Raw genomic sequence first — 288,358 nt, forward strand, 5'->3', positions numbered from 1 at the left:
CGTACAGTATTAAGGCTGAGCAAGAGGACAGAGATGTCAGGATTATGTCTAGTTGGCAAATATGTTCATTACAATGGTAATTTCTTATCTATTTACATGATAATTTCCGGTAAAACGGTTTTGATGGTATAATAAAAACAGGTACTGTAAATATAGTAGATATTACAAGAAGTATTAATACTTAGACTTAGACAATAGATATTTTTTAAGAGATGATTTAAAGGAAGGGAGCGTAGTCTTTGCTCGAGTGGGTGGGGGTAAATTGTTCCACACCTTCACACCGTGATATTTTATGGAGGTCTGGGACTGAGAGGAGCGCATGGGGGGATGATCTTAGTAGCTCTGGGTGCCTTAAGTTGCTTTTGATTATTCCGGAACTGGAAATAATTATTGTCAAGCAAGTGATTGATAGATTTGTAAAGAAAGAGGGCACAGCAGTAGGTGTTAATATCTTCGAACTTTTAACATTTTCAATTTAGCAAATTTTTCGTTTTGTGGTAATTTTTTTTTCTTCCCAAGTAGGCCATTGTCCGTACAACTCTCTTTTGTGCAGTAACCAGGGATTGTGTTTTTGAAGAGCCAGAGGCCCCACATAGTGTGTGACAGTGTATCAGGTGTTGGTAAACAAGATCATGATAGATTTCTTTCATTGCTGTGAGAGTGAGTGACTGTCGAGTGTGATACATGATACCGCACTGTTTATTGACTTTACTGTGAATGGCTTGTATGTGGTTTCTCCAGTTAAGTTTCTCATCAACAATAACTCGAGGAATTTATTATTTTGTTCGCGTTTGAGGACTGTATTACCGAGGTACAGGGGGTCCAAGTTTTGGGGGTAAGTTTTTCCTTCTGTGAAAGATCGTGTAGTGGGTTTTCTCAAGATTTAAGGTCAGATTATTATGTATTACACAGGTACTGACTTAAGTCAATTCAGTGTTCGTAGTTCTCATCAAGGAATGGAGGTCCGAGTTGCTGGCATAGAGATTACTATCGTCTCCAAATAAGTTGTATTTTATGTGAGTGCTGGCGTGGACTATGTCGTCTATGTACAACAAAAACAGTACTGGACCGAGAATGGAACCTTGGGGGACGCCATACAAGATTGGTGAGGAGTCAGCTTGGTGATTATTATAACAGACATACTGCATCCTGTTGGACAGATATGAGGTAAACCAATTGTGGGACAGGCCCCTAACGCCGTAATGTTCAAGCTTTGAAAGGAGGATGGTATGGTCGACAGTATCGAAGGCTTTAGAGAGGTCCAAGAATATACGTTAGACGAGCTGCCTCATCAGCGTCATCCACTCACTCCCTGGGTGCCGTCAAGTTTCTCCTACTTGGCCTCTCCCCGTCACACACAGGTGTAACGACACGACACAAACACGAATCAAAAGCGTTCATATTTTCCGTGTTCAGTATTTTTTACTTGAAGAGTGGCGCATCACCGACCTGGAAGTGCTGTCTGGGAAAAAAAATTTGTTTTAAAAGTTTTCTTTGTGTCTCCAGATGCGTGTAACTGTAGTCTTGCATAGTGCGAAAGCACTATGTAAGGGAAGTTTTAGTGTGATGATCTTCATGCCTTCCTCACTTCACCTGCCATTACTAATTGAAGTTATCCTTGTTGGGACTGGGTGTGTGCTTCACCAAAATCTTTCTTCCCATCCCCACGTTCCATTAATCCTTTCTCAAATATGTGTGTGTGTTTGACCGAAATATAGATACGTTTTCTTCATTTACCGCGTGTTCTTAGTTTTAATGCTTTTTTTATTTTCTTGCATCTAATATGCTAGAAGTGTCAACCTGTAGAGTTCATTACAGCACCGCACCGCTGCCTCGTCGGTACCGTACTTTCATCTTGTACCTCTTGAAGTGTAATGGCAGACCTGTAATATATCGGTAAATCCAGTTATTTATTACACTTGACAGAGAACATGTGGTAATTACTGCGGGACTGAGTGGGGATATCGAGAAGTAAGATTTAATGCCGGTGAAGGGCTGCCAAAGGTGATGTATGTTTATTGCCAGGAAGAAAACCTCCCGGGTGGCAGATAAGAGACGTGCCCAGGGTAATATGCCTGTGTGTTGTATGTAGACCTGACCTGCCGGGGTCCCCACACAAGGCTTACCGCGTACCATGGTGTTTATTGTTCGATTTCGGGGCACGCGGCCGGCAGATGATGGCGATGCCGGTGATAGTAATGTGGTCATAAAGTGGAGTTCACTCTTATAGTAATGTACTTTTCGGGGATGGGACCGAGCAGAACAGCCGTGGCGAGGAGAATGTTGGGATATCCGGTAGTGCTGTTGCAGTTCCCCACATCTGTTGTTGGCGGCAGTGTTGTTAGTATCGGACCCCCTTTGTTTGCGTTGGCCCCTTATAAACATCAATGTAAACACACAGGGGAAGCACTCTAGTACAGTAATAGGTGGTGATGCCTCGGCCAGATCATGTGTTCGAACACTTGTCCCGTCACCCGTCTGATATACTGCTATTATTAGAGAGGTGTCTGATTATATTCAGTTTTGAGCCCTTGACAATGGAGCTCAGAGCTCCGGGCACAATGCAGGGTGGGGAGTAGTCTTGTTGAGAGCACCGGGTGATGTTGGTGTAATAGTTTTGACAATGTTGATATTGGTGTGTCCAACCAAACAGTACTAGGCTCGATCCTAAAGGAGCTACGTCAAAGTTGTCGTAACTGTAAGTCCAATCTTTCGTTGACTTATGAAACGAATTTGTGGTAGCAAGAAAAACACCTGAAACGACAGATGGTGATTTTAGACGAAGCTTCATAAACACAGCTTCAGAGACTGGAGAAACTCGATAAGCTGGTATATATTATGCGAAATGGGGGGGGGGGTAAGATCTTGCACACTGAGAGTGAGGGGGGGGGATGGGATCAAAGGCAAACATTCCTCTCGTTGTCACCAAGTTTGTCATTAAGATCGATGGGGATGGGATCAAAGCAGCGACTCATGTTATGGCACACTGCCACTCCAAGGGAGCTGCCGTCTCTCGCTGACCCGAGCAGCGTGACCCCTCTTATACTTTACTTAATATAGGTGCTCAATAAACTAACTCCCTCACGGGGCAAATCTGAAGAAACAAAATCCTGAGTATATCGAGTTGACTAATTGATAAAACTACTTGTGTTAGGGATGATTTACTTATTGCAAACCACTTATTTTCTTATGTTGGATATTAGAAGAGTGATTCTAAATTTACTGTTCCCATTATGTTTAGTTTCGTATTTCAGTGTTATATGCACGTTATAGGAGTTGAAGGTATAGTTTTGTACAGGAATCATACTACTCACATTGTCTACTTTGATATTGAAGTTTTTCTCTTCATAGTATTTAAGATTTACGTATTGAGGGTGTGACCTAATATATTTTTCTCCCCTGCAGGATGTGATCCACACCATATGCCAGCCCTACGGAAACGTCCTCCGCATCGTGATCTTCAAGAAGAATGGAGTCCAAGCCATGGTTGAATATCCTTTTACGCAATATTTAAATACTTTTTTGAAGGCATATGCCTGAAGTGATGATTTAAAATGCATAACATTATGATGGTTTGTTAGTGAGCTTGAAGCCCTTGGATAATATACTGTAGGTATATTTAGCTGTATAAAAGGATTCTTGGCTAGTTTCATATCTCCCATGCTGACTTGAGTTTGTGTCTGGGCTGTCTAACAACCAGTGGCGGTGATTACGATGATGATGAGGAATGCTTAGGTGGGGAAAATGATATAAAAGTAAAATAGAGGACAAGCAACCAGTTGTTGTGTTTAGAGAGAGTGGGAGAGCAATTCAGATAGAAAGGAAGGCGGTCGTCATGAAATGGAGAGTGGGAGCCCGGGCAAGATGGGGAGAGGGTAGGTAGCTGGAGGAGATGAGGTAAGGAGCAGGAAGAGGAACGGGAGTAAAGAAACATCTGTCGAACACGCTGAGAATCCCTCAGCGCCTCCCTGGTGTTCGATACTTGGCCCTGGCACTAAGGAAGATTAGGTAAACATGGCGAGCAGTCGCTGTGTTTGGAGAGAAATCAAGAGGACGACTACCCACTTCAGGTGAGGACAGCCACGCCGTGTAGCTGAATGTGCCTCCTCTCTATCACCCGCCACCCACAATACGTCTCCCACCGCTACAAGCCGGGGTTAAGTACCAAAAATTACCATATTAAGTCAAAACCGAGAGCGAGAGTACTGTTGGGAAGAACAAAATACGATAAATGGAATCTATTGAACCAGATTAACTGAGTAGACATGGGGGAATAGTGGTTGGGGGGTGAGTTAAAAGAAAAGTTGTGTACTCCTCTTTATCTACTTAACTGTAGGTTAAGGTGTTATCAGGAGAAACAAAAGTTAACTGGAGTTTGCTAAAATTGATATTGATCTGGAGTGCAGATGTTAGAAGCGTTTTAAGTTTTAAGGAGATGAAATTCGATGCAACTGGGTAAGCGTTCGAATAAGGCGAAGAATAATTTTGACAAGTTGTAAATCACTTGTCAATCCCTGCAGGGGGAAGAGCAGAATGCGGGCGGTACACAGGTAAAGGATTATAGACCGGAGAGGAGAGTTGGTGGTGGAAATGGTGTTTGTGAACCATACTGTATTGATAAAAATCTGGTGTTAGGAAATTTTAAATTGAATAAAATTGTTCTAATAAAATAAAATTTTAACGTTCCTGGTTGCCAAGTTGAAAATGAATGTAGATAGATGGTGGTGGTGGTGGTGCTGGATCTTGAAAACTTGTGGTCAAATTAAGACAGTTGGAAAGTGAGAGGGTGGTGGAGAAGGCTTGAGAGAGTTTCAAGGGTGAAGGAATGAACACACTGAGATATCGGCAGAGGTGAAAGTTGGGCTAGTAAGTTGTTGGCGCTGCGAGGAGGGTTGGGGGGGGGGACTAGACAGTGAGTTGCAAGTGATAGCGAGTGTGAAAGATGATAGTATACTTACTAGAGGGGAAAGAGAGAGGGTATTAGTGGAAAATGGGACGCATCGGGCAGTGGGATATAGGAATTCACATGGTAGTGACGGATTCAGGGGAGAAAACAGTAGTTGAAAAAAGATTAGAAGTTTGGGGTGGAAGTATTGAATCCTGTGAGAGAGAGGGGTGCCGCAGGGGAAGACTTGGGCAAGAGAGAAATGTAAAGGAAGCTGGTGTAAAACGGAGGGGAGTTGGCTTGCCAGTATCGACTCCTATCTGAAGGTGTTGGGCGAGGAGTGCTTGTGTTGTAATAATGAAAAGGTTAGTAGTAAAAATAAATAGAGAGCAGGAGTGTTTTATACGAGAGAGTTCATGAAATTATAATGTAGAGAGATAATCTACATGGTAAAATGTAAACGACGATATACAGTATATAGTTTACCTCGCCCCCGTTTAGAGGGAACAAAATTGGTAAACATATTGGCTTGGTAGTAACTCAAGACTCTTGTTCACTAAAACTTCCTGGGGGGCTAATTCAAAGGCTTGTATGGATTATGTCTCCTGTTTGTGGTGAAAATTACGAAAATTCCAAGTAGGCAAGTTAGTCCACAAATATAGTAGTGAATTTGTATTTTAACTCGTATTACTATGCCTTATCTTATCAGTGAAGTTGAATACAGATAACCTTATGGTACGGAGCCAAATTAAGATCAAATATTCTGATTTCGGGTTGAGATTGTCTAGAGGTGCAGGCGGGGAGGATGGGTGTGATAAAACAAGGGGGTACCGTTAGTTAGTGCTATACTGTACATGGATAAGAGGAGAGGTGGAGAAAACACCGAAGAGACCTCAAGGGTAATAAGTTCAGACAGTATTGAACACAAACACCTACACAGTTGAAGTTGCTTCTTTTTTTGTATTCAGTAATATAGCCGGTAAACACAATCTTGGAGCTCCTCTTACATGATGTGGGCAGGAGGAATGACAAGTTGTCATGAAGCCCGAGGGTCCAAGTTCAGGTGACCAGGGCTTTAGCTTGAACAGTAGTTAGTAATAAAAGAATAAGTATCCATCCTTCGTATACGTCAGTACAACCAATATTTCACAATTCAAGTTTGAACCCCAGACTTCGTGAAGTCCTGTTTATCAGTTATTGTTTCTCTAATTTTAATGGGAAATGTGGTCGGTTGTTGGCACATTTGTCACCTCCTGTGTGGTGTAGCTTGACGTGTTTCACGTCATATGAGCGTATGCCAGGTCGTGGCCCACGGCTGGGTTTTTGACAGTGTCGAGAAGGAATGTGCGGTCAGCAGCAGAAGTGGACGGTAGCAGCAGTAGTTGAGGCACGGGTGGAAGACACTAGTAATGTTGGAGCGGCCAGCGTGACGGTGACTCACCCATGCACACACTGGATTTGATAAGCCAGTCATTCTCTAAAAAACAAATGGCATATTGCTTTGATAACACTGGGGAAGGGGGACGAGGATAATGTACGAGAAGCTACCTTTGTGGTGGTGACGTCCCTCTATAGTCTACGTCACCACGTATTACACCTTAATTAAGCCTGAGATTTGTTCACACCTCTCTTAGAAACATGATGCAGTCCTGTTGATGGTAGCAACAGGTTTGTGTCATGTGGACTCATGGTAATTTGGTGGGCCTTTCCTCCAGCATTAAAGAAGTTTTAGTTGTTTTGAGGAGAGGACGTCTGCAGGTCAATGACTCGCCGGCGTTTACCCGTTACACAATCAGCTAGTCTTGGCTTGATGGTTAGATGTTGTCGAGACAAACTGTGTTGGAGGTAGAGTTGCGGCACCGACCAGAATGTCGTAGCTATTGGGTGTTAGCGGAAGTTCAATGAGGCCAGTTACATGTGTAGGCACCAGTGTGTTCTTGGTCAGGATTTTCAAAGGTCACTCGAACAATATTCCTCCAACCGAAGATGAAAGAATGCTCCCAGCTGCTTGACTTTAGATAAAGCGCCATAATAACTTAAAACTTCAGAAAATTTTCGTCTAACATTACTTGAATGCTACCATAACTAGATACGGTTACTTTTCACTAGTTGGGACAATTAAATCAAGAATCTTTTGAAGAATGTACACTCACTAACAAAAGTCCTGTCGCCTTACCTGCCTCTTCATGACTCTTGAGATTCGGAGAACTGTGAACCTTGAAACAGGTCTCTGAATCTCAGGGTTCATGAAGAGACATGCGAGACAAGATTTATGTTGGCGAGTGTACATACTGCATTATATTTAAAGTAATTTCATGAATTTATTTGTTACTCATAGCATATTTTGTGTTAGTTTAGTTAACATGTCAGAGCATTCTTATATCTTCCGGCACTAGGAATGTTCAATGTGTGAACCATTGTTACTCCGGACCCTGAGCACGTGGAGCTGGAGGCATTTGAGTACTCGGGTGGCGGCGGAATCTTGTCTCACTACCCCAACAAATGTGGCTGAGCCGACGGTGGCGTTCCATTCTGCTGAAGGGATCAATACCGTTATTGATTTTGGAAGCAATCCATGATAATTCTCGCGTCGTGTCAGCTCGCCCAGCTGCTGAAGACCGCCTCGTATCTTGGGTGGGGATGGGGGGCACCAGGTATAGCAGTAAAAAGGCCAAGCAGAAGAGAAGTCGGTGTTTAGTGTACAACTTGATAACGGCCACCATCTGGTTGTGCTGAGGAGGGTTGGCGCACCAGATTACTCTTCTGAGAGAGTAGAGGGTGAGGAGGGGTACTGGCAGACTTAGTTATAAATAAAATAACGCCACACTGGTTTTGTTATCTACGTGGGCTGGTGATAGGTGATGACGGATTATCGACAGGGTTGGAGCGCTATCGACAAGGTGTTGGCGAGTGACGACCTCACTTTCCCGAAGTGTGAGTTTCACACTCACGGAAGTTTGCCTAGACATGAAGGATGATGGGGTGTAATTCAGGAAAATATGATTTTAAAAAGTATACCGGGGTAACTTTTGTGTATAGACATTTGTTAAAGGCAGTAGGGGTGAATTTAAGGAAGAGTTGCGAAAGTTTCAATAAAAAAAAAGTAAACATGACTATTGTACATGCTCTCTTTGAAATATCTCATAATGGATAATTTCTTGGGGAGCTGTGGGCGCTAGCACAATAGGAAACTAAAATCTAGTGACGCAGTAGCGATCCGCGGCCTCCAATAGAGGGAGAAACCTGGGCATAGATGGGTTCAAAGAATTAGGGAAGTTTAAGCGTGGTAGGAGAGGCTGCCGTGGATATACAGAGGCAATCAGGTAGTTAGTAGCTAATAAACCTGCTTTTAATAGCAAGTTGTTAGGGGTCGAGGTGGACCCACGAAACATCCTCATACAAATGCTAAATATTCACATGCGATACTGCCTGATAATTAGTTGGGGGGGGGGAGGGGGAGAGCACGCACATGTTATCTCCTTCCCACACACTCACGTAGTATTTCTCTCTCTCCCCAAAGGGGAAACCGTGGAAGAAGTACCAAGGAACACGTATTTGATGAAGGCACATTCAACACAAGACAGGCCTCACATCTATGTAATGGTAACAGGAAGAATAAAATGTGAGACGCGCTCAGACTGCTGGTAACAGCGCCAAGTCTTACTAACTCTGTCATAGAGCTCAATAAAAGAGGTGAAGCGTGGAGTTTGTGCACGGGTGATACCTCTCCAGTGGTTTATCAAGTTGACAGGTACGTCACTTGGGTATGGGATTTTAATTTGCAGTGTCTGATATTCACTCCACCCGAGACTATTTTTTGTGAGGTATGAATAAATCGGTAAGACAGTAGATGACCACTGCACCACCACCAGCGTGAGCAGCTGTATGAGGTCTTCACTGGCGGGAGAAAACTGGTGGCCTTCTTGGCGTGACCTGATGTAAACCAGAGCGCGGTAGGTCTGGATGGGCAAGGCAAGTGGAGGGCGCCCTGGATGGCTTCTCTGAGCGGCAGGAGAACGAGACGACGTGGTCCAAGTTGTCAGGTGGGCGGCAGCAAACAAATGGGGTTCTTAGACGGGTCGATCACGCCACTTGGGAGGTTCCCCTGGCACCACATTGGTCCGACCTCCCCCTCTTGCTAGATTTCCTTTCACCAATCATCCCAGACGACGTGGTCCAAGTTGTCAGGTGGGCGGCAGCAAACAAATGGGGTTCTTAGACGGGTCGATCACGCCACTTGGGAGGTTCCCCTGGCACCACATTGGTCCGACCTCCCCCTCTTGCTAGATTTCCTTTCACCAATCATCCCACTCCTTGCCTGGGTCCCCACTCAGTACCTCCCCACCCCGCCTGGGTTCCCACTCAGTACCTCCCCCTGCCTGGATCCCCACTCAGTACCTCCCCCTGCCTGCGTCCCCTCAGTACCTCCCCCCTGCCTGCGTCCCCCTCAGTGCGTCCCCCACTCAGTACCTCCCTGCCTGCACCTCCCCCCCCCTGCCTGCATCCCCCTCAGTACCTCCCCCCCCTTTCTGCGTCCCTACTCAGTACCTCTCCCCCTGCCTGGGTCCCCCTCTACCTCCCTCCTGCCTGGGTCCCAACTCAGTACCTCATCCCCTGCCTGGGTCCCCACTCAGTACCTCATTCCCTGCCTGGGTCCCCCACTCTACCTCCCCCTGCCTGCGTCCCCACTCAGTACCTCCCCCCTTTCTGCGTCCCTACTCAGTACCTCTCCCCCCTGCCTGGTCCCTCTACCTCCCCTCCCTGGGTTCCCCTCAGTGCCTCCCCTCTGCCTGGGTCCCCACTCAGTACCTCATCCCCTGCCTGGGTCCCCCTCAGTACCTCCCCTCCTGCCTGGGTCCCAACTCGTACCTCTCCCCCTGCCTGGGTCCCCACTCACTACCTCCCCTCCTGTCTGGGTTCCCACTCAGTACCTCCCCTCCTGCCTGGGTCCCCACTCAGTACCTCATCCCCTGCCCGGGTTTCCACTCAGTACCTCACCACCTGCGTGGGTCTGGGTCCTCACTCAGTACCTCACCACCTGACGGTCCCCTCTCAGTACCTCACCACCTGCCTGGGTCTGGGTCTCCACTCAGTACCTCACCACCTGCGTGGGTCTGGGTCCCCACTCAGTACCTCACCACCTGCCTGGGTCTGGGTCTCCAGTCAGTACTTCACCTGCCTGGGTCCCCACTCAGTGCCTCACCTCCTGACTGGGTCCCCACTCAGTACCTCACCACCTGCTTGGGTCCTAACTCGTCTCCTCACACGAGTGGGAGACTTGTTTTTCCTCCACATTTATCTTTATCTACGTGGTGGTAAGTCGTTTCGCCTTGTCGCCGTTGATTCGATCTTGCCAATGATAATGTTGCTGTTTGTACATTAATATACGAGTATATTAGGCCTCCAAATATAAACAATCACGGTGGGAAGCCATAATAAAAGAATTAGTGGCGCAATTGCCAAAGTTGTGAGGTCATTTACCTCATTGGTACGTCACAGTTACCCTGACAAGTGGTCTTTCTTTAGTGAGGTAATCGATGGAATTACTCAGTAGGTGGCAGGTGTGAGAGTGGCACCTGGGCCTCGTCTAGCTGCGCGCGTGTGAGTGGGTGGGTGGGTGGAGGAGGCGGCCGTGTACAGCCAAGACAAAGAAGTCGTCCCACGTGTCAACCCAGGGAGGTCATAATCAATAAAGAACCTAGAAATCACAGCCAAGTTGTCAGTCACATGCCCTTCGCCAGATTGTGTTGGCTTGTGTCGGTGTGGAGGAATCCCGGGGTGGAAGGTGGTGGTGGTGTGTGAGACTGTAGAGGCGGCGGCCAGGGGGAGGAAGAGCAGCCTCGATGTCATGATCACAACTCTGAAAATATCTTATAGCTGTGTAAATGAATCTCGGCTGTGTCTTAAGAGGAGTCTTGTTAATGGAGGAGGAGAAGGTTGCTGTTGTGTGTGTGGACAAACACGAATGCTTCTCCACGGTGGGAACTCGGCCATCTGCCGTCACCGCCATCACTACGATAACCTCCACCACCACTACTAACATCACTACCATTACCACCACCACTGCCAACACGATAACCTCCACCTTGAAAGGGACTTGCAAGCGATTCTCTAATGTTTTTGATTTCTGATATCTTGTAATGGATCTCTCTTTCAAGGGTGTTGGTAAATCAATTGGGTTTTACTGGAACGTTGGTAAATCAATTGGGTTTTACTGGAACGTTATGTTGACTATATACTTAACGGAAAACGATTTTGTAGTATTAAGTGCACGTCCTGTTCAGCGCTTTCACGCTAGAGATTATCTTGGCAGTTTCAGCCACTTCAGTTTTACGATACGCGTTTAAATTCGAAACCGCTCGACGAAACAACTTTCGTTTATATAACGTACAAACTTGAAAACGTAAACTCTGTGCATATGAGGTGGGGGGGTGTTAAATACCTTTAACTTACTCGGGGATCAAGTCTACCGTCCGTTTACAAGTTGGCTCAGTAAGCCTAATATTTAAATATTTTTTTTTAAGCTTTACTTGACACAATACACATTTTAGCATTGTCAAAGTCAGTCAGTAATTTTGCGTCGATGTTCTCGTGAGGATCGGAAACTTCTTAAAGGTGTTGTCAGCATGAGTAACACAAATGGAGAATAACATTGCGGTACTCTAAATACGAAGCGTCCCGGACTGCAAATTGCAATATACATAATGGACACGTGCGCCTGTGGATACATCAAACGCATGATTGATAGTCGAGCCTTTTTTAATTATCAGTGAATATTGTGGCAACCCGTGGCTAGACACACTGAAACATTGCCCTTGCACTTTATTTCTCCAGTATTAAGTGTTTAAAAGCATTACTTGGGTGTGTGAAAGATGATTAATGTGATGCAAACCAAGTTGCAGGTGCACAAGGGTGCGTATTATTATTTCCCTTGTAACTGAAGATGTAAGAATGTACCTGACCGATTGACTGGAGCCGAACCATAAAAATACAATACAAATTCCAATAGGAATGCCTTCACTAAAACATCTCTATGCCTCAGACACAGTGGAGGAAGAAAATTTTGTTAAAAGATTCTCTCCCTTAATTTTGTCTCGTAACTGGTGCTAAAGTGAATGTCTTCAGAGTATTTCGGTGCTGTTTACTGTACATGTTTGCTCTTTAGGTTAAGTCAGTCAGTTAGGTACATTCTTACATCTTCAATTACGAGAAATCTCCATCGCACTAAAACCAGGTTCTCGGGACAACATACCGCTTCAGCCATGTTTGCTTATCTCTGTTTAATTCGGGGACGAGAACCTATAACCGTTTCGGTATTTATTACCGAGCATTGTTAAACATTTTGCATAATTAGACCAGGAGTTCGGTAAACTTAACTGCATGTAAATTTAGTTTACTTGTAATAAAAAATTTCTTGGCGTTACTTATATTTTGAAATTGCCACACACTCGTATGTCAGAACATATGAATTTGGAGAGAGCTTGTTGAGATGTTACGGGATTTAGTTGGATAAAACTGTGTGATTGTAGTGTATTTGGCAGGCCGTCATCTCCGCCGTTGCCAGTCTCATCTCCTGCCTTCCGGCCGCCCGCCAGCCTCCGGGAACACGAAATTAGTTTGGAATCGAATTATTTGATATGTATGTGGCTTGGAGAGTTGTGGGAGGGGGGGGGGGGATTTTGCGTGCTTGTCCATTCCTGCTGTATTGCTGATGATGGAGATACGCGATTAAACGTATTTATTTGGGTTTGTTAAACTTATTTCATAAAGTGGAGTAATGTTATGTGACGAGTGTTAGCTGTGTTTGGTGAAGGCTTCCGTCAGCAGACTAGGGCGTCCTTGAGTTTTTCGGTACACTTTTCACCAGCTAAATGAGTTATCAATGAGTTGACTGTGTTGTGTGGAGCGTGAAGGTGATCATGGTGGTCGAAACAGTCATTGTGTCGACGATCACATGTCTTGGCTGATTCAGACACCGTTCCACTTCTCTTCCACCGTAGTGCATTTTTTAAACTCATGAACGTTCAATTGTTTTCAGACCGTCTTGTAATGATTGGTATTATACTGATAGCAGTTGTAGATTGCAGGCGGGAGTTTTTGCGAGTGATAGTATAGATGTGTGTGTGTGTGTGGTGTAAAGTGGTGGTATAGATGTGTGTGTGGTGTAAAGTGGTGGTATAGATGTGTGTGTGTGGTGTAAAGTGGTGGTATAGATGTGTGTGTGGTGTAAAGTGGTGGTATAGATGTGTGTTTGTGTGGTGTAAAGTGGTGGTATAGATGTGTGTGTGTGGTGTAAAGTGGTGGTATAGATGTGTGTGTGGTGTAAAGTGGTGGTATAGATGTGTGTGTGTGGTGTAAAGTGGTGGTATAGATGTGTGTGTGGTGTAAAGTGGTGGTATAGATGTGTGTAGTGTAAAGTGGTGGTATAGATGTGTAGTGTAAAGTGTGGTGGTATAGATGTGTGTAGTGTAAAGTGGTGGTATAGATGTGTGTTTGTGTGGTGTAAAGTGGTGGGTATAGATGTGTGTGTGTGGTGTAAAGTGGTGGTATAGGATGTGTGGTGTAAAGTGTGGTATAGATGTGTGTGTGGTGTAAAGTGGTGGTATGATGTGTAGTGTAAAGTGGTGGTATAGATGTGTGTTTGTGTGGTAAAGTGGTGGTATAGATGTGTGTGTGTGGTAAAGTGGTGGTATAGATGTGTTTGTGTGGTGTAAAGTGGTGGTATAGACAAAAATAGTGGTGTAAAGTGGTGGTATAGATGTGTTTGTGTGGTGTAAAGTGGTGGTAGATGTGTGTGTGTGGTAAAGTGGTGGTATAGATGTGTGTGTGTAAAGTGGTGGCATAGATGTGTGTGTGGTGTAAAGTGGTATAGATGTGTGTGGTGTAAAGTGGTGGTATAGATGTGTGTGGTGTAAAGTGGTATAGATGGTGTGGTGTAAAGTGGTATAGATGTGTGTGTGTGGTGTAAAGTGGTATAGGGGATGTGTGTGGTAAAGTGGTGGTATAGATGGTGTGTGGTAAAGTGGAAGATGTGTGTGTGGTGTAAAGGGTGGTATAGATGTGTGTGGTAAAGTGGTGGTATAGATGTGTGGTGTAAAGTGGTGGTATAGATGTGTGTGGTGTAAAGTGGTGGTATAGATGTGTGTGTGGTGTAAAGTGGTGGTATAGATGTGTGTGTGGTGTAAAGTGGTGGTATAGATGTGTGTGGTGTAAAGTGGTGGTATAGATGTGTGTGGTTTAAAGTGGTGGTATAGATGTGTGTGGTGTAAAGTGGTGGTATAGATGTGTGTGGTTTAAAGTGGTGGTATAGATGGTGTGTAGTGGTGAGCATTCCGTGGCAGGTGAGCCACAGCATCTGTGGTCGCATAACATTCTTCGCTGGCCAGCTTCGTAACGCCATTTTTTTTTTGTGTGTGTACATGTTGAAGTGGCATGCATGTTTTGGGTGTTGGCCACGCTTCTATAGCAACGCAGGAGGCGCTGCTAGTTTGTTGACTTACTGCGTCGGGCTTTCAGGCACGTGGAATAGCCACGAGGGACGATAGGTGGCGACCAGGAATGTTCGGAGCCATAAGATAAGTGGGAGAAGTTCATGACATGATAGTAACTCACAGGTTCCTGTAATACCTGAGATCTTCCCATAACTTGCAGTTGAACAGAACAAAGTGCTCGTGGGATGAATAACAGTAACCGTCAGGCCCTTTACGTTTACATATAATTTATCCGCTGTTGACTTAGGGGTTGTCTCTATACCCCCCTCCTCCTCGTCAGACATCCTTGAACAAAGAGTTTTCCTTGTCAGGAATTCTGGGTCGTAGTACAAATGAATGGTTGTGTTGTGGCTTTAGAAACATATAATACACACGCACACTGTCGGTTTTGTTTAGTTGGTAGTTGATGAGCTACGTGGAGCAGAGGTAGAGAAGTGTGGTGGTACGGAGGTGATGGATCTTGTTAACATTAATAGTTTATAATGACGCCTTATGGTGGGTAACTTCCTGACAGTCGACATGGAACATATTCTATTAATCGTAAACAAGATGATGGGCGGCTGCCAGCAAGATATAATCAGTGGGATTAGGATGGGGGCACACATTCCTCTTTTGAAACCTCCGAGAGAAGTTATGCGGATTGGGGCGACCACATTAGCCCATTAGGCCGAACTTGCATGTTTTACTGAGGAAAATAAGTTGGTCTGTCAAGTGACAGTAGGTAGTGTGACTCGTGTAGGGTGAAAATTTTTAAAGTACACAATTGGGACTGGGTGTGTGTGACGGGGATCATATTATATATTAAAACGGTTTATAGGCCTGTGTACATTACAAGGACGTGCACCTTGTTGGATATTTGTCAGTAGAAGAAACATGGGATATGTTAGTTTGGTGTAAAGTTAGAATATAATGTTATTTATTGTAGTTAATATTTCCACTTGTCTTTGTGCTCTTTGGTGTGAGTTTGTCCTTAACTGAGTGATCACGTTCGACGGAATCGACCCAGCCACCCGTGCCCGAGAGGGGCTACAGGGAGCAGACATCTACTCTGGCTGCTGCACACTGCGCATTGAATATGCCAAGGTACGTAAACTGCATTTTTGTATATCCTTGTTTTGCTTTCTTTTACCTGCGTTTCATTTTGTCTTTACATCTACTTCACACTTCTAACGTGTCGTATATCTTTCCCTCATATTGAATTTAATTATTTTCATCCTTTGCTATTTATAATATTTACAATAGTTTTCCAAACATCTTTCACTTTTATGCAGATTGATGTTTAGAGATAAATATGCTAACAATGTAACTTGTACTACATTAATTTTGACGTGTTAAGTGTGTAAACATTATAGTTTTAGTAAAAGTAAGAGAGGTAAGTGCAAGGGGCAGTGGCAGTAGTGTAACAGTGACGACAGTGCCGGGAACTCGTACTGTATAGCTATGTGGAGTTTCAACTGTGTATTGATGGCAGGAAGTGGAGTAGTGTGTCCTGTAGATCCCCCCCCCCAGGTTGATGGTTAGAATATAATTTGATGTGTTTTAGCCATCAGTTTATATTTTTTATTATTGGTTGAGCCATGTAGCTTGGTTCATTACTTGAGTGAGCCAGCCCTCAAACAGCAAGCTCATGTATCAGGGCTGTTAGATTATAAATACCCCGCTTGCCTCCCGTGTCATTACCAGTAGCGCATATCAGATTTTTTTTTCTCCATCCCCTCTCCATCTTACTGTACCACAATAACCTTCTCTTTCCCACTTGTTATCAGCAAGTAATAAACTGACAGGCGAGTCTTCAACTCCTCTTTCTCTTAGAGCATGAGTAATTTTATTCGCTGGTGACCCACGTGACGTAACAACTAGAACATTAACTCTACATTTTATGACAAAGGCATGTTTGTGGTTCTATATCTGCGAAGTCAACGGTAATTGTAAAAGAGATATTTTAAGATGGTGTAGGGCTGTCACGAGGTTTGCCCACATGTTGGCTGGAGACGTGAGACACGCTGACCTCCACTACCCGGTCCTGTACGCGCGCCACCGCTCGACTTGACGCCGGGATAAAATTATATACCGAGACCCTCACGCCCCTGACACATCATTCCGTGCCCTACCTGACCCCTCATCAATCTGTCTTATTACCCTTGCTGTCACTCATGCCAAGTTGATAGACATGTGTAATAATACAGTAGTCATTAATTATAACTATTTGAGACTACATGAGGCTGTACCAAGACGGACCAGTGTGATGATAGATCTTTGCCTGCTCACTCGTAGTGACGAGAGTGAGTTACGGCTTGTATTAATATACTGTACTGTCATCTGTAAGCGAGCGCTAGTTATCTTTATGGCAAAACGTAAGAACACGGATTAAATAAGTACACTATGCAGTAAACCTTAGCTGTAACGTTGGTCACAAGTAAAATAACTGCTGAAATATTGTATCTTATTAACTACAAGTCCGTGTTAGAGCGTGAGTCATTTACAAGTCACAGACTAGGGAGGTGGATCCTATGCTCTACCACCCAACTCTGCTGGTGCTGCGTCTTACAGCTATAATCAGGTGAGGGATCAGTGAAATTCCCTCTGGCCGTCCATACCTCGGCACCACCGTCGCCACTACACTATCATAAAATTTCTAGGTACCTACAATATACTTCAGAAGGCGGCGATAGGGGGGGGGGTAGGTAATGCCTATCCTTGACCCTCTGACTGAGTATTGCATTTCATCTATAAACTCGGTCTTAATTAACATCCGAACACAGCTTTCATTGCTCTTTATGTTCGAACTGATAATTCCCTGCTTCCCTCTCCCCCTCGACGTCTCCCCACACCAACCTTTGTAATGGTAGATGTAAATTTTAATAAACCAGCGACTCCACAACCATTCTCATCTCACCTGTCACTCTCTGCCAATGTCTTCCTCACCACCCCTCGCCATTCCCTTGCTTTGAACCTGTCGAATTCCTTAAAAAAAAAAAGTTTAAAAAATATTTAGAAAATCCCTGTGCTTAAATTAAAGGTGCCAAGATTAAATATTCTGATCGTTTCATTTAGGCCAGTCAGTGTTAGAAGGAATTGTGGTGTTCAGTATGCAAGTTGGCTTCTGCCAGTACCACCATAGATAAAGCCGACCCTGTCTTATTCATTAAAACTTGTTATACTTTTGAGATAATGAAGTCCACCCCCCCCCCCCAACCCCCCAGATAAGTTATTGGATTAACCTGTAGAGCTGTGGTGAGGATGGTGGTTGGTAAGGTGATGTATGTTGGGAGTAGAGGCAGAGGTGTGGGAGGCGTAAACCTGGGCTCCTGCACGCCCTAGTTAACACTCACAAAGCTGCCACCCCACCACTAAGGCCTCACCATCCCTTCAGAAGAGTCGTAACAGTCGTCAACCGTGTTAACACCAATAATAACAGTACCCTACATTTTTTGCACAACAGTAGCATACCAATTAAGTAACTTTATCCATCATTAGAGCACAACAGTATTTCTTGACAGCAGCCACAGCCATCTCAATTAAGGTGATCTAATGTTTACTCTAGGACTAGGTATTGTGTTAAGGTTCAGAGTATTGGGGGCGTGAACCTAAATGTAAGACCTGAGATGTTTGGATATATATATATATATATATATATATATATATATATATATATATATATATATATATATATATATATATATATTTATTTATTTATTTATTTATTTATATTATATGCGATGTGAAGTGAAGGAGCTCTGGGGATGGGGGGGTCCTTAAGAGCGGAGCGTGGTGAGGACACTTGCAAATATTGACGTAGAGTTGGACAGCTTTAGCCAGCAAGAAGCGTCATGGATGCGCTGCCAGATGCGTGTATCTTCCTTCTCTCTTTAAGGGGGCCAGTTTAAGGGTTCAAATCTGATATTGAACCGTTTTTGTAGCCTACAGTGGGCAGAGAGACGTTCAGATTGTGTTGTGGATTCAAACGTCTGTGTCATTCCAAATCCCCCACCCTCTACGTTGACCCTTAGACAATTCTTATGGATTAGTCAAGTTGAATTTGTTTTTGACGAACACACACACACACACACACACACACACACACACACACACACACACACAGTCTAAAGATGGTTTTACCCCAAATATTAACCTGCAAATTCACCTGTTTTAAGTCACTTCCCACCACTGACTGGCTGAAACCATAAGTATTATTAACTGTGGTGAATCCTTGGCACTGGAAAGAAAATTGTGTGAAGAATCAAGACCTTCAAGATATAAATGAGTAAGCATAGTTATTGTGCTACTGGGTATTTGTTGTTTGCTGTATAAGAACATTACAAATACAATGTACTGTAGTAACAGTAACATGTGGCATATCCGAAACAGTTAATGGTATGGCGGTGGTGTGACACAAGTCCCCCTGGAATGCAAATGACGAGGGCGGTGAACACAGTGGCCATGGAAGGGGTTGCGCCGCAACCTGCCTTTGGCCCCGGCGGCTCGTAAATACTGGCGCAGTGACCACCATAAACCCCGGCCTCCCCATCCCACCACTATCGTGATGCTCAACTATTCCAGCTTGGCGACCAACACGCAGCGCATGCACAACAATAGCTGGCCAGCTGCCCTTCGTGCCTATCCCAGTTCTTGCTTACCTTATCCGGCACCTCAACCTGGCGTCAGTGGCCTGGTCACGGGATGCCTGGTATGTGCATCGGACCGTAAAGTAGGAACAGTAATAAGTCCTGCCCAGGCTGTCATTACCATCTGTGAGGCCAGCTGGTGCGGATAAATGAGAGGGGGTAGCATCCAAGGTTCTCTGGGAGTTTATTAGGTGGGGGGCAAAATGTGGGAACGCCACTGTCACCTCGTGTAAGCCGATATTGATCGAGGCAGTGTTAGTAACTTGGGGTGACTGGGGGCGGCGAGCGGTGCACCCCAGATAACCTGTGATGAAGCCTTCAGATGAGAGGCATGCGTATCCCGGCTATCAGAAACTGGGTCTCACTCCACATTTTACGGCCGCGCCGCCACCCACTCCCGGTTATTTTAGACCGTTCATTCTGAGAGGTGTGCGTGTGCATCATAAAATATGGAGGGCTCGTCTGCAGCCGTGGTCGTGGTATGTGATGGTCGTTCGTGGGGGGGTGGGTCTGAGCCCCAACTATGTCTGCTAGCGACACTTAAGCCCACACAAGGGCGTATACAAGCCAAGCATCTCCCTTGCCTCGGGACAAAGTCGGAGTATCTACCATCTTTACACGTGCTCACACTGCTTCCTAATTTTCTATATTTAATCCCCTGCAGATCAAGTATGGGGGTAGAGGATCGATTGATATTGTCTGCAAAACTTGGGGTTTAAATTTGGTCCGTGTTCCTTATTCTTGACAGTATCATGGGTCCGTGATACGTTGTGAGGTTTTAGATTTGATTGAAAATGTCTAAAAGCATCCGCCATAACTAGGGTGGCAAGGACGGCCTCCTCTCAGCTGTTTTTAATGAGATTTGAAAATGGCTCGACTCTGTTCCTGCCATATTTTACACGAACTAGCTCACACGAGGAATATCTGGATTTCACCCCTCTGGGGATACTACTGACTTGAGCTAAAAAAATTGTCTTGTTTTTACGAAATGCTGTGGGCATATCGTTTACCTTACACAACACTTTTATTGTCTGTTGTGCCAATTGTTCTAACTGTGTAGGTGCCAGTTAACCGTGGCAAAAACAAATCAAATTTGATACAAGTTTGACTCGATAAAGATTGCCGGTATATGTCAAATAACCCTGCAGTAGGAGCCTATATAACCATGCACACAACCGTTTGTGTCCCAATCGACACTGAAGCCAACACACGACCACTGGATGCTGGCAGGAAATGGTTCAATGTATTGTCCTCACTTGAAGGTTCTCCGCCATAGTCATCATTCACAACTGGCGTTATACCCATTAATGCTCTTATTTGTTACATTCATATGAAGAAGAGATTCTGTCCTACGGTTGGCTCGTGAGTAAACATCTGCGTCGACCCACGTCCAGATTTAAAGTTTATACATCCGGGGCGACGGTGGTGATATTGCAAGTATTGTAATCGATGTTTTCTTCGTGTCCGTATCTGATTGATTGCAGCTTGGCAGTCATTCGGAAGCGGACATATGGGGCTTGGTATATAAATTCCTCATATATTTTGTTTGGTAGGCATTTCCCAGCTCTGGTGTAGAGGGAAATCTTTGAAGAATTTGGCACTGATGCCCAAAGTGAGGATATGGTTAATTATGAAGGGAAAACATCCGTAAATAATTCTGAGGGTTGGGTTTCTTGGACATTACATATGTATTTCACTGTGGTAGACAGACGGTGATTCACTGATGGGCGTGAAGGTTTTGTCGCATTTGTTTTTCTGGGCTTAGTTGCTGAATATAGCACACAGTGTGATGCTGTTCGAGGTTGCGTTATATATTGGTGCCGTCAGCGTGGCATTTAAGATTTGGTGTACCGCTGTAAATGTCAGCACGTGGAGCTTGCAACACCACTTCTTGGAGCATCTTCGTTGTTCCGGTGAAAGTGATCAGGTTAAATATTATACGTGTGGCACAGAAGCTGCGTTGACCTAATGTCGTCACAGTTTGATAAGTTAGCAGCAGTCTGGGTCCTCATGTTACGACCGTGGTATCTGCCAGTTAGGGCTGCAAACTACTCTCCTGCTGTTTCAGTGTATCCTAGAAGTGATGAGAGTTGTCTAACGTACTGGCAAATTCTCAGCGGTATAAAGTCGACAAAGAAATTGCACTCGTACAGTAACGTTAGCACCACTTAGGGTATTGAAGGCGGGGGCATATCTCACCTTAGTGCCAGGAAACACTACCTGTCAAATCCCCTTCACCGGTGACAGGTAGGCTCCGGTATTAAGGACACTCTGGGAGCCTCAGTCATAGTGATTAGGTTAGAACCTCACTGACCCACAACTTCACCCCTCACCATGACTAATCCTAGTTGACCACCATCACCGTTGTTGCCGCTCGAGAAAAACAAGACTTAAGTAAAACGGTCTAGACTTAAGTAAAACGGTCTCAAGTTTGTGACGGGCGGCGTAATCAGACTTGCAAATCCGGGCCAACTTTGACGCGGCCCAGGCAGAGTTGTCAAAGTCAATATTCGTGGAGACTGTGGCAGAGTCGGGGGTATTTTCTCCTCTACGGCTCTATTTCTTCCACATCTAAATCCTCTTATTAGACAATCCGCTTACCCTTATATTGTTTTAAAACTTGGAAAGAATGTTATATAATCCACCGTTGGCGATCATTTTTGTTTGTTTGGGGGGGGGTGTTGTGCAGCTAAAATTGCCGAACGGAAGGGTGGTACTGTGATGCGTGGTTATCATTGCTAACGATGGCAGGGTATGTGATGTGTGTTGGTAACATGAGTGAAGTATACAAATAATAAGGGCTTTTTTATATAATGACATTGACTGGTGGTGGATTAGGCAGTGACAGGGTTTAGATTTAAGTTGGCATCGTCAGCATGATACTTTTTTGTTTTTGTTTTTATCTAAGAGGGAACCAGATGTGTAGAAAGTGACAGTGTTCATAATATGGCGACCTACACGTCAAGTGTAGTAGGTATTAGGCAGCTACCAAACAGGGAGGTACTACCGCCTGGGAAGATATTGGAAGCATGTGTTGTCTAGTGGTAGACCCTGCTGCCAGATGGCATCACGAAAATTGTGACCAAGTACCAAGTTGCTGATCTGACTTTCTGCCTCATTTATACATAATTGCAGGGTCTCAATTGTTTCTCTTACCATTGACAACACAACATACATATATGGTTTCTCATTATTGATCTTTTTGTATTTTTTGTTTCTTTATGGTTCTTTATTATTATTGCATTTTCGCCCCCAGGCCCCGATTTGGGTCAGTGACCTGTGCCCGGGTGGGCTAATCCCAAAAAATATAATATAAAAATAAATAAGTTAAATCGCAATATTGTGACGCATATTTACATCCACCAAGAAAAGGATCGTAATTAGATTCAGCTCGCACCTCATTTGTTCCTAAATGTGTGAAGTTTACTTTTTTCCACCAGTAGTCCATAACAACGTTGTTAAGGTATGCACGGAGTAAGACCCCACCGCCTTGTTCTTGTCTCCACTTCTCACTGACCGTAGGTGACAGGCCGTCTTCGCGTGTGCCTGTATAATTGTGCATGGTATTCAGTACCTCCTTACATTTTCTTGAGGCTGGCTAGAACAAGGTCTATAGTTTATTCAGACACGCCTGTTTGGACGAGATAGTAGGAGAATGAGGTTTTAGTGGCAGGAAGCAGGGGTGGTTCACAGTCACTCGCAGGTGAGGAGCTGTAACAACGCAAAGCCACGCATTGGAAATGAACCAATATCGCTACCCTCTACTGTTCCATCAGCTACCCTGCTCCTTCCGACTCCTTCACTTATCACATTATAACGTCCATGTCTTGTACAGTCAGTCAGATCGCTTTTGTAATAAAACAGACGAGAATCCTCTAGACGCGTCTATAATTTGGTAGTAATGTTTAAAAGGCTCCGAAACGCAGACTCCAGGAGCAATATGAGGTACAACATACGAAGCATCGCTTGGCGTTATGTAAAAAGTAAACGGTATGTAGGTCGTGGGTCACGGGTTTAGCGGAGGCAAGAGCGACAAAGTGTTTTTCCAAGAGCATCTTAAGTTGGCCACGCCACAGCCTCGCGCCCACCACCTCCGTCCCGACCCAGTAAATGAAGTTGAGGGTGAAAAATTTTATGACAATGGCTGGTAATTTGTTTAACTTTTTTAGGCCCTACTCGGCTCGGTGTGCAATAACTGGCTGCCCCCTGAAGATAAGGTCGCACTCTGTTGGCTGGGTGGCTGTGGGTGGGGGCTGGCTGGTCGTCAGTTAAGAGTAGATGCTTGGAATAGAGAGAAAGGGAGGTATTTGAGCAACTGTCTGTTGATATACGCTTGTGGATTCTTAGGTAAATGGGTGCTTGTGTTAGTTGGGACCCGTACAGATTTTATAAACGATGGTATTATGAGACTTGTTTTGTTAACGTTAAAGGATGTTTCTATCATGATGCGAAATTGCCTTTTCTTGTCTGAGCGTTTTTTGGCCTGGGTGCAGGACTTGGGGAACCTGCGTGAAGACTCTCTCTGAAAGCTTTCCTGAGGTGTTTTCAATGTGACATTTGCTGTACAACAGGTTTGTTAGGTAAGAGTGTGTTGGTTGTCGAGCCAAGTGGTGATGTGATGGGTGTTGGTGTGCAAATTACAGGAGGCCTCTGGATCATTACCTGGGATCCCCACTGCTGCCACCACTACTCTTTACCTGCCCATTAAGAGCCCCATCATAGCCTTCCCCGACCGAATAGTGTGTGTGGAATGTTGGCATTGAACCTACACACGCAGCAGCTCTTCAATGTACACATTTTCTCTACCGATCCCCTCTCGTCGTCTTTGTATTCCGTTATTCATTTCTTTCCACTGTCCCATTTTTGCCTACTTCTCTTGCCACCTCTCGCCTGCCTAGACCTGTTCCTACCACCTGAGAACAAGTTTAACCTGATGTTTAAGGCTGAGATAGACGCCCTGTGGCTTATTACAACACTAAATACATTATTAACCTCTTAGCGCTTTAAATACCTTGCGTGTCGCTAACAACGTGGTGATATCGTCACTTTTATCATAATACACACTTTCACGGACACCATAGTCATGTCAAGCAGCAGACCGTTTTCTTGTAAACCGGGGTAGAGGTTTTGGCTCAATCAGGTTTGTTTGAAGCTGATTCATTGAATGAGACGAATATTATTTGTATAATTGTCGTTAAATATTGGTAAACTCTGTATGTAATCTTGTAGCTCGCTGAGAAGTTATTCGTTATCGTTTGTATACTTTACCATTAACGGGCTGCTTACAACACACAGGAATTGAATGTCCCATGAGGTAGCTACTTGTAGAGTATTCTTTTGAAGTGGCTGCGACAAACTAATTTGTTTGGGATGCTTGCAGCTAAGCGTTAACTATTGAATGTACCTAATGTTTTATTGTTATTAAACTAAAGAAACTTGTGTTCTTCCCCCACAGCCGACCAAGCTGAACGTGTACAAGAACGACTCTGAGAGCTGGGACTTCACCAACCCCAACGTCGGTAAGTAGTACTTACTACCACAGCCCCGTGAGGTGACACCAATCTTCTTCCCTGCCTGGAACCTCGCGCTCCTTGTCTTCTCCCTCACTTTCTCTTTACATTGTCTTGAATTGTCAGGCGTTTTATCATAAGTAATGTGTTTACAGTTTACAAATTTTATCTCTAGAATGTGGAGGGAGGATCTGGGCAGGTGATGTGTGGTTTCTGTCACATTTGATTATAAATTGTTCTCAAATGTATAAAGTACTTTTGTATTGTAGCTGTATTAAGTTGTATTTGCGTCCTGTTAATGTGACCTGAGAGGTAGTTGCTCGTCTCAGCGTTGAGCTGTGATGGTGACACTGGGTATGAAGGCCGATGGCTCCGTACAGAGGTACACAGCACAAGGAAACAGCCAGGTACGCCCACAAGCCGTCACTCGCGGTTGGTTGCTTGGGCGAGCTAGGACGTGGTGGTGGTGGCCACACTGAGGCATTGATAGCTCCTTGCCCTCAGTGTGGCCATCACCCGTCCTCACCCTCCCACAACCACGCCCCAAGTCCACATCTACGCCCACTCTCAACTCATCTTCTGTCACGTCCACTGTGTGTCTGACGCCCCAGCTGCTAGCCTCAAATATTCTCTCTTGAGTGATGAATCTAGCAAGCATAACCAGTCCCAAGATGGACCACCAACTCATCCACGCCCACAACCTTGCTCATACCAGCTACTCCGTCTACAGTCTGCCATATTCTGTCAAATATATCTTTCCTTTCCTTTTACGCCTTCACCAGTTATTATTCTCCGACTAAATCATGAACTGGCCTGTAACTCGCCTTCTGGAAACTTCCCCATAAAACCATGTCCTTTGTCGAGGATGGTAGAACGACATGCACTCATCACAGGATTATCAGAAGCTTTATGTAACACTACAGCCACCATACGTCATTAAACAAGCCCCGGTGTAAATATAAATATACAAAGACTGAGTGAACATTAAATGGATGAATGTAGAGATAGGGTGTTTGTGTAGGGGAGGGGAGGAGAGGAGGGACTAGAATTAAGAGCGGTGTTGGTTGTCTTGATCAAGAGTCCCATGTGAGGTAGTCTTTTAGTAAGTGTTTAGTGCACATGTATACAAAGTGTAGTCCATCTAACAGTCATAGTGCCACTTTCTAACTACTATTAGGAACATTGTTGATAAGTAACAGAGCTCTTACCTTAAGTTAGTAATGCTTAGCGTAGCATTCTGTTGTCAGACTTCCTTCTTTTTGTGAAGTAGTAGCAGTGTTGTCAGTCTTCCTTCTTTCTGTGTAGTAGTAACAGTGTTGTCAGACTTCCCCATTGTGTAGTAGTAACAGTGTTGTCAGACTTCCTTCATTGTGTAGTAGTAACAGTGTTGTCAGACTTCCTTCATTGTGTAGTAGTAACAGTGTCAGACTTCCTTCATTGTGTAGTAGTAACAGTGTTGTCACTTCCTTCAATTTGTAGAAGTAACACTGTTGTCAGACTTCCTTCATTGTGTAGTAGTAACAGTGTTGTCAGACTTCCTTCATTGTGTAATAGTAACAGTGTTGTCAGACTTCCCTTTACTGTGTAGGAATAGCATTGTGTTTGAAAATTTCTTTCTGTGTAGGGATTGGGTTCTGTCTTTGAGCTATCCTCTACTTCTGTCCGCAAACCTTTCACTGTAGTCCTGAATGTGGTGGCGTTAGTGATGGAGGAGTGTCAGGCTTGATTTAGTGACCACTTAACATTGTTTGCACACTCGTACGATAATTTATTTTGAGATGTCTTGCTGTTAGTTGATGGAATGGTGTGTCAAATGCTTGGGGCCAATTAGACCATCGTAATAGGAGTAGGCGGTAGGTGTTGGGGGCGTTAGTGAGGACATTTGTCGTTGCTGGAATATGATACGGGGTTTAGTGGTATAATTGTGTATACTGTATGTCTGCCCTCAAGTTCAAGCATAATGTAGATAGAAGAGACTGGCGGGTGTGGTGTGAGAAGGACGGGTGGGCAGGGAACGGGATGAAAAACACGACCTACACTACATATACTGATACCTGTCTGGCATTCCAAAAATATTGAAGCTCTTAAACCATAAGGATTATGTGGTACATAGGGCAGCGTTTAGGCTACACCCTGAGCTAGTTGCTGTAGAAGAGCGTGTGCAGGTAGTAATGATAGGAATGAGGTACCGTACGCACTATATGGGGAGGTCGGGCTGAGGTGCCGCAGCCCGCCTGCACAACACACGTGGCCACATGGCTCTTGGTTGCATGATAAACAATAACACTGGCCCCCTGACCACCAGACAGAGCCACAGAAGACTTGACCACACAGACAGCGGAGCCTCCCGCCTGATACCTGCCTCTGTGAGCCACAGTGTTATTGTTGTCATGTGTCGCCCCTCCCCCAAGGGGCTGCCCGTAGCCATGTGCCAATGTGTGTTCTGTGTGCAGGGAGAGGCCCTGCTGCTGCCCGCGTACACCTCCGGGCTTTGTCCTAGGCGTGGCCCCTGACCCCTGGCCTGGATAGGCGGGTCCCGTCTGGTACACCAGTGAAGTCTTCCATACATCGGCAACAACCTCACCGCCCGAGTATCGGTTCAAAAAATCCCCAGGTAAGTTCTTAATGTTCTTCATCAAAGTTCTTCCCGCAAAAAGCTAAAATTAAAATTAAATAGAGATTGTGCTATCAAATTATTATAAAAATGAAAAAGAATTTCTCCAGCAAACTAGATACGAGGAAACAAGAGGTGACGAAGTAAGCGGGAATTTGGGAGGTAAGATTGTTTAGTTTTAACACTGGGAGAAGGTTATGGTGTGGAAACTTAGTTTGACATTACTGTATAGATTGTTCCTTTATGCATTCTGTTTTGTTAGAGAGAAAAGGGACCAATAAAATTTTCTGGTACATATTTTGAAATGTAAAATTCAATTATATCATGCCACGACCTGCTTTGGCTCTGCCCACTTTTTGGTTTGCTAATGTTGTAACAAGACATCTTACCCCTACTCAGGCCAGCCGCCCCATTTTGTGTCTTCAGTGTACTCGCTCATGCGTCAAAAACATCGATGCCGTGAGATACGGGAATAGCCTTCTGCTAATGTCTCAGTGAGGGTCCTTGTCCAGTAAAGTCTGCCATACCTAGTGAGTTACACACAAATAAGCTCAACATGGCATGTGCGTGCCGTTGTAATTTCTCTGTTTTCTTACAATAACTTGGCTGCTTGAGAAGTTAACTCGTATTGGATTTTTTCAATTTGTAATTCGTATAAAAAGCTGTAGGGACACTGCTGACGCTTTCAAAGAACGATCACCTTAAAAATAAGTGTGGAGAAACCTCGAGGTTGAGCGCACATACTGTAAGGGATGTCTTAGAATGGTTCTGATACTAGGCCAGACCTGGACAATAAGTCGCGGTGGAGAATGAATGGGCTTAACATGGAGATGATGCGGGCGCTATCACCACCACCTCGATAGGATCGCTAGTAGTGCGTAACTGCACCGGAAAGCCGACCCTGTCACCAATAAATTAAATTAACGTCTCGTTTACTTAGTTCCAATTAATTACACTTGTGTGAGTTAAATTAGCATTAAATAAACCGGGTGGAATGTTGTATAAAAGGGGTCAGCTTAACGTTAGGCTTCGTATGTAATCATTGTATCGTGTATATCTTTCACTGGTAAGTGTCGTGCTGGTGTAGCGTCTGGGGCTGTGAGGAGGAGTGAGTGCGCTTTGAATATGTAAGAGGGTCTGGCGCAGCGGGGCAGCTTCAAAGCCGAGGTAAATTCCTGGCTTGGCCTTGTGCATACAGATCCTGTGTTATGGGCGGGGCTGAGCGGGGACGAGAGGTGAGGTAAAGAGGGCGTGGTACCGCCCTTCCTGCGCAGTAACCCAGGGTAGAGAGACTTTTGGCCTTCCTTAACTTACCATCAGGCAGCACTACCCACACACAATACGCTACGTCGTAATCCCTCCTGGCCTTGAGTACTAAACATTAACGTCTTGCTTTATATATATATATATATATATATATATATATATATATATATATATATATATATGTATATATATATATATATATATGTATATATATATATATATATATATATATATATATATATATATATATATATATATGCAAGTAAATCACTGTAGGTGCGCGTGATCTAGGTATATGCTGATAACCACAAGGAAAGAAGAAAACACGAAGTTCCCAAGCGCTTTCGTGTAATTCACATCTTCAGGGGTGAGTACAGACTAAAGAGAAGTACAAAACAAGGTGCATATATACAGAGGAGGGTGAGACCAGGTCCACAATGGTCAGGTATTAGGTAATGACCCTACTAATCTTTAAATAGCACACAACGGTTGGTGGTCAGGTCAGATGGTCAAGGTGACCCCGGCCTTCTCACCTGATTACAAATCTTCTTAATTACAAAATTGTCCAGCTTGTACATGCCGTTACACGAAAGCGCTTAGGAACTTCGTGTTTTCTTTCCTTGTGGTTATCAGCATATATATATATATATATATATATATATATATATATATATATATATATATATATATATATATATATATCAGATGATGATAACCTAACAATAAGAGTGGGATCTGGTAGTGAAGTGTGGCAAGGTGTGGCCGTAGTGTTGTGGGTATTTTGATGCCAGCCGCCACGCCGCTTGGGGATGGCCCACCCTGATAACACTTTATTACACTCGTTTCCTGCCTCGTAAAGATCATCATCTTACGCCCCTGTATGGGGGGCGACCCTCAAGTGGCAAGCCTTCCACAGAAGCTTGAGGTCTTACCACCTCCCTGGCCAGGCTTTCGGTCACTCCCTTTGCCAATCCACACCTCGATTCTTCCAATAGGTGCTCTTCACATCTGTTGAGCAGTTTCGTCGGGTGAAAAAAAAGCTTGCATTGAAGCTAGAGGAATTCTTTGTAGCGGACATGCTCACTTAAAAGTACGAGTCTACGGTGGCCTGGGTAGGGTTTTTGAAAATTTCGAAATATTGGGCATCTTGACAGTATTTAGCCTTGAGTAGGTGGCTGAAAATCTGAATTTATGGGAGTAGGAGGACATAATAGGGCAGCGCCGCGTGCTGCCCTAGAAGATAACAAATTAAGACACGACGATTAACTCTGGAAAGGTCCTAATGACAAACATCTGCCGTGCTAATGGCTGCTTCGTGTTACCAGTGCCACTATTTTTAATAGATCATAGGGTTTGTGTTTCGCTACTAGACATGGCCAGATTAAAAGGTAATTGTTTATCTATCGTATATAAAAGGTTTAACATCAATCCTAGTCTAACTATTTCATGTAAGATAAACTATGACATTGTAGTGTAAATTCAGTTTTAATGTGTCAACAAAGGATAGGCCGGATTGAGATTGAATTGAGACAGGCTTGGGAATGTGCATGATGTGGGCGGCAGGAGTCACCATTAGGATTGGCTGGTACTGCCTCGCCACTGGCCATGGCCGCTTAACACACGAGATGGCGAGTGTTAACTGTACTCGGGTGCAGTAGCTGCCCATGAATGTTGAGGCTGGAATAGATTGAGATCTTAGCTGTTATTGAATTATAACGAATATGGTGTGCAGTTAACGTGATCTAAATTTGTATTGGAGATATAACTTTTCATTGTATTAATTTAAATTCTAATTCGAATAGTCTTAAGATCATTTAACAGTAATTGTCTTAGCCTCGTGTTCTAGGATGACTTAACAAGGTGGGGATATTACATTGCGAAAACTCCCGCAAACACCAGTTAGCGCGGTGTATGATCCCTGGTTAAGGAATTGTCCCAAAATACTGGACACCTCACCTCGAACCATTACTCCGGAACATGTTTACCAATTTAATAGTTGCTTAGAATGATGCCAATTCAAACACGGGTGCTCATAAAGATGCCAAGTGACCCATAAGTACTTCTCATTATTCCTAGAGTGCCCTCTCTCATCTTAACACTATTGCTCATAGCGACTCGCCCATTTGTGTTCTTAATTTTGTCAGGTGACCTCAAGACAATCATAATAAGGTCAGGAGGCTCAAAGGTTGTCAGTGACTTAAGATCACTTAATATGTAGTCCTGATAAAGTCGGTATGTCCTTTGAAAATGCTGATCGAATTTGTTGAACAAGATGTACCGCTATGTATCATTTTCGACATGTTGCAGTATTCTAGAGGATGTCATTAGTATTATTACCTGGTTTCCCCTTTTTTATTGCAGGCTGGATAACGTAGGCTTCTTCTTATGGACCTTTCCTGTATTTCGTTATTGTGTTGTGCAAGCATATCTACCGTACAGTGGTGTTCCCCACTCGTATTTGAAAAAGATGTAGACACCATAGATTTAGTCGTAAATGACCTGAGTAAATGTTAGGAAGTCGCAGCCACTCCTGTTCCCCATGGGATGGTAGCCAGCGGCGGCATGTCCTGAGTACACTAAGCTGGACGCGACACCACCATGTGGCCAAAGTTCTGAAACCCACTACAAGATTTCTTTGGCAGTTGGGGAAGTTGGGAGCGGTGTGTGCTGGGGTCTGGGTTTTGGTCCTACTGGGTGTTGTTTGCAAAGAATTGTATCTCTCGGTCTAAAATTTATTATCTGCTACTTTCAGAATGAATTTGAGGTCGCATTTCTTGTTCTGCATTATACAGTATCAGCGAAGGTTAACACTGATGAAGCAAACCGTAGCACCAAACGAAAACATAATTATACAATTGTGTCCGTCGATGATGGACTCTGCTGGTCTTTGGGCCAGATTTAGCGTTTGGTATTTATAAACCTTATCAGAATTATTGTGTGCTTTGTATGAATTATGTTTTAAATGTTTCATGTGGACTACATTTGTTCAAACTCGCCCTTTACCGTAGTTTCACGTTGTAGGGTTTCTTTCAATCATTTTTTTTATAAATTAATCGATTAATGTCCATTGCTTAACGATTCCTCTCCTTCCCAGGCTCACTTTCTCACTTCGCTTTTTCAGGCCCAGTCCCTTCTTTGTCTCCTTATTCCCCCTCTCGCTCTTACAGGTTCAGTCCCCACTTATATTTTCATCGCTTCTCTCGGTATTCTAGGCTCTTTCTCCCCTCTCATCCTCGAGTCTAGTTTATACTCGCATCATTCAATATTATTTTTTTATGATTATTTTCCTTAATTGCTGTTTCAGCCAAACACCCCTCCCTCTCCAAACGCTGACATTCCCAGCTGGTTTCCCCCTCTTACCTTCGCAGCACTCTCGTATCCTGGGCTCTGTAAGTTGCTCCAGGCTTTTCTCTTGATACGGTCCCTCCCTCCCTGCCTCCTCCTCCCCGGCGAGTGCGTGGTCCCCGTTGCGGGCGTCCCTGCTGCTGGTTGGCTGGCCGGCCTCAGTTTTTCTTTACCAGCGCCGTAATTTACCCAGAGGTCGCCAAACAAGAGTTTATCCTCATGCCTCTACACTTTCTTTTTCGCGGCCAGGCAAATGCTGGCAGATTTCTCCACATGGGGTGGGGGGGTGTGTAAGTGCGACCGACTCCAGAGCGGTTTTAAATGAGGTTACGGGGATAATTTGGGAGAGGGGAGGATTGAGGAAGGTCTTGGAGTAGCTGAGGGTTGAGATGTGAAAAGTGACTTACAGTATATGTATGTAACCCGTCACCTTGCAGGACGAAGTTCGTAAGCTGTTTACTACAATTATGAATATAGAAGCATTGCTGTCCGGATGACAGACCACATACACTTAATACCAAAAGCTGACGAATAATGTACTGGGGGGGGGGGTGTAGTGCTTTAGCTACTGAGTCATGGAAAGGAAGTGATACTGTAATGTTATTTGTAACACGAGAGAAACTTCAGTTTTTATACAGGGAACGTGACCAGCTGTTGCTCTATCACCTCTTAGTTCAAAGGGAACAGATCAAGCGCTGCCGTTATCAGCTCAAGTGAACACATTAGTTACTACTGCTATCAGCTCCGGTGACATTACCTGGTACTTGCAACTTTCATGTTATTCGTGGCCCCACCAAGCCACGTTCGTAGATGAGGCCCTTATGTTAGAAACACTGAAGCACCCGGGTGACGACGACGGCAGTGAGAGCGGGGCTAACATTTTCAATTCGTTAGCTTATGATTGCTCATCAGTGCTGAAGGAATCACATGAACACTATGCATACATACTGTGTCTTCTCATACATGTTAAGTTGGTATGAATATTAATTTCATATCTTTGTGTTACTTATGGTTTAATAAGCATCGTGGCTACACAGCAATTAGATGAAAGGATGTTGTTTCGCGTAGGACCGTCAGCTGTAGGCACTCGTCAATTCCTGGGTGTGATATATAGATATGTTATTGTGATGGTAAGCCGGACCAACGTCTGTTGTGACCAAACCAGAAGTCCTGTTTCCCGGCAGTGACTATTTGAAATCTTGTCCTAATGATATCCCGGGCTTCCCTTCCTATTGCTCCGAACCTTCACGTCCTCACCCGAGGAGGAGGAAATTAGCCCAGGATATGGAGAAGGACCCCGGCAATTGACTTGTGGTACGAAGTTGGTTAGTGTTCATATACCCAAAGCATCGGAATAGTTGTCAGTCAATTAATATCCGGGGGGGGGGGACCTGTGATGTAATGGTCAGCATGCTAGCCTCGCAAGCGAGTGGACCCGGGTTTCTTTATGCCATTTGCCTCTACCCAGCAGTAATTGGGAACCTGGATGCTAATCGATTTTCGGATCGTGTTCCTGGGTAATGGTTAGCCAGTGCAGTTGGCGAGTCGTCTGGTCTTCTCGGACTATTCCTTGACACTGGGTCATGCAACTCTTTAACTCAGGGTGTGGTTGTGTTGGCGACAGCTTCTACACCTTAAAAAAAAAATCACGCCTAGGTGGCCCTTGGGTCGGTCATCCTCGTTACAAGAGGGGCAACCATTATTATAATTATCGTTATTATTTATCTATAAATAGTAAAATTTGCTCCACGGTAATAAATTAGTGAACTGTTATATGTAGGCAGAAGCAAGAGAATATAATTATGGCGATCATGCATGGGCAGGCAGATGATTTGTTGGCTCGCAAGGTGGGCATCAACGTGTCCAGTGCCTACCACCTGGACGAGACCAATTAATCCAGGGCCTGGTATTGGTGGCTGAGAGACCTTTCAAATTAAGAGGTGGATGCCTGGAAGATGGGTGGCCCGGGGCGCCAAGTGCAAGTGCTACGTCTTGATAGAACTAAAATGGGGGGGGGGGGGTTACACTCAATACCACCACACTAGATATACACCGTGATGATACACCCCTATCAAACGTATTTATGAATTTGGATATTTAAGTGGTTTCCCATGTACAGAGCATAATAGAAAGATCAGGAAAACAAAGGTAATGAGGTTAGTATTTATTAAAATTTAAAGGTGAAGATACGCCCTGGGATACTATACATTTGAAGCATTAGTGTGTATGTCGTTGTAAGAAGCAGGGCAGGATATTAGCAGCAAGGTGTTGCGAGCCAGATTGGCATGGGTGCAGGTGTGAAGTTTGGGTGAGCGGGCGCGTGTATATGGCGTGGGCGGCACGGTACAAAGCTGTAATAATGCAGTTGTGGTGGTGAAAGGAGTGCCAAGAGTGCGTCATGGCGGTGAACACTGGCTGAGATAGTTGGCGTGGACCCAGCGTCACGTCTTGATCATGACTCACTCGATGTTCGCAACACTCACCCACGCCACTACGTTTAATTAGGCTAGTCCTCATATGACTGTAAACTCCATGTCGGATGTTTTGTCAGTCTTAACTTTACCGTCGAAGAATAAATTACAGGTTAACTAAAGAAGATTATGCCTTTTTTCCCTCGAGGAAAATGACAACAGCATATATAGAGTATAGTAGAGACATTGTGTGCGTCTGTTGTTATCTGAAGAGGGAAAGGCAAAAGCAGAAGATTCAATACGAGATTAAGTTCATTTGAAAAACCGATCATGTTACCAAAGAGTAACATATTCCAGTGTCTGGGATTGAATGTTTCACAAATACATATAAACAGTGTTGATGTACAGTATATGCAATGAGGTGATTCGCTGCAGAAATTACAGGAAGTCGAGATACTGTGGGAACATGGGGTGGGGAGACTCGTGTAGGAATGGTTTGAAAGCATTCTTGTAATCCAACACACACCCAGTACACACACAAACACACCTATACACACACAAACACACCTATACACACACAAACACACCTATACACACACAAACACACCTATACACACACAAACACACCTATACACACAATAACTTGTAATAAATCAGTGTATTCACTCCCAGTAAACACTGCTCCTTACACTGTCACTATGTTGAAATGAACTGTAGTTTGAGCTTTTCCCCATCTAGTTATTATATATTTGTGTCACTTGTGCTATATTATTTGTAATTCGTAACCCATTCCCCAAATATGTAACTGTATATTTTCAGCCTTCTGGCTAAGCTCTTTCAATAAACCGTTAATTATTATTATTATTATTATTATACACAACACACACCTATACACACACACACACACACCCTATACACACACAAACACACCCTATACACACACACACCCTATACACACACACACAAACACACCTATACACAGACACACATACACAGACACACACACCCTATACACACCTACACACACAAACACACCCTATACACACACAAAACACACCCTATACACAGACACACACAAACACACACACACACAAAACACACCTATACACACACACACACCCTATACACACAGACACACCCTATACACACACATACACACACACACACACCCTATACACACACACAGACACACCCTATACACAAAACACACCCCTATACATAAACACCCCTATGCACATAAACACCCTATACACGCACTCACCCTACACACACCCACACACCACCCACCACACCCACCACCACACATACACCCACCACCACCCACCCCCCCACCCCACCCTCCCACCCCACACACCCCCCAACACCCTCCCACCCACCCACACACACCACCCCACACACACCCACACACACCCACCCACCCACACACCCCACACCTCCCACCCACCTACACCCACCCTACACACACCCCACCCACTCACCCCCCCACTCCACCACCTACACACTACCTCTCACTCCCACCCCCCACACCCCACACACCACCTCCCCACCCCACCCCCCACCTACACCCCCCTACACCACCCCCTACACCCACCCACACACCACCCACCCACCCCTCCTCACCCTACCCACACCCACCTCCCTCCTCTCTGCCCTACACCCCTACTCCTGCTCACCCACACCTCTCCCTACTCCCACACTCCCTCACCCTACACACCCCTACACACCTCCTCACCCCTACACTCACCTACCTCTCCACACACCCCTACACACCTCTCACTCACCCCTCACTCACCTACACACACCCCCACACTCCACACCCTACACACTCTCACTCTCCACTCTACACACTCTCACTCCCCTCTCCTCCCCCACACCTCTCCCTCCTCACCTCACCCTACACACACACACACACACACTCTCCTCACCCCACACACCTCTCCATACACCCTACACTCTCACTCACACTCTCACCCCTACACACACTCCACACCCCTCACACACTCCTCACCCCTACACACCTCCCTCACCCCCTACCTCACCCCCCTACACACTCCCTCACCCCCACCTCTCACTCACCCTCCCACACCTCCTCACTCACCCCCACACCTCCTCCCCACCTCACACCTCACCCCTACACACACTCACTCACTCACCCACACACTACACACACTCTCACCCCTCACCCCTCCCTCCCTTTCTTCCCCCACACACCCTACACACTCCTCACCTACACTCACCCCTCACTCACTCCTCACCCCTACCTCCTCACTCACCTACACACACTCTCACTCACCCTACACACACACTCACTCACCTCACTTGCCATACACACCTACACACCTCACTCACTCACCCTACACACACACTCACTCACCTCACTCACACACTCTACACACACACACACTCCTCCTACACACACACTCACTCACCCTACACACACACACACTCACTCACCCTACACACACACTCACTCACCCTACACACACACACACTCACTCACCCTACACACACACTCACTCACCCTACACACCTCTTAGAGGGCATCGTCATAATATTTCCAGGTCTTTTGGTTTATATTATCTTTTATTAACTTTTTCGTGCTTTAGGTTGTATCCCACAGCATATATGAAGTATTTTATGTCTCCAATATGATTCAGGTAGTAAAAACAGTACAGTGTACCTCTTAACAAGCTAGAAATAAAAATAAAATTATCAAACCTTCGGTGCGGTCCTCTGCAGATTGTCTTTGCAGTGGTACTGTAAACAAGATATACACTAACTATACTGTAGTCTGTGGTGGACGGACACCCAAAAAGTCATTACAGTTCTTTAGTTTTTAATCTATCATATTCACAGGATAATGACTTTTCTACTTTTCTTTGATCTCTGATAATTTTGCACTAGGGAAATCAAGGTTTAACATGTGAAACACACTGGTAATCAAGATGTAACGAGAAGACGATGAACAAATTCTGCAACATAAACTCCTCGTCACATGATGTCACACAGTGCATTAGAGCCTTGGAGGATGTTGCTTAAATTTTGTATAGTATTGTACTCTTTTTCTTGTTCTCGTCAAGATGTTTATTGCACTTATGTGTTTGAAATGCTTATTTTTGTTTCCCCAAGTGTGGATAGAAAAGTTACTATACAGTATCTTAAAATATCATAACATAAATTATGCGGTAGTATCGCATATACAGTACGTTACCGCAGCGATACATTAGTTACTAAAATAACTGGAGTGATTCGTCGTGTGTCCGTCCAAGAACCAATCCACTGCCTTGCTACAAACTGATCCTAAGCCTCCTTTGCAAACTTTGAGTGAACAGATTATAGTACTGTACAATGATCCTGGCTTCTCATTGGGGAGTGTAGATACAGCACATTACATACTAAGGCTTAGGTATACTTGGAGGCATTGTGGTTAGTACTGCACTTGACCACCTTCGGTTAATGTTTAAAAGTAATTGTTGTAGTTGTGATACAGTAGTAATATATTAATGCCAGTACTGTAGTACATTAATAGTAATGGGTGGCATGCAATAAGATCCCATGTCTGTTGGTTATATAGTATTGTACAGTACCGGTATACTCTGTGAAAGTGTGAAAAAATACTGTTGTCTCATTATACACAAAAAAGATAACGTTTATTAACCAGATTGAAAGTACAGTAGTAGTAGTATTAAGTTTTAGATAAATGTAATTTTATGGCTCATGTATATGAATTCTTGGATTATCTTTTAATATTTTCAATCTATTTTACTTATTTAGGACTTCATATTTTACTCAGCATTGATATGGTATTAAGTTCATTCATCATCTTTAAGTCCTGCCCTTGAATTTGTTTTGGCATGTACAAATTGTACCCAGTAAAGACTTTAATAAAATTGAACTGGCTCAAGGAAGTGTGTTTGCATTTAAAGGGTAAGGTGACCAGCTGCTTAATATTAGTTAAAGAGTACAGTACTTTGATCCGTTTTAATCTTTGTTTTCCACATTTCTTTGAAGAAGTGGTTCAAAAAGAATATTATAAGTGGCAAACTACAGAGCAACCTGGCGATCTAGGTCTTAGGTGACACCGCATATTATAAAAATTGCTATCAGTTTGTTCCTAAATTAAGTATAAAGATCCTCATTCTAATTAATATTATGATATTACCTTTCCATCAACTCTCTTTATACAAATCCCTACTATTCAATTGCTTCATTTGAGGGTAGATGCAGTAAGTGTTAACTGTACATCTCCTTTTTCAGGGATGAAGGAGCCCCAGAACAATAGTGGTGGCGGTGGAGGTGGTAGTTCTTCCCGTCCTCCTCTGCTTCAGGAACCCCGTGGGTTTGGGATGAATGTCTCTCCCTTCAGTGAGTTCATTGTGCATGCACCTCCAATTTTATGAGTAGTCAGTTTCATTGATTTCATTTATATTTTGGGGCTATATAAAAAAGAAAAAAGTAGGGGTATATCTATGAGGTACATCTTTACATAAAGTGCATCAAACAAGGAGAGACACGATTTCTCAAAAGTATGACTGCTTATTTTCCAGTCATTGAAGGAACAGTCTAATTTGTATCCATTTATTTGTTGAAAATGATTTAAAACATTCAACAATTTGTTAGTGAATGGAATGGTTGACTCTAGTCAAGAGACTATATATATACTGTACTGCCAACCAACAAGATAAAGGTGGATGAGGAACTACAATACTGAATACCAATAGTGAATTTGTACTGTATACTGTACTGTACTTGGAGTTGGTACTGTGTAGACATTGCACATTTTTGGACAAAATTTGGGTTTATATAATATTGACAAGTAGAAAGGGAGTCGTGTTTGTGAACAAGATTATGAAAGGGAAACATGTTAACTGAGGGTGCAAAATAAACTATTGTCAATCTTCCCAATACCAGATTAATTATCTAATTAATGCATGCCAAGTCCCCTATTGGTAGGATAAAGTCCAAATGTGTGCAGACCTCAACATACAAACAATACCTCACTCGTTGGGTATCGAACACAGGACCTCCACGTGGGAATAGCAAGCAGTCAAAACAGTATACGTATATGTAATACACAAAAAATCAAACAATGCTGTAAAAGAAAAACTCGCACATCATTCTCAACCATCAAAATGCATTATATGGTACACTTGAGTATGGGGAATCTTCCTAAATGCTGGGTCATGGAATTTCTATATGTGATTTGAATTTACATATTTTGATACTATTGTAAGTACTTTTCTTTGTGCACTACTGCAGTCAGGACTCATTTTCATTTGTTCAGAGATATTTTAAAAGCAGTACACCTGGTCAATAGTGGACAGTCCCGTTGCTGAATCTGACAGGCCGAGACCACTAATAATACCAGACAAAGGACGTCCTTTATTGAGAGAGTTTACTGCACTGTACTTGTGTAACATTTTCCTACTTACCAGACTACAGAGTGAAATGTGGATGTGCAAGGAATCTACACAAATATGAACTTTTTTTCTTTCACGGGGTGCACACACTAAGCATTTAAGAGGAAATAAGCAGTGAAGATTATGGGAGCAGATGGCATTTAGGAAACTATTTTAAAGGTCGTTTGGTTCGTATGGAGAGGACATCAAATTATAAGATGAAAAAGAGATTGTAGTAATAAAGGGAGATAGGGCAAAAGAAAGAGTTGTCAAAATAGAAGCTGATAAAGGCTATGCAGGAACTTGGTGTCTTGAGAATGTGAAAGGGGTGCGAGTTGGCAAGAGTTGTACAAGATGGTGCCATCTCGGCTATCTTCACATTTTCGTCGTGGAAAGAAATTTTATCCAATTATTCCAGACTGTCAACTGAAGTTCACACTGCCTCTATAGAGCATGTACAATACTGCACTCAAAAGGCTCAACCTAGTCCACATTGTTGTTGTTCGCTTGTACTGTATGTATTATTCTCGCTAAATCAACTGTCTCATTGTACCCATAAACTTTTTTCTTTGCAACAAAGTCAATTAAGGGAGGTTAAAAGTAGGACTGATGGTTTCACAGAATTTTGTAAGTGATGCTGCAGAGGTTCCCAACAAGACTATTTTAACTAGAAAGAAATGACACGAATAAAATGTTCAGGACTATATATGCAAGCTTTTACAATGACTTCATTGAAATTATGTGTGATGCTATATTTCTCCTTAAATTCATTTGTTTGTTTGTTTTACTTGTTTTATATACTGTACCGATATTCTCTTTGCAGGAGGTGGCATGAATGGCCAGATGGGTGGACCACGCAGCTCTGGAGGTCTCTTCAATAATCCCATGCCAGACAGGTAATCTAGACAAAGATATTTGGTTTAATCTTACCAGAGGCAGAGTGAGAGTAAAATAACAACACTGCCTATCTGTGATGTTGAAATAAGCTCAACAGATGTACAGTAGCTGTAACAATTTTCAATTTCATAAGAACATAAGAATGGAGGAAACTGCAGCGGGCCTATTGGCCCATACTGGGCAGTCCCGTTTACACCCAACCCCTATTTCTGCAGAGCATTTTCAGGTATTGAGAACAAATTTATTCCCTGAAAAAATTGCATAGCTATGGAATTTTTCAAGGCATTGGTGAATGTTTCTACATTTAAACTACGCATCTAACAGGGAGCACCGTTGGTACGTAGGTTTAATTGCCATCGGATAGGCACAGGGCGGTATTTATTTATGCAAACACTACTGTACATGTACAGTATATAGTAAATATACCACTGTATTCACAATACTTAATGTACTCGCCAGCAGATGTTGTCATCTTGAGCTTGTGGTGTAGGCAGGCCAAATGGTAATACTGTATGATGATACAGGACGACCTTTTGTCCTGTGCCATCTACGGTAGCAGGTTTTGCTAACTCACTATTTCTCCTCCGTGAAGGAGAGATTGTAAATGTGTATATACTGTATAAAAAAAAGTAAAGAATATCACAGATGTAAAGTAACACCTACATGGTAAACCTAAAGGTTGAAGCAAATTCACAACTTGCTGTACCTTCTTCCCAGTATTCATAAACCATACCAAATAAATAACTTTGTTATTTAACAAATGTGCTACTTAAAGCAGCATTTGCATATAATACTATCTAGATGAAAAAAGTACAGTACTGTAGCTAAAACCATAAATGAAAAGCTTAATAAATCTTTAACCTAGCTGGCATTTGCATCGATGCTGGCTGGATGGCCTCAAAGCTCACCATAACACTGAAGCCTAGCTGGGGATGCTACCTCTGCCAACCCTTAGCAATGGGGGTTCTACACTCACCCCCCTCCCCTCACCTCTGCTCAGCCAGCCTGAGAAATGTTTATTCCTTTTCATGTTTTTGATCTTACCATAGTTATTTCTTTTACTTTTATGTATGAAAGAGTGTGTGCGTATGTACAGTAAGTAAGTATATATTACAGGTTTAAAAAAACAAAAAACATACTGGTGCTTACAGTCAACCTGGTAGGCAGAGGGCTTGGGGGATGTGGCTCAATTGAAGAATCTAACTTGGCATTAATGCCACCAGCGAGGTTAATAGATGCAAACAAAGGGATATTATTTGCAAATCATCATTTACTTCAGGTATTTATAGATTTAAAATGGCATATACAGTATAGTGTATGAGGTTCTGCTCTTCATGTAGCAACATAAAGCATCTAGGGGTATGGTAGGCAAGTCCAGGGTAGTTATGTTTAACATTAATGATCACAGACAGTACAGTCGGCCCTTAACATATGCGGGGGTTAGGTAACAGAGATACCCGTGAATGTTAAGAATCCGCGTATTTTTGCTGCGCCCTCCCCCTCCCCCTCCCCCTCCTAAAAACACCCCTGGCCCCCATGTCCTTATTTACCGTATGTACCTGTGTGTAGTTCGGGTTTTTAAGACCAAATTTTTTGGCAAAAAATTGGGGGTCGACCTCTAAACGGGTAATAGTTTCGTTAGGCTGAAAAATATTTACCAGTAAACAGTGGAAACGACGCACCACCAGCTGTGAGTGTCGGTACAGTTGCCAGGGCAGATCTCTTGCGTCATCATAGCAAGCCCAAAGTAGCCAAATGCATGGTATGGTATGCACAGGACGATGTGAAACATAAAGTATTCATTTTTTAAAGTTTATTTATAGATACATAAATTTTTGTTCATTACATTTGGAACATCAATCTTTGCTAATTAAATTTGAAACAAAAGAAAACTACGATACCGTATTTCTAAATACGCGCGTACCGGGAATTTTCATTAAAATATTACATCACAAGTATATTTTACCTTAACTGTGACTGATATGAATATATTCTCAGAAATAAATATGGAAATGTAATATTTTTGCTGAAATGACATACGTATTACAGTGGAAAGTGATGAAAGCAATGACTTTCGCTTTCTTTCGTTCAAAAGATGTTACCGTAATCGCTTTTCGAATGGTTTTCAGTTAAAAAACTGTTGCATTACAATAATATTCTATCCTAATTCACTTGAATAAATACTACGATACAATATTTCTGAATATTTTCATTAAAATCCATCAAAATGATTTTCCTTGTCATCGTCTTCAGCACCAAACAGCTCCTCCCCGTCTTCTCCTTGAACAGAGCTAGAGGGTACGTGTTTTTCGAATCGTTTTCAGTTAAAAAACTGTTACATCACATGTGTATTTTACCTAAGCTGCGCCTGAATGAATATATTCTCAGAAATAAATAGTTTTGCTGAAACGTGATGTATTTCAATGTAAAATAGGATAAAATACATGACGAAAACAAAAGACTTTACCTAACCTTCTGATGTTCAAGAGATGTTACTCGTTTCTTTAATAGTTTTTGGTTAAAATACTGTTATATTACAATGATATTCTATTCATACTGTGCTTGATATAATACATTCACGGAAATGTAATATTTTTGCTGAATTGACGTACGTATTACAGTGGAAAGTGGGATAAAATTGTGACGAAAACAATGACTTTCACTTTCTTTCGTTCAAAAGATGTTACCGTAATCGCTTTTTGAATGGTTTTCAAAAACTGTTGCATCACAAGTGAATTAGGATTGAATATTATTGTAATACGACAGTTTTTTACTGAAAACCATTCGAAAAGCGATTCCAGTATGGTAACATCTTTTGAACGAAAGAAAGCGAAAGTCATTGCTTTCATCACTTTCCACTGTAATACGTACGTCATTTCAGCAAAAGTATTACATTTCCATATTCTCAGAAAGAAATAGTAGTTTTGCTGAAACGTAATGTATTTCAATATAAATTAGGATAAACTACATGAAAAAAGACTTTACCTAACCTTCCAATTTTCAAGATATGTTCCTCGTTTTTTTAATGGTTTTTGGTTAAAATACTGTTATATTAGTGATATTCTATTCATACTGTGCTTGATATAATACATTCACGGAAATGTAATATTTTTGCAACTACAATGCTGATGTCAACGTCAACACAAGCGTGGTTACAGCGAGACTAACTGACTGAGGGAGCGCGGGAACACGCGGTGGCGTGGGCGATGTGTGTGTGGTGTCGCGCGCGATTTGAATAATGTATATTCCTTTGAATGTATATTCCTCCCGCGGCAATCCGCGTATTTGCAAATCCGTGTGTTAAACCCGGGAATGTTAAGTGCCGACTGTACATCTGAACAGGTTAGTTTATATCTGGAAGTTCATTAGTCGGAGGTTCAGAAGTACAATACCTGTATTGGTTTGTTTATAATGAGTGGCATTTGCCTACAGTGTGGGGGATAATTTTTACAATGCTCGACTTCACATATGTACAATATAAACATCTAACTAAAGAAATATAAACTTTACAAGTATTTTATTGAAATACAGTTTGATGTGCAGTATTGTAATTGATTTACTGGGTAATTTGTCAGTGTTTATCATGAATATTTAAAAGGTTGTTAAAAGAATTCTAAAATGGAATGTAAATGAGAAAGGATAGGAATTGATAAAACATTGAAAAAAAAGTCAATGATTGTAATGGCAGGATAATACTACTGGACTTTACAAAAGGTAGAATAACAAATTTGACAATTCTTTTGTTGTACATTATATCAATATCCAGATGAAAATCTTTGTATCTTCTGGAAGGGGAACTCTGTAGGATAATGAAAGTTGCCACAATTAGAGATGGAATGTGCCAAGGCAGAAAATTATTTCTAGAGTGAAATATATGTTTGTACAGTGTAATGAAGGTGGGATAATGAAATGTGAACAGTCCATCTGAAATCTCTTATGACTTGTATGAAATGATAAATGTGTTTCAGGTTTGGGCTGAACAATGGCATGAGCAATGGCGGTCTTCGTGGTGGTGGACTAATGGGTGCTGGTGGGCAAGGTCAGGGAGGGCCCTTCATGGGTGGAGCTGGTGGTCCAGGAGGAGCATCTCTCTCTGCCATGGGCCAGCCACAGCCTGGACTTCCTCAGCAGGGTGCTGTACTCATGGTATATGGACTTAACAAGGATAAGATGAATGCTGATCGCATTTTCAACCTGCTTTGCCTGTATGGTAATATTGTGAGGGTAAGATCAAAATGTGATGCACTTTGTTAGTTTCTGTTCGTTATATGCAAACATACAAATTTTTTAATTAGTGATTAAAAAAGTGTTTAGTAATTTTCCAGATTCCTTAAAACCTGGAAATTTTTAAAATACAAGTACTGTACTGTATATTAAAAAAAATAAAATAAATATATAAAGTCTTTGATGAACATTGACATTATACTACAAATAGTATGACAACACATTTGGACTACTGTCTATATGGATTAAAGGTGTGGTGAACAAAACTTGCAGGCAGTGTTTAATAAAGTAAAATTTTGCAGATCAAATTCTTGAAAACAAAGGAGGGATGTGCTATGGTGCAGATGGGAGATGCATTGGCTGTGGAGCGTGCTGTTGCCAACCTGAACAACACGACATTCTTTGGTTGCAAAATGCAATTAGGGTAAGTTTCTCACTGTGGTGGTGGTGTACAAGATATTTCTTGTTTGCAGGCCAAAGAAAGCTCTTGGTGTGACAAATGTATTAATTTTGATGTTTTTGGGGGAGGGTATTTCCTGGAACATTATACATTTGAGGAAGTATATATAATAGTGTACCATTTGTATCCACACACTCTTGTTTTACTAATGCAATATCCTCTTTTACCCTTGAAAATTAAGGAGAGATGACAAATTTCTAACTACCTGTATGTTTCTTGTACATTTTATACTGAGCCGGATTTTCCTTTCTTTCATTCATAAATTATTTTCAACATTTGCTATTGCTTTCAAGAATTTTAAAATATTTTCTTTTATTGTACTAAGTTAATTTGTATTTTGAATATCATAAATATATGCCAGAACCTTAGGAGTTAAAAAGTGGAAATGGGAATAAGTAGTTTACAATTAAATTTTATTATCTTACACCGTTTTAACAATTAATACTCTTATTGTTACCAGTAAACAGTAGTTTGAATCATTTTACTTAGCTCATTTAGTTTTTACCTTACTGCTTTCTGTACCGTTGTCATTCTTTGAACTGTTAGTTTTATAATTTGGCAAATCCTTCTCATCTTTGGTGCCTCCATAAGCTGTGTCTTTACAGTCAGTCACCCTGGTTTAAATCTAATTTTAATTGTAATCAAATCTAGTGAACCAAAAGGCATTATGCATGTAATCTAGCATAATTTTACAACCATTTTCATTGGATTGACTTCTCAATGGTAAAATATGAAACTGCAATAAAATAGAAGATTACAGTATTAAGAGGTGTAAGACCATTAATGTATTTACTGCGAGCACTTACTTAAAAGGGTTTATAGGATGGAATTATTTGTATGAAAATGCTTAAACATCGACTCCTATTGCAGGTATTCCAAGCAGGCATTCCTAGCTGATGTACAGCAACCCTATGATCTGCCAGATGGGACCCCATCATTCAAGGACTACATGGGTAACAAGAACAATAGATTCATTAACCCAGAGATGGCTTCCAAGAACAGGATACAGCCTCCCTCAAAGGTGAAATTCTAAATTTACTTTGTATTTACTTAATAGGCTGAATCACAGAAATTCTTTCCAACATTGGTATTATGTTTCACTATTCATCTTGTACTTAGGGGCTCTACCAATACCTCATACATTCTTCTACATCTTTTTATGCACTTTCCTAAGAGCTAGTTATGCATTATCTCGCTATCTCTGCAGGAGTCAAGAATTTGTTTATGTATGCCCTAACCTACACTAATGTCAAACTAGAAAATTCTAAATCAAGTAATGAACTTAAAATATTTGCATTGTACAATTAATCCTGAAGGAAATTGAAGACAACCAACCTTCTTGTAGATTCAATTCGTAAGTTTTATCACAGACCTCGTCAGAAAATGAAAAATGAGTTGTGCTGTAGCTATGCCATTTTATATGTTCCAGGGAAGAATATTTGCTTATGACAAAGTCCTTTCCCTGTACTATTTCTACATTTGCTGTTCTCAAACTTTAAGGTATATGCAGGCAATATGTGTGTGTACAGTAGTTTTCATACACCTCTGGGACCAACCATTTGTGAACAAGTTAGTTTTGCCACCAAAAGTATGGGTTATAAACTTGGAACCAAACCCAAAATATTATACTGCACACTGGAGCCTCAACATTGGCGAGGTATGGGTGCTTGGGACATTCGCGAATGTAAAATTTTGTAAATAACATTTTTTAATACCCTACCTATAATATCATGCCTTAATTTAGGGACCGGAGGTTTAAAAAAAAAAAAATCGGAGCAAAATATTTTGCTCGAGCTCTCTAACTACACTGGTTTGTAACATACATTTTACTTATACAGTGGTATTATGTGTTAAAAAATAAATGAGAAAGCAAATGAATGTGGTGTGATGTTAGGAAAGTCGAGTGGATTGCAGTAACGGCTCATACCACCACCACTGCGCCATCAACATACAAGAAACGCTCGCTCAAAGGCAGTGGCAAATACAGTCTGGCTAGCAAAACAGAGACAATTGCATCACACTTAAAATTTTTTGTTGGCGTGTCTGCCCAACCCAACGAAAACAGCAACTAAAGTTGAGGCCTTGCAGGATTGTGCTATAGTTCTTCAATTACTGAAGCAAGTGAGGTGTCTGCAAAGGCCAAAGAAAAGACATTGGGTGCGACATGGTTTGTTTACAAGTGGCGGTAGCTGGCTGGTCAACGAAGACCCTGAATAATGATTTAATAATACTAAAGAAGGTTTAAAGTGACGAATAAATAGAAACGTCACCGTTTTATGTGTTATATTTTAAATTATTCTGGTTTCATGATTTATTTAAAATTTTACTTGAATATTCAACACCCAATGTGAAGCTCATTTGAGCACTAGCCTGACAAGCAAAGCTCTCGGCCAAACCGTTGTCCATTTCTCGCAACAGGCAAAATCCTGCTGTTTGCTGGGCCATCAGTCCAGCAAAACGGGAAGTGCCCAGTGTGCCTTCCCTTAACACGCAGTGCTGTGATGGAAATATTTATACATTCTGAATGTTAGGTTTTCTTTTAACAAACTTATGACTGAGAAGAATAAATAATTTATCAGTCATGAGTGTAATAACATTATGGGAGCAAAATAATTAGAAGTGTTGCTTTTGTAGATAAAGTGTACTTTTTTACCTCATAATGAGCTGCTGTAGAGGCCTCAGTAATGATACTGAAGATATTACTGCTCCTCCTTTATGAACTCTGGACTGGGATCATCCAGAATGTCAGATGAAGGGCTGACAGGTGAGGAAGCCATATCCTTGGAATGAAGGGGAGTTGTGAGCTGTAAGTGCGGGTGGTGCAGGGTTGGTTGATGAGGAGAAACTAGCATTAAAATCATTGTAATTGGCAATTGACTGGCTTTCTTTTTCAGTTCTTTAAAGATGTGCAAAGCATTCTCGATATTCTGTTTCACTTTGATGGATCATAGTCATAACGGTTGACTCATTCACTCCAAACATACGGCCAACATGCTGCTAGCCAGTTTATCCAACCCTTTTGAGAGCCATGACAAAGTTAGAATTGCTCAGGAGAACATAGAGAGTTAGGTCTCAATTTTTTATCGTTGTTGGCCTAGTGTATTACTAACCATGCTATGTACTTAAAGACCTTCGTTTTTTGAAGCACAGTAATAACACTACAATATAACAACAGCAGTATGGGAAGCAGTAGAATGCTATGACATCACATCATGGCAGATGTACATGTTATTTAAAAGAAGTGCCACTCCCTTTTATGTTATTTAAATAAGATATAAACCTCGAAAGCTCCTTCGCGGATAGTCGAATTCGCGTGTGTTGAATTTCTGGTGTATGTACAGTAAAAACTCCACGAACCGGACCACCTGGGTAATGACACGTCTGAATAACCACCCGATTCTTGGGGGGAAGGGGGGGTGGAGGATATAATAAAATTAAAAAATACCTTGTGGGTTATTGTTGTGGAGTGACACGGGGTGGTGGACCACATGTTCCTGCAAGCCTTGTACACGTCACAACAACACAGTCGCATTGCAAGCAGTCTACGCATTGAGAGAACGGTGCCAAGTAACTACGTTCGGGTAAGGCCCCAAGAGCAGAGAGGATTATCTTGAGATAATACAGAAATTTCGGACTGAATTTATTTCATCTCCACTGAGAGGGGGGTGAAGCATTAGCTGTTTTAATTTTGTTTTGATAGGATGTGGTTGTTTCTTATACAGTATAAGGGACATCCCCGAATTGCTGTACAATGCTGAATGGCCTATTTTCGCCATTGCTTGGCTTTGAGCCTAATTTCTAAATCAATCGTTCACACACACCCGCATAATCTTTACTACATAACATACATTGACAACCCTCCAGGCAGTTGTGACTTAGAGATGGCTCTGCATATTGCCACTGATTAATGTTATGAAACTGGAAGTTGTGGGAAATTATTTCAGTGCTCTAATGTGACGAAATTTTTTATAAACTATGGAAAAGAAAAATTAGGAGAGCGAGTATGAACAGTAATCTTTGTGGGAGGTGAACGTACGTATGGCTACATCAAGCTCTCCCCAATGTGATGTCACGGCATACACAACATAGCAGCTACGTGTCTCAAGTCAGCTGGCTGAACTCGTCCACTCTCGGCATCACCCATAGGGGTGGTTCAAGAGCGGAAGGAACTTATTTTTAGCATAATAAAATTCAGACTAATGAAAGGATTGGAGCCTATATCCTTTTTACTCATTGTTAAATCTACCTATGACAACGAAGTTCCCAAGAATAAAGTGTATTTCGTGAACATTCACATCATCTACTTTATCTCGCACTGCACAAGGCCATCCTTGCCACATAATACAGTATGTACGTTGGGACTCTGGAACCTTCGAAAATCTTCTTGTGGCTTTCAAAACATCTTGAATTTAGAACCTTACCTACATCTATTAACACTTTAAATAGAAAACAAACGAATTTCCTTTAAGTATATCATAATTTACTATGATTTTAAATGAGCCAATCTGTGTTAGTCTAATATGGTGGCTGTTTTGAACAGTTGTGCTCCTTGCTGATGTGGATGCTTGAATAAAGGATTTCATTTGAGTAATGACATTACTGTGGCTTAATTAGTCTGGTACTCAGGGTTTTTACTGTACAGTATTTACAATAGTATTGTTTGAACTCAAAAGACTATCAGCCCAAATTATCATGTTCTTAAAGGGGTACCCTCTGACCTGAAGGTCCCAAATTAAAAATAAAAACATTGTTTATACAATATTTATCATGGGTGATTTTTAATATTTTATTTATTGTTACTAATTAAAAAATACGGCATGTGATGTACTTCAGCTTTAGTTTGGGTCATTTACATCACTGAAAGTAAGGTATGAGAGTAAAGGTAATAAGTAATAAAATGGATTTCAGCTTTTATACGACATGAATGCTGTTTACCCTGTAACAGTATTCTAAGTTTTCCAGTCATGCAATTTTAACCAATATAAAACTTTTTTTTTCCTAATGCTTATCATATTTATCATTCTTTCCATTAATATTTTGTTGGTTTCATCTTTTGAATAATTTGAGATCTTGAGCAGTGTAAATATACTGTATATACAGATAAACAATGCACAGTATATGTAACTATGTTCTTACATCCAAGATCATGGTTACAGTTAAATATACATAGTCAAATGTAGCACATTAACCTGTATATCATCAGTTTTTACTCATGGATTGTTTACAGATTCTGCACTTCTTCAACACTCCTCCAGGACTGGATGAAGATACATTGAAACAGGTGTTCCTTGATGGGGAAGTTACTGAGCCCAAGAGCATCAAGCTTTTCCCATCAAAGAGTAAGTGTGAGTGAGACGAGTGTGATGGACTACGGATCTTCATGAACCACCATTACTTTTTTGTTTTTTAAATGCCTTTGATAGACATTGTTGTATTAGGAAAGTCCTTGTGTATTAACCTTGATATTTTAAGCAAATAATACAGTTATAATTTGGGTGCTTACCGAAATTTAGGATTAACCAACTTTTCATGAAATGCAACAAAGTCTGTCATAGGTATTTTGTCACAGTGAAAATAATTTTTTTTATATATTAAAAAAAAATATGAATACTGCTGTTTTTTCTTTGAAATATATTTTATTTACTGCAGAAAGGACCTCATATCTATTTGAATTATATATATCTCACAGCTGAGAGGAGCTCTAGCGGACTTCTGGAGTTTGCAAACATTTCTGAGGCCCTGGAGGCATTGGTGATTGGCAATCATGCCCCTATCCCCAATCCTAGTAAGTATTTAATGGAATCAAGTGCTTTGTGATATTTTAACAATGGTGCAAGTTACTTGCAAGACTTTCGTACGCCGTGGAATAATTGTATTTTCTTTCTGTTGTGCCCACAGACAGCAAGTTCCCATTCATCATGAAGCTCTGCTTCTCATCTTCAAGACACATCCCCAACAAGATGGCTGAGTGAGGCTTCAGCACCAACACCAGCAGCAGCAGTAATGACCCAATGTACCTGGGTCATTCTAGCTTTATTGCTGCTCTAGTGACCTGCAGGGTACACCAGGGTTGTTGGCAGCCAGGCAGGGAATAATGGGGTTGTCAATATCTATCTAAGAGTTGCTTACAGTCATAGATTGTGAGTAATTAGTAGTAGATATTTATAATCACCTTGTGCTGTTCATGACTCCCAGAGATTATTAAAAGCGTCAGTGGAATTATTAGTAATCATTGCAGTTAGTAATAGTTTCTGGGAGTTGAATAACAGCCAGGCAAGACTGCTGGCTTTGTGGTCAAGAGACGGTTGTTAGGGACGTTCTTGTTTCCCACCCATCAGTGGTTGGGGGCCTAGTGTTTCTCTTCTCGCTGGACCCCTCAGGGACTCGTCACTGACAACGTCTTACTGGAGGCACGCAAATCATTTCAGGAAGATTTTCTTTTATATTTACTTATATATTCCCATACTTACATGAAAGCTAACATCCTTTATGCCATTTCCAAAAAATTTTAGGGTGGCAACCCCCAGGCAAGAGGCTTTTGATGTTGAAAGGAGTCATCTAATTGTCCATTTTTTTAGGACTTCATGAATTGTCAGTTGTTTTTGTGCTTTCTAAATTGTGTATGTGAAATTTTGTGAATTTAAAGACAATTTAGTTCAAATGGTAACCTGAATTGGTGCAAATGCTGAAAGTTGACTGTATTCTTTTGTGTTTGCATATTATCTAATGAAATATGCTGTTCTTGACCCTTATTTTTTAGATGAATAAAGTGTAAGTGGTCATATCTGTAATGTTTTCCTGAGGAGCCCAGCAATTGTCATAAGTAGGATAAGTGCAGTATAAACCCTCCCTGAGTTGGAAGCTTGGGCAGTATCTCGCTGTCCGTCCTACGCTCTCTTTATATGACCGTTATCATTATTCTGAATCGTATTACATGAGGAGGTTAAACTGGGTAAACTTATGTATGTGCAAGGGTAAAATTTTATTTGAAATAAAGAAGGATTATTAAAGTTTTTTTTCTATGCTTTTTAGCATAAAGCCATATTTTGAATACAGGTTGTCCTGTGAAGGAGCCAAGTGTATTTCTCCATGATGGAGTTTACCCAGTGTACCCTATATGCTCATTCAGTGGAATGTACAATACTGTTCAACAATAGTGTGTTATGTTTCTAAAATTATTCCATGATTAGGCACAATATTACTTTTGAACTGTTTACTCTATAATACTTATCAGTTCACTGTAATCTTTGATGGATACTGATCCACTCATTGGTATGTTAAGTATAGGTCACCAGTTAACTTATAACATGGATCTTACCTGATATTATGGACGTGTGTGTTAATATCATGATGTAGCTAACTAGAGGTAACTGGTCTTTGTTGCAATAATAGTCAAAAGGTCTGCCATTTTTAAAGCTTTGGTTTATTTCAATAAGGCTGGTCCTTTCTATTTGGCATGGATTGACGAGCAATATAGAATCTGCTGCTAAAGTTAATAATGGCTAATCTTTTGACAATAGTCTTACACTGATGATGACCCAATGTAAGTTAGTAGGAGGCAATGTTAGTGGCAACAAGGATACATTGTTGGTAAATGTAGGTGTAAATTGGTAAGCTTTGGCAACAGGGCAGATAATGTGAACAAGCACTTGATATATTTACAGTCCCAGCTTGTTACACTGCCCCAGTGTCAGAGCCTAAGTGTTTTAGAATAGCATTTTAATGCTTTTTCACTTTCTCTTTCTTTCTTAGTTTATTTTATCTTATTTTTAAGTAGATGGTAAAATGGTGTCGTTATACTTAGTTGGACTCTTGAGCTAGAAAGCTCCTAGCTTATGATTGCAGCAGGACATGACAAAAGCTCTGTCTGTCCCCTTATTCATACTCCTGGTTTATGCCACACTATTTGTTTTGCCTCTAACAGTAATTCAATAAAGTTTTGAGTGACCAAATTAAAAAAAAACATGCAGACAAGAAGTTCAAGCAAAGATTTGAGGTGTTAGCGCATATATTTGCCAACGGGTAATCATTCATGTTTTGATGTAACCATCTCTTGGAAAAATTTCTTATTGGTGCAAATCCTAGTCAGCAACACAAGGTACTTAATTTAGGGCTTTAACAATGGAAAATCTAAGTTTATTATTATTTAACATACCTTTCACTGCAAGCAGAAAACATGACATTACACATGACTTTTCTTGAACTTCCCATCTACAGACATGGCTTTCACTCACACACCCTCTACCCGCAGCCAGAGAAACAAGACTACAGTAAACTACAGAGCCAAAACACTGGGGATATTACAGCATGTCTAAACAAACCCAGCTCATTTCTTGTTAAGTGGGGATTACTTATGGAGATTTTACTCATGGCAGGGTTGAGTTTAGAAATCTATTTTATTTAAATTTTTTAATTTTTATTGTGTATAGAACATTTTACAATTATTTTTCTGGTACTATAATTGTTGTATATAATTTAACAAGCAGCTTGCGTTTTTAATGAACACGGTGAATAGATGAATAGTTTGTTTCAGTATTCACTGAATTTCTACAGCAGTGTGTCTGATCTGTGCTGTTTATGTATATTTCCTGCTCCTTTGTGCATATTTACCACGTCTTTGGCCAATGTCAGCAATAGCCAGTGCCAGACTTGATATCTAGGGTCCCCCAACAAGGCAGTATGATAAGAGATGAGACTGGGTATGCTTTGAGATTGAAGAAATATTAATTTTCATTAGTTATTCCTGCCATTTGTACTAATATTAATTTTTCTGGTAAATTTTATCATCCTCTGGTAATTGATGAAAGAAATTAAGAGCAGAGATTTCCTGAATATTTACTACAAAAATTAAGTCAGGGTCCCTATTAGAGTATTTTGCCGCTAATGGACCACAATGGTTAATAGCAAACAAGGAAAAAATCCATCCTAGTGATGTTAAAGTTTGTGATGTAGGTTTTTATTTTTGCCTTTTTCCGATGACTTCATTAATTTTTCCAGTCTAATTTTTGATTGACGAATAGGGTAAGGGGGCCCGGATGTGCTTAAAGCTTGATGTTGGAAAAACCCAAACTCTTGGCATTGTTTCTTGAAACTAGTTACAATTCATTTTTTTAATAGTAAGTTCACTTTAATTTCAAATTAATAGGGTGAAGATTCATTTCAGAATTACCATAATCGATATATATATATATATATATATATATATATATATATATATATATATATATATATATATATATATATATATATATATATATATATATATATATATATATATATATATATATATATATATATATTATATAATATACAGTGAGTTCTGCTATAACGCGTGTTTTGATAACGCGAATTTGCTCTAACGCGATTTATGAATTGGGAACGATATTTGTATAACGTGAACGCTTGTTTGCTATAACGCGATTTTTGCTTACTATTTCTCCAATATTAACTGTGAATATAGTAAAGAAGAATATCAACAAGAAGCGTTCTGGTGATAGAATTCCCGGTGATGATCGTAAAAGAAAGGATATAACACTTGAAGAGAAGCTCGATTTTATCAACCTCAAAATCACCCTTCTCCCCCATCAAGTAAAGTGTTACATTTACTGTATGATTTCATTATTAGATATGAATGTAACATTTATTTAGACTGTGCTATCCTTTGTGTTGTCGTTAGGCTAACTACTATTAAATTTTTTCATTAAGTCTGCACCTAACCCTATTTTCTCCATAAGTTGCGATTTGACGCGATTTTCTATAACACGATATTTTACAAGAACACAATTATCGCGTTATAGCAGAACTACCTATATATATATATATATATATATATATATATATATATATATATATATATATATATATATATATATATATATATATATATATATATATATATATATATATATATATATATATATATATATAATTCCACTACAGGAGGTATTATTTAATTAATGTGAATGACTAGTTTATTACAAGAAATAATATGGTGAACAAAGCGTCACCCATTAATACTTGACGTGGTCTAGGAACAGCCAACAGTACAAGTTACACCACATGAAAATACTTGACAGATAAACAAAAGAAACTTATGAACAATCATACTACATGCAATTCTGGAAAACAGAGAGGTCTTGGGCGACATACTTGTACGAACACTCACCTCACATACAAGAATGGAAATTAACAAGCTTTTTCCTAATTTTACTTTGTTTCTTTGTTTTGCTGAACTACTAGCCTCCTGAGATTTTTTATTTATTTATATATATTTTTTTTATTCAAGTTCAAAGCCAACTTGGTACAAAGCACGATTGTACTGAGGTAAAAGCAAGCCTGCCAAATATGTAGATTTTCCCAAGGGGCGCACCACCCACCACCCGTCACAGCCAGTGTGGCAGCACCCACAAGACTGCCGGCAGTCACTCCATGACAAGTGGGATTAGATTTATCCATGGGCACACTGCCTGTCTTTATAATAACCTTAAAAAATAATTGTAAATACTGTATTTGCTTGACTGATGAGGCTTGCTTTCGGGAACTTCTGCCCGCTGGTGGTGGTGGTACAAAGTTGGCCTCAGGGTACAGCATTAGCCGTCAACCAGACTGTGAGGGCATTAGCATGAGTGGTGGTTGCAAGTCAGCACCTACTTGTTGGACAAATGCCTCCAGTGGTGGCTGCGGTTTCTGCTGCTGCTGGTGTTTTAAGAGTTGTGGGGCGGGGGTGTGCCCCTTTCTCCTCCGTGCCAAGCGTGGTTGTGTCTGAGGCCGCGTGAGTGAGGCGACGTAACTGCTGTATAGGTCACGTCCACCTTGGTGTAGGTGTCCCTGTGTGAACGACCAGGGAGGATGTCTTCGCCCACCCACCCCCCCACCCGGCGGCTCCTCAGCCCCGAGACTCCGCTCATAAGCAATACTGACCTGAAGCTCAGGTTATGACGGCGCCCTCCCTGGTGCGCCCACCTGGACTACTAGGCTGTTTAAATGGTTTTATCTCTGATGATAAGTCGTTGAAATGTCGTTGCAAAATGTGCTTAAGTAGAGAATGTTCATTACTTCTTGAAATCGTCCCAATAGAGTGAATCACTTGATGCATATCATAGCACTAAGGTTTACTGTGCCAGTGAGCCAGTACCACGGGACTGTGCTGAGCTGACTGTCAGCTGGCACAGCGCATCCATCGGCCGTGTAAATTTCCATCCTAGGGAGGCCAGCAGCCAGCCTGTAATATAATCTGCCTTAAGCAAGCCTAAGTATTGTGGCTCAGTAGCCATCATATGTGGTCTAAACCACTTTACATAGGTAACACTAGTGCAGGAAACCTGACGTTGGTTGGTGGTCCGGCCCATGGAATAGTGCTGTGCTCGGGTCTGCCCGGCCCCCTAGTCTGGTGCCCAGCTCAAGTGCAGGCAACATCAGGCGGGCGGCGTGTCCAGTTCTGGCCGACTTGTGTCGAGGGCAGCAGCAGCGGCATGGACCCACAAGATCCCCTACACCATCCCTTGTTCCAGGATTGCGGAGTTATTTTAAAAGCATAACAAACATATTATAATTTCCCTTAATCCATATGTTGTTTGTAAGAATTTTAAGGAATAAAATGAATAATACTTTAGTATAAAAGAGAAAATGTAGACTTTGATTTTCATGTGGTGTCCTGCAAACACATTGAGATTTATTTGGTTAAAAAATTTAATCTTTGCTACTTGACAAGTACTTTGCATACCAATACCCTGTATTGTGGCAGCAGAAAAAAGAAAATGTTTATGGAACTGCAGATAAATTTCCCAAAGCTTCCTCTAAAGTGATATGGTTCAATTGCATATTCTTAAGCATTTATATGCAGTCTTGGCATGAAGAAATGATTACCAATAACCGAGTGTCTTTGGTATATAGTTACTCAATGGAAAATCTGGGCTATGGGTACTTTTGAAATCAAAATTTAATCTGAAATTCACCCTTTGTTATTATTTCCTAATAAATCCCAGAGAAAATGTTAGCAACAATAAAGTTTATCAAAGAAGACTTTCCACAAGAAGTTTGCTTTGGAAGTAAGTTTGGTAAGCCCGATAATAAATTCTACAAGGAACAAACATTTTCTAAAAGTTAAAATGGATTACCTTTTGGCAGTGGAATTTAGAATGTGTATTGGAGAATAAGAGTAACAAATTGAACTGCAGTAGTTTATTATTAGTCAGTACTGTATATCATCACTTCAGGTCATTAAATGTATTGGCAATCTAGTGGGGTTTGTGTTGTGTTAAGTATAATTAGAAATAAAGTATTTGCAATGTCAGTCACTTAAAATGTATTTACAATTTTTTTTTTAATGGACTTAAGGCACCTGGAGGGACAACTAAGTATTTGCATTGTGAAAAAAGAAAATGACAAGACAACAAAAATCTAATTTCTTAACAATTTGTCTTATTCTATATACTGTACAGTATTTTTAAATCAATTTTCAACACTTTCTTTGTAGTCTATATGGCATGGGAATGAATACCATTCACATAGGATATAAAACTTGTGAAAAGGAACACTTATTTGAACACACATGGTTCTTGATGTAAACAACTAATATTTGTATACTTTTTTTGTACCACTTCCACCCTCTACTGCATTTATAGTGTACTGTAATTCACTAAAACCACTTACGACTCACTGCATATATTTATATTTCAGCTTCAAAAATTGTTTATTTATTTTTTTTTTTTTGTACAGAGATCGAGTCATTCCCCAACAGTAAAGCTTCATTTAATTACAGTACCTTCAAATTTAATGTGATGTTTTATGAGGTTCATACTTATTTTTATTTATTTATTTTTTTACCCATTATGAGTAGGCTGCTTTTATTCATACAGATGGATTGAAGAAAAGGAAGCATCTCCATCATTACAGGCTTTTGAACATTCATACTCATATTCCTTCCATTCATCATCTTAAATGCACCAACAATTTCCTTGGGGGTCCTATCTTATTACCAATTTTGTTATACCTGTATATGGTCCATGGACCCCAAGAAAGTACATATTGTATATTGATCCAAAACCTTCATGTAAATCCTCATTAGCTTGAATATTACCTTGGATTGTCCACGCTATCGGAGCACTAAACTTAATCATACTGTACTTACAACTTTACATCCTCCCTTTCCTCTCAACTGTCATTATATAAAAAATATGTTCTTATTCAAGTAACTAAGGTGGAGCAGGTGCAGTGAGTCAGCAGATTAGATGAATGAAATAGTTTCATATTCAACAATGATTTGCCACTAAATTTGTCAACAACTGAACATACATCATGTACACTCTCAAAAAGTACCTTTATGATTGGGTCCAATGAATTTGAAGAGCAGCACTCCTATTGGCTCAGTAGGGTTGTCAAATCCTTTGTCCGTTCTGTCACCCAAACGCGAGTTTACACATTTCAAAGACTTATTACCAGCTCAAATACTCATATCTGCCTTTTCTCCTCTTACATTCCACAGAACTCCAGAATATCATCTTCACCAAATTATCATTTATCACATACTGTATACTGTTGATACATTCTCCATGCTTTTCCCCCTTACTGTACATCTTTGCAAGTACTGTATCACTTATATTTCTCCTCTAAATCTTTAACTGTATAAATTTTCCTGAGTAAGAGAGTGGGAGATGAGAAAAAAAAAACAGCTTCAATGGAGACAGAGTCAAGTGACAGATATGTGAGTGTGAGTGAATTAGCCAGATCAGCGGAAGGAAATAAAATGGTGAATTGAAAAACTGTCGAGGAAGTGATGAATTAAAACACAGTAGCAGAAGAGAAAGAAATGGATTGAAAAAAAATGTAGAGATCCATGTTACAGCAAACAGTAAGATGACTGTCCAAGAGGAAGTAGCAAATAAAAATTTACAAATGACATGATGAAGGCCAAAACAGTACAGGTATATGAAATACCCGGTAAACGGAATGCTGAGATAGAGGAAAAAGTAAGATGTGCATGTAATAGAAGTGGTAGGCAGTGAGCATATCAAAGTTTGCTCTAGACATTGATTAAAAAAGTGAATATAGTAAAACCCTCAAAATCTCGAATAATGGGGGAAATCCAGTCCACATCAAGTGACTTAATGGATAAAGCAATTTCCAGAGGGGATTTATGTAATCCAGAATGTCTGGAGTAATTGAGAAAAATTTGGATGACAATCTATGTTTAATATTATGGACTTCACAGCCGACTATATTTCCATCAGTGAGTATGTATGTATGTATATATATATATATATATATATAATAATCATTTTTATGGAAATTGCATTGTTTGGTAGATGAGAATTTGACGAATAGGCGCTCACTACTGGGGAGTTAGGTAAGATTAGGCAGGTTTCTTTGGTTAGGTTCATGAGGTGTAACGATGCTTCTGCAGTTTGTGTTTCTTACCAACTTAGGTTATGTTATTTTTAATTTAGAAATACCCACTTTTTAACACATTTGCTATAACTACGAGAGTCCACTATAAAACAGTGAAATTGCGGAGTTTTTAAATTCGTTTTCTATGAAAAATCAGTGGCTGTGAAGTCCTAGATAATTACCCAATTCAGATTACCATCTGGTGCACATGAATGCCAGCCCCAGCCAATTTGTTTACAAGCCAGTTGTGCTGCTACAGCCCTCGAATGTGCATCTCTTAGCTCCTGTGGATTATCTGTGACATTTGTGGACTAATTACCATCGCTTCCAAAGGCAAGACAACTTCAAAAGGAAGTCCGAAGAGGTCCAGAAAAAAGTTTAGTTTGAAGGACAAGTTAGCAGTTCTGGAAGATCATGAGAAAGGTGTGTCTGCCAAAGTTTAGATGGAGATATATACTTCCAAAAAATCAACCATCAACAACTCTGTGGTAAATACTGCATGTCCAGTGCTGTATGTACAAGAATTATATATATCATAGTACAGTACAGGTAAGTGATTCCAAAGTATATATTTATTTTTGCCACCACATGGATAGACCCGAACTATTTCATGTTAATCCGGATAAAAAGAAATTAGTCCAAAGTGGTTTGCCAACCTGGATAAAGCAGAAATCAAGATGAAGAGAGTCTGGATTAAGAGGGTTTACCATACTGCTGCTGAGTGAGGTCTATCCATTACATGAAGCATTGCGAAAACCAGATTTAGGGTATTGTGAATAGGGAGTACTGTTCAATTGCAGAACATCCTTTACATCAGTATGCATGACAACATACAAAAGAAAAATGTGCATACAGTATTTGCTCATTTCTGACCAAACTGCATTAAGCAGGAAAAGGTATTTAATTTATGGGTACTGAAGAATTTGCTTTATCAAATTCACATTAAAGGTGTGGTACAGTTTCCGAAATATGTTCCAATACCCCGTGGTAACCCGGTGAACGGAAATAGTAACAGGAAAAAAGTCACATGACTTGTACACATTGACAAAATATATATATGATGGCATTGCACGTAGGTTAGGTTAGGTTTTTTCCCTGCCTTTTTTTTTTGGAAGTTTTTCTTGTGACTTTTTTTTCCTGGATTCCTTAACTTTTCAACAATCTCTTCATACGTACATACTTTATCAAATTACCATTTTACAAAACTTACTTGAAAGCATCAAACATCACCCACACACCAAACTTGACAACTTCTATTTCTTTTGTGTCACCCTGATTTAACCTCACCCCTGTGTTACATATTCTCACACAATGACCCATCAATATACAGGGTATACTACAGTACTGTATTTAGGAGCCACAGTGACAGCACGTAGAATAGCCCAACATTCCCACGTTACTTTAACAGCTGACTCAAAACATCACTCAACTTTAGACCAGCATCATTTTTCGTCTATAATACTTAATACTGTACTGTTCTTCAATGTCATGCTTACCATGACATTGTTTTCTCAATATTCTTTATTTCCATTCGAACTCAGCATAATTAAGTATGTGACAAATTGCATTCTTAGCCATCATTACTTAAATGAAAATATGAAGGCATTTCTTTTTCTCAAACTATGATAGCAAAGGGGAGGTACGTATGACAATGTGCTTTCTGAAAGGCATTACCTTGCTACTGACATGACCTATACGGTACAGTACAGTATTCAAGTTAGCCTTGTTTAATTAAGTACATCATCATTAAAATGAAAATACTTGTACAATATCTTTGGCACCTTAGACTATTCCAACTTTACTCCTCCTACTGAACCTATGCACTATAATCTCCATTCGTAGGGTTGCTGGTGTGTTATCTAGGTTGGATGTGAGTAAGGAGCATGGACCGGACAGAAATACCCCCTCGTGTTCTGAGGGAGTATGCTGAAATTCTGACCCATGTGCTTGCTCGCCTCTTTTGCCTTTGCCTTAAAACCCAAACCTTTCCTTTTTCTTGAAAGCATGCCTTGGTTCAGCCCACCCCGAAAAAGGGTGACCATTCTAATCCCTCTATTTATCGCCCCATTGCCCTAACTTGATCCCTCTCTAAGATTTGCGAAACTATCTTAAACTCTCATTTTTCCGTCACCATGAACGCCTTTCTCTTTCGTCAGATCACTAGTATGGCGTTCGTCAGGTGAGACCTACTGGTGATTTGCTCTCCTACTGCATCCTTCTTTGGTCATCCTCTCTTAGGGATTATGGGGAAACTTTTGTATTGCCCCTTGACATCTCCAAAGTATTTGACAGGGTATGGCACGTCTTTGCTTTCTAAACTTCCCTCCTATGGTTTCTCTCCCCCACTGTTCTCTAATTTCTAGCTTCCTTGAGAACCGATCCATGGCAGTTGTTCTCGAGGGATCGATCTCTCGCTCTTTCTCTACCAATAGTGGTGTCCCACAGGGTTCTGTTCTTTCACCTCCCCTCTTCCTTCTTTTTATCAATGGTTTACTTCACACCACGACTAATTCTATCCATTCTTACTCTGATGATTCTACTCTTCACTCCTCTTCACATTTTTCCCTTACCCCTAATTCTCAAACTAGATCTGTTTCAAGAGCTATCATTTCATCTATCAATGCGGATCTGTGCAGCGTCTCCGGATGGGAAGGTAGAAACTTGGTTAAATTCAATCGTAATAAAACACATTATTTACCGATTACACTTTCCAAAACAGAAGATCTCCTACATATCACATTTCAGGATGCATTTATTCTGCCAAATTCTAAAATAGATATGCTAGGCCTCACCATTTCCTCTAAAATGTCATGGAAGCCACACATCCATAACATTGCTAAAACTGTCTCCCGGAAGCTGGGAATGCTGTACAGATGCCGTAGCTACTTCACTCCTGAGCAGTTGCTTCAAGTTTATAAAGGATTCATTTGTCCTAACTTGGAGTACTGCTCTCATCTCTGGGGTGGCTCTTCTTCTGTCCAACTGTTAGATAGGGTGGAATCAAAGGCAATTTCGTCTTATTAACTCTCCACCTTCAGTTCATAATCTCTCTTCCCTTTCTCTTCGCCGCAATGTTGCTTCACTCTCTCTTTTACAGGTACCTGCTATAAACCAATCTAATCCATTGACATCCATTATTCATCTACATCACTATATGTTTTCCCGAGGTCGAGGTCAAGCGGGTATATTTGCATTGTAGAAACTAGAACAACATCCCTGTGTTGGACTCACTCTAACAAGATTTTACCAGCATTGACGTATGGGGGGCATCTGGGAACAAGGCGACAGTCACTGCGGGCAACCACCATCAGGCTTCAGTCGTCACTCCTTGGGATCGTCGTCTATAGAGTGGTAGTTATTTTTAGCACTTACGTTGTAGCCAATACATAAAACTGCCACTGTTTTACGGCCGTTAAAACGCTATATTTTTGTTTTACTGTTCTTACAATAGCGTAAGATGATCGTAATAAAGAGCAACGGACTATTGTCTTCTTTCTTATTCACTCTGGCTACCTTCTTTGTTATATATACTGTATATATGATTATAGTCAGGTCAGATTCAATTCAGGCAGTTCGTGTTATTTCTAAACCTCGAATACAGTGCTTGTCACGTGGCTTTAAATTAAACGTATCCTGTATGGATGATAAGCACCGTCTTGTCTGTTCTAAACATGCCTGCCTGCTTCAATATACGTATGCATACAAATATTTTTTATATATCTAGCTAAATATATTTATGTTTATCCATCTGGATATGTTTCTATCTATATGGATATCTTTCAGTCTATGTACTGTACCTATATAATGTACTGTATTGAATTGAATTGTAAAAGTTTATTTAGCCAGAAAAATACAGATACAGAGTGGATAATAATAACAATATTAACATGACTGAGCCAGTTGAGAACCTGAGCTCTCTTTAAGGCACCTGATATATACTGTGGGGTATGAGATATTTGGTTCACACTCAGGATGGGATGGAGAAAGGAAACTCACAATGTGCTCTCTATATACATGTTGTATTGGATGTACAATGCAGCTTGGTGCTGGGAAGGCAGCATGGTTACAAGCGTGATGTAGAGAGAGCTGGTTGGTGAGGACGCTCAGAGAAGGACAGCTTGTGGGTCGCCATGCTCGCCAGCGGGAGAGAGGACCGCCAGGCAGGCGGAGGAGCAAGGACCGCCAGGCAGGAGGAGGTGTTGCTGGCTGGTTGGTGTAGGTAGAGAGAGAGACAGATCATCACGAGGTCAGGTCTTAAATAGCGGGGGTAGGCGTGGCTTAGCAGTTGACCCCCGCTCCGTGGTGTATGGCGGCGCTGGTTGACCTAGACCACGAGGCATACACTGGGGAATTGGTGGGGTCGGCTAGGCAGCGACAAACAGCGTTTGTAGGGGAGAATTCCACTACAATACTATACATGAATCTGTTTATCTTTGTATATATGTATCTACAATTTATTCACTCGGCTGATATATTTATTCATTTATTGATGTACACTTTTACACCCTATTCTGTAGAAAGAGGTAGAGACCGAGAAAAACACAAGTACAGTACAAGTGTCATGCTGAGACTCGCTCTCCTGAGAACAAACGAAGGCTCGGGGTCACGCGGGAAGGGATCATTACTACACCAGCGGATGGACCCAAAGTTGACAAACATAATCACTACAGCTGGGGAGGTATTGAAAAGTCGAGAAACCTTGTCACAAGAACGGTAGGCTAGACTGAACGATAAAGTGCTTTACTGCTTCCAACTCGAATGGTGAGTTATGTTTACGCAATGTTTTTCACGCTCCACATGATGACTGACGCATATACTGTATTATTGAGTATATATATATATATATATATATATATATATATATATATATATATATATATATACATGATGACTGACGCATATACTGTATTATTGAGTAATATATATATATATATATATATATATATATATATATATATATATATATATATATACAGTATATTTGTCTATGGTGTAACTATTTAACTGACTTGTTAGGGTTTTCATTTGTTTCCAATTAACTCTCTCACCATCGTTGTTGCCAATATCACACATAAAGCTCTCAGTTAAATCAACACACACACACACGCCATCATCACTACCAGTATACTGCCACCGGCAGTTACAAATCCAACGTGGTAAATCATCTCTCTCTCTCTCTCCCTGTAGCACCTACCATACGTACGATGTGACACCAAACATCGTCAACGTCTTCAACAGATAATTCGCTAAAATTAGAGATAAAACCAGTAGAGTGACGAGATTTACCTCATCGGGTTAAGTACATACATAGTTATATTTGTCTTCTAACTGGAGATGTAGAAATGCATGAACACCTTTAGCACGGGGTCACTGAAGGTGCATCACAAAGGAGACCACAATCAGAGCTGGGCTACTCAAAGCTTCATGCGACATTTATTTTATTCTTAAATGGATATATTTAAAAGCCATCAAGTGGTTACCTTCAATAATGGTACAGAGATATCGACCTGAATGCGTCAAGATTGACGTTTATAGCCTCTACCCGATATACATACAGTACGTTCTCTTATCTTTAGGTACAAACTATAAATAATTTATTCACGAATGTTTGAGATTTCAAGGATGTCACTCATTCCCTTACAGTTGTTAACCTCGTCAATAGAGAGGGTGAAAGATGGGGAGGACTACGTCAAACTTTTTAGTCTAGTGCGTTAATGATAATTCTATTTAATTATGATTGAGTCAGGATGATAATGTTGACGTTTCATGTTGGGTTATAGTCTTTGGTTGGGTTTTTATTTATATTTATGGTTTTTGCCAGACATTTAGTGAACCTCACAAAACCCATTCGGGAGGTTATGCCCTCTTATATGAATCTGGTAGTTTGAGATGCTACCACCACCCCTTAATCACCAAATATGTTCGTGATTGTGGGGAAATAATTATGACTTTCAAGAATCACTGTGTTATAGGCCACTTTGTATTCTTTCTCACAAGTGGTGCGATGCTAAAAGTACACTGTATATATATATATATATATATATATATATATATATATATATATATATATATATATATATATATAAGGAGAGGGCCGTTTATAGTGAAAGGATTCACTATGAAATATTCTACCTGTATATGGGTGATTTCGCCCGAGTCCGCGAGTATCGGGCACCCTTTGTTGGTGAGGACTCGGTGGGTAGTGCGACACAACCTCTCTGTGTGGTCTCTGGTCACATTCCCAGTTAAACATTTTGAAGTAACACTAATAGTTGCATGGCATTGAGCCCTCTTGAGAAGACGGCTGATATTACACCAACAGTCACCTCGCCATTTCGCCTGGCCAGGGGTGACCACACAAACGGCCAGGGCTGGTTCTGGGCCACTTGGGCTATAGACTGGCTCCAAGGGCTTTTCAGTGTCAGTAATGGAAATTTGTTTTGTACTTTGCTGCAGGTGAAACTAATTATTAAACATTTCCCGTACGGACAACACCGTCACCAACAACTCTCAGTCAGCAACTCACACATTCACACGATCATTCTTAGAACAATTTTAACGCCCCTTATCTACGAGATACCATGTGTGCCATGGGGTGAAAGATGGTTGGTGACGCCATGAGTGAAGATGGTTGATGATGCCTTAATTAAGGTGAGGATGGTGCAAAACAAGTCAAACCACATCACGTAAACATTCATCTCCGAAACCTGGAGGTGATAATGAGGACGTTTCCGACTGGTTCACTTTCACGGTTACACTAAGTTGGGGGAAAACGATGGCAAATTTCAGTTAATATAAGAAAGCACTGATAAACGTCTCCGAAATGCAATCAACATAATTATCTAGTTCAGTTATCACGAACCACTCGAGAGGGAAAGATAACCCTGAATTAGATAATATATCAACAGGGTCTAAAAACAACAACTCATTCGGCTTGGGCTAGTTCACTATTTGCGAGCAGTTGTACTCAAGGTGTTATTGGATAGGTAATGCAATATACTGTATGCGTTAGGTTGGGGTGTCCGCGTAACTCCGGGTGTCCTTAATCACTGAAAATCAGGAATATGTCAAGTAATTATTTTATCCTACAGGAAATAAAGAATCTGTGACACGATCAAATTTTAGCGAGTACTAATTTCAATACGAGTATTCACACACACTCACACTACTACTACTACTACTACTACTTTGCTGTCATTCGGAATCGAGTATGACGATCATCCAGCAATGATAAAATGATACGAGTTATTAAGGATGCTACCATCGTTGGTGAGCCCTGAGGTGACGAGAGGCCGATACTGGACCGGCAGGGTCGTTCACAGATGTTGCACAGGTGGAGGGCTACATCAAGTGCAGGAGGGGCAGCGGCAGCCTCTTTCCAGGGTTGGCGCTTGTCTGCCTCGGTTTGCAGTCGGGCTAACTCGAATGTATTGACACCTTCTCGTGTGGTGCTCCTCCAAGCGTTATGGTGTGGAGTAATCGACTCCCAGGTAAGGGGGTCGATTTGGCACTTTTCAGGTTTGTCTTAAGACTATTCTTAAACCTTTTCAGTTGCCCGCCAGCATTACGTTTACCATTCGTTAGGTGACTGTAAACTACGTAGCTGCTTTCGCAGTCTACTGTCGTCCATGCGGGTAACATGACCAGTCCTACAGTTGGTGTCAGCGAGAATACTGGCATTTGTTCTCTTGTCTTCCCAGCGAACTCGGAGGATGGAACGTAGACTACGTTGGTGAAAGCTTTCAAGTGCCTTGAGGTGCCTCCTGTATGTGACCCATGTCTCACTGCCATATAGCAGGGTGGGGAGGACCACTGCTCGATATACGTGCAACTTTGTAGATAATTTCAGCTCCCTACAGCTGAAGACACTGGTGCAGAGTCTGCCAAGGGCTTGAGATGCACATATGATTCGATGTTGAATTTCAACATCGATGCTCGCGGTGGTGGACAGGTGGGAGCCGAGATACTGAAAGTGGATAACATTAGAGAGGGTTGTGCCGTTAAGCTGGATGGATGGTGGAGGTGTGGCTGAACCAAGGGCAGGCTGAAAGAGAATCTGAGTCTTACGTACATTTACCTCAAGGCTGAAGTGTGCATACGCATCTGCGTAAGTGTTCAGGATCGATTTCCTGTAGGTCGCGTTCAGCGTGAGCGACAAGGGTGAGGTCGTCTGCAAGGCAGCGGGGCAGTGGTTGGTAGGAGCCAGGACGTGTTCACATTCCAGTGGGCCTGTGCACCGTCCCTCTGGGGACCACTGCTACTCAGAGATCCCCTGCTGGTCTAGCCTGGGCCCACGAGACACCCAGTTACCGTGTGTTGCCACGAGTAGGCACAGCAAGAATCTTGATTGTGAAGAGGCTATTTACTGGCAGGGGAAGACTTATACAAGTTGCTTCCCTGTTCGCCACACGACGCATTACACCACCCTGTGTGAGCGCGCGCGCGAGCACACACACACACACACACACACACATAACCAGAAACACAGTATCATGACGTGTGTGTCTGTGTGTGTGTATCAGGTGTGGGGAGGATTGCGCACATAGATAAACTGGTTGGTGAACATGACACAAGCTTGGCAGGCACCATCACCGTCACCACCACCACTACCAGGAGTTGACACAGGGGCTACCAGCCTCCATCTCTCCCGGCTACCATTACCACTTAACTGTACACTTGTCTTTGGCTGTTCTACAGTTACCCGATTAAAATATTCTCCCTGGACGAACCAACTTGATTTTTGTATTCGAATTTTGAGTTGTATTGGATTAGGTACGTTATGTCAAGGGTCACTATCAAGACTAATAACAAGAACCATATCATTTCGATCCGGAACTCAAATCAGGAAAGTCAGAAGTGCCTTACTGAGAGTTTAAACGTCAGATCAAATTTGATAAAATCTTCAAATTACTATGTTCAGACAGACAGAGAAGAAAATACAAAAACAATTAAGAACCGAAAAAGACACCCATAGCAAATACACATGCAAATAGAAAAACACATACAAATCGATCACAATAAACTCAAGAGTTCTATGACTTTTCCATGACGAAGTAATAGATGATTTTCCAAGACTTAAATGGTTACTACTACAAAGGCCAAAGGCTGAGTAGCCTACATATAGAGGGTTAATAACGATACTGATCAATGCAATAGGAAAGGTAACTAACTACTGGCTATTGCAGAAAAATGTATATACACTGCCTGACAGATTTTCGTGGAGATGCTGAAGCACGAGATTTCCCACGAGGGAAATGTTGCTATTGTAATACAAACATTCACGCCATTTTCACGAAAATCTCTAAGGCAGTGTGTATTAATTTTTTTTTAAGACACTCTGTTTATCAAGTTTTTGAAAGCGTATCAATACTTCTATGATGCAGGACAGGTTTACAAGACAATAATTTGCTGGTCTAAGTTGAATGTTACAATATTACATGGAGGTGTTTGGTTTCCCTCAAGTTACACCTGTGGCTACTTTCTTTCCATGACTTAAATTTTTTTACCATTTTCCGTGATACGCTTTTGGCCATTTTTCCATGACCTTTTCACTTCTGGGTACTTTAATTTCAATTTTGGCAATTTCTCTTACCCTTTTTCTGGTGATTTTCTATGACTTTTTGGACGTTTTTCATGACGTGTCTACGAATTTTATATTTGTTTGGACACTTTCCAAAAAACGGTGTATTTATAGGACATCTATACTATGATATGCATAGTACAGTATAACACTAAACATATTATGGCATGTATATTCGTCTTCAGAGGTGTACACACGTCACCATAGTTGTGAATGTCACATCAATGACTATAATAACAATGCCCAAAAATTTAGGGAGCTATAATACATGTCGCCGGATACATGCACACTTCTTCAGAGATGTGCGCACGTCGCCGGAGACGTGTACTGTGCACACATCACTGAACACGTGTCTTCCAACATATACACACGTCACCAAAGATGTGCTCACGCCATCAGCTATAAATAGCGGCACACAGAGACAATGTAGCTTAAACACACGTCACAGGATATGTGCACACGTCGCCAGATAAGTGTACTAGCGCGCTGAGATCACCCAGAACCAGTGACTCAGTCTTGTGTAAGGAGAGAGGTTCCCTCCTTACTGCACCAAGCCTCCTCGAGATCACTGCTCTAGCACACATCACAGTGAAAAGCTACTTAAGAGTGCTCAGGTCATCCGATCAATCTGAAGATTAGCGCCCTCCCGAACGCTACCTGGGTGGTTTAATTAGGTTAGGTTAGGTTAATCTTGTGGTAAGAATGACGACAATAGTAGTAGTAATAATAATAATAATAATAATAATAATAATAATAATAATAATAATAATAATAATAATATAGGTGAGAAGTCACTGATGAAAGATGGACGTGCCTGATTCAAGAGATTAGGGATAGCTGACCTCCCTTTGGGCGTAATTAATAAAAAAAAGCAAAAACTTAAAAATAACATATACTGTACATTGCAATCCCGTAAGTAACTATGCAGCAGGTGACCGATGCTAAATAACATGCACCAGCAACCGAGGATCTGGATTGCATGAATAGGCGTGACTCGCGGGCTGCATATTCTTGGATTGGTTCCCTCAGCTGTGACGTCAACCAAAATGCATAGCGTTAACTGAAACTTTATGACGTCACTCGTATGCTCGTAGCCTCACGTGCAGCAGGAATTCTTTCAGACGATGATCCTTGATGAAACCGTAATATTGCCACTACATGACTAGGCACCTCGATTCTGGAAAGTCCGCGGGAAAAGTGCTGGATTTAGCAAAATGTTGAAATTCATTGTTGGCGTGGTGGGTAACCGCAGGCCAGTTCCTTGTTTGTGTACATTCTCTTGTTACTCTGCTTTTTATCCCCTTTTCTCTGTGTAATTCTCTATGTCTGTCCGAGTGTATCTTTCTTCTATCCGTCTCTCTCTTCCCTGCTCTTCCTTGCTCTTCTGCTCTCACTCACTGATTAAATATTTTCCTAGGTTCCTGGACGTCTCATTTGCATTAAACATCCATTCATAAAGCCATCAGTATTAGCTTTTACTGAACTAAACCACAATTAATCTACATAAAACAAGAGTCACCCGATTGTGACTTCTTGCCGGCACTACAGGTGGGGCAGACGAACCCATCTTGGCACCAGCACAGCGCCCACCGATGTACTCTTTTTGCCTAGCGGTGTGAAAGTCTGTTGGAAACTTAAGGACGATTAGATTCTACCACCTATTGAGAGTCGTGATTATAGACAGACAATTTTTCTTTCAATGTGTGATGGCCTAGGGTAGACATACAAGATAACTGACAAGTGATCCATACCCGAGCTACATCACTTAGCTGAGCAAAAAGAGGCGAGTGTATGCCCGTCATTCAAAAAGTTATATTTGGATGGAAAGACATTAGAGAAAAAAGTTTGACATACGAGAAGAGTAATATTTGAGGATGAATGATGATAAAGTTTGACTAAACGGAACGCACACAGTGCAAATGGCATGAAGAATTTTGACGTCTGTTATGGTTGAAATTGAAAGAAAAGGGGATAATGGACCAGATTTCACAGGCACACGAACCATGGAAACAGCAGTAGAAAAGAGAAAGAGAAGAGAGAAATCATCTGACCTGAAGGGGCGGGCGGAGAAATGATTGCGGCGAATTGCTCTAATAAAGACAGCCAGTTCACACACGAAAACAGTATTCCATGTGGGGACGGGCATAACCATTGTAAAGATTTAAGTAGTTGTGCAGAATGTGTGCAGGAAGACAGGCAAACTTGTAGATAAACAGATCACTACACACGCTTCAATGGCCGTATCCCACCCTCTTGCCTGCCGGGATCGGGGGATAAAAATAGATAAAAGATATTTTCCCTCCATGATGAAAGTTGAGAGAGTAAACTGCCCACTGATGGGTGACGGGACTCTGATTGAAAGACGGGTGTGGAAACCTTATCCGGTACACACAAATTAAATCTGGCTGACAGGGAGTCTACTTATGTCCACGCCTCTCTGGTATGCCTCGTCTCATAAACAAAGAACTACACCTTACCCATGTCCACTCTCAACCCTACACCTGCTAAGTCACACCTCTCGACACAAACTAGAAGAAGCAGAGGGTCATCGTACAGGGTTTCTAACGGACTTAGTGTAATCATGCAGTATTGTCTCCTCCATAAATATATCCCTCAATCTTTTTACTGTTGTTGTTTCTTACAAGTTATTCTCTTCTAACAAGCCACAAGCAGAGCCTCGTGACGAGTTTATACCGGACCTGTGATGCAGTATTCCCTTCCACGTAAGCAAATATCCTACTGTGTATCGAGACTTATCCTTACACCCCACAGGCACAGAGACCGAATTTCCACGGTTCGAAACAAGCTCGTGTCAATCCTGTGACCACTTAATGGTAGTTAAATTGTGACGATCTACAGGTGTGAGCAGCTAGAGGACGTAGCTAGGGCAGAGGTGATAGCGTGTATCCTGTGTTAGCAGACCTGCTTAAATAAATTGTTTATTCTCTCTCACATGCACCTCACCTCTCCCTCTCTCCCCAACCCCTCGCTCCCTCACTTCACTCCGCCCTCTCTCCTCCCTCACCTCTAACTCCATGACATTACCTCTACCCCTCTTTCTCCCCTCCCTCCCTCCCTAGCCTCTTCATTCTCCGGCATTTCTTCCTTACCTCTTCTTTTCCCCTCTCCCTTCATCCAATTCCCGTCTTTTCCTCATTTCTGTCTCTTCCTTTCTCTAGGTACTGTACGTGATGTGAAAAACACACACACACACACACACACACACACACACACACACACACACACACACACACAGGTGGCATCAACGCCGGGAAGTCCATTGTGACGAAACTTCACTTCCCCTAGCACCATCATTGCCCCTCTAACATCACTACCACCATCTCTCCATCACCACCGTCCTTGCACCACTACCACCTTCCCTACAACACCACCACCCCTACATCATTACCACCACTATCTTCATATCTCTCCACCATCACCACCGCCCTTGCACCACCACCATACCTCTGACATCACCATATGTCCATTAACACTCCCTGAATAACTATCACCACCTCTCTACCAACACAATACTCCTTCAAAATCCCTCAGTATCTCTTCACCACGGCCACCCTTTCTTCTCCATCCCTCCACTACCACCAACCATCACCTAACTTCCACCACCACAATTTACAATGGTTACTATAGTGGTGAGATTGGCAATTGTGATGGTGGCAGTGGTGGTGGTATTGCAAGTAATGATGGTAGTAGTAGTAGTAGTAGTGACGGTTATGTTAGTACGGTAATGATTGGTGTTGATGGTGGCAGTAATGAAGTTGTGTGATGATGGTGGTGGTGTTGGTAGTGGCAGTAGTGAGGGATGGTGGTAGTATCAGCACCAAGGCGGACCCTCTCTTAAGTGTTGTGTTGTGTTGTGGCCGTGATCATGAATGAATACCTCACTTGTCCTGTCTACTGCTGGTTTTGGATGTTGGTACCCCTACTCCTCCCTTCCCCTCCTACTCTTGCTACGAGTTTTTGTCTACGGTTGAGGGCCACTGTTGTCCTATTGTCAACCACCATTGTACTGTAATCGGTCACAGCTGTACTGTTTGGGGCCCCACGTTGTTCTGTTCTCCCGTTGTTGTAATAAGCTCTTCTCAGCTGACCACGCCTGTTATTCCCTTGTCATGGTGGTGATGGCAAATTCTGATTATTGATGACTTCTGCAAGAATCACCCCCATCCTCCTCCTCTTCATTTAGTGATCCTTTCAGTTGCTGTTGTATCTGCTACTGATGCCCCTCGTGCAGGGTTTCCAATTATTCCTGCTGTGTCTTCTGTTTTTGTTTCCACTATTGCTAATCTGTTGCAGCTACTACTCTTATTGTTACTACTGATGTTATTGTCCCTGCTGCCACTAAAGAAAACCTGTAGTTTACTTGAAATTACAACTATCGCAATTACTCAACCAAAACCCTAAGAAACTTCAAGACTGATACCGCGACCACAGCAATAATAATAATAATAATAATAATAATAATAATAATAATAATAATATCTATTGTCCTCCAGAATCATTGTACGTAAAACAAACTCAACATTTCAATGGTGCCCATCCTTTGAGCTGCGAGACTTTCATGCGGGACGCTGCAATTTGAAACTACATCAGGGGTGAGGCAGTATTCAACCAGTCCGTGATAAAGCACGGTACTGTATATTCAAACACACGAATATCACCAAATGAGTATGAAGGGCCGGCGACAATACACTACGCGTGGGCCGTCCATTAGCGCCGAGCTAGGAAACCAACACCTATTCAGCAAACACGGGAAATGACGCCATGGGGTTGGGCTACCCATGACGCAAACTACCAATCACGACTCATGTACATCATTCACCCTCAAAATACATCGGACTGAAAGGATTTCATTCACTCGTGAAGCTCGGCCACCCTCGATATCTTTCATTACTCACTCGTTTACCACCCTCCTCCCCCCTTGAAGCAGTTCTAGTATTATAAACACCATGAGTGGCAGCTGAAAGTTTCGCCTCTCCCTGACCGATGGTCCGACGCCAGCTAAGATTTTTAGATTAGGGTGAAAGAGGACAAATTATCTTGATACAGACTTCAAAGTCCCAAGGTAGACATGCAGTGTAAGATCCCAGGGCGGGAACAGCTTACCACAAGTTTGGAATCCTACAATAAATCCTCGGAAGACTGGGATCATACCATGAGTTGTAGGAAGGCGGCAGGCTATAAGTAATATGAGGGTGCAAGATCTGGATGTCATAAGTCCAGGATTTTTATAAACATGCACCATGACATATAACACAAGAGTCCAAATACCCCAGGACGACACAACAGAGTTCTCGCTCTTAAGAGAATCGAACGGTAGATTGGAACTGAGGAAGATTTCTGTCTATTAAGATTAACAAAGTCTATTTGGCAACATCAGTACAAATATATTTTATGTTCTACAGAACAGCACAGTTTAAGGTATTACAGCACAGTACAGCTTAAGGTACAGTATAGTTTCTTAAGCGCATCATACATTGCGGTAAGTTCGGTCTATGTATTAGATAATTACATTCGATTTCAGACTGCTAAATTAATCAGTTGTCCAGTGAAGAAATAATATTATAGAGTTTGAGCCTTGAAGGACACCAAACGACATGATGGATGTAGTACAACTAAAGAATATTAACTATACTAGAATTTCAGCCGTTAGTAGTTAGTAAAAAAAATTCAAGCTGTTATAAGCATCAAACTCTCAATTAGTTGATATTATGGTAGACTTTCAGGTTGTTGTGAGATTATTAAGTGTGATTTTGAGCTGTCAGGGGAGGACATTACCCACTCGAATCAAAATAAATGACAAGGATGTGTAGTAAGGGTGAGGCTACCAGAGACGGACGATGGTTGTTTTGGGGCAGTCTCTCTGTAACTTATTCTCTGTCTGTTTGTTTGTCTCTACGTAAACAATGCCTGACTTGTACTCTCCCAGCTGTCTGTCTGTATCTGTCTATCTGTAAACAAAAGCTGCATTGACCCTCTCTCCCTTTCTTTGTAAACGATAGCTGTATCTCTCTGTGTAAAGTTGTAAACGATAGCTGTATTGAACCTCCCCCCTCTCTCTCACTCTCCAGAACCTACTCATTGAAGGATGCAGTTTCCTCTTTATCTATTTCTCTCTGTTCATCCCCCCTCTCTCTCCGACTCAGAGCCACATACTGCACAAGGGTACGCTGTGCCCTCTTTATCAGTCTATACTGGTGTCATCTCTTGTATGTTGTTAGGTTAGGTTGGGTTGGGTGCGTTAATGTTAGGTGAGGTTCTACTGGGTAGGATTAATTTACATTTGGTTGGGTTAGGTTTGGTTAGCTCACATGTGGTCAGACTAGGCCAGGTTAAGTTACATCAGATTATGTTAAGTTGGTATTAAGTTTGGCTAAGTAGGGTTAGGTTTAGTTCGACTGGGGTTTAGTGAGATTAAGTTAGATTAGGTTAGGTTTGGTTAGATTTGTATTAGGTTTTATTAGGTTAGGTCATAATGGGTTAGAAGGGTATCGAAGTGACTTGATATGGTTAGGTTAATGATTCCAAGCTTATCATCCTTCCGTCACAATGAGAATATGATACTTCACAATATATTTACCTACCTAAATTAACTTGAGTGAAACGACAGATAATTACTTACGATAGAACATAAAAGTGGCTAAACATCCGGTAACCCGAGTTAGAATCATGAGTCCTGTTGGGCTTACAGTATCGCGCCTACATTATTGAAAGGTTCAGCTCCTCCCCCCACCCCTCTTGCCCCTATGGTCCTCGCAAACATACCCTAAGATCCGCCAGTGTGTAAGTATGGGGGAGGAGAGGTGAATGGGGAATGCGTGAGATGAATGGGCCGATGTATCAGTGAATGAAATGGTGCAGAGGTGGATAGGGAATAAAAGAGAAAATGAGATGAATGGGAAATAAGTTTGGTTGAATGCATCGCTGCAGTACCACTCCGAGAATGGGACCTGGTGAGTGAAGAATGGTGAGATATGAATCAGTCTCGCCCCGTGTGTGTGTGTGTTTGTGTCAAGGTTGAGGGAATGGTGCAAAGCAGGAAAGACCGCAAAGGGGAGATGATGAGATAATAGTGAAGGGGGCTGAGGGCTGAGAAGGGAGAGTGACGGGGTGACCACTATCACTATACACTATTACCACACATCTACCACCAGCACTAACACACAAACATCGCTGCGGGTCTACAAGAATGCCATTACATTCATCACAGTACTACCATTGTACTGTTACTGCTACTACTACTACTACCACATATCCATCTCACTACCACTACACCTTCAACATATACGTCTACCACACAACCATCCCAAGTCTATTAAACTCTCACAACACTATCTCCACACAACAATCAACGTTTGCCACACTCTTACCACACGTCTTTCAAATACCTGAGTGATATTTAAATGTGCATGTGTGTGTGTGTGTGTGTCACTTTCCCTGTCTGTCTTGGGAGGTATAGCTTTACCTGTGTAGTGGATTGGCTATACCTGGACCCTTGTTATCACTGATTACCGTTTGTACAAATAAACGAAATTCAGGTGAAGCGATGAGACTCGTTGTGATATTAAGGTTACCTACCCAATCTACCGTGTTCCTTGTACCATAGTAATAGTAGAAGGTGGTTCAATGTACACTACATCCATGCTATTAGCAAAATATGTTAAAAAAGTATTGCCAAAGCATACGGATGCTGTTGTGTCCAAATTTCAACTTATCAGCTCAACAAGTGCTTGAGGTATTTCTTCGCCAAGAAAGAAAACTGAGCAACTCGTCCCTCCATTCGCGCTTCGCCAAGCGAGTGGAGACCGAGTAATAATAACAATAATAATAATAACGCTTCCTACGTCAATGATACACAAAAAGGTCAAGACAGGCAGCACAGCTGTTAGTTACACAAACTGGGTCGGGCTCTTAAATAAACACAAGCTTAAAAGACCAAAGCATCACACGGGACCATCCATATCATAAGGCCACGTCACTCGCATCACCTTGTCACTACTACTGTACTGACGTTCCCCGTGAATAAGGCAACTAAGTAACCTGACTCAACCGACGCACGTGTGACGGTCCGTTGGTTCAGTGAGTCACTTCCTTTTTCAACTTCTTCCCAGTCTGTTTATCTAGTTAGTCACAGGTGGTGGTGTTGACTTTAGTGTCTGCAAAGAGACTATTAAATTAACCACCTGAACGGCAGCAGCAGCAGTAGCATTTGTAAACACCATATATATATATATATATATATATATATATATATATATATATATATATATATATATATATATATATATATATATAATTACTCATGTAGTGCACACCAAGGTACACACTACCTTGTTTACATTTTGACGTTACTACACCACCAGCTTTTTGACACATTCGTTCCTATACTGTAAATGTTAATGCAACCTGTCGAGAGCGTCTAAAATTTGTTTCCAGTGTATAATCCAGATAGTTTTGGAAAATTTACCCAAAAAACAAAAATATTGCATTGTGAGGTGTGACTTCCTTAAGGGTGTGAGGAAGTGAGCGATAGTTTAAGAGAGTGAGACGAGCGAACAGTGTGGCTTGGTTGACTGGGTGGTGGGCTACCACCACTATGTTAGTTCCTGGCCTCACTGTGTGGCGCTCGACCTGCGTGAAGTGGGAGTGGTCTGCTCTCCGTCCTAGTGCATTACCACACCCCAACGCAAACGGACGGACAGTTGGTGACGTGTGTGTGTGTGTGCGACGCGGGTTATGACAGAATTCTGTCGGTTAATACTTATTTCATGACGTGTGGTAGTGTAAATATTTATTCACACGCACGAAAAGTTTAGTGTTTAGAACTGTAAACACCTCTCCGTCGACAGTGATACGGGTAAATCAAGAGTTTTCGAGTTAAAATTGTAATTGCAGGACATGAGTGACGTCGAGGAACGATAAAGGACATTTTTAAGCCAACGTAATATTCAGCGGGCAGACCTGAGAGCTGCGGGTACCAATTAGCCTCCAGTCAGAGCACCCCACTCGCCGCCAGTTGATAGGTACCTCGCTTGCCACTACATGCATCATCTGCTGCGTTATCCACCCAAACATATCCTACAAGTATTTTGCAATAACCGAGGTAAGGTGTTTCCACGATCTCCCTATATAAAGCTTTATTCGGTGTGTGCCAGCTGTGCTATTTAAAATTTCCTCAATATAGTTTTAAACCGAAAACTTTCTGAAACTACGAACTCCGCCACGACGTAACTACACGCTCCAATTCACGCTCAAAATAGAAACTGTATATTTTCAAATCCCAAACCAACAAGATCACCAGACTTCCTCAGTCGGGTTTACGCCACTTACGGAGTGCCTCCTCCTTTCATCCCCAACAACTGAGGATCATTTCACCAACAGGGGCTAAGGCAGACACCCCCCGCGGGCATTTAAGGTGCCTGCTGGTGCTGTCCCTCAAACAGGCTCCCCTCAGTGGTCTGACTCACCACCCTCCTCAGCGTCCTGTTCTTCACTCTACACAGGACCCCAACTATTGCCCTCCCGAGACAAGCATTTCCTCTTCTGCACTCCTTTGCTCCCTAGAAGCAAGGCCTTTCAACCAGAAGCAAGATATCTCCAGAACTCTCTACCACGGAGTAAGGCCTCTCCCTCAACCCTCTCAATCACAGGGTAAGACTCACCCGGCTCTCTCAACCACTGGTCAGAATCTGTGACCTAACACTCTTTGCCACTTGGCAGAACTATCAATTCACCACCACCAAAGACAAGAACTCCCGTTTCTACTCCTACTCCTCTCTTGCCAGCATCACCACCCAACCTACCCCCAACTTATACTCGCCGTCTTCAAGACCATCTGCTGAACCATCTTTGAGATTCTCACCCCGAGGGGAAAGCCAACAGGAACCAGAACAGTAAGTGACATGATAAATGTACATCATATTATATCAAAATAGGGACGGCACCAATGAACCAATTGTTCAGACGCCGAGCGGTAATGATAAATTAATTAGTTTTGAAAGCGAGGCGTCGAGAAATACCTTACGACCAAATTGGTTTCTTGGATCAGCGCTCACCGTAGATTCGTAGCTTAGAATAGTCTTACCCTCAAATTATCCTTGCACGGGTAAATATATTCGCCAGTGCGGCCTCAAGAGCCAAATCCGGGGACACGGGCAACCAGGAAGTCTCTACACAAGGTCAGTCGTACGGATGAACTGCCTTGTCAAACAAAAATATTCTGGCACGCAATAGATTTGTCCTAGACCAATATGACCAGTAGTTGCATTATTCCAGTATGTGTTCAGTCCCTCGTCCAGTCAGTCTCTTGACACGACGTTCTGATTTGACGCACACACCGCTAGTATGTTCTCCAGATGCACTGCTTTATAGTGATATACAACGTCAAAGGCAATCTTTTCAATAATTATAAGTTTGAGGTAGATATAGAGTATATTACAATTTGGTATACCATTTCTTTAATACAAAGAATTGCTTATTTAGACGGTCCTCAGAAAATGTTGAAGATTGAGCTTTTACTGTTGTGGAAGTGACTCAGTGTTAGAATTTCCCTGGATGTTGCGACGATAAGCTACAGCGGCCAAGTGTTTGCAGTGGTATTATAGCTGAGCTAGTGTGAACCTGGGAGTTTTTTATGTCCAAAAGAACTTAAGAATGGAGGAAACTGCAGCGGGCCATATACTGGGCAGTCTCATTTACACTCAACCCCTATCGCTCATCCATCCAAGTTCCAACCTTTGTTTGCAGCTGCTCTTCGCGGCATATTTCTTCACTTACGAAATGTCCATGACTTGACCATAAAAAAAACACCCTTTAAACTTACCTTAACGTGGCATTTGGGGTCTAAAGAGGCCATCCTTTCTACTACCTACAGTACGATGCAGCACACTAGTGACGTCATTGCAAATGGCGGTCCTATTTCCAATGAAATAAAGTTATCTCGACTATTACAGCAGCACTCTAAACTTTTATTACAAATTATATATATACCGTATCACTCTACCAACGTGGCAGAGTGTATTTTTAGTGTTTGCCTAGAACCGTCAACTTGTCCATTGTGTTATATCTCGATATACTCCATAAGCTGTATGACACTAATTGGTTATTAATGCTTTTATTTTTCTTCAGCCATATTTCATTCGCGATTATGGAAACACTTAAGGGGAAAGGGTTATACAGAGATATTTCAAATATAGCTACCTTCCGTGTGGGCGGTCGACCCTCACCTTGTTGCTGCTCCACCTTTTCATACCTCACGGGCGACTTGGCACCGCATACCCCAATTACTTATGTCATTTTCTGTCTGTAGATCCACCAAGGACGTTTAAGTCTTCTTAACTGCCTCGCCACATATTTCTAACGTCCACATGGATGAATTTACCGTACGAGGAACTTGCTCACATATTCATCCATCGAAATGGCGTGGTCAACCGAAGGCGCATTCATTTGTGAGTAAGAAGTGAAATTGTAGAGGATTAAAATCGTTTGTTTTTATATTAATTGAAAAATATCAATTAAAATTGTTTATCTAGTTGTCTGCATTTACTCACGCACCAACCAAAGTCAGAGAACCAGAGACAACGATTAATAGAGACTGGAGAAATCACTGTTTGTCAGCACCTTGGTTTAAAATGACCAATAGATATTATTCTTTCCCTCTCTTTTTATGCGTCCAGTATGATTATGGACAATTTTACGAACATGTGAACTGTAAAAACGGTTGTAGATATTCGAAACTGTATTGATTTTTATACAGTATGGCGTTTGGGTGGCAAATGTGTATTTTTCAAGTTATTTTGACTTTTCGACGGCACTTACGAAATTACAATTTGGAGGGATTTAAGTTCACTATAACAAGTTGACGGGATATATTGTAGTATCAGCGGTAGTCATGGTGTCACGTGATGATACACCTGCGCCTGCCCAAACTATTGGATTTGAATTGGTCAGTCGTAAGATGTCTTCAGTGTCAATGGTGTTCCCAGTGAGAATGGTAAACCATTCACCGTGTTTTAGAAAATTACGCTGCTGCAGTTGCCATTTTCATGGCCCATGGTGTTCTGCAAACTTCCCTAAAGTGTCTAAAGTGTAGTGCAGTTGTGAAAATATGTCCCTGCACCCCCTGGGGTAACCGTGTCTTCAAACGGTCGCCTTATTATGACCTACAGCAAACCATCCACCATTCACGTTCGTCGTTACACGACCAATACCCATTCATTTATAATTCATTTATAAATGGTTATACTAATATTGCGACGTTGTCGTTTGGAGACACGACTTACCACAGGGGGTATAGGAACACATTTCTGCAACTATATAGACTGTCATTATCATAAGACGAACATGTTTGGTGTTGCACGAAAAGACAAAACCGCCAAGACGAAGGTTACGTTTGGTTTGACCAGTTGCTTGTGTTTTTCCTCGACAATTTTCCTCTTCTTCAAAGCCCTTTCCACTAAGTACAATCCAAATTCTAGGCAGAGAAGGGGTTAGGGTGTCATGTCTCCAACAGAAATGAAGGTTAGATTCAAGACGGATACATTTACTTTACTTTTATCCTCTTCGCCATTGATCGGCTCCTTAGCCGCTTGGACGGTAACACGTCTCTGTTACGCACTGTTGGCATGTACTGGGCATGCACTGGCTCCTGAATGTATCCGAACCTGCTCCAGTTTTGATCAAGTCTAGGCTTGAAACAGCTCACACTCGGTGCCGTCACAACACTCTCTGGCAGATTGTTCCAAGAGTTCACAATTCTCACTCCGAAAAAGTTCGCCCTTACTGTTTTCTGGGCTTGTAGCTTCTTCAACCTTGAGCTGTGACCCCTGGACGCCAGCTCCAGGTCTCGATTGAGTAGTGCCCTTTGAGATGTTTAAACACCTCAATTAGGTCACCCCTTGCCCGTCTGTAGTATAAGCTAGGCATTTGCAGGCGCTCGAATTTCTCTGGACAGCTTGATGAGGCTCCAGTATGGTGGCCCTCCTTTGGACAGTACCCCAGGCAGGGAAGCACCTCACTCTTGAATATCGTTACGACCTTATGTGACCTAATAATTTAGATTTCATAAGCTGGGTAATGTAATAATTAAAATTTATGTACATAATTCACCTTTGGTTATAATGTATGTAGTCAGAAAAGCTTGAAATAATGATATACGCCTGAATAATTAAATTTATTAGTGAAACAACTGCGACCCCATACAAATACGAAAGGTAGAAAGAGGATGCCTTTACTCTACCGCAGTTCTAAAGAATTTCACCACTGCCACACTATCAAATTCTCTGAAGTTTAAATACGCTTCCTATTTAATTGTCAAACGAGAGTACTGTAGTCTGTGCACTGATTCAATGGAAATACACTGGTATAAGCACATAACAAAAGGTCTACTATTATAATTTAACCAAGTTACTAACCTTTACTGGATGCTAGACGATGTTGCATGTAGCCCTAAATCTTTAAGCAATACTACAAGGATGTTTTTATAGTACACTAAATGTGTGTGTGTATATATATATATATATATATATATATATATATATATATATATATATATATATATATATATATATATATACAAAGGGAAAAGGGAAACATTGGAGAACCTTGGCTTTCGTCTTTAGTTCAAGAATCTTCATTTATCTTACCCACGTTTCCATTGTGGATCTACAATATATATATATATATATATATATATATATATATATATATATATATATATATATATATATATATATATATATATATATATATATATATATATATATATATATATATATATATATATTAATATACATACAGGGTTACAGGACAAAATCCCAGCGGACAAAATCCCAGCCTCTTATCCCAAAAGTGGACAAAATCCCAGTCTTATAAATAAAAGTCTAATATTTAAAAAAAACAGATTTAACATTCAAAATTCGAGTCATAAATAAAATAAAATAAATAAAATAAAATAAAATTCAGTTTCATAAATAAAAATCTCATATATATATAAAAAGAAACAAACATTTTAAAAAATTTTTAAAGTCAAATTGATACGATAAACAATATTTAATATATAAATTTATACGATAGGTCAACCAAGAACGAACCAAAATGGATGAACAGTAGGATTAAGCAACTTACGTTCTTATGCTGTTATGGAACAACAATCATAGGTGTTATTATTTTGTCGTGTTTTTTTTTATTTTGCCACACAAAAATTGTATACGATACCTTAATACAATATAATATAATATCATATTATTAATATGATAACAGGCGAATGGTCTTTACACCTAATCTTATTAATTAATCTTATATGAGACTGGGTTTTTGTCCACTTTTGGGATAAGAGGCTGGGATTTTGTCCGCTGGGATTTTGTCCACTGGCTTTTTGTCATGGAATCATATACAGGGCCGTCCCTAGGAGGGTGCGGGGCCCGGGGCAACTCAGCCACTGCGGGTCCCCAGAAAATAGATATATATGGAGTCAGATTATGCGGTCAGAGGAACCCACCCCACCAACCCCCATGGGACTGTCGCTATGGATGGTAAGGTCACGGTTGCGATGGTGGCGTAAGCCGTCAGGTCAGATTAACCAGTCAACAGGTAATGTGTCCGAGGTCACTGGGTCTAGTGCTGGGCCCAGCGGGGCTCCCCACACGCGCGGGGCCCCGGGCGGTCGACCCTGTTTGCCCCCCCTAAAGGATGGGCATATACTGTATATATATATATATATATATATATATATATATATATATATATATATATATATATATATATATATATATATATATATATACAAGTAGATCACTGTAGGTGCGCGTGATCTAGGTATATGCTGACAACCACAAGGAAGGAAGAAAACACGAAGTTCCCAAGCGCTTTCGTGTAATTCACATCTTCAGGGATGAGTACAGACTAAAGAGAAGTACAAAACAAGGTGTATATATACAGAGGAGGGTGAGACCAGGTCCACAATGGTCAGGTATTAGGTAATGACCCTACTAATCTTTAAATAGCACGGCAACGGTCGGTAGTCAGGTGACCCAACCTTCTCACCTGGTTACAAATCTTCTTAATTACAAAATTGTCCAGTTTGTACATGCCGTTACTCAAATTCATGTTGACTGCTTCGGTATGTTTAACGAGACTAGATTCTATTATGTTCCTACTGTCAATTGAATTACATGGTAATATTGAGGAGGCATTATCCCAGTCAATGCAATGTTTATTACCCCTCAAATGAACAAACAGAGCATTGGATTCCTGGCCTGTCCTAACACTATATTTATGGTGTTTAAGTCTAGTTACAAGATCTTTACCTGTCTGGCCTAAGTAAAACATATTACATTCCTTGCAAGGAACCTTATAGTATAAATGCAGCCACCTGTATTGTTGGGGGAGTTCTTTCCTGGTGGTTTTAACATTAAGCTGTATGAGTAATAAGAAAGCCTTGACTGAAATATAACATGTAATTAAAGCTGACTATACGTAAAGAACGCTTATGCAATGTTTCTAGTGCAATACTGCCAATTTTAAAACAACGCCACTATAAGCAGAAACTTAGAAACTTGGTATAAAGTAATGTGGTGGCTCCTGTAAAATTTATCTGGATATTTTATGCTGCACAATAACATGCATACATTGTACTACATTCGAAGTATTTAGAATAATGAGAATAAACGCATGTACATACAAGAGAAGGGGAAGTTTTATCGAGAAACAGGGAGAGTGAAAATAATTAAACCTCACGCTCTGGATAATAAGGTGGATAACAACGAACAGACTCATCACCTGAACGGCTAGTAAGCTGAGAAACAATTAGATATATATCCTCGAGAATTACAACACACACACAAATGTAGGCATGCAGAGAGAGGGTGAAGGTGGACCAAACATATGTTGTATTAATAAGTGAGTCTGGCACCTTCACCTGCCCGCTGACACTGTGCCACGGCTTACTCTCCTGTCACGCCTTACTCTAACCCTGTCACGGCTTTCTTTACTCCTGTCACACCTTACTCTATACACCTGTCCACCTGTCATGGCTTACTGTATACCCGTCACGGCTTACTGTGTATACCCGTCACGGCTTACTGTGTATACCCGTCACGGCTTACTGTGTATACCCGTCACGGCTTACTGTGTATACCCGTCACGGTTTATTCTATACCCGTCACGGCTTACTCTATACCCGTCACGGCTTACTCTATACCCGCTTACTCTATACCCGTCACGGCTATACCCGTCACGGCTATACCCGTCACGGCTTACTCTATACCCGTCACGGCTTACTCTATACCCGTCACGGTGTTACTCTATACCCGTTACGGTTTACTCTATACCCGTCACGGCTTATTCTATACCCGTCACGGTTTACTCTATACCCGTCACGGCTTACTCTATACCCGTCACGGCTTACTCTATACCCGTCACGGCTTACTCTATACCCGTCACGGCTTACTCTATACCCGTCACGGCTTACTCTATACCCGTCACGATTATATACCTGTCATGTGTTATTTTATCCCTGTCATCGTTTTTTCTATACCTCCCACGGTTTACTCTTCACACATTTCCCCTCCCACCATTGGATATTGAGCATCTCGCCCGGAAGGAAACAGCAATCATCGTCCTCTCTTTGTCGTATTTCCTGGATTACACTGGGAGTTCGTGACGTCAGAGGTCTTGTGAAATATCCTGCGTCAATCATCCAATGCTGGCGGTGTGTTGAGTGTTCTGTCTATACATTAACCCCTTCATTGAGATGGTAACCGTCGAGTACGAAGACTTAACCCCTTAAGTACGATGCCTTAACCCCTTGGGCTTGAAAACTTATACACATCCCCCCCACGGTGCCACATTGACACATGAGACGAAGAAAGGATACCGACAACGAGGCCTGAGAGAACATTACGGGAGTTGTGTAAGGGCCTCGGGTAGTCACCATAAGAACATAAGAAAATAAGGAGTCTACAATAGGTCGGTTGGTCTGTACATGGCAGCTCCTGTCGAGAGTTACTTCCACTCTCTATCATCCATGAATCTATCCAGCCTCCCTTTGAAACTTTCCAGCAATCCAGCACTTACTACAAGGCTGCTAAGCTTGTTCCAATTGTCCACCACCCTATTTGTAAACCAGTTCCTTCCCATCTCCCTCCTAAACCTAAACTTATCCAACTTGAATCCGTTGTTCCGAGTCTTATCCTGCTCGGATATTATAAGAACTTTATCTATATCACCTTTATTGATTCCTTTCACCCACTTGAATACTTCTATCATATCTCCCCGCACTCTTCGTCTTTCTAGGGAATGCAAGTTTAGTTTCTTTAACCTATCCTGATATGGAAGGTTTCTAAGTCCCGGAATCATTTTCGTCATTCTTCGCTGCACCGACTCTAGTGAATTGATATCCATTCTATAATAAGGGCACCAGAACTGAACCGCATAATCGAGGTGCGGCCTGACTAGCGCAAGATATAGTTGCAATAAGACCTCTGCACTCTTATTACTTACACTTCTAGATATAAAACCCAATACTCTGTTTGCCTTATTTCGAACATTAACGCACTGTTTTCTAGGCCGTAGGTCCGGGCTTACAAGTACCCCTAGGTCTCTTTCACAAGTCGACTTCTCTAGGTTGATGTTGTTAAGGCTGTATACATTGACAGTATTTGTTCTTCCAATATTAAGTACGCTGCACTTGCTGGTGTTGAATTTCATTTGCCATTTTTCAGACCACCCCTGCAGTTTATTTAGATCCTCCTGTAATGCATTTGCATCCTGCCCTGAATTAATCTGCCGCCCTATTTTGGTGTCATCCGCAAACTTGCTTATGTCACTGCTGATCCCAGTATCTAGATCGTTTATGTAGATTATGAACAAGAGTGGGCCTAGTACTGACCCCTGGGGAACCCCACTGGTTACACGACCCACTCACGAGATTGAACCTGCAAATTAGTGTGGTATAATTTAAGAATGAACTAATTGATACGCATTTTGCGGGATATAGTTCACTTGCAGCACCGTGGTGTACCTGTGTATGTTGGGGGCGGGGGTCATGTTCTCAGCTTAGACGTCACTTTGATACATTTTGTTTTTCTCTGAAAACTTTTACCTGAAATCTCATCGGATGTCAATTATGGCTCTAAAATGTGATCCTGCATCTCAACGATTACCTTAAAAATTTCCCCAACCTCAAATTGTCTTTATTATGAAAAAGTTATAATAAATAATACGTCTAAAACAATTATTTTAATTATATATTAAGAAAGCTTCACTTCTATCGCCGAGACCCTCCTCATCTCCAATCCCACCCAAGGAGTAGACTTCCCAGCACCTTATCACGGCAGTAAACCAGCTGTACAGTGAGTTTGTTTTGACACCGTAACACTGCAACTCAAGCCAAGTTTCCAAATGTCGGCAACAATATTACCTTCAAGGACAGAACACTTAAGTTAAATAGATGCATATAATTATACAGATATATACTAATATAAGTATCAGATAAGACTGCATTCTATATTTTATTTTATAAAGTACGGCAACAGACACACAACACTACTGACCATATTCTACGTGTCATTCCACTAGAAGAAAGGGCATCATCCCCTAGTATATATTACTAAAAGCTATGGTAAGTAATGTGATAATTAAGAATAAAGATTTATGATGAAACACTCAAGATAAAGGAAAGATGAAGGTATATGTAAGAAGTTACAATGAAATAAAATGTTACAACTGACGCTTTTAGTAATTTCGATATTCTAGTCACATCTCCCACTCTTGAAGTTCGTTACGAGGAACGGTCCGTCTAGATATAAGAACATAATGGAGGAAACTGCAGCGAGCCTATTGGCCCATACTGGGCAGTCCCGTTTACGCCCAACCCCTATTACTCATATAAGCATCCAACCTGTGTTTGAAGCTATTCAGCATATTCGAGTTAATGATGATATTTGGTAACTTGTTCCATTCATCCACTACTCTGTTTCCAAACCAGTGTTTACCTATTTCACGCCTAAATCTAAATTTGTCTAATTTAAAACTATTGTTACGAGTTCGCTCCTGGTTGGATAGTTTGAGTACCTTTGTAATGTCCCCTTTGTTTAGCCCTGACTTCCACTTATACACCTCTATCAGGTCGCCCCTCGCTCTACGTCTCTCGAGGGGAGTGCAAATTAAGATGCTTTAACCTGTCTCTATACTCAAGGTTCCTAATGACCGGGATTAGTCTTGTCATTCTCCTCTGAATTCTTTCCAATGATTCTATATCCATCCTGTAATACGGTGACCAGAACTGAACTGCATAATCCAGGTGTGGTCTCACAAGCGCAAGATACAGTTTTAGGATGACATCGCTAGTCTTGCAACTAACACTCCTTTGTATGAACCCAAGTACTTTATTAGCCTTGTTACGAGCAAAAACACATTGTTTACTTGGCTTGAGGTTCCTACTTATCTGAACGACCTTCTTATTAGGCCTAATAGTTTAGTTGCTTGATTCACCTTTTCACAATGGCCCGAGAATTTCAGTTTATTGTCAACATATACACCCAGGTCCTTTTCGTATTCGGTCTATTAATGCAGTTTCTTCGTCCCATTGGGACATGTTATACGCCTCCTTACCGTTGGTGCTACCCAGGTGCATTCTCTTACACTTCGTGACCACCCTTGAAGCTCACAGAGAGCTTTCTGCAGCTCTAACGCAGCCTATTTGGTTCTTAATTTCCCTAAATAACTTGGCATCGTCCGCAAACATTTGCATGGAGGAGTGTATAGCGTCTGACATGTTATTTATGAAACAAAAAAATAACAAAGAGCCAATACACTGCCATGCGGTACCCCGCTTGTCACGGGTACAAACACGATTTCGTACCATTAAACGCCACATACTGCTTCCGATCATCCAGAGTCTCCGATCCGCGCTAGGACAAACCTTTTCGGGGTGAGAATTGTGAATTCTTGAAACAACCTGCCAGAGAGTATTGTGACGGCACCAAGTGTGAGCTGTTTTAAAACCAGACTTGACCAACACTGGAGCAGGTTCACATAAGTTCAGGAGCCAGTACATACCCAGTACTTGCCAACAGTGTGTAAGAGACGTGACCGACCGCCTAAGCGGCTAACGAGCCGATCAGTGGCGAAGAGGATTAAAAATGAATTCATCCCCCTCTCATCCCATTATAGCTTTAATATTGCTACCTGGCTAACGCTAAACGATCACACTCAGCTGAGGAAACCCGTTGTTGTCAGTGTTATTTTGCATCGTAATGTCTCCCAACTGATACACTGTACACTTCCCTCCTCACCTCAGTTTCCCGCTCCCCCCCCCCCTCTAACCACAGAAAGGCACCCTCTCCCTCATCCTTACCGAGCGAATGCTTCGAATTCACACTTCAGAGTTCGGGGTTCATACCTCAGGAAGAGATGAATGGCAACGCTCAGTGGAAAATCCAGGAATGGTCGAAGGAATGGCTGCTGAGATTCAATGTCACGAAGTGTAAGAGGATGCACCTGGGGCGTACCAACGGTAAGGAGGCGTACCATATGTCCCAGCGGGATGAAGAAAATGTACTAGTTGAGACTGTGTGTGAGAAGGACCTAGGTGTGTATGTTGACAATGAGCTGAAGTTCTCGGGCCATTGTGAGAAGAAGGTAAATCAGGCAAATAAATTATTGGGTCTTATAAGAAGGTCGTTCAGATATCTAGACGGTCCGTCCCTCGTGACGATCTTCAGGAGTGAAGTGCTTCCCCATCTGGAGTACTGTCACCCCATCTGGTCCCCGAGATATGCTAGGGACTGTCAGTTGGTTGAAAATGTTCAAAGGAGGGCCACCAAACTGGTGCCTGCACTTCGGCACCTCAGCTACCCTGAGAGATTGGAGCGCCTGAACTTGCCTAGCTTATACTACAGACGGGCAAGGGGGGACCTAGTTGAGGTTTATAAGCATCTCAGGGGGCACTACTCAGTTGAGTGTCCTTACTTGGAGCTGGCGGACGCTCGCCCCACAAGGGGTCACAGCTCAAGATTGAAGAAGCCGCAAGTCCAGAAAACCGTGAGGGCAAACTTTTTCGGAGTGAGGGTTGTAAACTCTTGGAACAATCTACCAGAGAGTGTTGTGACGGCACCGAGTGTGAGCTCTTTCAAGAGAAGACTTGACCAACACTGGAGCGGGTTCAGGTACATTCAGGAGCCGGTGCATGCCCAGTATTTGCCAACAGTGCGTGACAGAGACGTGACCGATCGCCCGGGTGGCTAGCGAGCCGACCTTTTGGTGAAGAATATAAAGGAAAAGAGACGTGACCGATCGCCCAAGCGGCTAACAAGCCGATCAGTGGCGAAGAGGATAAAAGTAAAAGTAAAAGTAATACAGAATATATACGGTGTACAACAACACCCAGACTAAATCACTGTACGATAACAGATTTCATAGATAAATTCAAACTCGTTAAAGAGATGGAAAGCGTAAACCTGTACCATGTATTCGTGACGTTACGCACCATGATAGCCACTGGCCAGTGAACGATAATAACCAAAACTAAATCAGTAAAGATAAAGAGGGGCGGTGTACTGTACGATAGTAAATAACTTTAAGAGTATGTGTCATAAAAAGTGGTCAGTGTACGTCTGTATGATAATTAACAAGCTCATGTACGTCAGTGATATATGTCAATCATTCACTGTACGACAAGCGTACGCCTGGGTAATGTGAAAACATATGGCCAGCACAGAGCGCAGTGTTCACAACTTCACATCCGGTTTGCCCCAGCTTGAAGAGGGTCGCACCGTCGCACGGGCGTTGTCACTTACGTGTCTTCATACCCAAACTTGTAATAGCATAGATCTTCGCTTCCATCCCAATAAACAGTAAGTTCTCAATAATTAACAGTCTGTTGCCATTTGTATTGTTATTAAGACTGGCTCCTTATGAATGCACCAAGCGTCTTCCCGTTTTTTTTACAGATTAGGACAACAGGGATTACTGTGCATAAATTCGTAATTCATTAAGTTGTAACTGGACTGACTTCAGTGAATGATCTATCACGACGCCTAGATCTTTCTCCTTATCGACAATATCCAAGAATGTGTTATTAACAGAATAATTGTGATTAGGGTTGTTGTATCCTACGTGTAGGGTCTTACATTTATGTTAAAGAGCATTTGCCTGTCTCGAAACCATTTGAATAGCTCATGCAAATCTTTCTGCGTTGTTACGACACTGTCTTGACTTGTTACCTTTCCGAATATCTTGGTGTCGTCCGCAAACATGACAGTTACTCGATATACTGTATTTCCATTCATGATTTTTATGTAGATCACGAACAGGTAGGTCCAGGGATAGAGCCTGGTGGTACTCGACTGAAATCCTTTTTCCATTCAGAATGTACTCTATTTATTACCCTCATATATATATATATATATATATATATATATATATATATATATATATATATATATATGTATATATATTTCATGTAGATCCACAATGAAAACGTGGATAAGATCAATCTTGATAAAATCACACGGGAAAAGGGAAACAACGGAGCACCTTAGCTTTCGTCTTTATTCAAGACATCTTCAGAGGCAACTGGATTACATAGACAAAGAGAGGCTTAAATATACAGGGTGACCTTAAAAACATGAGGCTGCGTATTTGTGACTGAATTTATTGACGATGAATTGAAACACATTCGTTCCATTGCACAGAAACTCGGGTACCCTTCTGTGTTTGTTGATCGTTGTTTTAAAAGGGCTAAAAAAATCCTTTCATTCCTCTCAAACTAGGCAAATTTCCTACACTTAAGAATAATTTGACTGCCCTATCGTAATGAATTTGTCCCGTTAGTTCGGTCCCTCAAGCTTCTAAATATTAATGTTGTTTTCAAGTATGACTCAACCATTACCAATATGTTAATAAGAAACAGCCCTAGTTTGAATGTAAATGGAAGTGTTTATTGTATTCCATGTAGCAAATGTAATTGTAATTATGTAGGACAGACAGGAAAAACACTGCAGCTCAGAATCAAACAACATAAGTATAATATCAGAATTGCATCTGAAAGCAGTGCCTTGTTCGTTCATATTAGGAATAATAATCACCCCATTGCTTGGGAAAAAAGCTTAGAAGTATTTAAATCATCTTGTGTCACAGAAAGACTTCTGGTTGAAGCTCGTCTGATTAAGGAATTAAAATCAATAAACCGTAGTGATGGTCAGTTCAAAACTGATAATATGTTACATAAATTTATTTGTCAGTGGCCCAAGGTTAAAAATGCTTTGAAAACCTTTGATCTAGATGTATGATAGTTATTTAGTGGGTCCCTTATTTTTGACCTGACCAGTCACGTCAACCCCCTTCTCTTAAGCTCCTCTACGTGTGTGTTGGTGTGGGGATAAGTGGATGACCTCATGATGACCTGACCTCATGTTTTTAAGGTCACCCTGTATATTTAAGCCTCTCTCTGTCCATGTAATCCAGTTGCCTCTGAAGATGTCTTAAATAAAGACGAAAGCTAAGGTGCTCCGTTGTTTCCCTTTTCCCCGTGTGATTTTATCAATATATATATATATATATATATATATATATATATATATATATATATATATATATATATATATATATATATATATATATATATAAATAATCAATGACCTCACCATGATTCGAACCCTCGACCTACTGGGTGGGACTAGGGAACGCTACCGACCAACCCACAAGGACACTAAAAGCAGTCCTAGGCTCTGTTATATTTCACACAAAGCCTGTTCATCGAGCTGATGGCGCCATGAACCTCATTGGGAACTGCCCGTGCCGCGTATGTGGTTTCAGTAGCATTTTACCGAATCCAGGCTTTGTGTGAAATATAACAGATCCTAGGACTGCTTTAGTGTCCTTGTGGGTTGGTCGGTAGCATTCCCTAGTCCCACCCAGTAGGTCGAGGGTTCGAATCCTGGCTGGTGAGGTCGTTGATTATATGTTCAAAGTCCGTATGTTATATGGACTAAAAAGGAAGTATATATATGGTACCTCGTGTTTCATACCAGCTGGATTCGGTAAAATGCTACTGACACCACATACGCGGCACGGGCAGTTCCCAATGAGGTTCACGGCGCCATCAGCTCGATGAACAGGCTTTGTGTGAAATATAACAGAGCCTAGGACTGCTTTTAGTGTCCTTGTGGGTTGGTCGGTAGCATTCCCTAGTCCCACCCAGTAGGTCGAGGGTTCGAATCCTGGCTGGTGAGGTTGTTGATTATATGTTCAAAGTCCGCATGTTATATGGACTAGAAATGAAATATATATATATATAAATGTATATATATATATATATATATATATATATATATATATATATATATATATATAAATGTATATATATATATATATATATAAATGTATATATATATATATATATATATATATATATATATATATATATATATATATATATATATATATATATATATATATATATATATCTTGATAAATCACACGGGAAAATGGAAACAGCAGTACCTTAGCTTTCGTCTTTATTCAAGACATCTTCAGGCAACTGGATTACATGGATTTACATGATATATATATATATATATATATATATATATATATATATATATATATATATATATATATATATATATATATATATATATATATATATATATATATATATATAAATACTGTATGTATGTATGCTGATTGGTTGCTTGGTCCCTTGCAACTGTTGATTCACCAGTTGCAGGGGAGAGTATCCACTACACACTCAGCTGAGGAAATCCCGTCAGTTTTGTCAGATCGTTATCCTGCATTGTAATCTTTCCCAGTTATAATATTGTACACCTTCCTTTCTCCCAAGATAAAGACACCAAGTTGCACTCTCTTACACTTTACTTTTTATCCTCTTCGCCACTGATCGGCTTGTTAGCCGCTTGGGCGATCGGTCACGTCTCTCTTCCTTTATATTCTTCACCAAAAGGTCGGCTCGCTAGCCGCCCGGGCGATCGGTCACGTCTCTGTCACGCACTGTTGGCAAATACTGGGCATGCACCGGCTCCTGAATGTACCTGAACCTGCTCCAGTGTTGGTCAAGTCTTCTCTTGTAAGAGCTCACACTCGGTGCCGTCATTGAATCTTGGCAACCATTTCTTTGATCATTCTTGAAGCTCGCACAGATCTTTCAGCAGCTCTTCATAGTCTGTTTGTTTCTAAATTTCCATAAATAACTTGGTATTGTCTGCAAACATTTGTATGGAGGAATGTATAGCTTCTGGCATGTCATCCGTCCCTCGTAGCGATCTTCAAAAGTGAAGTGCTTCCCCATCTGGAGTACTGTCACCCCGCCTGGTCCCCGAGATATACTAGGGGCTGTCAGTTGGTTGAAAATGTTCAAAGGAGGGCCACCAGACTGGTGCCTGCACTTCGGCACCTCAGCTACCCTGAGAGATTGGAGCGCCTGAACTTGCCTAGCTTATACTATAGATGGGCAAGGGGTGACCTAGTTGAGGTGTATAAGCATCTCAGGGGGCACTACTCAGTCGAGTGTCCTTACTTGGAGCTGGCAGACACTCGCCCCACAAGGGGTCACAGCTCAAGATTGAAGAAGCCGCAAGTCCAGAAAACTGTGAGGGCAAACTTTTTCAGAGTGAGGGTTGTGAACTCTTGGAGCAATCTACCAGAAAGTGTTGTGATGGCACCGAGTGTGAACTCTTTCAAGACAAGTCTTGACCAACACTGGAGCGGGTTCAGGAGCCGGTGCATGCCCAGTACTTGCCAACAGTGCGTGACAGAGACGTGACCGATCGCCCGTTGGGACATAAGAACATAAGAATGCAGGAAACTGCAGCGGGCCTATTGGCCCATACTGGGCAGTCCGATTTACACCCAGCCGCTATTGCTCATATAAGCATCCAACCTATGTTTGAAGCTATCCAGCGTATTCGAGTTAATGATGATATTTGGTAACTTGTTCCATTCATCCACTACTCTGTTTCCAAACCAGTGTTTACCAATTTCGCGCCTAAATCTAAATTTGTCTAATTTAAAACCATTGTTACGAGTTCGCTCCTGGTTGGATAGTTTGAGTACCTTTGTAATGTCCCCTTTGTTTAGCCCTGACTTCCATTTATACACCTCTATCAGGTCGCCCCTCGCTCTACGTCTCTCGAGGGAGTGCAGATTAAGACGCTTTAACCTGTTCTGTACTCAAGGTTCCTAATGCCCGGGATTAGTCTTGTCATTCACCTCTGGATTCTTTCCAAGGATTCTATATCCATTCTGTAATACGGTGACCAGAACTGCACTGCGTAATCCAGGTGAGGTCTCACAAGCGCAAGATATAATCTTAAGATGACCTCGCTAGTCTTGTAACTAACACTCCTTTGTATGAACCCAAGTACTTTATTAGCCTTGTTACGAGCAAAAACACATTGTTTACTTGGTTTAAGATTCCTACTTATCATTACTCCTAAATCTCTCTCGCAGTTGGATTTCTCAATGGCATTGTTGTTCATCTGGAAACTGGTTTCCCTGTTTACGTCTCCTATACCGAGTCCTTTACATATGATAAGCCTCCTTACCGTTGGTACGCCCCAAGTGCATCCTCTTACACTTTGTGACATTGAACCTCAGCATCCATTTCTTCGACCATTCTTGGAGTCCACAGAGGGCCTTTTGCAGCTCTTCACAGTCCGCTTGGTTCTTTACATGTCCCATGTACTGTATATACGTTCTTTAATTTTATTGTACTAATATATGCAGTGTATGATTTCTCATCACTATGAAACCCATTTAGTTTAAGTTAATGAGGCTTATTATTAAGAACCTGGGGAAGGTAATACGATTTCCTATAAGGATTACCCTGCATATAGATGTGACCACTAGTGGCAGGGGTGTTTCTCAATGCTATCACGATCAAGCCTCGCCTCTTATTTTGAGTAGTGGCAGAATCCTGATAAAGAGGAGTGATGGCATAACAGAATATATATGGTATTGTCGAAAGAAAAAATTGACTTCGAAAACTCAGTACAGTACTTACCAATTACACTTTCTAAATTAGATGATCTCCCGCCAATTACATTTCAGGATGCTATCATTCTGCCAAATTCTGAAGTAGATATGCTAGGCCTCATCATTTCCTCCAATATGTCATGGAAGTCACACATCCTCAACATTGCTAAAGCTGCCTCCTGAAAGTTGGGAATGCTGTACAGATACCGTAGCTACTTCACTCCTGAGCAGTTGCTTCAAGTATATAAGGGATTAATTCTTCCTAACTTGGATTACTGCTCTCATATCTGGCGTGGCTTTTCTTCTGTCCAACTGTTAGATAGGGTGGAATCAAAGGCATTTCGTCTTATTAACTCTCCTCCTATAATTGACAATCTTTCTTCCCTTTCTCTTCACTGCAATGTTGCTTCACTCTCTCTCTTTTACAAGTACTTTAACGGATAATGTTCGGTGGATTTGGCATCCTGTGTGCCGCCAGCAAGGCTGTGGGCTCGTAACACACGTCTTGCCTGCGGTGCCCACCACTTCTCTGTGGATGTCGGTCACACTAGAATAACCCGTTATAGTGCATCTTTCTTTCATGAACAGTGACATCACCCACATGAATCTGATCTATATATACTGTTAATGAAAATGATGTATTTCTTTGTGTATGAACCTTTGTTCTGCGTGGCAGTGAGAAGTGATACCACCCTCAGTGTCAAGACCTGAATTAATTTCTCGGAATAGGCAAACTGTACTCCATGCTTTGTCAATAAATTTGTTAAACTAAAAAAAAAATGCTCACACAGCCAAACTGTGGAATGCTCTGCCTTCTTCTGTGTTTCCATACTCATATAATGTCTCACTTTAAAAAGCTGGTTTTCCGGCATCTTCATGGTGTAGATTAATATAACCTTTTTACTTTTCTATTTTTAATTTCTTTCTACAGTACTGTATTCTTGCTTTCGCCCCCCCCTAGGCCCCGTTGTACGTCGTTGACCTGTGCCCGGGTGGGCTAATTCCCATAAAAAAAAAACTTGATCACATGAATTAACAATGTCTCACTAATCTTCCTTTTCTCGTTTACAGGCTGATAAGTGAGGTGCTGTCATCCCACTAGGAGCTGCTGGACTGCTTCACCATCATGACCCAGCTGCCTCCACTCCTCCACTTGGGGGTCTTCCTAATGATGCTGTCTCCAAGCATCTGTTTTAACTTGGAGACACGGGTGTTTAAACTGTTCACAGACCCGTACCTTAATGACAATGGTCGAGAGTCCTATTTTGGTTTCGCCATCGCCCTACAGCGAGGTCCTGACAACACAGCCTGGTAAGTTTTAGTTACAATAGTATGTACTGCACTTGCCTCTCGCAATGGCCACAAAATTTCATTCTTCTTGAACTACCAGAAAAAATCCTAGCGATAACAGAACCAATATCACGGACACAAAGCATAAACTACAGCCACCAACTTTGTTATGAATGCTTATGAAGTTAAAAAAATTATCAAATATTAGTATACAAATCTAACCGTTAAAAACTAAGGAACTCTTTCTCTCCTTTATAGGCACTTCAAATTTATGGCTGCATATTGTCTGCTGAATGCTTGCCTTTCCTGGCTAACCATGTAAAGTTGTGTTTTTTGCACAAGAGAGACTTATTCTAAGTACAGTAGAGGGGGGTCCTCTTTATAAGTGGTTAATAGGGACCAGAAAAAAGCCACTGCTAATGAAACCACTTATAAAGGGGAAGTAATTCCTATAAGAATTATTAGGAATAGGGTCTAATCAGGACTTATCACATTGTAAGCAGTACTCATAAAGTTTAATTTGTTGTTATATAAGGTGTGTATATATACACACCTTAGAAACATTTGATTACACATTATTTTATTAAATTATTTAACCTTACAACTTATTAAGTCGTTTGGGATCGGTGTGTTGATGTGGCTCAAGCTACCTAACCATGCACTCATGCTCTCATTTCAGTGAAAGTGGTTCTTTGAGACCTGCTCACCACTTTTCTTACGACATGTAACTTCTAATTTCACGTCCTAACCCACAGCTACTACGCCTCCTTTTAGCCACTACACCATCTTGCTTCGGCAACAAAAATAGTCCACCAATGTCACCAAAGACACAACAAAGTTGATAATTATAGTTCTTGGAGCCCTTCAAAATAATACCTGTGGACACAGGCAACTGGTACTGAACATGCATAGTGTGGGCGAGAAGAATGAACTTTAAGAGAATGGGAGGCGGGCAGGAATATCAGTAGCTCAAATGCTTGTGCTCCCAAAGATTGGTGGATTTCAGCCTTAGAATCCTCTTAACTGCAGGGACTTTTTACATGTAGGTCCACAATTATTGGACCACTTACGTGTGAAACCCTTTATAATGAAGACACTTATAATGAGGACCCCCTGTACAGCTTAATGCAGATAATGTCCAATGGTCACCCTTGTTTTCCCCTCTGCACACAAAACTGATGTTAGTCTCTCGGGACTAGGTTGATGGTCGGTGCCCCGCGAGCTAATTCCAGCAACTACAAGAATGAGAAAATTACAGAGCCAGGAGTCCTCTACAAGTGCAACCTCCAGACACTACACTGTCAAGAGCTCTTCATTGATCAAACAGGTATAATGTTTTGTTCTGTTGTTTTTGGTGCTAGAATATTCTAGTATTTTATGATATTATTAGGATGTCAGTTATCATACAAAGACTTGCATTCATGATAGTACAGTCAACCCTCACTTTAAGCGGTTAATATAACCCACAGGGTACCGCGGAAAGTGAGAAACGCGTAAAGTGAACAACATAACATATGGGATTAATTGAAATAGAGACCGGGCCGACCCCCAAACTCCACTTTTTGACGACACACAACCATGTTGTAGTAAAAATTTTATCTTAACTTTATGATGGTATGCACAAACAATTAATATAGAAGAGGTTAGGTTAGGAAAAATAAAGGTTAAGTTAGGAAAACTAAAGGTTAGGTTAGGAAAACTAAAAGTTAGGTTGAACACTTATGTTAGTAGAAGAGATGGGTCAGCATACGGGGATGGAGGCTGGTTCCGAGGCAGAGGGCAGGCTACTGGCCCTCAGGTGAGTCACCATCACTGTCATCCACACTTGTCAGGGCCTCCCTGACAAATCCCTCAAAGTCATCTTCACTGTCTCTACCTCTGTCACTATCACTGGCTTGGGCTGGCTGTGGTGGGTTGCGGGCGAAGAACTCTGTTATGCTTTGCTGACGGCTGGTGTTTATGTTGTCGTGATAAACCTTGAAGTACGGCTCCATAGTCTGCCACAGCTGGGTAGTGAAGATTTCATACCTGTTTGCGTCATGGTCGTCGGAAAGGAGGAGCTTGATTTTCTCGACACACTCGATGGCACCCCTAACATTACTATGGGATAAGCGGTGTTCTTCTTGGGATGACGCACCACCTGCCTCTTCACTGACGTCATCATCATCTACCATCTCGTCGGTAGTCACATCAGTATCCCTTATCACCTCCAGGATGTCGTCGTTGGTGGTCTCGGAGAAGCCTGCAGCTGTAACACTCTGCGCAGCTTCTCTGGCAAGGTCCACTGCTACTGCAACAGTCTGAACCTCACCAGTCACAGATTGACTCTGCCTTACGCCCGGAATGTCTTGCAACACATGTCTCCATGCGTGACGAACAGTTGCTACAGACAGCTGATCCCATGCCTCCACCAAGAAGTCCACAGTTTTCCTGATGTTAAATATTCTCCAGAATTGTTTGAAAAGTATTTTTTGCTCTGCCAACTCTTGATCCTCGTCTTCTTCGCTCTTGCTATCGGTGGTGGTGTTACTCAGGTTACGCAACTCTTCCCTGGTGTTGGTGTAGTCGTTCGGGAGCTTGAATTTTTTTGTTGAGAATGCAGCTTTTACATTACAGATTAACTCTTGGTCCATGGGCTGTAATATAGACGTAGTGTTGGGAGGAAGGAAGACCACTTTTACGTTGGGGTGACGATCTAACAGTAGGGGCAAGTGTCCTGGTGCGTTGTCCAGCAGCAACAAAATCTTGAATGGCACATTCTGCTGCTCACAGAATATCTTTTCATCGGGAACGAAACAGTCATCAAACCAAGAGAGGGACAGTGTAGAGAACATCCACGCCTTACGTGCGGTCAGCCAGTGGACATTTAGCTTGGTCATGTCCATGCTCTTGTAGGCGTGCGGCTTGCGGGCTGTGTGGATCACCGATAACTTGAGCTTACAGGTACCGGAGGCATTGGTGGTAAACAGGACGGTGATGCGCTCCTGCATCTCCCGGCCCCGAATCTTGCTGGCATTCTTCACAACGAAGGTCTTGGAAGGTAGCTTTTTCCAAAAAAGACCAGATTCGTCCATGTTAAACACCTGGTCGTCGGTGTACTGTCCTTCCTCCATAATGTCACGTAAAAATGGAGGAAATTCCCTAGCCGCAGCACGGTCAGCACTAGCTTCTTCACCACCAATGTTTATATTGGTGATCTTGTTCCGCATCTTAAATCTCTGTAATCACCCAGAGGAAGCATTAAAGGGTTTGGGCTCTGTAATTCCCATCTTTTGTGACACTGCAGCATACAGTTCACGTGCGTACTCCTTAACAGAGCTCGTGTTGACCGCTATGTTCCGTTGCGCCTGACGCACTAAGTAGCTCACAAGTAATTTTTCCGTCTTGAGAAGCACCTGGTTGTGAAAATACTTGATAATAGAAGCACCTGTAGACTTTGTGATCTTCATGTGCTCCTTTGTCTTGGCTGCATCCTTCTTTATCGTCCGGATCGTAGATTCGTTCACACCATGCTGGCATGCCAAATCAACCTGTCTTGTTCCTTTCTCTAACTCTTGGATGATCTTGTACTTCACCTCGTAGCTTAAGGAACGTCGTGTCTTCTTGGGCTTAGGGCGGCTGGGTCCAGGCAAGGAAAGGTTTCTTTTTGGGGGTGGTGGTCCGGCGGAAGCCATTTAACAGAACAATGGATGCACGATTACACGGTGTGGCCTGGAGGGATGAAACTGCCGCGGCTAGGTCAAGCGTCATCTTTCCTCCCTCCCTCCCTCCCCCGGGTGGACACGTCATATTACTTTAAACCAATTACAGCTAGCAGCGGAGGGAGGTAGGGATGCATGGCCAATCACAGTCCGATACGTCATATGACGTCAGTGATAACGCAACAGAGACATGCACTGCGGAACTTTACCGCGCGGCTTGGCCAGGCAGAGGCGGGTGGGGCGAATCTAAAAATAGTGTCGAGCCGGACACTCTCCGCGTAAAGGGGTACACGCACCGCGGAATGTGAGCATCCTGGGTTCCGGCAGGGTACCGCGTAAACGTGGAATGTGGGACCGCATAAAGTGAGGGTTGACTGTACACATTTAAAAAAATAAACTGAGTTTCCTATGTTTTATGAGTAAACTAGATGCAGAACAGAGTCTGACTGTTGAAAAAGAGACTGTTTAAGCAGAAAGAGTAAAATATTGGTGTTGGTAGAAATTGTTTAATTTTATTATTATCATTTCAGGGAATACTGTGTCTAATTACCCAAGCAGTTGGACCATTTATCAAGACCTGAAGAATGGTGGATGGCTGGGCGGCACCCTCGACGCACAGCCTACGTTTGATAGTGGACGGCAGGCCACTGGGGTGAAATGCTTTTTTTTTTATAACAATAAAAGCTTATCATGCAATATCAGTGCAGTAAACCCTCAAAGATCCGGACCCGGAAAATCCGGATTTCGGAAGATTCGGACAAAATATTGGAGGGTTCTGGGCTAAGAACCCTCCTAGAAGTTCTCTAAGTAACATTCCCAAACCAGAGCAAATAACATTTTAGACCCGTGGGCGCTGCTTGACCCGTCAGTTGCTTGGACACAGGTCCCCGAGGAGGTGGGAAACATAAACAGAATTGACAATTGTTGTTTGTGGGAATATTATTTCATTCACTCTAGTAATGATACAATGTTTCTTATTATGTTATCATAGGTAAATGCATGGTTTATATACGGTAATTTGTTTATCACTACATTGGTACTCTATTTTTAGTGTTTCTTATATCATTTATTATTTGCCGGAAAATCCTGACAATCGGCTTTTCCGGACAGGTGGTCCCCCCTTTTAGTCCGGATCTTCTAGGGTTCACTGTACAGTATACTCTTGATTTAACAGAATATGATATAACAAACACTCAATTTACCAGAAGGTTTTTTATTTTATTTTTTCACTCGATTTAGTGAACTAGTTCGCTAAATTGAGATTAATTCTGTTAATACGCTCACACCTACGGAGACACCTCAGACACATGATATGCACATAAAACCATTAAAAACATAATTCATGGTATACCTTAAACTAGGGGGTTTGGTGTTTGTTTACATTTTCTTTATTATTTCCCAAACTTTTTTCCAGTTGATAGCCGCACTCTTTTGACTTTCTCCCCCACACCGCTTCCTTTCTGAGACTTCTGAGAGACTAGCGTGATGTTTAAGTGCAGTAGTTAGTTGACTGAGAGGAAGAGCAACACATGCGGTGGTTTGCAGAACACAGATTGAGCGGATGTAAACAAACCCCACGCGCCAAGTGGTGCATTTGGCACAAAATTTAACCGAATCACGCTCGATTTAGTGAACTAGTTTACTAAATTGAGCAAAAATAATGGTGTATCTAAAAAAATTTAAATGTGATTATGTATCATTATGGGATCGCTCAAATTAATAATAATATTTAGCACAAGGTACAGAACATACAACATTAGATCAGTGTTTCACAACTAAAGTATATAACACCCTTCTTGCACCAACGAGATGGTACACCAGATGAATACGAAATTGAAAGTTGTGATTTAAACAGGTGTCTATACAGGTACTCCTCTACTTAAGAACGTTCAACTTACAAACTTTCAGAGATACAAACATCATCACTGAGGGAGGGTTACCTGCCAGAACAGGTGTTTAATGTGGATGAGACTGAATTATTTTGAAGAAAATTCCAGATAGAACAAGAATTACCTAAAAGGAGAAGAGTGAGCCAGGTTTTAAGGCTGTATTAAAGGGTATAGCTGTACTAATTATCCATAATATTTTCATTTTTTACAATATGTTTGGTATATACAAGAGTAAAGTTGGACTTGCAAACAATTGGACTAACAAACAAGCCTCAGGAACGTAACTCGTTCGTAAGTAGAGGAGCACCTGTACTGTATAATACCACCAACGAACTGGCTAAGAAAGTCGAGTTTCCAAACACATGTAATCTTAATTAAATTATTATTAGATGAGCTGTAAGACTTACTATTGCCACGTGTTAATGTAGGTGTGTGCGCCCCGGTGGATAAACCAGCATTTTATTCCCGACTACTTCATGAACGGTGCCTGCTACTGGCTCAATAATTCCTTGACTGAAGATGCTCATAAGAAGCTCCCACTCCTCAGTCTTAGTAAGTACTCCATCTATTGGACTGTGTGTGCATGTATGTCTACATATAACACATATGCATGAAGATTATGTTAACAAAGCATTTTTGATTGATAAATTAATTCAGAGGAAATATTACAGATATGAAAAAGAAGGAATAGGTCTACCTATATTTAGACATTTTTATTACCTTTGTGATGGTTTATAATTCAAACTACAGTATAACTGTGATGAAGATACAGTATATCACACAGTGCATGGTAAGATATATACACATCTGGGTCAGATCAGACAGATTACATGAACTTTGGCCATTTGTTGACCCAAACTTCACCAGAAAGTTGTAGCAAAATTTAATGAATGTGTGTGTGTGAGTGGGTGTGCGGGTTTGCATTGATTATCTGTAATATACATTCCCGCCTCTTGTTTCATCACTACAATGTGAGCATCATAATGTTTTTTAAAGCTTTCCACAGTTCCTGAAGTCATAAAAATTTTTAGAAAATTGCTCTAGGATTCTTTTATTGATTGACCGAGGTGTTCATTTATAGTGGCTGTGAGCGTGTTCTCTGAGGAGTGCAGACTTTGTGCAGGAGCAGAAGCTACATGGATTTTTACTTCTGCACTGCTGAGGTTGTGCAAGAGGTGGTTGGGATGTCCACCAGGGGCTCCATGAGGAGGTGTCTAAGTCCTTTTTCCATTCGTAATTTTCTGGAGGTGGCATCTTCAGAAGAGACATGTCACTTCTGGCCTAGATGAAGGCTGTTATTGGGCTTTGTTCAAATGGACAACCAGAGTATCTTGGATAGCTTCCATTAATTGGTTTTGTGCCTTTGTGTCAAGGCTTAAGTGTCAAGGACTCTTTAAAGCCTACGACTCAGCTGTGTTCCTACAGTAGCCCTCGTGTCTGGTGTGTTGGAAGGAGGAGGGATGATGCCACCTCCGCAATCTTTCACTTTTTTCTGACGAAGAAATTTACCCCTTGCTGGGATGACTTCCTTTATAATCACACCTAACTGAGATGTGTTAGTGATCATGCCCTTGTGGCAGACTAATATTATTTAAAAAATAACTTGGCTATCCTGCCGGTCTTGACCTCACTGGCACCCTCGTTCGCCCAGTGTTGCTGTCCAAGATAGTTTGGCTTTTTTGTTTTGTTTTTCCAGTTTTTCTCTATGAGTTGTTGGTATCTCTGTGCCATCATTTTGTGCACTGTATCTACCTGTGAATTGTGGATCGTATGCACAATCACAGTCTTTTAGAAAACACACAAAAAACTTTTTGTGGCAGTAATAATATGCTTTCTTGTTTTTTACAGGCATTCGTGCCTGTTGTTTGGCTCGATTTTTTTTCACTTCAGTTTATTTTCAATTTCAATCTCGGTTTTTGTTATCACAATGGACTGACCTAGCTAAAGGCACAGTACTACACTCTCTGATCATCCTTTGGATGGTCAGTTACAGCCATGGACAATCCTCAGTAAAATTTTCTGAAGTAAATCTTGGCATATGGCAGTGGTTTTATGGTTGTGTCCCAGCTGCTTATTGGTTATCTAGTATAAAGTGACAAGTTCTGTGAAGAAGACCTTGCATGCTTGTTGCTTTTGCATCATTTATTACCCATTTGTATTTCAAACTTTAAATCTGTAGTCTTTACAATGCTTAGGTTCTTCTCTTCATTGTTCATTCTTCGATCGTTGGAGGGATCCATAGATGACTTGCCATAGAATAGAATTTACCTCCGACATTGACAAGTTTGTTTTGGTTTGAGAGAAAATCTATAAATCACTGAAGGAGCAATTCTCTGATGCAATATGCGTACAATTTGTGGAAGAAAGTCTATGTAGAAATGCGTCAAAAGCTTATGTGCATTTGAAATTGATGGGAACAAAAGTGGACTCTGTCCCTTATATGCATCTAATCAGTAATGGTGGTCAGTAGCAGAAAGCTGTCAGTTATTGAGGATGTTATTTTATATAAAATGTTTGTGATTCTTTCTTTGATTAGGTCTTCACCATGATACATATGAAGCTGATAGATTGATAGCTTTGAAGAATTGTCTGTTTCTTTTTTTGAGTCAAATTTGCTATCTTCAGTGTGTCAGGGATTGTACAAGTGCTCACACACCCTGAGAATAATACATAAAGAGAATGGGTTAAAGAGCCTCCAAGTTCCTTTAGGATATACAGTATGAGGGAGGAAATACCATCAAGGCCTAAGGCTTTGTTTGCATTCAGTGTACTGTATGGAGTCATAAGCACAGTATACAGTAATTTGAAAATCACTGATAGTATGGGGAATATCTGTGGAAGCAAAAGGCTCATATGTACAGTTCTGGACAAAATTCCTTGAACACTTGGCAATATCTGGTATCTATTTCTGGGTCACATATATAATTGGCTTATACTTAATAACTTTGTTTTATCACTTATTAGGCCAGAGCCACAAAATTAAAAAAAAAATTAATACAATGAAAAATATGAGAAAATACATTAGATTTCCAATCCCCCTCAACTAATGATCCTCAAGCACAGTACATGAATTTCAGACACTGCCAAAGGTCCAGGGAATTTTGTCTATATCTGTTCTTAACCTAAACAATGTGGAATAAGTCATTGTGAAAGAGAACCTCCTCATCATTTCATTTATTTGTCAGTGCATATTCAATGATTTTCATGAAGATTTGTTAGGTGTAGTTGTGTACAGTATAATTTTTCTTTTTATGAACAGACAATGCTGTGTTCAAGATAGGCGTAAAAAGTCTGTATTTCTATGCACACGGAGAGGCAGGACTCTCTCTCCATTTCCCAGACAATCCAGCAGAGATGATCATTGGTGCTCCAGGTGTTTTTAACTGGCAAGGTAAGAAGTTCTGTCTGTTTCTAGCAAAGTTAACAGTCATTACAGTTTGTAAAAGTTGATTGGTAGCTGGTTTCTGAATGAATTGATCCACATTAGAAAATCCATTGAGCTATTTTATATTGGGTAATTATTTGGAACTTGACTGTTGCTAGTTTGGTGGACAATTTTGGTCTCATTTTGCTTAATATTTGCTCAATGATGATTTTTTTAAGTAGGTGGTGTACTTAATCCTTTATTTTACTGAAAATTAAACACATTATTTCCAAATTATCATTTGTTATCTGATATAGTTAGATGTTAATGATCACAACAACTTTTCATCTATAAAGTAAGGCATTTCATCCTGGAAATACCTGTACTGTAAAAGCCAACAGGGAATGTAGATTACTACTATACTATACTATACTATACTATACTATACTATACTATACTATACTGTACTGTACTATACTGTACTATACTGTACTGTACTGTACTGTACTGTACTATACTATACTATACTATACTATACTGTACTATGCTTTACTGTACTGTGCTGTACTGTGCTGTGCTGTGCTGTACTGTACTGTACTGAGCTGTACTGTGCTGTACTGTACTGTGCTGTACTGTACTGTATTGTACTGTACAGTACCGTACCGTGCTGTGCCATACTGTACTATACTATACTGTACTATGGTTTCTGTAAAGGAGCTTGATGGGGATAAGGGGCATTTACCATCTCGTTGATACAGGTACTACATAGGCATTTCTACAGTACAGTAAATGTAAATACTGTACTGAATTCATGAGATTTTATATTATTATTATTATTATTATTATTATTATTATTATTATTATTGCAATTTATACACAGGATCAGTGATTCGCATGAGTGATAATACAAACTCAGTCCCTGGTGAGATTTCCCGAAGACGACGTCGTCAGTCTCAAATAAAAGAAAGTGATATGTTTGATTCTTCTTTTGTGCCTAACCCATACTTCACATCAGTTATTGAAGATTTTGATCTCCTGGGTTATGCTGTGACTTCAGGGAGGTTCATGTCTAAGGATGAACTACTGTATGTTGGTGGGGCACCACGAGGCGCACTCTCCCATGGCAAGGTGATAATATACGTTTTTTTTTGTCATATTCATTACACTATTAAAATTGTTTCAGTAAATATTTGGAAATGTGAAATAGCCACAGACCCAGATTTTGATTGAAGTTTATCTATACGTGCCACAGCCTATGGACTATATTTTGATAAGTACAGACTTTAACATACATGCTGTTAATTTTGTTATGCTATTATGCATGTACAGTGAGATGCAGCATTTGACATAGAATACAACTCAGTCCTAAGATTAATAAGGTACAGTATGTGAGATTTGGTAAAATTATGTCTGGTTCGTTAATGTTTACTGCCACGACTACAGTACTTATTTTTTAGTTACACACAGGGCCGGATTCAGGAGTGGGCAAAGTGGGCAGCTGCCCAGGGGCCTCCACAATTGGGGGGCCTCCACATATTACAATATTTTATTTATTTATTTATTCATTTGGATTATTTTTATTTTCATTCTTTAAAATTCATGTTTATCTATTCCATCACGTAAAACTATGTTCAGCAAGAAGCGTGATAGAAATTAGGCTAGCTACTCCTTGAAATTCATGAATACCTGGTTTTCCTATGAACCGTATATTTTTAATGAATGCTATTGTTTGTGTTGCAAATAATATATTTAGAATTCCACAAACATATATTGATTAAAAATGAACTACTACATGGAATAACGAAATTGAGATTAATAAAAAAAAATATATATTTTTTTTCATTATCACTTCCATTACGAATGACTTGCAACCACATGAATGACTTCAGTCATGTCTCACTTTTGTGTGTGTGTGTTGGGAATTTGTACACTATCAATAAATGTACAATTAATTAAAAATTTCTCATATGTTCTAATTTCCTCAATATAACTGCATATGGCTTCAAAATTCTCCAAAGAAGTGTTCAAATTTCAAAATTTTCCCGGGGCGCTTACAGCGCCCACCGGAACTCCCAGATGTTTAGGCTCACTTCATTTGCCACCCCACCCTCTTGGGTAGTTATAATGAGGGGGGTCTCCACAAAGAAGCTGCCCATGGGCCTCCACAGGTCTAAATCCGGCACTGGTTACACAGGCTGTACTGTACATACTCGCTTGTTTAGCAAAATTTAAATAAGAGTCTTTATCATTACACTATATAGGTGACTGCCTTTAGAGTGTCTTATAGGTACTTAAAAATGAGAATTCCAGTACGGTAAATCCTCTGATAGCGACGGATCAACTAACGAAGATTCATATCTAAGACCCTGGTTAATTTAGGACCCAATTCAATTTACGCTATTATTTTCTTTGTGTTAACAACGAAATTAAAAAAAATATATTAAATTTTCGTATAAATAAAAACTAAATCCCGATAAAAAAAAAGCTGGAGGCTGCCGGGCTTGTTCGTGGTGATGCCAGCATCGCTAGTATAAACAATCGCAGCTGGCGGGCCCTTTGTTTTCACGCATCTGAACAGGAAAAGGCGATAAACTTTCTCAGGTTTCTTACAGCATTTTTGCATCCCTATTCAACATGAGCAAGAGAGCAAGTGATGGTAGTGTTGTTTCAAAAGCTAATAGAAAGTGTATAAGCTTAGCTGAGAAAAAAGATATGTTAAAATGATATGAAAAAGGTGAGAGGTCTGTGGATATTATATGGAGCAAGCAATGAACATATTTTCTGAAGTGGATCCATTAACAGAACAAAGCATTAAAATTTAAATAAATGCAAATGACCTCTACATAAAGATGTATAATGAGAAAAGAAAGCAGCTGTGCAAGGTTCTTTCGACAGCCTTATTATTCGAAGGTATAAACCATCAACTTTAGCTACACCATCAAATTCAGCATCATAAGCAGCTTCAACAATTTCAGGTTCAGTTTCAGCAACAGCTTTATGGAAAGCTGCAGCTTTAGCCAGAGTTGTATCAAACTAGGAATTAAATGTCTATTACTCTTGAGTAATGTGCACTTCGTATTAAGATAAGTAACATTGCTAAGAATTTACAATATTTCTTAAGACAACTGCTTATAATCTAATCAGTGTTTGAGCTTCCAATGCAATAATTAAATTGATGTCAACTATTCAGCCTGGCAGTCACATTTCTTCTTGACTCAGCTTTGGAGTGAACAAGGGTCATTCATGGAGAGCGGTTAGACTTCAGAGAATTTGGCACAGGGTTGGGTGGTGGAGTGGATGATTACTTTTGACCTTGACTGCTCTAGCTTCTTTATACAGTACAGTATACAGTAGTTCCCTGCCTTACATTTAAAGCTATAGTAAATGGTGAATCAGATGTATGATGCAAAACTGAATGTTGTGCCTGTAGATGTTACTTTGATTATACGTACTGAAGTACAGTAAGTATGGACAATATGAGAGAATGGAAATTGAAATATTGGTAAAAAATACTGTATGTAATTCATGAGTGAGGATTGGTGGCTAGGAGGGATAGTAGAAGACCAAGAAAGAAGGAGATGGATGGATGGAATGAAGAGTTGACTAGAAGTGAGGGGGATGAACTTCCAAGAAGCAGTGGAATAAATGAAGGATAGGAGAGCATGCCATTGAATGCTCTATTTTTTTAATGGGGAATAGCTGTTAGAGAGTTAGAGCTGTAAGAGTGGATGGATGCCAGTAAATATAGAGAAAAACTGTGCTTTTGGTTTCAGCAGGAAAAGTCTTGCAAGGAAAATCAAATGTAGAAATGTCTATGCATACATGTTTTCTACCTCTTTCTAACAAATATAATGGAAATTTATTTTGCAGGTTCTTATCTTCAGTTATCCTGATTATGAATACCAGTCTCTGAATGTGAAGGCAGAGTGGCAGGGAACACAGCTGGGTGAGTATTTTGGGGCTGCTGTTACTGCTGCTGACATCAATGGTGATGGTCTCAGTGACCTGGTGGTGGGCTCCCCAATGTACGCCCTCCAAGACATTCCTGATGTGGGCCGAATCCAAGTTTTTCTCAGTTCCAAGGTAAGCTCATGATAATTTCTAATCAATGCTAACCATATGCATGTGACAGTTGACTGGTCAATCCATGGCTAGGAAATTGAATATCAGAATTCATCCACCCTACACAGAAGTGGAAAAAAATAGACTTGATAAATTAAAATGAAAGAGAGGCATTGTGTAAGTGAGATGCAATGGGTGAGTGGAAGGGAGGGAGGGAGGTGAGAAGTGGGGAGTGGGAGAGAGGCAGTGGATATTGCACGGCTCTGCTCTGGCTGAAGCTAATCCATCTCTGCATCACTGAAATTATGATTTAGGGAGTGATAATAGAGATAGTGGTGATGATGGGGGCTGTGGTAAGTGGTAAGGAGGTGATGCGTCTAATGGTTTCTTTGGTTGCCCCCCCTTATCTTATTTACTTCAGTTCACTGGTTTCCACATAACCTCAGTTCTTTTTGGTAGCATGGCGAGGGCTGGCACATGGGTATAGTAATTCTGATATCAAGTCACTTGGACGGAAATGAAGGTGAACTACTGTGGGGAAAAATGAATACTCCTAAAATACTCAAAGAACTGGTTTATTAATATGAAATACAAAGGGAAAAAGATATTATTAACATACCACTTCAAGGTGCAACTCCTTGGCCTACTCCACTGCATTTACTCAGATCCTGTGCTCTTACTACACATAACCTTACTGGTGTTACATTACATTGCATATGTTACATGACAACTCCTGGCTTCTCTCAACTGCCAATCCAAAGGGGATACTTACTTCACCCACGCTACTGGTGATACATTTCATTACATACATGACAAACTTGCAGGTGATACTTCATTACTGAAACCAACTCATACATGGGTCCACTACCCAACATGGGATAATTATTTCCAATTAATTATCCCCAAACATATACATCAAACACTGTGGGCCATAAATGCCAGGAATGCCTCCCAGGGTAGGACACTGGGGCTCACGACCGTTGCTGTGATCGGTGGAAGCCAGACACATGGAGAGTCTGGGGTCTAGCTCTATGAGGCAGTGAACAGATTATTCATGTCGAATCAGTGCCATCGCTCACATATTGATCATTGCTGAATGACCACCGGCTCTGAGCGACCGGTGGGTTTTCAATTAAGCCTTCCCCTGTACCTGTAGACAAGTTGGAGAGGACGCGTCACAGAGGGAAAGCATGGTGGTTCAAACACAAACAACATCTCTCGTCTAGCAACGTCATACGACATTTACTTTATATTACTTCTCACACTGGGTGAATGACAATTCCACTGTCACAACATGAACACTGATAATTCACTACAATTGACTAAATCAAACTGAATGGTTATATCAGCGGGAGAACACAGCTACATACCTGTAGACAAGTTGGAGAGGACGCGTCACAGAGGACGACTCTACTCGGCAGCAGTTTATATACCCCTGAGTTGCCAGCGATCGCTACTCACGTAATGACAGAAATCACAAACAATCCAGCTGTTACTCATTCAAGGATGACCCTCAGTTGACAAGGATCTGGCAAATTATTAAAGTTGATTTACACAGACTAATCCAAGATTGAGCTTGCCAGGAAAAAGTGGAATAAAAAACACATTGACAACTGTGTTCGAAAGTGGGACTTACTGGGAGGGATCATGAGTATAAGCGTCGATGGGGAAAAACACGTCTTCTTATGAATAGCTAACCAGCTATCCATTATCATGTTTTGCGGTTGTGGAGTATAATAAGAATCAGGTTCTAAAACAGACTAGCAGTCAAGGTGACCATGAGCAATGTTGTATCCCTTGAACATTACATTACACAGCATTTTAAAAGTATGGAGTGAGAAAGCAGAAAAGTTGGGGGGGGGATTAGAGAGGTGGAGTGGAAGGGAGTGGTAACACGCACCGGCTGTGTTACCAAGCGCTCCTCAACAGCTTATTTCAACCCGCCACCACACACTTGTGCTTCAGTTAACCATACAATATAAAATTGTAAAACATTTATTAATCAACTGTAGTCATGGGTACTTACCAACAAAGCACTAAACCAGCAACACATCACAACAGCAGTGGGAGACATGACGAGTAAAAAATAGTCACAATACTGTACTGTAATATATATATATATATACTGTATATTTAAAAACCAGCGAGTCAATAAAAGGCTAAAGGGACTCATGAAGAAGGGTGGTGACGTGACCTGACCTGGCTAGTCACGTCACCACCCTTCTCTTAAGCTCCCATACGTGTGTGTTGGTGTGGGGATTAGTGGATGTCATCATTATGACCTGACCTCATGTTTTTAGGTCACCCTGTATATTTAAGCCTCTCTCTGTCCATGTAATCCAGTTGCCTCTGAAGATGTCTTGAATAAAGACGAAAGCTAAGGTGCTCCGTTGTTTCCCTTTTCCCCGTGTGATTTTATCAAGATATATATATATATATATTTTGTTTTTTGTTTTTTGTTTAAACATTTGTTTGCACTCTAATGACTTATTGATATGTTTCATTGATTTGTGTTTATAACATTTTTATTTACTCAGGTTGATTTTTATGCATATGGATAGTAACCAATAAAATAGACACTGTTGGACACGTCTTGTAATGTGTAATTATATTATTTCACTGATATTTTTTTACAGGGTCAGGTACCACAGAAATCTGATACTAGTTACTTTGGATCTAAAACCAGCTTTGCCAGATTTGGAACAACTCTTGCCTCTGTTGGTGACCTCAATTTTGATCGCTTTGATGGTGAGTGGTTGGTTGGGTGTGAACAGTAATGGAATTGCCAGGTAACCAAGGTTAAGTATTGATTACCTCTTCCCTGCTCTGAATGGATTCAGACCTGTATGATTTTTTTAACTAAAAAAATTAGTAATGTGTTTATTTGGCTCGTGACTACAAGGTGGGGACAAAGATGTACAGTACAGCACCTGTATTCTAGATTCAGAAATTAAACTTAAGATAGTGTGTAGAATAGTGGAAAGAAAGTCCCATATTCTTTCTATCACTTGACAAAATAAAAATTAAAGGTGTGTGGGTGTATTAATTCTGAGACTTAAAGATGGTTGCGTACTCAGAATGGATATAGAATCCCTGGAAAGAATTCAGAGGAGAATGACAAGACTAATCCTGGGCATTAGGAACCTTGAGTACAGAGACAGGTTAAAGCATCTTAATTTGCACTCCCTCGAGAGATGTAGAGTGAGGGGCGATACGATAGAGGTGTATAAATTGAAGTCAGGGTTAAACAAGGGACATTACAAAGGTACTCAAACTATCCAATCAGGAGGGAACTAGTAACAATGGTTTTAAATTAGACAAATTTAGATTTTGGCGCAAAATAGGTAAACATTGGTTTGGAAATAGAGTAGTGGACGAGTGGAACAAGTTACCAAATATCATCATTATCTCAAATACACTGGATAGCTTTAAACATAAGTTGGATGGATATATGAGCGCAAGGGGTTGAGTGTAAACGGGATTGCCCAACATGGGCCAATAGGCCCGCTGCAGTTTCCTCCATTCTTATGTTCTTATGTTCTTAACAATTATTCATGCATTGCTTTATGCATGGTTTACATTTTGTACTCACATAATGGCACCACCCAAACTTCCTGTCATTACTTTTACTCACTGTAATGGCCTTAGCGAGAAAGCCAAGATGGTGTATGCACTTCAAATTCAAGCTAGAAAGACTGTAATTCATTATGCAATTCTATGATTGAAGAGTGATTAGTTGCCATTGCTAAAGGCAGCATCACACTGGCACTTGTACCAGCAATTTTGGCTTATGCTTAACACTAGCTGCAATGGTTTTCCTGCAATTTTTAAGAAGTGTGTTCACATGATGGAGGTACTTTTGTCATTGGAACTGGAGTGGAGCTGCTGGAGCCAAACCAAAACAATAGCAAGATGGATGGATGCCTTTGAAGATTTTAGGATAAACTGTTAGTTCTTTCAACTCTTTCATTATATTTTTTTTTATTTTTTATCATCTTCACCACTGATCGGCTCGTTAGCAGCTTGGGCGATCGGTCACGTCTCTGATTACTTTTCCTTTTCTTTTATCCTTTTCACCAAAAGATCAGCTTGCTAGCCGCCCGGGCAATCGTTCACGTCTCTGTCACGCACTGTTGGCAAGTACTGGGCATGCACCGGCTCCTGAATGTATCTTAACCCGCTCCAGTGTTGGTCAGGTCTTGTCTTGACAGAGCTCACACTCGGTGCCGTCACAACACTTTCTGGTAGATTGTGTTCAGTATACACAGAAGAAGAAATGCTTGTGGATGTGTACCCGACTGGCAAAAAGAAAGAAGGCTTGGTTGAACTGTAGAAACAAACTAAACTAACAGGAATATCCCAAATTAAAATCTGGTTTCCTTTAATACAGAGCAAAAGAGTAAAAATTACAATACTGTGCTCTAATGTGGCTTAGAAATAAAGAAAATATTATGTAAAACTATAAATTAAGAAAAATGAAGAGCATAGGTGTGTATGTGTGGAGGGAGTGAGCTGTACAGTACTGTGTTGCCGACTCACCTGCATTCCTCCTCCCAATGTGTCATTACGGCATACATACAATCATACGCACACGTCTCGGAGTCAGCTTGTTGACTGCCTGGCTGAACTGTGTGATGTCTGCTATTTTTGTACTGTACACTAACGCGCCATAGTTTCGATGCACCCTCTACCCCTACTCCTGACTCGATGGAAGTCGTAGCCTTGGCTTCATACCGAACGTCCCCCTCCATCATTCAGTGGTGTAATGTGGTAGCTCGAAGCTTCGCTGTATTGTACAAATAGCAGTTCATGATGTAATATTTGAGAGAATATATGCACGATACAGGTATTTTAGTGATTTCACGACACTTTATTTACCATCACTATACTTAACATCACTATACAAGAGGGACCGTTTGGCTTGCAGTCCTGATGACGACTTCCCTCGAGCCAGGAGTAGCGGTAGAGGGTGCATCGAAACTATGGCGTGTGAGTGTACATAAAATATGTGCTATTGTATTTTATGATATACAATTTATAAATTTTATTGTTTATAGCAATTTTTGTTAACAAAGCGGTTATAGTGCCACTGGTGGTAGACAAGCAAATGAATGACTTCAGTTGGGTTCAGATTGTTGGACTAAATTAGAATTTTTACCAAATGGGACCAAAAGAAGACAAAGTTTGGATATCTGGAAGATTCATATACAGTTGTTGGAATTTTGGATAAAAGGAAATGCACTATAAATTAAGTAAAGTCTACGACATTGGATTTACTGTAAAAGTGGAGACGTTCTGCATACAGTGGCCTTATATGAATGGGGGAGGTTGTTGGGTGTTACTGGGTCAGTACTGCAGTAACCAAATTTTACCAGGGGTGCTGAATATTAATTCTGGTGTCCTAGATATTTTGTAGTACAATATACTGTACAGTATAGCACCTTATACTGTACCAACAAAATTGGGGTGCTACAGCACCCTCCTTTCCCATGTCCATGTACTGGGTGGAGTAAGAGGGGGAAGATGGTGCAGCACATACGAGAGAAATGACTAACTGTGGAGTGTGTGCAGTAGATGCATATCTGCCAATGGTCAGTCACAAAATTTCTAACATCCTCACAAATAACTGCATTTTTATTTTTAATCTTGAATAAAGGGTCACTAAAGTAATAATTTTTTGTAAATAATTAAATTCACAAATATGGCATTTGCAGGTGCAGAGAGATAAGTGTACCGTTTATTGTAATGTAATTAGCTGACGATAACTGTTCATTACGCCAGTACATAACAAAATTTATTTTAATTTTTTAACATAATACAATAGTGGTTCTCTTTTTACTCTGGAGAATTGCCAGTAGCTGCAATTTCAGGACCAACACTTCGATCTTGAGGAATCAGCTGCTGGCAGATGAAACTCCAGACACTAGCACCCCAAAACCAGCTACTAGTGCTAGCCGGTACAACTGCCTATGTGTCACAGCCTTTAGTTAATGACTCACTCACTTGCAGGGTGCTTTATACGTGCTCTTTTGTCATTCTATATACATGAGTTCTCTTAATTTGATTGTTATACCTGTACATTTTTATTTTAGGTAATATGTTTGAGTTTTATTTAAGCATTTGTGAGGAAGGAGACAACTCTTGCTGGTTACAGTTGGTTACGCAAGCTGTTCTACCAGCAACACTCACTTAAATCTCAGCCATATTAATTCTTACCATTAAATCTTCAAAATGCAATAATCCCACAAAATTTCACAGATCTTATAAATTAGAAGCATAGTAGATAAGAGTTGCACTCAAACTAAAAATCAAACTTTTCGGGAAGAAAGTGTACCAGTTTGTAGTACCTTTGTTGTTAGCCCAAATTATCAAATACTGCAACTTGACTAAAGTATAGAATCAATGCTGATTAACTAGGTATCTGTCTTAATCATAGAGCGTTCTTTGCTGTAATTATCATTTTGTTAATCCTGTAGATGTGGTGGTAGGAGCACCCTGGGAAGGAGCTGGGGCAGTGTATGTGTACTTGGGCTCTTCCAGTGGACTGAGACCAAAATTCTCACAACGAATCACTCCAGCAGATTTCCCACAAAGCCTCTCTGGATTTGGCATGGGGTTTTCTCGGGGAATTGACATTGACGACAATGGCTATCCAGGTTGGTGGTGTATGCTTATGGTTAATTTCTCCTTGTGTTTATTTTTTTGTTCATATCATTTAGAAATGTGACTTGTAAATTGCAAGTAAAATTCCTACCATAGCCACCAGTACTTCTAACAGATACAGCAAATGGAGGCAATGTTTGCTTAGCTTACATAGCTAAAGTACAAAATCTTATAATATTTGCTTGAATGATTGATATTTATTTCTCTTGAAATTAATTGAGAGAATTAATAATAAGAGATGAGTATGCAAGAACACTTTGTGTCATATTTCTTAACTTTCAGATTTGGCAATTGGTAGTTTTATGTCCAGCCATGCAATTGTGTTGCATACTCGACCTGTTGCCTCTCTCACTGGTCAGATCATTACTACACCATCCGTCATTACCTTAGAAGACAGATCTCTTAATATCTCTGCCTGCTTACTTTATGAAGGATATAAAGTTCCAAGAAATGCGTGTAAGTATTAAACCTGTTCATCTGCTGATGGGTGATACAGGGCCTTGTTGTGACATCCTTCTTTCCTCACACAGCCAAACTGTGGAATGCTCTGCCTTCTGTGTTTCCATACTCTTACAATCTGTCTCACTTTAAAAAGCTGGTTTTCCGGCATCTTTGCAGTGTAGATTAATATAACCTTTTCCTTTTCTATTTTTAATTTGTCTATTCTTATTTTTTCGCCCCTCAGGCCCCGTTGTGGGTCGTTGACCTGTGCCTGGGTGTGCTAATCCTCGTAAAAAAAAAACATGGCAGAGCAAATCTGTTACAGCATTTACAGAGAATGAATAGAGTAGCAGCCAATGATGGAAGACTATGTGATGCTTTTAATTGTGGCCACTCTGTCCCATAGTGGGAAAGGGGCTTGCAAGGTTGAAAACTATTCACCACAGTGATTAAGAGTATGAGAAATAGTAATGTGTGAATAGGACTGCTTACAGTAGCAGGTACAATCAAGAAAATGACTGGGGGAAGGCCACTTCCTTTACCTCAGAGGTAATGCTACAAGTTGGGGGATTGCAGGATTTTAATTCTGAATCAGTCACCAGCCAATTTGACTGGTTCAGCTGATGTCTGGGTCAGTTCATATTGCTATGCCGAGGCATAATTTGGTATAATGTTTGTAAACTAGGTGCTTTGATTAGTTTCTGCCCCAAGAGCAGTTATTTTGGCAAGTTTAGGGAGGTTTTTGTGTATATATTGATGTATTACTTATTTAAGAATATTCTAGAATGTATGGCATCATTTTTGTTATGATTAACTTATTATTGTAAGCCTCGATTAGAGTAGAATGTTCTAGAACCTCCCAGGTGTGTCTGGGTTGTGCTAGGGTGTTTTGGGATCATCTGATAATGAGGTATATAAGCGGCAGCTTGCGGCTGACTTAATCAGTTGACAGTGTCTGCTCAGAGTGTAAAGAACAATCCTAGTAAAACAACTGAAGATAATTGTTGTGCAAGTATTGTGGAATTGTTGTGATCAATATAAAGCGAAAATACTAAGGAATTGTACACTGGTAGTGTGGTGACTATACAGTCAACCCTCGCTTTGCGCGGTCCCACTTTACGCGTTTCCACGTTTACGCGGTACCCTGTCGAACACGGAATGCTCACTTTCCTCGTTGTGTGTACCCTTTTAAGCGGAGAGCGGCGCGAGCAGGGTGCGCACAAGGTCGCCCAGTCATCAAAACATTACCGAGTTCTTCACCCGCCACCCACCACAGCCGGCCCAAGTCAGTGATAGTGATAATGATAGTGAGGATATGGACTTATATGGACTTTGAGGGGTTTGACAAAGAGGCCCTGCAAGCCTCTGTGGTGGATAGTGATACAGGTGAGGGCCAATAATCTGCCCTCTGCCTCGGAACCAACCCCCCATCCCCGTGTGCCCAGCCATCTTTTCTACTAATGTAAGTGTTAATAAACCTAATATTATTGATATTTCTCTAAATTATTAATTGCGTGTGCATACCATCATAAAATTAAGAAGTTATTTTTACTACAACGTAGGTATTGTGTCTGAAAAAGTGGAGTTTGGGGGTCGGCCCGGTCTCTATTTCAATTAATCCCATATGTTATGTTGTTCACTTTACGCGTTTCTCACTTTAGGCGGGCCGCCGTGGGTTCAATTGACCGCGTAAAGTGAGGGTTCACTGTATATTCAAAGTGAGAAGTCCAGCTGTGAACAGTGTTGTGAAGAATTAATGATAATTAAAGACTACAGTGCACAAGTGAGTTTCTATGAACTGGTGGAAATCTACCTGCCCTTTGTTTGTCTGTACACTGAAACCGATCGTTGGAAAATTACTGGAGACTGGCGGGACAGCCAGTGGTAATTCAATGTCACTTGTGATATCTACCGTATATCACGGCCTATAAGGCGGCGGGGTGCATAAGACGCCCCCCCCAAATTTCCATTTAAAAAGTAGCTTTTGAGCTCTATTTGCTGTATAAGACCAGTACCCCAAATGTGACACTTACCCACTGACTCAGTAGTCCTTTACCAACCATCCTTGATTTTTTAAAATAAGGCCAATTCACTTCAAGTAATGTCATCAAATTATACCAGCTGGTGTAGTGTAAACACTAGTGACGTCACTGAAGCGTGGTGGGAGTGTTCCCTCGTCTCGGTGGTGTGGCTGTGTTCCGACTATTTATACAACATGTGATTCAACAGCAACCACCGTATTCTAATTGTGGTGTTTCATTAGGATTTGAGTGAAAAAGGTTACCAGTATGTACTTACTACATACATTTATTACACAAATATATATATATATATATATATATATATATATATATATATATATATATATATATATATATATATATATATATATATATATATATATATATATATATATATATATATATATATATATATATATATATATATATATATATATATATATATATATATATATATACATATATATTTTCTTTAATTTATAAACTGTTTTGCGACAAAGGAATGTTCTCCAGTAGTGTTTCATTAGGATTTGAGTGAAAAAATATTACGTACTTACACAATTGTTCCTCTTACTTTGACAACACAACATACATACAGTATATTATTTCTCAGTTTTGATCTTTTTTTTTAATTTTGTATTTATTTATAGTTAGTTACTTAAAATAAGGCCAATTCACTTCAAGTAATGGCATCAAATATTACCAGCTGGTGTAGTGTAAACACTAGTGACGTCACTTGAGCGTCTGTAATTAACCGTCGATAGTTTCAAGAATTAATGCACTCATTTACTGAATATTCTTTGTAAAAAAATAAAATTTAAATCAATTATTTATAGGAGATAAATATTATTATGAGTAAATATACCGATACCGGTATGCATTACTGACCACCTCCACGGCTAAAAATAGCCCAATCTCGGGTCACTTTCCCTTTCTTGTCTCCTCACTGGCAAATGGGGGGGGGGCGTGGGGAGGGGTGTGTGATGATAGCTGTGTTTATTACAGGGGTATAAATCTCTTTTACGGTATGTTAGACAGGTTTATAATACATTTTTATTATTTTAATATACCGGTAATCTTAATTTGAATCCAGCTTGCCAAACGTAAGTTTCAGTATAAAATAATTAGTGGTAAGACCTTGTGAGTGGCTTACGATGTTTTCATCACCACTCTTGACACACTAAACCACAATATTTAAGAGGTAAGAATTTTAAACTTGGTGGTTTAGACGACCCCCTAACTTTGGGCAGATTTTTTTAATGTTCAAATTTCGTCTTATAGGCCGTGATATACGGTACTGCTTCTGTACATACGACCCTGGCCACTGGTAACCAAAGGAGGACCATCACAATATAATTCCTGGAATTAATTATTCCTCCCTGATAGAAAAGTCAGTAGCTCAAATTTTGTTAATAACTAAACACTTCTCAATCTCACTTCATCAGTCTGCCACGTACTATATTTTAAAGATTTGCATTAACTGTGTACGCCAAGAACTCTTTGATACCCAACCTTTACAAATCTTTGTGCCTTTTAATTAAGGATTTAGTGAAAGCTTTAGGATTGCCTTTTCACTCTTGAATCTTTGTTTCCTGTGGCTGTTTTCATGATATAATCTTATGTTGGTGAGTCCACTGCATTCTTATACTTAATACATGTACAGCGGTGTCTCATTTTATGTAGGTCTTGCATGAGCGGTTATCGCTTACTTAATTGGTTGAAATGGGACCATAATTATAGCTTATGCAGAAAGCCATGGGTAGCGTGGGTAACGATAGCATTAAGTTAGTGATCTTTTGCTTGTCTAGGTTAAGCCAACAAAAAAACGGGCTCTGGGTTATTTGAATTACTCAAAAAAATTTTGCTTGAGAGATGGTGAGTGCTGGCATTATTATTAGGAAGAGCAAGAATGATCAGCTGATACCGTTGGAAAATTTAGTTACAGTATTACCCCGCTTTACACGGTATCACTTTCCGCAATTTCTCATTGACGCGGTACCTTGCCAGAACCGGACTTTCACATTCCGCGGTGCATCTACTCATATACACGTGAAGTGTAATTTTTTTTTTTTTTTAGCTCATAAAATTCATACAAATTACCCGGCCAGAATATAATTTACATTACTGGAATTCGTACAATATGATGATCATTTTGAATATAAACATCATGGATTTTGCATTAGACATACAAATTTTAGATCTAATGTAATAATTTGGTTTACACAAAGCAAGTATTTTATCTTTTGTGCAAAATATATGAAGTTTACATTCAAAATATTCCCTGACCTGCAAGGAATCCAGAAATGTCAATTATATTATCCTAACTTTAGTCTGAGTTATTATTTATTACTAAAAATGTAAATTACTATTTTCTCCCAAAGCTTCTCTGGTAGGGAGGGTTGGTGGGGGGTGGGAGGGACCGACCGACCATCTGGCGCGGTTGGAAGAGGGGGGGGAGGCAAGGTGGGGTACTTTGATTGACAGATAGTGTGTGAAGAATATATTTTTTTTTTATTAACTGAAGATATTTGTTTTAGCTCATAAAATTCATACAAATTACCCGGCCAGAATATAATTTACATTGCTGGAATTCTTACAATTTGATGATCATTTTGAATATAAACATCATAGATTTTGCATTAGACATACAAATTTTAGATCTACTCTAAGTATTTGTTTACTCTGAGTAAATATGTTATCTTTTGTGCAAAATATATGACGTTTACATTCAAAATATTCCCTGACCTGCAAGGAATCCAGAAATGTCAATTATATTATCCTAACTTTAGTCTGAGGTATTATTTATTACTAAACGTTAAAATCTAGTGTTTTCACCCAATCATTTCTCAGAGAGGTAGGGGCTAGTGAGCTGGGAAGAGGGGGGGGGGGATTTGAGTCCATTATTTGAATGGACATTAACCTGGCGACTGTATTTCTCTTAAATATTAATTGTGTGAGCATACCATCATAAAATTTAGATGTTATTTTTACTACAACATAGGTATTGTGTCGGAAATAGTGGAGTTTGGGGGTCGGGCCAGTCTCTATTGGAATTAATCCCATATGTTCTGTTGTTCACTTTACGCGGTTTTCACTTTCCGCGGTACCCTGTGGGTTCAATTGACCGCGTAAACGGGGTACTACTGTATTTTTCAGCACTGTTTTATTAACCTGGCACCAAATGAATGTAAATAATGTGGAAATTATGGTGAAATTGCAAGCTATTGTTATAAAGGGATCGCAGTCTGCCAAGCGGGAGGTGGTGAGTTGTCCTCTCTCCCTCCCTGCTCTGCCACCCTTCACCTACGCACCCAAACATAGTTTTGTATCTTAATATAATTCATATTTTATTCCTATAATTCATTCAGTTTAATCTATTTCATGATACATTCCTATAATAATAATATTTGACTTAACTTTGGAACCACATGGTTATTTCAGATTCATTCCAAATTAAAATTGTTTATTCATTAAAAACAAAAAAAATAATCCGCAATCTGAATTAACGAGGGTACAGTGTACTGTTCAGTGATCCCTCGGTTAACGAACGCCTCGGTTAATGAAATTTCGGTTAACGAAATACCTTCCATAAGAATACAGTGATCCCTCGGTTAACGAGATTTCGGTTAACGAATTACCTTCCATAAGATTCTTAGCTTCGGTTAACGAGCATTCCCTGGATTAACGAATTCCTTACGAGCGGCCCTCATCATGTTTTCGCTTGCACACCAGTTGTTATATTAGTCCGCCAATACAGTAATCGGTTCTAGGGCTTAAATTCATTACCATTTTAGTAAATATCAAGAAGGTTGTACTATTCAATCATTTTAAAAGTTTTATATTAAATTTTGTAGTCATTTTAACTATTATTGAACATAATTGAAGTACAGGAAACTAGTTTTATGCACGCCAAACAGCCTGTCAACACACCAAACAGGCGTCAGTCTGTGTGTCTTTTCAGTGGAGGAAACATCTTGCTTCAGACTCACTTCAACATAAATGCTTTTTTTCTGTGTTTTCAGTAAAATTATTGATCATTTTGAAATTTATTTTACATATTGATGATATATAGAGCAGTGCAGTGTTAATTTAAAGAAAATATTCTCTATTTATAGCAATTAAACTTAAAATATCACGTGTTGAATTTTTTTTTTAATCCAGCATGGGTCCCAAGAAATCTAGAAAAGCGATTTCAATTCAGATGAAACAGGAAATAATTATAAAACATGAAGAAGGCATTAGAACAAATGTGCTAAGCAAAGAATATGGCATGTCGACATCAACTGTATTGACAATTCTTGCACAGAAAGACAAATTCAAGGAAGTGAAAGTGAGAGACAAGTCTACCAGAGTGTTCAAAGGTAGATCCCTAATAGCAGAAACAGTGAGGTTACTTCTCATCTGGATTAGGGAAAAACAGATGAAAGGTGATTCAGTTTCTACTGAATTTATTTGTGAAAGAGCCAGGGAGATTTACGAACATTTGAAGATTTTAGGGCCAGCAAAGGCTGGTTCGAAAAATTTAAGAAAAGGAGTGACATTTTCAGTGTTATTAGGCATCATGAGGCTGCTAGTGCTGATAAGGAAGGGGCAGCAAAGTTTTCAGTGGAGTTTAAAGAAGTGATGGAAGAAGAAAATTATCTTCCACAGCAAGTGTTCAATGTGGACGAAACTGGGCTGTTCTGGAAAAAGATGCCCAAAAGAACATTCATCACCAGAGATGAAGCCTCTTTACCTGGGCATAAACCCATGAAAGACCGTCTCACTCTATTTCTTGGTGTCAATGCTTCAGGGGATTTCCGACTGAAGCCTATGCTTGTCTACCACTCTGAGAACCCCAGGGTGTCCAAACAACAAAAAGTGGTAAGAGGACGGCTTGGAGCTTATTGGAAATCCAACCGTAAGGCATGGGTGACAAGACAGCTCTTTAATGAATGGGCTGTTGAGGTGTTTTGCCCTTCTGTAAAGAGCTACCTAACCACCAATACACTCCCTTTAAAGGCTCTTCTCATGGAAAATGCCCCTGGTCATGACCCTCAACTTGCCAGAACTTTGGAGTCTCAATTTGACTTTGTCAAAGTGTTGTTTTTGCCTCTCAACACTACATCAATTATACAGCCAATGGACCAGAATGTGATCAGCAACTTTAAGAAGCTGTACATGAAAATTTTCAGGAGGTGTCATCAGGCAACTTCCACTGATCCTGAACTAACACTGGCACAGTTCTGGAAGACACAGTTTAACATCCTGGAGGCTGTAAAATTGATTGTGTCTTCATGGCAAGAAGTCTCCACTAGAACCCTCAATTCTTCATGAAAAGCACTGTGACCATCAGTAGTCCATGATTTTGAGGGATTTCAGGATGAAACAGAGTTGCACCAGGAGATTGTGTCCATTGGTCAGTCATTTGGCTTTGAAGTGGAGGAGGATGATGTAGAAGAGCTTGTGATGTCTCATGAACAGGAACTTACTCCTGAAGACTTGCAGCAACTGGATGAGATGTTAGAGGCTGACAGTGGTGAGGAGGAAACGGAAAGTGATGACCATATGTCAACTTCAGAGTTGAAACATGTTGTTCACCACTGGAAGAAGTTCAGGAAACTGGCTTCAAGGCACCCAGATGTGGAAAAGTCTGAACTAGCTTTGTGTCATGTTGAGGACACAGTGGTCTCCTTCTTCAAACATCAGTTAATGATGAGGAGGAGAGATGCCCCACAAACAAAAATTGACAGTTTCTTTAGTAAAAGGCAGCAGGAACAAGATGCTAGCCCTCAGCCTTCCACTTCAAGAAGGAGAGAGGATGTTCCTGGTGGAGAATTTGTCAGTCCAGAGGTTCCTGACATTTTCATGGAAGGTGACTCACCTTCCAAGAAGCAGTAAAATGCTTCTCCTCCACCTCCACCTCCACCTCCACTTCCTTCTCTTCTCCCTTCTCCTCCACCCTCATTCTAATTCCCATCATCATCCAGGAGCCTTCTACATACACACCTCAAAGTAAGTGAACCTTTCTACCTTTTTTGTTGAATTTAGGCAATTTTCGGTGAGCTGGAACCAATTACCCAAAAACCCATTGAAACAATGGTTTCGGTTAACGAGTTTTTCGGTTAACGAGCAACTCTCTAGAACGGATTGTGCTCGTTAACCGAGGGACCACTGTATTCAATTCGGTTAACGAAAAAAATTCAGTTAACGAATTCCTTACGAATTTTTCCCAACATGTTTTCGCCTGCTTTCGCCTGCTCACCAGCTGTAGTATTAGTCTGCCAATACAGTAATCGGTTTTAGGGCTTAAATTCGTTTCCATTTGAGTAAATATCAAGAAGGTTGTACTATTCAATAATTTTCCAAGTCTTCTATTAAAATTTGTAGTCATTTTAACAATTATTTAACATAATTGAAGTACAGGGAACTAGTTTTTAGCATGCCAAACAGCTACTTGACTCACCCAGAATGGCGTCAGTTTGTGTCTCTGCTCAGTGGAGAAAGCATCTTGCTTGAGACTCTCTTGAACATAAACTATTTTTACATTTTTACAGTGCAATTATTGGTCATTCTGAAGTTTATTTTACATATTGACAATATATAAATATATAGTGCAGTGCAGTGTTGATTTAAAGAAAATAATCTTGAATTACACCAAGTGAACTAAAATTTTATAGGTGAAATGGCGGAATGAAGCATGGGGTGACTTCTCTTACACCCTAATGCCTTCTCTTCTCCCTTCTCCTCCACCCCCATTCTAATTCCCATCATCATCATCAACCAGGGGCCTTCTACATGCACACCTCAAAGTAAGTGTACTTTACTGCATTTATTTTTAGTTTGTATGTAATTTTCGGTGAGCTGGAACCAATTACCCAAAATCCCATTGAAACAATGGTTTCGGTTAACGAAATTTTCGGTTAACGAACGACCTTCTGGAATGAATTGTGTTCTTTAACTGAGGGGCCACTGTACTGTATATTACTTTTGTCTTTTTTCAAGACATCATCAGGTCATGAGACCCACTAATTCCCCACTCTGACAATGGGTGACCTGACACTGCATCAGGTCACTAATATGAGACCACTAATCCTTCACCGCACCTTCACTGCAAATGAAAGAAGTTTATATTTAATGGTTGATCTGATATGATATCAAGTCAGATCAGTAACATGAGAGAATGAGGAGAAATTTACTGTTTTCCCATAGACATAATGTTTCTTTCTTATCTCTATTTTCTTGTCATTCTTTAATTAGTACTCTCTTTCTTTCTCTCTGTTTTTCTTTTTATTTCTTTGCCTGATTTTTCATACCATATCTCTTATTTACTTAAACAATTACGGAGGGCATAGATTGATGCAGTCACTTTTCCCTCAACCTTCCACAAGGGTTGCTTGTCTTTTCTCCCTTGTAACTGGGTGTAGCTCTCCTAAACTGGTTGACATTTGGATTTAAGGTAATCAGAGGTGTAGGATTTTGATATGTGAATTTAATTCATGATTGTTTGACAAAAAATTTCATCATCTCCACTTCTTCAGAGATATATCTAAGTTTGTCCTTGTAATGATATTTTAGAATGTTTCTTCTTCAAAAGTCAATGAAAAAATAATGCCATTTAAATAAAATTAAATATACTCTGCATCTGTATTTACTGGAATACAATATGTAGCTCATCCAGTAAATTTAGTCAAATGAAAGAAGGAATTCTGTTGAATGATATTTCAGTAATTTCATTAATAATTTTCAGATGTCAAGGGTAATGTGACACTTGACTATGGATCTTCCACCCCTCGAGCAGTCTTTGCTACATCCCAAAACTTCAGTATAGAGTTCAATGAAACTGTTGTCATGAGGCAAAAAAAATGCATTCCTTACTTGGTTACAATCATGGTAAGTGCTGTAAAAGAACACAAAATTTTGTATGGTTTTAGTTTTGGTAAGTGTTGTTTCAAGGAACTGTGAAGAGGTGGGTAAGTGAATAAGTAGACTTACCCAGTAGGCTTCATGTTTTTATCAAGTGTAGTCATAAGTTTGAGTCTTAAGATTTACCGAAGATAAGAATGCGACGCCTAGCTTATACCTAGGTATGTTATGATCCCTTGTACAGTATACTGTACAGGGAATGGCGATAACTAGTGTTGCAAAAGTTATAGAGGGGTTAGCCTTTGGCATATACCAGGGAAAAGTACTATACATGGTAAAGTTGTTATTGTGAGTTTTGTATTATAAGAAAAACGAGTGAGTATAATGGAATAAACAGTTTGGGTTCAGAAGAGGATGAGGGGATTATAATTTTGTGGTAAAGAAGTTTCTAAAGGAGAGGAAAATTTTGTTTATGGTATTATTGGATTCATGAAAAGCACATGACTTGAATTGATAAAAAAGTGATATGGGAAGTATTGAATGAAAGCAATAAATGGGAAACTGCTAAATGTTATCCAGAGTTTTTATAGGAGTGAAGCATGTGTTATACATTGCCAGGAAGTGGTAAACTAGCTTCCAGGGAAAGATGTGTTAAGTCACTATGGTTGTTTTAATAATTTTATGGATGAGGAAATAAGACTGATGGAAAGAAATGCTACACCTTCTTTCATTTGCAATTGAACAATTGACCACTTGCCTTTAACAATCAAGATTTTGGAATGACAAATTTCTATTTGCTTTCAACTATTTTCCGAATCCATTCAACAATCAGTTATTTTGATTTGACAATTTACAAAACCTTTCAACAGCCACATATCTCCGATTGCTTTCAACAGTCAACCAAACTTTTCAACAATGCGACTGAAACTATCATCATTGAAAAGAATTTATTCAACAATCTTTAAAATCAGTAACAGCCATGAATATTTAATTTTTGAGTATACTTACACAAACATCAACAACACAATGAATTCTGGTATAAACATATGTAATTATGTAATGTCTTTAGTCTTTAGTATGTAGTAGCTACATAAAACATACGATTGCTTAAAAAGAAACAAAGAAAAAAGGGCCTTATACTATTAGCTAAATACATTGGTGTCATGATACTTCCACGAAGCAGTTCACAGTAAAGGCCTCGTACACCTTGGTGGGTTGTTTCTGCCTGGCTGTAAGGTAGGGATGGAGGTAGGTGAGGGTGGGAGGGGTAGTGGGATTGGGGAGAGGAGTGTCATATCAGCATCCCGTTGACTTGCCTTCCTCCTCTGCCTCACGAATAGTAACCTGTCAGGTAAAAAAGAACCCATGAGTGTATAGAAGGTTTTTGTTGTGAATTGTTTCAAGTGGAACAAATGGTAAGGCAGTAGGTTATACTCTATTACTGTAGACCTACTGTATATCAATTGAAGATGTCTCGGCGCTCAATACATTGAACCAAGTAGGTGTTGACATGGTTATAGTTCTGCGACACAACATGTTCCGTGACACTAGGCAGTGCAAATTCCACGGCAACTTGCAAAATGTTCTCCCTCAGTGCATTGAGAGTCACTCCTTCTTGCCTGGCGTGGGCTGCGTTGCACCGTGGAGCTTCACGGTGGAGGTACTGCTTCAGGTATGATTTAAACACAGAGAAACAGTTTTCTATGGGGTTCAAGCAAGGAGAGTATGGAGGGAGAAATTTAAAATTCAGCTCGGGATAGACTGCTGCGATACCGTTGTGAATTGGAGCGTTGTCTAGAACAAGTATGGATCTTGCGTCTCCGATTATTGCTGCAAGTGATGCGATGAAATCACTGAATACTTCCTTCGTCACTGAACCATAGTGAATTTCGTGATAGAGTATTCCACAGTGTTCAGCTATCGCAGCAATCACTGTCGTGTTTCTGCCACGCTGTCCACCAACGGCGCGATGCACACGCTCCCCGCGTCTTGCCCTGCCGTACGTCCTCTTGGTCCACAGATTGAACCCTGGAAATGAAACATCAGTGTATGTAGTCATACTGTAATGTAATTAAATATTAACACAAGGAAAGTTGTACGATGCATCAAACTGAGATCAATATTAAGTACTCACTCGTTACATACAGTTTACTTAAGTAATTATGTAGTACATACTACAGATAGTTGATAAGTGGTTACATAATTACATACCTGTCTCATCAATGTATACTAGTTGCTGCTGTAGACCCGTCGCCAGCATCCACGCAGCGTACGCGTGTCTCGCCTCCTTTACTGCGGGAGAATTTCTTTCTGCTGGGGAGTCACGGGACATTTTCAGTGATATCAGCTCCCCCTCCAAATAACGCGAAAGCGTTACCTCACTGAAATGTGGTTTTGTAGGAAATATATCCATGACCTCCTCCTTTATCTCTCTCAAGGTCATCATAGGGTTTGCTTCAAGCATCATCACTATTAGATCCAGAGTTTCATTGTCGATGATCTTGTGTCTGCCTCCTGCGTGAGCCGCTTCAACCCTGTTTTCGCGTTGGTATACTCGCACAATGGAGTATGCCGTGGTGCGCTGAACTCCAAGGGCTGCTGCAACTACGAGGAAATCTTGTTCGGCTCTGTAGGCCTTGATAATGCGCTCGCGATCTGTAGCACTTGTTATTCGGTGCCTCCGTGGCATGCTGGAGGGGCTCGGCGACGAACTGTATACGGGAGAAGCTGCACACTCGTAATGAAAATACTGAGTGTGTAGCACACCATCTCGACTCGGTGATTCGTTACTTGCTTCAAAAGTTCGAATTAGATCAACTAGTCTTTCGATCTACGAAAAATGTCAAAACATAAACTTTTTGCATAGTTATGATGTTTTAAAGATTGTTACTTAGTTTTGTAAAATGTTGAAAGTATTAGTGAATTGTCAATGAAGAATGAGACGATTGTTGAAAGCAAGTAAACATTGTCACGTGTTGAACGACTGTTGAAAAGTTTTGGATGATTGTTGAACGGAAAGTAAAGATTGTTATTAATCAAGTGTAAGAATGTTGATTCCATTCGAAGATGTTGAAACCAAAAGTAACATTGTTCAATTGCAATTGAAAAAAGGTGTAGTACTGTACAGGGTATACTATTTATTTTATTTTTTTTATTATTTTTTATCATTTCCACCACTTATCAGCTTACTAGCCATTTGACCAGTTGGTCTGTTCTATGTTGCAGTTATTACCGATAGTGTCCAGTTTGGCCAGTAATGAAAAGGGATATGATTTGTGCTGTGATATGAATGTGCTGTGTACCTGAGCAACACGAGGATATAGTACAAGACATACTACAAAAAATAACACAAAAATGCAGAGAATTTATACTGGTAAAATAACTGTTTGTATGTACTGTATATATAGGTGAAGTTTAATATGTGTTGTATCCATGTTTCCCAGGAGAACAAATTGGATCCACGTCAACCTGTACTGATGAAGATGATATACGAGTTAGTTGAGACTCCTTGGGAAGAAATTATCAGTAAGTATACGAAGAAATGTTAAGAACCTATAAATTATACGTGGAAATAAGTCAATATTGAGGCAGGATAATGAGGAACATAGATAATAGATAGACCACATGTTAATGAATAGAAGAATGTAATGTACAGTAAGTATATTAGGGGAAGCACATGGAGGGTTTAACTATTATTATGTAGAAGTAAAAATAATGGAAAGTTCAGGAGGAAAGAGATTCAAAGAAATAAAGGTCATAAATTTGACTACCCGGTGGCTAAAGAAAGAAAATGTAGCTGAGTGATTTAAAGAAATTATTAAGACAAGGTGAGAATGTGTTAATGGGGAGCTTTTGAAGGGGGTAGTAATTGAAGAAGAATGGGAACGGTTGAAGAGTGCAGCTAAGGTATGTATGTACAAGAAAATAGATAGGAAAAACAAGAAGAGGGAATGGTTATATGTAAGGTTGGAAGTGCTCTTCAAGGAGAAGGGAAGGGCATAGCAGTGTCAGTTACAAACAAGAGAGGAGTACATGGAGGTTTAAGGATAATTATGAGAAAAAGCCGTTTTTTTTCTAAAAAACATTTTTGGTGATATAGCTCGGAATGCGACGTCAGCAATGTTACCTAGGTATGTTAATTCCTAGCCAATTCGCCAGGCCAACATACAGGCAATTAAAACAGCTAATAATTACTTAATAAGTAGTATTAGGAGGACACGTCGCGTAATCCGGACTTACTTGGTCCGGACTTTCAAGGGTTTATTGTTTATACTGTACACTACTGTACTGTATACTCTATTGCTTGTGGTGATCTTTGTCCAAGTTTTTTTCTAAAAAGTTCATTTGAACTTTGGAAATATTTTGTCCTATTTTTTCAGGAATTAACACCAGTATTGCCTAATTTAAAATGAAATTTTGTACACCTTATATGCTGATAATGATAAAATTATATACAGTGGTCCCTTGGTTAACGAAATTTCGGTTAACGAATTACCTTCCACAAGAATCTTCATTTCGGTTAACGAACAAAAATTCTGTTAACGAAATTCTTACGAAAATGTTTCGACATGCTTTGGCTTGCTCACCAGCTGGAAGATTAGTCCGTCAATACAATAATCGGTTCTAGGGCTTACATTGGTTAAAATTGGAGTAAATATCATGAAGGTTGTACTATTCAATAATTTTCCAAGTTTTATATTAAAATTGTTAGTAATTTTAACACTTATTTAACATAATTGCACTACAGGGAACTAGTTTTTGGTGCGCCCATCAGCCACTTCACTCACCCACCAAGGCCTCAGTTTGTATCTTTGTTCAGTGGAGGAAACATCTTGCTTGTGGGTCTCTTGAACACAGAGTATTTTTACATTTTTACAGTACAATTATTGGTCATTCTGAAATTTATTTAACATATTGACAATATATAGTGCAGTACAGTGTTGATTTAAAGAAAATAATCTTGAATTACACCTCGTGAACTTAAAATTTTATGGGTGAAATGATGGCATCAAGCATGGGGTGATTTCTCTTCCACCCCCACTTCCTTCTCTTCTCCCTTCTCCTCCACCCCCACTTCTAATTCCCATCATCATCATCATCATCATCATCAACCAGGAGCCTTCTACATACACACCTCAAAGTAAGTGTACTTTACTGCATTTTTTTTTTTACTTTGTATGTAATTTTCGGTGAGCTGGAACCAATTACCCAAAATCCCATTGAAACAATGGTTTCAGTTCACAAAATTTTTGGTTAACGAACGACCTTCTGGAACGAATTGTGTTTGTTAACCGAGGGACCACTGTATTTGACCCATTGCACTTTATTTTTCCTTCTGGACAATTCTTTCCTTGCTTTTGTCACTGCTAAATATCAGCAATGTATGTTTTCTCCTCAGAACAACCCATGCTAGATCCAGACATGGAAACAAGTATTACATCCCGAGTAAGTATAGTAACGGGGTGTGAAATGGATGGAAATGAAACTTGTCTGATTGACATGATTCTGGAAACCAGCTTCTCAAATTACAGGTGTGTACTAGTTCCCTTTAGTAGTAGACACAATAATAATTGTGTTGGTCAAGTACAGTATGTACAGTAGTAGCAAGTCATTTTGTCACATATTTAAGAAACAAAATTATGAATGCATTACAATCATTTCCAGTTTGCTACCTATTTGGTTTTTTTTTCAAATTCTCTTGTTTCCAAGAAAAAACTTTTGCCAGGTATTGTACTGTGAAATGTAATTGTGTTCTGATATATCATATCATATATTCTATCACAGCATTACATATGAGTCACAGTGAGAAAGCATAGCATTTACATTGGTTCATAAAATGTGTAGGGAACAAGTGGTAATGAATGCTGAGTACTGTACTGTGATGTGAAAAGGGTAGGTTTGAGATAGATTTCAAGGATGTACCTGTAGTAGAGGAAAACTAAACAAAGGTAAACAACTTGGAAATTGTTAGTAAAGGATGAAATAACATGAGAAATAATGTGTGAAGGAATGAAACAATCAGGTCATACTGTTGTGAATGAGATGGAAATGTGCAAAAAAAAAAAGCAGTTCTTTCTTAAAACCAGTTTTTGTGATATAGTCCAGAATGCGACGTCTAGCTTTATACCTAGGTATGTTGATGCCTAGCAATAACTCGCCAGGCCAACATACAGGCAATTAAAACATCTAATACTTACTTAATACGTAATAATAGGAGGACACGTCGCTACCTGGCATTTAATTGCAATTCTAAACAGAACTAGAATTCATTGTAGTTTTGGGAGATGAGTATCCCCAAATTTTAATTGTTTTCTTGAAAGATACAGTAGTAGGAAAAGTGTTGGAAAATAGATACAGAGTACAGTAGTCCAAATATGTGTAAGTTGTACCTATTAAAATTACTTGTCTTGTTTGGAATTAAGAGATATGGTATTTTAGAATTTGCAGGATGAACTATGTACTCTTTTTTTTCAGAGATGATAAGAGGTTGATTATTGGTAAGGACAACAAGCTAAAGATGGAAGTAGTAGTTGAAAATGCAGGAGAACCAGTTTTTCTACCAAACCTGACTGTGATTGTGAACCCACCCCTAACATTGTTCTTACCTTCCTCACATAATTGCGATTTTCCAAATGGAGGAAATCGCACAAGACTAATTTGTAACCTTGCCAATCCCATCACAAACAGTGGAAAGGTCAGTCTAAACTGAAATTTTCATGTAAAGGCATTTATTTATTTTTATTGTTTCTTCTATCAAATAAAAAATACTGTATATTTTTTAGTGGTAGTCACCTTATCAACAGCATATGATTTATACATTTGATTTTTTAAGGTACATATAGACTTAAGAGTCCGTTGCTATGTGAACACTATGCCTTTCAATTTTGTGGGATGAATAGCCCCAAGGTTAGCTCAATCTGGGATCTTGACATGACTGAGTGTACACCAAATATATTAAAGGTCTGCCAGTCCTGCATATTTGTGGTATAATCTCCTGGTTAGTGCACTCCTATTCTATAAAAAAGGCTATTAATTTGATATGGTGGTATAAATGATGGTGAGTAGTGAGTTGATAGTGTAAGTGATGACATAACTGGCAAAATAAAATTTGTCAATCAGCTTTAATGTGTTATCTTTTGAAACTTCAACAGGACACAGTGAAGATTGATGTAGATGCAAGCCAACTGACGGACACCTCTAACAAGGTGTCTGTTGATGTGATTGTATCAGGGGAAGGGGTGGAGCAAAATAACCAAGATAACAATTTCCAGCAGGCACTCCAGCTAGAAGCCCAGGCTAAACTGAAGTTACATGGGTGAGATGAATGATTCTGATTTACTGTTATACTGTATTGATCACTTGGGCATCAGTTGCCTTTATCCCAAACAAATATCTGTGTATGAATTTTGGTGATGGTGTTTCAAGCCGGTAAATAAGGTAAGGTAGTTTTTATATAAATAAATATAGGGTGTGTGAGAAATTGTGAAATAACTGGCACATTCATTTGGTTATAGACACCCATCTGCAGTACAGTACTGTACTGTTTACACAGCAAAGAAATTTTTATCTTCGGCTATATCCCTTATGACCCTTCCACAAGATAGCTGATTTCCATGCAAAACTGTCTCTAGAATTGGAAAAATTCACAGTTTGAATGATTTCCTATACTGACACCACCTACCTCACAAACACCCCCACACTTCTTTTCCTCTTCATCTTTGTACACTTGGTATTAAGACGTGGTTCATCATCTTTTCGCTAACTTTAAATTCTTATACAGTTAACCCTCACTTTACGCGGTTAATGTAACCCGGAGGGTCCCGCGTAAAGTGAGAAACGCGTAAAGTGAATAACATAACATATGGGATTAATTGAAATGGAGTCCGGGCCGATCCCCAAACTCAACTTTTTGACGACACACAACTATGTTGTAGTAAAAATTTTATCTTAACTTTATGATGGTATGAAAAAACAAGTAATATAGAAGAGGTTAGGTTAGGAAAAATAAAGGTTAACATAGGAAAAATAAAGGTTAACATAGGAAAAATAAAGGTTAGGTTAGAAAAACTAAAAGTTAGGTGGAACACTTACGGTAGTAGAAGAGATGGGTCGGCATACGGGGATGGAGGCTGGTTCCGAGGCAGAGGGCAGATTACTGGCCCTCAGGTGAATCACCATTACTAGGTGAATCACCATCACTGTCACTTACAGTTGTCAGGGCTTCCCTGACAAATCCCTCAAAGTCATCTTCACTGTCACTATCACTGGCTTGGGCTGGCTGTGGTGGGTTGCGGGCGAAGAAATCTGTTATGCTTTGCTGACGGCTGGCGTTGATGTTGTCGTGATACACCTTGATGTACGGCTCCATAGCCTGCACCAGCCGGGTATGGAAGACTTCATAGCGGTCATCGTCATTGTCGCGGGAAAGGAAGGACTTCATTTTCTCTGCACACTCCATGGCACCCTTAATATCACTATGACTTAAACTGTGTTCTTCGGAGAATGACGCACCTTCTTCCTCCTCTTCACTGACGTGTTCTTCTTCCAACATCTCGTCGGCAGTCACTTCAGGATCTCTGATCACCTCCAGGATGTCGTCGTTGGTGGTCTCGGAGAAGCCTGGAACTGTAACAGTCTGCGCAGCTTCTCTGGCAAGGTCCACTGCTACTGCAACATTCTGAACCTCACCAGTCACAGATTGACTCCTCCTCTCACCTGGTATTCCATGCAACACATGTCTCCATGCGTGACGAATTGTAGCAATAGACAGCTGATCCCATGACTCCACCAAGAAGTCCACAGCTTTCTTGATGTTAAATACTCTCCAGAATTGTTTGAACAGTATTTTTTGCTGTTCCAACTGTTGATCCTCATCTTCTTCGCTCTTGCTATCGGTGGTGGTGTCACTCAGGTTACGCAACTCTTCCCTGGTGTTGGTGTAGTCGTTCAGGAGCTGGAATTTTTTTGTTGAGAATGCAGCTTTTACATTACAGATTAACTCTTGGTCCATGGGCTGTAATATAGACGTAGTGTTGGGAGGAAGGAAGACCACTTTTACGTTGGGGTGACGATCTAACAGTAGGGGCGAGTGTCCTGGTGCGTTGTCCAGCAGCAACAAAATATTGAATGGCACATTCTGTCGCTCACAGAATTTCTTTACATCGGGAACAAAACAGTCATCAAACCAGGAGAGGGACAGTGTAGAGAACATCCACGCCTTACGTGCGGTCAGCCAGTGGACATTTAGCTTGGTCATGTCCATGGTTTTGTAGGCGTGCGGCTTGCGTGCTGTGTGGATCACCAATAACTTGAGCTTACAGGTACCGGAGGCATTGGTGGTAAACAGGACGGTGATGCGTTCCTTCTGCATCTTCCGGCCCCGAATCCTGCTGGCATTCTTTACAACGAAGGACTTGGAAGGTAGCTTTTTCCAGAAAAGACCAGATTCGTCCATGTTAAACACCTGGTCGTCACTGTACTGTCCTTCCTCCATAATCTCACGTAAAAACGGAGGAAATTCCCGAGCCGCAGCACGGTCAGCACTCGCTTCTTCACCACCAATGTTTATATTGGTGATCTTGTTCCGGATCTTAAACCTCTGTAACCACCCAGAGGAAGCATTAAAGGGTTTGGGCTCTGTAATTCCCATCTTTCGTGCCACTGCGATGTACAGTTCACGTGCGTAGTCCTTAACAGAGCGCGTGTCGACCGCCATGTTCCGTCGCGCCTGACGCACCAAGTACCTCACAAGTAATTTTTCTGTCTTGAGAAGCACCTGGTTGTGAAAATACTTGATCATAGAAGCACCTGTAGACTTTGTGATCTTCATGTGCTCCTTTATCTTGGCTGCATCCTTCTTTATTGTTCGAATCGTAGATTCATTCACACCATGCTGGCGCGCCAAATCAACCTGCCTTGTTCCTTTCTCCAACTCTTGGATGATGGTATACTTCACCTCGTAGCTTAAGGAACGTCGTGTCTTCTTTGGCTTAGTGCCGCTGGGTCCAGGTAAGGAAAGGTTTCTCTCTGGGGGTGGTGGTCCGGCGGAAGCCATTTTACAGAACAATGGATGCGCGTTTACACGGTGTGGCCTTGAGGGATGAAACTGCCGCGGCTAGGTCAAGCGTCGTCTTTCCTCCCTCCCTCCCTCCCCCGGGTGGACACGTCATAATACTTTAAGCCAATTACAGCTAGCAGCAGAGGGGGGTAGGGATGCATGGCCAATCACAGGTCTGATACGTCATATGACGTCAGTGATAACGCAACAAAGACACACACTGCGCAACCTTACCGCGCCGCTTGCCCAAGCGGAGGGAGGAGGAGGGAGAGGCGAGGAGCACAGGCAGGCAGGCGGGCGGGTGGCGGGTGGGGCGAATCTAAAAATAGCGTCGCGCCGGACACTCTCCGCGTAATGGGGTTCACGTACCGCGTAATGTGAGCACGTGAGGTTCTGGCAAGGCACCGCGTAAACGTGGAAACGCGGAATGCGGGACCGCGTAAAGTGAGGGTTAACTGTATTTTCTTTTTATGAAATACATGAAGGGTCCCTAAATTATGAAAGTTTGTATTGCAAACAACTGTGCTTATGAAAGTGATCCCCTTATATATTAACTACCCTAAATTTAATTAAACCCCTTCAGGTAGGTTTAGCATGGTTAATCTTTATGGATCAAGGTATGGTAATGAAAACAGTTTTTCTTTGCATTAATTACCTGCACTACAAGCATTCCCCAATACATAGGGTCCTTTTTATTTGTACAATCGCAATACTATGTATGTATATTTAGTTATTCTTAGAGCACTTTTTACCACTCAAAATTCATTATTTGTATGCCATACTTAGTTATATGAATACTAATACAGTAAAACCATTATTTAATGGACTACCAGTAATTGGGGAAAAGGATGTTCATTAATGCTGGCAATCCGTTGAATCCAGATGTTTATTACACTGTTTTCATATGATCTTGTATAATGGCCCTCTCTGATAGCAATTTATATAATATGCACCATTAAAGAGTACAGTTATCCCTGATTATTCGTGTGTCTCATATTTGTGCCTTAAGTAATTTGTGGGTGTCAATAAAATACTGATATTAGTACTGTACAATAATTTGAAATAGTACCTGTTAGCAGATAATGTGCCTGCTTATACTACAGTACTGTCTATTGAAGGCAGGGAAGTTATACTTTCATCCGCTGATTGACTGTCTTTGTTTTTAGTTTATTAAACATTTTAAAATATCTTTAATGAAACATACAGTATTAAATATATTTAAAGCTTCCATAAGAAATGAGACATTAAAGTGAGTACCTACTTCCCCTGTACATACTATATTTAATGTTTATATATACCAATACTGTACAATACATATAACTTTTGTTTATTAACCCTCTTGCTCACGAGAAAAGTTTTAAGTTTTCCAGTTCCAAGATCACATCTCTCAGGCCCCAGGGCAGGCGAGACAGCTCACAGTGAAATTTTTTTTTGCCTTATCAATTTACGCCAAAAAACTTGTTTTTAATGGCATAAACCATATATCTTTGGCTTCATAACAGATTCTCTGCAAAAAAAAGCCCCCCAAAAGAATAATACAAGTATATAGCTAATTTTTGTCACTTCTAATAAAAATGAAGACAAGGCAACAACACACCAATACATTCACAACCTCCTTGCTCAAAATTGTCTGAGGCAACTGATTAAATACTATACATTGCTAGAAGCAGAATTTTATTTTCTTTCTAACGTAGTAATCCGAGTTCTGATATGACCAATAGTTTTTTGAGAAAATGGCAAAGAAACGATTCTCAATTTTATTTTTTTTTAAATATATTTTTCGATTATTTTTGTGCCTATGTTATATATCGATATAAATTATATTGCATCGTATAGCCATACTATAAAAAAGTAGGAATCTGACATAGTTGGGTTCAGAGCTGGGAGTCTGACTGTAGGAACTGTATGGTGCATGGAAGAAAGCTAGATGTCTGCTGCATGCAAGAAACAAGGTGGAAAGGTGGCTCAGCAAGGATGATCACTAGTGAGAATGATAGCTACATTATATTTTGGAAGAGGAGTGAATCTGGCGCAGGTAGTGTAGGGGTTATGATCACCAAAAAGTGGGTGGAGAAAGTACGCGGGGTGAAACAGGTGAATACAATAATTATGGTTTTGAAGCTGCAACAAGGAAAAGATCTGATCATGATCATTTTGGCATATGACCCACAAGTTGGGCTAAATGAAAAAATGAAAAATGAGTTCTGGGATAAATTGGTGGTGTTCAAAGCAGTCATATTGGGGTACACACAGAAGGCTATGAAGGTGTGCATGGCAGGAAAGGCTATGGCACAAGAAATATGGAAGGAGAAATTATACTTGAGTTTGGGGATGCAATGAAAAAACTGGCTCCTTGTGTAAATATTGTTCCTGCCACTTTGTTCCATATTGTTACAGTCACCCTGTTCCACATTATTTCAGCCACCCTGTTCCAGTGTTCCAGCCACCCTGTTCCATATTGCTCCAACCACCCTGATCCAATGTTTCAGTTATCTTCCTTCAAATGGGAAACGGCTTGCAAGAGTTAGATAAAAATACTGTACTGCAGTCTCATTATTCACAAGCCTTCTTTTATTATATGAATCTCTTGTTTCTCATAAATCGTAGAGTAGAGAATAATAAATATCTACCTGAATTTTTTTAATTTAGTACAGTATTGTTATCTTTCAGGTACTCAAAGGATGAGCAGGTTTTGTATCCGCGTTTGGAAGAGGACAAGATCAATGCATCGAGTTCTCCAATTTTCTTTCACCAGTTGACAGTAAGTTTTGAGATTTAGCCATACAGTATTTATATTCATCCATTTAGTTCAGGTAAAGTGATGCAAAGTGAATATTAAGTGAATATGTGTAGAGTATTTTTACTTGTCTTAACCCTGCTCAGTTGCTTTCTACACTTGTTTTGCATCATCACCTGTTTTCTTTGAAGTGTCTCTATCCTTTGGTCCACCATACACAAAAGTGGGAGAGAAGTAAAGAGTGTAGAAAATAAATTATAGGAATAATAGAGTAGCCATGGATAATTTTCATTTAATATATTCCTGCAAACCATTAATGTTCAGCAAAACAAAAGATTATGACTATAGTATTGTAGTCAAGTGTCTAATGAGAGAAATTCAGTACCTGATGGTGAACTAATTAAATTTTTAATTGCAATAGAGGCATTTACCAGTTACCCCGCTTGTGATTTTTTAATAAATACAGGATTTTATAATATTTTAATTTTGATATTTAAACTTAATAGGATTTTATTTTATTTCTATTGTAGGTTTAATTTACGAGTTTCATTTTCGGAGTCAAATGGCTATAGGCTGTGACGCCAGATATTTTACCCAGTCAATCATCAATCAAAACCTCTAAACTTGTGTCATTGAGACACACAAAAAATTACTCTCTTTACTTACTTCTCCATTTTTCATCTTTTTCTCTACTTTAGAAATATCTGCCACCAACATAGAGTTCTATATCTTAATATAGTCTGATATCCATTGATATACAGTATGTAGTGTACTCAATTTTAGAACTAAATATTTATGATTATCGTCATTACTATGATACTGTACAGTACATTATTTCCCCAACAATTGATATTTTAACCTAGGCTCAGCACTTACCCCATGTTAAGATGTTAGTGTACAAGATGTACTATCATTTTTTGGTGTTATCAAACATACTGTACATCCCGTAGAGTCCAAATTGTCTTATCTTACATTTTTTTTTATTAATATTACATGTACTACAAATACTGTATATGTAAGACGTGTAAATAACAAAGGCAGTGAAAAGGTTACAGTATATAAAAAGTTAAATTTTCACATTTAATTAACTCTCATAGTGTTTCTGATAACTGAATAAATGATTTGTAATTCATGCTGCAAGTAGAAATAATGGAACATGGACACTTTAATTTGATTATTCTGTATTTACAGCTACTGAAAGAAGGACCTACACCTCTAGGAAAAGTGGTGGTAGTAGTTGACATCCCAGTCAATTTCACGAAAAACGACGAGACCTTTGTTAAGATATATGCCCCAAAGGTCAGTAGAGTACAGTATGAGCAGTCAACAGTGGTAAAACTTGTATTATAACTTCAGGAAAAGATTTTAACATGTTGAATTAAAAGAAATAAATTTTAAAGCATTTCATAGATGTAGTAGTCAGAAAGGTGAAAATTTATCAGCAAGATTTCCCTCATCACTATATGGCTATCAAAGACTGTCCTTGTCTGCTTAAAAATAAAAGTACGTATTTGAAAAAAAAAAAAATCAATCTGAATCTCAAAAAACTATCCGTAATTTCTGACTGTAATCATTACAAGCATTTTATGTGCTTGTTTGTTTGTGTGTGTGTGTGTGTGTGTGTGTGTGTGTGTACCCCTTTACGCGGAGAGTGTCTGGCTCAATGCTATTTTTAGATTCGCCCCTCCCGCCTGCTCCCGCCTCCGCAAGCCGCGCGGTAAGGTTGCGCAGTGCATGTCTCTGTTGCGTTATCAGTGACGTCATATGACGTATCGGACTGTGATTGGCCATGCATCCCTACCTCCCTCCGCTGCTAGCTGTAATTGGTTTAAAGTAATATGACGTGTCCACCCGGGGGAGGGAGGGAGGGAGGAAAGACGACGCTTGACCTAGCCGCGGCAGTTTCATCCCTCCAGGCCGCACCGTGTAATCGTGCATCCATTGTTCTGTAAAATGGCTTCTGCCGGACCACCGCCCCCAGAGAGAAACCTTTCCTTGCCTGGACCCAGCCGCCCTAAGCCAAAGAAGACACGACGTTCCTTAAGCTACGAGGTGAAGTACAAGATCATCCAAGAGTTGGAGAAAGGAACAAGACAGGTTGATTTGGCGCGCCAGCATGGTGTGAACGAATCTACGATCCGGACGATAAAGAAGGATGCAGCCAAGATAAAGGAGCACATGAACATCACAAAGTCTACAGGTGCTTCTATGATCAAGTATTTCCACAACCAGGTGCTTCTCAAGACGGAAAAATTACTTGTGAGCTACTTGGTGTGTCAGGCGCGACGGAACATGGTGGTGGACACGCGCTCTGTTAAGGAGTACGCACGTGAACTGTATGCTGCAGTGTCACGAAAGATGGGAATTACAGAGCCCAAACCCTTTAATGCTTCCTCTTGGTGGTTACAGAGGTTTAAGAAGAGGAACAATATCACCAATATCAACATTGGTGGTGAAGAAGCTAGTGCTGACCATGTTGCGGCTAGGGAATTTCCTCCGTTTTTACTTGAGATTATGGAGGAAGGACAGTACACCGACGACCAGGTGTTTAACATGGACGAATCTGGTCTTTTTTGGAAAAAGGTACCTTCCAAGACCTTCGTTGTGAAGAATGCCAGCAAGATTCGGGGCCGGAAGTTGCAGAAGGAGCGCATCACCATCCTGTTTACCACCAATGCCTCCGGTACCTGTAAGCTCAAGTTATTGGTGATCCACACAGCACGCAACCCGCACGCCTACAAAAGCATGGACATGACCAAGCTAAATGTCCACTGGCTGACCGCACGTAAGGCGTGGATGTTCTCTACACTGTCCCTCTTTTGGTTTGATGACTGTTTCGTTCCCGATGTGAAGAAATTCTGTGAGCAACAGAATGTGCCATTCAAGATTTTGTTGCTGCTGGACAACGCACCAGGACACTCGCCCCTACTGTTAGATCGTCACCCCAACGTAAAAGTGGTCTTCCTTCCTCCCAACACTACGTCTATATTACAGCCCATGGACCAAGAGTTAATCTGTAATGTAAAAGCTGCATTCTCTACGAAAAAATTCAAGCTCCTGAACGACTACACCAACACCAGGGAAGAGTTGCGTAACCTGAGTAACACCACCACCGATAGCAAGAGCGAAGAAGACGAGGATCAACAGTTGGCAGAGCAAAAAATACTTTTCAAACAATTCTGGAGAATATTTAACATCAGGAAAACTGTGGACTTCTTGGTGGAGGCATGGGATCAGCTGTCTGTAGCAACTGTTCGTTACGCATTAGGGGTGTGTCATAGGAGGGAAGATCAGCTAAAACTAATGGCCCATCACTTTTTTAAGTAGATTTTAGTGTATATAAACATAAAATAATTTCAGTTTCAGTATTTTGCAACCTTTTGCTAGGTAAATTTTAGCGTGAAATTTATCGAAAATCTAACGTACAGCTGCATTAGTGCATTACAATTAAATAGTGAACATTGCTTTCTGACTTCATTCTTTAACAACCCAACTAACAATATTTTTTTCTGTTTCAGATTCTGATGCATTTATAAGTTGATAATATTTGCGATGGCTGCTTGTGTCAGGACGAGGAACCAAAAATCCAGCCATCTCAGTCACTATCTTGGGTCTGGGAGAGAGCTCCTGAAGTCGGAGTTGCCTACATTGAGAGATGCTTTGAGATATGTGTTTTTAATCAGGCAAATCAGTGAAAAGAACCAAAGAACTTACACAAACAAAGACATTGCCAGTGATATGACCAAAGTTGTCTTGGCACAGTACACTCTGGCTAACGCTCAGTTCAAGCCTCCAGTCATAACAAGTCAGAAGAAGATTAGTGAGAGACTGCTAGCCAGTTGGGAAAAGGCAAGAGATATCTCTCTTGGGAGAGGAAAACTTGTAGTTAAGGACAGCTTTGCCAAGCAACTGGACCAGTTATTTGACATAATTACTTGCAAGTGCCCAATTGTTCTCTGTCCTGAGTTTGGATGCGATCGTGACTGTAAATCCGAGGCCCAACATCTCTTGTATTTGCAAGCGTGAACTGAAGATTCCTGTGATCGAACTGGCATTTGTCAAAGCACAGAGAGAGAAGACTGGCAGTATAGGGGCTCTCATGATTTCTAGCCAAGATATTCCGGAGTCCAAGAGACAGGAGGCTGCCACAGAGACAGAAGAGGAGAAGAGTTGCCGAGGAAAAGAGACCTGAGAAGGCCCAGGGTGAGGTAAAAAAGGCCGATGATTGGAGTCAAGCTGATTCAGAGTTTAATGACTTCCCCATGGCTGATCCGAGTGCTGACCAGGAGAATGGTGACTTTGTCCCTAACCCAGAAAATAATGATCCCAAACTTTCCAGGCATAAGATTCGAAATAGGAAAGATATCCCGAGCATAGCTCTGGCCAGCATGCGACACCACACTGGTCTCAGAGAAACTGCAGAGATAGCAACAGGTGCCTGGGTTGACGGTGGTTTTGATAACACCTGATGATGTTCACCTGGTGATAGATCATAACAAAGTAAGGAGAGCTCAGGAGAAACTTGTCAGTAACCTAGAAGAGGAGTTTGATAAGGGGATAAGAGAAAATGGAATCAATTGTTTGTTCTTTGATGGGAGAAGGGATGACACTAAAGTGTTCATGAAAGTTGGAGATTCTGACAAGTTGTTCCCTGCCATGGTGAAGGAGGGAACACTACTCCTGCTGCAGTGAACCAGGAGGGAAGTATTTGTGGCATTTCACTCCAGAGAAAGATGACATCAGGAAACCAGCTGAGATAGTGGCAGATAACATTGTAAACTGGCTCAGAGAGAGGAACGTAGACCAGACCCTGCAGGCCATTGGAGGGGACAGCACCAACACGAACACAGGGTGGCAAGGGGGGTCATACAGTGGATAGAGCGAAGATTGGGAGGAAGCTGGTCTGGATTGTTTGTGACCTCCACACCAACGAGTTGCCACTCAGACATCTGATCCAGGAGCTGGATGGCAAGACTCTTTCAAACAACAGATGGTCTGGTCCTCTTGGCAAGATGCTGGACTCTGCCACTGAATTAGAAATAAATCCGAGCTTTGAAAAAATCACAGTTGGCCCTCCACTCGTTGAGCTTGCACATACTGTCATTGACGACCTGAGTACTGACCAGTACTATGGTCACATGATTTGCAGTGCCATCAAAACTGGCGTCATGCCTGATAGACTTGCTTACCTGCAGATAGGTCCAGTCTCACATTCTAGGTGGCTCACAACGGCTCTCAGGTTCTGCAGAATTTGGGTCGCTCATCATAAACTGAAAGGGAACCAGCTTCACAACCTGAGACTTATTGTCCAATTCATCGTGAGTGTCTACTTGCCAAATTGGTTCAACACCAAGGTCAAGTCATCGTTCTCCGAAGGTCCGAGGCATGTTCTCTTCCAGCTTGAGCTCCTGAGGAGTCAGCCAAGGAAGGTTGTTCAGATAGTGGAGCAGACTGTGAGGAGATCTTCCTGGTATGCTCATCCCGAGGCAGTTCTGCAGACAATGCTCTGCAGTAAGGATGAGGAGGAGAGAAGAGTGGCAGTCAAAAAGATCTTGGATATGAGACTTATGAGAGGATCTGGGCATGACGAATCAGTTGGTGACGATTCCTTCAGGGTCAGGAAGACTCCTGAAGTCAATCTAGGTGCCAAGACCCTCACTGATCTCATAGATCTGGATAACATCCAGGCTGGCAGTGAGCCCCCTCTTACCTGCAGCCTCACCAATGTTCAAGTCAGAGCTTTCCTGGACAACCCCATGCATGTCCCTGCCTGGCCCTCGCACACAGAGTATAGAGCGTTGTGTACAGCAAGTGAGCGAGGCCAGCAGTCACGTGTACAGCCAGGAGAGGAGGGAAGGCTACATCCGAGCTCAGGTGGTCAGCAGGGAGGTGATGAGTAGAAACAGAAGCAAGAAAGACATGTTCTCTATGGTGTGCAGCAACACCGGGTCGTAGTAGTAAAACCGGTTTTTGTATTTGATGATTTTGTTTTCTAAAGGAATATTAAATTTAATAAATGTGTCAAGATCATTCGTTTCACTATTCTGGATCATTTTCATCCTAATAAATTAACCTGATACATTTACTTTACTTTAAATAAGCTATTTAGTGGTGTTGGTAAAAGGGTGGGAATACTGAATTTTCATAAGATTTCAAGTTAAAATTTACCTAGCAAAAAATGAGAACTTTTCAAATCTGAAGATATCACATGATTCTGCACATAGAACTACATCATTAATACCATGGGCCGATGTTTCAAACTCAAAAAAAAAAAATTCGCCTCCGTATGACACACAATCTCTATTACGCATGGAGCATTACGGTTGCAAGGCATTCCGGCCGTTAGGCAGAGTCAATCTGTGACTGGTGAGGTTCAGACTGTTGCAGTAGCAGTGGACCTTGCCAGAGAAGCTCGAGAGTGTTACAGCTGCAGGCTTCTCCGAAACCACCAACGACGACATCCTGGAGGTGATAAAGGATCCTGATGTTCAGATTGTGGAGCAGACTGTGAGGAGATCTTCCTGGTATGCTCATCCCGAGGCAGTTCTGCAGACAATGCTCTGCAGTAAGGATGAGGAGGAGAGAAGAGTGGCAGTCAAAAAGATCTTGGATATGAGACTTATGAGAGGATCTGGGCATGACGAATCAGTTGGTGACGATTCCTTCAGGGTCAGGAAGACTCCTGAAGTCAATCTAGGTGCCAAGACCCTCACTGATCTCATAGATCTGGATAACATCCAGGCTGGCAGTGAGCCCCCTCTTACCTGTAGCCTCACCAATGTTCAAGTCAGAGCTTTCCTGGACAACCCCATGCATGTCCCTGCCTGGCCCTCGCACACCCAGAGTATAGAGCGTTGTGTACAGCAAGTGAGCGAGGCCAGCAGTCACATGTACAGCCAGGAGAGGAGGGAAGGCTACATCCGAGCTCAGGTGGTCAGCAGGGAGGTGATGAGTAGAAACAGAAGCAAGAAAGACATGTTCTCTATGGTGTGCAGCAACACCGGGTCGTAGTAGTAAAACCGGTTTTTGTATTTGATGATTTTGTTTTCTAAAGGAATATTAAATTTAATAAAGTGTCAAGATCATTCGTTTCACCTCTGGATCATTTTCATCCTAATAAATTAACCTGATACATTTACTTTACTTTAAATAAGCTATTTAAGTGGTGTTGGTAAAAGGGTGGGAATACTGAATTTTCATAAGATTTCAAGTTAAAATTTACCTAGCAAAAAATGAAAACTTTTCAAATCTGAAGATATCACATGATTCTGCACATAGAACTACATCATTAATACCATGGGCCGATTTTTCAAACTCAAAAAAAAAAAATTCGCCTCCGTATGACACACCCTACTGTGGTACCCCACTTGTTACAGGTACAGATGACGATTTCGTGCCATTAATCACCACACACTGCTTGCGGTCATGCAGAAAGTCTTCTATCCACGCTAGGACATTTCCCCGAATTCCGTACCCTTTCAGTTTGATTTTCAGCCTTTCGTGGGGTACACTGTCGAAAGCCTTGACAAAATCTAGGTAAATATTGTCAATATTACCACCCCGTTCCAGAATATGGGTCCAAATATCCAATACCTTGAGCAATTGTGTTAAGCAAGAGCGCCCCGGCATAAAACCGTGTTGGCAATCTTTTACAAGGTTGTTTCGTAGTAGATGTTCCATCGCGGCATCTCTGATATTACTCTCAAGCACTTTACATATTAAGCTGGTCAGGCTCACCGGTCTATAGTTGTTCGTGGAGTGACTATCGCCCTTCTTGAAGATAGGACTCACATAAGCCACTTTCTATTCACTGGGGACCATTTGTTCATCCAGGCATTTACAAAACAGGATCTTCAGGGGTTCTGCAAGCTCGTTGCACAGCTCTCTTAGCACTCTAGGATGCACCGTGTCAGGTCCGGGACTCTTATGGACCTTTAGCCTGGACAGTTTATTTCTAATACCCTCTTCTGTGAACACAATGTGGGTCAGTGCTGTGTCGAACCGTCTGTCCTCAAACGCAGGAAGGTTAGTTGCATCCTCTCTTGTGAACACTGAGGAAAAGAAGCTGTTCAATGCCTCAGCTTTATCCTGGTCAGAATCTGCGTAACTACCATTTTCAAGCCTCAGGTCTGATACTCCTACTCGCGTTTTCAATTTCGACTTTGCATAGCGGTAAAACGCCTTTGGGTTTGACTTGACCTCGCGTGCAACCAGCCTCTGGAACTCCTTTTCAGCCCTCCTACACTCTATCTTTGCTTGGTTTCTGGCTCTTGCATACATCCTCCTGTCTTGCTCATCGTTTGACCCAACCCACGTCTTGAATTTCTGGGTTTTCTTCTTAATTTTGTCGATCGCCGCATGGTTCATGTGTAGTGATCCCCTCGTATTCTTAGAAGATATTTGTTTTAGCTCATAAAATTCATACAAATTACTGGACCAGAATATAATTTACATTGCTGGAATTCTTACAATATGATGATCATTTTGAATATAAACATCATGGATTTTGCATTAGACATACAAATTTTAGATCTAATGTAATAATTTGGTTTACACAAAGCAAGTATTTTATCTTTTGTGCAAAATATATGAAGTTTAAATTAAAAATATTCCCTGACCTGCAAGGAATCCAGAAATGTCAATTATATTATCCTAACTTTAGTCTGAGGTATTATTTATTACTAAACGTTAAAATCTAGTGTTTCACCCAATCATTTCTCAGAGAGGTAGGGGCCAGTGAGCTGGGAAGAGGGTGGGGGGGGATTTGAGTCTATTATTTGAATGGACATTAACCTGGCGACTGTATTTCTCTTAAATATTAATTGTGTGAGCATACCATCATAAAATTTAGATGTTATTTTTACTACAACATAGGTATTGTGTCGGAAAAAGTGGAGTTTGGGGGTCGGGCCAGTCTCTATTGGAATTAATCCCATATATTCTGTTGTTCCATTTACGCGGATTTCACTTTCCGCGGTACCCTGTGGGTTCAATTGACCTCGTAAATCGGGGTACTACTATATATATATATATATATATATATATATATATATATATATATATATATATATATATATATATATATATATATATATATATATATATATATATATATATATATATATATATATATATATATATATATATATATATATATATATATATATATATATATATATATATATATATATATATATATATATATATATATATATATATATATATATATATATATATATATATATATATATATATATACACAGTGACCCCTCGTTTAACAAACGCCTCGGTTAACGAACTGCCTTCCATAAGGATCTTCAATTTGGTTAACGAACAAAAATTCGGTTAATGAATTTCTTACGAACCGACCTCAACATGTTTTCGCTTGCACTGGCCGGGCAACCAGCTTTAGTATCAGTCCGCCAATACATTAATCGGTTCTAGGGCTTAAATTCCTAACTATTTTAGTAAATATCAAGAAGTTTATACTATTCAATAATTTTAAAAGTTTAATATTCAATTTTTTAGTCATTTTAACAATTATTGAACATAATTGAAGGTAAAGTGACTAGTTTAAAGTGCAGCATCCAGCCTCTTAACACAGCAAACAGGCGTTAGTCTCTCTGTTTTCACTGGAGGTAACATCTTGCTTGAGACTCTCTTCAACTAAACGCTTTTTTTCTGTGTTTCCAAGCAAATTATTGGTCATTTTGAAATATATTTTACATATTGACAATATATAATGCAGTACAGTGTTGATTTAAAGAAAATAATCTTGAAATACACCAAGAGAACTAAAATTTTATGGGTGAAATGGTGCCATGGGGTGACTTCTCTTCCACCCCAATGCCTTCTCTTCTTCCTTCTCCTCCACCCCCATTGTAATTCCCATCATCATCATCATCATCCAGGAGCCTTCTACATACACACCTCAAAGTAAGTGAACTTTTCTACCATTTTTGTTGAATTTAGGAAATTTTCGGTGAGCTGGAACCAATTACCCAAAAACCCATTGAAACAATGGTTTCGGTTAACGAACTTTTCGGTTAACGAACGACCTTCTGGAACGGATTGAGTTCGTTAACCGAGGGGTCACTGTATATCATTAGCCCAATAAAGCACGCGGACTTCTACATACAATCAACACCTCAACCCGTCAGGATTGGTGTTGATTGTATGTAGAAGTCCGCGTGTTTTATTGGGCTAATGAAATATATATGGATCCTCGTGTTTCGAAGTCGGATTTGGTAAAACGTTACTCTGACCACCTACGTTATACGGGTAGTCCCCATTAGAGGTTCACGGCGCCATAAGCTCGTTGAACAGGCTTTGTGTGAAATATAACAAAGTCTAGGACTGCTTTTAGTATCCTGGTGGTCCAACGGTTAGCGTTCCCCGGTCACAGTCATGGGGCCGTGGGTTCGAATCCTGGCTGGTTGAGGTGTTGATTTTATATATACTTGTATATGTGTGTGTGTGTGTGTGTGTGTGTGGATAGATTTGATTTTATTTGAATTAAGTTCATCTGAACAAAATTTTCCATAGACCGACTTTCTGGGTCAGCCCGTGGTGTGTCACCCCATTGGTGCATCCTTCGCTGTCGAACGTAGAAATGAAGATGACATGATGAAAACCACGAACAATGTTCTTCCTAAGCCCCCGTAAGTAGCTGGATGATGACATTCTGAAATGAAGGTAGTATTGTTAACATTATCATCATTTTTATTTTATTTTTAATATTACTTTTGCTCCGTCTTGTCTCATAAAATCCTGGATCTGCCTTTGTTTATCTATTAATGAAGCAAAACAGAGATAGAAATATTGAGGAGAGTTCAAGCAGACATCACTGTGTCTGCTCTTGGTTGTATTTTGGGCCTTGGGGAGAGCATAATGTGTGCATTAAGAATATTGACAAAAGAAGGAACTTAATGATGCAGGTAGCATCTCAGCATCTCTTTCAGCATATATTATGACAAGAATAAAAAGATCTGAGCTGAAGAAAGTGTTGGGAATTTTTAAGAGCACCACACCCAAAGAATAATGGTGGATCTTAAGTGGTTACAAGTCCCTGTTGATGATGAGCTTTCTAGTAAATATAAGTTTTATTTCTTTTAATGTGTTATTTATATTATGTCACATGATATTTTTACTCTATTGGGAGATTTTTAAATTGATTTGTTATCAAGTTATACATTATTTTTGCAGTAGAGGTCAAATAATGCTCCCATAGTAAAATACCTCTAATAAAATGGCTCTCTTTTAGGCAAAATTTTTTTATTTGAACATTTTTAAAACACAATCCCAACATAAAGCAATAGGCACCTGTTTTGGGGATGGACAAGAGCTGTGGATGATGATAGAGATGGTTGATAGTTGTAGATGATTAAGTTTATTATTTAACATTGAAATATTATGTGCAGATCCAATAGGGGTGAGATTGTAACCCTGAAGAAAGCGTCAACACAGAAGACACCAGTTTTTAACTGTTCCAACAGTCTCATTAAGTGTGCCAAAATCAACTGCCACATAAACTCCTGGCCAGTTGGTATCTCTTCTGCAGAAATCGTATTCAAGCTAGAGATTGATCTTGCCATTCTAGGTAAGTGTTGCTTCACTATGTCTTTCTCTCTCACCCTTAAAGAAACTAAACCCATGAGAATGCATTCTCATCCTCAAAAATCAAATGCTATCTTTGGGATAGTTACTCCAGAACCACTTCGTGGTTTTGCTGATGTCAAAATTAGCTCATGGAGCAATTTTGGAATTTGTATATAAATATACTGTACAGTAAGATCTTGTATTTCGCAAGTAATATAGACTGGAAAAATTGCCCTAAATTCAAATTCGCCAAATGCAAATACATACACTAATGGGAAAAATAACAATATAGACATCAACCTCTAATTTTCCCATTTATAACATCCAAATGATACAAATTCTGCCTTTATTGTGCTTTCCGGAAACTAGTTTTTAGGCCTTGCTCGATGCCTTATCATGCATCGAGTACTTGGCAAACTTAACTCCCTTATGATAGTCCCGCTTCTCCTTTTCCTTATTTGGCTGCTTAGGCCCACCAGCACCATTAGGACCCCCAGTAGAGGTAGTGGCCATTATCTTGACTCGACAGGTGTTCTTGGAAACTGGAGTGGATTTCTCCCCTACAAACGCTGTTTGTCGCTGAGTAGCCGACCCCACCAATTCCCCAGTGTATGCCTCGTGGTCTAGGTCAACCAGCGCCGCCATACATCACGGAGCGGGGGTCAACTACTAAGCCACGCCTACCCCCCGCTATTTAAGACCTGACCTCGTGGTGACCTGTTCTCTTTCTACCTACAGCCGCAGATCTTGAACCCCACAAAACATTCTTCTTACCTTGTTCTTCATATTCATCGCTAACACAACAAAATTGGAGAAAACAACGAAAATCACGGAGTAATCGACAGAAACAGCGCAATTCAACTGAACGTGATGTAAACAGAGAGCGCTAGTGTAAACCGTTATTAGTCCTCGCTGCGAAACATTCTTTTTACCTGTTCTTTTCATACAGTATTTATGGGTAACAGCTAAATTTGCAAAAAAAGAACGAAATTTACAAAGTACCTCTCAAAAAACACTTCACAAACAAAAGACACAAATCAATTGAACATGCGATGTTGAACGTGAACTGTAAACATTGCATAACCCCGCGCCACGCTTAAAATGTTGAGGATGGAATCGTGCTATAGCCAACATTTGTATGCAAAAGTTCGCGTTTTACAAACAGCATTCCCCTATTCATCAATTGCGTTACAACTGGTATGAGGGTTGTGATGTCATTCAAGACGGTGGCCAGCATTCAGCTGGCTGGATCTCATGTTCAGCTGGATAGATCTCGCGAAACTCACGATATTTTACGCCAAATATAAGACTTGGTTACATTAGGTAGTGCTCACGAAATTCAAAAAGGTGAAATGAAATCACGCCAAATATGAGATCTTACTGTACAGTATTTGTTTGTAGATAAACTTACTTGGCTCTAATTTGGAATTGTTAAAGCCCAAGCTGTAAAACTCTGAAAGTTATGCAGGCTTAATATAAGGTCTGTTGCAACTCGAGGCTTTCCTGTAGTTTGGTACAAAATTACAGTAGTGTAGTTAGGTACTAATATACAGTGCAGGTAGTTAGATATTAATTTACAGTACTGTAGTTAGGTTTTTTGTTGATTGTGAACCATTTTTTTTAAGGTATAATATTGTGTGGTTTTCTTGTCATTTGGAAACCAAACCCTACGTTACTCTTGTTATGTTATTCACTTTTGGAATATACACTCTATGTATGGTTTTCAAGGAACCTAACTTTTACTTTTATCCAATTCACCACTGATCGGCTCCTTAGTCACCTGGGTGATCGGTACTGTACTAAGATATGGGAAGGCTTTGTGCCCTCGTGGCCATACAATATTATTTAAAAGTTAACTTGGCTACCCTGTCTTTTGACCTAGGTGTACCCTCATTTGTTGAATGTTGCTTCCTAAAATAGTTTTTCGTCTGTATTTTTTTACTCGATTTTCCTTAGCAGTTGCTGGTATGACTATGTGCTGCCTTTAAAGTATTCCTCACCAAATTTTGATCTTCATATGAATGTTGGATTATATGCACAATCATAGTTATTAAAAATCCTTCTTTATACCTATTGTGGCACCATTTTTATTTTTCTATTTTACCCAAGCACTCCTATGTCTGTGTTTTTCCCTATAAATGCTCACTACTATTCTATTTGTTTATTTTCAAATTTCCTCAGTATTCATTGGTTTAAATATGGACTGTCTTATGGTAGATATAATCTCGGGTTGTCCTGCTGATATTGAATTGAAGTTATAGATACAACTACTGTATTCTTTATCTACTCTATGTACTGTATCATGACTTGTAGCACTATTTTCTTTTATTCTTACAAATCTTGCCTCTCACAATAAAGAATTGACCTTCAGTTGTGAATGACAACATAAGCGCAACACCAACTGACACATTCACTTCATCAGAATGACCTTTATGAATTTACTGACCAGTTTTTGTTGTTTACAAGCACAATCCCAATTGTCAGAGCTCTTTGTTACAGAGACACAACTTGACACATCTGATTAAAGCTCAGCTTTAAAATAGGATTTCAGAATCAGTCCTCCTTTATTGAGGCACTGTTTAATTCTGTTCACTAATCACTTAATAATACAGTAGTACAGTACTTGTATCCACTTTTAACACTAAACTGATGCCAAGCAGAGATGATAACTCTTCCATGTTTTGAGTTTGAGTAGTTTGGAAAGTAGAATTTGCACTGCATTTTTACCTCCCACAAAACCAAATTATTCAGGAACGATATAGTCATAGTGCTATCTATTCATCCATCCATTGTGTGACAAAAGGTTTCTACACAATAGAACATAAAAAGTTTTTTGTATCTTATAGTTTTGGTGATGGATCAACCATTCCACTGATTGCTTTATTTACTTTTTCATTTGGGTTTATACAAGGTATTGAGGTAAAGTTTCTTGTTCACATGACAAGAATGAGGTTGAAGTTGGTATCTTTAATTTGTAATATTAGTCAGTTTAACTTTTGAGTGAATGATATAAGAGAGATATACCTATTACTTATTTCATGTGTTTTGGGGAATATTTACACTTTACGTGATGTGTGTTCATTACTCCTCACAGCTGGTTACATCACAGCCAGAGATGGAGCAGTTCTACAGAGCACAGCCACAGCTTCCATCACTTCTCTAAATCCTGATATAGTTTTCACTGGAGAAAAGTAAGGGAATTTTTTTCATCAAGTTTGTTTATCTTTTGTATGTGACATTTCGTACATTTAAAATAAGGTGACACATTTAGATTTTTTATTTATGCCTCATTCAACATCCATCATCTCCACACATATAAATATTATGTCATTAACAGAACAAAATGTTTCTGTGAATGTAATTTTTTTTTTAGTGCACTTAATTGAAACATTCCCTGTTCATTTAATTACACCCAACCTGGTGTCTTCCACCCTTTAGCAGGGTGATATGATGCGATTCTTGTTTAAGCATTCCTGTCTTTACACAACATTTATAAATTAAATATTGAAAAAGTGGTTGCCATTGGCAAAAGGTAGCCCAGATGTCATCAGAGAAAAATGCAATTACCATTTGATAGTTTATTGTACTGTACATATACAGTACAGTAGAACGTCGATTTAAAGCGATTCAATTTAAGATTACTGATTTAAAGCAACACCCATAATTAAGGACAATGTTTTAATTTAAAGCGAATCTTTCCTATTTTGCGCGAGTCAATCTGGCGCATCATATTTTAAAATTCGCGCCTAATGTTTCTCTGGGCACGCTACACTGTCCTAAGGGCAAAGCTGTGCTGTACATGTACTCAAAATAATGTACTAAATGATTACTAAAATTTTTGTCTAGTGCAAACTATAGCATGTTTATACGTATTCAAATTAATTTCTATCTTAGAAGAATTCCAGCAATGTAAATTATATTCTCCCTGGTCACTTTTGTGACATTTTATAAGCAAAAAACAAAATCTCAATCTAAAGGACATAAATAAACAAACAAATAAATACTCCCAGCCAGGGGTTGGTGGTTTTAGGCTTAAAGTTTTTATCTTATATAGTATCACAGACTAAAGCTAGGAGAATATAATTTGCATTGCTAGAATCCTTGCAAGACGGCGAATAATTTTAATATGAACGTCATATATTTTGCACAAGAGATAAAAATTTTAGCCCTATGTAAAAAAATTAATTAGAACAGGTCAGTTCAGTGACATTTTGTAAGAGAAAAATTTAGTCACTCTTAAAGACATAAATAAATAAGCACTAGACCTTGCCAATCTTCACATCAGCTGATCGCTAGTAAACAGACCATTTCACGTCCCATAATTTTAGCTTTTTTTTTTTTACGGGGATTAGCCCACCCAGGCACAGGTAACTGACCCACATCGGGGCCTGGGGGTGGGGGGGGGGGGATTTAATTATAATAATAATAATAATAATAAAGAAATAAAAAAAATGAATGATCACTGAGTGAGAAACAATATATGTACAGTATGTTGTGTTGTCAATGGTAAGAGTAACAATTGAGACCCTGCAATTGTGTAAATGAGGCAGAAAATCAGATCAGCATTATGGTTCCAATATCTTCCCAGGCTGTGTTGATTTATGAGTGTTTGTTTTAACATAATACTACAAAAAACAATGTTTTGTTTATTCTAGGAGATAGGCTGAGGTGCATCTGGGTAGATGCTCAGTCTTTTTAGTACAGTATTGTGTTTCTCTCAAGTACCAAACTAAATTATTCCATTGAAACAACACTTCGATTTAGTGCGAATTCGGTTTAAAGCGACCTCTCTTGGAAAGTATCTCGTGTTATATCGACGTTCTACTGTACTGTAAGTCTTAATTTATAATATCACAATTTTACTTATCTGAATAAAGAATAACAAGATAAAGTGCTGTTGGTGAATTATGATGATCTGTTATTTATTTCATATAATGTATTGTCAATACAAATTCTGAATAAAATACACCTTAGCAAGAATAGCAGCTGGCATATGTGGTCACTGCCTAGCTTATGCAATTGATGGGCAAGGGGTGACTTAATATTGAAGTTTATAAACATCTCAGAGGGCTCTACTCGTCAAGTGTCCATACCTGGAGCTGGTGGACACCCGCTCCACGAGGCGTTACAGATCAAGGACGGAGAAGCCACAAGTCCATAAAATTTTTAGGGCAAACTTTTTCGGAGTGAGAATTGTAAACTCTTGGAACAACCTGCCAGAGTGTTGTGACAGCACTGAATGTAAGCTCTTTAAGACCAGAATTGACCAACACTGGTACAGGCACAGATCATTCAGGAGCCAGTACTAGCCAACAGTGCCCAAGCAGCTAACGAGCCGATCAGTGATGAAGAGGATAATAATAAAATTAACATATTGCAGACCTTTACTGGGGAAATCTTATAATGAGTGTTTAGATTCTCAGGGCATCCCCTATTATGTCAATCAGAGTTGATCTTTTAATTTGTTTTGAATGCATGAATCACCTTTCCTTCTTTATCATACTTTTGACCTCTAATTGAGGAGGATGTGGTGCAACAGTTGCCCTTTGGAGTCTTTTAGTCATGCCTATTCAATCCTTAAACATATTGTACAAAGGCTTCTGTCTGCTTTGTAGATTTCTGGCCAGTCTGCCGTTTTGTGTTTCAGTTCTCAGCTGACAGCCATCAAAATCAGTTACAATAAACCCTCCAAATACCAGACTAATTCATGCAAACCCAGTTCCTTATTGGGAATATTCCCTTAATGGGAGGGTTTCTTGTGTTTTCCAGTGTACAGTATACACAAAATAATACAATAAAATCTTTTGCACAGCATTCTCAGCCAACAAAAAGCACATCTTACTGTATATGGTACACTTGAGTATCAGGAGTCCAAAAGATTTGGTCAAGGATTCTGAGACTATAGGAGTAGAGCTCACTCAATGTTAAATTTTGTATCTTCCCGCGATAGTGGCATTGCCCATTACTCCATACATGATAGTATTGTACAATAACACCAGATTACCTGTATTCAATAAAAACAATTTATCCGGCTTATTTACCTACTTAAGGTAATATACTCCTTTTGGTTCTTCAGTAAGAGCAATGGTGATGTTACAGCTTTACACCAGTTTTTCACCATTACAAATTACTGTATTTTAAAAAAGCATTGCAGACAGGTAACCAATGCACTTTATTGTAGAGTTATTACTATTGAGTTTGCCCTGATCCAATTTTGTTTATGTTAGGTATAAAAAGGTGTCAGAAGGATCAACTCATCAGCTTCATTCTGACTTGCACAGCACAGACCTATTCAAGGCATGGCTTGTCATTATTGGCAATTAAGTGTTTGTTACTGGTATTGTTTTAGGCACAAATATGAGTGTACAGTGTTAACTAATGTCATGCAGTCTTAGGTGTGAGTAGTATGTATACTTTACAGATATGCAGTATTGATTATGTTCATATTATGTTGCTTGTTTGTTTACTGAAATTGACTGTTATCTGTTGATATAATATATGGAGCCAACATGCCCAGTACTGTGATCACATAGTTTCCCGGCATATACAGTATGTAGTTCAGCTTAACTTTTGTGCTAGATGATGAGATCAGGTTCAAAGGAAATATAAGAATAAGAGGATATTTATGATCTCATGGAAGGAACTGTCTGACTTGGGATTTAGTAAAATTTCGATGTGAGAGTCACAGTATGTCTTGCCTCAAGTCACCAAATTTGCATGTCATATGCTTTATGTTTGATTTATAAAGATATTAGTATCCTTCAGAGAATTTGAAAGCTGTTTGGTACTGAAGCAATTAAGTAATTTCCACTGACTTGTTCTACTGTATTTCTCATAAAGTCTTAGATACTGTACCTCTTTTCAGGTTTTCTCCCAGTGGAGGGTTTTAAGGAGTATGCCTCACTATTCTGTATATCATAATTTGGCTATGCAGTACAATATATCAAAATATTGTTTTGAAAATTAATGGAAATGCTCTGTTGATATACAGTATACTTCTTAGTGGAAAACAATAATGAGTAAATTTTTGTTTTACTATACAGTACAGTACTGTACTGTATTATATTTGGTTTTAGGATTGTATTTCAAAGTTTGAATAAAGATATTAGTAATAACTAACCCTGGAAAGAAATTTTCTTGTATCATATTGCTGAATAATTCTAACTTGGTGTAATTTACAGAGTTACGTCAGTAATGGTAAAAACACAGATTCAGCCTGACAGCCTGCCAGGGAGGGGAGTTCCCTGGTGGATCATTCTTTTGGCTGTACTTGCGGGCCTCCTGCTTCTGGGCCTCTTAGCATATGGTCTCTACAGGGTAAGGGAAAAATATTGAATTTATACAGAATATCTTTTTTTTTTCTTTTCTATTAAATTTTTTGGGTGTACAGTATACAGTACTGTATAGATGTAAAGTCAACATATCAAGTGAATGGTTAGTACTATACATTATACCTGGTATATCTATTAAAATCTCTACATACAATCTCAGTTATGTTACTTAGTCTCAGACTGTTATGATAACCATTGTTTTTAATTACAGGCAGACCCTGATTTAAGTGGAATTGATTTATGAAAATTTATAACTACAGTAGTACAAGAAAAAAATTACCGGTAGCCCAAGTTTTTATTTATAAGCAAAAACCCTGAATTTATAAGAAAGAATCACTTGTAATAATGAAAAAATACAAAAATAATGTTGCTTATTTTACTACCAGTACAGTATGAATGTTTATTTCACTAACTTATTTCATAATTCTCTTACACTTGCAATCCTATCTAGTTATAATGGGGAGTGTTTGTCCGTGTAAGATGAGATGCACAGTTTAGAATCAAGATGAGATGTGGAATTTAGATTCTTGGAAAACTTTCCCCAGAACCTAGAAATATTCTGGGGATGTGGGCTAGTGTCCATCTGGGCAAGATGCATAGTTGAGACTCACAAAAACTTTTTGCAGTAGCTGGAAAAAATTACGGGGATAAGGGATTTTTCCGAGTTCAAGAAAGTTGTCTGGTTATCCCGGGCATCTCTCATTGCCGGAAGTGCTCTGCACCAGTTGTTCCAGCTAACCGTGATATCACTGTACTTGAGATTTGTACAGTTGAAGGAGCGGTTTACTGAAAGGCTTCTACAGGAGCATCTATTACACTTCATCCTCAGACCTAATCACAGATACAGGGGTCTGCCAAAGAACATTACCTGTAGTTCACTATTTCTTATTGGATGCATTATCTTTCAGGCTGGATTCTTCACCCGTAAAGAACAAGAAAAAATGAAAGCTCAACAGGCTCATGTTCAACCTGCTGGTAATGTCAACTCGGGTATTGTGGGGGATTAATTAGGTAATAATTTGTGTGTACGATGTCATGATGAATCCCAATTTTTTTGAGTATTATAACTATATTGACATCATAAAAACACTGGAGTCATACTAATTTTCTCTTATTAAAACTCCCATTGGATATATTGCTGAGACAATTCTGTGATATTCAAGTACACATGCACTGTAATATGTAATAACAATCCTGAGTGTCTGTCCACACACTTCCTTTAAGCACCACCCAGTTACATATTTTGCAATACTGAGATTCCAACCATCCATTGTCACATATTCTGTACACACCCAGTTTCTACCCCATCTGGAGTTCCCCATGGACTCACTTGTTAAAATTAGTTATTTTAAGCATTTTTCATCATATTTTTTGTGGCTTACAATGGCAATATGACGAATTCATTAGTTAATTGACAAAGAACTAGTGACATGAAGATAATGATTAGTTGTCAATAAAAATATGTAGAGAACAACAAGTGATCTAGTGAGAAAAGTAATCAAAGCTGCAGATTTACTCTATAAGGATGTCAGTATTAGTCCAGTTAAGAATGCAGTATGTACTGTATATATTGGTATGGGTATCTGTAATTGGTTGCTCTGTATTTTTTTTATATGTAAATTTTTAATGCAGTGAACTTGAAGCCCTCTTTAATAATATATTTAAGGAGGGGTGTTAAACATTATAAGATTATTGTAAATCAGCATAAAAGTAAGCAGTACCACTCTTGTCTCTCATCACTTTGGTCACAGGGTCAAATCACTTGGTTGGATGTGAGAAAGATGTTATCCAGTGTGACCCGACCAAACATTGCAAGTTTTCTCCATGTACTCCGATTTCATTCTGTACTAACACTGAACAATGGAGATCATAACAAAGTAATAAAGAACAGACTATAGTATTTCCACACTAACCTGGCCTATAAGCCACACCCCTCTTCTATACTAATAGCTGATTAGTTCATAGAAAATTCAAACTAAATGTGTTCACAATTGGTAAGCAGATTTGTTATTATCTAAAATAATGTTAAATATAGTATCAGAACTATCAAAATGCAAATGATTTCAGAGCAATAACACTTCAGAGAGGATGTTAGAAAATTTTAAATATTTATAATGAAGGTCAATATAAACACTCGCTTATACACGCGCAGTCGGGGGGGGGGAGGGTAAAACGCTCAGGGGAACCAATCGGCTATTTGTAGCTATAGACAAGGGGCGGTGCTTATGGGCCAGCTTAGCATGGAAAGGGTAAAGTTTCCTAAACAGCTAGTAAGCTAATAAATGATATAAATGATGAACAAAATAATGTAGGTTGAAGAGGGATGAAAAAGAATTAGGCAAAATGTAAGCCACTTTTAATGTATGTGGGTATTATTACATGTATTAAAAGCTATAGTGTATACTATTCTTAACGATATGAAGTTTCTGTAAGGCATTTATTTTCCTCTTCTCCAGTCCGAAAGTGGGGAGCTTGTAATCCTACATTAATTTTTTTTTACAAAATGAAGAGAAAGTTAGGCATGTTGTAAATATGTTTTGTCAAATTACAGTAATGCCATCTTTTTGTTCAAGCCGAATGCGACATCAGCAAGCCATCTATTTTTCCTGTTATATATGTCAATGCCACACAGACTGGATGTGGAGAACAAAATGTTCACGAAACACTTTGGGATCCCTAGCTGTACACTCCAGGGTGTCTGAAAAGTCTGCCAAGAGGGAAATACTGTACAATAAATCAACATTTTTTTATATAAATATATTGTCAGAAAAGCTGCATACACAGTGCAGTTCCCTACAAAATATATTAATTTACAAAGAACACACCAGCTACTAAGTTTTTCCATAGAATAAGGGGCAAAGCGGCACATTTTGTTTTTCGTTTGTCTACAAAATTTGTTTATGCTCAAGAATTTGAGAACCGTTTCATGATCAAAGTGACATATGGTACAGTGATTTGTATATTTCTGTGGGTAGAATCTTCTTGGACATCCTGCATACTATGAAATTATGATTTAAGAAAATTAGGAGTCATGATCACTAAGTGGATGAGAAAGATTGGTTCTGGAAAAGTTTATCCCCCGTGAATTTTCATTAGTCTGCCATACCAAAGATCTGAATTTAGTTTTTATCTCTTTTGCATCTTTATTACCTGTAATATATGGTTAATATTGATTTAAATACAGATAAGAGAGGGACAATAACTTGGATGTAAATACTGTATTAGTCATTTGTTTTAATTATTTTTACAGTGACTTTTTTTGTCTTTGTCATCATAATAATAAAAAAAATGACAATGTTTGGTTCATGTGCACCAATAATTTGTTATACTGATTGTAAAATATATTAAATGTCTTTCCATGGTTTTTTCGTGGTATTAAATGTAAAAATGAACTTCTCAAACTCAAGCCTAGTCAAGAAATTTAATCCTTAAACTGAAGAATGTATAAAAAAATGTGTTATATATGTACTGCTTTAACTCATTTATACTGCCTAATGATGTGAATTTGAGGGAGATGCTTCAGTTCATAAGATAATTAAAAAATATTTGAGGGACTAATGCATTCAGTGCATGAAGTATTTTAGTCTTCCGTTGGAGTAAACCAGAGAGAGGACTTGGGACTTAGCTTGGATTTTGTACTGTATAGTGTACTCTGATCTCTATTTTTTGCCATAATTTTGTCCATCAGTATTTTTATAAGCATTGCATCAGAAATAATCATATTAATAAGAATAACTTGCTGTTAAAAAGAGCAAAAGATGCATTTATTCATAGTATATTATGCATATGATTTTTTCTGATCCATACTGTGATCTCGTCATTTTTAGCATATTATGATAATGAGTAAGTGTACTATTGTATGTGATGAAAAGTTTCCCATGGACTTTGATTCTTGTCTTTTTTGTGGGGGGCCAACAGAATCCTTGAGGATGCAACTACCCCTTATATAGTATGTTGTTTTTGCGACCACAGTCCTCCACTCTAAATGCTTCCGGGCTGTTTTTACCAATCCTCCAAGATTTTGTCTCTCCAGGGACCCAGTTTTTAATTTAATTCATCCATCTCAGTCTCTGCCTTCCCCTGGTTTATTTGTTTTTTGTATTTTTCTTATTAAAAAATTATATTCTTCAATGTCTCATCATCAATACAGTATTCTTCAACATGCTGAGGATCTAGGGTCGAAAAGTTGAAATGTGATAAATTGTTTGCAATGATTTTACTCACTTCGATTATTAAAGCTTAGGTACTCGCTTCAATTACTATAGCATGGTACTCACTTCAACAATTACTATAGTTTTAGATACAGTAATGATAATATCTCATTCCATGATAGTACAGTATTTCATTATCCATAAATTCCCAGAGCTATAATATTTTAGTGATACATTCACTCAGTGTCACAACAGTTAAGCTTATGTGATGAAAAGGTGTCCTGATGCATGGTCTGCTATGTGTTTGTCTGTCTTTGCATCGACATGAAAACTGCATTTCTGTTAAGATTTTCACACATCTGTATTTTATTTATGGCTACTTTGGTACAATATCTTTGATGGTGCAGTATCAGCCACTTTTTTCTGCCCTCCCCCCCATTATGTTGAATCATATTGCATTTTGCACATTTCTAGTTAATATTAATACTTTAATATATACGTTTTTCCTCCTGAGTGCCATATGAAGCTCAAGGACTTTAGGCTCTGACTTTTCATCCCATATATAAATACTGCATGTAAATGAGAATACATACTGTATGTAAGATTTTTTTATAATAATAAATGATAGATCTGCTAAAACTGTATTTTTTTGAACATTTTAAATGACTGTCTTGCAAATCCTTATTAGTGATAATTTATACCTACATTCAGAAATACAAAGGTAGAACAGCGCTTTGGCTTTCTTAAATTGTAACTAATGTACAGAGAGCATTACTGTATAATAATACTGTAATAAATATTGTTCATTAAAATTGCAATACAGGTTTACAATTGGATAGGTATGTTTATAAACTATGCAGGTATACAGTTGAGCATGAATATAGACAATGTAGATAAACAGTGCACACAGGCCTTGGGAGTACTATACTGTATGCAGTTTTCTGTTTGAAGAGACAGTGCAGGTTAACAACAACGGTAAAAAGTAAGGGAATTTTCCTAAGAATAGCCGACAAAGCTGTCAGGTGCTTATTTCCCTGAGGATCCCTTGCTTTGGTTTACGCTTGGTCTCCAATCAGTAATAGTATGTCTACAGGAGTGATAGTGAAAGCATTTTGATAAAAGTTAACAAGCATTGCATTGAACTTGGGTTATCTGAGGCTGGTGAATCACTTCAACAGTACAGGGGTACAATGTTCTGTGGTTACTAATATAGAAACTCGCTCTCTTCTCTTGTTGTAGATTCATCTATTACAATCCCACGGCTCAACAATTCTTGGCACCCTACAAGAAGGTGTTAGCTCATAATGACATTGAAGAAGTGACTCGTGAAAATTGCTTAGCCTTAGAATCTATCCCAATCCTAACTGCCTTTAGTGATTATCTAAAGGATCTTAATGCCAATGCTCCATTAAGCAATTTAATTAACTCTTCTCTTGATAAATGCAGGGTCTTTGAGCAAGACAACATTTATCAAAATGAGGAATCTGATGTTCTCTTAGAAGAGGGAAATACTAACTTAGTTTCATCTAGTGTGGTCTCTCGTTGCACTGTGAAAGTAGTTGCATATACTGTATAGCTGGTTTTGTTCCCGTGAAACTTAAGAAATCTTTGAAGTGTGAAGCATGTTGTAGTGTACTATTTACCTAAAATGTTGATGAAACTCCTGCATTAATCACTACAAAAACCAAAGGGAATCTATCATTTCCAACTAAAGATGTCATTGCTATACTGCATGTTGCTCATGCAAAAAAATATTCAGAGAAAAAATATTGCTTGCCAGTAAAATACACCCCTATGCAAAACTGTCAACATATGATTGCCACAAAATTTTAATTGATGTATTGTCAGAGTTCCTGAACAAAACTATATTCCTGGGCTTGACAATACACATGTCAGAAAGTGATCCTTTCAACAATCATCTTGTATTGCCAATCAAAGCAGTAACTGAGACCTATCTACAGGTGAGATACACATATGAAGGCAAACAGTTCACAGCACAAAATGCATCTCAAAGCTGTCAAAAGTAGAACTAGCATTTACTTTACTTTTATCCTCTTTGCCACTGATCGGCCCGTTAGCCACTTGGGCGATCGGTCACGTCTCTGACTACTTTTCCTTTTCATTTATCCTCTTCACCAAAAGATCGGCTCGCTAGCCGCCCAGGCGATCGGCCACGTCTCTGTCATTCACTGTTGGCAAATACTGGGCATGCACCGGCTCCCGAATGTACCTGAACCCGCTCCAGTGTTGGTCAAGTCTTGTCTTGAAAGAGCTCACACTCGGTGCCGTCACAACACTCTGGTAGATTTTTCCAAGACTTTTCAACCCTCACTCCGAAAAAGTTTGCCCTCACAGTTTTCTGGACTTGCGGCTTCTTCAATCTTGAGCTGTGACCTCTTGTGGGGCGAGCGTCCTCCAGCTCCAAGTAAGGACACTCGACTGAGTAGTCCCCCGAGATGCTTATACACCTCTACCAGGTCCCCCCTTGCCCGTCTGTAGTGTAAGCTAGGCAAGTTCAGGCGCTCCAATCTCTCAGGGTAGCTGAGGTGCCGAAGTGCAGGCACCAGTATGGTGGCCCTCCTTTGAACATTTTCAACCAACTGACAGTCCCTAGCATATCTCGGGGACCAGACGGGGTGACAGCACTCCAGATGGGGAAGCACTTCAATCTTGAAGATCGTTACAACTTAGGTACTCCTGAATGTGCTGCTTAAGGATCTGTTAACCAAAATTTGATATCTTGATTATAACTTGTTCAAATGGCTTTTAGAAAATGTTCAAATGATTTTTAGAATATTTTAATTACTTTTGCAATGCTAATTACTCGCCACTTATGGGTTTTCGAGGTCATTTCTTGGTGCTTGTGTATTATTCTGGATGTACTTAAATAGTTAGGCACATTAAATTTTTAGTTCAGAGAGAAAACGTATTTTTGGCCAAAAATCATTTAAGGCTTTAGACTTACAATTTTTGTCATTTTCGGCCAAAAAATGGATTTTGTTCAAAATTTCAGTATAGGTACTCCTGAATGTGCTGCTTAAGGATCTGTTAACCAAAATTTGATATCTTGATTATAACTTGTTCAAATGGCTTTTAGAAAATGTTCAAATGATTTTTAGAATATTTTAATTACTTTTGCAATGCTAATTACTCGCCACTTATGGGTTTTCGAGTCATTTCTTGGTGGCATGTATTATTCTGGATGTACTTAAATAGTTAGGCACATTAAATTTTAGTTCAGAGAGAAAAGTATTTTTGGCCAAAAATCCTTTAAGGCTATAGACTTACAATTTTTGTCATTTTCGGCCAAAAAATGGATTTTGTTCAAAATTTCCGTATAGGTACTCCTGAATGTGCTGCTTAAGGATCTGTTAACCAAAATTTGATATCTTGATTATAACTTGTTCAAATGGCTTTTAGAAAATGTTCAAATGATTTTAGAATATTTTAATTACTTTTGCAATGCTAATTACTCGCCACTTATGGGTTTTTCGAGGTCATTTCTTGGTGCTTGTGTATTATTCTGGATGTGCTTAAATAATTGACACATTAAATTTTTAGTTCAGAGAGAAAAAGTATTTTGACTGAAACTCCTTTAAGGCTTTAGACTTACAATTTTTGTCATTTACATTAAAAATGGATTTTGTTCAAATTTTCGGTATACAAGTACTCTGAATGTGCTGTAGGATCATATTAACCAAAATTTGATATCTTGATTGATATAACTTGTTCAAATGGCTTTTTAGAAAATGTTCAAATGATTTTTTAGGATATTTTAATTACTTTTGCAATGCTAATTACTACGCCACTTATGGGTTTTTCGAGGTCATTTCTTGGTGCTTGTGTGTTCTGGATGTACTTAAATAGTTAGGCACATTAAATTTTTGGTTCAGAAAACGTATTTTTTGGCCAAAAATCCTTTAAGGCTTTAGACTTTACAATTTTTTGTCATTTTCGGCCAAAAATGGATTTTGTTAAATTTCAGTATAGGTACTCTGAATGTACTGCTTACAGATCTAGTAACCAAAATTTGATATCTTTATTATAACTTGTTTCAAATGGCTTTTGAAAATGTTCGATGATTTTTTAGAATATTTTAATTACTTTTGCAATGCTAATTACTACGCCTCTTATGGGTTTCGAGGTCATTTCTTAGTGCTTGTGTATTATTCTGGATGTACTTAAATAGTTAGGCACATTAAGAGATTTTTAGTTCAGAGAAAACGTATTTTTGGCCAAAAATCATTTAGAGCTTTAGACTTACGAATTTTTGTCATTTCGGCCCAAAATGGATTTTGTTCAAAATTTCCAGTATAGGTACTCCTGAAATGTGCTGTAAGGATCTGTTAACCAAAATTTGATATCTTGATTATAACTTGTTTAAATGGCTTTTAGAAAATGTTCAAATGATTTTTAGAATATTTTAATTACTTTTGCAATCTTTAATTACTCGCCACTTATGGGTTTTCGAGGTCATTTCTTGGGTGCTTGTGTATTATTCTGGATGTACTTAAATAGTTAGGCACATTAAATTTTAGTTCAGAGAAGAAAGAAACGTATTTGGCAAAAATCCTTTAAGGCTTTAGACTTACAATTTTGTCATTTTCGGCCCAAAAAATGGATTTTGTTCAAAATTTCAGTATAGGTACTCCTGAATGTATATGGATCTGTTAACCAATTTGATATGTTGATTATAACTTGTTCAAATGGCTTTAGAAAATGTTCAAATGATTTTTAGAATATTTTAATTACTTTTACCAATACTAATTACTCTACTTCCTTATGGGTTTTTCGAGGTCATTTCTTGGTGTGTGTATTATTCTGGATATACTTAAATAGTTAGGCACATTAAATTTTAGTTCAGAGAAAAAAGTATTTTTGGCCAAAAAAATCGCTGGAGCTTTAGACTTTACAATTTTTGTCATTTCGGCCAAAAAATGGATTTTTGTTCAAAATTTTCAGTATATGTACTCCCTGAATGCTTGTAAGGATCTGTTAACTAAAAATTTTGATATCTTGATTATAACTTGTTCAAAATGGCTTTTGAAAATGTTCAAATGATTTTTAGAATAATTTTAATTACTTTTGCCAATGCTAATTACTCGCCACTTATGGGTTTTCGAGGTCATTTCTTGGTGCTTGTGTATTATTCTGGATGTACTTAAATAGTTAGGCACATTAAATTTTAGTTCAGAGAAAACGTATTTTGGCCAAAAAATCCTTTAAAGGCTTTAGACTTTACAATTTTTGTCATTTTCGGCCAAAAAATGGATTTTGTTAAAATTTCAGTATAGGTACTCCTGAATGTGCTGCTTAAGGATCTGTTAACCAAAATTTGATATCTTGATTATAACTTGTTCAAATGGCTTTTAGAAAATGTTCAAATGATTTTTAGAATATTTTAATTACTTTTGCAATGCTAATTACTCGCCACTTATGGGTTTTCGAGGTCATTTCTTGGTGCTTGTGTATTATTCTGGATGTACTTAAATAGTTAGGCACATTAAATTTTAGTTCAGAGAGAAAAGTATTTTTGGCCAAAAAATCCTTTAAGGCTTTGACTTACAATTTTCGTCATTTCGGCCAAAAAATGGATTTTGTTCAAAATTTCAGTATAGGTACTCCTGAATGTGCTGCTTAAGGATCTGTTAACCAAAATTTGATATCTTGATTATAACTTGTTCAAATGGCTTTTAGAAAATGTTCAAATGATTTTTAGAATATTTTAATTACTTTTGCAATGCTAATTACTCGCCACTTATGGGTTTTCGAGGTCATTTCTTGGTGCTTGTGTATTATTCTGGATGTACTTAAATAGTTAGGCACATTAAATTTTAGTTCAGAGAGAAAACGTATTTTTGGCCAAAAATCCTTTAAGGCTTTAGACTTACAATTTTTGTCATTTTCGGCCAAAAAATGGATTTTGTTCAAAATTTCAGTAACTTACAAGGGACGGACCGTCTAGATATCTGAACGACCTTCTTATAAGACCCAATAATTTATTTGCCTGGTTTACCTTCTTCTCGCAATGGCCTGCGAACTTCAGCTCATTGTCAACATACACACCTAGGTCCTTCTCACATTCAGTCTCAACTATTGCAGTTTCTTCATCCCGTTGGGACATATGTACGCCTCCTTACAGTTGGTACGCCCCAGGTGCATCCTTTTACACTTCGTGACATTGAATCTCAGCAACCATTTCTTCAGCGGAATCTAATGTTCAGTTTGCAAGGTAAAAATGCATAGAAATCCCCCTGTGCTCAGGGTACCAGGCTCGTGCCATGATAAGGATAATTGATGCTAATGATTAGTGTTGTTCATTGAAATGTTGTTTCATTGTACTATAGTATATAATAAATGGTTGAAAATAAAATAAGAGTTTAACTTAATCACACAGGGATGCTATGGATGAGTGTAAACAGTGCAAACCAGTGTCAATGAGGGTCACTCCGTCTCCTGGCGCGCGACCAGCCTATACAAAGATGGCCGACACGGAGGAGAATTGGTTTCACCTGACAGTACTGGGAGCGCGCGGCATGCTGCCTCCATCCTTTATACCTCCATGGGAAATACCATCTTGAGTGAATGTTGCTTCATCAGTGAAAAGCACGAGAGATGGAAAGAGAAGGCATTCTGCATGCTGCCTTAGAACCCACCGACAACTGCATCCGAGGCGGATAGTCTACATCAGTTAGAGCTTGTAGCTTGTACGGTGTAGGATCATCCACACAGTGCCCACTGACAATTGCAGTTCCTCGGCGATCCATTGAATACTTGTTCCAGGGCTGTTCTCGATGATGCGCAGTAACGGGTCCTCTGCGGCATGGATGCGCTCGTTTCATGGTCGCCCTCTGTCACCTGGAGTGGCACGACGTTGACAACTACCGGTCTCACGTAATCTACGCTCCACAGAAAGAAACGGACATGAGGGGACTCTGCGGTTCGGGAAACGTTCTCTGTGCAGCCGAACTGCCTCTGCCGCGTTTCCACCAGCTGCTCCCAGTGTCGGTACCATATCCGCATATTCACTAAATGAGTACTCCTCCACGTCCACGTACAGTAAGTCCTCGTATAACGTCAGCCCGCTTAACGTTGTTTCGGTACCACAGTATTTCGCTAATCTTTAGATACCCAAAATTCGTTTAACGTCCCGATGACTCAGTACAACATCATTTTGCGTCGTCACGCACTACTTTTTACGGCTCATCGCCCTCTCTTGTCTGGCTGCGCTATGCTCTAGGCTTGGCGCAGTTTCAGTGACGTAACACCCTCCTCATGTCCCGCCCTCCTCCACTCCCGCCCTCCTCCTCTCCCACCCTCCTCCTCTGCTCCCGCCATACTCCTCCGCTCCCACCTTCCGCCTCCTCCACTTCACTACCCACCACACACTTGCCCTTCCACTTCTGCCTATCAGTGAGTACCAATACAAACTAAGTAGTTGTATATGTATGCCCTATTTTCTATAGAAATGGCAATGGTTTTCTGTATATGTAATATATTTCATGGGGCAAAGGGAGGGTCAGGAACGAAACTCCCGTATTTTATCTACTTCTTATGGGGAAAATTGATCTGCTTAACGTTGTTTCGTATAACGTCCGCATTTTTAGGAATGTAACTCCAACGTTAAGTGAGGACTTACTGCAATACTGTGCTTGCCCACTCCTGATTGGTACAGACGTTTAACTCCTTCCAATGCTGGGAAGGAAGTGGTCTGCCAACCCCAACCCTCCACTTCCTGTCAATCTGGTATGGCCCCACCCCTCCTCCTGATATCACCACTCGAACCACCAAAACCAATCACCGATGCAACTGACCCTTACACTGTAACACTGGGCATTTAGCTCAAATAGGTTTCATTCTTTCCTTCGGAGTTTAATTTACAATCCTACTAAACGTTTAGGGATGCTGTAGTGGATTTCTCCCCTACAAACGCTGTTTGTCACTGAGTAGCCGACCCCACCAATTCCCCAGTGTATGCCTCGTGGTCTAGGTCAACCAGCGCCGCCATACATCACGGAGCGGGGGTCAACTACTAAGCCACGCCTACCCCCCACTATTTAAGACCTGACCTCGTGGTGACCTGCCTCTTTCTACCTACATCAAGCAGCCAGCAACACCCCCTCCTCCGCTGCTGCCTGGCGGCCCTCGCTCCTCCTCCGCCTGCCTGGCAGTCCTCGCTCCCGCCGGCGAGCATGGCGACCCACAAGCTGTCCTCCTCCAAGCACCCTCACCAACCAGCTCTCTCTACATCACGCTTGTAACCATGCTACCTTCCCAGCACCAAGCTGCATTGTACATCCAATACAACATGTATACATGAGAGCACATTGTGAGTTTCCTTTCTCCATCCCATCCTGAGTGAGAACCAAACATCCCAAAAACCCACAAATGGTGACCCCCGGAGATTCGCACTCACACAGGATGGAGGAGAAACAGATCACGCTCCCAGTCTTCAAGCAACATGGAAGACTGGCTTATCCACACAGAGGCAGCTCTCATCGGCTCTACAACTACTGTCTCTACACCGCAGGTTAGACACCCTAGAGCAGCACTGCTTCTCTAAGCAGACACCAGCTCCTCTTCCTGCCCCAAGCACCACGTCCTACCGACCCCAACACGCCCGTCCTGCCTCAGACGCTGCCCCCGGCCCAGCAGTAACCCACATACCCCTCTTTTCTCCCTCAGGTACTCCCTGCTAATGTCCTGCATCCTGCTGCTGTCGTGGACCCAGCTGCTGTCACGAGCCCTCATCGGCTTCTGCTGATGCAGCCCCTGCTCCTGACCCAGGCCCACACACCCCAGCAGGCGCATCTGACGACTCTGTACCTGCCGTGAGGGAAGCACAACATTCATCGCCTCCACACACCCTTTTTCTCCCTCTCTACTCCCACAGATATTGTGTATCTAGACAGTTGTCTCCAGCGACCAGCTCATCCACGCCATCGCAGTTGTCTCTCATGAGGCACGCACCGCCCGTTCTGCCTCACATGTGCTATGCAACCCTGCAGACAACAAGTCTCCTACACTGCCTGGAGGGAAGGGGGAGTATTGTAGTGGATTTCTCCCCTACAAACGCTGTTTGTTGCCGAGTAGCCGACCCCACCAATTCCCCAGTGTATGCCTCGTGGTCTAGGTCAACCAGCGCCGCCATACATCACAGAGCGGGGGTCAACTACTAAGCCACGCCTACCCCCCGCTATTTAAGACCTGACCTCGTGGTGACCTGTCTCTTTCTACCTACACCAACCAGCCAGCAACACCTCCTCCGCCTGCCTGGCGGCCCTCGCTCCCGCCGGCGAGCATGGCGACCCACAAGCTGGTCCTCCTCTGAGCACCCTCACCAACCAGCTCTCTCTACGTCACGCTTGTAACCATGCTGCCTTCCCAGTACCAAGCTGCATTGTAAATCCAATACAACATGTATATAGAGAGCACATTGTGAGTTTCCTTTCTCCATCCCATCCTGAGTGTGAACCAAACATCCTGAACCCCACAATGCAACATCCAAATTATTGGGAATTGAAAATTTATTAACGTAGTAGTTTATCCTTATTTATGTCCCAGGAATTCACTCTGGTATGACCACTTCTGGTTTGAATTAAGGTAGGAAATAGGGAAATATAAATAGAATAAAGTTGAACTAATGAATTCATAAGCTAATAAGGAAGGAATTCACTCCGGATTTACTGAAGGAACACAGCCGAGCCCATGTAAACACGCGATAAATATTATATTGCCCATAGAACCCGAATGACGTTATAATTCCTCTACATCTTTGATTTAATTAAAGGATCTTGATGAGTTTTATGATGATCCGCCAAGGCCACATAAGTATCCAGAGCTTCCTGCTTGGTCTGGGCATCCTGAGTTACTTCATCCTGGCCTGTGGGAGCTGGTGGCAGAGTCCTGGTGTGGAGTGGCTCAGTCAGCGGCCATGGGCGTATTGTGGAGGGTTCTATTTAGTAATCAATGTCATCTTGATTATTGCCTTCCGTGGCTCTGATTGGCAGGTAATGTGGTAAATGATGTTATTGTTTGTTAAAGTTGGACCAGATAGCTAACATCAGAGAGAAGCTTAATTTAGTTAATTATTTTCCACATATTTGTATGATAGTAATAAAAAGGATGCAACAATATACAGAACTTACTATAATCTGACCTAAGCAAAAAAACATACTTAGCCTTGCCTAAATAGACCCTCTCGTCCCTGTACAGTATTATTATCATTTCGGTCATGCAGCGAATTTTAGGATTTTAAGTTTAGTTTAGGTTAGGTTAAAATTATGTTTGGTGTTACTACAGTTTTAGCCACAACTTGGTTGGAGCAATTTTGTGTTTATCATTAGTTATATCTTGTCAATAGGAACAACTTTTTCTAATACCATTTCTGTCGCAAATGGATATTAACCGAGAAAGTAAATTCATGCAAGAAATTAACGTAAATCTGCAGTCACCGCATGATGCTTCAATAAAATTTCTTTTATTGGTACCAGATATCAAAATAAGTACAGTACTTTCTGTTTAATATAGTGGGGACAGCTAGGAAGTTAGGTAAGGTTAGGTAGGTTTCCTTGGTTGGTTAAGTCAGGCTGTATAGTGGTGTGATAAATCCAAAACGACTCATTTCCGATGGAAAAGAAAGTCAAAGTTGAATGAATGACACCAAATACCATGGGAAAAAAAATAAAATTGTGGTTGAACAGTAGTTGTGACTAAAACTGTAAATTTTCCTTAAGAATTTCTAATGGTTTTGTTGTGTTTTGAACTACTTTGAAATAGATACATGACTGAAGCAATAAACCCCACCACACATATTTAGCAGAACAAACTGTAAAATTATCGTTTCGGTCATCCAGCGAGTGTTAGGATTTTAAGTTTTGGGATCTGTAGTTTAAACAATTCTAAGACACTTTTCTTCTATAGCGTTTCCGTCGGAAATTTAAATTTTTTAGTATTTTTATCGATAAAATTACCAACATGACTTGTTTAAAGTTGGCAGGGCTTTGAAGTAGAGGAAAATGTGGGGTAAAATACTAAAAACACCAAACAAACTTTTGAAAACCTTGACCTAACGTTTCCTAACCTTTAAAAATCCTAAAACTATAAAAAGTTTACCTTATTCATGTTTTCAGTGTTTAATAAGCGATGGTGTTGTTTTCGGTTTTGGTTAATATATAGGACTAACCCGCCAGGGCTGCATAGTGCCGATGCGGCCGCATCATCTCACGTCCAGAAAATGCCTCAAATTTCACCATATCATAGTAAGTTCTTTCTGTTTAATATACCGACAAGTTAGGTAAGGTTAGGTAGGTTTGTTTGGTTTGGTTTGTTCTTCATACCCACAAATGTTAAGTAGCGTTTATTTTAAATATATAAATTTTTTAACATATTTCCACAAACTACAACAGTCTCCACTATAATATAACAATGAAAATTCGGCGTTTTTATAATTGATTTCAATCAATTTTGCTCGTGGGTTGGTCCTATATAATTACCTCGGTTTTTAGTATGTGTTGATGTTTTCAGTGCTCAGATGACGAGGGATTTATAAACTCGAAAGTTATTCTTAACATTTTTACAAGTTAGGTAATGTTAGGTAAGGTTTTGAAAGGTTTGTTTGTTGTTATTTTCAGTATTTTATCCCACATTTTCCTTCTTCAAAACCCTGCCCACTTTGAATAAATCATTTTGATGGGAATTTTATTGGTTAAAACGCTGGAAAATACAAATTTCCAACTGAAACGCTATAGAAGAAAAGTATCTTAGAATTGTCTGAACTACTGATTCCAAAGCTTAAAATTTTAAAGTTCGATCTGATTCATACGAATTTGACATTCATTTACGTTGCAAATTAGTGGTTACCGAGTTATTACCCCCAAATTGCTTTACTGAGTTGAGGTTGAAACTGCAATAATACCCTTACTTTGATATTTGGTACCAATGAAAGCAAATTTCTTGAAGCGGCATGGTGTAATTTTGTTCTTTTGTGGATGTAAGAGTAGATCAGTTACTAAAACAAACTAAGAGTGGATTCAGACATGTGCCGATGGGGTCTGCCCATATAGTCACCAACCCGCTTCGTCCTCTATTTTTAACCCGTTTCGTAACCTCTGCTTTACCCCTTTCGTCACCCTGTTAATTCCCATCATTATATACACAATGAAAATAAAAAATAAAAACATTGTTAATATACCGGCAATCATCTCACTGCTCGGTAGTTTATGTGCTGGTGCCAAATCATCTTCGTTTGTTCTGTATTTTGTTTATTTACCAATGTTTTAATCATTTTCTTTATTAAATAATTAATATTCATGTATAATAATAAATAACACAATACTTCTCGAGTCGTCTGTATACATGTGTAATTTCCTATTCGTGTGAAATAATAACTTACAATTTGTCACAAATACCAGCCACTGTTAGTGATGACGAAACGGTTTTGATATTGGTGACGAATTGGGGTTTTGGTGACGAAATGGGTCGGTGACGATGAGAATTGGTTACAAAATGGGGTGTATCCGTGGCGACACCAGATTTTTCGGCGGAATATTCTGGTAAATTAAATTCTTCACGTACAAAGCATCCTTCTTGCCCTGCCTACTACAGGTGATTTATGATCGTAGATGGAGGAAAATCATAATTAAGATAAAAAAATTCTTGTATTGTTTATATTTCTTTTATCACCAAAGAACATTTGTGGGAAAAATGAACAAAATCGAACAACTCCTCCTCGTGTTAGCCGTTTGCTCCACTTATAGGAGTTTTCATGGTGAAGGTGGAACAAATGGTTAGCACCAAAAATTCTGGAGATTTATATTATTTGCATGCTACAGAACATGAAAATGAAAATGAGAATACACAGAACTTAACAGAATCTGACCTAACCAACCTAACAAAAGAAACCTACTATAACGTTAACTAACTTCCTAGCAGGCCCTCAGATCCCTCGGGCATATTAAGCAGAAAGAACTTACTGTACTTTGACATCTGGTTCTAATGAAAGCAAATTTCTTGAAATGGCATGGAGTAATTTTAAGTGTTTTGTGAATGCCTGAGTACAGGTACGATCCATTATTGCAAAAAAAAACAATTTCTTTTTCACATCGGTTCTCTGCTGCATTCTGAACACTTGCATTTCCTGCTAACTTGTTGATGTTGACAGGTGAACTCTTGGAGATGGTCTGCACACTCCACAAGGAGAAATAACTTGTGATATGAAATTGAACACGACACAATAAGGATGACATTGAAAAACAATATGAACCCCGAAAACACCTGACCTAACACCTTGCATTTCAGCAGATGAGGTCACGACATAGTTTTTGTTAAAATTTCATACAAAGGTACTCTTTTACATGCTGATGAAGGATCTGAGTTCATAATTGAAAATATTGATTAATTAGTGTTAAATAATGATCCTTGCAATAAAAAGAATTGAAAATACAGGTACAGTATATGATCTTCATCATTTATAACTGTAATACAGTAGGTTTAAGAAATTATTGTGCAGGTCATAGACTCACGACTCTGGATAATGAAGCCTAAAAAATAAAATACAATCAAGCCAATATTTAAGGTAATAAAACCCGCAAATGAGGTTCCGTCATGTTTTGAAAAGTTAAGCAAGACCATAATCAGAATTTATTTGTTTACGAGTAGAGGACAACACTGGGCGGCAGGGCATAAATTTTGGTGAAATATTTATGGTAAATACAGTACAGTATTTAATTTCTTCGTGTAGAAAGTATGTAGAGAGACTATTTTAGTGTCATATGATCAGATTTTTGCTGTGATTTTACTCCAAAATTTCCCTCATCCTTCATGCCCTGCCAACTACAGGGTCCGGACTATCTGAAATCCAGACTTACGGGGTCTGGACTATCGAGGGTTTACTGTAATAAGTGTATAATTATGTCTTTCAGGTGGCTGTACGAGGATGTTTCCTGGGATCAGCTTGTAGTGTTGGGATTATCATCAGCACCCTCTGTGAAGCTTCATACCATGTATTTGGATGGTATATTGTGGTTTTGACACTTTTCCACTACTCTGAGTATATAACAACTGCCATTGGTAATCCTAGCACCCTCGCCCTGGACTCATACCTTCTGAACCATAGTTGGGCTTATGGTATTGCAGCAATAGCCAGTTGGGTAGAATATTTTATAGAAAGATGGCTGCTTCCTGACATGAAAAAACTTTGGTATGTCAGTATTATTGGAATCATTGTTTGCCTCTGGGGTGAAATTGTCAGGAAATCAGCAATGCTCACTGCCAAAACTAACTTTAATCATATTGTTCAAACAAAGAGACAAGATGATCATGAACTTGTTACATGGGGTGCCTACAAATTTTTTAGGCATCCAAGTTATGTTGGATGGTTTTGGTGGAGTGTTGGTACTCAACTCATTCTGGTTAACCCATTTTGTGTTATAATATATACTTTGGCTTCTTGGAGTTTTTTCAATGAAAGAATTCATTTTGAGGAAATGACACTTCTAAGTTTCTTTGGTGAAAAGTACCTTGATTATCAGAAGAGAGTAGGGACAGGTCTACCATTTATCAAGGGTTATCAGTATATTCACTGTCCTCCCACTGGTGAAAACTGAAACTTCAGGCTAATTTGCATGCACAATTATAAAATATTAAATACAGTACTGTACTTACTGGAAATTAATGTTGTTATGATGGTTTATATGTGTAATTGTAATGTATTCTCCAAGAACAGATACAGTAATTAATTGTTGTATATAATGTATAATATTATATACAGTAGTATGTAGTAACTGATATTTCTTTTCAAGAGTTTGTAAGACTGTTGGAATTGTACTTCGAATGGTGGAAAGTATAGAGATTACTGTAGTTGGATGCTGTTGAATTGATATAAGTGCAGTGTACATGGTTATGAAATATGATTCATTCATTGTTAAGCATTTTTATAGCACTGTTTGTGTGATGAGTGTATTTTTTGATTTTACAGTAATTCCTATGTATTTATTAAACTGAAACATTATTGAATACATATAGCATATACAGGAAGTAATAAATAGTTTGTCCTCTTAAAGCAAATAATTCTATATAATTACAAGGGAGAGTTGTTCTCCCCTAGAGGTGTCTGCGCTAAAACCCCATTCACTTATAGTCCACTTGATTATCTACCATGCATTCTCAGATGAACTCCATCTTTCAGCTATTGCTCTTTTTTGTTTAAACATTTTCCTGCTTCCACATTCTCTTTATATTTTTTTAGATTTTTGGGATGTACATTATTCTTTCTGCCAGTATTGGACTCGGCTGCCCAGTCTTCATTTCGTAGATTCATATTACTAATACCATCCTGTTGAATGAGGTTTATTCGTGTGATCACAAAACCAATACAAAGAAGTACTGTGCATATGTTTTAGGTTTTGTTTTAGGTGTTCAAAAAAAGAATGCATGGAGATAATCACTGGTTGAAATACCGTATCTGAGTGAGTTGAATTTTCATCGCTTGCTGTGAGAATGAGAAAGAATATAATAACTATAAGATGAATTATAGGATTTTGTAATTTCATCTGATAAGGGAATCTTGATTATATGTACAATATAGATTTATATATGTGGTCTCCTCCTTCCCCTCCATAGCTCTCAGTGCACATCAGGTTTATGGAATACAATACTGTACAGTAAATGTCAAGTTACCATCCAATTTTAAAAGAAGAATTCAGCTCATATGTCTGTCTGGTGAGTTTTCTGTGTAGATCATCAGATAAGTATTTCTTACGGAATAAACCGTGTAACGAAATTTCCTCTGCTTGAAATAGCTTCAGATTTAAATAGTACAGTAATAATTCCATACACCAAAAGATACAAAATGGAAAATATAATGACGACTTGCTGACTATTGCTCAGTACTTTGAAATTGTCTTAAGCATTAGCTTTGTTGCATTTAGTACACAGATTAATTTGTTCCATATTGGAATTTCATCAGTATTGTGTGTGGTATCAAAGTTACAAATGAACCATCGTTGTATATAATGAGAGTAGCATTGAAGTGTGAATTTACTGAAGACGCTTTCTTTGACATGGCTTAAGGTGGAGACTAAAGGAATCCACTGTAGTCAAGCTTTACTGTATTTAGAATTCTGTATGCATCTAGACACCTGTCAGTTTGTTGCAGACTAAATATGATAAATATTAATTTCCCATATGATTGCTGTTCAAACTTCTTCATGTATATGAATTTAGACTAGCCTGTGAATTATTAGGAACTTTTGTCAATATATTTCATGTACATGTACAATTTACTTTACTAATTTGAACTTTATACAGATGAATAAAATCAGCCAATAATTCAAAAGGAAATCGACGGATTTACACTTTACTACCAGCGTATTCACATAAAAACAATGTTACTAACACTGTTTAGACATGGTTGGCAAAGCTGGATGATTAGCAGTGAGGATTGGTGAGGGGCAGAGCTGTAAATTGGGGGATGTGAGCAGGACAGTAAGTTGGCGAGGGGTGGTGGGCCGGTAAAGGTAATACCATGCTTTAAGGGATTGTGGATAGGTTTTGGCAAGACGAGGGGTGGTGGGCAGGTTTGCACAAGAGAAAGGGTGGTGGGCAAGACAAGGCTTTAAGAGGTGATCAGGGTTCATATGGTGAATAGTGCTGGTAACTGGAAATGTAAAAATATTGCTATCTGTTTGACTAGCTAAATCACCAAAAATACTGTAATATCAAAAAAATTACCTTCCATACTGCCATCCACAACTCAGACTAATGTTACCATTCACACACTGCCCCATCTGACACTATTGCACTTGACACACTATTACACCTGACATAGTGCCCCACTTGACACACCATTACACCTGACAGTGCTCCACTTGATACACATTTACATCCAACACAGTGCCCCACTTGACACCATTGCACCTGACACGCTGCCCCATCTGACACGCCATTGCACCCGACACTGTCCCATGTGACACACCACTGCACCCGACACACTGCCCCATCTGACACCATTGCATCCAATATGCTGCCCCTTCTGACACACCATTGCACCTGACGCATTCTAGCACCACTGCTGTATGGGAGGATGTACTGGAACTACATGTTCATGACCCAGGGTAATGTGTGGGATTAGTGGTGTGTAGATACAGTACTGCACAGTAAACAGATTGAGATAGGATAGAAACATTTGTCCCATTTTATATAGGTATTTGTGAACTACTGGTAGTTAGGATAGGTTATGCTTTCCATTAACGTAGGAACAAAACAAGATAGGCTCAAGAGTTGACATATTCTAAAGTGGAATAGGCAAAAAAGTCTCTTTCAGATGATAACGACTATTCCACAAAACATTTTAACAATCAACAATTGAATTGTAATGCACATGTTTAGATATATTAGTCTTCTAGTCATATGAAATCTTAAGCCATTTTTACTTATTGGAGATTTCCTTTTTAGGAGGGGATAGTCCATAGTCATTTGTTATTACTATCATATATTTATTTATTATTATTATTATTATTTTTTTGGGTGGGAGGGGGAGGTCTTCTATTGTCACCATTCATGTCACAACCTCCACTGTTGATCTGAACCCAGAACCCTTTAATTACCTGCTCAGTAAGGTAAGCTTTCCATTGTTGGATCATCAGAGGAATGTGAAAATCCCTCAATAATTTTAATAAAACTATTCATAGCTACCTGAATGATAAGAATAAAATTTAAAGATTATATAAATTTGCATTTGTCCTGTAGATAAAACACTGTATTATTGTGAATTATAGAAAACAAGAATTTAAGATATTATTAAAGGTGGTGTAGGAGGGGTGTGTGGAGTGTTAGAGGGGTGTTTGGAGTCTAAAGCTGGTGTAGGAGGGTCCCTGGGGGTGCCACCGCCCCTGGGGTCGCCGTCTCCCCTGGCAGGGCCCTTGGGGGGGCACCGCTGTCCCTGGAGGTGCCACAGCCCATAAGAGGGCCCCTTGGGGAGTCACCGCCCCTAAAAGGGTCCTTAGGGGCTCTAACGTCCCTGAGAGGGCCCCTGGGGGCGCCACCTCCCCTGGGAGGGTGCCTAGAGGCGCTTCTGTCCCTAAGGAAAGCCCCTAGGTGCACCGCTGTTGGCAACAGCACTCCTGGAAGGGCCCCTGTGGGCACCACCGCCCCTGGGGGCGCCACTGGCCGTAAGAGGGCCCCTTGGGGAGCCATTGTCCCTGAAAGGGCCCCTGGAGGTGCCACTGCCCCTAAAAAAGCCCTTGGGGGTGCCACCACCCACTGAGAGGACCCCTAAAAGGGCCCTCAGGGGCTCTAACATCCCTGAGAGGGCCCCTGGGGGCGCCACTGCCCCTGGCAGGGATTCCTTGGGTGCCATCGCTCCTGGCAGGGCCCCTGGGGGTGCCACCTCCTCTGGGAGGGTGCCTAGAGGTGCTTCTGTCCCTAAGGAGAGCCCCTGAGTGGACCGCAGTTGGCACCAGCACTCCTGGAAGGGTCCCTGTGGGCACCACTGCCCCTGGAAAGGCCCCTGGGGGTGCCACTGGCCATAAGAGGGCCCCTTGGGGAGCCACTGCCCCTAAAAAAAGCCCTTGGGGGTGCCACCTCCCCTGAGAAGACCCCTAAAAGGGCCCCCAGGGGCTCTTAACATCCCTGGTAGGGCCTCTTCGGTGCCACCGCCCCTGGCAGGGGCCCTGGGGGCTTCACCTCCTTTGGGAGGGTGCCTGGAGGTGCTTCTGCCCTTAAGGAGAGCCCCTAGGTGGGCCGCTGTTGGCGCCAGCACCCCTGGGGGTGCTACCACCTCTGTCAGGGTCCCTGGAGGTGCCACCTCCTTTTGCAGGGCCCCTAGGGGCACCACCACCTGTACAAGGGCCCCTTGGGGAGCCACCATCTCTGAAAGGGGCCCTGGGGGAGCCACCAACCCTGAAAGGGCCCTTGGGGATGCCACTGCCCCTGGAAGCTCCACTGTGGACACCACGGACCCTGAAAGGGCCCCTGGGGGCGCCACCGCCCTGGACAGGGCCTCTGGGTTCGTCGCTGCCCAATGGAAAAAAAATGTGACAAAAAGTTAACATATAATTTTTAATTTCTGTATAATACTTTACAATCTTAACAATGGCTCTCTCATCACCAGACAACAAGCTAGTGATTCATAGAACAATTAATGCAAAGCCATATTATGATCCATATGTGATGTAAGAACCGACACTTTTTATAACCAAAATATATCAAGTACAGGTAGTTCTGCTATAACGCGATAGTAGTGTTCTTGTAAAACATCGTGTTATAGAAATTCGTGTAATAGAAATAACAGGGCTTATGGAGAAAATAGGGTTAGGTGCAGATTACTCCAAATTGAAAAAAAATTTCGTAGTTAGCCTAACACAAAGGATAGCACAGTCTAAATAAATGTTACATTCATATCTAATAATGAAATCATACAGTAAATGTTACACTTTACCTTGAAAAAATATGAGTATAACTTGATGGGGGAGAAGGGTGATGTTGAGGCTGAGGAGTCATGAAACATCAAGCTTTTCTTCAAGTGTTATAGCCTTTCTTTTACGATCACCACCGGAAATGCGATCACCAGAGTGCTTCCCAGAGATATTCTTCCTTTCCATAGTCACAAAATTGGAGAAACAGTAATCAGAATTCACTGAGGACACTTAAAAACTTCACGTGTTTCAAACAAAGTGTGGAGTAAACAGAGCGCGCGGGTCTAAAACGCTATGTATTTTGTTTTTCTCTTATTTAAAAGTTTACATTTTACATATACTGTACAGGTATACTGTATACATAAATATTACATAAATTATTTCTGCAATTCTTCACAAACAAAACACATAAATCAATTGAACAAGTGATGTTGAACGTGAACTGTAAACACTGCATAACCCCGCGCCAAGCCACAGCACTGTACTGTACTGTACAGTACAATTTAAGCGCTACGTATTTAGTTGTTCTTTTATTTAAATTTTTACAATTTACATATATATACCTGTATAAGTAAATTGTAATTTACATATTATTCATATTATGCTAGAGCGCCCACAAAACATGAGAAACGTTTGAGTCCCCCAGTAGAGATGTCCGTTCTCTATCCACTCCAGGATGTCCTAGTCCTCCGTTTTCTTTTTGTGTACTCGCTCAGGGACTCAAGTATTTCTGTATATGACACAGGATGATAAGGGAATTTGAATTTATTTGTTTATTTATTTATATATAATATACTGTAATATATTAAATATAATGCAAGTATTTTCTTTAATTTATATACGTGTTTCGCGAAAAAGGGAGGCTACATTTATGGTGATCGTTAAGGACCAAACTCCGAATCCATGACGCGACTTCTGTTCATTATTTATATCCTAAATTTACCACTGTAGGTAGTTTCAAGAATTAATGCAGTCATTTACTGAATATTCTTTGCAAAAAAATAAATTTTAAATGAATTATTTATAAGAGATAAGTATTATGATCAGTAAATATACAGATATGCATTACTGACTGCCTCCGAACACAAGGACGGCTAAAAATAGCCACAGGCGGTCACAGTCAAGGTCACTTTCCCTTTCTTGTCACTGGCAAATGGGGGTGGGGGGGATGATAATAGCAGCTGTTTTTATTACGGTATGTTAGACTGGTTTATAATACATTTTTATTATTTTAATATACCGGTAATCTTCATTTTAATCCAGCTTACCAAACGTAAGTTTCAGTATAAAATAATTAGTGGTACTGTAGGACCTTGTGAGTGGTTTACTGTATACATGAATATTACATAAATTATTTCTGCAATTCTTCACAAACAAAACACATAAATCAATTGAATATGTGATGTCGAACGTGAACTGTAAACACTGTGTGTGATGTAGAGAGCGCGCGGGTGTAAAACGCTATGTAATTTGATTTTCTCTTTTATGTAAAATTTTACAATTTACTTATAATATATAGGTATACTGTATACACAAATATTACATACATTATTTCTGCAATTGTTCACAAACAAAACACATAACTCAATTGAACATGTGATGTCGAACGCGAACTGAAGCCACAACAACCGTTCGAGTGGAATCGCGTTAGAGCAAACGAGTTCGCGTTTTACAAATATCGTTCCTCAATTCATAAATCGCGTTCGAGCAAATTCGCGTTGTCAAAACACGCGTTATAGCAGAACTCACTGTACTGTATATCATATTTTTATTGTCAACGTAATGAAGCTACCTGTCATAATTAGAAGCATAAGCAGAATTAAGAGTGCACAAAACAAAATTAAAGGACAATTCATTAAGCTAACATTTGTGAACTAGTGATAAAAATCTGTACTTTGTATTCTGTATTGTATAAAAATATATCATCATAAATTTCATCATACTGTAGTTCGTTTTGCATTTTATTTTTCATGATACAACAATTAACATTCAATCTCAGTATCAATCTCTAGGTATTTTTATTCTATTCTTGTAACGTATCCTTTTTCCCATCAAATGCTGGGTGGTCTGAATCAAGAGTAACAGAGATTTTAATTTCATTGCCATTCATTCACTTTGTTAATGTACCAATGTGGTGCCGAGTGCGACAGAGGGCTAAGCGCCATCCCCCCAAAATTGAATTATAGTATTATCTGTACTCCCCAACCTTTCCTCTATCTGCAGAAAAACAAACTGTCCCAGCAGCACAATATCTGTAAAACTGAGAGCCACATTAGTGAAGGTAGGTAAAAGCGTCTCTACAGCACGTGATCTACGCCTCGAGGCAGACTGAGTGGGAGACTGGGACAAGCACCCGTGGGCCCCCAATCATAGCCTCTCTTGCTCATAGCGACTCATTATTTTCTGGTTTCTTAGCTAATGGGAGTCCATGTTTCAACAAAAATGTCACTTGAACCTTTTTTTTATTTTCCAACTGGCAGAAAGAAAGGAAGGAGGGCTATTGAGAGAAAAATAAACAAAACAGAGAGGAGGGACAGCGAGGAGGGTGTGAGGGCTGGTGGCACATGGCGTGTCATGTTCCAGCCTGTCCGAGTGACGAGTCTTATCGCACCAACAGAGGGAGGAGGAGGAGGAGGTGGCTGGGAGCGAGGGTGGAAGTACAAGTCATTGTTTACTGCAATTTTTCTAATAATAACTAAAACTTAGTACATACCTCATTTTTTTTTTTTTTTATACTTTTTGGTGCTTGGCCCCTGGTTGAAATATTGGTAATACTTGGTATTGTTCGCTTTTATGCAAACAGTACAATGACCTTTGACTTTCTGGTGTGGACTTAATACATTATTGCTTCCATGTAATGACAATTATACTTCAACAATGCATATTAATCAAACCGCAAACATCAAAAACAATGAAATTTTTGCTGTAAATTTTTTTCAATTAATATGACTTTAATATCTGTGAAACCAGCTTTAAGAGCTCTATACACTGCCACTTGAATGAACTCGGTATCTTCATTGGTTCAAAATTTAAGTAATTTTTCATTTTCACAACTTTAAGAACGTTTTTTTTCAATTGTAATTTTTGGCGCTTGGTCCCTTGTCGCATTTGGCACCTCATACATAATCTGCAGTGGTATTCCCACTGCACACCAAGGGCCCAAGATATCCAGGTATCACATGCTAGTCAATTTTGTCACAAGCAAGAAAAAACACCAAATCAGGAGTATTAGAATTAACAAACACTGATCAAACAAAGGCACTGCTTAAAGGTAACCAGAGTCTACAAAAACTTTATGAAGCTTAGCAACTTCTTGGTCAGGTAGAGACTGTAGGGGAGCACGCGTGGGGCCTCCGTAAAATCCTTTCCAATCCATGACTTTCTTCAATCCTGAGATACCAAATGTCTTGGTAACCTGTATAAAAAAGAAATTATGAAAGATTATTATTTTATCTTAACATTATTTATCTGCGTGTTTTTTCAGTTTTCAACTTCTATAATAACATTCTGCAGTTACAATGAATTTAAGAAAAGGGACCAGACCAAGTACTACTTTAACTTTTTCTAATTTTACCCTCTTCTCCACTGATTGGCTTATTAGCTGCTTGGACAATTACAGTAAAAGTCCAAAAATCCGGATGCCAGAAATCCGGACCACCCGAGAATCCGGACTTTTCGAAAACTCAAACTTTTTTTTTTTTTTTTACCGGGCTTTTGTGTGTGCGCGCGCACGCGTGAGCGCCACAGCTGCACAGCGACAACAAGCGAGGTCGCCACTTTAAAACGAGCAATGAAACTGTGACAACATATGTAATTTTGAGTCCTACTCTTTCCATTTACAGAGTACTGTAAAAGCCCATAATAATGGCTCCTAAAGTAGATAAACTTCGTTGTGTGAAGAGAAAGAAGAACACGTTGAAATTGAGTGACAAACTTGAAATAATTAAGAAACTAGAACGTGGTGTGAGCAATACTTTTCTAATGGAAACATACGACATTGGAAAGTCTACAATTTATGATATAAAAAAGGCAAAGAATAAAATTCTAGAATTCACAGCTTTTTCTTTAAAACTGCTCGTTTTGATAAATGAAGCATGCTATATTTGCTAATGAATAACTATCAAAATGTACCTGTTCATCTCTTCTTTATTCCTCTTTAAATTTGAATTTTAAAAGTACAGTCAGTTCTGCTATAACGCGATAGTTGTGTTCTTGTAAAATATCGTGTTATAGAAAATCGCGTAATAGAAATAACAGGGCTTATGGAGAAAATAGGGTTAGGTGCAGATTACTACTCGAAATTGAAAAAAAATTAGTAGTTAGCCTAACACAAAGGATAGCACAGTCTAAATAAATGTTACATTCATATCTAATAATGAAAAAATACAGTAAATGTAACACTTTACCTTGAAAAAATATGAATATAACTTGATGGGGGAGAAGGGTGATTTTGAGGTTGATAACATCGAGCTTCTCTTCAAGTGTTATATCGTTTCTTTTACGATCATCACCGGGAATTCGATCACCAGAACGCTTCTTGGAGATATTCTTCTTTACCATATTCACAGTTAATACCACAAAATTGGAGAAATAGTAAGCAAAAATCGCGTTACAGCAAACAAGAGTTCGCGTTATACAAATATCGTTCCTCTATTCATAAATCACGAAAGAGCAAATTCGCGTTATCAAAACGCGTTATAGCAGAACTCGCTGTACTGCCTGAGAATCCGGAAAATCCGGGCCGACCCAATCCCCAAACAGTCCGGATTTTTGGACTTCTACTGTAGTCATCTCTGTTACACACAGTTGGCAAATACGTACTGGCTCCAGAATTTATCTGTACTTGCATCAACTGCATCAGTGTTGGTCAAGTTTGGTCTTGAATGAGCTCCCATTTGGTGCTGTCACAACACTCTCCGGCAGATTGTTGCAAGAGTTTACAATTCTCACTCCAAAAAAGTTTGCCCAAACAATTTTCTGAACTTGTGGCTTCTTCAACCCTGAATTGTGACCCCTAATGGGGCGGGCGTCTGCCAACTCCAGGTATGAACACTCAACTGAGTAATGCCCTCCGTGATATTTATAAACTTCAATTTAGTCACCCATTGCCTGCCTATAGTATAAGCTAGGCAACTGCAGGTGTTGTAATCTCCCTGGGTAGCTGAGTTGTCCTTTGGACATTTCCAATCAACTGACAGTCTCTAGCATATCTTGGGGACCAGAAGGGCCGACAGTACTCCATAAGGGGAAGCACCTCACTCTTGAAGAACCTTACCAGGGATGGACTGCCTAGATATCTGAACGACCTTCCTAAAGATCTACATATGTACTTAGTTTAGTTGCTTGATTCACCTTCTCACAATGGTCTGAGAATTTCAGTTCGTTGTCAACATACACACCCAGGTTCTTTTCACATTCAGTCTCTATTAATGCTGATTCTTCATCCCATTGGGATATGTGATATGCCTCCTTACTGTGGGTACAACCTACGTGCACCCCTTACACTTTGTGACACTGAATTTTAGCAGCCATTTCTTCGAACACTCATGAAGCTGACAGAAATTTTTCTGAAGCTCTTCACAGTCTTTTTGGTTCTTAATTTACTTGAATAACATGGCATCATCTGTAAAAATTTGTATGGATAAGTGTATAGGTTCTGGCATGTCATTTATGAAAAAATCACAACAAAGGGCCTAGTACACAGCCCTGTGGTACCCTGCTCCTCACAGGTATGCATGACAATTTCATGCAATTAATCACCACACACTGGTTGGGGTCATGAAGGAAGTCTTCGATCCACGCAAGGACATTTCCCGGAATCCCATACCCTTCCAGTCTAATTCTCAGTCTTTCATGGGGTAAGTTGTCGAAAGCCTTAACAAAATCCATATATACATATATCATTGGTAGTATTACTATCATGTTCCAGAATTTGAGTCCAAACACCTAGCAACCAAAGTAATTGTGTCAAGCAGGAGCATCCAGGCATAAAAGCATGTTGGCATTCCTTTAGAGGGTTATTTCGAAGTACACTAGATGTTCCATCATGACATCTCTTAAAATGCTCTCTCGTACTTTACATACTACGCTGGTCAGGTTCACTGGCCTATAATTATTCATGGAGTGGCAATCGCCCAGTTTGAATATAGGACTCACATTAGCAGTTTTTCAGCACTGGGGACCTGTTGGTCAGCAAGCTCATTGCACAACTCTCTCAGCACTCTGGGATACACCATGTCAGTGCCAGGAATCTTATTAACCTTTAGCTGTGACAATTTATTTTTGATACTCTTCTGAGAAGACAATGTGTGTCAGCACGGTGTCAAACTGTCTTTCCTCAAATGCAGAAAGATTGTCAGGATCCTCTCTTGTAAACACTGAGGAAAATAATGTGTTTAATGTCTCTGCCTTGTTCTGATCTGAGTCTGCATAACTATTATCTTGAAGCCCCAGATCTGATACGCCCACATGTTTTTAATTTCGATTTTGCATAATGGTAGAAAGCCTTTGGTTTTGATTTGACCTCTCTTGCAATCTGGCTCTGGAACTCTTTTTCAGCCCTTCTGCACTCTGACTTTGCTTGGTTCCTGGACCTGGCATACATCCTCCTGTCCTGCTCATCATTTGTCGTAACCCACCCCTTGAACTTCTGAGATTTTTTCTTAACTTTGTCAACCGCTGCATGGTTCAGGTGTAACAGTCTCCTTGTATTCCTGGAGCCAGTAGGTTTGGTCTTGTGTATATATTTATCAATCAAATTGTTCACTTTACTGGCCATGATATTCAGCGTAATGTTTGTGTTCTTGTTTCTTAGTGACTTAGGCGAGTGAATATCCTTATCTCTTCCTGCATCCCATCGTAATTGCCCTTATAATATTTGAACCTTGGCCTAATTTTATCTAATTTTATCATGATGTTCCAACTTGGCCTCCATTACCCCCTTGTTAGTTATGATGAGGTCCAGCAGTTTGGATATTTGTTCCCCTTTGTATTGAGTTGGATCTTTAACATGTTGGAATAGAAAATTGTGTATCAGAGTTTCTACAAAATGAGTAGTAGGGTTATTAAAGTCATTTGGTGTGGTTTAATTTCTTCAGTCGATGTTACTACAGGTATAGTTAAAATCCCCCATGACAAGGAGGTGGCTATGGTCGAGTGCTGTTGCATTGTCAATTAGGGCTCTTAATTTCTTTTGGTTTAGTAATCTACAATTTGGGGATCTGTAGATACATCCAACAATACACAAGTCTCTTCCCTTTACTTTAATTTTACACCACTTCGATTCTTCAAAATCATCCTCCCCTGTACCCTCACCTGGCTGGCTCTAAGCTCTTGTCAAGTATATATAATCACATTCCTCTAAGAAGTTGCCTGACCTCAGGATGGATACATAGGTTAGATAGGTTCATTTTCTCTATGATAAATCATATACTGTAATGTATAAATGCCAGTCGATGTACATTCATGTTCAGAATGAAAAATACCGCTAAAACAAAATTCAAGAAAGTTTGAATAACTCCATTTGAATATTTGTTAAGCAAAAAACAAGTTTTTTCTAAAGAATATATATGTAAAGTTGCTGGGTCTTAGGAGTCAGTGTCCTAGAGTTCAGTATTATCCAAAAACTATAATGGTTTTGTAGCACACTTGAAAGATTATATGTGTATTTCCTGTACACACAAAAAAAAAATATATATATATATATTGTTATGGCTTTCTTGCATCCTCCTCTATCATTTAGTCAATTCTCACTTCACACTTTCTACCATAGCACTGTCAGCTGATGCAGCCTCCCCAGTGAGTCACACAGTGTAGTTCAGCTTGTCAAGTCAGTGTTAAATTACTGTGAATTTGTTGACTAGCTGGTTTACCATTTACAGTATCTTGAGCAACCAAGCTTGAATCACAATTGCTTCAGTCTGAATCATTAGCCTACTCAGTGAAGCTTTACATCACTGCAAGTGCGCAATCAAAATCTTCAAAGATCCTCCAAATCTTGGTACAGTGGCAGCCTTAACAGCTGGATGGTCTTGGATATCGATGGCTGTGCAAATGCTGCATGAATATTGTCAGACTTTGGTCTGATGCTGCAAATTGTGCTTTTATTTACCTGTGCTGTACCACATTTCAGCATGCCAATACTGATGGATTTACTTGGCATTTAAGTTCATATCAAATTTTAATTTTCTCTTCTAAATTAAATTTTTTCTTATTTTTCTCAACTGAACTGGAAGCAGCTGCTGAGTGTTTATATATCTTGGCAAGTGGTGCACATGGCAAACTCAAGGGAATTGTGATAGTCCATGACTTTGAACAAGCACTGAGTGATGCCATGATTGCAGCTGGGAAATTGTGCATGTATTGTAGTTGTATTAGGCAGTGGTTGATTTAAAATGTTAAAAGGTTGGCTTTCCTTGTGAAATAAAAAATCTCTTGTAATACATAAGAAAAGGTTAATTTAAGAAAGCCCCCCCCCAAAAAAAAAATTAAAAACATTATGAAATAAACTGAGGCTACTGTACAGTTAAAAAAAAAATAAGAAAACTTGAATGTTACTAAAGAAACATTGGATCATGAATTTACTTACTGCTGAATTTGGAGCAATAAGTTGTTTTTGCAGCTGAACAGCAGCTTCAATGTCACCCTCAACTGTAAGTTTGTGCAGCTGACACACAGCCTCACCAAGAACATTTGCTAGAGCACACACTCCACCAACACCACCTGAAGGTAAAAGGCAGTTTTAATTACAGTATATGCTTCATGGGAAGTTAGGGTATACAGGTATTATGCAGTTATGTATATTCTGTACTGAGGTCATGTTTGAAAATTACCTTTGTGCTAATTATCCCCTACTATACCAGCCAACTGATGACAATGTTCATTATATTATATATGACTACAAGCAGCTGGACCTTGATGATTTACACATAAATTCATTTTCTAGTTGGCCTAATCATAACGTGAACCCATGCAACCTACAGAGGACAAGTGCCAGCCACTACTGGTGTCACAGTCTATCTCATCCCCCATTCCAAAATATCCGTACCAATTTTCTGCGCTGTCTATCTCTTTTAAGATCTGACCAAGAGGAGAGCACATACCAGGAGGAGGAGAAACTAGACTGGTCTAATCACTCCCTGCTGGTTTACACGATCCCCCTGCCCCATACCAAGCTAATATTTCTTTATCAGAAATCACTTTCATCCAAATATTTTGTATATAATATTAGTTTCTTGTTGTGAAAGTGCATAAATGGGGAGTATCTAGACTGGGGGGATGGTTTTATTGAATCTTATGCATGCGCAGTAGTCAAAAGGATGTTTTGGACTGAGATAGCAGAGAGACTCTGACACTGGGTAATAAAGGAAGACACTCCCAGCATGCTGGCCTGGACTCAAGTGGGTAAAACTATTGTTAAGACATAAACAAGCTTTAGGGAACAACATCGGAAAAGAATAATACATTAGATCCTTGATATTCGTAGGGGTTAGATTCTTAAAGCCCCGTGAATGTAGAAATCTAAGGTCAATAGGAAAAGGGACTTAGGTTTCTGGTACGACAGAACATATGGGTAGGAATGGTAAATGTTTATGAACAATGACTACAATAAACACTGTACAGTACGGGTAAATAATAATAATCTATATTTAGTACAATATAACCTCTATACCGAACTTCTATACTGTATACTGAAATTCTCTATACAGTATGTACTGTATACCGAACTACTCTTCAGATTCCAGTAGTACCTTTCGATTCCAAATTTATTTGCTATACAGGAATACCCCAGTTATCGCAAGGGATGCATTCCTAGAAGTTATTGTGAATAACCAATTTGCAAGCATCAGGGAAATTTTCCCCATAAGAATTGATGTCCCAGCTCACAACTTTCACCATATATTTTTTTATATACTGTACTGTACAGTGTACCCCCTCATTATCTGAGGCTATTAGGGACCAGGGTCGCATGTATACTGTAGTACCAGTAAATGTGAGGAGTAAATAAAAATTATACTAAAAAAACAAGAAAATACCGCATTGTCAGTTGGTAATAGTTTTACTAGATGCAGAAGAGTTGGAGGGCTGAGATCTCCAACACTCCTCCCACAATCTGTGGGCTAACATGCACTTGAGAATTATTTATTCCCTTTATGCTTTTGAGTTTATGATAATCATTGTTTTTGTTTTTTTGCACACACTGTTTGAACGATTGCATATGCACGTAACAGTATTTTCTCGATTTAACAAACTAATTCAAGCCATCCCTTTCCGTTAAATTGAAATTTCCATTATTGTCGCTCGATTTAGCGAACTAGTTCATTAAATCGAGCGTTATTCCATTAAATTTTGCCGCTTGGCACGTGGGGTTTGTTTATCTGCTCAGTCTGTGTCCTACCGCCACTATGTGTATTGTTCACTGCTACCTCTCGGTCAACTAACTACCAGAGTTGTAAAAAGTACTGGACTTTGTTACTTGTATTGTTACTTAAATAGAAGTAAAAGTATCCTAATGTCAATGTACTCAAGAAGAAGTGAAAAAGTATCTCATTCTTAAAGTACTCAAGTACTGAAAGTGAAAAGTAACAACAAAATTATAATTTGTCTCAAATATTAAAATAAATTCACAGTAAATTAAAAACAAAATTAGTCAATTAATGATAAAAATAAAAGATACATAGCATTACACACCTTTATTTTCAAATCTTTCTATTAAGATTAATCAATAACTGATTCTCAAAATTATTGTTGTCCAATCAGGATCTTTTAGGCTCAAATATAAGCCCAGCATGACCTACCGAAAGAGAATATGTTCAGTCACTCTTCTCCCATCAATCTCTTTCTTCCTTATCCACACAAGTATCGTCAACGTGGACTTATGGTCCGCATACATAATGTTGTTTCTGCTCGCATTAGGTTAGGAGACCTATCTGCCATGTATCTGAGGTGGGGGATGACCCACACTTCTCTTCCTGTAAACTCTGTAACTGTCCCAATGCTAGCACCCTTCAACACTGTTGCCTTGACTGTCCCACAGTCAGGGACCTCCTACCACAGGGAGTCATTTATTCGTAATAAGTAAAATTTAAATTCTTGAACGCTACCCATGCTTTGGTGGGTGCAGGGCATAATTAATCTAATACCAATTTCTGTATTCAAAAAGCAATTAAATTGTCAAAGCAATGTATGTATCAAAATATTACTTCACTACTTGTTACACTGTCATCAAAAGATTTTGAGTAGTAAGGTCAATTTCCTTATCTAAGTACAACTGTCCTCGAAATACAATAAAAAACCCTGATTTATTTATTTAACATGGAAACTAAGATTTAAGAGTGAATAATCATTGCTTGGTATCAAAGAAAACCCTAACTGAAAAGTTCAAAAGTATTACAAATCTTTAAACAAAAAAGCAAGCGCCAACATATAAAAAGCCTTGCAAAATATGTATGATAAAAGCTCAGTCTCTAACCTAGTTGTAGTGATGCTAGAAGGAAGCTAGCAGATCCAGCAATCAATTGGAAATCTGTACCCTTTGTCTGATGTATTATACTACCAATTTTTGTGATCTGTAATATAAAAGTTATTTGTTACAAATCTTCATCAACTTTAATAGCTCTAACTTTTAAGGGATGATACAGCTGCATCATTTCATGAAGTTTTCTGTTCTTTTGCATCATCTGAGTTGCCTCTTAAGTGAGAAATATGAAACATCTGATCCACAAAGATTATACTCAGGAAAAAAAAAAAGTTTTCTGGGTGGTTATGGGGGGGCAAATACCTAGACTACCAAACCTCCAGGTAAGCTGCCATTTACTTTCATATATAAAAAAGATACAGTATATACACTATATTTCCCTCTTTTGTATATCTGAGAATTAAAAAAATACTTACATCTCCACCACTCTCCTTTATACCAATGATGTTTGGATGCTTAGCAAGATCAATTATCACATCAAGGCTTAAGTCAATCACTGAAAAAGAAAGCTTAAGTCAAAACCATAAATAAATAAACTTGAAGTTAATTCATTATAGATCTGGTTATGATATACTGTAGTATGAATAATTTATACTTTGCCATTTTCATATATATGATCATTGATCTAATTTCACTTTCATTGGCAATATTACAAGACTGATGTATGAGACATACTGTGCCAGAATTCTAGTAATCTTACTTTTTCTGAGACGACACAATGATATGTACCAAGTAACTTAAGGCTGGTTGCCTGGGTGCCAATTTAAAATGTGAAAATTCTTCATACAACAAAAAATAGCTCACTTAGCTGTGAATGTTGTTGTGTCTTATTATCCTCAACTCAAATGTAATGCAAAATCTTCGAAAGCTGCATTAGTGAGTCAAGCAGAAATTCATACTTCTGTGACTATAGTGATCCCTCAGTTAATGAGCGCCTCAGTTAACGAAATTTCGGTTAATGAATTACCTTCCATAAGATTCTTCACTTCGGTTAACGAGCAAACCCTCGATTAATGAATTCCTTACGAGAGCCCCTCAACATGTTTTCGCTTGCTCACTAGCTGTCATATTAGTCTGCTAATACAGTAATCGGTTCTAGGGCTTAAATTCCTTACCATTTTAGTAAATATCAAGAAGGTTGTACTATTCAATCATTTTAAAAATTTTATATTAAATTTTTTAGTCATTTTAACAATTATTGAACATAATTGAAGTTCAGGAAACTAGTTTTATGCGCGCCAAACAGCCACTCAACACACCAAGCTTGGCGTCAGTTTGTTTACCAGTTCAGAGGAAGGAACATCTTGTTTGAGACTGAACATAAATGCTTTTTTTTTCTGTTTCTAGTCAAATTATTGGTCATTTTGAAATATATTTTACATACCCTATTGATAATATATAGCACAGTGCAGTGTTGATTTAAAGAAAATAATCTTGAATTACACCAAATGAACTAAAATTTTATGGGTGAAATGGCAGCATGGGGTGACTTCTCTTCCACCTCAATGCCTTCTCTTCTCCCTTCTCCTCCACCCCCATTCTAATTCCCATCATCATCATCATCATCAACCAGGAGCCTTCTACATGCACACCTCAAAGTAATTGTACTTTATTGCATTTATTTTTCGTTTGTATGTAATTTTCGGTGAGCTGAAACCAATTACCCAAAAACCCATTGAAACAATGGTTTCGGTTAACAAAATTTTCGGTTAACCAACAACCTTCTGGAACAAATTGTGCTCGTTAACCGAGGGACCACTGTATAGTGAAATTTGAATCATCAAACAGAAGACAATATATGCATAAGCAGCCTGGAAAAAAAAAAACTGTTTTGCTATGTTTGTTATGTGTTAGGTACTCTGAGCTTATGGATCCTAAAGTTATAACTAGAGGTTCCCTGCACAGTCCATACTAAAATGCATACAAAGTTGGGAGACTTTGTTGATGGTGGACAAATCCCATGGGTGGACTACCTTCAAGCTATAAGGGTGGGGTAAAACACTAGCTGTTGAACTTTGAGTCTGGGATTGGTATCTGATGAGTCACCCTAAATCAAACCAGGAAAAAGGTAACTAGAGTAAAAAGAGAAACGTTAGCTTGAGTGGAGATATGAGTGGATGAAATGGGTGTTTTAGGCAAGTGGGGAGTGCCTATGTAATAACTAATGGCACTCTGAATGAGAAACTGAATCAAAGAAAAAATGAAGGGAAGAAATACAGGCATCCCTCGAGATACAAATGTTGTAGATACGAAAATTCGCTTATATGAATTTCCTAAATTGACACCACTTTTAGGAGATACTAAAAGCTTCCCCCCACTTTTATAAATTTGGGTCTGGGCAAAAATTCAAATCATGGGCTAAGAGTCAGCTAGCACAGCCAATTTGGGGAGAGATACACAGAGTAAGGCCTGTACAGTACACAGTCCACCAGTGCTCACCCCCTTGTGGTGGTGAGCCCAGACTGCCCTCCCATAAGGTAATGTACCAAAGTTTACAGTATTTATTTTTTTTCATGTGTTAGATAGTAAGTGTGCAGATTGTGGGAGAGACAGAGCGGGTGGTGGGCGGTGAGGTGTCGGGCCCTGTGAGTTGCCTTTATGTTATTTTTTACTTGTATTTTCTGGTAGATAAAATTTTTTTTTTTACTGTTATATGCACACACAATCTTCATACAGAAAGTTAAAAAATAAAATACAATAACAATCATACAGTCAAAAACATAAAGGAATTAAACATTATGTGCTCGTGTTCCCTCACCCTAAATCACTGCTCCTGCTAAATGGCAATACAGTACATAATTTTTCTTTTATTTATTATTATTATTATTTATTCCTCACATTTACTGGTACAATATATATTATTCTGTGTACAGTACAAAGGATAAGTTCTTCCACATGCATACTTCCTACGCATTCAGCTTGTGACACAGTTCAGGCAGTCACCCAGCTGACACACAGATGTGGTTGCCACCACGGTGGGTGTGTATGGTGTGACGTCCCGTCAGGTGGGAGCTCAGCCACACAGTTGTAATCCACCGCCTCATAACACATTTATTTCCCACATATGCTCTTCATTTTTCTTATTCTATAGCTTTATATTATATTTTCCATATTTCTAAGCCACATTAGAGTACTGTAATGATTTTTCGAGAACTTTTGCAGTTTCATTACAAGTAACAATAAATGTGGCGGTTAGGCTGGTCACCCGGAGACATAGTTATAGCCCACGACTACACACACGTTCACTTCTTACACATACACACCCATACTCGTCATTTTATTTATATTATAGTTTAATATTATACTTATTTTGAAGCAACATCATTTAAATAGTGGAATCAAGTTGAAGAAGTCCGTTTTTCTGAGACAAGTGCTAAGAGTCAGCTGGTGTGGCCACCTTGGAGAGAGAGTGCAGACTCATCTGCCTCCCATAATGTAATGTACCAAAGTTAAATAGTACTGTATTTTATTTTCACTTTTTTTTCTTATGTTAGGTGTAAATTAGAGTATAGTTGTGTACTATTTATCACTAGGTAGGTAGTTTTTGTTCCTGAAACAGAACCTATTTTGTGTTTTTGGGTTATGATATTGGGTCATTTTTGTCATTAGGGAACTGAACCCTATTTTTCCCATAAGATTATCGTGATACATAAATTTACCTAAAAAATGTGTATCTCAAATACAAAAAATTTACTGTCAATTCAAATGTACAGTCTTTTTATATCAATTAGCAATTTAATAGCAAGGTAAAACTAGCAATAAATACAGTGGTTGTAAGCTCCCACTGGGTATTGGTGAACTAGAAAGATTAAACATTAAAGGACAGGTACATTTACGTGCACTGTCCACCCAGGATGGGGTATATTTTGCTACATAGAAAACGGAGCAAATTGCGTAAGATAGAGTTGTTCAAATACATGTAGAATGCATCCTAATTAGATATTTAAATTTTTTACACCATTAGAAAGCTGAATCTTTTTCTTACAAATTCATATTAATTTTAGTCAATAAATAAGAGTAATAATAATTTCTTAGAAAACTCACAAGTTGAACTGGAAGTACTGTAATATACATGTTTTTACGGCTAAACATCATGTGATATCCGCCGCCCTTTAAGGGTTAATAAAAAAAAAAAAAAACTGCAAAAAGCATAACTTTACTAGGTCAACACGACTCAAAGGTGGGTTGCAGCCTATGGTTTGAGAACGTCTGGGCAAAAGGAATGGAAAATGAAGATTGATAAAAAGGTACTGTTAAAAAATGGATGGTAATAGAGAAAGGGAAAGATTGAAGAGGCGATGGAAGAATGGGATGAGGGATGGACATCCACAAACCAGTGGTATGTATGGTGAAAATTTGTGGAAATCCTGGCAATATTTAGTTTTTTGGGACAGGTGATCCTGGGAGGGAAACATTATAACAAACTTCATTTTACCTTAGTAAAAGAGTGAATGACAGTGAATGAATTATGTGTGTGTGTGTGTGAGCATGGGAATGCATCATGAACTAAAATTCAGAAAATTTGACATAAGTTTTAACATAACTTTCAATATACTACAGTAATTGTTCCACTAGTGTTTGAGGCTATTTGTTGAATTTCACTCACACAACTAAAAATGACTTTTCACTACCATTAATTAATTACCGGTATGTGATTTCCCTCAAACAGCAATTCAGTCAAACATTAAATCAAACTTAGAAGACAGAGTTCAGTAATAATGTAATAATAATTATAATAAAAAACCCACTTAAGACAGCACTACTGTACAACCTGTTATTATATACCTGTAAAAGCAGGAACACTGTAGAGAATGAGAGGAACAGGGCAGTTGTCAGCTACAGCAGTAAAGTGCGCGTGGAGTGCCTTGTCCTGGGGTGACAGATATACCACAACTATCATATATGAAGAGTCCAATGATAACACAGTTAATGTCACATTAGTAAGTTATATGTGCTAATCAGTGTCTTAACACCCACAATGTTAAGATGAAGTGATGAATGAAATGTCAAATGTCACGTCATTTGAGTTCAGGTAAAGCAAATAAAATGTTACGGAGAAAACAAATTAAATGCTATACAGCCACATTGTACTGTATGTTATTACTGTACTACCCTGTACTGTATATACTTTTATTTATGAATGATAATACCTGTACAGAACATTATAACATACATAACTCATCTAAATTACGATAAAAAAGTAGAAATGTGTTACAGCATAATTATGTGGCACCAATCAACTAAATGAGCTATTGTCTGTGTGAGGTCTTCACCAAATGACAACATGCCATGCAGGAGAGGGAAAATTGAGGTGCACTCCCAGTTTAAGGTGTTTTTTTTGACAGACCTTGATGGATATCATACACTGCATTTATTATTTCTGGATTGTATTGATAACTCATTTGACTGTGGTCAAACAGCAAACCAAAAGGGCTCACCAAGAAAAAAAGCTGTAACCCTTTTAGCAGTGAGTAAGATTTCCTGTAGTGACCAAATTACTGAATTCTCAAAAAACAGTAAAAAGAATTTTTGTCTTTAAATGTTGTAAATGTCCATCTATACTGTAATTCATAACAGCAATCAATCATCAGAATTTTTTTAAAACAGCTCAAAGCTAAGTGATGCCGAGTTTCAAAATTTCCCTCACTTCCAGAAACATCCATTACTGTACAGGCATACTGTATATAAAACAAAAACCAGAAACAAATAAAATGCAGAACTGTGAGTCAGCTCTAGCTAAAAACTGAGAAATTTTTGCAGAAGAGAGGATGGTACAACCTTCATCCTTCTTATCTTGATGTACAATCCACGCCACTCATAAGCAATACAGATTGGTGGCCTTAAAATTCCTAATCGGCAACATTGCTGTGTCCACCCCTACGTGAGAAACACACAAACCTGGCAAATAATTGGTGGTCAGCCAAGGTGTCAAGTCGATTTTTACCCTTGAACATGTTAACACACAGAGGTCCAGGGTTCGATTCTCGACAAGAGAGGTATTGTTTGTATATGCAAGTCCGTGTGCTATATGGACTGCTGAGATATATATGTAGCCTCGTGTTTCCTAGCTGGATTCGGTAAAATGCTACTATGACCACATAGTAGGCACGGGCAATCTCCGATGGAGGTTCACGTTGCTTAAAAAAGACGAATGAACAGGCTTTGTGTGAAATAAAACAAAGCTTAGGATTGCTTTTGTTGTCCTTGTGGTGCGGTGGTAGCGTTCCCTGTTCACACGCAGAGGTCCAGGGTTCGATTCCCAACTGGTGAGGTATTGTTTGAATGTGGAAGTCCACATGCTATATGGACGGATGAATACTTAAGTAATTTGAGTTATATTCTATCTTGTGTGTATATATATATATATATATATATATATATATATATATATATATATATATATATATATATATATATATATATATATATATATATATATATATATATATATATATATATATATATATATATATATATATATATATATATATATATATATATATATATATATATATATATATATACAAGATAAAATATAACTCAAATTACTTTAGTAGTCACAGTTTTTAAAGGGGGAAAAGTTTGAATGCATACACATACAACTACTAAGTTTGTATTGGTACTCCCCAATGGGCGGAGGTGGTAAAGCGAGTGTGTGGTGGGTAGTGAAGTGGAGGAGGCGGATGGCAGGATGGGAGGAGGAGGGTGGGAGCGGAAGAGGGGGGTGGGAGCGGAGGAGGGCGGGAAAGGAGGAGGGTGGTGAGTCACTGAGAATCTACGCCGAGCCGAGAGAGCGTAGCGGGGCCAGACGAGAGGGGATGATGCGCCGTAGATAGTTCTGTAGTACCGAAACGCTTAGCGGGACGACGTTAAGCACGGACTTACTGTATTGTAATTTATTTACTGTAATTTCAACAGAGCATTGATCATTATCATGGTCTATCTCCTCTTCTATTGTAAGGTTTAGGAGAATTCAAAATTAACAGCATTTACAGGAACGAATGAGGCCACTTTCAGTTAACAGGTAGAACTAAGTACAATAGACCCTTACCAAACGCGGATTTCCCATCTGCGGAATCCATGTATCCACGATTTTCCCTCTGTAAACCATTTCACGAAGGTATGCGGGATTTAAAAAAGTAATTCAATATATACTGTATTAAAATTAACCACTTTACAGGTTGGAAACATAACTTTATGGGCATGTGTTGTTTCAGCGCCACACTTGGATATGGCCATGGGTGTGGGTGAACAATATTCTTGCCAAAAATTCCTCCTTATCGACAAAATGTGGAGCGAAGGCGAACCTCGAGGTACGGTGGGTGTCTGTCAACCTCTTTGTCAAGGCTCATTGGTGGAATATCCAGTGTAAATAAGCAGTGGCCTGTTTTGATACTCAAATAACATGTTATACAGTGTAGTCTATCATGTCCATAGTTAAAACAAATGCATGGGTATGCTTTAGACACAGAAAGAAAATATATTTTTTAATTTTGTTATCCACGTTAATGCATTCATGGGCAAGTGTTGACTTTACACCTAGGCTGACCAATGATTAATTGCCTGGTTTGTGCATTTCCTGAGGTGGTGATGGGGGTGGAGGGAAGGAGCCAGAGAAGTTGCCAGTTAGGAATTTCGAGGCTACCAGTCTGTGTGGCATATAGTGGTGTGGACAGTACATAAAAAAATTAAAGTAAATTCACTTCAAAAAACAAGGCAATCTGTAAGACCATTAGAAATTTGTTAAAAAGGGTTTAAGTTAATGCCTCAAAGGTCTGAGAAATGTTATTTAGAGACTCACATATCTGCATGGGAACACCATAAATGGATGTAATTGTATATATTTTTTTTTTTTTATTGGACTAGTAACAAAAATAAATTTGATAAAGGAAAATTCTTTTTACATTTCTATAGATGAGTATTACCTTCATGGCTCCTTTATAGTAGCTTGGAGTGACCACCATAACTGCATCAGCACCAGCATCAGCCATCTTTTGAGACATGTTGATTGTGTCTCGTGTTGCTGAAGAATAACTTTTTTCAGTAAATGATTTTCAACATGACTAAATTTATAATGAAAAACAGTTTTGAAAAAGAAAAAAAATCAGCTATACACTGGTGCATTAATCACAAACAGTGCTATGTAATCATACATTTTGCACAAAATAAGCCTTCTATTATAAAATGCAAAGCAAAGTGATACTCATTATTCTCCCTCTGATTCTGCAACATCCCAATATATTTGGTAGGAATGCTGAAGTATGCTTTAGCACACCCTGATTTCCATATTTACTTATCTTACATTTACAAATACTGTATTGTAGTTCTTCTTTACATGTGAAACTTTAAATTAAATTTTTGCCCTGGTATGCTGATATGATAAAAACATATTTAAAAATTCCCAAACATTAACAATTATGGTCATAAGTACTATTATCATTGCCCTAGCATGAAGTAAAAGAGTCAGTAAGGTGCTACACATTGCACAACAGAGTATCTAGGATATCAAAATTAATATTCAGCATCCCCTGGTGGCCCTCCTTTGGACATTTTCAAGCAACTGACAGTCTGTAGCATATCTTGGGGACCAGACGGGGTGACAGGACAGTTCTCCAAATAGAGAAGCACTTTACTCTTGAAGAACGTTATGAGGGACAGACCACCTAGACATCTGAACGACCTTCTTACGAGATCTAATAATTTAGTTGCTTGATCACCTTCTACTCACAAAGGTCCGAGAACTTCAGTTCGTTGTCTACATACACACCCAGGTCCTTTTCACATTTGGTCTCTGTTAATGTTGTTTCTTCGTCCCGTTGGAACATGTCAATGTCATACACCTCTTTACTATTGGTACAAAACCCGAACAAGAACATTTTTATTCTTCTACCGACTAGCTTTATTCTTGAGGAAAAAAAATCCTTCTACAGATATTTTTTTATCAAATACTGTAGCTGGTTAACCCAGACCATTGTTCTTAAATATTACCAATAAGTAAATTGGAAAAAATAAAAGGAAAAGTAAGTGTAGAAAGTGAAAGAAGTATAAGTGACGATACATCTCTTATTAATTTAGAGGCTGCAACCACTAAGACATATGTGATAAATGAAAAGATACACCAGGAGAAAGAAATTTTATCCCATCTTTTGATGATCGTGCTTATGAGGTCAAGTGGAATAATGTGACTTAACTTTTGTGTGTGTGTGTGTGTGTGTGTGTGTGTAGATATTAACGAAATAACTTCATTACTATGCAGCTCTGCTAATGATCATTTCAATAATCTAATTAGACAAGAATTATAATTATTACTTCTGAGTGATGTACAATATTCAAAGATAGTACAGCTACTCCTTGACTTACGACATACTCGACCTACGACCACCCGGACATACGACCGCCTCAGTCGTCCCAAAATTTTGTCAAATTACGTACTTTCGAGTCCCAACGTTAGTGATTGCACTGTGTACTAACAAAATTTTCGTTTGTAATTCACTTTAAATGGCTGGCAAGCTTAAAAGTGAGAGTTTTGTGGTGCTGAGAAGAAAAAGAGACACCCATTTTAGATTTTCCATGTATTATTTAAGCATTTTCGACTTACGACCAATTCGACTTACGACCTGGATTTGGGTCCCTAACCCCGTCGTAAGTCGAGGAGCAGCTGTAATGATCACTTTAGCAAAGTAATTAACACATTACTGACACTCACATTCACATCCTGAGCCTGCCAATACCAGCTTCCCTGAATCATGAGGGAGAAACTCTCGGACGCGCTTCACCAGGTCAACCCGCTCTTCAGAGGTGAGGTACACATATTCTCCATTACTCCCCTCCACTACCAAGCCTGAAGGAAAAAGATACATTAGCTTCAACAAGTTTAACCTCTACTTTTATAAAAAAAAAAAGTGAGTTTTGTTTTGAACATAATAAATAAAACAGGCAATTTCCGGCAGAAATCAAGGTCAGAACCAATCAAAACACACAAAAATACAATAGACAAACATAGTTTTGACTTTCTAACAGAGTTGTGTGAACTACTATAAATTTAGTACACAAAATATGGCAACCCCACTCTTACAGCTGTTTGGGATGGAGCAGTAAATCTCGAAAGGTGCAGTACACCTTCAACGGAGCTAACTACTTGATTAGGTCAATTTATAGTATTACACGGGTCTTTCTTTTAATAATAGAAATAGGTTTTCCTATGTATTTTCAGGAGTTTCAAACGAATTTGATATTCATTTCCACCGGAAATCACGTGTTTTTTTATACCCCCCCCAACAATCATAACAGAAAAATTTTGATTTTTTTCAGAATAAATAACAAATTACATTAGTATTATTTTCTTGTAGCTCCGTTCATTCCTACCACTAATCTATTATCATATTCGAATAAGACGTCTAATTATAAGATAATTTTCATCTATTACATTACCGGCGGAAATGTATAATAACAGAGATAGCTCTTCCAAATAAATTTATATGTTCTTCCATTATTTCCCACCATTATTGCCTGCCTCTCACCTAACACTGCGTGTCTCTCGCGTCTCCTTCATAAATCATGACGCGCATACGTACCCGTACACGTCAAGCGGCCAATCAAAAGCGTTTTTGCTAATTCAGAGTATATTTGGCACAATCAAAATCAAGTTTTATTTTGGGTCTCTCATATTTGAAATTCAAGTTCAGTTCCGACCATGGAAGTCTGCGATGGATGTCACTTAAAGTATATGGAGCTGATTGCGAGTTTTTGGAAGAAAAAAAAACGTAGAAACTATAGCATTTTTTCGATCGCATGGTGTTCTTCCAACCTCAGTAAAGTGTACTAAGAGCAAGACGGAATGTAAATATCGCAAAGACCAACATATGTGACGTTGTGTAAGAATCCCAGAATGCAACGACGAACAAGAACCAGGCCAATAAGGTAAGAAATAGGTGATTCCATCATATGGTGAGAGTCAGGTTAGGTTATTGTTTTTCTAGTGTTTTATTGTGTATTTGTTAGTCGCTTAGGCACTTTTTTTCTCGGAAAACGTCAAACAAACAAAAATCGCTAAAAAACCCAGCTAATTTACACCAAAAAGGAAGGTCATATTCGGTCTCAGCACACACAAATACGCTAGAAAAATATATTTTTAACTTGCTATAAGTGAACGGAGCTACAAGAAAAATTTACCATTATATTACCAACCAACCAAGAAAACCAAACCTAACTTAACCTAACCCGTTGTTCATGCCCCAGAGGCTTAAAGAGCGAGGGCGGAGACCTGGAGCGACGTGTGAGCAGGAGGTCAGACCACCTCCGCCATAAGTAAACAAATCATGGCGACACTTTTGAGTGAGCGAAAGTAATAATCTTTCAAAATGAATATCTCAGTTATCCTTAATTTCCGGTGGAAATATCATAGAAGAAAAATGTCGTAGAATTGTGTAACCATTTTGGGATACATATTTTTAATATGGAAATAAAGACCGGTGTGATACTATAAATTCACCCTTGATTATAACTAATCATCTTGCTCTTACCTCTAAATGGAATCTTGCTCCACAAATCAACATTGAAGGCTAACTTGTCATAAGCTATTGTCTCGTCCTGGTTGAAGGGTGTTGGCATGGGTGGATACACTCCTCCAAGGTCCAGTTGTGCTGCTGACGCTCGACATGGTGACAGTGATAGTGGGCGTAGCTGGAACGCCCGTGAGGCCGTCCACTTCAAAAATCTACTGACTACACTCTTCCCTAGCAGTGCCATGTTGCAACTACTGGTGACGGTGCCAGTGCCAGCACATCACCACACTGTTCAACACTTGAGCTCATTAAGGCAGACCGCCCAACAACACAATTTTTACCCTAGGATGAATATCGACTTAGATTATTATTTTTATGATTATGTAGCCAAGATTATCCTGATTTTTTCATTTTATTATCAGGCTAAGGTAATAAATTTTCATTTTGTTTATTTTTTATATCGTAATTTGCTGACTTGCTAAGAGAAGCAAAATTTTTTTATATAAAAAGTAAGTTCTTGTGGCATATCTAAACGTCATTTATACTTACTTTTTTCTTTTATCCTCTAAGATAAGATAAAGCTTCACGGGTTTATCATTAGTTAAATTGCTATAATAGCTCCCATTTATATAACTTACTTGCGTCATCTTAGGAAAAATAAAGTATTACACCAGTGGCCAGTTGGTTGTTAAACACATGTCGCTAATGGCTGTGGACATATTTCACAACCTTTCTAAATTCTTTCCAAGTATAGTATAAATATCTATCCTTGTACAGATAAAAAAGTATATGGGTCACTAAAGCATCATCAATAGTAGCAGTTATAATGACTGTGTGGTGCCTTATATCATAATCTTTAGTGTTCATAATATCGTGTTGGCAACTTTATAATGCACTTGTTATCACAATAATAAGTCAGGCAAAAAACTTAAATGTAACCAAGGCCTGCGTCTTTTACTTGGATTATTATGTTTTCTTTGAACTAGGGAACTTTAATTTCCATTCATTAAGGATTCATGGTAAATGTCAGGAACAAAGGTACCAATGAATATTATATTCCTTGAATGACATTGTGGGGTTCAGGGTGTTTGGTTCACACTCAGGATGGGATGGAGAAAGGAAACTCACAATGTGCTCACTGTATACATATTGTATTGGATGTACAATGCAGCTTGGTGCTGGGAAGGCAGCATGGTTACAAGCGTTGAGTAGAGAGAGCTGGTTGGTGAGGATGCCCAGAGTGAGGGTGTAGTGGATTTCTCCCCTACAAACGCTGTTTGTCGCTGAGTAGCCGACCCCACGAATTCCCCAGTGTGTGCCTCATGGTCTAGGTCAACCAGCGCCGCCATACATCACGGAGGTCAACTACTAAGCCACGCCTACCCCACGCTATTTAAGACCTGACCTCGTGGTGACTGTCTCTTTCTACCTACACCAACCAGCCAGCAACACCTCCTCCGCCTGCCTGGCGGCCCTCGCTCCCGCCGGCGAGCATGGCGACCCACAAGCTGGTCCTCCTCTGAGCATCCTCACCAACCAGCTCTCTCTACATCACGCTTGTAACCATGCTGCCTTCCCAGCACCAAGCTGCATTGTACATCCAATACAACATGTATATAGAGAGCACATTGTGAGTTTCCTTTCTCCATTCCATCTTGAGTGAGAACACCAAACAACCCTGTTCCCCACAAATGGTGACTCCCGGAGATTGGCACTCACACAGGATGGAGGAGAAACTGATCACGCTCCCAGTCTTCAAGCAACATGGAAGACTGGCTTATCCACACAGAAGCAGCTCTCATCGGCTCTACAACTACTGTCTCTACACCGCAGGTTAGACACCCTAGAGCAGCACTGCTTCTCTAAGCAGACACCAGCTCCTCTTCCTGCCCCAAGCACCACGTCCTACCGACCCCAGCACACCGGTCCTGCCTCAGACGCCGCCCCCGGCCCAGCAGTAACCCCTGCCGCCCCTGATGCGGCCTCTGCTCCTGACGCTGACCAACACACCCGTCCTGCCTCAGACGCCGATCCCGGCCCAGCAGTACCCCCTGTCGCTTCTCCTGACGCGGCCCCTGTTCCTGAGTGCGGACCCACACACCCCTCTTTTCTCCCTCAGGTACTCCCTGCTAATGTCCTGCATCCTGCTGCTGTCGTGGACCCAGCTGCTGTCACGAGCCCTCATCCGCTTCTGCTGACGCAGCCCCTGCTCCTGACTCAGGCCCATACACCCCAGCAGGTGCATCTGACGACTCTGTACCTGCCGTGAGGGAAGCACAACATTCATCGCCTCCACATACCCTTTTTCTCCCTCTCTACTCCCACAGATATTGTGTATCTAGACAGTTGTCTCCAGCGACCAGCTCATCCACGCCATCGCCGTTGTCTCACATGAGGCATGCACCGCCCGTTCTGCCTCACATGTGCTATGCAACCCTGCAGACAACAAGTCTCCTACACCACCTAGAGGGAAGGGGGAGTATTGTAGTGGATTTCTCCCCTACAAACGCTGTTTGTCGCTGCGTAGCCGACCCCACGAATTCCACAGTGTATGCCTCGTGGTCTAGGTCAACCAGCGCCGCCATACATCACAGAGCGGGGGTCAACTACTAAGCCACGCCTACCCCCCGCTATTTAAGACCTGACCTCGTGGTGACCTGTCTCTTTCTACCTACACCAACCAGCCAGCAACACCTCCTCCTCCTCCGCCGCTGCCTGGCGGCCCTCGCTCCCGCCGGCGAGCATGGCGACCCACAAGCTGGTCCTCCTCTGAGCATCCTCACCAACCAGCCCTCTCTACATCACGCTTGTAACCATGCTGCCTTCCCAGTACCAAGCTGCATTGTACAATGTACATCCAATACAACATGTATATAGAGAGCACATTGTGAGTTTCCTTTCTCCATTCCATCCTGAGTGTGAATCAAACAACCTGTTCCCCACAGGACATTATATTTACGTTACTAGGACATCATATTACGTTACTAGACACTGATTCTCGGACACGAACATGAAATGAATACACTTCCCACGTAAGTAACTCATCCCATGGAAAACTGACAAAAACTCACGTGACCTGGGGGAGGCCTAGCAGGTGGTCCTGGGTTGTCTCTATGGGAGACTGCTTAGCTGGGCACTGGAGGGAAGTCGGGGAGGGAAGTCTTGCGTGACTCTCCTCCCGTGAGCGGGACTGGGCTGTGGTGGACCTCCTCCTCCGAATCCTGTGTGTCTCTCTCTCCCCGACTCTGTCTCTCTGACTCCCTCTCGCTGCTCCCCTGAGGGAGGGCTACGAGCGGGACTGGGGACGTAGTTGCTGGCCCTTCTTGGTTACAAGACACACTCTCGTGAGGGAGGACTAGGACGTCCTATATATTGGAAGATCAGCCGTCAGGTTGAGCTGATCGGGGGCGGCGGCGAAGGGTCTCCTTACATTTGCCCTCGCTAATGTAGGGTCAGGTCTGGACTTTTTCTGAGACTATAAGTTGTATATTCTGGAGAAATCTTCAGATGAATGCTTGCCTGTTAACATCGTTGGTGGGGCCGTGTGACATGAGAGGCTCTGGTTGATTTGTGGCCCCTTGACTTGGGCTCGAGGGTTACATTTTACCTGGCTAATGTGAGGTTAGGTCTGGGCCTTGTCTGAGATGTACTGTAGTTGTGTATATTGGGAGAGAGTCGGCAGGTGGTTTCTTACTTGTTTGTTGGGGCCGTGTGACATGGGAAGGGGAGCTAGTTGATTTGTAACTCCTTGAGTGGCCGCGAGGGTTACCCTTACATTTGACCCCCCTAATGTTGGGTCAGGTCTGGACTGTTTCTGAGATGTAAGCTGTGGTCTGACAACCCATCACTACACAAGCAACAACTCCTCCTCCGCCTGCCTGGCGGTCCTCGCTCCCGCCGGAGAGCATGGCGACCCACAAGCTGGTCCTCCTCTGAGCATCCTCACCAACCAGCTCTCTTCTTCTAGCTACAGCCGCAGCAACCTACACCACCTCCTCCGCCGCTGCCTGGCGGCTCTCGCTCCCGCCGGCGAGCATGGCGACCCACAAGCTGTCCTCCTCTGAGCATCCTCACCAACCAGCTCTCTCTACATCACGCTTGTAACCACACTGTCTTCCCAGCACCAAGCTGCATTGTACATCCAATACAACATGTATACAGAGAGCACATTGTGAGTTTCCTTTCTCCATCCCATTCTGAGTCCGAACAAACCCCACCATTCCCCACAAGGGCATGTGGCTTGAGGGACGCCAATGTCGCTGGCGGGAGCAGCAGCCGCACGGCTGGCGCGGAGGAGGAGGTGTTGCTTGCTGGTGGCACTGGGTAGAAAAGAGGCTGGCCACAGCGGTGTCAGGTCTTATAAGCCAGGGGTAGGCGTGGGTTGATAGTTGACCCCCGCTCCGTGGGCGGCGCTGGAGGCGTAGGCTGGGGAATTCGAGAAGGTTCGGTGCTTGTAGGGGAGGAATCCACTACAATACTCCCCTTCCTCTCCGGGCGTGGCGGGAGGCTGGAGGTTGGCAGGGTTGCGTGCCACATGTGAGGCAGAACGGGCGGTGCATGCCGCATGTGGGACACGAAGGCGTGGATGAGCCGGCCGCTAGGGGGGACAGCTCTGTCTAGATACACGAGATCTGTGGGAGAAAAGAGGGGGAAGGAGGGTTGTGGAGGCGATGAATGTTGTGCTTCCCTCGCGACAGGTACAGAGTCCTCAGATGCGCCTGCTGGGGTGTGTGGGCCTGGGTCAGGAGCAGGGGCTGCGTCAGCAGGAAGAGGGTCCATGACAGCAGCAGGGTGTATGACAGCAGCAGGGTCCACGATAGCAGCACGGTGCAGGACAGTAGCAGGGGGTACCTGAGGGAGATAAAAGGGGTGTGTGGGTCCGCGTCCGGAGCAGGGGCCGCATCCGGAGCAGGGGCCGCGTCAGGAGGAGCGGCAGGGGGTACTGCTGGGCCGGGGACGGCGTCTGAGGCAGGACAGGTGTGTTGGGGTCGGTAGGACGTGGTGCTTGGGGCAGGAAGAGGAGCGGCTGTCTGCTTAGAGTAGCAGAGCTGCTCTAGCGTGTCGAACCTGTGGTGTAGAGACAGTATTTGTAGAGCCGATTAGAGCTGCCTCTGCGTGGATAAGCCAGTCTTCCATGTTGCTTGAAGACTGGGAGAGTGATCAGTTTCTCCTCCATCCTGTGTGAGTGCGACTCTCCGGGGGTCATCATTTGTGGGGTTATGAGATATTGGTTCACACTCAGGATGGGATGGAGAAAGGAAACTCACAATGTGCTCACTGTATACATATTGTATTGGATGTACAATGCTGCTTGTTGCTGGGTAAGTAGCATGGTAATAAGCGTTGAGTAGAGAGAGCTGGGTGGTGAGGGTGCCCAGAGTGAGGGCACGCGGCTTAAGGGACGCCAAGGTTGCTGGCGGGAGCGGCAGCTGCACGGCTAGCGCCGAGGAGGAGGTGTTGCTTGCTGGTGGCACTGGGTAGAAAAGAGGCTGGTCATAGCGGTGTCAGGTCTTATAAGGCGGGGGCAGGCGTGGGTTGATAGTTGACCCCTGCTCCGTGGGCGGCGCTGGAGGCGTAGGCTGGGGAATTCGAGAAGGTTCGGTGCTTGTTGGGGAGGAATCCACTACAACATGTACTGCTAATTAAACCAGAAATTCTAGGGAATTTGTTTCAGTAAATTACTTTTTTTTACTGAAAATATGAAACAGTGGCTTGTTAAATTAACTGGTGGTTTATCTGATGTAGTTTTACATTCTAATTTCGAATATATCTATATTTTTGGGAAACTAGAAGAAAGTATTGAAATGATAATGGAAATATTTAAGGCTCTGAATAGAGGTAAGAGACTAGCCCAGAGGTCGGGGAACATGGGTAATGCATGCTGTATGAGAGACACTTCCATACCATATCCAACAATCTTAGGAGCAAATTGGCTTGTTTTCGTTGACTGTACTAGTGTACTTTGAAGTTTGGGGGTAATTTCATTTGACTCAAATTTTTTTTTGGGTAATACCCAAAAAAGTTCCCCGACCCTTGGGTCACTAGCCTGCTAAAGGTAAACAAACGTGGGTTGTTATAAATCCTAGCTTCAGTCAGTATCACTCATGGATGGTATCACTGGACTTTCTTTAAAGTGATTCAGTCAGAAATGGGCGAGAAATTGAATTTGTAATGGCTTTGCAAAAACTGCAGTCGCAAGAAGAGGTGGTACACATTTTTCAAGCATATAAGATTAGGTAAATATTCGTTTAATGGTTGTGGCTCCTTTTTGTTATGAGAATATTTTTTGTGTGTGTGTATTTAGGTGTGTTTTACTGAAACCTAACCTAACCTAACCCGTATTTTTTTAATAATCCTAGAATAACCAAATACGAAAATCTTGCAGTAGCCATTAAACGAATATTAACTTAACATTATTCTAGAAAACAGGATATGCCCCAAGAAACCCTATGCATGGGCGGATCCAGGGGGGGTCCGGACCCCCCTTTTCACCAGAAAATTCCAATACATTTTCTTTAATGCAGTATTGTACTCAGGCATTTTTGTATAATAAAAAGTATTTACTATTGACTTCAGAATATTTCCTAATATTAAGTGCGCACGGCTTCAAAATAACCTCAAAATGCCCATGATATTGGTCAGATTTCAAAAAATCTTCTGGGGAGAATAGCCCCCCAAAAAAAGAACAACTGGGTGGGCTCGCTGCATTCGCCATGTTCCCCCACCCACAAGCTCTTGGACCCCCCTTTTTATATTCCTGGATCCGCCCCTGATATGGCGATGCCAACTAACCTCCCGTAACTTTGTAAGGAATTAGTATCCATTCGTAAAGGAATATGGTTAGAAGGATCAACACTTTAAAAACAATAATTACGTTTATTTATTGTTTCTCTAAGGAGTACTCAAACTTCAAATTCTGCGAAAATGAACTTGAGATGAATAGTTCTATTGTACAGATATTGTCAACAGAGAAATTGGATGATTATGTCCTACATTTAAAGTCTTGCCATTTACTGTATAAATTAGCATTTGACAGTTATTCATTCACTCGAGACGTTCGTGTACATCACTTAGCACGTCTTCCAAAGTTAAAACTTTTCGAAGTCTGTGTCGCACGCAGACTTAGCAGTGTGGTTTTGACTGGTTTCTTTTTATCCTTATATGTTATCACACTATTTCATCGAGTGTCTTCTCCAGGTTTATTACAGGTAATCCTCTCTATCAGTTAAAGACATATCTCCTCTGAACTAAGAGCAAGAATTGAGCAAGACCTAGAAATGAATTAGAACTAATCAGTCCCCAAAATCGAGGTTCTGCTACTCACTGATATTCACTCAGTTAACAATTTTAAATGTTTGTGTATAGAATGCAAAGGTTTGAAGCCTCTAACTGCGCACTCATATTGTACTAAGGCAAGGGAAACATCTTACTTTCCCCGGCTTACTGGGAGTGGAGTGTAAGCTCCATACACCGTAATCCCAGTTTGTTGTGTGGCGGGGTATTGTGGCGTCTCAAATGAGATCGTTTTTTTTTTCTTTTACGGGGATTAGCCCACCCGGGCACAGGACACTGACCCACATCGGGGCCTGGGGGGCGAAAATGTAATAATTATTCATAGTAAATAATTCATAGTAAATTTATAATAAAAAGTAAAATAAAATAATACTGCTAACAATAACAATAATAACACTGTAATAATAATAATAATAATAATAATAATAATAATAATAATAATAATAATAATAATAATAATAATAATAATAATAATAATAATAATAATAATAATAATAATAATAATAAAGATCTATAAAGAAATACAAAAATGAAAAAAAAATCAATAGTGAGAAACACTATACAGTATGTATGTTGTGTTGTAAAGTAAGAGAAACGATTGAGACCTGCAATTGTGTGTAAATGAGGCAGAAACTCTGATGAGCAGCCCGGGACTTGATCACAAATTTCGTGATGCCATATAGCAGCAGGGTCTACTATTAGACAACACGTTATGCTTCCAATATCTTCCCAGGCGGTAGTACCTCCCTGTTTGGTAGCTGCCTTCTGCCTACTACCTCAAAAATGCTGTATCATTAGACTCTGTACCACTCTGATGTTTGTTTGCTCTTATATTTTATTTACTTTATTCACTTAATGGCCAACCAACTAGAGGTGGTCATGCCGATGGGAGGGAGCCGGTGGACTGTGTAAGATCCCTCCATTGCTCTTGATAGTCTTGTCTAGGGCTATTTTGAAGCCAACGCAGTATTGTTTTCGATTTTATAGCTTGGGCTGATAGACTGTTCTATAGACCTACCAGCGTCTGCTGGTAGAAGTATTCGTTTTGCATGATATATTGGCGAGATTGAAGATATGTTGTAGTGGATATTTCCCCTACAACTACAACTGCCGTTTGTCGCTGACTAGCCGACCCCTTTTCGAATTCCCCAGCCAACGCCTCGTGGTCTAAGGTCGGCTACTAGCGCCGCCTAACAAAGCGGAGGACAACTATCAAGCCACGCCTACCTCCGCTATATAAGACCTCACCTCGCCGTGACCTGCCCCTTCTACCTACAGCCACGCAGCACGCAACACCTCCTCTGAGCACGCTCCCCAACCAGCTCTCTCTACTCTAAGCTTGTAACCACGCTGCCACTTCCCAGCACCAAGCTGCACTGTACATCCAATTTAATATATATACAGAGAGCGCATTGTGAGTTTCCTTTCTCCAACCCATCCTGAGTGTGAGACTACATCTTGAAACCCCACAATGTCCCCTTACGAACAAATAACCCGGGTTCACGTTTTCCACTTTTCGTTTCCTATGAGCTAATAATAAAAATGAAATACTGCTATTACTACTATAATAATAATAATAATAATAATAATGATCCTCATCAACATCATCTTCTTCGTCTTCTTCTTCTTAATATCACAGCGAAGGTATGTTTAAGCATGGAAGACCCAAGGAATAAAAGTGGATGTGCTTTCTTGGTCATTAGGCTCCATCTTTTTGTTGATGGAGGCGAGGGAAGGGGGAATTATATTTAGAAAAGCTTAGGCTGTAATCCAGAAGATGCTCATTTTTATAAGGTTATTCAGGTGTTGATATATATATATATATATATATATATATATATATATATATATATATATATATATATATATATATATATATATATATATATATATATATATATATATATATATATATCCGATGGAAGAATTCATCGGTGTAAGGTGTCACAATGTTAACTTTAGGTCAAGTTAAATTCTCCAGTGAATTTTAATCCAGTGAGTTTTTGTCTCACCCTCAAATTTATCTCGCAAAATAGAGGGTATTAAAGTGTCACAGTTCAGCTCTCCCTCATTGCCGACTTGCCCACTGAACAAGTAATAAAACATACACATTAAAATGATTGTACCTGTTATCCGCTCCGCTATCCCGCCTCAGTTCTCAGATCCTTCCTACATGATTTTCCTTACACGCAAACTTGTTTAGCGTCTTACGTTTTTTGTTGTGGTAAAAAAAAAAACCTCTATAAACCCCGTTTACCTCCCCGTTCATTACAGCTGTACAAGTATCACTCTAATGCACAGGATTACTGTATTCTCCCCAATGTAGTCTCCAAGACATGCCTCGCACTGCACATCCTGTTTCTGGGTGAGCTGTGATGGAACGCTACCAACCAGCTGCGACAACACTCAGTGAAATCATCAAACGGTGGAGGGACCCCTTACCCTTCTATGACGTCATACCCCGGCTCTGACGTCACACCGTGTTAATAGCAGGTGGGGGAGGATAATAAGGAAATAAGAGCGCAGTAAAGCTGATTACGGTGAAGCAGTAAAGGGTGTGTTGTGGGGAACTATGAGGTGCGTAGGTAGTGTCTCGGATAGGGTCGTAAGGGTAGAATTTCTTATTGTATCTTGCATGTCACAAGTGTGTGTTGAGACACAGGTAGGTTCAGTCACCATGCGTGTTGAAGCTCAGGTAGGCTCAAGTAGGTTCGAATTGACTCTGTTACAGTGTGTGGTGAATGGTGATGCTCAGGTAGGTTTAGGTAGGTTAAGATAGGCTCTGTCACAGTGTGTAGTGAGACTCAGGTAGACTTTACTCAGTGTTTGGTGAGAATAAGGTAAGCCTTACACAGTATATAGTGAGACTCAGGTAGGCTCAACATAGTGTATGGTAAGGCTCAAAGAGGCTCTACACAGTGTATAAGACTCACATAGGTTCTGAGAATCTTTCCCTCGCAATAAGCATCACACTCACATCACATCACTAAGGAAGATGATGAGGCGTAATAAACCTTTTCATTTACATAATTTGATCAAGATAGAGGGAACTTTGGTCGTGGAATGTACACACAAGGAGGTCGTCCCGTGTGTGTAAGTGACCCATTACTTATACTGTATTAACACTATTAATGAGGAACTGTCTGACGTAGAGTGACTCAATGGCCTACCACCGTGTTGCTGGCCACGTGACTGTTCCAATTTTTCGACCCTTCTTTGTTTACATTCAGAACATGTGTTTACTCGTGAGTCAGGTGTTGGCTACCGCTTCTTGTTTACACCGCCAATCAGAGGGGAAATGTGCTCGTGTGTGTGTGTGTGTGTATGTGTGTGTGTGTGTGTGTAAGGCATACAAGCGCCAGCGCGGGGAAAGACACTGCCGCGGCCCCTACCACACTTAATTCCGAGTGACGGCATAGTTGTATGGTTCTTGTGTGTGTGTGTTTGTGTATGGTTCTGCCACATCTGTTCATGGTCTTAACATATGTAGTACCTGGAGCAATATGTATTTCAAAGACATGTGTGTGAGTATAGAACCCAATAATGTTATCCAGGACGTATGGTGTATGGCAATCACTCTCACCAATTATTGTATTCGATCTTAATTTATCATAATGTATAATATACTTAAATTTCCACTTTTTCCTGACATATTCATCAGGAATATAAGACTCGTAGAATTCAGTTTTATATGAAATTTATGGACGAGGATTATTATTATTATTATTATTATCATTATTATTATTATTATCAGAGTCGTCTACATAGAAATTGTTCATAGTAATTAGTATCTTAATTACTGGGCTGCATGATCAACGCTACATGTTAATGAGAGAACTGAAGTGGATTATCAACGTTTAATGATATTCTTATTTACTCGTGTCATGTTTCTGTCATGGTCAGCTTTGGTACAAAAATATGACATAATAATGACACAGCGAATATTGTTTTGTTTTTTATAATTTCGACGAGAGAGAGAGAGAGTCCTCTACCTCAATATTATAGGCACCCAATTCTCTCTCACGTACTGTGTGACCCCAACCAGATACTCCAAGGCAGGGGAGGAGGGGGTTAGGATTTTTTTTAGTTTAACAAATTTATTGGCAAATCTTGTAGTACAGTTTGCCTATTCTGAGTAATTCAGTCAGGTCTTGACACTGAGGGTGGTATCACTTCTCACTGCCACGCAGGCTTGGTAGGAGGGGAGGAAGAGAAGGGTGAAAGGGGGGAGTGGGAGGGTAGGAGAGTGGGGGGGGTGGAGAGGAAGGGCGGAGGCTTGTTGGGAGGAGGAAAGGAGAATGGGAAGTTGAGTGGAAGGATGGAGATAGAGAGGAGGAGGAGGATGAAGGATGGATGAAGAGAGGAGGAGGGGGAAAGTAGGAAAAAGAGGTATTGAAGGGAAGGGTGGGAAAAGAGGAAACAGGGAGAAAGGAGGCTTGGTGGAAAGAGGAGAACAGTTTAGCTGCCGAGTGGAGGAAGGTTAGGGTCCAACCTGCCTGTGATTATTTGGATGTCTGCCGAGAGAGCGAGAGAGAGAGAGAGAGAGAGAGAGAGAGAGAGAGAGAGAGATCCAAATTAAACAATAATATCAAGCTGGTATGTGTGTATATGCATACATGTGTGTGTTCATGTATGAACGCAAGTATATGTATATATGCATGTGTGTGTGTCAGGTCAGAGCACCACCAGCACACCTGCAGCCTGGTACGACTTAATTATCTCTCCCCCAACCTGTCGTAGCTCACCCTCTACCTCTTATCTTATCATATACTGTATACTGACCCTCTTTATCATAATTTCCTTTCATTTTATCGAACAAAGTATTCTCTTTCTTTTGATTTATTCTTTCTCTAGGCTTATTCATTATTCAGAACCATTATATCACTCCATTTTCCCTCCTGTTTACCTTATTTGCCTAATGGCCACCCACTAAAGGGACCATACCGAGGAAAGAACACCAGCAGCCTGTGTAGGATTGCATCATTGTTTATGATAATATTGTCTGGGGCTAATATGAAGCCAGCCCAGTACTGTTATTGATTCCACAGCTTGGGTTGGTAGACTGTTCCATAGGCCTACCAGCCTCTGTGTGAAGAAGTATTACCTTATGTTTGTTCTGTATTGTGACTTGGCGGGCTTCTATTTATGTCCTCTCGTGTTGCTGGTGAGTGACAGCACATCAGGAGCCAGTACATGCTCAGTACTTGCCAACAGTGCGTAACAGAGACGTGACGGATCGCCCAAGCAGCTAACGAGCCGATCAGTGGTGAAGAGGATAAAAGTAAAAAAGTAAAAGTAAAGAAATGACTCGGGTTCACGTTTTCAATCCCTTTCAGAATTTTAAATGTTTCAACGATATCTGCCCTGTTGTACCCTGTCTGAAGAGTTGCTAGTCCTTAGGCCCATAGTCTGCTTGGGCAATCGAAATGAAATAGTTTCTAGAATCGTCTTAGTCGCTTGTGTTACACCTTCTTGGGATGTGAGATCTTTCTTGAGGTTGTGTTATATAACATTACTCCCATATTCTCTCCTGCTATCAGAAACTTGCTTTCTTTTATTAAATTTCACGCTATTTTGGGGTTTATTCTTTTTTTATTCATTCTGATTATTTAAAGTAACTGAGGAAGTTATAATTACCACAGGAATAATAAATGTTACTTTGTATCATTCTCCTAAATAACCCAGGAATTAACGTTAGCGTCAGAATATGCTCCCCGTAACGGAATTAATCAACTCTTAAAATGAACCATTGAAGCAAGTCGGGCAAATACCCAGCTGTTATTTTGCCAATGCTGTATCTTATTATTTTTTCTTCGTGCTTGTGACGTTGTGTTGGTGTGGTGAATCTTCTCCTTGGCGGTGGAAATATCACTACCATGCTATTGTACTATTCCAGATGATATTAAATGTTTCATAATACTCCCTTGAGATAAATGTATAGTATATATCAGGTGCCTCAAAGTGATCTCAGGTTCTCAACTGGCTCAGCCATGTTAGTATTGTTATTATTATCCACTCTGTATCTGTATTTTTCTGGCTAAATAAACTGGTTCAATTCAATTAAATTCTCTTATTCTATTCCTGTATGTAAATTGATGTTAACTATAGTGATACATGTTGCGAAATGTTGATATAAATTTGAGAATTATTTGATTCTCATTTGACTGCCTGTCTACACTGTCTATTTCCATCTATCTGTCTGTTTAATATGCATCACTTTTCATATGTCTGTGTCCCTTCAGTAATATATATCAGTTACTCGTTTAAACTTGATCCTCGGTGCTGACAGCTTGCTAAAGACGTACAGTCAATCTCTAGCACAGCCCCAGAACATTGCCCTCTTGGCTATACGGCATCAAAGGCTTCATACACCTGGTGCCTCTGAGCCTCTGATAGTCGCCACTCAACGCTCGTGTAAACACAGACGATGGTGGGCAAGTCTACCGGCGGCGTGTCAGTGTTTAGTTCACTGGCTAGATGCTCCCAAATGTTAAATAATTTATATTTGAGTTACAGAAGTGTGAGGGATACGGGTTTCTCTTTGAGTGATGGTTTTAAAAAAAGTCTAAATGTTATGGTTCCATCGTTCAATTACATAGATCTTTCTAAGAGGAGGTTTTGAATTGAAAGAATAGATTAGATGAAATGGGAAGGTGTCTTGTGAAGTGGCGTCAAGAGAAAAGGGAACTAATGTACCTGTAGCGCTAAAAACTGGTAATATTTTTTGGTGTTGATAGAATGAAAGAAAAAGTTTCATTAATAGGAAAGAACTGAGCTAATAGGTTAGGTGGTTATTACTGAGGTGTATTTCTCAACGTTACAGAGACGCAAAAGCTTAATGTTGATGACCTAACTGTAAAGACGTGTAGTTAGTGTTGAGTGACGTCAGACAAGTACAGTACTCGTGAGTGACGTCAGACAAGTACAGTACTCGTTTTGTTGAGGTTGCAGAGTCCAAGATTTTATCATAAATTCGTTCATAAACTAAGAAGAAAACTGACAAGGAATGGATATAAGAAAATGAGGGGTTGTGGAGTGGTGATGAGGGGTTGTGGGGTGGAGATGAGGGGTTGTGGGGTGGTGATGAGGGGTTGTGGGGTGGTGATGAGGTGTTGTGGGGTGGTGATGAGGGGTTGTGGGGTGGTGATGAGGTGTTGTGGGGTGGTGATGAGGGGTTGTGGGGTGGTGATGAGGTTGTTGGGTGAAGATGAGGGGTTGTTGGGTGGAGATGAGGGGTTGTGGGGTGGTGATGAGGGGTTGTTGGGTGGAGATGAGGGGTTGTGGGGTGGACATATAAATACGTTGAAGGATCAGGTTATTTTGTAGTCACTGTCACCAATAGTAACATAATACAGGATTGCTAGAGGATTGCTGCAGGATTGCTACAGGACTGCTACAGGATTGCTACAGGACTGCTACAGTACTGCTATACCAAGATAAGAAGTGTTGACATTCACAGAGTATGACAAAACGACACCATTTGACTCAAGTTCTCTACAAGGTTCTCAACAGCGGCACTGGAAGAAATGTTCAAATCAGTTAGTGGAAGTTAGGTAGATATTGGACTAAATGTAAAAGACGTCTACTTAAATGAACTTAACTTTTTTGACATCATAATAATCGAATACAAATCTGACAGAGTTGCGCATATAAACACAGGAGCTGAATAATGTAAGTAAGACACAAGTCCATTAAGCTGCGTCAGAAAAAACAAAAAAACAAAAAGCAAATCATCCCTCCCATGCAGTGAGAAAAAGATTCTATCAGTTAGGTTACAGGCGGAGGGATCTTGGCCATAACTAAACTGTCTGACTGTTTATGTGTGAAATATCTAATCCCTGTAAAAAAGATAATTCTTAATCTGAATAATGTGACGATAATGATGTTTGTTTTATATATATATAGTAAGTTATAGTGAGGTGATGGGGCGACAAGAGGTTAATAAAAGTACATTGAGGAAGTCAGTGTGTTGAGGTGTGTGTTTACGTGGGCTGTAAACAAGCTTGTCTGTGATGAAGGTGTGACTCATATACTCTCTCTCTCTCTCTCTCTCTCTCTCTCTCTCTCTCTCTCTCTCTCCCCTTTCTTTCTTTCTTTCTTCCCGATTTCCTCGTTCGCACTTTCCCTTCTTCCTTCTCTCCCTTTCTTCATTCACCTCCCGTTTTACCTTCTCTTTCTCCTTTCTCAATCTTCCTCTATTCCTCCTCCTCCTCCTCCTCCTTGACCATTCTATTTCCCCCATCCTCCTTCTCTTTCCTCTCTCCCTTATTCCCCCTTCCTCCTCCTCCTCTTCATTTTCCCACCTCCCTCCCTTCCCCCTTCACCATTCTCCCACTCACCTTCCTCCACCCTCTTCTATACTACCTTCACCTCCTCTCTACTCCAAGGGACCCTCCATCACTCCTTCCTCTCCCTCTCTCCACCCCTCTCCCCACCTACCAGACCATGCGAAGGAGGGAAGAGGAGTGGGAGTGGGAAATGGATGAGGTACAGAGAGGGAGGGACAAGGTGTGGTACTGGCGGAAATAATTGCCACTAAAACTTAAAAAAAAAAAATATATAGTGGGCGTTATTTTTTTAGGATGAGAGAGAGAGAGGTTGTTAACGTGAGGTGGGAGCTGGACAGTGTTTTCTTTCCAGTAATTGGTGGCCTCTGAGGGACACCTGGTGCCAATCATCATCATCGTCATCATCATCAACATCATCATCATCATCATCATCATCATCAACATCATCATCATCATCATCATCATCATCATCATCATCATCACCCTACAATGTCATCATAATAATTATCTTCACGGTAACAACACACTATATCAGACACTAACAGCCAATCAACTCCGTTAGGGTACCACGGCCGCTAATGACCTAATTACTTCTTAATGCCCCTCATTAAACCAACTGGCTGTCTCTGGTGATATGAGCCAGCTGGGGAGAATTATTTTATAACATGGTGATGTGGAGTAGAAATTTTGGGGTTGTGAGGTGTAGAAGAGTCAGAGGGTCCTCTCTCTCTCTCTCTCTCTCTCTCTCTCTCTCTCTCTCTCTCTCTCTCTCTCAACATTAATCACTTTGATCAAAACCGTAAAAACAATCCCTACAATAACATCTTTTTTCACCATTTTCTAATTCACAAATTCACTATATACATCATTATTTCTGCTTCTGTATCCATCTATCTTTATCCACCAATCTTTATACTTCCTCCTATTTCCCCTTTTTTCTCTATCTATCCCTTATACGCATATACGACCTTTGTCTCTTCTCTTATTATCACCTATTAGCCACGTCATTATCGACTATAGTAGGTAGTAGGCAGCTACCAAACAGGGAGGTACTACCGCCCCGGAAGATATTGGAAGCATAATGTGTTGTCTAATGGTAGACCCTGCTGCTATGTGGCATCACGAAAATTGTGACCAAGTCCCAGGTTGCTCATCTGATTTTCTGCCTCATTTACACACAATTGCAGGGTCTCAATTGTTTCTCTTACTATTGACAACACAACATACATATATTGTTTCTCAGTATTGACTTTTTTCTTCTATTTATTATTATTATTATTATTATTATTATTATTATTATTATTATTATTATTATTATTATTATTATTATTATTATTATTATTATTATTATTATTATTATTATTATTATTATTATTATTATTATTATTATTATTATTATTATTATTATTATCATATTTTCGCCCCCAGGCCCTGATGTGGGTCATTGACCTGTGCCCTGGTGGGCTAATCCCGTAAAAAACAAAAACACATTATAATGTCTGCCTGTCTGTCGCGGGTAAAAATGAGATCCCAATGTCGGGTAATGTATGACCCACGGACATTGGCATCGATCTGTACTTCGATTTATCTTGTCTTCTCCTACATTTTTATTTATCTTTTAGTCAGGTACGAGGGGAAGGTGAGGTGTCGCTTGTTTACTGTTTGCTAAGTTGGAGTGGTGAAGTGTCTTGTTGCTCAGGAGAACGCCCTTAGTGATTCGTGAGTTGAGAGGCGAAGATTCGTGTGTTTGGGGGCTCGGTTTGGGGGGTCGGTTTGGGGGGTCGGTTTGGGGGGTCGGTTTGAAGTTGAGGTTAAGGTGAAGCTTCAGTACTCTGGGGGTCTGATTGAAGCTGAAGTTAGGGTAGAAGCCTCGAAGGGTTGGGGGAATCGAATTCAAGCTATAAAGTCGGGGTAAAGAAGGGGATTGCTCGAAGCTACTATACTGAAGCCTCGTACCTTCAGTGGAAGCCAACGGCAAACATCAATACTTCACACAAGACGCAAGAGTTCTCATTCATAACACTACAACGAGAACATAAACAACAAACAAAAATTCGGCCCTAAATCAGTCATCTGTTGAATATTGAGGACACCATTATTGACTCCTTCTGTCTCCATTTGTCTATGCCTCTCGCTCTGTTCTCCGAAACATCAAAGACATTGTGTCAAAACGCTCCCCGAAAGAGACTCATTAACAGGTAATTTATTTTGCATCAAGGAACTTCAGAGAGGCGAAGTGTCAGGCCATCTGGTCTTCTCTCCTTCAGTAACAGGGATGACCTAGATTCGTCTCAGAAACTCGTACGTTAAAACTGTCCTCGTGCTTGGTGGTGTGAGGTGTCTAATTTAAGCTATGATCCAAAGTTATATTCCAAGAATCTCTCACTATTAAACTTTCTCCTGAGTGGTGATGTCAGAAGGCAACTAACTTTCTCACTAAAAACTATTGTGCAATTTGTTTCTCAAAGTCGTAAATTAGATTCTTTCCCCAAAACGGGATCATGAGAAATTACGTAAAAAAAAAGAAAGAAAGAAAGAAAGAAAGAAAGAAAAAACATATGGGTTCTCAAAGGATCGTGTGTACAATTTTTCCTTCCATCTGTTAATGTGAGAACTCAATTATCACGCTGACAAAAGCTACGACACAACGATGGCGGCTTAAATATGTAGAAATATTGTTGTACACTAGATACATTCTCTCATCTCACGTTAAGGGTTAAATAACTAGCGAGGCTTTGAAATTAAGGACATGGAACTGCATCGTGATTGGCTGTAGAGGAGTGATCGTGACGGAGGAGTGAGAGAGACAATCCGCCTTTAAAAGTGTTTCCGAAATTTCGTCTCTGGGTCCATCGTAATGATTTCTTCCTTTTAGTAAGTAGTAAGCCGGCGAGTGTTGCCTGTCCGATGAATTTAAAAATGAACACCGCGACGAGATACATAGGAAAGAAGAAGAAGAAGAAGAAGAAGAAGAAGAATGTGAAAGCTTATTCTCAGGGCCCTGCCAGACCCTATTTTCAGGTGTCATTTTCTGGCCTTTGGTCTTTGGCTTACGACCCCCTGAGGCCATCAGGTCTGTGTAAATTGACGACATATGCAAATCAGGTAACAATTTTTCTTTTCTGGTGGTGAGAAGATGGAGTGAGGAAGAGGAGTCGAGGAGTAAGGAGGGAGGTATAGAGAAGAGGAAGAGGAGGAGAAGAGGATGAGTGAGGATGAAGGTATAAAGAAAAGGGGGAGAAGGAGAAGAGAGAGGGAGAATGAAAAATAAAAGGGAAGGAGTAAGGAATAGGAGGAGGTAGGAAGTAGGGAGGAAGGTGGAGAGAAGGGAAAGATAAGGAGAAGAAATGAAGGAGGGGGGGATAAAGGGTTGTGGGAAAGAGGGAGGTATGGAGGGAAGGGATCAAGAGAGAGAGGGGGAGAGGAAGGATGCCCTGAAAATAATCCTAATTCTGCGGAAATCTCACTAGGGGAAGAAGGACACAGCATCCTCAGCTTGTAGGATCTTGTTGTGTGGATGACGGTATTTATCCATCAACATCATAACAAATACAGCCTTTAGATCTACAGTAGTCACGCTATGGATGTTATTTGTGAATTTTTCCGCTGGTAGTGATGGAGTAGGCGAAGAGGTTTAACACATTGGAGTTGTTTACATCTGACGGTGATGAATGGACGAGGAGGCCCAACTGATGGTGTTACTGAAAGGAAGGTCGTGACAAGGGCGAGTAAATTATTATAATATGAAGTGACGTGTTTTTTCACCTGAGGATGATCAATAGAGGTCTACAAAGACTTAGTTGACGGTGGTAATTAATGAGTTAGTTAGAGATGAAGTGTGTAAAGAAGGTGAATTATTAGTCATTTAAACCAAGGAAAATTTAGAAACCCGTGTCTAGTTCTTTTTTTTAATATACGTCACTTAAAATGGTGTGGTGGTGTGGATTAAAAAGCGGATGTTGTTGTCTTACTGCTCGTCACCTCAGTGGATCTCGGGTGTTGGTGAACGTTGAGTGTACTAGAGGAGAGAGTGGGAGGCGGTGGGAAGGGGTACGAGGAGAGAGTGGGACGCGGTGGGAAGGGGTACGTTACTTATAAATTACATATCAGTGTATATAGACAAATACTCATACATATAATATATACACGTTCATAACCTAACCTAACCTAACCTAACCTAACCTAACCTAACCTAACCTAAGGATCGTGAGAACAATGACTCACGAAGACTAGAGAAGATATGGAATAAAACCACCGAATGAATTAAGACTTAGGAAGGTCCATTAAAGGGCAAGGGGTAAGTTAACACAGCCTGGGGCAAAGGGAGGTCCTAAGGGGGTAAAGGGGGAAGCATGGGGATACAATGAAAACAAAATATTGAAAAGATTCTGAAAAAATAAATGAAACATACATATTGATATATTTCAAGAGGAATATTTATAAGTCCTTCACAAAATTTTCCCTGAGTAGTTTCCGAACAACTTCAAACTAGAACTCTTTGTGTTGACGCTTTTAGCAAGATTACCTACCAAGTCACATTACCTTTTAGCAAGTGCGGGAACGTCTCTTCGGCTCCAACGCGATACTCCAGCAAAATAAGTTGGGAAATCAAGGCGGATTATTCAGGCGTGAGGACTTAGCGCCATAGAACCAATTTCATCTGTGCAGGTATATTGAAAGATGGAGAAGTAATTTCTTATTTCAGCTTGGCGTCTCGCGGGAAAGGAATGAAGCGGTATTTTTTTTTTTTTTTTACTTTGCCAATCCAGAGTGCTTGAAGGCGCTGTAGCCAATCCCATCTGTAACGCTACATTGGAAGATGGTGGCGGAGGGATTCCTTCTTTTCATCTTGGTTTCTCCCGGGATGGGGAGAGGGTGAGGGGGGAGGGGGAGATGCATCTTGACTTAGTAGATTCGGTCAGTTGTGACTCGTCTTGGTGGGATGTTTAGTGGCGTGGAGGAGTCGGGCGGCAGGTGTGTGTGTGTGTGTGTGTTCCGTTCTCTGTCTTTGTTGTTTCGCCTTTCTGTAGTCCTCAAACTGCTCATTCTTATCTCTCTCTCTCTCTCTCTCTCTCTCTCTCTCTCTCTTTCTCTCTCTCTCTCTCTTTCTCTTTCTCTCTCTGAATGTCTCTTTTTAGTTCCTTGCTAACTTCTCTCATTCGTTTTTTCTGCCATGTTTCCGATTTCAGTTTGTAATATTTTTGTTATATAATTTTACTTGGTATTTGTTCTTTTCTCTTCAAAATAAAAGAAAATAAAGAATGAAATGTTAGAATTAAAAGAATATTATTATTATTTCAGGAATGTGAATAAAGTGTAATAGCAGAACAGTGTGTGTATGTGTGTGTGACAGATGGTTCAGATGAGGTAGTGTGTGTGTGTGTGTGGGAACCCTGCATCCAATGGTGTCTAGTGTCGGGTCATATTATGCTGTGACTGTGTGAGGCAACGTGGGGGTAAAGTGGATATATATTGAGGTCCTTGTGGAAGTGAAGTACCATAGTAAAACACATCTAGTACAGCAGTGATTGTAGGGAGTATGTGTGTGTGTGTGTGTGTGTGTGTGTGTGTGTGTGTGTGTGTGTGTGTGTGTGTGTACAACATTCCTGCACACAACACCCTCCTAACACAGTGACATAAACATCAAGGCACTTTATAAACATCAAGTCACTTTGTTGATATCCTGTAGATCTTCATATAGTCAACATCTCATTCCCTAAACTTATGATAAACAAAACAGCTTCCCAACATGGCACTTATTTCACACACAATTATTACTGTACGTAGGAAGGAACGTCCAAAACTTACTCCCAGATATTTTACACTCTTGTCATGAATACTGACCAAGGAGGTGATAAGATATATGCAAATTGGGAGGAACCAACCAGATGATTTTATAATGAAGAGCCATTTTTACTCGACAAACATTTGCTTTCCATTAACCAGAGGACCGACCAACGAGGAGGGGTTAAGAGGTCGCGAGGGGGGGTGGGGGTTAAGAGGTCGCGAGGAGGCAGGGGGGTGGGGGGGAGATGGTCTGCGTGGTACAGTTAGATATTAATCGTTAAAGTATCTATTTATTTATATATCATTAAGGAGGGATGATCGTCCAATTAAGATTTAAAACTCGACTGACATTTTAACCATAAGTGGGCAACTTTTGTGTTAATCTTCGTAATTTAATGGAAGTTAGTTGACTATTATCACCAAAGTACACACACACACAAACACACACACACACACACACACACACACACACACACACAATCCCTAAAAAACAAGATTGTGCAAAGTTCGCAAGCTTTTGTTTTTATCTTCTAACAAAAGGTGAACTATACTTAGACGTCTAATTGCCTCACTTACAGTACGACACACCAATTGACGTCAAGGTTCACTCGATAGGTTTTCCCCAAATAGGAGATGTAACAAAAGTATCTGATTGGTTCACTTAAACTACAGCAATAAACAAGTGAATTCTCAAAGGTTCGTAGGTTATTTTTTCGTCTAATTTCGCCATAAAATTGAGGCCATCACGGTGCCGTAACTTTATACACTAAGATTTCTTTCACAACCGGATGAAAATAAGTTCTAGTACAGGAAGGAAGGAAGGAAGGAAGGAAGGAAGGAAGGAAGGAAGGAAGGAAGGAAGGAAGGAAGGAAGAAGAAGTGTGGTGTGAGAATCTGGACCCCTTCCACATCAACAGCCTTGGTCATCATCACGGGGAGTCATTTCAATGTCTCTGTTGGGAAGGTTTGATAATGCATGAATAACCAAACAGATTTTAAGGGTCTAAGGGGTATTTTTTTTTTTTGGAGGTTTATAATGAAACTATTTGGAAATATCCGACATCAACTTGAGCGTCATGTAGTGGGGAGGGGGGTGGGGTGGGGTGTTAAGACTAAATCATCAATTTAATTACGATTTGTTTTTGTACTATAGAACATTTCTTTATGTTATTCTCATATATTTAACAATGAAAAACAACATTCACCAGCTCTAAACAAATGTCCATAGATTAATGCCTTATACTGGAGAGTCTAAAGGGAATTTTGGCTACACCAGCAGAGATTTATATTCCTGAGACTCTCGCCACGGCCAAAAGAGTCCTGCTGCCAAGTCTCACCAGGACCAGAAGGCACACACATCATTCCCTCCTGATAATAAACATCTGATTGTTTTGTTGGTTATCATTGGTCAAGTTACCTTACTGCTTACCTTTGTTGTTTACCTACAGTGTGTCTCGGTACACAGGAAGCGGTATACTCCCACGGGATCTGTACACCGCTTACTATATCTACAGTTACCTCTACGTTTGCTGAGCTGTATACCCGCATAATCTATATACTGTACATACCAATCCAATTGTAAACCTGTAAGATGATTTCATTATTATTATTATTATTATTATTATTATTATTATTATTATTATTTTGCTGTCATTATTATTATTCCAGCTGTCACTCGGAATCATGTCACCTTCGTTGATGAGCTCTGAGGTGACTCGAGAGGCCGATAAGGGACCGGCAAGGTCGTCCACAAATGTTGCACGTGTGGAGGGCTACATCTAATGCGGGAGGGGGCGACGCGCCAGCGTCTTTCCGGCGCAGGCGCTTGTCTGCCTCAGTATGCAATCGGGCTAACTCGAAAGTATTGACACCTTCTCGTGTGGTGCTCCTCCAAGCGTTACGGCGTGGAGTGATCGTCTCTCCGGTGAGGGGGTCGATTTGGCACTTTTTCAGGTTTGTCTTAAGACTATCCTTTTACCTTTTCCGTTGTCCGCCAGCGTTACTTTTACCATTTGTTAGGTGACTGTAAATTAGCTGTTTTGGCAGTCTATTTTCATCCATGCGGGTAACATGGCCAGTCCAACGTAGTTGTTCATGGAGAATGGTAGCCTCGATGCTCCTCCAGTTGGTGTCAGCGAGAATACTGACATTTGTTCTCTTATCTTCCCAGAGAACTCGGAGGATGGAACGTAGACTACGTTGGTGAAAGTTTACATGTAGCACAAACAAACAGCATTGATGTTTTTAGCCATGGATTTCTAAACGGCCCGCAGAAAGTGGAATCCAAATACAGTAACATGAATATCCGAAGCTACAGTGAGTCAGAACCTGAGGTTTATCTCCAGTAACAACCCATTGAGCATTTTCCTCTACGTTATGTGGGAGAAGGAACTGTCTGTCTTACTGTCTATCAGTGAAATATATCAGCACTTCTTCCTCTCTTTTCCTCTCAAGAGACCTTCCCTCTTTCATCCTTCTCTCCCTATCTGCATGGATTCTTGTTATGTCCATCATCCATCTTCTTATCGACGGCCAATATCCTTCTGCACTTATCTCTGCGTCTTGATACCCGACATTTCCCACATCATCGATCTTGTCCTCGACGACGTCTTTCCATTCTCCGTCAATTTTAAACAGTTCCCTTTCCGTAGCTTTCTGTCATCTCTGTCATTACCGCCCCTTTTGTCTGTCAATTTCCTCTTCATCAGGAACGTCTTTTCTTGACTAACTCCTCAATTGCTGTCGGTATTTTCACCATCGTATTCTGGCATCACGAGCATCACAACCACCATCACCATCACCATCATCACTATCATCTTCACCATCATTATCATCATCACTGCCATCATGAGTAGTGCATCCTCGTCCCTGTTATAATATCAATATTTCTACAACAACTTCCTCCATAACCACAACTCCTCCTACCTTACCTCTCTACTACCACGAGTACAACTATCACCTCACTACCACCCTCCTCGACACCAGTACACCCATTACCAAGACCAACGGCAGGACCTTGCAAGAGTTGGTATCCTTTGTGTGGTGTAAAGGAAAGTCGATACGAATTACTTCCGTCCGATGTTTTCTACGGCGGATCCTTGACAAGGGAGCAAAGGGGAGGTGACATTAACGGTTAAAGGTATGAATTTCGTAAAGGGGGTTAGGGGGGTAGAAGGATGGTCTTCAAAGGGATTTAAGGGGAGTTAGAGCTGCTGCATGGTGAGTCGATACATCCCCTTCAGGAGAGATACACAAGTTGATGACCTGTAACCCACGACAGATAATGTGTGGGCTATTTTTGTTGTGGGTATTGCCAGTGTCTCGTGCCTTAGGTTTTTCATGTAAATTTTTCCGATACCAAATATCTCTGAAATATCTCTAGAATAACCGAAAAAGTCTAGGGAAATATAAGGGGTGTAACACTGTCTAATTTACACAAACCCAAGATGGCTACCGCGATGTGTTATTGCAATATTTTGACCATATTTCCTATCACAATCTCAGTATTCAAGATGTACTGTAGGTATTAGCACAAAGAAAAGTAATTTACACCATATAGGCCTTTTTTGAATACACCAAGGCTCATAAATATGCTCATTATGTAGAGTCTTCAGTGAAAACATCTTCATTTGTCTGTTGTACAAACGAGTTCCAAATTGTTCGTTAAAGGAAGTGACGGAATAAACAGAGCAAATGAGACCCGAGGTAGTGAACTAAGTGTGGTACATGTGCATCAGGAGTACCGCAGAATTAAAATTAACTCTCATTGTATAGAGCGTGTGTCACTTTTTCGTCCAACCAAAATAGTCCCACTCTTTGAGATTATTAGAAGTGGACCATTTGAACAACGAAAGCACTGCATATTATGTGGCCAAATGGTCAGGAGTCACTGGGAGGAAAACAAAAAAAATCTAAGCTAATACCAGCAGGAATATACGATTTCAAAGGAACATATTGGAATCATGTGTACTGTACATGACTTGCTGCGTTAACTTTAGAGCTAGTAAAGAAATTCCATGTAAATTACTACCACATGATAATGATATTTCTCTAAAGTGAGTAAAACGGTATACCACACGATTCAGTTACTACAGAAGCAGTTATGAGAGAAAATGAGTACAGATGAATGAATGTATGGCTTCACATACAGGAAAAAAAAACAGATCCAAAAATAGTTTAGAGAGAAAGTTATCAAACGGAAGTAAATGGAAAACCAAAATGTAGTTACGACGCGGATCAGTGCAACAACTGTACTCCAAGAATTCTACTCAAACCCGAAACAAGAGAAACATGAAGAGGAGAAAGTGAGTGTTTTGATGGTATAGGTTTTATGTTATATTATAATTATTTCCACATTTTCAATATTTGTTAATTATAATACTAAGTGTCTGTAAAATTTTGACGTTGAAGGAGTTCCGTCCAAGTCCCTGAATCACCAGCCGTACGATTACGGTGATAACGCAGCCATTGTGGACACTTTTGAGGGAGAACAGGTATTGTGTCGTCAGAATAAATCAGTCTCGAGCCGTCTTCTTTATCATGACTCTTGAATAAAAATACTAAGGGTTCTATTTTTAAACTGTCCATCGTGTTTTCGTTCCTCTGACTTAGACGAACGCTGTCTCCTTAATCCGGATTTATTGTTGCCAGGAGACTGTATTTACTTGTTCCGTCCAAAAGTTAAAATTGTGTATTTCTTAGCGTAAAATATTTTATGGTGTCTTTGTATAACCAATGTATAACCAGTGTTGAAGTGTCAAAGCCAGTGAATTCAGCACTAGACCGTATCAGTGAGAGCCGTGACCCACCAGTGAGGTCCACACCCAGAGATAAGCGGCCCTGGGAACCAAGCACTATCACCGGACCAGGCGGTGTTAATCAGTCCACCCTGGGAACAACAGTGGGCCGGCTCTACACCTGACTACGAGATAACACAACACCACCGAGTAGAGAGTGAAACACTGACACCACACCACACCACACTACACTACACCACACCACACCACACCACACCGCACCACACCAGTAGTTTAACGATCAATGAATTTCCCATTTCTTACCATTACTACATATTAATAAATTACGCTTCCCAACTCGTGTCAAATAAGTCATAAAAAGCTAGAGAAAGGAGAGGAGGAGGAGAGGAGAGGAGAGGAGAGAAGGAGTAGAAGGATGAGAAGGAGGAGAGGACTGGCCGACTGGGGTATAAGGAAGGATTAGGGAGGGGAAGGGGACTTGGGGAAGCAGGGACAAGAGAAGGAAAGGAAAGTAGGAATAGGAGGAAAATTTGGAGAAGTAGAGAGAAGTAAAAGGGGAGAGGGAGGAGAAAAAAGTGGATGGGAGAGGAAAGGAAGACGAGAAAAGAGGAACAGAGGGAGATAATTCTGATTGGGTAAAAATGGGAGGAGTGGGAGGAGGAGGAGGAGGAGGAGAGACGAGGAAGAAGAAGAAGAGGAGTGGGAGGAGGAGGAGGAGGAAAGGGAAATTACTGGTGTTTCCATAATATCGAATTTTATCAACGTTTAAAAAATTAACATTACTTAGTGTCAACAATAACAACAACAACAACACTAAAGAGGAAGAAGATAACAACAACAACAACAACAATAACAACAAAGACAACGACAACTACGCAAATAACTACAAAATATTAATTTAAAATATAACAGTATTTATCTTCTCACGGAAACAAAATGTCAGAGAGAGAGAGAGAGAGAGAGAGAGAGAGAGAGAGGGGAGGGGGTTATATCAGAACTCCATCATAAGAAATTACCAAAATGTCTCTTGCCTGACACAGCTATGACACCTTATGTAATTTTTCTTCATATTTCTTTCTCTCTCTCTCTCATTGCCTCTGTTATCTCTCATCTGTCATCTATCCACCTTTCTCTCTTCTCTCTATTTCTCTCTTCTCTCTGTCTCTCTCTTCTCCCCATTCCCTTCGAGAGAGACCATTATCAACAAAACTTTTCATCCCTCTTCATGCTATATTTTATCAAGGACCTCTGACGTCATTTGGTGTTACATTAGTCTACCCTTCACGGTCGACGTTTTCTATATTTCGGAAATTTTCAGCTGGGGAGAAGGAAGCTCTGTTCTGCATTGTTCTTGTTCTTGTTCTTGTTCTTCTTGTTCTACTTGTTTTTGTTCTTGTTCTTCTCGTTTTTCATTTTCCACCACCATCACCTTTCTCTCTTCCCCCCACGTCATCCATCTCCCATTTCCCTTTCAGTCTACTACGCTCCTCCTTTCCCTTCCCCCCTCCCATCACCTCACCCCCTCCCTCCCCCTCCCCCACTCCACGTACTATCCCCTTCCCCTTCCTTTTCCCATCTATTCCCCTTTTCTCCCCGTCTACCATTCCTCTCCTCCCGTCTACTCTTCATTAACCCTCCCTCTTTCACTCTCCCACCCTCTCTCACTCTCCCACTCACTCTCACCCTCCCACTCACTTTCCCACTCACTCTCTCACCATACCACTCACCAGTAACGTAAATACTCGGACCCAAGATTAATGTCAAGTTCTCCAGCACATTTTCTCTTCCTTCTTCTTCCCGTACTCACTCTTTCTTTTATTATTTTGTTTCTCTTTTCCTCTGTCTCTCTTTCCTTTCTTACTCTGCCATTTCTCTATCCTTTCTTACCTCCCAGTTTGTTTTTCATTTTTTTCATTATCTCCTTGTTCATCGTCTCTCTCTTTTACCCTTCTTATTCTCTCTTCTTCTCCTCCTCCTCCTGTTTTTCTTCCTCTGATCACCTGTAAGTTATGTATTGGTCTAGGGTGAGGGGTAGGAGGGGTAGGAGGGGTAGGAGGGGTAGGAGGGATAGGAGGGGTAGGAGGGGGTAGGAGGGATAGGAGGGATAGGAGGGGGAGTGTTGGTAGTGGCGTTCAGCACCTCACCAAGGCTACCAACTGTTCCTGAGAGTAATTGGATAGAAGGACGTGTGTGTGTGTGTATGTGTGTGTGTATGTGTGTGTGTGTGTGTGTGTGTGTGTACTTTGCTCTGAATGAAAACCAGTGTACTCTTTTATGGCTGAGAGAGAGAGAAATATTTAATACTATAAATTCAAGACAGGTCGTCCTACCAGAGAAAGAGAGTTATAAAACTTTCGAGAGAGAGTTCCATACTTGTCTATAGATTAATAGCAAACAAAAAATATATATATCTATATATCAGTGTTTCAGTGTCATGTTTATTTTTTAGAAAAGTCTTGATAGATGCTGTATAGATAGGCGGAACGTAACGGTGTGAAGGGGAACGATAGAGGGAACGTAACACTGTGAAGGGGAACGATAGAGGGAACGTAACGGTGTGAAGGGGAACGATAGAGGGAACGTAAGGGTGTGAAGGGGATCTATAGAGGGAACGTAACGGTGTGAAGGGGAACGATAGGTTTGCCCGAAAACTTTGAGAAACTAATAATTTTTTAACCCTATAAAATTTTCATAAAGGTGGAATGATCTATGATTAAATAAAGCGAATCTAATTTACATATGAATTTACATAATACGGGGAGGAGAGAGAGAGAGAGAGAGAGAGAGAGAGAGAGAGAGAGAGAGAGAGAGAGAGAGAGAGAGAGAGAGAGAGAGAGAGAGAGAGAGAGAGAGAGAGAGAGTTAATATAGGCAGCTACAGGGTTCCTCTCTACACGAGTAATGAGCTATGAGAGGATGTTCTATCGAGTATGCCCTGTAATTTGCTTCCTCTGACGTATGTGTGTATGTTTGTGTGTGTGTGTGTGTGTGTGTGTGTGTGTGTATGTGTGTGTGTGTGTGTGTGTGTGTGTGTGTGTGTGTGTGTGTGTGGTGGTGTAGCACCACTTGTGGATGCTAAATGTCACAACTGGTGTAAAAATATATATAGTTTCTCTGTATTTCAAACATAGAGAGACTGCCTGGGGATGCGCTACGGCTCAGACAATACGTGAGTGTGTGTGTGTGTGTGTGTGTGTGTGTGTGTGTGTGTGTGTGTGTGTGTGTGTGTGTGTGTGTGTGTGTGTGTGTGTGTGTAGCGCGTCTCTAGCGGTTACAGGTGGGCGGTGAATAGTTGGTTTTGAAGTGGTTGGAGCTGGTAACATAACCTTGGTTTATAAGAAACATGTACCAGGTAGTATGGGATGTCTGCTGGCTGTATGTGTGTGTGTGTGTGTGTGTGTGTGTGTGTGTGTGTGTGTGTGTGTGTGTGTGTGTGTGTGTGTGTGTGTGTGTGTATGTGTGTGTGTGTGTGTGTGTGTGTGTGCGGTGCCTCATCTGAAATGTCCGCATCTTTGAAGTACAGTAATAATTTCAGTGAATTAATGGGAATCTCCAGGAAGACTCCTGTCTATGAGACAGTCTCACACTCTCACTCTCTCTCTCTCTTTCTTTCTCTCTCTCTCTCTCTCTCTCTCTCTCTCTCTCTCTCTCTCCAATACATCTGTTTGGGACGTGGTTGAGAAGGGACCGACCACCACTTATCGTGGTTAGTTGTTTATCCTCATGACTGTGTGAGCATTTATGGAAGGAGATAAATCATTAGAAAAAACGAATTAATTTTTTCTATATTCTTCTTGTTTTTGGTGAACCTAACCTTACCTACCCTAACATTTACTTAACTTAACCTAACCTAACCCAATTTAACCTCACCTAACCTAACTTAACCTTACCTGACTCACGTTATTTAAACTTTTCCAAAGGAGGCATTATTATTTATTTTTTTTTTTTAACTTAATGAAAATGAATTCGTCTATGGTAACAAAATTTATGTATTTGAGTCATAGAAAAAACAAATATTGTCTTTATTTCCAAAACTTATTTATATTTAGGCGTATAAACGTCAGCAGAGTCAAGTTTTTAAAATTTTTACTGGAACAATAACCAAGGAACAGATTTGGCGACCATCTCTCATTTATGGTAAAAGACCAACGTTAAAACTAATAGAGTAAGTGAGGTGTGGGTGGTGATGACCGTAGAATTATTATCTTATACACTAATGTTTTTTTTTTAACAGATGCCTATAGAATTAATAAATAAAGCGTATTTAGTATTTTCTTTATCACACACATACCCTTCCTGTCTGCCATCTAAAGTGTTACCTCCGAAACTGTGGCGAGATGGTCTGTTGGCAGAGGAAATAACATGTAGTGTGGGAGACTACTCAGCTGATCGGGAAACATAGAAAACTGAGAATTGTGAGGGTAAACTCTTCTATCTTTACGAGGGAGTGCTATGATGCTGATGAAGAAGATAGAATGTTTATTGAGGTAACAGACTAAAGTAAATGAAAGATTCTGATGCAATAGTCTCGAATTATTAGTGTTAAGAAGTCCCGCTTCCAACATGACCCCGTATAGGCTTAGAGTAGAACTACAGTATATACCTTAGTCATCTATTGGGCTCAGGGCAATAGATCAATAGAAACAGCCTGGTATTGGGGTCAGGGCAATAGATCAATAGAAACACAGCCTCATATTAGGCACGGGAAAATAGAAGAATTTCACCACGACTTGATCTGAAGTTAAGGTGTGAGATGATTGTCACTGCTGTCGGTAAGAAGGAAAATTTATGACAAACACTCGCAAGGAAAATAAGAGTGACAGACGTGACATTATTTTAGGCCAGGTTAGACCAGAGCAACACAACTCAGATATTGATTCGCCTCAGTTTAATCTCTGACTGACTTGTGAGTTGTGAGGTTCTGCACACACACACACACACACACTGATCCGACAATTGGTGACACTAATCTCAGTAATCTCGTTAAAAGACAGGCTAGCAGTAATGAGCCTAAATTCAATGACGCTGTTAGTCCACTCATCCTAATCTCACTAAACTCATTGATCCAGCAGTGGTTAATAATTTAGGCCCCGTGACCCAGGTATTGAGTTGATGGAGAGTTCATTAGCGGGTGTCAGGTCAGGTCACCAAAAGAGGAGGTAGGATGATGAAGGCTCAGCTCTGAATAACTCCGGGAAGTTATTTTAGGCACTGTCGGGTCGTGGGGGTAATGGGAGAGGGGTGTAACGCATTTATGTATCACAAATAAGCCTATAAGCGAATTGGTCAAGGGCAGGAAGCTAGAAATATGTGAAAAATTACATACACTTGCATACACGTACTGTTTTTATACACACAAATGTACGTACACACAGTATGATGCATGGAATACAAGCTTATACCTCTCTCAAAAATTAACTAACTACCTATAACTTCATATCGCCCATAACTTCTTCCCTCCCCATTAACAAGTATCATATTTCGGCAACTCTAAAACCACGTAATTCTACCCGTCCGCGCCAGAGCCCAAACTACTGTAGACTCATGTTAGACGATACACCCAGAACTAAAATTAATATTGCTTATATTTTTATTTTTTATATATTAACATTGATGTCTAACTGGTATATTTATCTTAATTTATAACTGTATCTTGTATATCAATACATACACACACACACAGATACATATACACTCATACACACATACACACACACACACACACATCGTCCCTCCATTACAGTGTGAAATAAATGCAATAACAAGAACAAGTAACTGGGGGAGAAAAAGTGTGAAAAGTTGTTATAAATAGAAGCACTATAGTGGTATGATGACGGCCGCTGAGGGACCATCTCCAGTGTGTGTGTGTGTGTGTGTGTGTGTGTGTGTTCTTTATGGTGATGTGAGGCCTATGGTCGTACTTTAAGTGATCTCTCTCTCTCTCTCTCTCTTTCAGTCTCCCTGCCAATCTTATACCCCCTCCTCTCCTTCCTTCCCTCCCTTTGTCTCCTTATGTTCCTTACTCCCTCTCTCTCTCTCTCTCCTTACGTCTCTCCATCCTTCCCTCCTTACCTTCTCTCTCTTCCTTTGTCTCTCCATCCATCTTTCCTTCCCTCTAACCCTTTCCCTCCCCCTTTCCCTCCTTCTCTCCAGCCCTCCCTCCCTACAACTCTCTCTCAGGGGAACTCTATAGTTACTTGTTTTAATAGGTAGAATAGGTGAAGGCTATAGGTTCTCTCTACCTATCTGTGGTAATAGGGAGAGGGGGGGGGGAAGGGAGTTGTGTGTTGTGTCATGATGGTAATTTTGAAGTAATTAAAAGGTATTCTACTCGTTACCGCTGCCTGTGAATTACGTCCTCACAGTGGAGGTTCCATTACTTTAATTGTTTATTTTTAGTGTCCTGTTGATTATCTTGTTTACGACTGGTGTTGTTAGTGTAATATTTTTGTTTATTTTACCCTTTACATTTATTTATTTATTTGTTTATTTGATTTTTAATTTATTTCGATAATTATGTTCAGTAGATTTTTTAAAAGATATTACTGCTCCATCAACGGTGACGTCAGATGCCCTGGGAGGCTAATAACCAATCAGGACACGCTGGCGTCGCCGAAGGCTTCTGTCAACAAATCAGTCACTGGCCGAGTGACGTCAGAGACATAATCAGCTGTTGGGTGTGACGTCATCGATACCTGAGTACGCACTAACCAAGCTGATAATTGGTTATGACGTCACAATCGTTGCTTTTGATCGCGAAAAATAATAGATTTTTAAACCCACAGTTGTATACAAGTTAGTGAGTAAAAGAGAACAAGAAAAATGATAATGATAATAATAACAATAATGATAATGATACTGATAATCTCTTCATTATTTTCAGACCATTAAACCAAATCACATCGAAAATAGATAACAAAAAAGAAATAAATTAGCTGTACATCCCGATCAATCCTTCATCAATAACTCCTGTCTGAAATATGAGGAGGAGGAGGACGTAGAGGGGGAGGAAGAGGAGGAGGAGGAGGAGGAGGAGGAGGAGACAGACGAAGCCACTGCCATACAAATCCGAACAATTATGAAAACAAAATTGAGTTAATATTTTGAATTTTTCGACTTTAAAAGCTGGCGAGGGAATAACTTTTTTTCCTTTTATTTTCCTTTTTCCTTTACAGCTCATTAAGGAAGAAAAACACAATGATTTACTATAATATTATGTAAAGGAAAACATTGGAATAGGCTGTGCGTGGTGATAGTGTTGTGTAACTTTTAATAGGTCCAGAGAGAGAGAGAGAGAGAGAGAGAGAGAGAGAGAGAGAGAGAGAGAGAGAGAGAGAGAGAGAGTTTAGACTTTACACAACAGATAAGTATACAATTACGTTTATGTATGTCATCTGTATTTTTTAATGTAAGTTTATGTTCACATGTACAGTATGTGTATATTTTACTATGAAAAAGTTTGAACCTACTGACGAGATGTTGAGGTATGATACAGCAGTTTTTTTTTATCCCTGATCGACGTTTATTGAAAGGTTACGATAATTGCCAAGAGACAGAACTGAAGAGGAAATCCCAGTGTATTGAGTAGCGTCTCTTGGTGGGTAATACAAGAGGGATTGAGGTAATAATCTCACTTTCTCATCTTTTTTTTACTCCGTGTTTAAGTGAATGTATGTGTTATATATGAAAGCGTATATGTGTGTGTTTATATGTAAGTGTACGTGTATGTGTATAGATATATGTAAGTATAGTGTAAGCATATGTGTGTGTGTGTTTTTGCATGTAAGTGTATGTGTGTACGTGTGTGTGTGTTGTTTCTGTGTATGTAAGTGTACGTGTGTGAGAGAGTAAGAGGAGGGGAGGAGAACTACAAAGGCAAGGGAGCAGAGTGGGGAGAGGAGAGGCACAGGGGAGAATAACAAGGGTAGAGAGAGAGAGAGAGAGAGAGAGAGAGAGAGAGAGAGAGAGAGAAAGAGAGAGAGAGAGAGAGAGAGGAAAGGTAGGGGAGGGGAGACATGAAAAGGTTGGGTTTGGAGGCCAAGTTATGAATATATAAAATGGTCTTTGTGTTTCGGCTTTGGAGGGTAAACATTTCACTCCATGTTTACTTAACGCTGGTGAAGACATACAGTATAACCTTACCTACTATACCTGGAATGTTAGTCTCTATTTATACAACCAACCTCCTGACACACACACACACACACACACACACACACACACACACAGAACATAGGGGAAAAAAGAAGGTAAATAATGGTTGGAGAAAGACGTATAGAGACGCCCCTAGATTTACGCCGGGCTACCAATTTCAGCATCCACTCCAGAGTAAGGAAACTGTCCCCACCCCCCGCCTCCTCCACACACAAAAAAAAGAGATAATTTTTGTTTTTATTATCTATTCTCTATCTCGTACTCTTTATCCCCTCCCCTTCTCTTCTTTTATCCCCCTTCAATTCTCCTCTTTCCTACTCACGCCAACGTTCTCCTTCCCACTTCTCACTTCTTTTCTTTCCCTCCTTCATCCGTCTTTCCCACCCTCTACCTCTTCTTTCTTCCTATAGTAACCTTTCTTCCTTGCTAAAGTTTACCCTCTCGATCAATAATGGTGCTATGGAAAATGGTCTCAAATGGTACCATAGTAACCGCAATACTACCATGCTTTCATTACCATTACAACAACCATCACTCTCCCATCACCAACACAACAACCACATCACTACCATCACCACCATACTACTCCACTACCATAGTCTCGTTACTACCATTTCCCTAACACCATCACCACCATCACCATACGTGTTATTTTCCTTTTTTTTCTCTGATCTTAATTTTATTCATTTGGTTGTGTCTAATGAACCTGTCAGAGTGAGATCAGTTTCTGGGTCTCCTATATATAGAAAACATAATTAGAATCTGACACACGTGACAGAGATTTTTATAATTAAATGGTAAAGTATATAGTTTTTTTTCAATATAGTGAGCTGATTGTATGTAATGTAATGTAATGTATGTATGTATGTATGTATGGAGGTATGTATGTATGTATGTATATCGCAGGGGAAGTGTCTTACGGATGATTGTATGGAGGTCGCTGAAGAAGAAGCCTTTGGGGAAGTTACCGGGGAAAAATTCAAGGAGTGTAAGTCTTCCATGCCAGGAGACTACTCTAGACGAAGGAGCCTCAAAGCTATCGTGGAAGAAGCTTTACGAGGATAGAGTAACTTCAATCCTGTACTGGTGAACGTTCTGAATATCAAATAGACTCTTTCAAACCGGTCGGGAGTTTGATTGGAGAGATGAAAGTTTCCCAGGGCTCTCCTATAGATGATGGAGCCTCAATCCTACCCTGGCGAGATAAGACTCAACCAAACCTCAGTGAATGGATGAAGAGCAAGATGAGTCTAAAGCATCACTGGTGTGTGTTTCAGTATAGTAAGCCTCCTTCATCCATCACAACAACAATAACAACAAAATGACAACACGAACAAATACAACAACAACGACAAAGACAACAACAACAACAATACCAACCACAACAACAACAACCACAACAACAACAACAATCAACTGATCAAGTGCGACAGGTGTTCTAACTAAAAAAAAAATATATTTATAAAAACAGAAGATTTTCATTGGCGTAATTTCATCTTACTGGAGCGAAAGTATTTTGAAATCATCGAAATTTGCCTTGACGAGTGATGAGTAGTGATGAGTGACGAGTAGATGTAATATTGATATATGAAACCAAAGCGAGAAGTGTAAACATGTGAATAAAATTAAATTCACATTATCACCTTTACTCCCATTCCCCTCTTCCCTTCCCCTCCTCTCCCCTCCCTTCCTTCCCAGTGACTCCTCCCCTTTCCTTCTCTTCTACCCACCAATTCCCATCACTTTCCTTTCCCTGTACTTTGCCAAACCTTTTTTTTTTTAAGAAGTTTACACAATTTTAAAGTTTTTCACTCCAAATTATTCTCTTGTCAAACTATCATGGAAACATTTTTTTTTGCGTAACACAAAGTTGTTCATAATTTATATACGTAGAGTGTGCTTATGAGGGTAGTGGTTAATTGAACACGTAAAAAGTGGTGTAATAATGAAAGGGTAAGTTATTGTTATGATGGTATGGTGTGGTGGTATGGTGTTGGTGGTAGTGTTGGTGGTAGTGTTGGTGGTATGTAGTGGTGTTGTGTAGTGGTGGTGTGTGGTGGTGGTGTGTGGTGTGTAGTGTTGGTGGTAGTGTTGGTGGTGTGTAGTAGTGTTGGTGGTAGTATTGATGTGTGTGTAGTGGTAGTGTTGGTGGTAGGTAGTTGTTGGTGGTAGTGTTGGTGGTAGTGTTGGTGGTAGTGTTGGTGGTAGTGTTGATGGTGTGTAGAAGTAGTGTTGCCGCCTGCTGGTGAAGGAATGTTGTTAGTTAAGGTAATTTACCACACCATAATGTGTACGTGCCAGAGCCCTAGTACAAGTTAACTGAACCCAGGAATATATATTACACACACACACACACACACACACACACACGTAAATAAAAAAGTCTTGATAACCTTCATTACATGTTTGAGTTATATCTCTTTGTTCTCTCTTGCAGGAAGGAGAATAACCCAGAGGGAGAGAGAGAGAGAGAGAAGGAGACAGAGAGAGAGAGAGAGAGAGAGAGAGAGAGAGAGAGAGAGAGAGAGAGATCCTCACCACGCTCCTCCTCACACTCCCTCCCTCCCTTCTCTACTGAATAACAAAAGTCTCGCATTATTACCAAACTCTTCACTTGGCCAGGATGGAGGACTCAGGGTACGAGGTATAGTACAGTAAAAAAAAAAGGGAGTCGTTAATTTTTAGTCAAATGGTTTGGGTGAAAGAGGATGGGTAGAACTTTATCATTATGTTATTATTTGTTATTATTTGTTATTATTTGTTATTATTTGTTATTATTTGTTATTATTTGTTATTATTTGTTATTATTTGTTATTATTTGTTATTATTTGTTATTATTTCCACGTAGTTTCTGTAGTTTTGTGTTCGTTTGTTCTTGTGGTCAATAATCTGCGACACTTTCTTCTGTTTATTAATTGACGGAATGTATCAACAGTCACATGGCAGGAAGAGGTATACTGTACAGGTTATTATTAAAGTATTCTAATATGTTTCAAAATTAGCGACCAAAAGCAGATAGGGAAAAAAGTCTTATTAATATCTACATAAAAAGAGAAATATCTGACGGAAGTGGACAGTCTATAGGTGGAATACAATGGATAGAAAATTATATAGAAAAAATGTATTATTCTTCTTGTTATTATTCAGTGACTAGAGCTATTACCTTCACTGTCGCTGGACTAATCACCACGTCTAGTCCTTAAAGAGGCCCTCATAAAACACTAGACCTACGAGATACAAAGTGCTGGATGGGTGAAGAGTGAGGAGAGAGATAAGGGAGGAAATTTCTGGTCGTGTAGATTAATTTATACAGAAGGAAGGATTATATTATTACGTATTAGAGGTGAATGATATAAGTCAAGGGAAATTGTGACGTGTGTGTGTGTGTGTGTGTGTGTGTGTGTGTGTGTGTGTGTGTGACAAAACCCTTGGAAACTGTAAACATGTTTTCCCTATTGAACCAAAGCACCGTAGATCTATCGTGTCAATTTATCGATCTTTATTCATCTCCTCTTCTTAAACCGAGAGAGAGAGAAAGTTAAAACAGAATACCAAGATCTGAACTGAGGGATGTGGCAAGAGAAACAGAATGCATGATATATAGAAAGAAAATATTAGTGGTTTATATAGAAGAAGAAAGAAGCAAGGAGGGAGAGTTAACAGGTGGGGTCAGGCAAGAGACTGTTACTACGCATCTTCGTTCTTTTGATCAGGAAATACAAAGAACTCTAGCACGAACTGTAGTACTTGATTTAGAGGGTGGCTGGGGGAGGGAAGAGTGCCTGGGGAGGGAACGGGTGGAGGGTCTGGGGGCTGGGGTGGATGGAAGCGTGAAGGAGAAATAACAGCTCCCGTTTATGGCTCTCGCGGTGAAAGGAAATTGGCGGGGAGTCTACGGGAAATAGCGAGAGAGAGAGAGAGAGAGAGAGAGAGAGAGAGAGAGAGAGAGAGAGAGAGAGAGAGAGAGAGAGATAAAAGTTTCCCGCGTAATGACTCATTCATAAACAGAGTTGCGGGATGTAAACATAAGAAAGAAATAAGTGACAGAGGCAAAGCGTTCGTGACTCACACTATGACTTCTATACTTTCATCTCTTTTACTTTATTATTCATTATATTTTTATTTAATTTTACATCAATTTACTCGTGCGTGTAAAGTGTAATTAATTCTCGGTATTTTTTGAAGAAGAAATTCGGGTAAATATATATATATATATAACTATGAAATAGATGCTGTTGATGTGATTTTGTAATTAATCTATTTTTGTTGACATTTTTAATTAATTGAAACTTACCTCACTCCCCCCCTCCTCACTCTCTCCGTTACACAAACTCTCTTTCTCTCCCTCCCTCACTCTTTCCCACTCTCACACACCTTTTCTCTCCCGTTTCACACTCTTTTTCTCCTCTTACATTATCTTTTTTCCTCCTATCCACTCTCTCCCTTCTCTTATACTCCCTCTCTCTTCCCTCACACCTTCTTTTCCTCCTCCTCCCTCCACGCCCCCACACTCTCTCCCTCTGCCACTCCCACTCACTTCCGCCCTCTCACGGACCCCCCTCACTCGCCCCTCTCACGGACTCCTCTCACTCGCCCCTCACACGGACCCCTCTCACTCGCCCCTCTCACGGACCCCACAACCTCCACCACAAAGTGCAAGAACGTGATACATCGATCGTATGAGAGGATCCATCCGATGTCTTCAGTCAATATACGTCTCTCAATAATCCAGTATTAGTGATGGCGGGCCTTCGGAGGGTGCCAGGTCCCGGTGAAAAGATACTAAGCTAGATTCTAAGCTTCTCTCACAGGGAATAGACGCCCTCATTGTTAATTTGCTGTTGGGAAGGTAATTTTCATCGGGGGGAATGTTTCGTGAGTACAATTTAATCACCTGAGACACACACACACACACAAACCTCCCTCCTTCCCCTACCCTCGCTTACAATACATCCACGAGAGGAAGATTTAAACCTCAAACATCTAATCTTATCATTGGGAGGGAAGATGAAGCCAGAACCACTATAATCGGACACAGGAGAAAATTTTATCGTGAAATGCACTTATACATACAAACAGACATATACACATACTTATACATGCATACAGACATACACTTATACATGAAGACAGACACAGACTCTCAGTATGTCCCCTCTTAGACAAGGTGTCATCAGTGCAGGGAGGTAACCTGACATCGTGTTTACATATCATCTGTCTCTGTTGGTGCAGTGCCGCGCTCCTGACGTCACACACACACACACACACACACACGAACACACAAAAATTAGTGACTCTCCCTTCCATGTTCTCTCACCTTCCTCCCTGTTCTCTCACTCTTCATTCTCTCTCATTTTCCTCTTCCCTTTCTGTATTTCCTCTTTTCGTTTCTTCTCTCCCCTCCTCTACCCTCACTTACCATTCCAATTCATCATTTTCCTTTCCACTCTCTCCCCTTCTTTCTCTCTCTCTCCATTCCCTCCTTTCCTTCCAATTCTCTTTCTCCTCCTCTCTTCCTCCTACATTTGTTCCCCTCCTCTCTCTCTCTCTCTTTCCTTCCTTTTCCAATCTCTCTCTCTGATTCTAACCCCCCTTTTCCATCCTCTCCTCTCTTTTCTTCCTATCTCCTTCCTCTCCTTCCCACCAGTCTCCACCTCTCCCCTCCACTTTATCCCCTATCATTCTCTTACATCATTTCTCCCCCTCCCCTTTCTCCTCCCTTCTCATGACCTTCCCTTTCCCTTTCTCTACTCACAACTCTCTTCTTCCTCATTTTCTCTCTCCATTACCTCCCCTTCCCCCTCTTTTATCTCACCACTCCTCCTCCTCCCTTTCACTATCCCATTCCCATGCCTCCCCTCCCTCTCTCACCCATCACGTGACAGCTACACAGCTTCTATTCCTGTTCCTCCTCCTTTATTGCCCCCGCGAGGAATTAATCTTTATTCTCATTTCTCTCTCTCTTACTCATTCATGACAAGTACATCATTCAGTTATAGTTAGTAAGTTAGTATTTGTATTCAGTAACTTCAGGAGATTATGGTCTATCAATATGACATAAGCAGATTATGTACTGGTCAGTGCTGGGTGCGTTTCATACAGCCGTTCTTAAATTTGTGTGGAATATGTAGCTATCAGACTCTTTGTGGCTGTATGAGTCAAGTGAGGCAAGTGAGTCAAGTGAGGCAAGTGAGGCAAGTGAGGCAAGTGAGTCAAGTGAGGCAAGTGAGGCAAATGAGTCAAGTGAGGCAAGTGAGGCAAGTGAGGCAAGTGAGGAAAGTGAGAAAAGTGAGGAAAGTGAGGCAAGTGAGACAAGTGAGGCAAGTGAGGAGGCAAGGAGGTGAGGTAAGTGGAGGCAAGTGAAGCAAGGAGGGTGAGGCAAGTGGAGTCAAAGTGAGGCAAGTGAGGCAAGGAGGGGTGAGGGTGAGGGTGGAGCTGGCGAGGCAAGTGAGGCAAGGGAGGCAAGGAGGCAAGTGGAGGAAAGGAGGCAAGGAGGCAAGGAGGAAAGTGGAGGGGTGAGGCAAGTGAGGCAAGAAAAGGAGGCAAGTGGAGGTGTTGAGGGAAAGGGAGGTGGGTGAGGAGGCAAGGACAAGTGAGTGAGTGGAGGTAAGAGGAAAGTGAGGCAAGTGAGGCAAGTGAGCTGGCGGAGGCAAGGAGAGGCAAGGGAGGGAAAGTGGTGCAAGTGAGCTGGCGGAGGCGAGGGAGGAAGTGAGGCAAGGAGGCAAGTGGGAGGGCAAGTGAGTCAAGTGGAGGCAAGTGAGGCAAGTGGGAGGAAAGGAGGCAAGTGAGTCAAGGAGGCGAGAGGCAAGTGGAGGGAAAGGGGAGTCAAGTGAGGCAAGTGAGGCAAGTGAGGCAAGTGAGGAAAGTGAGAAAAGTGAGGAAAGTGAGGCAAGTGAGACAAGTGAGGCAAGTGAGGCAGCCTTCTGTAGAGGTGGTCGGCTATCAGTGGTGACCAGCTGTTTGACCTGGTGATCACTGGAGTGGAGGATTGGGTTGCCACCTTTTTCACGGGTCACTGATGAGCACACTACAGGGACGCGTAACGATGATGGACTAACGGGGATGGCATGCTCTAACTACCTGCTGAATCATACAGTAATAATAATAATAATAATAATAATAATAATAATAATAATAATAACATTCCTCCTGAAAAAAGTAATTCCCATCATTCTTCGTCGGTCAATCAGTCCGTCCGTCCGTCCGTCCGTCCGTCCGTCCGTCCGTCCGTCCGTTCATCCGTCCGTCCGTCCGTCCCATTCTCCTTCTCTTCATCAAAATCTCTTCTCAGTGCCCGAAGAAGTGATTTGGGGGTGTCTCAGTTGATTAAATTCCGACAGGGGGGAGGGGGGAGAAGGGATGGGGAGGGGGAAGAGAAGGGGAAGGCGTGGGGGAGGGGGAGGGGAGGAGGGAAGGAGGGTCTGTGGGGTGAGAATGAAAGTGTGGGAGAGGCCCATGAACAGGGGATAAATTTAGTCAGTGTGGGGCCTTACGCCATGTTGCGTGGTGGGTCTGCCTGGGAGGTGATGGCTGGTGGTTTAAGAGAGAGAGAGAGAGAGAGAGAGAGAGAGAGAGAGAGAGAGAGAGAGAGAGAGAGAGAGAGAGAGATCCTGGTCATACAGGACACTGGGGTGAGCAGGACATGAGAGACAGGGAAAAAATTGTGAAGAGGGAAGGGAGAGAGAGAGAGAGAGAGATAGCCTCCCCCTCCCTCCCCTGACCTTGACACCTATAAAACACTGTGTCATATGTCAACAAAATCCTTGACGCTACAGACATTACGACAAAGTTTTCAAAATTAACTGGATTCGAAAACGGGTCACCAGGTTTTGGTACTGAAGCAATTTATCCACTGGACCATAATTGGCTTAAAATAATACCCAATATTATCTACTAACTTGTAGCTTAAGGTTCCCTGCTCACCACTGTGGGCCTCATGGGCTTAGGTACTCTGCCCATGTTCAAGCCCCATACAGCTTTCAATCAGATTCCCGGCACAGGTAACACAGCACTGAGACTCTACCTTAGACACCATCACTCACCCATTGTTCCTGAGAGCATTTCCCCCTCAGTAACACCTAAAACAAAATATAAGGAACATTTCTATTTAAAAGTGAGTCTTAGATATAGTTCCGATGCTATACGTTGATGTGAAACACTCTGGTACATTTCTGTATTTTCAGGAAAGAGGAAACCATATTGTAACGAACCTTAGAGAACCATTACTCTGGATGCTGTCAGTTTGGAGGGATGGAGGGCTGGCAGGCTGGAGGGATGGAGGGCTGTCAGTTTGGAGGCGATGGAGGGCTGGCAGGCTGGAGGGATGGAGGGCTGGCAGGCTGGAGGGATGGAGGGCTGGCAGGCTGGAGGATGGAGGGCTGGCAGGCTGGGAGGGATGGAGGGCTGGCAGGCTGAGGCTGGAGGCTGGCAGGCTGAGGGGATGGAGGGCTGGGCAGGCTGGAGGGGATGAGGGCTACAGGCTGAGGATGGAGGGCTGGGTGGGCTGGAGGATGGAGGGCTGGCCAGCTTGAGGTGGGATGGAGGGCTGGCAGGCTGGAGGGAGCGGGAGGGTCAGGCTGGAGGGGATGGAGGGCTGGCAGGCTGGAGGGGATGGAGGGCTGAGGCCGAGGATGGAGGTTGGCAGGCTGGAGGATGGAGGGCTGGCAGGCTGGGAGGGGATGGAGTAATGGCAGGCTGGAGGGATGGAGGCTGCTGGCAGGCTGGAGGACGGAGGGCTGGCAGGCTGAGGATGAGGCTGGCAGGCTGGAGGATGGAGGAATAGATGGATGTGGGAATAAACGAACGGAAAGATAAACAGGCGAAGAGATAAAGGAATAGAGGAATGAAGGAATAGACCAATGAAGGAACACAAGAATGTAGGAAGAGAAGAATGAAGGAAGAGAAGAATGAAGGAAGAGAAGAATGAAGGAAGAGAAGAATGAAGGAAGAGAAGAATGAAGGAAGAGAAGAATGAAGGAATAGAAAAATGAAGGAAGAGAAGAATGAAGGAAGAGAAGAATGAAGGAAGAGAAGAATGAAGGAATAGAAAAATGAAGGAAAAGAAGAATGAAGGAAGAGAATAATGAAGGAAGAGAAGAATGAAGGAATAGAAAAATGAAGGAAGAGAAGAATGAAGGAATAGAAAAATGAAGGAAGAGAAGAATGAAGGAATAGAAAAATGAAGGAAGAGAAGAATGATGGAAGAGAAGAACGAAGGAAGAGAAGAATGAAGGAACATAAGAATGAAGGAATGAAGAATGAAAAAAAAACAATAATAAACCCGCCCCCCCACAAAAAAAAACATACCTAACCATCTTAATTATAGTAGCCATTTTAACCAACTAATTACAACCAATTCCTAAAGTATATTATTCAATCCTCACTCACCCTCGATGTGGTTAGGTTAGACTAGGCTAGATTAGGTTAGGGTTAGGTTAGAGTTAGGTTAGGTTAGGTTAGGGTTAGGTTAGGTTAGAGTTAGGTTAGATTAGGGTTAGGTTAGAGTTAGGTTAGATTAGAGTTAGGTTAGGTTAGATTAGGTTAGGGTTAGGTTAGAGTTAGGTTAGATTAGGTTAGGGTTAGGTTAGAGTTAGGTTAGGTTAGTACACGTTTGAATAGTTACTGATAGCTTTTTTAGCTGATCAAAGGTGACATAACCTCCCCTCCCGCCTGTCACTGACCGCACCGCCCTTATACACCCATCTATATACAGTATAAATAACCTCCAGCAGCAGCAGCCACCTCAAGCGCACGCCCCTCCTCCCTCCCCCCACCTACCCCCTCCCAGTAAGGTTGCCAGTGCTTATTATTTCCATCAGGGAGGAGGAGGAGAGAAGGAAGGAAGGGAGGAGGTGAGGGAAGGAAGGAGGGGAGGAGGGAAGGAAGGTGGGGAGGAGGGAGGGAGGGAGGGGAGGTAGATAATCCCCTCACCTCCACCTTTATGGATGGCCAGAGGGGAAACAAACTAATTAAAGGTAACCCTCATTATTTCTTCTTTCAGGGGAAATGTGTTGGTCACTTTCCTTCGTAGGTCATGTGGGAGAGGGGAGAGGAGGGGAAGGGAGGGAGGGAGGGGAGGAGGGAAAGGGGGAGATGAAAATACGGGAGAGGAGTAGAGAGGGGATGATGGGAGCGGAGGGGAGGGGAGGGAAAAGAATGAGAGGAAAGGGAAAAGGGATGGAAAGAAAGGAAACCAGAAAAGGAATGAGAAAGCAGGGAGGCGAGGAAGAGGATACGAAGAGCAGGAACAGTGTGTGTGTGTGTGTGTGTGTGTGTGTGTGTGTGTGTGTGTGTGTGTGTGTGTGTGTGTGTGTGTGTGTGTGTGTGTGTGTGTGTGTGTGTGTGTGTGTGTGTGTGTGTGTGTGTGTGTGTGTGTGTGTGTGTGTGTGTGTGTGTGTGTGTGTGTGTGTGTGTGTGTGTGTGTGTGTGTGTGTGTGTGTGTGCGTGTGTGTGTGTGTGTGTGTGTGTGTGTGTGTGTGTGTGTGTGTGTGTGTGTGTGTGTGTGTGTGTGTGTGTGTGTGTGTGTGTGTGTGTGTGTGTGTGTGTGTGTGTGTGCGTGTGTGTGTTCTGATATAAGATAATTGTATGTCTAGATATATGTTCGTCTGTCTGTCTATATATAAGTAAATATACACCAATAACAACACACCCGTTTTATATTTTTATCCACTAATCAAAATAAAACTCTAATATATATATATTTCCTTCCTTTAGACTCAAGAGACATAAACATAACCCATTTTGATCTTGGTCGGGTTCTGAGGTCTATTTTTAATTCAGAATAATCTAATTAGGAGGACGAATCAGATGAGGTCTTTCTCTCTCTGGGGGAATGTTGTGTTCTTGGAGGGCCTCTGGTTAACTTGGGAATATTGTGTCCAGAGTTCGAGGTGTTGTTTCTCTTATGGTGTTGTTATTGTTGTGACTAAGGGTAGAAGATGGTGGTGTGTGTGTGTGTGTGTTGGAGAGAGAGAGAGAGAGAGAGAGAGAGAGAGAGAGAGAGAGAGAGAGAGAGAGAGAGAGAGAGAGAGAGAGACTACTACTAATACAATGATAAAGATTCAAAATTTAATCTCACTCAACTCAATTTATAAACACGAAATAATTGAATTTAAGGGCAAACGAAATTAAATCTCCTTTAAGTTATGTATGTATGTATGTGTGTATGTATGTATGTATGTATGTATGTATGTATGTATGTATGTATGTATGTATGTATGTATGTATGTATGTAATCACCTTTTCTCTCTCTCTATCATTTCGCTCACTAAATCAAAAGATACCTCCCGTGACGTTAATGGGAAGGAAATGAATTTAAAATCATCAAAGGAAAATGTCGATAGCTAGGTTTCCCCTGTGATGAGTTTGTATAAATGGTAAAGTAATTGAAGGCAGGATGAATACAACGACAGAGAGACAGATTGATAGATATATGTCCGGGTCGTGGAGGAGAGAGGGGTGGAGCAGGACATGAGTGACAGGAAAAAGATGTGAAAAGAGAGAGAGAGAGAAAGAGAGAGAGAGAGAGAGAGAGAGAGAGAGAGAGAGAGAGAGAGAGAGAATTGCATGTTATCTGAAGGTTGTTCTTGAAGGTCGAAATTAATTAAAAAGTTCAAGAGCCAGAAAATTATCTAAGGTGTTGTGACATTGACTCTCTAGTGACCTTGGTACTGTGATCCTGACCCTCCAGTGACCTTGACCTTTAGTACTGTGACCCTGACCCTCCAGTGACCTTTACCTTTGGTACTGTGACCATGACCCTCCAGTGACCTTAAACTTTGGCACTGTGACCATGACCCTCCAGTGACCTTTACCTTTGGCACTGTGACCATGACCTCCCCAGTGACCTTAAGCTTTGGTACTGACCCTGACCCCCCAGTGACCTTTTCTTTTGGCACTATGACCTCAGGGACCTAATTTGAGAGTATGAAGGTGTTAGCAGGTGAGAACACTTCAGGGGGTGATGTCAGGGATTCATGTTGGTCTTGGCACTGGTTCTGGGGGTCCCTGGGCACAGTGCCTTGATCTCAACCTTCGATATTAATCTTGAACTTGACCTAAAACTTGAACTTAACCCTCCATCTCTCCATTAGTTATCTTGCTCCTCCTCCTCCTCCCCCTCCTTCCTTTCCCCTATTCCTCTCTTCCTTCCTTCTTCCCCTCACCACACCTCCTCCCTCTCTCACCTTATCCCTCTTCTTCTTCTTCTTCCCCTCAACCTTCCCCCCCCCATCACTCCTCATCCCCCCATCTCTCTGACTTTTCTAAAAGGTTCATTGGAAACGAGCCAGATGGTCTCTGTAAACACTAATAAAAATTCTCCTTGAAATTATATCAAGGTTGAGAGTAGTGGGAGAGCAGACTCGACCGACCTGGAGGTGATCATTATACCTTCCTCTCAAACCCTTGTTACTGCTCTGTTTTGACCTGGGCTGGGCAACCTCTGTAGTCACACACACACACACACGCACACACACACACACACACACACACACACACTCTCTCTCTCTCTCTCTTTCTTTCTCTTTTATATATCTGTCTCATTCTTGCTTTTTATTTTCTTCTTTTTCTTCTTCACCTTCTAATACTTTTACTAATAGTAGTTAAATGATACTACTACTACTACTACTATTACTATTTTAAACTACTACTACTACTTTTTTTTAAATGGCCTCTAGTTTCCCCCAATAGCCATACCTTTGCCACCATTTTATTACCTTAATATTAAATATCCTAATACATAAGTAGCTATCCTAGCTGTGTTGAGTTAGTTGAGCCACAGATCTATGCGGCATTCAGTAACTTTACCCTCATAGGCAATATCTGCAACTGTTGTCGGCTTTAGGGCCGATGCTCTCGTTCCCCTGAGGCAGAGCAAAGCCGACCGAAGGACAGAGAAGGACAGTCGACATCTCATCCAGGCTGTAACATAATTTCTGGGCTGCTGCTTCTGTTCGGATATCACCTCCGCGAGTCTGACGTAGAAGCATCTTGCACTTGGTCCCATCCCACCAGAGGTTGTGAACACTAGAGGAGTGAAGCTGCCTTGATCAACGTTCTGAATTCTCTCCCCGTATGCCCTTGTCTTGTCGTTCTCGTTCCTCCTGTGTGCAGCATCGAGAGCTAAGTTACGGTGATATGCGGCCATGGGATCAAAAATCCTGATGTCGAAGAAGGCTCGCTGTCCCCGCGTCCAGAATCCTCGAGCACTGACGTCAACACGGGCTTCGTTGGATGTGTTTTAAGTCCTATGTTGGAAAATCTCACCGTCCAATGGAAGGAGGGTCAGTTCTACCCTGACATCACGGCAGATTTCCTTCAACATATTTGCTGTGAGATCCCTTACTTCGTCATGCCTCATGCATATGAAGCCCCCTTTCTTGCACACCATGGCGTGATCGACGTCATAGGAAGAGCCACACACGCATTGGGAGGGCAAACCTTCTATTGGCCAACCGTACCTTAGAGCATTGGCATCTGTAAATTCTTGTTTATTGAAACGGGAACCATTTGCCCTTATCGGTAACGTAGTTAACCAGTTGGAGGCGCCCACCTCCTGCGCTATAGCTACTTTTTTTTTCAAATTCTCTGGTACTTGCAGCAACAGTTGCTGAACTTATCACTACTACTACTACTACTACTACTTCTAATAATAACAATCAAACATGAACGCTATGCAATACATGAAGACCTTGGGAGCAGGTATTAGTGTCTTCTCCCTGGTCAGCTAACTCAGTGAGGTGGGTTGTCGTGGAGGGGGGTTGATCAAGAACCACCGCCAGAGGCCCCCATCTGTCTACTGAATCATCAGGGTCATCCATCACCCCAAGTCCTGAGGGAACCTGGACCCCGATCCTCAGATATCCTTAGGTGAAAATTTCCTCCCCTTAACTTGTTTAAATTTCGGATGAGATGAACAAGATCCTGACTTACAAGAATTCTTACGTTATTTTTTTCTCTCTTGAAGTTCGATTCCTAAGAGTTCGTATTTTGATCTCCATATACTTGCTAATAACGTATTTGAGTGGATAATATATTATAACAACAACAAAAACCTTGATTCCTAAATATTCTTATGTTATTTATTACCCGTAACTACTGAATTGCAGAGACTTGTAAATGGGTGTTTTAAATGACATCAAATATACTGAAAGATATACCCATGTACAGGTCCAAGATAGGGTTTAACATACGATCATTTGAGAATTATATGATCGCTGGTTTGACGTGTCGAGGTCATCTATTTCAGTGATGTTGTTGTGGACAGCGTTAGCAAGGGGACCTGAGACATCGTTCATCGCATACTGTTCAATCTTTCTTATTTATAACAATACTGGAATAACACACAACTGGACGTCCACCCACCCATGTAGCGTAGATCCAATTCTCTCTTCTTTTTTTCTTTCTTAACCAATATGATTCAAGAAGGGAATGGTTCATATAATTAATCGAGCTGTTAATGAGGACGGCGGATCATCCTACAGCCAATGATCGTGTGTGGGACGGCCCCCCCTCACCCTTCCACTTCCCTCCCCCCCTCCCCCTCCTCTACCTCCCCCCTCCCCGTATCAGCCAATAATATAAGAGGATGTGCTCGACCTTGGCTTGGCTTGTATGTTGTGCCCTCTCCTCTGATGTTGTTGATCAAAGTAGTATTTTCCTTTCCCTTTTGCGAGACGTATACAAACTGTCATACTCTTGACTTGTGAGTTTCTTTTTTGTTCTCTCTCACACTCTTTTTCTCTCTATCTCTCGTTATCTCTCGTTATCTCTGTCTCTATTTATCTCTCGCACCTTCTATCTTTTTCTCTCCATTTCTCGTACTCTCACTCTCTCTATCTTTAACACACACTCTCTCTCTCTCTCTCTCTCTCTCTGTATCTCCATCTCTCTCTCTCTCGTCTCTATAACCCTTCCCCCACTTTAATCAATACCAATCTTAGTTCCTTACACAAATCACCTTTTCCATTCTCCTCTCCCTTCTCTTCTACTCTCATCTTGTTATGTTTCTTTAATCCTCATAAACTCAATAATTCCTTCTTTATTGACCTGCTCCTCTACCTGTGTTCATCATATCACGTAACTAAATGTCACACCTGACTTAAGAACCAACGATTGATATTGATTTAACCTTTTTCTCAGTGACTCACGAGGGTATGACTCACTAAGGTATGCCTCAAGGGGGTCAGGACTCACGAGGAATCTGACTCACAGGGGGTCAGGACTCACGAGGAATCTGACTCACAGGAATCTGACTCACGGCGATCTGACCCAGGGAAGACCTCGTGTGAGTATGAATCATAGGGTGCGTTGATCTGAATCCTAAATTATCTCAACACATACACACACACACACACACACACACACACACACACACACACACACACACACACACACACACACACACACACACACACACACACACACACACACACACACACACACACACACATACACACACACACACACACACAAATTTATACGTTAAGAATCAAATGAACTTTTTAATGTTAAATATTATGGAAGTGAACATTAATATTATGGAAATTAACTTAAGCATTATGGAAGATACTTAAGTACTGTATTATGGAAGTGAACTTAAGTATTATGGAAGTAAACTTTATTATTAAGAGTACGGAAGTGACCTACAAGTTAACACAACCGTCTCAAGTAAACATACAGAAGGCAACACCAGTTTTACAGTAAATGAAGTGAGATATAATACTCGTACAGACACCAGACGTGACACACACACACACACACACACACACACACACACACACACACACACACACACACCACCCTGCTTACCTCCTACGTGATTGGATATGCGAGGTATGGTGCCAAATGGTGCTGACCCAGAGCCACGCTGGACCAACATGGCTCTGGTGGCTCATTAGTGTGGCTCTTGGTGTTGTGACGCAGTGTTTATGTGTGGCTCTTGGTGTTGTGACGCAGTGTTTATGTGTGGCTCTTGGTGTTGTGATGCAGTGTTTATGTGTGGCTCTTGGTGTTGTGACGCAGTGTTTATGTGTGGCTCTTAGTGTTGACGCAGTGTTTATGTGTGGCTCTTGGTGTTGTGACGCAGTGTTTATGTGTGGCTCTTAGTGTTGTGACGCAGTGTTTATGTGTGGCTCTTAGTGTTGTGACGCAGTGTTTATGTGTGGCTCTTGGTGTTGTGACGCAGTGTTTATGTGTGGCTCTTGGTGTTGTGACGCAGTGTGACGCAGTGTTTATGTGTGGCTCTTGGTGTTGTGATGCAGTGTTTATGTGTGGCTCTTGGTGTTGTGATGACGCAGTGTTTATGTGTGGCTCTTGGTGTTGTGACGCAGTGTTTATGTGTGGCTCTTGGTGTTGTGGCAGTGTTTATGTGTGTGGCTCTTGGTGTTGTGCAGTGTTTATGTGTGGCTCTTGGTGTTGTGACGCAGTGTTTATGTGTGGCTCTTGGTGTTGTGACGCAGTGTTTATGTGTGGCTCTTGGTGTTGTGACGCAGTGTTTATGAGTGGCTCTATTTAGGTTTTATGATGTGAAGTTAGGTTAGGTCAGGTTAGGTTAGGTTAGGTCAGGTCAGGTTAGGTTAGGTCAGGTCAGGCTTTGTTGATAGTTGCCAGGAAAACAGTAAGCAAAAACAAACCGCTTAATACAACTCGTATAAAAAATAGATAAATCACAGTCAGATCTCTCATACACAGTTTCCTATAATGTGTGACAAATTTATAGAGCTCATTTCTCTCCCACTGTGAGTGATTTAAGGCCAAGAAGTAATGGATAATGGATAATGTGTGTGTGTGTGTGTGTGTGTGTGTGTGTGTGTGTGTGTGTGTGTTTTGGGTCAAGGGAAGAAGGGAGAGAGAAAGGGAGGTGAGGGAAGATGATGGAGGTATATGTAATTTCGTTGATAATATCGGAGGAGCCTGGAAGAGTCAGGTTTAGGATTCTCAAAAGTTCATCTCTGTCTCTCTCTCTCTCTCTCTCTCTCTCTCTCTCTCTCTCTCTCTCTCTCTCTCTCTCTCACTATCAGCTTCCAAACACTAAACACGTTCCTCCTTCTCCCAAGACAACTATCTATATCTCTATTCTCTATGTCTCTTTCTCCCTCTTTAATCATTTATTTCTTAACCTGATTCATTATTGTTGTCCTCTGAAGCACTATATCGTGTCACTAGAGGGCCACAGGTCGGTTGTGTTAAGGTTCACTAGCCACTCTGTTGACTTCTCAGTTGAGTTTGTGAAAATCTGGTGAAGTTATTATGGAGCATAGCGTCAACCTGATTTCCCTGACTTTCCTGTGGTTTTGTGTTATTTCCCTGACTTTCCTGTGGTTTTGTCTTTATGAAGTGACTTTTATTGTGTGTTTTTTTGTAGGTGAATGTGATTTAACTTTGGGTTTGTATAGGCGATCGTGACTTCTCGATGTATTGGTGATTGTAATTACTCTATGGCGGTGAGTAAAATGAATGTAGCTTCTCTATAGTTTCACGTTCAGGTTAACTCCAGGAAGACGGACTGTAGCTGATGATGACTCTTGACTGACCGTGACATTTATCTCCCTCCCTGTGGAACTAACTAGACTTACTTCTCCTATGAATCTTGACTGACCGTGACATTTATCTGTGGAACTAACTAGACTTACTTCTTCTATTATATATTACCTATTTTCATAACCAATTTTTATAAGGAAAGTAACATATTACTACTGCTACTACTACAACAACAACAACGACTACTACTACTACTACTACTACCTGAACTTAGTTAAGGCCGAGGCTTGATGTGTGTGTGACGCCATGTTGCAGTACTGCGTCACGTTACTAGACCAGAGTTTGTCCTCAGTGTTTGGTGTTGCCACTCTCCTGGATTGAATATTCGAAACATTTTTTTATTGTATTGTAGTCTGGTGTCCTTACTGTCCAGTCCATTATCACAGTTCCAGGATGTGTATTGAGAGCCAAGTGGTGTGGTAATAGGCATTATCTTACCAGGATAAACCCGTCACTGTTATGGCTACAAGTTTGTTTAGATAACTTAGTGTTGTCTGTGTAGATATTTTCGTCTCCCCAATGCCTGAGTCTCCAAAGAGGCTGAGAGCTTCACCAACACTCACTTCTGCGTACCTCTGTTGTCTCTATACTTTGATATGTCTGTAGTCAGTCGATGTTGTATAAGGGTTATCATCTGTGAATAATAATGTACTTGACTCTAAGGGGCAAACTCCACCAGGTATTAGGGTGAGCTGCGGTAAAAATATGACCCTGTTTGGCCGTCATGTCATCGTCTTGGGGTTAATATTACAGTATTTAGTGTAATAACTACACTCAAGTGCCCCCATGATAATAAACCGGACTTTTATAGTATGTCAGGTAGATGAGATGGCGATCGTAATGTGTGTACGGCCATCTTCTGGTCTTATCCGTCTTCCCCCAGTTGCTTTATAACACTTGCACAAACATAACAGCTTCCAGTTACCGATCTGTGACGCTCACCATCTTCCAGTACGTGTACTGCCCTGACAACCTATCTCTGCTCTAACACCACCAGTCGATGTAAGCAAACATGGTATAACCGGCAAGTAGGTCAGGGTGTTGAGACACAAGGGGGACACATAGAGGTGTTCTGTACTGTAGGTTTCAATAACACATTATATACTATAGTGCGTTTTGTAAATTTGCATCACATTATCACCCAAAGAGTTAATTCTTTGTTGAGGTCTCAGGTAATATTTTACTTCATGTTGTGTAGTGGTGAAGGTTACAAGAGGGTCAGCGGTACAAGGACACTTTACCTGAATACGACGAAGAAATAAATGGGGACAATAGGTGTACCTGACGAGGCCATTCACTGTGTCTTAATATCGGTGTAGTTATTCTTAAGAGGGAGCAGTGCTGTGTGTTGTGGCGGGCCTCTGGGGTCTACTGTTATATTAATGTCCGTGTGTTAGGATGATTTATTCTTGTTTATATGTATAATTCATTTCTGATTCTCTTATTCTCCCTTCCATTCTCCAGCTTTCCCTCCCCTTCTTTCCCTTCTAACTCCGCCAATGTTTATCTCTTCCTCTCCCTACCCCCATCTTCCTCTCCCCGCTTCACCCTCCTTAACTTTACACCCCTTCTTCTCCTCCTCCTCACCCCTCACACTTCATTCTCCCTCTCTAACCTACTCACGCTCTCTTACCTCTCTTTCTCACTGTCCCTCTCATCTCCTCCTTACGCCCTCTCTCTTCCTCATCCTCCCTCCTTCAGTTCCCCACCTTCCATCACCCCCTCTCCTCCAACCCCCCCCCCTCACCCCTCTCACACACACCACGTTGGGTCTGTAAGAGATACTTGAACAAAACCCTTCCCACGGGCAGTCCATCTTGTTTATTTTTGTCAACCTTGTGTGTGTGTGTGTGTGTGTGTGTGTGTGTGTGTGTGTGTATTGGCAGCTGGTGCAGTGGGATGGGGGCTCACACACACACACACACACACACACACACACACACACACCAATTGCTGGGTTGTTGTTGTTGTATAGATTGTCGGACCGTAGTCCGACACGGGCCTTTGCCTATAGGCGGCCCGTTTGGTGGTTCCGGCTGGAGCTCCAGGAGCAGTCAGACCGGATTGGGATTGGAGGTGGTCCCACCTGCAGATTGGAGGGATACTGCAGGTTGCAAGTGTGAGCGGACCCCCGATCAGTGGACGCTTACCACCGGCCCCCACTCTTGGACGTGGTCAGCCTCGGAGTGGCGCGCCCCCCGAACTGGGGTCCGCACTTGCTGGGAGAGGATGCTTTCTAAGCTATCTGGGTGGTGGGTATCGTGTGATGACCCGGAGTAGGTGGTGAATGTGGTCTGTATGGGCCTTTCGGGTTAGAGTGGCCGCTGGTGTTGTGTGTGTTTCTTGGGAGATTTGAGTTCTGTCTCGGAGGCTTTGTGTGACCTCGCAATCGAGGAGATAGTGTTCGAGTGGGTTGGCTGCTGGCTCCTGACAGTAGGTGCATTCCGTGACGTCATTTCCGATCATCTGCCAGGAGCACTTGTACCCTAGTCGTAGTCGGTGAAGGCTGACTTGGGTTTGTCTTGGAGTTTTCTTGTCTGCGAAAGGTGGTTCCCCTTTTGTGGCCGCCAGGTACCATTTGGCTGATTGGGAACCAGCGTTGAGTGCATGAAGGAAGCTCTTTTTGATGTGGAGCTTGGTAGTCTTTCTGAGGTGATTCTTGATCTGTTGCACACTTGCTGGAACTTGGATGTGTACGCTACTGGAGCGTGTAGCTGCCTTGGCTGCTTCGTCTGCCACGTCGTTTCCTCCGATCCCTACATGACTGGGAATCCAGTGTAAGACGACTGGTCGGTTTTGGCTTTGGAATTCCTGTAGCTGTGCGAGGATCGAGGTGATGATGTGGACGTTGTCTCTTGGTTGACTGTGTTGCAGCGCCTGCATGGCCGATTTCGAGTCCGTGTGAATTATGACGGACTTGTTGTGTTGTGTTGCAGCGTGTTGTAGGGCCTTTGAGATTGCTACCAGTTCTGTTTGTAGGGTGGAGCAGTCGTTGGAAAGTCTCCATTGGAGGGTCTGACCTTGGGTGTAGAAGGCCGCTCCGGATCTATGATGTTTTGGGTCCACCGAGCCGTCTGTGAAGTATGATGCTGCATCAGCCGGTGTCTCGGTGGCTATGGCTTGGAGAGATATTTTTTTGAGGTCCTCCTTCTGGAGGTTGGCTTTACTGTCGCCGAGGTCGGTGAATTTGAGTGTGGCTGGTGGAGGGCTCCATGGTGGAGGAACAGTGTAACCATTGTCTCGTGTGTCTTGGTTGTTCTTGACGAGTGTTTCTGCTTGCAGGTGTCGGATGACCTCGCTTGCCTCGTGCGACCAGGTGGCCCCTCGCACTCTGTGGTCGAGGTGGAGGGAGGCACTGATTCGAATCTTGGCAGCTGTGGGCTTGTCTGCTCTGCAGATTTTGGCGAGGAGACCGGCTGTCACCTGCTTGACTCGTACTGCCAGGGGTGGTAGCTCGGTTTCCATTTGCAGATTGCAGATTCTGGTCCACATGGGTGCTCCGAGCATGGTCCTGAGAGCATTGTTTTGGATGACTTCTAGCTTAGCTATTTGGTCTTCTCTCAGTCCAATGAGTGCTGGAGCACTGTAATCTACCAGCGATCTGATGGCGGCTGTGTAGTAGGCTTTGAGCACATGAAGGTTTGCTCCTGCGGATTTGCTGGTGAGCGACCTCATTATATTGTGTCTGCTCTTCGTCCTGTGCCTGAGATACTCGAGTTGCGGCTTGAAGGTGAGTTTCTGGTCAAACCAGATTCCAAGACACTGGTGGGCGTTGGTCCAGACTACCGGCGTGTTTTGTATGGAGAGCATCTTGTCTGGTGTGTCTGTGCAGATGGCCATCGCTTTCGACTTGGCTGGATTTATCTTGAGTCCAAGTCTGTTGCACTCCTCTTCTATAAGTTGGAGTGCGTGTTGCGTGTTGGCTAGTCTGTTCGATCCTCTTACTATAAGCTGTAAGTCGTCTGCATAGCATAGGAGCTTGGCTGTTTGTCTGAAGGGAAGTTTGACTAGATTTTCCATCAGGACGTTGAACAGCATTGGACTGAGGATGCCTCCTTGTGGGGTTCCGTTTTCATGGACCCTGTAGCTTGAGGTTGCTCCCTGAAAGCGTACTCGTGCTTCTCTCTGTGTGAGGTAGTTCTGGATCCACCCTAGCAACCTTCCTTTGACGCCTTTTTTAGCGAGCGTAGTTGTAATGGCCAAAGGATTTGCTAGTTCGAAGGCTTTCTCCAGGTCGAGGAAGACCACCAGAGCTGGTTTGTTGTCCACTGTGCTGAGTATCTCGGCGATGTTGTTGCCTGTGCCGGTGTTCTCGGTGTAAGCAAAGATGTGAGGGTGTGGGCTGCCTACTTTCCACTTGAGTCGGTTGAGAGCCATTCTTTCTCCGGTCTTCGCTATGCAGCTGAGAAGGGAGATGGGCCTCGGCTTGTCTGGTTCTCTGGGCTTCGGAATGGGCTGTATATCTGCCTTCTTCCATTCCGGTGGGAGTCTTTGTGCTGTCCACGAAGCATTGATGGCTTGCAGCAGAGCCTCGTGTCCGGCTGTACCGGCATGAGAAAGCATGGAGTAGGTTATCCTGTCGGCCCCTGGAGCTGTATCCTTGCTTCGTTTTAGCGACTTCTGGAGTTCTTGCTGGTTGAATGGTCTGTCAGTGTCATCTTCACTGTTGCAGGCCTCTTGGATCGTCTGGAGTCTGACCTGTCGCAGACGCCGTTGTGTCTCCTCCGCCTGTCTCGGGAGGTTCTTCGTTGCTGCTCGGTCAGAGAACAGTTTTGCAAGTCTCTCGGCTTCCTCTTCTGGGTTGGGATGAGTTGGTGGTGGTGGTGTTGCCTTCCCAGATGCCCTTCGGATCTGGGCCCACATCTTGCCAAGGGAGGTGTGCTCGTTCAGTTCGGAGCACCACTTGAGCCAGCTTACGTTTTTAATTTCTTCCTTCTCTTCCCTGGTATCCTTAACTATGACTTGCAGGAGATGTCTGTTTGTTGCCGTGGGATGTCTCCTGTAGTTTCTTCGGGCCATGTTCACTCTGTGGTTGAGTTCTTTCACCCTGGGACAGTAGTACCAGTAATCATTGTACTGTCTTGATGTGGGTTTTGTTTTTGGGATAGCCTCTTCTGCCGCTAGGTGAAACGCCTCGACCAATTGGTGGTGGAGGGTTGTCTCATCCGCGGGTGCTGCGCCGGCCGGCTGTGATTTTTCGCGCCACTTAGCCAGGTGTTTCTTGAAGAGTCCCCAGTCTGCCTTTTGAGTGTTGTATCTCCATCTCGGGGGGGGTGGAGTGGGGAGTTTGTTCACCTTGAGCGTTGTTAGGGTGGCGAAGTGGTCACTGGTCAGCGTGGGGTGTATCTGCCAGGAGGCCGAAGGCTGTAGTGCACTGGAGACGAAGGTTAGATCTAGCCTTCCTCCCCTAGTGTGGGTGGGCTCTCCGGTGTTCAGGAGGCAGATCTCGGGTGTATCTTGAAAGGTGGTGTATAGGTGTAGGCCGTCTTCATTTGTGGGGCTTGCCGAGCTTAGGAAGGGATGATGTGCGTTGAAATCCCCTCCTATGAGTGTGGCGTGGTCAGCGGCCGAAGCAAATAATTGAGTAACCTCCAGTGAGCCCCTTGGGTTCTTGTAGATGTTGTGAACAGTTAATTCCCGTTCTTGGAGGGTTACTTTGACGGCCTGTGTCTCGATGTTTTCCCCACATGGAAATTGCTGCGTGACATCGGCGGAGGGTATGCTTGACTTGACCAAGATCATACATCCTCTTGTTGACGCCTGCGTGAAATGCCTCCTGTATGTCTTGTAACCGCTGAATTTGAAACAGTGGTGTTCTTGTAGAAGTGTTTCTTGTAGGAGTATGATGTCAAGCTTGTCCTTGGCTGCTGCTTCTTGTAGGAGGTGTTTCTTGTTTTTGATGCCCTGAGCATTCCATGTAAGGATGTTCAGGGTGCTGACGTTTTCCACCACTGTTTCATCGGGGACTTCTGGTGCTTCTCGATGGAGATGTCCAAGCTCGATTCCAACTGGATCAAGTCCATGTCTTCGTGTTCTGTGGTTTTTGCCTTCTGGGCCGTGGTTCGGTTCAGGGGAGTTGAAACGTCCAGTTTCTTTCTGGGAGCTGTGGGTATCTTGGGAGCTGTTGGTATCTTGGGTTCTCTGGTGGCCTTCTTCGGTGTAGAGTGTACCTCGGCTGTTACTCGTGTGCGGACCGGCGTGGCTTCCTCCACTGAGGTGTCTGGAGCTGTGGCGACTTGCCCGAGGACGCTCCCCATGAGTAATTGGAGCTGTGTGGGTTGGATCTTGTGGCCCAGTAGTCCGGCTAGGCCCTCCGCGAAGGTTGTCAGTACCTTGGCTAGGTCTGATAAGTGTATCATTCCTTCTGGTGCCTTGGTGTGTGCTTCTTTTGTCTTGCTCGTGGTTGTCGTTGTCTGCTGCTTGGGTGGCTGAGGTGTGGCTGTAGTGAGGCCAGGAAACTGGGCTGCACTTTGGGTGTTGACTGGCTGAGGAGGTTGTCTCTGTTGTTTGGGCCTTTGGGTTCCCCACACGAAGGTACTTGGTGGGGCTGGTGTGTAGGCGGTGGGGGCCGGTCTTGCTGCTGGTCGGTTTGCCTGGACCCTCTTTGTTCTCTCGGAGCATCCAGGATTCCAGGCGTGGTGTTTGCCCCCGCAGTTGGCACACTTGGGGGCAATTTTTTCCCCATTCTTCAGCTTGGTGAGGCAGGAGTGTGTGCCGTGCTTCTGTGCGCAGACTGCGCAGATTTCCTTGTACGTGCACCTTGTCTGATGGTGCCCGTACTTCTGGCATCTGAAGCACCGCAGGGGCTCTGGGACGAAGGGCCTCACTTCGTAGATCCCCCAGGTTTTGAGGTCTATGGTGCTGGGGGGTGAGCCGTAGTGCGTTATGAGCACTTGTTTCGTGGTGGCCGTCTTGTCGGACAGGGGAGAGCATCTCTCGGCTTTTAGGATCTTCGGGTGGTTCTCCAGGGGTTCGAGAGGTAGTTCCTTTGGGTACCGGAGGACTACCGACTTCATCAGTTTCTGGGCGGGGTCTAGCTTGGTTGAAGTAATGGTGGTGGTGCTTTGCAGGTAAGTGTCGAGGGTGGTGGCGGAGTTCTTGTCTTTGGGGTGAACGATCATCTCCCCCTTTAGGTTGGGCCGCACTGAGAACTTGGCCAGAGGATTTAGCTTTTCCATCTCTGTGACGGCGGCATATGTTGTTTTTGCGTCCGTTTTCGTGATCCGGAATTTTGGCAGTGTCGTTGGAGGTGAGCTGGTGGTGGTGATGGGTGCCTTTGGGGCTGCTTGACGGCATTCGTTTCCCGAAAAAGCACGTCGGCGTTTCTTGTTTTCTACCTTCGTCCAGTTGTCCTCAGTAGCGGTAGCAGTGGTGGTGGTGGTGGAGGTGGTGGTGGTGGTGGAGTTGTTGGAGGTGGTGGCAGTGTTCCTAGTTTTCAGGGCTTCATTGAAGGCGCGTAACTGGTCTGCTTTCTTGCTGGGAGTTAATTCGTCCATATATACAACTACAGCTCCTCAGCCTCCACCAATTACAATCTCCTATATAGATTTACTAGCAAGTCCTGACGCTGATTGGTTTAAATGTAGACTCCTTCGCACCAATCTCTGCACCTTGATATCTCTTACCATCCCTGATGCTGATTGGTTGTAAATCAATACTCTTTTTCACCAATCAGATAGTAGGAATTGAGTCAACATAGTAATACACAGAAATTCTCAATCTGCACCAATCATAGTCCTCGATGCAAGCCTCATTGTACATCCCTTGGCGCTGATTGGTGTAAACGAGAGACACTTTATACCAATTGGCGGACAGGAAAGCTCACAAGTCTCCTCCAATATTCACCCGCCTTGCACACCTCAGTACGTATCCCGATCTTGTTATTTTCTACTTAAAAAAAAAATAAACGCAAAATGTTATTGTTGTTGATGTTATTGAAGGTGTGTGGATAAGACGGATGTGTGACGTCAGATGCCAGCCAGTGATTGGTTCGATGCGAAGAATGATCTGCCAATCATCATTCGTGGGGTTCTCTCCTCGTCCAATATTAAGTTTTCTGATATGTACGTAATAGTGGGAGGAGGAGGAGGAGGAGGAGGAGGAGGAGGAGGAGGAGGAGGAGGAGGGAGGAGGAGGAGGAGGAGGAGGGAGGAGGAGGAGGAGGAGGGAGGAGGAGGGAGGAGGAGGAGGAGGAGGAGGGAGGAGGAGGAGGAGGAGGAGGAGGAGGAGGAGGAGGAGGAGGAGGGAGGAGGGAGGAGGAGGAGGAGGAGGAGGAGGGAGGAGGAGGAGGAGGAGGAGGAGGAGGAGGAGGAGGAGGGAGGAGGAGGAGGAGGAGGAGGGAGGAGGAGCAGGAGGAGGAGGAGGAGGGAGGAGGAGGAGGAGGAGGAGGAGGAGGAGGAGGGAGGAGGAGGAGGAGGGAGGACGAGTAGTAGTAGTAGTAGGAGGAGGGAGGGAGAAAGAGGAGGAGGATAAAGTGAAAGACTGGGGGAGGAATGGAGAGAATTTGGAGAGAGAGAGAGAGAGAGAGAGAGAGAGAGAGAGAGAGAGAGAGAGAGAGAGAGAGAGAGAGAGAGAGAGAGAGAGAGAGAGAGAGAGAGAGAGAGAGAGAGCAAAAATAATAATAATCATCGGTTAAAATGAGATTTATATTAAATTCTACAACTCAGAATTTTTTTCACATATAAAGAAATGAAGGTAAGAATTTTTTACTCTAAGAGCATTTTCATAAATATTACATTTTCCTCAGAGCTGAGTTGCCAAGTGCAGCTGAGTGTGAAGGGTGGTGGTGGTGGTGGTGGGGAGGGATGGGGGTTACCAGAGCGTCTGTTTAGGGTTGTTTATCACTTCTCTCTTCCTGTTGGCTGGATGTTTTCATTTTTCGTTTATCCGCGTCTTCTTTGTCTTCTTCTTCTTCTTCTTCTTCTTCTTCTTCTCTTTCTTTCCCTTTCTTTCGTACTTTCTCTTTTCTTCTTCTTCTTCTTCTCTTTCTTTCCCTTTCTTTCGTACTTTCTCTTTTTCTTCTTCTTCTTCTTCTTCTTCTTCTCTTTCTTTCCCTTTCTTTCGTACTTTCTCTTTTTCTTCTTCTTCTTCTCTTTCTTTCCCTTTCTTTCGTACTTTCTCTTTTTCTTCTTCTTGTTATCACTTATGTGGTATATCACTTTTTCTCTTCCTCTGCTCTTCTCTTTCTTTCCTGTTTTCTCTGTGTTTTAATATACCTCCCTCTTCTTCTACTCCTTCGCCTCTCCTTCGTTTTTCCTCTTTACTCCTTCTTCCTCATCCAATTCTTGTTTTATCCTTTCCATCTTCCTATTCCTCCTCCTTCCCTCCTTCCCTTTCTCTCACATCTTGCGTTCGTCTTCCTTGAATTAACATTAAACCCTTTTCTTCATTTTCACTCAAACCTTCATTTAAGTCAACCTATTCTGCCCTGACTGATAATTCTGTTTACTTTTTAGCACGTGAGGGATATTTTTGTCTTTTGGTGTGCGTGTTGTGGAGGTGGAGAGGAAACGGAACAGACTGATAGGAACATGAGGTTAGTGAGAGCCGAACTATATCGCTTGGGAACATGTTGTAAGTGTGTGTGTGTGTGTGTGTGTCTAAGTTTGCATGTGTGTGTATTTGTGTATATATGAGTCGAGATGGTTTATTGGCGTCAACACTGGTTTCTTTTCATTGGGGAGACGGGTTCGAACCTTGTCTATAATGAAGGTATTGTATGGGTCGGAATAAGCACAAGCCTGGTAATAGTGTAGATGAGGTATTCCTTCTCTTAATGGACCAACTAAGTGTAAGGTTATGATATATTATAATCCCATCTCGTGTTATAATGGAGAAGGAACAATATTAACATCTTCTATAACTTCCACTGATCTATAATTCTATATAATAATAACTAAAAGGAGTTTCCCCCTCATGAGTGAAGGACATGTGACCATATTTCTCTCTTACCTCCCATGAAGGAAATTATGGGGAAGGTTAATGATGTTATGGTTCCTTTTTAGTTGATAGTTTAATTTATTCACTCACACACACACACCCACACACACACACACACACACACACACACACACACACCCTAAATTCTCACATAATCAGTCTCACACTTACTCTCTCGTTAAATATTATGAATCAAAAAATAAACCCTCAAGTGTCCCTCACAAAACAACTTTGACACTTAATAAAAAAAAAACTTTAATCCGTTTGTAAATGAAGAACTTCCATCAGTTTATATTCACTATTCTAAGCTAGCATTTTGTGACTTTTTGACTAGTTAAAAACGACATTAATTAAAATATACGGGTTTTTGAACACGAACGGAACCCGTTTTATGTATATACTGTATTTAAGGGTACGTGTGTGTGTGTGTGTGTGTGTGTGTGTGTGTGTGTGTGGACGTGACCTTATGGAGAAGTCAAATGGAATTGAATCCTTGAAACCCTATTCCAAAGGTCCGTGGAGGACAAGGAGGGAAGGAGTGAGGGGGCAGGGAGGGTGAGGGCAGGAGGGGTGAGGGGGGACGTATATGGGTTGATAGGGTAGGGGAGTGACGCGTCTGGTGGCGGCAGGTATACACGTATGGTTGGTGATGACTGTGGATGGTTGAGGGAGATTGGGATGAAAGGGGGTGGGATATGAGAGGGTGGGATGAGGAGGGGGTGGGAGGGAGGGTGGGAGGGAGGGGTGGGAGGGAGGGGTGGGAGGAGGGGTGGGAGGGAGGGTGGGAGGGAGGGGGTGGGATGGAGTCAGGATGGGAAAGGTGAGATGGGTGGGGTGGGAGGGGTGGAATGGGAGGGAGGAGGGATAGGAGGTAGAATGAGAGAGGAGGTGTATGTCTGTGGTCTGGTAAAACGTTGATATGTTATGTGTAATAGTGAGGCTGGGCAGGGGAGAAGCAGGTAGGAAGGGGCAGGGAGAGGGAGGGCAGGGAGGGAGGGCAGAGGAGAGGCATGGAGGAAGCAGGAGGAGGGGGCAGGAAGAAAGGGCAGGGGAGGGAGGGGCAGGGTGGAGGAGCTGGGGAGGAACACTGAGGAGAGGAGGAGGAGAGGCAAGGAGGAAGGGCAGGGAGGAAGGGCAGGGAGGAAGGGCAGGGAGGAGAGGCAGGGAGGAAGGGCATGGAGGAGGTTAAAAACGATGGGAAAGAGGGAAGGGAAGGGAAGGGAAGGGTGGCAGAAGAAGTGATGGTGAAAAAGACAAATTATATAAAGTATCATAGAAAGTCTACCATTTCTATAAGCTTGTCTTGTTATAAAGTCACATCACATCCTGTTCACTTAGAGAAGACGAGCGGTGGTGGACTTCTTTTTAGATTCTTTAATTTTCTTTCGTAATGTCTATATCTTTGTGACGATGTTTACGCGGGTTTAGTCAAATGAGTGTCTCACATCTGTTTTGTCTTTTTTCATATCCTGTTTATTTGTCGAGATTCCTATATGTCTGTTTTTGTCCGGAAGTCTGTTAATATTTTTCTTTTCTGTCTGTCTATTAGTCTGTTTTACTCGTCTGTCTGTCCATCTGCCTGTCTTGCCTGTCTATTCACCTATTATGAGCGATGTCAACAAAGAAAACACTCCACGTAACCCTGGCAGACCTCGACACACTCCACGTAACCCTGGCAGAGCTCAACACACTCCTCGTAACCCTGGCAGAGCTCAACACACTCCCCGTAACCCTGGCAGACCTCGGCACACTCCCCGTAACCCTGGCAGAGCTCAACATACTCCCCGTAACCCTGGCAGAGCTCAACACACTCCCCGTAACCCTGGCAGAGCTCAACACACTCCCCGTAACCCTGGCAGACCTCGGCACACTCCCCGTAACCCTGGCAGAGCTCAACATACTCCCCGTAACCCTGGCAGAGCTCAACACACTCCCCGTAACCCTGGCAGACCTCGACACACTCCCCGTAACCCTGGCAGACCTCGACACACTCCCCGTAACCCTGGCAGACCTCGACACACTCCCCGTAACCCTGGCAGACCTCGACACACTCCCCGTAACCCTGGCAGACCTCGACACACTCCCCGTAACCCTGGCAGACCTCGACACACTCCCCGTAACCCTGGCAGACCTCAACACACTCCCCGTAATCTGGCAGACCTTAACACCTCCACGTAACCTGGCAGAGCTCGACACACTCCCGTAACCCTGGCAGACCTCGATACACTCCCGTAACCCTGGCAGACCTCGACACACTCCCCGTAACCCTGGCAGACCTCGACACACTCCCCGTAACCCTGGCAGACCTCGACACACTCCCCGTAACCCTGGCAGACCTCGACACACTCCCCGTAACCCTGGCAGACCTCGACACAGTCCCAGCAAAATACGGTGGGCGAAGTGGAAAGGTCAAAGGCAAATGTCAGAGGTCAATTAGCTGGCCAGGGCAGTGTGCTGGAGGGAACGAAAGTGATGAATCTTGATAAGTTCTTTGTCTTTCACTACCGTACCAGAAAGGAACGTTCGTTTCGGCTCGTAACTCTGTGAAGGCTCTGAGTTATAAGAAGATGAACAATATATAAAAGGTTCCTTGATGTAATGGAAGTAATGGAAGACTTGTGTCCATTCCTCTGATCCCTTGGCCGCGTCGGGGAGTTGGTTATGTACCCTGTATATTCTTAGGTCCCTTTTTTCTTCCTCGCCTGCTGTATTGCCAACCTGTGAACCTCCTCCTCCTCCTCTTCTTCCTTCCACTATCTCTAACACTTCTCCATAACGCCATGATCATCGTCTATTCTTCTTCCTCCTCTTTCGTCAATACTTCTTCAAAACACCGTGAAACTCGTCTCTTATCTCTCTTCCTCCTCCTCCTCCTCCATAACACCACGAACCCATAGCTCTGACACATGACCTCTACCATCTCCCTTCCCTTAAATCTTGGTTAGCCCGTCGACCTTTCAATCCAACGAGCCTCACCTCCTATCTCTCACCTTCCCCAGACGAAAATTTTCAGCTGTTCGTTCTTGTAATCTTGGCTTCAGTGTCTCGCTCTGTGATTACACCCCTACCCAGACGAGAAAAATATAGATTGGAAACCTCGAGGGGGAGAAGATTGATTATGAATATTTTGTGATATAAATATTTTTTGGGGGAGTTGTCTTTCATTCGTGGAGGAATATTTATTTTTTTATTTTTTGTTTTAATTTTTTGTTTTTTTTTGTTTTTGTTTTTCGCCTCACTGTCTGGCTCTGTCGTATCATTAGAGTCACCTTGAATGTAAACCTTGAAATTTGACGCCTCAGGGAGTTGATGGATAATTAGGCATTCGAGTGTTCCTTGTGTTATTATTTAAAGGAAAAAAAAGAAACATTATTAATTTGTTGTTGTTGAAGGTTTAGGTATATAAAACAGCAGGATTAATTCTTATGCCCACTAGAACGATGATTTAACCCTTTTAAAGACTATGGTTTAACCCTTTCATCTTCAAGGGGTTAAGGTTAATACGACACCACGGGGTTATTTATGTAAATCTCTTCCCCATTATTGAAGAATTTATTAATATTTTTTTTTAGGCGAAGATAATCAATAAAAATAAGAACATATTTTTCTCCTGATAAAAAAATGATAAACAAAATAATTAATTATTCTTGAGGATCTTTACTAATTTATATATATTTTAAAGATATTTGTATTATAATATCTTTACTTCTTACGACAAATACTCTATAATTTTCCAAAGTTTGTTAATTCTTCGTTTGTGAGAAATGAAGTGAGAAAAACAGACAGACAGACAGACAGACAGACAGACAGACAGACATTAAGCCAGTACACCTGTGGCTAGTAAATGTCCTCTGCTATTGGTAGTATTCTCTGTCTGTCTGTCTGTCTTTCTGTCTCTCTCTCTGTCTCTCTGTCTCTCTCTTTCTTGTGCTGACTGAGTGAGTGTTTCCACCACTTGTACGTCTGAGAACATTTTCTAACTTTGATAATGTTTTAAGAGTCTTGAGCCTCGAGGGGGAGGTAGGAGAGGGGGTTGGGGGATAGGAGAGGAGGAGGAAGAGGAGGGGAGAGGGGTGAGGGGTTAGGGGAAGGAGGAGGGGCGATGAATCTCTTTAGCTTTACTCAGAGAAGATTTCATTTTCGTCTGCCGAGAGAGAGAGAGAGAGAGAGAGAGAGAGGAGAGAGAGAGAGAGAGAGAGAGAGAGAGAGAGAGAATATATATGCAAGGAGACAAATAAACAGACAGACAGACAGAAACACAGACATCAGACAGACATATTCAGATCTAAAAGTAACACTGAGGGTTCATATCACCCCCAGTATTTTTTCCTTTATGGTAAATTTCTTTATAAAATAACAATCAGGCGAATTTTAGGGAATAAGATTTTTTTTAATGTATTCTGAAGTTTCTCTCTCCAGGGGTGAAAATTAACCTAACTTAACCTACCAGGTGTGACCAAGTGTTCTACCAGGTGTGTGTGTGCTGCTTCATACACCTGGTGAGGGAAGACTTCAAGATAAGGTTAAAGAAACAGGTCTGTGAAGATATATATGGCGATTTTAATATGTGAAAAAATAATATTACTTTGAGAACACTACTCTCTTGTCTGATGGCCGAGTCTTTGTTATAATAGACACAGGGTAGTGACTGCCTGCCGTGTCAGGGCTCATGTATGTTACACTTCAAAAGCAACTTAAGTTTTTGTTGACCAGGGATAACTTTTTGTTATTATTGCTAAAACTCAATTGAAATTAATTGGTATACAGTATGGTGATATTTGATCTATTTCATTTAAGACATCTTTTACTCTCACAATGTAGCAAAATTATAGTAGGCAAGGTATGTTTAGGTTAAGTTAGGTTTTGTATGAAAATATTAATTTTAATTAATTTTATGCTTGATTTGATCGCTTATGGCTAGTCAGAAGTTACCCCAAAAAGATAAATACACAGAAGTTATCACTAATCGCAAATTATCCCTATTTAGTGTAACACACACACACACACACGCATATATATATATATATATATATATATATATATATATATATATATATATATATATATATATATATATATATATATATATATATATATATATATATATATATTTCAATTCACATCTCAGGTGAGTCTGTACTCACCCCTGAAGATGTGAATTACACGAAAGCGCTTGGGAACTTCTGTGTTTTCTTCTTTCCTTGTGGTTATCAGCATATACCTGGATCACCCACAGTGATTTACATGCATATATATATATATATATATATATATATATATATATATATATATATATATATATATATATATATATATATATATATACATATATGTATATATGAAATATACTATCACAGATATAAAAATACACACTAGAGTTTCTCTATACATACATATAATAATCTTAGTATAATATATAATCTTAGTCTAATAAATATTCCCGTTTATTTTCTTAAATTATGGTTACTCTAATTGGCTGACACTATTGGGTTGTACTTGGTTGTGATTTTTGACGTTTCTGTTTGTCCCCTGAAGGGCTGACGCTGCTGACACCTGTTGTCATTACATCAAGGTGAAGAAACTTGGGACTGGGATTTATAGTTATGTAATGTGATGCTTATTAGAAGGTCTTGTGTATTACAGTACTTTTGTGTTACGTATTGTGTCATGTACTTAAATAGAATATATATACTGTATATTTATATGTATATATATATATATATATATATATATATATATATATATATATATATATATATATATATATATATATATATATATATATTTATTTATTTATATTCACACATCATTGTATCGTTCTCGATGCCATCGTTTGTGACATAATAATTTGGATCAGTCAAGAATCCTTTTTAATTGTCTCTAAGTGGCCGACATAAGAGCCGCTGAACCCATAGTGTTTACAGCAAGCTTCCTGACAACAGTATATACAGTATAATAGTTTCTCTTGTTGATACGCTTGGTGCTGCACGAGACGCCTCACGAACTGTGTAAGTCCTTGCTGAATCACGGTCTCTGTCCGTATCACTTGAGGATAAATAAATGTCTTTTATTATTTTTTCCGTTATATTATTCTACTCCTCTTATGAGTCTTGATTATCTTGTCCACTCCGAAATGTTATGAATGGCAGATGGCAATACAATATATACTTAGATTACTACAGTTCACAGGCATCAGTGTTCACTTGTGTGTGTGTGTCACCAGTGGTGCGTGTGGTGAGGTACACGGAGTGTGTGTGGCGAGAGCCTCGTCTCCCTCCCCCCTCCACCACTACAGCCACTACTATTACTACTACCACCATCGGGGCTCTGCCGCTGCACCAGTTCCCCAGAACCCTTCGCGTGCTAGGTATGTTGGTCGCTGTAGGTGCGTCTGGCGGCGTAGGCGTGTCTCATGCTGGTGGCGGTGGGGTAGTAGAGGGTGTTGGATCGCTGTAGTCCGGACTGGTTTGCGGCGTCGATGGCCATGCCACTCAATCCTCGTACTGTGGTGTGGCGCCGGCGTGGCTGACGCAGGATCTTCTGCACGGGCTTATGCGGTTTCTGGTGGCCTAAGGACTCTTGCCGCAGGGAGTTCATGCTCAGGAGGGACAGCGCGCGTCGAAGGGAAGATTTTCGGGGGTACTCGCGGCCTTGCTGACCCTTAGACCGGGGCGAGTCTTCGACGTAGATGGTGGGAAGGTTGGTGTCTGCGTCGTGCGCTCGGCGATGGCTGCGAGGCAGACGGAGCGACACTGCACGTCGAGGGCGCTTCTCTGTGACCATGGCAGGAGACTCGTGGCCCAGCGCCTCTGACTCTGCCCTTGGACGCCGAACTTTGAGCGAGGCAGATCTTCCCAGCCGAGCCCTCAACACCGCCGTCACGGATGCCACAGAAGTGAGGGAGCCTCGCTCACTGCAGTTGGAGCCCTTGGAAACCTTCCTGACGCGGGAGAGGTCTTGAAGGGGCCGCAGGGCGTCCTCGTCAGCGGTGGCTCCTTCCGTCACATTCCTTGACCCTTCCACAGTGTAGTTGTTAGGAGAATGAAGCACCTGCAGCTCTATCGGAGACGCCGCTGTAGGTCCTGGGCTGGAGTGTGACCGCTCACAGTCACCTAAGCTGCCTATGGACTCCCTCAGGCTGTACTTGCCCGAGGATTCACTGCTGTGACTGCCACGGCCCTGCTTCCCGCAGCTTCCCTCCTCGTAGTAGCTGTGAGCAGACTCGAGGGCGGAGTCCGAGCCGGAGTTCTTGCCAGTGAGAGCCTCCTGGGAGTTATGGCCGCCATTCATGACGTACTTGCGACCTTTTCCTGGCGAGGCGGAGTCGGTGGTGGACATGGTGGAGACGCGGCGACAGTACTGACACTGGCCCATGTTTAGCAGCTGCTCAGAGACACTCTCGCCTGAGCAGTAGTTACAGTCACACCCGAGATCATCGTGCTGCGCCGCCTGTCATGTAACTGTCAAGAGTTATAAGATACTGTGCTGTGGACAGCGATCACCTCCACGACGTACAGACACCCAGTTTCAAGACTGCTTCTCACATGTAATGAATACCACCATAAAAAGACCGTAAAATCTTAGTGATATGAAGACAGCAAGGAGTTCAATATCTCAGGGTTCACAGTATAGTTAACAACAATAGAACTGCCTGGGTGCGTGCACTTATCCTTTATATATGCACACCAAGTTCAGGCAAGTGAAGCAAAAGCGAGCACCAGGAGCGTAGAGTTTTCCTTTCCAGGCAGCAGCTAGTGTCGTACTGACTGACAACCACGCCGCGTGCCTTCCCATAAATGCAATGGGGTACGCGCTGCCAGAGGTACGACACAATGTCTCGTAAGGCAGATATTTGGACACGTGTCAGGGAATGTATCCGTTTTCTAACATCTTGAAAAACATGACTCAGTCCTTGTGTACGTTGACAAAATATTATGATGAGGGCTTACTGGTGGCCTTCAGTGTTCGTCTATGGTTGAATGGTGTGATCAATAGTATGGAGAAGACAGTGCTTAAAGAGGGAGGCCCCCATATATACGTCATCTGGACCAGTTTCTCTATATTCATTCTTTTTAATTGGTGTGTTTTAGGTACCATCTCCGCCTAAGTCACAATTACCATGTTACATTTCTCTCTACCATTAATTTAACCACTATTGCCTTGTTTTCTTTTTCTCATGGATATTATCGTCTCTACCACAACTACCAACTTCACTACCACTACAACCACCATCTGAACCGCTATCACCACTACCATCCTCACACCTACCACCCTCACCACCTACCATCATCACCACCATCACTACCACAACCACCTACCACCATCACCACCATCACTACCACAACCACCTACCACCATCACCACCATCACTACCACAACCACCTACCACCATCATCACCATTACTACCACAACCACCTACCACCATCACCACCATCACTACCACAACCACCTACCACCATCACCACCATCACTACCACAACCACCTACCACCATCACCACCATCACTACCACAACCACCATCACAAGCTTTGGGTTTGAGGTCACCTTTTATTTCCTCTTCTTTCTTACTCTTTCTTCTCCCTCATTCTTTCTTTCCCCTTTCTCACTCATTCCTGTTCTTTCCTTTCTCTCTCTCTTTACTCCTCTCTCTATTCTTCCTTTCCCTTTCCTTACTCCTCTTAATTTTTTCCCTTTTCTTCTTCCGTTTTCTCTCTTTATTCTTCTTCGCTTTTTTCTTATACTCCTTTTCTTTTCTTCTTTTCTCCTGGTCACTCCTCTTTCTTACTCTCTTTTTCACCTTTCTTCTATGACTCTTCTTCCCTACTCTTACTTTCTCTCTTTCCCTTCCTTCTTCCATTACTTGTCGTTCCTTTCTCCGTCTGTCACTACCTTCACTTCCTCTCACCTCTTCTGTATCCTCCTCCTCCTCCTCCTCCTACCCTTCTCCTCCTATTCCTCTTCCTCCTTCTTCCTCCCCACCAGGTTCACCACAATACAATGTGTCATCTTGCGCTGTCGCCGCCAACTGTGTGTGTGTGTGTGTGTGTGTGTGTGTGTGTGTGTGTGTGTGTGTGTGTGTGTGTGTGTGTGTGTGTGTGTGTGTGTGTGTGTGTGTCTGTGTGTGTGTGTGTGTGTGTGTCTGTGTGTGTGTCTGTGTGTGTGTCTGTGTCTGTGTGTGTGTGTGTGTGTGTCTGTGTCTGTGTGTGTGTGTGTGTGTGTGTGTGTGTGTGTGTGTCTGTGAGTGTGTGTCTGTGTGTGTGAGTGTGTGTGTGTGTGAGTGTGTGTGTGTGTGAGTGTGTGAGTGTGTATGTGTGCTTTGTATCATTCATCTGTTTCTAAGTTACTCGTAAAGTCATCCACTAAGTTACAAGAACATGCGAGTCTTTCTGGGACAAATAAATGTAGATTCATCACCTCTCCAAAGAGCTTATTATTTTGGTCACAGTTGCTCGCCTGACAGTGATGCGGCATTGTTTGCTGTACGATAACCTGGGCAACGGTACCCCGGCAGCGCACCACCCAGCACTCTTACCGCCATTGTCTGGGTTTATTACACTCTACGATGGACTTGTCAGCTTTGATTAATATTATTGCGCACTGCCGCGAAGGTATCTTATCTATCCGTCTATCTATCTATCTGTTTGTCTGTCTGTCTGTCTGTCTGTCTGTCAAATCCATAGAGGTAAAAGCACAAGTACAGGTATATAAAGGAAAAGGTAATGTGACAGGTAAATATAAAAGCACCTCATTAAGACGCTTGACTCTAGACCTATGACTTCTTGGAAGTTGGTGCAAATTAAACTCTCACCCCCCCCCCTCTCTCTCTCTCTCTCTGTTTCTTTATTTTAATTTATTTTGTTCTTTCTTTCTCTCAAATACAACTTTTCATTAGATACCTGGGTCCTTTTTCTTTAACTTTCTCTTTCTTTCTCTCCTTTTCTCGTTGTCTTTAACCCCCTTTCTTTACTTCTTTCCCTTTCTCTCTCCCTCTTTCTTTTACTCTCCCCCTTTCTCTCTCTCTCTCTCTCTCTCCCTTTCACTCTTTTTCTTTCTCTCTCTCTCACACCCATTCTCTCTCTCACTTTCTAGTTCTCTCCCTCTTTCTTTCCCTGTCCCTCTCTCCCCTTCTACCCCTCTCACAACACCACCACATCACCCAGAACAAGTTACTATACCACGTGTGTTTGCTGGACTTAACCTACGTGACCTCACAGTAGGACACAGAACCAGCCCCTGCCAGCCCCTGCCAGCCCCTGCCAGCCCCTGCCAGCCCCTGCCAGCCCCTGCCAGCCCCTACCAGCCCCTGTAAACAATAACTTGGCTGTTCACTTCTTGTTCCTTTATGTTTTGGTGATGAGAGCTTTTGTTCAACCACCCACTCCCCCCATGTCGCTGTGTGTAATAAGTTATGTCTGTCTATTGAATATTTGTGGCCTTTTGATTGCCGCACCCTTTTCACTAAGCCATTATTATTATTATTATTATTATTATTATTATTATTATTATTATTATTATTACACACACACACACACACACACACACACACACACACACAGACAGACAGACAGACAGACACACACACACACACACACGTAATAAACTCTACGGGTTGAGGCTGCCACGTTTGAGTATCCAGGCCGTCTTTACCTCCCATGAGTCTATCGTCTTCTCGTTTCCTCGCTGCCTTTGTTTACCTAACCTAACCTAACCTAACCTAACCTAACCTAACCTAACCTAACCTAACCTAACCTAACCTAACCTAACCTATTCACACTGTCCCTAATGGGTAGTCATGCTTATAGAACACACTTTCCCTTTTTAAATATTATGATAAATGTCGTAGTCCTCTTTCGTCTGATATATTCTTCACATAAGCTTATATAAGAAAACGTTTTTGGCTAGGTAGAGTCTCAGTGCAATTTTGACATCATTTTGGCACCCGTGTCTGTGTGATAACTTCAATAGCTTCAGGTATATATACATCTTTACATCTCTAGTCAGGAGGACATAAAATATACAAGAATTTATCCTTAGGCAATAGTGAAAGAACATATGTTTTCCCGCTACAGTGTATGAGTTTCTGAGAATCCATCTTTGAGTCATATGTGTAACTATATATTAAGTGAGAGGTTAAAGTATACATTATAATCTGTTAATAATTCATGTTTGTGATATAGTTGAATAGAGCCAATCAGGTGATGTCAAGAGTAAATGAAACAGTAAATAAGTATTGTTAATTTAATTCCACAAAAAAAAATCTTCGTCTTATATAAATATTTTTTTTTTTAGGAATTCAGGTAAAGAGCAGTGAGCTAATGAACACTGCCAGGTAGCACTCGTAAACAGACAGACCCTCAAGTTATATCTTAAGTGAGTTATTTGTCCAGTGCTCAACTCTGTCACTCACGTCTGTATAGTTACTAAGAGCATAGTGTCTGAATGGCCCCGCTTGTGTTCATCTGGGAGAGGGGGAGGGGAGGAGGGAATGGAGGGGGAAGGAGAGGAGAGAGAGAGAGAGGGGTGGAGAGAGGTAGGGGAGGAGGTAGGGGAGGAGGAATGAGGAGGAAAAGAGGGAAGAGGGAAGAAGGAAGGGGAAGGAAGAGGAGGAAGGAAGGAGGGAGGGAGGAAAAGAAGAGGGAAGGAAGGAAGGGAAGGAAGAGAGGGAAGGAAGGAAGGGAGGGAGGAAAAAGAAGAGGGAAGGAAGGGAGGGAGGGGAGGAGGAGGAGGGGGAAACAATGTCTATAACAAACGTTTCTGTCCTTCATATATTTAACAATAACTCGACTAACTTAAGCAGAAAAAGTCAAGGATCTGTAAAAAATATAAATAAATAAATAAAACCTCCTCATCTTCACAGGCAGAGAAAAAAAAAATACCAGGCCTTGGTCATTTGATAAAGTTTTAATTTTTATTATCGTTTTCTCGATCTTTCACTAATTACCTAATAATTAACTATTATTGAAAAAGATATATATATATACAATTTATTCTGAGATAGTGTGTGTGTGTGTGTGTGTGTGTGTGTGTGAATGTGTGTGTGTGTGTGTGTGTGTGTGTGTGTGTGTGTGTGTGTGTGTGTGTGTGTGTGTGTGTGTGTGTGTGTGTGTGTATGTGTGTGGGGGGGGGGTTATTTCTTACCTACGGGTCATCACCTAATAAAGAGTTACTTAACCTCATATCTCCTACGATCTTTATAAGGGTAAAAAAAAACCATATCTAATATCATGGATCAAAATGTAAGAATATGGCAAAAAATAAGAAAAAATAAAAGATAAATAAACTGTATTCTTAACTCGAAGAAGACAATTATAGAAATACTTAAAGTAAAAATTCATCATAAAAGGAGATAAATTTCCTAAAATAAATTAAAGTAAATAAATGAATTAATATGAAAAAAACCAAAACATTTCCATTACAAAAAAAAGTATTGATGATATAAAAAAATTCGGTTTTCTATTGTGTGTTAAATGTTATTGTAGATTATTATGTTGTTATTCTACTTCAGGTCTATGTAAACGAATACTATTGTAGCGATAATAAACGTGGCCTTTTGTGTTGCATCAGTGTTTCCCCTGTGTTGACTGTTGTTGTGTTTGTTGCAGTGATGTGTTTGTTAAATTGCAAGGTTTTGTTTTGCAATGTTTGTGTTTGAGTTGTTGGTGTTGTTGTGACACATACGATACTTACAGTGTGTGTGTGTGTTTGTGTGTGTGTGTGTGTGTGTGTGTGTGTGTGTGTGTGTGTGTGTGTGTGTGTGTGTGTGTGTGTGTTTAAGTGTGTGTGTGTGTGTGTGTTTATGTGTGTGTGTGTGTGTGTGTGTGTGTGTGTGTGTGTGTGTGTGTGTGTGTTTCAATGCAAAGAAGCGACTAAATTTAATCTATTTACAAGAAGAAAAGAAGAGACGAAGAATAAGTGGAGAGGGAGAGAGAGAGAGAGAGAGAGAGAGAGAGAGAGAGAGAGAGAGAGAGAGAGAGAGAGAGAGAGAGAGAGAGAGAGAGAGAGAGAGAGAGAGGACGACGTTCAGGGCCAGGGAGATGATGATAACTAGGGGTGGTGGAGGGGGACGCCTGGGCTGAGACGGTGGATGGGGGAAAATTAGGAAGTGATGGATGAAAAATCCTCTCCAGGGCACCGACCTGAAGTGCTGAGGGATACCGGGAGGAGGAGGAGGTGGAGGAGGAGTGGGAAGGAGGAGGAGGAGGGGGAAGAGGAGAAGGAGGATGGGAAGAGGGGAGGAGGGAAGGAGGAGGAGGGGAGAGGGGGAGGGGATAGATAAAAAGTAATACTTCTTATACCATGAAAGAACATCCATGAACTGAAAGTAACATATTTAAGAAAAGGTGAGAGAGAGAGAGAGAGAGAGAGAGAGAGAGAGAGAGAGAGAGAGAGAGAGAGAGAGAGAGAGAGAGAGAGCTGACCTTACCTCTAAACCATGCCATTGGCCCATAAACATAAAATAAAAACCTCGGTCATTCATCATTTACCCTTCCAACTGCATAATATCCGACCTTCTTGGATATGAAAAAAATACACCTTTTTAGTCTCCTCTCATATATCACGTCGCCATCCAGACTGTCAACCACACAACACGTGTCCTTGAAAAAGATTGAAAAACATCCCCAAGTAGACGGACACTGATGGAGAATTTACGTTTCCTGGTTGGTTCTTACATCTGATCCAGTGTTACAGCCTCAGCGGGGATTCAGATCCTACTTTATCTCTGCCAATAGTGTAGGATCACGATCAACCTTTGTTTTTGCTTGTTTTTTATCGCTGGCCAGGGTCAAGAGTCGTGTGTCTATGTTTTGATCTTGACGCGAGGGTAAACAGGCAACAGTGTGAATGAACTCTAGGTCCATTCAAATGCATTTTTTTTTACTAAGGTCCTAATGGTCTTATGTAAACAACGAAAAGTTAATTTAATATGACAAGAGCAAGAATTAATGATGCTATCACTATCCCGTAATATCTAGGAGAGAAAAGGAACGAAAATCTGAATCAAATATTTTCAGACAAAAGGATGTAGAAAGCGACTCAGAAAGACCGACATATAGACGAAAGACCGACGACCAACACTATGCCATAATATATTCTCCTCAGTCGTATAAAGATTGGTCATAGGAGGCGCAGCGATGATAACTTTCTGTGATCTTCCGAATTCTTCCTTATAACCCCTCAAGGTGAGATGGAAGTCTGTGCCAGTGTGCCAGACAGTGACCCGATACTCCAGCCACATCCTCTGTGTGTGTTCAGTAATATCGTAATAATATTTCGGTGTCTGCACGGGTATTTTGTGTCGTGTTGTAACTTGTAAACAACGGTTATTGTTATCGTGACCAGCAGCGTGATCCAGGTGGGTGAACCAAGACTGTCACTGTACGTAAAAGGTCACTACTTTAACACATCTTGTTATTTTCTGATTTATGTATAACAAACGTGAAGAAATATCTTTATACAATTAGTTTTATGAGAGACCGGACACAGTTGTAAGCTTTATAAGTTTGAAAACAGTAACAAAGCGACAATTAATGACTCCAGTGATGAAAACTGAAGTACAGGAAAAAACACGAAACAATTGGAGAATTCTAGGATGAGTTAACAGAGAAATTATTTAAGTGTGTGAAAGAAAGTGATGCTAGGAGAGAGGTCACTGGCCTCATAGAAGTATTTTAACCATTGGGGAGAAGCACAGGAGCTCCAGGGGAGCAAAAACACAAGGAAAGTAAAGAGGAATAACACACACACACACACACACACACACACACACACACACGAAAAAAAACTGACAGGTATCAAAACAACTGTGGACGAGCAGTTGGGGGATTTTACCAATGGTAGTTTATACAGTCCACTCAAAAAACTATCTGCACTTGTGGCGATCGATGAATTTCAGAATGAAAACTACGACTCCCATTGTCTCGGTGAGGTTGTCAAAATCCTTCATCCGTTGTGTGATATTTTTTCAACACAATTTAGTCGAGATAGTTTTTTTTTTTTGAGTGATCGTACATAGACTAAACAACAAAATGAATAAATGAAAGAATTAAAGAGTTATGTATGAAGGAAGGAAATAAGGAATACACTTTGTTAATTACTAAAAACGTTATATTAGGAAAGGTTTGTTTGCTTGAGATAGAATACCACTAAGTGAAGATAGTGTGTGGGCAAGAGACACTAATGGCTGAGAGAAACAACAGCAGGAGAGATCGTAAGAGACAGGGAGACCGAGAGAAACTAACAGCAACACCTTTGAGAAAATTATAACACTCAGTAAAAATGTTCCAACTATTACGACTTTACACAAACATTGATGGAATGGAATAAACGATTCGGGTCTAATTACGTCGACGGAAAGAAATTGACATAGTGATTCTGATTTAATTACGTCTACGGGAAGAAATAGACATAATGATTCGGGTTTAATTACGTCGACGGGAAGAAATAGACATATTGATAATAACTGAGACATACTTAGACATAATAAACAAGTACTAAACTCTATAACTTCAAGATATTAATAAAATACAAGAGCTACGTCACACTCAGGTATTTCAATCTCACTAATACACTCAGAGTACACTCAGAGTACAAGCCGCCGTGTGGATTCAAGATAATTCCCACATTAGTGAAAATAAATCCAATAGAAGCAATTCATTGAAACACAATTCTAAGTATTTTTTCACTAGCTAATAATAGGATCAATTGAGCTGAAGGTTAACGTTGCAACACCGCCAATCCATCAATATAGGGGCGTGACGTCATCTATCCCTCTATCCCTAAACACAAGTTGAAGAAATGGATGTAACCCCAAAACCACCTGTTCCTCGGCCCCGCCCTCCCACCATCCTGTTCTGGGTGTGGTATAACGCCCACACCTAAAGCCTTTGTTTACCCTACCCTCCCCCCCCTTGTGACGTCACGACTCACGCCTCTGACGTCAGAGGACAGACGCTACGGCATTTGTGAGTTCAGTGAACGAAAGGACGCTGTGTGTGTGTGTGTGTGTGTGTGTGTGTGTGTGTGTGTGTGTGTGTGGAACTTCCTTTTCATAGCAATTTTGTTTACATAATTAACTTGTCCTACTCTCTCACCATGTCCCTCTCTGTCTTCTTCTATTTTCTTTAATTATCACAAAAAATACATATTATAATTTCACAAAAATTCCCATCTGAAAAAAAAAATAATAATATATCAAATTAGTAGAGGAACTAACGTCTGACTTCTCTCACTTGGTCTCGAGAGATGCGCCTCGATCCCAAACTCTCCCCTTAACAATCTTTGAGAATCAGAAAGATCATCAAGGCAATAAACCAGAATCGTAAGAGCAGTAGTTTGTCTTATGGTAGATTTATGACTATTTCTCCCCCCACCAGCCATACCCTGAGTGATGTGCCCGACCACCGTCCTTGTTTCCCCTCTCGCTTCGGCTCTTCCAAAGTTGAGGCTCGTGATTTTGAGTTTGTAATCCACTGTTTCTTTTTAACCTCTGGAGAATTGTGTACCAGGGTGTTAATGGAGTTTGGTCAACTTTCTATAATGCATATTGATATTAGGTTATTTTATTAGTGGTGCTGTTGTTATTTGTTATTGTTATTTGTTGTTATTATTATCGTTGGTGATTTTTTGTTACCATTGTTGTTATTATTATTTGTTGTTGTTGTTGTTATTATTATATGTTGTTGTATAATGGTACTGAGCCCTCCTCCCTGACTGCTGTGTTGTGCGTCACCCACACCCTCTCCCTGTCACCTGCTGTGTTGTGCGTCACCCACACCCTCTCTCTGCCCCCTGCTGTGTTGTGCGTCACCCACACCCTCTCTCTGCCCCCTGCTGTGTTTGTATAACATGATAAGCTGTTCTGTTAACTAGGCTACGTGAATCTCTGGACAGAATACAGAATTAACTTTCCTAGAATCGTATATTTACACACACACACACACACACACACACACACACACACACACACACACACACACACACACACACACACACACACACACACACACACATACACACACACACCTCTATTATACAAATTTAAAAGTTGTTTTAGTTCGTTGTGTAGAGTATGCTCAAAAGTTACCAAGAAGTGAATCTGCTCCAACAAGCGAACCTTAACGCTGGACTTGACTCGCTAATGAGGGTGACATTTGTTAGTTCCGTGTTGTGGTAAGTTGACAATAATATTACTTGTTGTCTGAACCAAGATTTACCTGCCAGTGAACCGACACTCAAGAGCTCGAAAGTTCAAACGAAGACTATTCCTCTGAAGTGAATTATAAGATTGTATACCTAACTGGTTGACTGGAGCTGAAATATTTTTGATCGATATTACACTGAGACACTACCCACCTACACTAGATATCTTCACTTACCACAAAACCAGCTTTAAGTATGGAATATTTATCTCAGAAGCTTCTCTAATAACTGGTGATAAGTGAATATGGTATCTGGTGATGGTAGAGTCTCAGTATCAGTCCGAGGTTATCGTTGGACTTATTTTTTTTATGTATTTTAAGTCAATAAATTAGCTGTATTCCTGCATTTTTACTTACTAGCAATATTCCTCATAAAAAAATTGTGAGTCATACCAAAGTGTTAGGAAGCTGACGTTATGGGTGGTGCCGACTCCTACATGATGTTGTGTTATGAGGCTGACGTTATGGGTGGTGCTGACTCCTACATGATGTTGTGTTATGAGGCTGACGTTATGGGTGGTGCTGACTCCTACATGATGTTGTGTTATGAGGCTGACGTTATGGGTGGTGCTGACTCCTACATGATGTTGTGTGTTATGAGGCTGACGTTATGGGTGGTGCTGGCTCCTACATGATGTTGTGTTATGAGGCTGACACGTTATGGGTGGTGCTGACTCCTACATGATGTTGTGTTATGAGGCTGACGTTATGGGTGGTGCTGACTCCTACATGATGTTGTGTTATGAGGCTGACGTTATGGGTGGTGCTGACTCCTACATGATGTTGTGTTATGAGGCTGACGTTATGGGTGGTGCTGACTCCTACATGATGTTGTGTTATGAGGCTGACGTTATGGGTGGTGCTGACTCCTACATGATGTTGTGTTATGAGGCTGACGTTATGGGTGGTGCTGACTCCTACATGATGTTGTGTTATGAGGCTGACGTTATGGGTGGTGCTGACTCCTACATGATGTTGTGTTATGAGGGCTGACGTTATGGGTGGTGCTGACTCCTACAAGATGTTGTGTTATGAGGCTGACGTTATAGGTGGTACTGACTCCTACATGATGTTGTGTTATGAGGCTGACGTTATGGGTGGTGCTGACTCCTACATAATGTTGTGTTATAGGGCTGACGTTATAGATTAATTACTGACTCTACATGATGTTGTTGTGTTATGAGGCTGACATTATGGGTGGTGCTGGCTCCTACATGATGTTGTGTTATAAGGCTGACGTTATGGGTGCTGACTCCTACACGATGTTGTGTATGAGGCTGACGTTATGGAGTGCTGGCTCCTACATGATGTTGTGTTGGGGCTGACGTTATGGGTAGTGCTGACTCCTACATGATGTTGTGTGTTATAGGGCTGACGTTATGGGGTGGTGCTGACTCCACCGATGTGTTGTGTTATGGGGCTGACGTTATGGGTGGTGCTGGCTCTACAAGATGTTGTGTTATAGGGCTGACGTTATGGGTGGTGCTTGGCTCCTACAAGATGTTGTGTTATATGGGGCTGACGTTATGGGTAGTGCTGGCTCTACAAGATGTTGTGTTGTAAGGGCTGACGTTATGGGTGGTGCTGACTCCTACATGATGTTGTGTTATGAGGCTGACGTTATGTGGTGCCGGACGTTCCGATGTTGTGTTATGATGCTGACGTTAACTGACTTACATGATGTTGTATTCCGTGTTATCTCTGTCTACCTGTTTGTCTCTCTCTCTCCCTGTTCACCTGTCCTTCTCTCTCTCTCTCTCTCTCTCTCTCTCTCTCTCTCTCTCTCTCTCTCTCTCTCTCTCTCTCTCTCTCTCTCTCTCTCTCTCTCTCATCCCCCCCACCTGATTTTTACCCCAGAGCTTGCTTAATTACACGGCTTAGTGACACTGGCTAATGATTGGCTACTCGCCAGCCAATAGTATGAGAGTTTTGAAATGTTTCACCAATACGGTTACACCAACACCAGCTGACCAATAGAATCGAGTCTTGTGTTACGGTGGAAATGAAAATTTAAACTTTCACAAAAGTTTTAAATATCTCTAGTGAATAAAGCCTTAGGAAAGATGTTTTGTCATTAGTTAATAAAATACTATAACTCTCCACTAAGATCCGGGTTTGAATTCTCATTTTAAGAGAGGGAAAAGACGTAGAGGATTAAAATGGCCTGAAAATAATATTTACCTCATAGAGAAGAGATCATTCAGTCGAGCACCAAGGATAAACTTTTCACTCCTTGACATATTAAAAATTGTACAGGTATGTGGGACAGTAAGATGTTTACCTGGTTGGTTATTAAAGATGTACAGGTGAGTGGTATTGAGGTCAGGTACTTGGTGTTTATATTGTGGCTTGATTGAGTTAGCCTTACGTCACTAATGCGTCACTAATCAGGGAAGAAAATTTAATACCCCCCCCCACACACACACACTTAAGCATACTGATGAATCCTTCTCTTCTTCTCCCTTTGATTTATTCACTTATCTCTCCCTTCCCCTTCTCTCTCTCTCTCTCTCTCTCTCTCTCTCAAATCTATCCATTTCTCTCCCTCTCCATCCCATTTATTCATCTTTATCTCACTTTCCCTCTCATTTATCTCTCCCTCTCCCTCACATGTGTACATTTTTTCTCTCCCTCCTCCTAGACACATTCCGCCAGCAGTGTCAACAAACCGTGTCATCGTCATTGTGTTCCAGAAATATCCAGAGTTATTGCAACACCGCCTGGGCCGAGCTCCCTGGAGACGAGACGGAAGTGGCTCACTGCAGCACACACCCACGCACTCCTACACACACACACACACACACACACACACACACACACACACACACACGCACTCCTACACACACACACACACACACATACATGAACATCAACCATATTATTGTGTCCTGTGCTGGTTCCATAATTCATTGACCAGACATTCTCGACTTTTCTGATTATGATTTTTTTTTTGGTATTTATCAAAAAACGAGTTTAGTCTCGGTCGTGTCCCATCAAATAATGAAGAACGCATCACGGACGTCCATTATACCTCCTCTATAATCACGGACGTCCATTATGGTTTGTCGATAATCACGGACGTCCATTATGGTTTGTCGATAATCACGGACGTCCATTATGGTTTGTCGATAATCACGGACGTCCAACTCTGTGTAGTGAATGACGGTTTTACATTGATTTTCCGGACGAATAACTATCCCGGTGGACTCTGTATCAACACAAACAACAGGGGACTTTGTTAACTCTCTCCACACACACACACACACACCCACCTTAACATCCCCTTCCTTGTTATTTCTCAGACACCTCACGTCACTACCCACGTCTTCTTGTACATGTCTATATACAGTCCTTTTCTCTTCATACGATCTATAGTTTTTTTTTATAAGTGCAAGACCTACAATCGCCTCTCAGCTTCAGTACACCCGGTAGTCTTCACCCTCTTATTGACGCGGCGCAAGTGGAGCTCCGGCTGCGAATAACAGTGGGTTTGTCGATGGCATCAGTATGTGTGTGTCGCTGTATGGATTTGTGTGTGTGTGTGTGTGTGTGTGTGTGAGAGAGAGAGAGAGAGAGAGAGAGAGAGAGAGAGAGAGAGAGAGATCTTGTTGGTTGGGTGTTGACCAACCAGATTACAGCATCTCAGATTCCCTCTAGATGTTTGCTTTCCGTATGCCCGCTCTTCTCCACCCTCCGTCGCCAGCCTCTCTCTCTCTCTCTCTCTCTCTCTCTCTCTTTCTCCATGTTTTCTC

General features: G+C 41.0%; 6 protein-coding genes across 22 annotated transcripts in view; 4 read left to right on the forward strand and 2 right to left on the reverse strand.

Annotated features, from left to right (window-relative positions):
- Positions 1–53,647, forward strand: part of LOC121871042 (heterogeneous nuclear ribonucleoprotein L-like) — a 278,283-nt gene extending 224,636 nt beyond the window's left edge. For 8 of the 13 annotated variants that reach the window (XM_042373119.1, XM_042373112.1, XM_042373118.1 and 5 more), the window contains 11 exons: positions 3,406–3,491; positions 15,363–15,459; positions 24,457–24,520; positions 38,405–38,512; positions 40,370–40,442; positions 44,412–44,667; positions 44,970–45,091; positions 45,998–46,148; positions 50,355–50,472; positions 50,817–50,912; positions 51,017–53,647. In XM_042373119.1, coding sequence (XP_042229053.1) covers positions 3,406–3,491; positions 15,363–15,459; positions 24,457–24,520; positions 38,405–38,512; positions 40,370–40,442; positions 44,412–44,667; positions 44,970–45,091; positions 45,998–46,148; positions 50,355–50,472; positions 50,817–50,912; positions 51,017–51,099 — 1,254 coding nt within the window. In that variant the 3' untranslated portion in view covers positions 51,100–53,647. The remainder of the gene's footprint in view (positions 1–3,405; positions 3,492–15,362; positions 15,460–24,456; positions 24,521–38,404; positions 38,513–40,369; positions 40,443–44,411; positions 44,668–44,969; positions 45,092–45,997; positions 46,149–50,354; positions 50,473–50,816; positions 50,913–51,016) is intronic. The other 5 variants (XM_042373113.1, XM_042373116.1, XM_042373114.1 and 2 more) reach the window with 5 other exon arrangements.
- A 24,078-nt stretch (positions 53,648–77,725) lies between these two features.
- LOC121871044 (integrin alpha-PS3-like) lies at positions 77,726–163,893 on the forward strand. 3 transcript variants are annotated; one of them, XM_042373126.1, is made up of 23 exons: positions 77,726–79,003; positions 97,176–97,415; positions 98,594–98,721; positions 101,626–101,747; positions 103,413–103,536; positions 106,244–106,375; positions 107,229–107,476; positions 110,219–110,431; positions 113,047–113,158; positions 116,887–117,066; positions 117,356–117,529; positions 127,265–127,407; positions 130,824–130,905; positions 132,779–132,911; positions 133,855–134,074; positions 134,532–134,695; positions 140,108–140,198; positions 141,366–141,473; positions 150,720–150,835; positions 151,595–151,773; positions 154,867–154,963; positions 158,954–159,089; positions 160,012–163,893. In XM_042373126.1, exons 2-23 carry the CDS (start codon positions 97,231–97,233, stop codon positions 160,108–160,110), a joined length of 3,186 nt encoding a protein of 1,061 aa, XP_042229060.1. In that variant the 5' UTR covers positions 77,726–79,003; positions 97,176–97,230; the 3' UTR covers positions 160,111–163,893. The 3 variants fall into 3 exon arrangements, with proteins under 3 accessions (XP_042229060.1, XP_042229062.1, XP_042229061.1); XM_042373128.1 differs by having other exon boundaries at positions 77,726–78,213; XM_042373127.1 differs by lacking the exon at positions 77,726–79,003 and adding an exon at positions 90,811–90,964.
- Positions 163,894–172,931: 9,038 nt separating this feature from the next.
- LOC121871045 (protein-S-isoprenylcysteine O-methyltransferase-like) lies at positions 172,932–180,978 on the forward strand. 2 transcript variants are annotated; one of them, XM_042373129.1, is made up of 2 exons: positions 172,932–173,264; positions 177,177–180,978. In XM_042373129.1, the coding sequence occupies exons 1-2, from the start codon at positions 173,052–173,054 to the stop codon at positions 177,858–177,860; spliced, it is 897 nt and encodes a 298-aa protein (XP_042229063.1). In that variant the 5' UTR covers positions 172,932–173,051; the 3' UTR covers positions 177,861–180,978. The 2 variants fall into 2 exon arrangements, with proteins under 2 accessions (XP_042229063.1, XP_042229064.1); XM_042373130.1 differs by lacking the exon at positions 172,932–173,264 and adding an exon at positions 174,447–174,515.
- A 355-nt stretch (positions 180,979–181,333) lies between these two features.
- On the reverse strand, positions 181,334–182,122 carry LOC121870932 (translation initiation factor IF-2-like). The gene is made up of 2 exons (XM_042372905.1): positions 181,895–182,122; positions 181,334–181,762 (listed from the first exon to the last, which is right to left on the reverse strand). The coding sequence occupies exons 1-2, from the start codon at positions 182,120–182,122 to the stop codon at positions 181,334–181,336; spliced, it is 657 nt and encodes a 218-aa protein (XP_042228839.1).
- Positions 182,123–184,617: 2,495 nt separating this feature from the next.
- Positions 184,618–205,982, reverse strand: LOC121871046 (4-hydroxy-2-oxoglutarate aldolase, mitochondrial-like). 2 transcript variants are annotated; one of them, XM_042373131.1, is made up of 8 exons: positions 205,668–205,980; positions 203,852–203,986; positions 202,071–202,168; positions 198,931–199,015; positions 194,562–194,641; positions 194,140–194,236; positions 191,257–191,390; positions 184,618–186,084 (listed from the first exon to the last, which is right to left on the reverse strand). In XM_042373131.1, exons 1-8 carry the CDS (start codon positions 205,891–205,893, stop codon positions 185,935–185,937), a joined length of 1,005 nt encoding a protein of 334 aa, XP_042229065.1. In that variant the 5' UTR covers positions 205,894–205,980; the 3' UTR covers positions 184,618–185,934. The 2 variants fall into 2 exon arrangements, with proteins under 2 accessions (XP_042229065.1, XP_042229066.1); XM_042373132.1 differs by lacking the exons at positions 194,140–194,236; positions 194,562–194,641 and having other exon boundaries at positions 205,668–205,982.
- A 63,030-nt stretch (positions 205,983–269,012) lies between these two features.
- Positions 269,013–269,585, forward strand: LOC121870933 (calcium-binding protein P-like). The gene has a single exon (XM_042372906.1). It carries the CDS (start codon positions 269,013–269,015, stop codon positions 269,583–269,585), a length of 573 nt encoding a protein of 190 aa, XP_042228840.1.
- The last annotated feature ends 18,773 nt before the right edge of the window (positions 269,586–288,358 follow it).

This window comes from Homarus americanus, unplaced genomic scaffold (assembly GCF_018991925.1).
Source record: "Homarus americanus isolate GMGI-L3 unplaced genomic scaffold, GMGI_Hamer_2.0 scaffold52512, whole genome shotgun sequence".
Lineage (NCBI taxonomy): Eukaryota > Metazoa > Arthropoda > Malacostraca > Decapoda > Nephropidae > Homarus > Homarus americanus.

Excerpts from the sequence above, each read along its gene's own strand:
- LOC121871044 (XM_042373126.1), top strand. The coding sequence starts at position 97,231 with ATGACCCAGCTGCCTCCACTCCTCCACTTGGGGGTCTTCCTAATGATG. Across the intron at positions 98,722-101,625 it reads GCTCTTCATTGATCAAACAG|GGAATACTGTGTCTAATTAC; the intron begins GTATAATGTTTT and ends TTATCATTTCAG. Across the intron at positions 117,067-117,355 it reads TGACGACAATGGCTATCCAG|ATTTGGCAATTGGTAGTTTT; the intron begins GTTGGTGGTGTA and ends CTTAACTTTCAG.
- LOC121871045 (XM_042373129.1), top strand. The coding sequence starts at position 173,052 with ATGAGTTTTATGATGATCCGCCAAGGCCACATAAGTATCCAGAGCTTC. Across the intron at positions 173,265-177,176 it reads TCCGTGGCTCTGATTGGCAG|GTGGCTGTACGAGGATGTTT; the intron begins GTAATGTGGTAA and ends TATGTCTTTCAG.
- LOC121870932 (XM_042372905.1), bottom strand. The coding sequence starts at position 182,122 with ATGGTGGCTCCCCAAGGGGCCCTTGTACAGGTGGTGGTGCCCCTAGGG. Across the intron at positions 181,763-181,894 it reads GGGGCGGTGGCACCGAAGAG|GGGCCTTTCCAGGGGCAGTG; the intron begins GCCCTACCAGGG and ends TGGCACCCCCAG.
- LOC121871046 (XM_042373131.1), bottom strand. The coding sequence starts at position 205,893 with ATGGCACTGCTAGGGAAGAGTGTAGTCAGTAGATTTTTGAAGTGGACG. Across the intron at positions 202,169-203,851 it reads GGCAGGCTCAGGATGTGAAT|CAACACGAGACACAATCAAC; the intron begins GTGAGTGTCAGT and ends GTTATTCTTCAG. Across the intron at positions 186,085-191,256 it reads TTATTGCTCCAAATTCAGCA|GTTACCAAGACATTTGGTAT; the intron begins GTAAGTAAATTC and ends TTTTTTATACAG.
- LOC121870933 (XM_042372906.1), top strand. The coding sequence starts at position 269,013 with ATGAGCGATGTCAACAAAGAAAACACTCCACGTAACCCTGGCAGACCT.